This window comes from Schistosoma haematobium, chromosome 1 (assembly GCF_000699445.3).
Source record: "Schistosoma haematobium chromosome 1, whole genome shotgun sequence".
NCBI lineage: Eukaryota > Metazoa > Platyhelminthes > Trematoda > Strigeidida > Schistosomatidae > Schistosoma > Schistosoma haematobium.
In genome coordinates, this window is record NC_067196.1 from 7,559,254 (window position 1) to 7,847,611 (window position 288,358).

The 288,358-nt window shown below is 33.2% G+C and overlaps 6 protein-coding genes across 7 annotated transcripts; 2 read left to right on the forward strand and 4 right to left on the reverse strand.

Annotated features, from left to right (window-relative positions):
• Positions 1 to 11,369: 11,369 nt before the first annotated feature.
• BRE4_1 (Zinc finger protein containing five transmembrane domains) lies at positions 11,370 to 17,776 on the reverse strand. The gene is made up of 5 exons (XM_035731063.2): positions 17,601 to 17,776; positions 17,186 to 17,555; positions 16,898 to 17,151; positions 14,951 to 15,202; positions 11,370 to 12,080 (listed from the first exon to the last, which is right to left on the reverse strand). Exons 2-5 carry the CDS (start codon positions 17,376 to 17,378, stop codon positions 11,490 to 11,492), a joined length of 1,290 nt encoding a protein of 429 aa, XP_035588786.1. The 5' UTR covers positions 17,379 to 17,555; positions 17,601 to 17,776; the 3' UTR covers positions 11,370 to 11,489.
• A 9,589-nt stretch (positions 17,777 to 27,365) lies between these two features.
• On the reverse strand, positions 27,366 to 122,058 carry ARRB1_6 (Beta-arrestin-1). The gene is made up of 13 exons (XM_051218376.1): positions 121,982 to 122,058; positions 121,915 to 121,945; positions 121,822 to 121,882; positions 85,902 to 86,308; positions 83,534 to 83,596; positions 61,382 to 61,449; positions 56,611 to 56,761; positions 51,010 to 51,094; positions 48,049 to 48,121; positions 39,884 to 40,096; positions 36,536 to 36,625; positions 32,533 to 32,653; positions 27,366 to 27,774 (listed from the first exon to the last, which is right to left on the reverse strand). Exons 1-13 carry the CDS (start codon positions 122,050 to 122,052, stop codon positions 27,700 to 27,702), a joined length of 1,509 nt encoding a protein of 502 aa, XP_051073045.1. The 5' UTR covers positions 122,053 to 122,058; the 3' UTR covers positions 27,366 to 27,699.
• An 8,640-nt stretch (positions 122,059 to 130,698) lies between these two features.
• MS3_00001687 (uncharacterized protein) lies at positions 130,699 to 141,123 on the reverse strand. Its single transcript, XM_051209157.1, has 5 exons — positions 140,975 to 141,123; positions 140,786 to 140,909; positions 136,472 to 136,964; positions 133,764 to 134,060; positions 130,699 to 132,470 (listed from the first exon to the last, which is right to left on the reverse strand). Exons 1-5 carry the CDS (start codon positions 141,094 to 141,096, stop codon positions 131,287 to 131,289), a joined length of 2,220 nt encoding a protein of 739 aa, XP_051073046.1. The 5' UTR covers positions 141,097 to 141,123; the 3' UTR covers positions 130,699 to 131,286.
• Positions 141,124 to 155,076: 13,953 nt separating this feature from the next.
• On the reverse strand, positions 155,077 to 176,769 carry ABCA12 (ATP-binding cassette sub- A member 12; the record flags this gene model as incomplete). Its single annotated transcript, XM_051218377.1, has 3 exons — positions 155,077 to 156,964; positions 161,269 to 166,924; positions 176,372 to 176,769. 3 exons carry the CDS (start codon positions 176,767 to 176,769, stop codon positions 155,978 to 155,980), a joined length of 7,041 nt encoding a protein of 2,346 aa, XP_051073047.1. The 3' UTR covers positions 155,077 to 155,977.
• A 23,857-nt stretch (positions 176,770 to 200,626) lies between these two features.
• MS3_00001709 (uncharacterized protein) lies at positions 200,627 to 220,856 on the forward strand (the record flags this gene model as incomplete). The annotated part of the gene is made up of 8 exons (XM_035731058.2): positions 200,627 to 200,633; positions 204,963 to 205,151; positions 206,529 to 206,551; positions 207,428 to 207,492; positions 209,269 to 210,461; positions 210,771 to 213,596; positions 213,906 to 214,411; positions 218,901 to 220,856. The coding sequence occupies 8 exons, from the start codon at positions 200,627 to 200,629 to the stop codon at positions 219,981 to 219,983; spliced, it is 5,892 nt and encodes a 1,963-aa protein (XP_035588781.1). The 3' UTR covers positions 219,984 to 220,856.
• A 33,832-nt stretch (positions 220,857 to 254,688) lies between these two features.
• Positions 254,689 to 260,888, forward strand: MS3_00001720 (uncharacterized protein). Of its 2 annotated transcripts, XM_051209194.1 has the most exons (6): positions 254,689 to 254,987; positions 255,023 to 255,186; positions 255,218 to 255,288; positions 255,325 to 255,443; positions 258,182 to 258,308; positions 260,200 to 260,888. In XM_051209194.1, the coding sequence occupies exons 1-6, from the start codon at positions 254,836 to 254,838 to the stop codon at positions 260,392 to 260,394; spliced, it is 828 nt and encodes a 275-aa protein (XP_051073048.1). In that variant the 5' UTR covers positions 254,689 to 254,835; the 3' UTR covers positions 260,395 to 260,888. The 2 variants fall into 2 exon arrangements, with proteins under 2 accessions (XP_051073048.1, XP_051073049.1); XM_051209195.1 differs by having other exon boundaries at positions 254,802 to 254,987; positions 255,023 to 255,288.
• The last annotated feature ends 27,470 nt before the right edge of the window (positions 260,889 to 288,358 follow it).

Consider the following 288,358-nt stretch of genomic DNA (forward strand, 5'->3'; position numbering starts at 1 on the left):
ATTTCTCACAACAGACCTGGTTGAACTCCACTGGTAACGACTCCTCACTAGAACTCCAGGAGCATCTCCTGAAGTTGGTTACTAGTGAGCAGGTGATTATTATCAGAATGGGTTTTGTGGAGATCTTAGAATAAATATTACACTATTATTCATTATATCGATTATCACAGAATAACAATGTCAACACATTTTCTGTTTATATATTTACGAACAAAATGGTGAGACTATAATTTATGGATAACCTTTGAGCGATGTTAAAGTGACCCTGAGAGGGTTCACTTAAAAACTCGGACCAAATGTAGATTTATAAACTTGTATGAGGAATTAGAATTACGATTTACAGTTGATTGTCAGTGTTCGGAATTCGATTCGGGATTTTCATCACGAAATGACATCAGCTATAATGACAAAACGGTATTGTGCCAAATGGATGAATGAATCTCGTGCCAAAAATCTCTTACCTGATTGGTTCGTCCATAAATTATAGTCTCGCCAACAAAACTTAGAAAACTGCAGTAAAACTATAAAACACATGAAATTCCAGAGAACATCTAGAATTTGATCACCGTTAACTTTAAATATTGGGAGAGGTTCCATTATTTATATTAATTGATTTTGTCAAGAAATGATAAACAGTCAGAAGTATAGTAAATAAAAGAAAACAAATAAATAGTTAGTCATTTTATTGCGTAGAATTAGTTGCAGAAGACTCTGGTCAGCTGATACTTCATTCGTAAAGGAGTTCAATCTCAACACGACTAATTAAATATGAATTTTGGTTGTGTTCCTTATTGTTCACCTTAAATCACATATGTATCACTAATTTATCAGATATGAGTCATTTCAAAGAAATTAGTCTTTTTCCCAAGAGGCATATCTTGGCCATCTTTCAAACTGTGATATTTTGACCAATAACAACCATATGAATTACATGTGATGAACATAAATGACAGAGGGTGGCCAGTGTTTGATATTGATATAATTTGAATGTCTGTTAGTTTCAAATTCCTTTTATACTATTCTTCCCTTTCTCATTTAACTTCAGTTGTTTACTTTCTGATGAAAGGTTAAATTCAGTCGACGCCCTTTTTTTATTTTTATCTATCCTACTATATATTGAATAACGAACATTTTACATTTATTCCCCATCATAATAAAGATATCAGGTTTTGGATTTTGGTATGAAATTCCATCATTCATACGGCTAAATAGCCTTTTGGCATTATAGCTTACATTAGCATGTCATGAAAACCCTAACTGTAATTCCTAACCCCAATGTCTAATTCTGAACCCTAATACTAGTTCCTCAATAATTCATTACCTTATTTTAACCCTAGTAGGTAGGTGGGTTTCCTCAAGGTCACCCATCTAATCACTATCATATCAATGAGCGAGAATAATTGATTTTAAACACAACTTTTGTAATATGATTACACCTTTAAAGAGTTCAGTGGTCGGAAGTCTATAGAACTTAACAATACATGTCACTGAATAGACTATTATTGGTCTTATCGACAATTATTCAGGCAAGATCATTGTATAGGGAGGAGCTAGAAATAACTGAGATTATTCTAGGAGTTCTTATTCAATTAGAAAGCAGCTCCATAAAATGTACAATTTATAGAAAAGAAGACAATAATATCGCAAGGTATAAACAAATTTCACATAATGGATCTATTAACGTTTTTTATAAGTTACTCTGCCTATAAATCTAAAAAAACTACACCTAAATTTGCCTATATGAATATAAACTATTTATTTTCATAAACCCCTATGGTGACCCAAGACTTTTCAGAGATTTCACATTATTCTTGGTTAGAATAGTGAATTTAAAGTTAGGAATTAAGCATTAGGGTTGGGATTTTTATTACAAAATGATATCAGCTTTGATGCAAAAATGCTATGTAATCAAATGGACAGTTAGATTTTGCAAAAAATTCCAAGAGGAGGTATCTGTTTACATTGGTAACAAAATACAACGCAAACAAATTTGATTGTGTTTCAGGACATTGTTTTTAGTTAGTAGTTAGTGATAGTGTTCAGTTGCTTGTTGTATACAATCTACATAGAAAGAATTACGCATTTGATCACTTTAACACTGTTAGGGATATTAGATCCCCAGAACTCACTTGGTAAATACCTTATTTTTGTAATTTTATTTTAAACATTTAAATTTCTTGTTTTCGCACCGAAAGCGCTCATTTTCACTTTCATGATGTATTTCCCACTTGGGAGAATGTTAAACGCTATTAATTCTAGTCTGAGCCATGTTGGTAGGTGCAGACTACTTGGTTGGGGTTCGCGTGACTATCATAACCAATGGTTGGAGACTTTTGGTGACATGGCTCAGAATCGATCACAATGGTTTAGGTGTATACACTCTCTGTCTTCCCTTAAACTATGAGATTAAAATCGATTAATATCTTTCTTTCTACCAACTAATTCTTTCTTCCTGTACTATATCCTTATTGCAATCTTTCTTTTATATATTACCACCTCTGAATTAACTACTTTTATCTTGTTGTGTTAATGAGGTATGGCAACTTGGACCGATGTATATATGTGGCTGGTCCTACGTTGTAACTGACTGACTGACTGAAACGCTATTAGTTCGTTGTATCTTTTAGTATGCTATTTTGTAACGCTTCCCAAGAACAATTTTATGCTGTATATATATACGTTTTATTTGTGTCTGTTATTATTGCTCGTGTTTCTGGCTGCTGCTGAATATATTTCCCTGTTTCGAACTTGGACTTCTCTTTCTAGTTAGCGGGGCTGGGACGGATCAGAATAGCTAGCATACCGGTCTTTGGTAAGAGAGTCTTTGTTCCGTTCGCAGACTAGATGAACTCGTAATCGCTTCAAACGCAGCAAGCACTATCATTTCTACCCTATGGTGGTAAAAAGTACTTTCTTTATTGCTTTTTAAAACACTTAGTGTACCACACAAATAAATTTCAATTACTAACTGTACGTGATATGTAAATTTTAGCAGATATCTAAACATCGCGTTCTTAACTCATTAGTTTCTCTTTACACCATACTTTACCCGCTCTATATATTAGTGTTTTACATATCAAAGCTTGCCATTGTGAATACGCATAAATGTTTATCTATCTACTGAATGAATAATTAGATATCAACTAAAGATGTAAAGGGTGTTACTGTATGAATCAACTAAAGTTAGACATTAACACCGTTGGATGCCGTCTCAGTAATCTAAAGGTTGTGTTTATGAGCAAGGTCGACGGACCTAGCTTCGAGTCACGAATGCGGGATTGTGGGTCCGTACTACTGAATAGCCTCATATTAGGACGATGCGGCCTGTCCAATTTTTCAATGGTAATCTAGCTTAGATCAACTCATAAATTCAATTAATTTTTAAATATGAGTCATCACTTTCTATTTATTATATGATTGTCTGCCAACAACATTCAACAATTTAATTATAAACGTTATATTGGTTTATATGGTTTCCTACTCAAACTAACATTAACAGAGCATAAATGAAACAAATGAGCTATTCGATGTGACAGACACTTTATGGAATTGTAATTGTATTTAAGTAAGCATTTCAACTGTTTAGATGGTTGTTTACAAAAAGAGTGAATGGTGTTTACTGTATTGTTGTGTATTCACCCGCTACATAATGGATTGTTTTATTTTCGAGATTAGTGTCACATCACTATATTATGTTGAATTGATCATTAATTTGGCTGAAAACACACCCATATTAATGAAACATTGTAAAGATAATGCTATATACATCATCTCATGAACAAATCATTAATTGACAGAGTAGTGTACTATGTAGGTCAAAATATGACAAGTGACTAAGAACAATTTGACAAAAGGTGACTATTCACAAAAATATAATACAAAAGATTACAACTTATTGTTGATTGATTGTTTGGTTGATTAATCACTGTCTAAATTTTCAATACATTTGAACACTTATTTTGAATGGGGTTTTGTGGAGATTTTAGTAATTAAATAATTGGATTTATGGTTGAGGTTAGATAATAACATTATTTGATGTCAACTAAGTGGTCTACAGGTTAAGCGTTCACGTGAGCGAGATCGATAGGTTTTGGGTTTGAATCCCACTAGCGGGATCCTGGACGTGTACTGCTGAGGAGTCCCATACTAGGATGAGACGATCATCCAATGCTTCCAGGCTTTTCATGATGGTTTAGCTTTAATTGACTCATGAATTTAACTATTAAATTATTTATTTACTCGAAGAGATATTAGTAATGATAACGGATTGGGGAGTAGATGAGAAATGCATTAAGTGTTGACTGAAAATATAATTCCTAAATTAAATCGACTGTAGATTTATAAAAATATAGACCACTCATTACATGCTCAAACACTAAATGGTATAATATTGTACGTGACAACTACAAACCTTGGATCTTCATGGCTGGTAAATCCAGCTACATTTTAGTAGATATAGAGTTGATTTTGATTAATGATTAATACTGGTTGGCGTTCTTTTGACATGGTTTTTTTACGGGATGTGGTTACTAAATCCACATTCAACCTTCCTCTCTTATCTCGGCTAGGGAACAGTAATAACCCTCGAAGGGCTCCAGGTGCAGTTAGTTGTTATAATTACCTCAAAGTTTTCTTCATCACTTTTTACATATTCGTCAAACAGATAATTATATAATGGAAATCATGAGCTGATCTAAATCTGATAACCAACTAAACGTCGAAGCCTTGGACGGACGTTTCATCATCGACAGTGTCCATCCACAATCCAGCGCGCGAGAGACGAACCTAGGACGTTCAGTCTCGCGCTAACGCGAACGAAACGGTCATTCAGTACTTTCAGATTTTCAGTAGTTGTCTGATGTAGATTGGTTCATGATTTCAATGAAATTCATTAATATGTATAACCCCATACCCAAGATAATCATGTTTCATGCATTTTGTATATAAACAATTTTCGCCTTACTAGTCTACATAAATTATTACATAATTACATTAACTATTCTAAGTACTTGATATTTACAAGTATGTAATTAGTGACTCCATTTCATCAAATAACATAGATCGTATACTGTTTCATACTTCACTGTAATCTAGTTACGATGTTATCTGTATAAACTTTTAAAATATAAGTGTATAATTTCTGTAGAAACTTTCAGTGAAGGTGATTCAAAATCAAATACATAAACTTTAATGTTTATTAGGATCAACTACAAATAATTTAATAAGTACGTTCATCCACTTTGTTTTTCCTGATGTACAATAAGGTTATTCCATCAGCTTATCAAATACTTAGACTTTAATGATTATTAAGGTCATAATATTATGGGTCCCAGATGAAGTCAAAGATAAATACTACTTTCAAAGATTGTAAAATTGAAACGCTACAGTTGAAATCATGGTTTGAAAATCTGATAATAAAATTTCTCAGTACAGGGGTTGTGGAGATTAATAAGTTTTGATTGAGATCATGAACAGATTGATGTTAGACCACAATTGAAAACTTGGAAGCACTGGACGGCCGTCTCGCCCTGTCGTGGGACTCCTCAGCAGTGCGCATCCACGATCGCACTCGCGGGATTTGAACCCAGGTCCTTCAGTCTCGCTCGCTAACTCTTAACCTACTGGACCACTCAGCCGGCATCCGACGGTGTTAATATCTAACCTCAACCGATCCACGAAGTTGCGCAACCATCGTTCATTGTACTGGGGTAGACACCTGTTTCTACCCACTGGTCAAGGCTTCCCATCAGAACTGCGAGAATTTTCTCACGAAGTTAGTCACTAGTGAGCACATGGTAATTATCAGTAAAGGGGTTGTGGAGATTGTTAAGTTTTGATCGAGATCATGAACCGATTGATGTTAGACCACCATTGAAAACCTGGAAGCACTGGACGGCCGTCTCGTCTTATATTCATAACTTGTGATGAAATGAAACATTTACATTTTCCATAGTTAATTAGACAAACATACCCACTTACACACACACATACATATATACACTTAAACACGGACAATCGTATTCCTCTTCATCATTTTGTTGATGGAAGTAATTTTGAGTCATATAGTTCCAACAAGTGCACTGGATACATATATATTTACTCTGAAGAAGTGACTTACATTAAGTCACGAAACATCTGAAATACAATTTCTCTACTCATTGAGATATAACAAAACATATATTTATTATATACATATATGAGCATAGATATTTTATTTATTCAAGAATCACTATAATTTCACCTTTATTCTTTTGTTCTGCAGTAATTGATTGATTTATGAGGAAACTATAGTAGGATATACAATAATGATAATTAGTTTTCAATTATTACAGTTAATAATTGTTTAATTTTTTTGATGAAAATGAATAATTATTGTTATAGAACGCTTTGTAAGGTTAATAAGTTAGCAACAGATTATAATATGAATGAAATAAGATGACTAAAATGTTTTTGCTACACCAAACAAAGGTAATAGATGGGGTTAAATGAAACGAAATGATATTAGAAACGATTATGAATAAAATCATGAGAAGATGAAACATAATTTAAGGGAAAGGGATACACTTTCAAGTATGAATAATAATAATAACTGGAGACCATGGTAACGACAAGGATAAGACATACTTCTTTTGTACGTACATATCTGGCTTCAACTCATGGATGGCATGAGCTTCTACTGTTTTAAGGAGTTAAGTAGAAAGAAATCTAGGTAGGTTTGGATGAATTGTACAAATGACCTTAAAATTAACCTGTGAATTGGTAAAATGATTAGAGTCAATTAGATGTTAAAGTATGGAACTTTCAACTACCTTCCTTTCACCCATTTAGAACGATACTGGGATATGTTTGTGTATCTAAGTTGAAAGCATGAGCTGTCTACATCCCATATACCTTGCTCCTCATGATTTTATTCATAATTTTTTTCTAATATCACTTCATTTTTAACCACATCTATTACCAATGATTAGCGTAGCGAAAATATTTTAATCACCTTACTTCATTCATAGTACAATCCACTGCTAACTTATTAGTTTTACAAGGCACACACACAATATTTTATTATTATGATTCACATTACGTAATTATTATTGCAAACAACCTTTTATGTTATAATTCCATTAATTTATTCAGGAATCAATGGGAGAGACTGTCCTAGCAATTGAATACAACAAAATATAATCAGAAATCGCAACAGGTTAAGGACATTTACATATTTTTCAGAAATGATTTTATTCAAAACTAAATATATCTGATAATTATAGACAAAGATGGTTGGTGGCTAGCTGTGGAATCCAGGATACGCGTTTAGTCTTATTTGTGACTCATTATCTGGATGTACCTGCATCTCAGAGTTGATGTTCATTCCACGACTCGAACCCAGTAACGTTGGTTTCAAATACAATCACGTTATTCACTTAGCTAATGAGTTCTGATAGCCACTTGGTTGTGCAATGGAGTGAAGTTTCAATTCATTTTGTATTGCTTGTTCGAATCCTCCCATTGATGTTTAGGACTGCGATTGATCAGTCTCTTATTGGCATATGTGCATATTGCCTTACTATTCCCTTAAGTCACAAGCTTTATAAGTAAAGGTGGATGATGGCTAGCAGTAGAATCCAGGACGGTAAGTGGATAAATCGATGACATTTGAAGTGAACGGTACTGGGTTCGAGTCGTGGAGTAAACATCTTCCCTGAGATGTACGTACATTCAACTGACTATTCTCAAATAGGATGAAACGCTCATCCTGGATTCCGCTTTTAGCAACTATCCATCTTTGTTCATAATGCTTGTGAATTAAGGCAATATCGAGACAATCTACACAGTATACACATATGTCAATAAGAGAGAGACTGATCAATTGCAGTCCTAAACATCAATGGGAGGATACGAACAAGCAATACAAAATGCATTGAGACTTCACTCCATTGCACAACCAAGTGGCTATCAGAACTCAGTAGCTAAGTGAATAACGTGATGGCATTTGAAGCTAACGGTCCTAAACATCACTGGGAAGATTCAAACAAACAATACCAACTGAATTTATAATTATTAATTGGCCAACATTAATTTGTTCATAAGTACTTTGAAAATGATAAAAATAGTGAGTAGATTATAGATTTGACAATGTATCAGTCAGTCAGTTAATCATACGTGACGATGACAATCATTATAAAGCAATTTTTTGATCATTCAAACAACTCAGTATTTGGCATAGATCTCTCCTTATCTTTTTTATAATTCAATTTCCGAAAATAGATCTATTGTTGATATGTAATATATTCAGTAAAACAATAGACAAACATTAACTTAAGTAATCATTCAAGGTTGTTATGTAATCACTAATGATGTTATCTAGTACAATAATAAAACATTGATGAATTAGAATCAAGAAAAGAAAACTATTTGATGATAATTTATATTCCTGAACTAATATTACAATAATAGTGCACTGTGATAAACAATTATCTTAAAGAAAATGAATACACTGAATCATTTTTAAAGAAATATAATACTTTTAGTAATTGAGATAATGCGTCAGTTAAAGCTAGACCACTATGGAAAATCTGGAAGCAGTGGACGGCCGTTTCGTCTTATTGTCGGACTCCTGGGCAGTGCGCATACACGACCTTGCCTCGCGGAATTCGAACCCAGGACCTAAGACGAAACGGCTTTCCTTCGGTGGTCTAGCTTCAAGTGACTCATGATCTCAACTACTGAAATTACTACAATCTCCGCAAAACCCATTCTGATACAAATATAATACTCAATATGTAAACGAAACGAAAATTTATAAACCACAAAAATAACTGACATTCAAAGGTGATTGAACCATAAGTAAAAATAATCAAAAAATAAGCGGAATTCGAAAATCTAATTTTATTCTACGAAACCAATTCTATATTATGGGAATCTAAATTCAGTAAGATAAACTAAAGTAGATAAGTACCGATTATATGTCACCTCCCATTATGAATATCAATTGACATGCACATCTAAAAGCATGTACATTTGAAAGACAGAAAAGATAGGCTTCTATTTGATTTGTTGAGCATATTACCAGGAATATACGCCTTTCAGGACAAAACAGCATTTTTATCTCGATAAGAAGACATCTGTTGTACAAAAGGTGTAATATTGACTTTATAAATGCATCTAAAGTCATTAACAGACCGTTCAATTTGATTTTATGAATTTTGGCCGAAGCCATAAACATTAGCTGGCTTAAACTTGACTTTATATAAAAAAAGTCAGTAATCAACCTTTACTTGCCCTGGTCACAGAAGCAAAATTAGTATTTTGACCCTTTTTCTTCAATGGATTATATTCGTGACTTCCTAGGTCACTATTATAATGCTAAATAACATTGTAGATATTATTAGACTGTTATAAACAACCATAAAAACCTTGTTAAAATGGGATTACTAACCTCTTTTACATTCTAAACGAACTGTTTGTTTATGATTAGTGCTTTTTGACATTTTTCTCAATTTTAAAATTGTATTAATGGTCAGTATGTAATTGTCGAGATGGTTGAATTTTATTGAAATCATGAATCGATTTGAGTCAGACAACCACTGAAAGCATGGAAGAACTGCATGTTAGTTTCATTCTGTTATGTGAGATGATAAGGCAATATTGCGGGTCTATTGAGGTTAGGCTTGTATAACACTGAATACAGGCCCAGTTGTTTGTAGGTTAAACGTTCGAGCGGGAAACTGAAGAATCTGGGTTCAAGTCTCGCATGCGAGATCGTAGATGCGTACCATTGAGGTATTCTGTACTAGGACAAAGCGGCCGCCTAGTGCTTTCATGACTTTATTAATTGGAAATTACTAAACCTATTACATTGTATTAATCCGAAAAAAAGAAACAAGATACGCTGAATTAATAATATTTCATGAATATTTTTGTTTTCGTTTTGCTTACGTATTACGCGTAGGTTATCTGCTAAATTTCATGATAAAGGAAAAAGGGGAACTTATTAGTAAGTAAACAGAATTCACTTGAAGGCACAGAGGGTAATTATACAGTACTATGTTGATCAGTGTATTATCCGCTAGATATATTGTTCAGAAAAAACTACTGACTACCTGTATAGGTAAAATAGGATCAAACGCTCGAGAGTTAAGTTATTAGTATGGTAGTCCACTATGTCATATTTTCCAAACAGCTATAATAAACTTAGGGAGTAGTTTCGTTAGTATTCCTTTTCTTATTGCTTCTTTACAGGGATTTCGTACTCCTTATTGAACTAAATCTTTTAAGCTTGTTTGAATTTTAGGTAACTAATTACATGGCAAACTTTACTTTTTATTAAGACGACATGACTGGTGAAATTCAAATGTATTTAAAAGAAGGCGGGCTTTACTTATGATACTGGATGAAAATTGAACCAAACCACAATTTAAATGAAGTTGGAAATCTGAACCATTGCATTTTATTCCAGTGGTTTAGAGAAATGTGGTTTCCATGATACCTGAATGTCCTCGTTTTAATCCTTAACTAGCTCGTGGGTGTAGATTGAACTAAAAATGGGATAGTCAGTGCTTTCAAAGTTTCCAATTATTCATCTCATAATTGAACTAATCTCCACAACTAATATATCAAAACTTTCAATTTTTCAACCAACACTCAAATTACAATGGTTACTAAACATCATGACCTGGTACAGTGAACATACTAGATAGTGGAAAAATGATACACCCTTACAATCGACCAAACATTCTTCTCATTTAAGTAAGTGATTGAACTTGTGAATAGAAAGTTATTTTATCATTATCAGGATTGAACATTACATAAAACAATAAAACCAGTTCAACAAATCAAAAATGAAATAAGTAAGCAACAAACAAACAAACAAAAGAGACATACACTTTACAAACCATTTATCTTCTATTCTTTATATATAATTTACATCAAAATAATAAAGAAGAAAAAAAGAAGTCATCTAACGAATAAACATGAATATACACTTATACTTAACATACATTGTATATCACATTAGAACTTCTTCTTTGCTAATTATTCAATATAGACAAAACCACCGGTATACAGTTTGAAAATTATAATAATAATAATTATGAGTATATATATAGATATAAAGAATATGTACACATAAAGTTAATTATTTGTAAATAAAATAAGAACAATATAAAAGAATAATAAGAACTTTGTACAAGGTATACCCAACTACTATTTTCCATCTTATTGATTTTCGTACATACATACATACATATTTCTGTTTTGTTTTTTTTTTGGGGGGGGGGAATAATCAAAATAAGTATGGTACAAGCAAAATGTCTACATCTGTATATATATATATATATATATATATATATATATATATATATATATATAAATCGAGAGTTTGCTTCGGTTGTTAACTGCAAAATACAACTCCATTTTGAAGGTGATTTATCTATTACGTAATCAAAATATATATGGTACAAGCAAAAAGTATATATATATCCTATAGCAGATATATATTATATCCATCCATAGAAATGTAGAAACCACCATAAAGATTCATCAGTATGATTACCTTTAGGTTTTATTAAACTTTTATATTGTTTATATAAATCTATTGGATCAAATATAAAATGTATAAATAAATCATCCCGTGAAAAATAATTTAATAATTGAATATTATCTAATGAAATTTGTTTTAAATTATGAATAATTTCAATAGAAGAATCATTAGTAATATTTAATTGTTTAAAAATATTTTGGCGCGTACATTCCTTAAAAAATGAAGGAATTTTAAATGTTTCAATATTATTATTATTATTATGATTGAATACAATTTTATTGATTTTTTTATGAATGGATTCTAATTTCCATGTTTGATAAAAATTTTTTTGTATTAAAATAGATAAACCATCATGTAAATAATTACGAAATTTAATAAATTCACTTTGATGTTTTATAGATATAGAATGTTTTTTATGTCTTGGTGTTTTATAACGTCCAATAAATTCTGGTGGTCTAGTTAATTTTAAATTATAAATTAAACCACGTGCTGAAAATTCATCATCTTCACTACCCCAACCCCAATGACGTGTTGGAAATCCATTGATCTATTTATTTGAAAAATAAAAAAATAAAAATAAAAAAAAAACGGGGAGGGAAAGGAAACATCACTTCAAACATAACGATAATTACTGATAATTAAAAGTATATTAAATACTGACTAGTTAATTAGTAACAATCAATGATCTATTTATTTAATTCTTAATGTTTCAATATACAGAAAGGGAGAATTAGGATTCTTTAATACAACATAGCATGCAACAATCAAAACACATTTGATGGAAAAGATTTGGAAGATGTAAAAACTTTTACATATCTGGACAACATCATTGATGAACATGGTGGATCTGATACAGATGTGAAGGTGTGGATTGATAAAGAAAGAACAACATATTTACAACTGAAGAACATTTGAAACTCAAAGCAATTGTCAATCAATACCAAAGTCAGAATTTTCAATAGAAATATCAAGAGAGTTTTATGGAAACTTTGAGAAATATGAAAGTCATCATCCAGAAACTACAAATTTTTATTAATAGTTATCGACACAAAATACTTTGGATCCGTTGGCCGGAAACTATCAGCAACAATCTACTGTGGGAGAGAGAATAAACCAGATCCTGATGGAGGAAGAAATCAGGAAGAATCGATGGAAGTGAATAGGATACATATTGAGGAAAGCACCCGACTGCGTCACAAGACATGCCCTCACATGAAATCCTCAAGGCCAAAGGAGAAGTGGAAGACCAAAGAACACATTCCACCGAGAAACGGAGACAGATATGAGAAGAATGAACAAAAATTGGACAGAACTAGAAAGGAAGGTCCAGGATAGTGTGGGTTGGAGAATACTGGTCGGCGGCTTATGCTCCATTGGGAATAACAGGCGTAAGTAAATAAGCGAGCAAGTAATGTTGATTATATTCGATCAGTCAATTTTTGTTATGATCAAACTAACTTGACTTCTAAGTGAATTGAATTAGATCTTGGAACTTCTCTCAACTATTTACAAATAAACCAAAATGATTTTGTTTGAAGGTGATCAATTATTGTTTTTTATCGAAAAACAGAGGACAGCTGAATTTTTTTGAGCAGAGGTGTATAGCGGTTAGTAGTGGAATCCAGGTCGTGTATTTTGTTTTACTTTGGATTTGTTGGTTGGGCACACCTGCATCATAGAACTGATATTCACAATGAAACTCTAATTCAGCACCGTTCGCTTTAAATTGCTTACGTAATCCATATATCTACAGACACCAGATAGTTACTGGATCTCACTGCAACTCACTGTCGAGGTAATCTACACAAGACTCACATATTCCAAGAGAGACTGATCAGTTATAATCCTAAACAATAATAGGAAGATCCCAACAATCAGTATATATGGCTTATTTCACCTAACTAATGATATGTACGCACTAAAACTTCAATTACCACTAAATGATTAAAAGGTTGATTTCCAGTGAGTTAAAGAAAACATTCATAAAGGCCAATAAACAAATCATCACTTTCATTAATGTCATATTGGATAAAGTTGTTGTGTTTATTTCCAGCATCAAACATATAATGAGTATAATTTAACGGATACATTAAATTTGAATTTCCCCTGATAAAAGGTAAAACACGAATCGGTAATAGTCGAAGTTTTCATATTTCTCAATATCATTAAAAATAGTACTTATATAAAAAAGCATTGGGTAAAAGAAATCGAATATACATTACAGTAAACTTATATAATATAAGCTTAACGATTAATGTTCAGTGAAGAGAACGAGAACACAAGTGGGGACAATCGAATGTACTCAAACACAAAATTACGGAATCTCTCAGTAAAATCTGAGAACCATACAATGAATACTTCATTTACAAAATGTCAGTCATTTGTCTCAGACTTCACTGTTCTTTCGTTTGCACACCAATCATTCTTTGTTCTCTTTCTCTTTTCTTTGATCTTCTTAACCTTCTCCCTCCAGGTATTTCACTTTTGACTGATGGTGCATACTACTTATGACTGTCGACATCAGTAGCACGCATCACAGTTGTCAGAGTCAACATTTTTGAGAATACATGATTAACTTAATAAATAACAGTTTAAGAATTTATAAAAGAATTTAGTCAATTTACGCTATTAAACATTAAATTCTTACTTAAGGATATTATATTGTGATACAGCGGATTTGTATGCTTAAATATGAGCTCTGATGAAATTCGTTTACGGTAACTCCTGCTCTGTCAAATTAATTATCTTTTCAAAGATAATTGTCAGACTTTTTACTGGATACCAAATGTATATCAGCTAAGCTAAGTATTAACATTGAAGATGAAATAGAAAGATTACTGAGTGCTACGAATGTAAACAACTGTAAAATGGAATATATAGTTATTGTGTCTAAAAACAACAACGTGGTAAATTGATATTAGAGAAGAACTATACTGACAATTGTACTCCAATTAGCGATTTTTGTAATAGTACATTTTTGTAAAATTTCAAGTGGTGCACGACAAGATAGTTTCATTCAACATATCTAGAAGTTATTTAGAAGATATATAGAGAAACTAAACAATCACTAACTAAGAACTTATCTCTTGCATTTGAATTACCCTTTCACATTTATTAGGCATCATATATTATGCCTTAACTTTAAAAGACTTCATAAATAAACCAAACTATAATAGTCTTAAAACTGAACCAGTTTTCATTTCGTTGATTAATTAAAAGACAAGAAACTGTTACAAACATTGTAAATGAATTCCTAATTTAGTTCTTAAAAGGTACATCTACTTGAGGTGTTTTCCTAGAAAGTTAAAAACCATTTATTTGCATACTTTAGTAAAATATAATACTTGGGGATAGAAACAAAATATTTTAGAATGTTTCCGAATTTTTATTACATTACATAACGTCTTTTTTTCTCACCTTGAAAATATTCTCTTTAGACATAGCAGCAACACCTCCTGCAAAGTTTACAAATGGTGGATGATATCGGAAGTCATCAACAGCAGGTGATAAATGTCTTAATTCTGTATCACAAATATAAAAATTTTCACTTTTCTCAGGTAAATGATCAACATCATGAAAGATAAAACAATTAATATCTGGATCAATATCCAGTGCATGCAAAACTCCAACATTAAATAGTAGTCCACGATTGAAAGGAGTGGTTCCAGCCTTAGAAAAAAATAATCAGTCAGTCTAAAAAACTAAAATATGTATGTATATAGCAAAACTAGATAAATTTCCTAGACAATAAGACCAGTTTGAAAATAATTTAGAAATGAATACTATCCATCCAAAGATTTTATTAGTTAATAATGCACCTGGAATGATGAGGATACCAAGATATCAAAGTTTAGACACTAACACAGACCAGTCCCAGAGCAATATTTTTGATTTAAAGGGACTAAAGGTATCTTATTGTGGTGTTTGAATGAACTAATGATTCCTTTACACTTGTTGAATGCTTGATTTTGAATTCCAAATGCAGTACATTCGTTTGTATTTATCCAGTACTTCTTGATCCAGTTGCGTTATTTCTATGATTTTTAGTTCATGCTATAATTCAAATACTCCTAATTACCATACTTGTGCATGTTAGTATTAAAACCCAGTGTTTTTACTGAATAAAAACATGTCGTCTGAGTATGAAAAACTAACAGGTGAATCACCCGATTTGACTAACTTCTTAAAATTGAAAGGTGTCATTTCTTTGGATGCATCTGCGAAGAAATTGGATCAGAAGTGGGACGGTAGGCGACCCTGATAAAAGCCCTCCTAAATTGGCGTCAAATGCAGAACCATTTGAGAGCTTCTGTACTTCTTTAGAACACCTTCCTGTGAAAAACACTGCCACAAAACCTCTCGGTCAATGGAGTCCAATTCTGTCCCGAGGTTTGAGAACTTCGACAGTAGTTTAGCATCGGTAATTACATCCGTTATCTACAACCTGATGTTAAGCAAATATTTGTTGGGCTCATTTGTTTCTAGGTCTAAAATCATCCTGATTATTCATGTTTTGCTTTTTACAAGAGTTGTTTTAGAATCAGATGGTTAAAGAGTATTATTTCAGACACTAAGTCAGTCAAAAGGTTTATTTTGTAATTGTGCTTAAAGCCATTTGGATACCATTCCAAGCTTATCCAAGATAAACCGTTTTTCTAAGATAGACTAGGCGCATGGCTAATTCTTCTCAAAACGAATCCCTGACTTTCATATTTTTTAATTATTCAAGAAGGAGAGATAGTTTTTGATCAAGCTTGGTGACACGACCCAATTCATCCCGCAAAGTTGGACGTCTCTAGGTGGGACAACGAGCCTCCTTACACTTAAAATTTGTAATTGCGAGGAATAAGCAGTAGTCATAACTTTTCATATATTACTCCGATACATGAAATACGCTATATTTAGTCAGAAATTAGTGGTATGCATTTAAATGTAAGTGGCGTGCACGTAGTGACCAAATATTATATTTATCTGACTAATAGTGAGACTAATTAACATATGTTCTATTGCAAACCTTAGTATACATTCTGTACAGTGACTTATTAGTTATGAATGATCCACGAATTTCTGTCCTGTAAAGTTAGCCTGATATCTTTGAGAAAGAATCGATCAACACAATGTTGGGGATTCAAGTAATTAGTGTTAAACCGTTATACTGTTCCATTAAACAACTGTCATCATCGAACGACAAAGAAACAGGAATAGCTCGGGTCACTAGTAAATAAACTACTCAGCGACTACGTCAGTTCCATCAATTTTTTAAACTGAAGTGGTCTCAATTCCACAAGTATGTTAAACAGATGATGGAATGATAAGAATAAATCAAAACCTTTACAAATTATACTATCAACATAAACTCCTTACCTGCTCAATCACAAAAACATAATACGGCATATTTTGTCGTAGCAACAAAGCATGTAGTCTTGGCAATAATAACTTAAGGTGCTTTTCTCGTTCCCTATAGGGTATAATGACAGCTATTTTTTGTGAAGACACACATTGCGGTTTCCAACTCCCCTCACAAACATGCTGAGCTTCATATAACAAGTTCAGAAAATCTGTGGGAGTATCTGAGCTATATTGGGTTAGATCAAGCTCTTCACTTTTCGGGCAACAGACTAGTAAGTGATAAATTAACTGTTACAAAAATACCTTTGCTTCCTGGTTGGCTACAGAGCTCCTTATCAGTAAGTTCATCAGGATGAGTGTAAACGACCCGAGGCGGAAGATTCGGCAAACTGGCTATGATGAAGAAAACTGCTACCACCACGTATATTGTCATACATAACTTGCAGCGATAAAGTGAAAGACGTCTCACAAAACGATTCCCACGAATAAGAATCATAGTTTCCCTCACCAAGTTTCAGATAATGATAGGTATATCACTTTAACAAATGACATTGGTTTTGACCATTTTGAAGGTTCCTCAAATTGGTAGACGGATTGTGTGAACAGCGTTTTTAGGTTTTTAGGCAAATGGTTCGATAGCCACTTGATACTAATCAGCCTAATTGACTTAGAACTACAGTTGAGTTAAAATTAAAATGGGAGCACATTTTCGACTCACATGTAATGTTCGTTACATGTGAAACTGCTTGAAAATTGGGCGGCAGAGTAGAGAGAAGAAGTCAAGGTAAAATGAAGAATATTTAAGCGAACATTGAGGCAGTCTAAAAAAGGAAATGACCAAACACCGCGGTCATGACAATTTACTCCGTTGTCATGTCATATTCAATATTCAATTGATTGAGTAAACACTAAGAAGACAAGTGAAGTATACTTGTGATGAGCTGATAAGTGCAAGCCAGTTTTTTGACCTTTTTTGTGCTACATAACAATTATCGGTTTCCAGTGAAGTTGATCGGTTGTAGTCTAGCTTGTAGCGGTAAATCAATCCTTAAAGTAAAAAGCTGTGTAAGTCTTTGACATTGATTCTGACTTCATCAGTTTTACTGAGGACACCCCAAATAAGGGCGCTCGACAACGAATTCATACCAGATTACAATTATGTACGCCGTTCTACTAATCCCTCTCAACAACTAGCCAGGTTAGATAGAGTGGTTTTCAACAGTTCGATTACTCTCCAAATATATCTTCCAACTCAATCATCCCTAACTTATAATTCGGCCTAATTCGTATCTTGTGTTGTCGAACCCTGAATATTTGTGGGATCTTAATTGTGAAGTCGAAATGACAGGTTATATCAAACGATGAACTGCAAGTTTGTTCCTTGTTGTGACATTATACATCCCTTTTCAATTTCACATATCGCGATATTATTTTTTTACCCTTGGGGTTTTCGGTCTATTTATCCATTTTGCCTACATAACGTTGGAACAAGTACCTAAACTATCAAAAATGAGGAATCTTGCGCCTCCTATATTCATTCGTGCCATTCTGGCCTGATAATAAAGATTCGTGGTCCTGTTAAATATGACGTAAAGTACCCATGTGCACAATTTCTCATAGTAGCGAAGGCATGACCACAAAGTTTTTACAGATAGGTTTGTGGTGTTTGAATGAACTAATGATACATTTGTACTTGTTGAATACTTAATTTCGATTTCTAAATACAATACTTTCGTTTGTGCTCATCTAGTACTTCTTGATTCAGTTGCATAATTTCGGGGATTCTTAGTTCATACTAAAGTTCAAATAATTCGAAATACCATGGTGGCGTCGCGTTGGAGCCTGGGATGGAAAAGTCAGATATTCATTCAACTTCGGAAGCTTTTGAGGATTATTTGGAAAGGTTGGAATTCTGGGCTATGACCAAGGAAGATGATGATGTTAATATTGTGGCACACTTCCTCACATTTACTGGAAAAGAAGCATATAGCTTATTAAAAACTCTGGCTATGCCTGAAAAGCTCATTTCGCTTCCTTAAACAGCTCTCAAGGAACTACTGCTAGACTATGTTAATTATACAAATTTCGAATGCGGTAAAGGAGGAAGATCTCGTAAAATGATTCATGAGGATATAAAAAACACCACTACATTACTACGTAATCCCAACCCAGTGCATACGCAGAGCTATGCACATTATTCACTGAGGAGTTGCAATGCATTTCACGAAGATGGGGACAAGTTTGGTCAATGTTTGTCCTGCGGCAAACTCCACTCTTTTAATTCATGTAAATTTCGTAATTCTAAGTGCTTTGAATGTGGTGATATTGGACATACTCAGTCCGTCTGTAATACCGATGCTCATCTTACTGCAACTAATATCAAGTCTTGTAATTCTGATTGTACTGAGTCGAGTATTCATAATGATCATTTATCTTTATCGACGATTTTAAAAGACAGTGTAGAGTCATATAGTAGTTCGGAGTTAAATGAAACTCAGAATCCTTGTGAGACAACGATTTCTAATCAATCCATTTATCAGAATTCTCATCTTATTGTACCAGGTATGACTTTTCTGATGTTTCACATATTTCTGACGAAATTTCTAACAAATCTTAGGAAAATATGTTGAGTGAACATAATCATGATGGAAAACCTGATGTGGTTTGGATAGATGCTGATTTTTCTAATGATCCTTTACTCTGCGATGAAATTCTTATTAAATTTCATGAAAATATTTCAGACGAATCAAATCCTGATGTCATATCATATATTGCCTATCCTCATAATGCATTTGATCTTTGTGAAAAACTTGTTCAATGCGAAGCACGAGTACCAAATGACCTCGATTTCGATTACAATTCAGATGATTTCATATCAAATGCTGTTTATCCTTAACACAGAAACAGTTCTAATGCTTACTCTAAACAATGTGAGAAACATGTCTTAAATGAAGCAACATTATTCATAACTTGGGGATATAAAGATCCAACGTTATTTCGTGGTGGAGGATAGTGTTGGAAAATCTATGGTTCGAATTCCAGATAATAATGATTCCAGTACAAAACCAACATGCTGATTGTATACAATTCCCGATGAGTCTGTTCCGATTTCGTTTGTTAATTCCAATACTAATGAGCACATTCTAGATACTACAGAGTTCTTATCCAATACAATGTTGGACAGACACAGGATGAACTCGAGAAGATGTACAATCAATTACAGACACCTAGACACCAATTTAAGCTGAGGCGGATGTGGTGTTTGAATGAAATAATGATTCTATTGTACTTCTTGATTGCTTGATTTCGATTTTTAAATACAATACATTCGTTTGTGCTCATCTAGTACTTATTGATTTAATTGCATAATTTCGGGGATTCTTAGTTCATACTACAATTCAAATAATTCGAAATACCAAAAGGTTAGATCTAGTATAGTTATTAGTGATGCTTTCGAACCTTACAATACACTCATAAAGGCTGTCTTTAAATATGGAAACCCAACCAGTCGATAACGGTTGGACCAATTATTCCTCAATATCTAACTCCGAAAAAATCTCAGAAACAGAAATGTTGTTGCATATGAGGGAGTTCATCAGTCAACGAACTTTTAGCGAAGGCCTCTTTATACAGTATTTCCTCAAAAGACGCAAGTAGAACTCGTCTCATTACCAAATAACCCCGCAGAAAACTGGGTGCGTTTATCGATCGGATTTGGAGATCACCAGAACCCCCAGAAAAGAGGCTACCTTGTCAAATTCCTGCTCTAAACGACTTAAAAAAGTAACAGATCTCTGTGATTCTCTTACTCTGAGAACTTCATTTTCTGGTTGTAGGTAGTGCCCGATCACGGTTAAGCATGTAATTGATCCACATTTTCATCGGACACACAACAGGTACACTTACATGTATGTAACACGGCCAAAACTGCTGTAAAACCATCAATGTTAAACGTCAAATCACGACTACAGGGCCATCTGTAATTTCGAAAGTGCGCCGACTAGCTTCCGAAATGCTAAGATTGGCCAAAAGTGGATTCGGGCATGTGAGAGGCTCGGGAATTATCCGGCAACCAAACAAACAGTGTGGGTTACTTTTCCACACTTTACGTATAAGAGAAAACCACGCCCGTTCATTATCTTTTGGCACATATCCGCGGCCTGATTCAGGGAGTTTTGACATTATGTCATGATTATTGAGTCCCTAACTCCATGGAGCTCTTGCATTTGACCGTCATGTTTTCTCGTTTCACCAAATATGGTTGCTCATCAGCCTTTCATGCAATTTCTGGATGATCTAGGAGTATTTGAGTTTAGATAACCTCCACACAAAAACCCAACAATAGAGGACTCTCAGTTTATTATCCAAATGGTACTTACCTCTATAGTGAAGTATTTATGATATACTTTAGTGATCACTTATAATGTTTTGAATTATTTGAATTATAGCACGAACTAAGAGTCCCAGAAATAACACAATTGAATTAAGAAGTGAGACACAAGCACAAACGTATGTATTGTATTTGGAATTCGAAATCGAGCATTCAACAAGTACAAAGGTATTATTAGTTCATTTAATCACCACATCACTCCATCATGAAAATCAGTCATTTGTTTGAACTGTAAAAGAGGCTTGTGACTTCGTTTCGGCAAGGACACTAATTTTCATATGCTTTCTGTTATCGTGGGGATTCATTAGTAATTGATTGTTAGACGGATAAAACTATGTGTAATTTTAGCAGCTAATTTCAAAATGGCGGCAAAATACTGCAAAATAAGTAATATGATGTTATGACTTTACTCTGTTAATTGTTACGTGACAAAACCACCAATTAGGACATCAATTTATATGACATTTTTCTTGTGCTAAACCAATGATACATCAAAACAGTACTAGAAGCCATGCGTCAACTCTGAATCCTCATCGGCCCTACACACCTAGCCCTGCCTGTTTAATCCAAAAAGCAATCTCAGCCTCCACTGCATGAATAGTACATTTCAGACATGCATAGTTTACATACAGGCAAATCAAACTGCATCGTACCGTAAAATAAAAAAGTAAGAATCATACAAGATCGACTGTGAGCGTGGGAAACTGTAACTAATAAATTGGGAATAAGTTAAGAATGATAAATCGTATAACCATAGGCAATAGGTCAAATGGAAGATTATGATAGAGGGAATATGAATATACATATAATACAGTTACATAATAGTTATCCAATAAAAATATATGTAATGATAATTCGTAAATAATTCCTAGAAGTTAACATTCATTTATTATTCGTCCGGATATAAGATGTATTCACGCTGAAGTCTAGTTTTCATGGCATTGTTCTATATCTTCCATTCTTATCAGCTTAGAAATTCCTAGATTGTACAGTAGCAACGAAAAGAACACGATGTACCTAATGATTCTCGAGATCGATAGTTCGATGACCTGGTGGCAATTTATTCCGGATCTTAACGATACTTGCTTTCATCGGTGCAAGGTTTAGGCTCTCTCCAAACTAGTCACTCACACGAAAATATGTCCTGTCGTTTAGAACTATAATGAAACCATTTCCGTCCACTTCCTGACATTTTTTAGAACGATTTGAGGTGCGGATCGGATTAAACGTTCTGATATTCAGTGCATTGATTACTTAGCCATCTTCAAATATTGGGTAAGCGAGTGAAGTGCTTGTGTGAACTAATAGATTCTGAAACGCCATCTATAAAGTTGTAACTCGAGTGAATCAATTCTAGGGTGACAGCTGAAAATCCCTCGAAAATTACGACACAACAAACTCCTGATTTATAAAAAGATTTGTGATGCTATCCAACAATAAATTATCTTTATCAGAACCTTTATCTGACAACATAGGTTCCTACTCAATAGTCTGTACGCTTAAAAAAATATTGTGGTGACTCTAAAACGTCTCACATATTATGTAACGAAAGAAATACTCATAAAGTTCTTCCAAAGCGCTTTATCACATATTATTGACATTTCTTCACCCTCTACTTTGTCTTGTACACCAACTTCTATGGAGTGCTCTAACAACTATCTTTTGCATTTTACATTCCTACTTGTCTCGGACTTATTACCTGTTTTAAGTCAAAATTTACCCTTGTTAAATTTTGTCGGCATATAATACTCGGACTACTGACAGTGAGTTCATGTTTGACAAAACTCTAATGCTCTGTGGTTTGGTCACTGATATTTGACATCCGACCGTCAGATGGAAAAGACTTCTCCAACATTTGCAGTTAGATATTTGATTATTTTTTGTTTGGAATTCTCAGGCACGAAACACTTCTTTTCCATCCATTACACTATTTATTGCCAAAAACACCGTTGACTACATGACACAAGCTGTATTGTATGAGTCACTTTGCACCTTCGATATAATTTTTTTCGCTCACCAACTGAGAACGGGTCGAATTAAACATATAGTTCGTGCATCGATCAATTTAATACAAGTGACTCTAAAAAGCTTTGTGCAATATACGGAAGAATCATGCCAAATTATACTTACTTCGCGTAGTTGATTGTCCTCAATCAGATCAACTATTGGAATTTCGGTCATTGTAGTTCTCAATTGAGCTGTTATTATCTACAGGCCAATACTAGTGAAGTGGATTATGAATTGTGTCACAAATGCGGTGCTGAATCAAGAAGAAATGTAGCCAGTCATGCTGCAAGATATTTTCTCAGTACAGATAGAGGAAAAAATTATCAAACCTTTAGAAAGAGTTGACCACAGAAGACAAAAGAGAATATGAGTTCTGAAGCGCCCTCTGCTTCCGACTGTGATGACAAACTTTATGGGTATGTTCGCAGTTTTATTAGCCACTCTCATGATCCTAGAGACAAGCTGACTCCAGAAATACTAGAACGAAAGAAGATAGGGGTAGGTATGTCATCCTTAAATATGGGTCTTAATTTCCCAAAAGCAAAACAACGTAATATTGATGGCCGACCAACAAAGTATTGGAAGTTCGTCTGTCGAAATATGACAGCCATCGACTTCTATTCCTAGTACATTATTGTAGAAGAAAGTCTTCAGGTGCTGTAGAAAAACGAATCATACTCCCACCATCGTCTGGTCATCGTAGACGGTACACCAAATGGCCCGGAGATTGTTGAGAAACTTGACAAAATGTAATAGTGCAGAACACGATGACGCAAAAGTCTCCTCTAAGCTAACAGTTAAATAAAGAGTTGTTCTATAGAATCTATGCAAATGATTTATTCAGTAGACTTTAATCTGGACCTTATAAAGTTAAGTAGGATAGCAGCCACTGGAGTTAATGATCGAAGGGATGAGATAGACAGATGTTTGATAATAGGTGATCGGCTATCCATAATTTCTGAGTTAACTCACTAGTGCTGTAATAATACTCAGTAGATTTGAACGAATTGCTGCAAGTAGTAAACGAGCTTTCAGCAAAGTAGCCTGTTGCACGCAGCAGCTGCTGTCTACTATGGATGTAAACAAGTTAAATGTGTAAAATGAGGAAACAATCATGTGAGTGAGGATTATTCCTGATGCTATGATCTTGCGGTTAGCTATTAGTGGTCTAAAGTGATGTAAAAAAAGCTCTAGTTTCTCTGTGTTGGAACGGGCCATAGAGGATAAAATTGTAATTCTCATTTGCGTATAATATCGCGATTTATCAGAAATAGCACCATCCACTGCCGCATAAATTTGTAAGCAAGTTATTGCAACTATATAGAGTCGCCAAAAAAGAGCGTAGGTCTGAGTCTAATCCCTGTCTAGTCTAGTTACTTATCCATATCTCACTCTAGTCACATTAAACACTTAAAGACTTTTAGGATCGTCATTAAAAGTGGGACGATTTACATCAAGCTGAAATAAGTTAATCAGCTGACAAGCAAAGACTTTGAGGTCTGTTAATAAGACGGAAATTAATGTTTATACGTCGAGTAAACTGTTATAGTAAGAAACTCACAGCTTCATAAATCAAGAAGGCCTGAGAAGGAGAACGTTTAGGTTTGCTCTAATCTAATTTTTGTTGATCAGAGTTAGAAGGCAGCGACGTTACTCTACTAATCGAGTAGGACATCCTTGAAGCTCATTGGGTCTTAGAACAAAGGTTGGTTGAAAAAGTACTTACACCATCAGAAACTGGTGCTTTGGGTTAACTTATGATCAGCATATTGTAAAAAGTGTAACAGAAGGATCGTGAGACCTCTTAATCAATGATCCTATGGAAATGTTAAAGAATATATACATATATAAGTATGAGCCTGCTGATTCCCATTCTTCTGACAAATTGTTGTATATGAATGACTTGGAATCTATTAGGACATTAAAGTGGGGCGGAAATACGGTTTTCTGCTCATCAGGACATCGCAAGAATATATATTTATTATGAACTTTCCACCCAATCTTCAACCATGTCAGTGATACCTACAAAGGTTGCCAGTAAATACCACTTAACCAGACATTGATTAAGGAGTTTGGGAAAGATACAGACATGCAAATCTGCGGACGTCTAATCAAGGTTTGAGGTCGGACTTTCGGGGTTCAGGGCTTAGTTACTACACACGAATGTATTTGCCTCATCATGCTATGTTGAATAAGTGAGGATAGCAGAAATAAAACTGTTGAAATGGCTGGAAACTTTTTGATTAGTCTACTTCCTTAAGGCTCAGAGACGACGGCAGATCTGGTCGATAAAATTTAAATTCTCTACACAAAGCCAAATGTTGTACCACTAAACGCTTAATACGTAGCTATGTCAGCTAACTTGTACACATAAAAAGATTGAAAAGTTACTATTTATATTATAAAGGTCAAATTCTCCACATAAAGCAGACCTGAAAGGTACATGCTTGCGAATTCCACTGCATGAAATCTCTGATGAACTAATTACTACTTGGGCTATTCAGTTACAAATTCTTATGGTTTGAATTATGTATTTCGTCTGCAATACCCCAGGAGGTCATAAATTAGATTCTAACGGGTCTTGATGTTGTCGGAGCATATTAAAATGACACTGTAGTTCATGCTGGGAACACTGAGTTACATAGTGAACACCATTTAGATTTACTTAGACATCTTCGTGATGTTGTCATATATCCACTGAAGTGTCAATTCCATCAACTTCCTGGATTACAGTGTAGATTTCAAGAGGTTTAGACCTGGTTGGATAACCGAATCCCATCTGTTTAAGCAGTGTCACTCGCGACTGTCTCAACACTAAGACCATAGGTTTAAGCTCTTTAGTTTTGTTCCAGGTTTATTATTAACTTTTACCAACTACTGTTTTCACTTTTGGACATAATTTCTAGTAGTTTGTACTAAAAAAACAACACGAGGATAGAATAAGAAGTATTTTACAGTTCAAAAGATCATCAGTTGATAGAGACTGTCCGCTTGTTCAACTGTTGCATGACGACAGAATATAAAATGTAAAAGATACTCTTCGTTAGTTTAGAAGCGTCATGAGTGTAGTGAAAAAACGTCAGAATCGTCAATGCAAACGTAGGTTTCCTGAGTTTCACAAGGTAGAACGGGTATTTTAGTAAATCTTGAGATTTTTGTGCCTTAGTTACAGGATAATTATTTCCACAGCAATTAGGTACCCATATAGAAGCAGAAGAAAAATCAAATCACTGGCTTGTCGAGCATCTTGTTGGCTTGCGACTGATTATGACTAGGATAGAAAATAAAAAAACTATGCTGCTCGTTTAAATAAGCTAACTTGAAATAAATCTACATAAAATCTTTAGCTTGCGTTAGCCAGAACGAATGCCTCAACGGTATATTAATCAGAAGGTAAATATGAAGTGTTGATTACGTTTATTATTGTACCACGCACAGATCATCGAAATTACAGGTGCGTTAAGTAAACATGAAAGAGTAGTGCCGAAAAGTGAGTGAACGAACAAGACTAAAATGCATATATATATAGTGAAATGTATGAATCATCGAATCATTTAAGCTACTAATATTTATCTATTTATTATTAGTTGTCTACGCAAAGTACTTCGGATCCGTTGACCGGACATTATTAACAAAAATCTACCACATACCAACGGAGGAAGAAATCATGAAGAAGCGCTGGAAGTAGACAGGACATACATTGAGTAAAGCAACCAACTGCGTCACAAGACAAGCCATCACATGGAATCTTCAAATCCAAAGGAAACGAGGAATATCAAAGAACACATTACGCCGGCAAATGGAGATAGACATAAGAAAAATGAACAAGAATTGGATGGAACTAGAAAAGAAGTCCCAGGACAGAGTGGATTAGAGAATACTAGTTGGTGGCCTATGCTCCATCAGGAGTAACAGGCCTAAGTAAGTAAGTAAGCATTCGTTTTATAGTGACAGTTATCAGGACGAACAGTATACAAAATTTAAGGTTTATATTGCAAACCAACCACTACGCAAGATTTCATTATACAAATGAAAATAAACATTCAATCTGTTCTATAGATGTAATAAGTATAAAATACAATACAATTCATTTATTATACATTTATTGAATACGAATAATAGCTGAAAGTGATCACCGTATGTATATATAGAACATCAGTAGTTGTGATCCAGTTCATGAACTGACTAGAAACATTGTATTAACATGAAATATCATCAATATAATAATAATAATAATAATAATAATAATAATAAAACAGAAAACAAAAACACAACAGTATTATCCTTTTAAAAAGAATAGAATAACCAAAACAAAACAAAACACAAAGTTAACACAGACCAATCCAATTGACAAACTGTTTACAAATACATCAATGAATATTTATGAAGTCATATATATATTCAATTATTCAATTCTTCATTATACACTATACTCTTTATTGTTGTCATTTGATGCTTCCACTAATTCATTATTATTCACTTTTAATTCTGGAGGCTAAAATAAGTAATGAAACATTAAATAATTCATTGAATATAATAAATAAATCAATAAAATTATATACGATTGAACTGAAGATAATACACAACAAAACTTTATAGTTGATCATATAATGGAATGTAAAATCTACAGGAACAATATAGAAAGGTTCAGTCGACTTCTAAACTGTTTTATGTTATACTTTGTGCGATAATTTATACTAATCCTTGTGAATATATAAAGTTTAATTTATTAGAATGAGAATTTGTGGAGATGATAATAATTTTAACAAATGAATTCATGAGTTAATCTAAGCTAGATTATTGATTTTAATAATGGTTTAGAGATTAAATGTTTACATATGAGATTAAAGATTTTAGGTTCGAGTTTCAAGTGTAAGATTGTGGATGTGTACTACTGTACAGTCCAGTACTAGGATGAAAAGATTATTCAGTGTTTTCAGGTTTTCAATGATGGTCTAGTTTACATTGAAGAATGAATTCAACGGTTTAAAAAGTCTGACTTGTTAGAACTCTATGAGAATTAGAATCATTTAAATACTTAACTGAACAAACTTTTAAAACAATCTAAGTAGTTCACTTGGTATTGCTTTATTTGAATCTTCTCATTGATGCTTAGTACTGCAATTAATCAGTCTCTCTCTTATTAGCATATGTGCATACTATGAGTCCCGAATAGGATGAAACGCGCATCCTGGATTCCACTGTTAGCCGCTACCCATCTTTGCTTAATCTACATGACTTACTGAATGCTTGTATTGTGATGATGCATCATTGTTAGTCAACAGCTTTAAATATAAAAGACTAAAGTACATGTTTTTTTGTACGTTGTTTATTGCGTTTCGATCGAATGAACAATAGTATTTGATCCAAAGATAGGTAAATTAGATACCCTTTCTCTGGATAATTTATTGAGAAAGCTTATCATCAGTTTAATAAATTAATCCATTTGATACAGTGGTTAATTTAAACATAAGAATATCCATTATTCTTCTACTCGTTGACCGTAGTATTCAGTAGAATAACTAAATATGTGTATCACTTCTTATCATAAAAGTAAATGTGGAGGTCTGCAAGCTGTTCCATTATCTTTTCCATTTTAAAATTTTCTGAACTGAAGAACATCTACGAAACTACAACCATCAAATCTACGGATGTTTCAACTCTGAAATCTGTCATAAGCTAGTGTTCGATGAATGGTAATTAAAGGGTTAATTATTTTCGGTAACAATATAATCTATTAGATTATTTCACTTTAAACTGAAATCATCTACGTAGCGAGTAAAAAAAATAAGTGGTATTTATATTTATTTGAAGAGGTAATTGAATGATCCTGTACTCGATCTCGGATTTTTAGATAGATCTCAATAACTGTTAGGAATATATATATGAGTTGTATAATGAGAGGTCTAGAAGTTAAGCGTTTCGCGCGCGCAAAATCGAACGTCCTAAATTCAAGTGTCACATGTGGAACCATGAATGAGCATTGCTAAGGGGTCTCATACTAGGACGAAAAAGCTGTTCAGTGCTTCCAAGTTATCAATGGTGATCTAGCTTAAATGAACTCATGAATTCAAGCATTAATAATAAAAAGAGATTTACTATGTTCTCCTTGGTTCTCAGAGTGTAGTGTTGATTATTATGTTAAGCCCATATACCTTATTTTAACTTTCGGAAAGACTAATGTATTCATTCTACTTGAGTCACGTTTGAATCTTGTTCATTATTCACTTATCAACCTTAACTGTTTTGATGTAAGCGTATGTGTGTACACTTCTTATCTTATTCACCAGATGTCTGTAACATATTTTTATTTGGCTATAAATATTGATTAACGCTTGATTAAATGGAGTTGGCTCACATGCCTTCTCTATTGCGCGTCATTTTACTTCACTCTCTTCTCGTTTCGTTCCTCTGATTTTTACTGTCTAGATCAATGAGTGTACAAAATATACGCATTCAAAAATCCATTCTCGTATTTGACTTATTCATTAGCGCGAGTTAAGTCGATGATAGTATAGGGAGGATTGATGATATGTATACTTCAATAACAATCATTTGTATAATATTATTGGAGTTAGATTTTGAGTCACTAATTAACTTAATCACTATAGAATACTTGATTGAATATAAACATTTCAAGAGTATATATACTACTGAGAGAATAAATAACTAGGTAATTTGTTCATTTTATACAGAAAGCAAATGTATTCAAAATGTGAAATGGCTTTAATGTTTACGACCAATAAAACAAACAAACACAATAGATAAACAATTTCAAATGATGTTTGTTTCCATGGAAGAAATAAATAATCATTGGATAAAATGAAATTTTATTAGAATGGATTAGATAAATGAGATAAAATCACGCTATAAAGTCTTATATGAAGTAATTCTCTTTATAAAACTCATTTATAATAAGTTATAGATGAAATAAATGGTGATCTAGCTTCAGTTGATTCATTATCTTAACTATTTAAATTACTACAATCTTCACAAAACCCTCTTTTGATACTAATCAATATCTACTCACTAGTGACTGGCTTCAAGAGGTATATCCGGGAGTTTTAGTGAGAAGTAGTGACCAGTGGAGTTCAACAGGATCTGTTGTCAGATAATAACTCACTGAAGGCAATGGTTATATACGAACACCATTGGATGCTAGCTCAGTGGTCAAGTGGTTAAGCGCCCGCGCGCGCCGACCCATAGGTCCCGCGTCGGAATCCGAGGAGGGGACTGTGGATACACATTGCTGAGGAGTCCCACAATAGGACAGGTTTTCTATGGTGGTCTAATTTCAGTTGAATCATGACCTCAACTATTGAAATAAATAAAAAAGCAACTAAAAACTTACTTGGACAACAGGGAGGAAAAAATAGAGAAAATGTAAGTAAATCGATCACCATATCAATCCTAAGTGAACTAAAATGTCTTTTTTTAGATATATAAGTTGGATTTGAGATAAAAATAGATTGTTACTTAACTAGTTTTCTTTTTTGTTTATTTATCACTCAAAAGACTGTGTGTCATCATTCACTAAATGATCCGTATCCATACTATTTACACGTATAGGGTTCTTTTATAGTAGACCCAATTTATTCTACAAAAGTATTTACTACTTAAATAATCAGGGTATTTATCATGTTAAATATGGACGAAATGAATAAACTTTCTATCATATTTAGTGATTGAACTGACAGTATGAAAAGTTTGATCCCTAATGATTCTTGATTGAAGGTGTTAAATTCAGCTGAGTTCAACTGTTTTGTATACGTGATTTATAAATTGTAAATACAAATCTTATTATGATTTACATTATAATGGATGAAAATAGTGATTGTAATGTATTTTTGTTTGTCATTAACTGTTTTTAATGGTCTAACCAACTCACGCAAAACATGAAATATCATAAGTGTTATTTTATTAATAACTCAGATTTGTTGTTTTTGGAAATATAACCCTTAGCTAACTAATTGTTATTGAGGTCTTCTGGAGGTACCTGAAAAGGAAATTGGATTTAAGGCGGTCTTAGAGACCCGAGAGCGTGACTGTAGTGCCAAAGGGACAACTGCTTGTGGTCAGTCACACACGACCTTTTTGTGAGTAATTTTCGTGTTACCTCCGTACTTGCTGAGACCTTACCGCCGGAGACGGATATCTATGGGATAAGTCGAGGTGTGCATTTTTAGGGTCGACCTTTTCTAACCCCACACCTCTTTGTGGGAAGACAACATCACTGTTATGTTAGTTGTCTGAAAAAAACACCTTATTGCCGTCACACCTCTGTAAAGTCAGAAGTACGACTTCGCCATCGGACCTTGAGTTTGTTGCTTTTAGTCTTGCTACTCTTCAACCGACCTGTCTGGCATGGTAGGACCTTGAGGAACGATTGTTTCAGCCAGCATAGCTCAATTGGTTCATCACGATTGGCAAGCCTGACCACCACGTCAAGGTAGCAATAACGGTCTGGTGTTACTGAGGTGGTGGTAATCAGTGTTAATTAATTATCTTATAACAGTTAATGATTTAATGTCATTTGACAAATCGGCGAGACTATAATTTATGGACGGAACAATCACGTATAAGATAACAGGTATCGGATTTTGGCGCGAAATTTACTCATCGATTTGGATAAATAGTCCGTGATGAAAACCCTACATCCAAATTTCTAACAATCATCTTCAACTGTAAATTATAACTATAATTCCTCACACAGGTTTATAACTCTCATTTGGTTCTATTTATTAGGTAGACACTCTCACAGTCAGTCTAGTGTCGCTCAAAGGTTGTCCATAAATTATAGTCTCATCAACAAATCAGAGTCATTATTGGAGATTTTTAACTTAAATCCATTACTTTTACTTAATAGAAACAATAAACATAAGTCGACATTTTAATTAAACCGTAATATTTTGCTAAATTTACTCAACTTTTGGTAGGACCTAGTTTAAAGAGTGTCATAGTAAGATCAAGCGACTATCCACAGCTTTCAGATTTTCATTAGCTGTTCAACTTATATTGGTTCGCGATCTCCAAAAGCATTTGAGTTATTATTCGTGTAACTATGCCTGTCAAATCAAGTTACTTTCTCTTCCATATTCCACAATATTCTAGAATATTGCTAATCGTCTGTAAAGGAATTTTCTTCAACCTAACTTCATAACCAACCAATCATAATCGAAGTTTTTTGAATTTCAATGCTAATTCACAGGTTGCTGTTTATAAGAAAAAAAAATAATACACTTATTGGATTTACATGAATTTGAACGATATCCACATGTAGAGTATGATTATTTGTACAATTTACATGATTATCCTCTTCTTCAGACTCTTTCTCCGGTTGCATCAATAAGAATGGAATGTACAACGAACATCGGCTAGCGAAGTACACAAGAAAAGAGATGAGAATGTATAAGCTAATCAGAAAAATGCACATATACTTTAATTATGAATTAATCAAGGCAAAGAGAAAGAAACAATAACTTGAAACAAATCGTATGAATTTGTTTGATTAAGTTAAATTCTGATCATTCGTAATACTTTCAGATCATAATTACAAAGAATGAATCCATTAGTCAATTAAAGCTAGACTACGATTGAAAACCTGGGAGCACTGGATGACTGTTTCGTCCTAGTATGACACTCCTTAGAAATGTGTACTCCTGATCCCGTACATGAGACTCAATTCCAGGACCTTCAGACTCGCGCGCGAACATTTAACCTCTAGACCACTAGGACGGCACCGAATAGTGTCAATATCTAAATTTAATACTTCATAAATACTAAGATCTCCACAAATTCCCATACCGATAACAATTATGTGCTCACCAGTGGCTAGCTTCAAGATGAATTCCCTGGAGTTCAAGTGAGGAGCCGTAACCAACAGAGCCCAATTCGTGTAGGGTGAAGACATTTGTCTACCTCAGATAAGGAATGAAGAATTATACCCGACCAGTGATTGATTGAAGTTATACATTGACACAGTTGGATGCCGGCTCAGTGGTCTAGAGATCAAGAATTCGCAAGCGAGATCCAAGGTCCTGTGTTTGAGTCCCACATGCTGGATGGTGAATGCATACCATTAGGTAGGATGAAACGGCCGTTCAGTGCTTCCAGATTTTCAATGGTAGTCTAGATCAACTCAATTCATGAAATGAACTATGAAAATACAATTCATCATTGTTTATTGAAGATAAAATTGTTCATTAAATTTACATAAAAATGAAACGAACTGTTTTCTATTAGGTTTCAGTGAGAAGAAAATAAGGTGACACTTCTAAGTAAATTTGTTTTTAAGTATTCATTTTGTTATTTTTCAAAATAATTACTATAATTATATAAGGCCACATGATTGTGAGTTAATCATTATGAATTATTAAAGGTCAACAAGAACTAATCCACATCGAGTTCTACAGAGCAAGCTGTGAGCCATATGTGGAGAAATTCGAACATTTCACTTCTACCTAAAGTTTGTGCTGATAATGTTGTTCAGAAGAACGATGTAAGCTCCATGATCAAACTGTTATATCCTAGCGAAGATTAAATTACGAATAACTTCTGAGACCTATTAATGGACTAATATTATCTATATAATTTTATGGTATAACTATTCAGCAGTTAGATTATGTATATCTATATTTTCCTTATTATAAGCTTCATTTTGATCTATAATTTATTGTTATGCTATTTGCTGTTCTTAAGTTATACTGAGTTTATTGATTACGGTCTCCCACGTTCACAGCCAATTTTTGGCTTTATTGTGTGCAAATGTTATTTCCTATTTTATGGTGCGATGTGGTCTGTTTGGCTAGTAAATAAACCAAGTATGGTTGAAATAAAAGATTCGCACGGCGGAAGCTGTTGTAGATGTTCTGGAGTTAACTGGACGGGCTAGACGAGCAAAGGATCAATAAGGACGCTACGCTGATCAGACCGGTCGAACATCATTGGTTTAGTGCAGAACAAGAGTGAATAAGTCATATTTCGACTGGCGAATAAATTACTTGGTAAGTAGCCGGACCTTAAAGTCACAACACAAACCATCTAGCTCAAAGAACAAAACTCTATCAAAATATTTTAAATAAAGATAATTAAGAATAAAGAAGAACTAGAATTAACAATCTTTTATGAAAGTGAATTTGTGGAATAAGTAATTTGTGAAATGCCAAAATATTTCAAAATTTAATTACTATCAGAGGGAGTTTTGTGGAGATTTTAGTAATTTCAGTGGTTGAATTCATGAGTCAAGTGAAGCTAGACTACCATCGAAAACCTGAAGACATTGGACGGCCGTTTTGTCCTAGTGTGGGACTCCACAGCAGTGCGCATCCACGATCCCGCACCCCGCGAGGTTCGAACCCAGGACCTATCAGTCTCGCGCCATGCGCTTAACCAACTAGACCACTGAGCCGGCCGGTATCCAACGGTGTTAATGTCTAACTTCAACCAATCCACGAAATTGCGCCACCGTCACCATTGTCTTCAGTGAGCTGATATCTCACAACAGACCTGGTTGAACTTCACTGGTCACGGTTTTTCACTAGAACTCAAGGAGTGTCTCTTGAAGTCAGTCACTAGTGAGCAGATGATTATTATTAGAAGGGATTGGAAAAAACAATAATCAAACACACATGCGTTTGCATCAATCCAGTGTTTTTGTTCAGGTATTAAATGAATAAATTGTGTTAGTAAATTGTCTACAACAACAGTTCATTAGTGTGGAAAATATTAGTCGTAGACCTAATAAATATGTTGGATAACATATTTATTGTAAGTTAAATTGTCGATTTCAGATTTGTATATGTGGACTGCTGAGGAGTCTCCTTCTGTGATGAAATAGCTTTCTGATACCTCTAGGTTTTCACTGGTTGTCTAAATTCAATAAGTTCTTGACCATGATTGATAAGTTTTATCAAGAGCCTGCTTTAGCTAAACAACCAGCGAAAATCATGATGCGTTGAACAATTGTTTCTTCTATATACAGAACACCTCAACAGTGAACATCAGCAACCCTGCCAGATATTAAAACCATGAACTTAAGGTTCCATTAAGAAAATTTAACCTTCAAATAAATGGGTTAACTTTCATTCAATAGTTCAGAGTTTTGAACACTACTGAATAATGTTTACCTACCTACACTCAATCTGCAATGTCAAATACAAATTAAACAATCTCCACAAACTTCGGATACTAACAATATCACAATTGGTAATTTATTTTGATAGTTTATCTGCTGCAACGTTAAGTACAAATTACTAACTAGAAACTAAAAATAAAGGAAATTCTGGATTCAGTTTCAAAATTTAAGAGCACTGCCATAACATTTGATATGTCGTTGATTCTATTCGTATTAAATATTCTGGTATATATTTCAATTAAACATACACGTGATAAACAACTTATATTTGTCAGAATACGGTTGTGGAGATTATTAAGTTTTTAATTGAGATCATGAACTGATTGATGTTAGACCACCATTGAAAACGTGGAAGTACTGGACGGCAGTTTCGCCCAATTGTGCTACTCCTCAGCAGTGCGCATCCACGATTCCGATCACAGGATTCGAACTCAGGGCCTTCAGTCTCACTTAACTTCTAGACCACTGAGTTGGCATCCAGTGGTGTTAATTTATAACCTCATCTTCTAACCACTTTTATATATTTATTCTCCGTGTTTTTTAGTTAAACAATAATACCATTGTTCTTAATAATATACCTTCTTGTATTTTTGTTACTAACTGATCAGATTGTTTAATACATTTTCTCGCAAACGTTATGATGCATCAAGTTGTTGGGGATGATAGATCCCCAGAAATCACTGAGTAAACTTCTCATGTTTGTGATCTTACTATAGAAATTTGGGGTCCTCATATTCGCGTCGAAAGTACTCATTTTTTAACCTTTAAATTGTTCTTGCCACCTGGAAAGACCTTAAATATGATTAATTCTTTTGCTTTTTAATAGGTTGTTTTGTGACGTTTTTCAAGGATACTTTTGTATCATATATGTACGCTTGAGTTGTGTATTTGTCGTTCGTTCTTCCAGGCTGCCTGTAGAATATATATATTTCCCCGGCTGAATTCAGTCTTTCCCCTCTAGTTATCAGCGTTAGAGTGTAGTAGAATAGCTTAGCTTTCTTGTTGTTGTGTTGCTGACTCTTTTTCCGTTCATCAGTCCTAAGTGGTTCCGTAATCCCTCAAAATTAGCGCAAGCGATTAACATAAATAATGATAGAATTATTAACACCAATGTGTGATTTACCTGATTCCAATCCAGCATCTAACACGAACACAATAAGAAATTACAATTCCATGTAGTTCCTTATTAGCTTTTATTACCAGATCTGTAGAGCTAAAAAAATGAACAGAACATTAAAGCATGAGAAGAGTTATCAAGTGAGAAGTTATTATTTGTATGTGTGGAATTTGTCATCCTATAATTGTCACAGTGAATAAATAAATTTCTCTCAGTATACGTATATAGAAATGTTGACTGCTATTTTAACCTTCTAATTGATATATTGATCTCATTATAAAAAGCTTTTTCTGTATAAATGATTACTTAAAAAAAGATCGATTATTTCATGACACTTTCAACTTCATCCGAACTCCACTTGGAGCCCCTCTGGGGCTACTACCGATTCTAACCCCAGATGAAGGAAGAGGGTTGAGCATTGGGTTAGCGACCCCATCCCGTAGAAAACTAACTCGCTAAAAAACGCTAACCAGAAAAAAATTATTCAACTTCATCCGTTTATCAAGTATCATGGGTAATTATTCCATTAGTATGTTCATTTCTAACTATTTTCTATTGTAATTTGATAATACTGAGCTTAATTATAAATAAGGAAGTTTGTACTGATTAATTTAATTTATCAGAAGGTGTTTTGTGGAGATTTGAGTAATTTCAATAGTTGGAATCATGAGTCATTTGAAGCTAGACTACTATGAAAAACCTGGAAGCACTGGACGGCCGTTTCGTCCCACTATGGGACTCCTCAGCAATGGGCATGCACGATTCCAACTCGCAAGATTCGAACCCATCACCTATCAGTCTAGCTCGCGAGCGCTTAACCATTGGACCACTGGGCCAGCATCCAAAAAGACAATTTATACTGTAAAGGTTAAACAGTTGTCTATGAGACTATGGATTATTTTTGAGCGATGCTAGACTGACTTTGAGAGCATCCGCCTAATAACTAGCACCAAATGAGGGTTATAAACCTGTGTGAGGAATTATAATTACGATTTCAAGTTGATGGTTAAGGTTAGGAATTAGATTTAGTGTTTTCATCACGAACTGATATCAGCTCTAATTCCAAAACTCTATTTATCCAAATGGATGAGTGGATTTCGTACCAAAATTCGATATCTGTTATCTTATACGTGATTGATTTGTCCATATATTATAGTCTCGCCTCAAACGACGATATAAATCATATTACAGAATAAACTGAAGTAGACAAAAATTCAAATCTATATAGCACTTGGCAACTGTTATGTTCTAGTGTGTAGCTTTTTAAACATATCGACTCAGCTCATTATAAATCGTGCTCAGAATCTTCAGACTTTATAGCTATTGCTTCACATCTACTAGTCAGTATTTATTGCTTGCTTACTTAATTACTCCTGTTGTTTCTCGTGGAGCATAGGTCACCGACCACGATTCTTACGCCTCATTAATTAAAAGTAATTTTCATTATATTACAGTGTTATCGGCAACAACACATCACTTTTAAGCTTGATTTTGAATGGCTGTTATTAGATAACCTCGAAGATTAACGATATTTATCTTTAAACTAAGTAATCTCCGTAAGAAACACCTTTTGTATACCTTTAGGTTGTAAGTTCACATAGTTGGTAGCGAAGTTTTTATATTTTGGTGAGATTCTGACAAACCCAAAGCACCTTATAGAGGCTCTCTACTCAAACACAACTGGTCTAGTGAGAGCTTATGGCGAACCGTCATCAGAATTGATTACCTGCCCACTCTCCCCATTCTTATTCAACTTTGTCGTTGACGTGCTTTTAGAGATAACACCTTCCCCATCTAAATTTCCAGGGGTTGAACTTTTTCCAGGAGATTCACTTGTTGACTTGGAATATGCTGATGACATAGTTCTAGTTGGTGAAGACGCTGACAAAATGCTGTCTTCTGACCACTATAAGCAATAATGCAAGCATGTTCGGGATGCGATTCTTCCCCTCAAAATGCAAAATGTTGCTTCAGGATTAGGTTGCATTGACACTTGAACTAATGATAGGGAGTGAAGTAGTTGAGTGTGTCGACCACTTCACTTATGTTAGGAGTCTCATCAACCCCTGTGGCCTGATGTGTGACGAAATCTCAGCTCGACTAGCTTTTGCCAACGTGCGTCATTTATGGTATAGGAGAGATATCAGTCTACCAACCAAAGGACGGGTTTAGTGCGCAGCAGTTAGTTCCTTCCTACATTATGGCTGTGAAATATGGCCGGTAAGAGTAGAGAGTATTCGTAGGTTACTAGTATTTGATCATAGGTATCTTCGAAGCATTGCTCGTATATCCCTAGGACCACCGACTAATTAATGCGGTTGTTAAGAAACGGGTACTAGGTAAGGATGACAAATCAATTGATGAAGTAGTGAAACGTGATCAGTCAAGATGGCTAGGACATGTGTTATGTACGCGAATGCCGCGACGAGCGATGTTTTGTGGTGTAGGAGTAGATTGGAAGAAAGGTAGGGGCGGCCAGATTAAAACATGGCACAAATCCATGAAGCCACTGACAAGTTGACTGAGCCATGTTGGTAGGTGTAGACTACTTGGTTGAGATCCGTGAGATGATAACAACCGATGGATAGAGACCTTGAATGACATGGTTCAAAATCGTTAGCAATGGCACAGGTTCATCCACTCTTTGTGTTGTCCTAAATTCTAATCTTCTGAATTCTCCTTGTATCTTATTTCTCTTTCCAAATATGTTTCACTGGATTATACTCCTTGAATATCATCTTCAAACTCCAATCTTTTCGATTGGTGCTTATACTCTCACTACCTCTACCATTATGGGATTTCAATCGACAGTCGTATCTCCATGCTAATGTGGTATGGCAATTAGAACTGATATAAGAACGTACGAAGTTCTACGTTGTTACTGACTGACTCAAAAACAATATTTATTTAAAGATTAATTTTTGAAGAGCGCATTTAGTTAACTAATTATTATTAGACATCTGTACCTGCAAACAGTTTTATATTGCTTAACTTACTTTTAACACTAATTCAAATCTGATTTCTGTATGCAAATGAGGTTTGTTGAAGTCCGTTATTTTATCATTATCTTATTACCCCTTCTAATTTTACAGTTTGTTAATGGCAATTATAATCTTTAATATAGAGGTTTGTCTTAGCATAGGGATTCCTAATAATGTGGATCCATGACTCCACCATAGTCCTGGATTCAAATCCCGAGAGCAGGATTGTGGATGGACACTGTTGAGGAGCTCCACAATAGGACGAAATGGTCGTCCAGTGCTTCCAGGTCTAGTTTCAAATGGCTTATGAATTCAGTTGTTACATTACTAAAATCTCCATAAAACTCTCCTTCTGTTAATAATTCTTACTTACTTATTTACATTTTTATTAATATTTTGCATCATTTCTAAACATTCTTTAAAGTTTTCGGATAAATTCAATACTGTTGATGAAGCTAACCAATTTTTCTCTTGTCTTATATAACCATCTAATGCAACACCACGTTTTAATAGATTATCTGTTAAATTAGTATTTAACAGTGTTGTATATTTCCATTGTTGTTCTCCAGCTTGAGGTAGATTAACTCTGTATAGAAAAAAGTAAAAATATTTAAGAATAGAAGAAAAAAGAGACAAATATCGTAGATGTAAATGAATGAAAATTTGAGGATAAGATATTATGTAATAGGCATATGCATCAGAAGTGATTATACTCAAAAAGTCATATTGCCAGACTGTGTTTGTGTTATTGATACTTAGAATTTGCTTTTGTCTTTTCATATTTACGATTATGTCCTAAGCTTAACGATATTGCGGAATACGATTTCCAATTAAGATACCCTGATTTATACGAGCAACTCAGAGTTTTTATTGGTCTTTTTTCTGTCTAGCCACTGCTTGTTAAGTCCAGAACGCCAATCTCATCCTCCACAACACGAATCACATATTTCAGACATACTAGGTTTATAAATAAACAAATCAAACCAAATCGCACCATAAAATAGAAAATAACATTTGTACAAGATCAAGCCAAAAGTGGCTGTGATTATCAGAAACTGTTACTAACAAATTAGGAATAACTCAAGGATAGTCAATCGTATGATAATGGTCAATAAGTCAAATAAAAGCGTATAATGAAATGAATATGAATACATGTATGATATAGTCACTTAATAGTCATACAATAAGAACATACGTATAATATTACTTCATCAGTGATGCCTAAAGGTTACCACACATTAATTCTCGTCCGGATATAACATTGACAATTTAGTTAACTGTTTTTTTGTGTGACTAAAAATAGAAAGTTTTTTGAATTAATTGATAAATTCACTATTTCTAGGAGGTCCTATGATGGGAAATAATTTGAACAGCTTATAAGTATCACAATTTATTGATTTTTCTTTTACTTATTTTGAAGTACATTGTATGTATATACATAATTTTAGCTATTTTAAAAGTGTTATGGTCTTTGAGTTGAATAGTCTGCTTTCTCTTTGAGATACATACTGATGATGTTGTTCAGAAGAATGACGAAACCTTCACAATCAAATCATCCAATTCGGAGATCACAATATCTTCAATGTTTTCATTATAAGTTATAAATATTCTCTATCTTTCATAAACGTTTCTAATGATTCATACCTAGATTATAAGATACGTATTTGCATAAACTCATCGACAAAAAATGCTTAAAGTTTATTCTCTTTCCTTTTGGTAAATTCATGTTAACCAAATATTACCAGCTTTAACTTTGTCAGTATTAAAAAGTATACTTTCCAGGAATAATTAATCAGTTGTGAGGTATTACTTCACTGATGACAATGATGGATGTGTTGCTCAATTTCGTGGATTAGTTGAAGTTAGACATTAACACCGTTGGATGCCGGTCGGCTCAGTGGTGTAGTTGGTTAAGCGTCTGGCGCGAAACTGATAGGTCCTGGGTTCGAATCCCGCGAGGTGTGATCGTGGATGTGCACTGCTGAGGAGTCCCATAATAGGACGAAACGGCCGTTCAGTGCTTCCAGGTTTTCCATGTTGGTCTAGTTTCAATTGACTCATGATCTCAACTGTTGAAAGTAATCGTGATAAGTTAGAATGTCTCTGAAGTTATCCCAGACTAAAATAAAAATCTAACAAACAACTAAAGAAGATTTATCATTACTATCCTAATACAGATTGAACAATTTATTACTGAGCTATCATATTTATATATACGATTTTGGAAATATCTACACTCAATCCAATATTTTTGTTGTTGTAAACTTTCTGCATAAAATATGTTCGTATATGCTGGTGCCTTGATTAATGACTGACAAATCTATCTGGATTTTTTTTCTTTACCTTAAAAAATGCCATAATCTACATAGTGATATATGGATAACTTTATTTATTTATTATTAATGTTTAATTATCAGTTGAGATGGATGGTGACTAGCAGTGAGAATTGTCAGCTGGATACATCTGCATCTCAGAGTTAACGTTCACTCTACAACTCGAACCCAATACCGTCCGCCTAAAATGCTATCACATAATCCATTTAGCTTCGGAGTCCAGATAGCTACCAGTTTATGTAATAAAGTGAATTTTTAGTTCATTTTTGTATTCATTGTTTGAATCTTCCCATTGATGTTGTTTAGAAATGCAACAGATTAGTATCTTTTAATGCTTATGGTTTAAGCCAATATCCATACAGTCTGCATAAGATACACATAAGTGACTGATCACTTACAATCCTAAACATTAATGGAAATATTCAAACAAACAATACAAACAATGAATTATGTGACTAATTATTGTTTCTGATTTGTAACTACTTAAAAATAACATTGATGTTCTTTCAAGTATTTTGAATAAGAATATCAATGTAAAAAAATTATAGCTTTCAGTACTCATGATCAAATGAATAAAAACAAATTGAACAATATGAGGCAAGATAAAGTGCTGACCAAAATCAATTAAGATTATATTCCATAAAACAATATGAACACGAGAAAATACCATGTAGAAGTTATACTAGAAAACGGTAAATATTTGTACTAGATATCCTCACTATAAAGAATTCACTTAGTTCTTATTGTGTAAATGCTAGGTTTGAAGTTATCACGAGTTCACTTAATCTGCGAACGAGAACAAAGACTCGGTGACCGAAGACCAGCAGGCTAGCTATTGATGCTTCCCAGCCCCGCTAACTAGAGGGAGAAGTCCATGCTTGGAGTGAGGAAGTATATTCTGCAAACAGCCAGAAACCAGCAAGCCCACAGCGATCCCAAAAACACAATTCAAAACGTATATATATCAATTATATGTGTATAATCGATATTGCTATGGAAGTATTTTTAAACAGTTAATCGATGAGTTAGTCAATCGACTGCCATAGAAATATTTATCATTTAATCGATAAGAACAGTTAATTAACAATTATATAGTATTAGTCCACAAATGGATCCCAAAAATTACCACTCATTATTCTTATCGGGGCATAACAGTAAAGAATGTGATAATTACTATTCAGAAAGCAATGAAGTTACTTTGAAGACAGTAAACAAGAAATAGCTGGTGATAAAGAACCAAATATAGTGACACTTTTATTGTGATACATTGTATATAAGATGCATCGTTACCGTTAATACATATTCTATTCATCAGAGTATATATTGTTTCACTCATATCTAAACACTTCCAATTTATTGCATGAATTTAAAACAGAAACTAACACTTAGTTTCTTTCAGCTGATTAATATTCATTTCGATATTTTACCATATAAAACGCTCAAGTTTTCCGAAAGAAACGGTACCCTTTATGAATACACTCAAATAATCTTATCTATACGAAGGGTTAACTTATAGAACTGAATTAAAGATTAACATTTAATTCGATTAGAAAAGTAAGACATCAAACTACAAAACGTTAACAAAAAGCTATTTCTAAGAAAAGATAGATAGTGGTTAGCAGTGGAATCTACGACGCTCGTTTCGTCCTCTTTCAGACTCGTCAGCTGGATGTACATTCATCTCAGAGTTAATATTTACTGCGGAACTCGGACCCAATACCGTTTGCTTCAAACGCCATTGCGTTCGGGAAGATTCAAGTAAACAATACCAAGTGAATTTAAACTTCACCTCATTTCACATCCAGGCGGGTATCAAAACTCAGTAGCTAAATGGATAACACGATAGCGTTTAAAGCGAACGATATTGATTTCGAGTCCCAGAGTGAACACCAACTCTGAGATGTAGGTACATCCAGATGACTTTCCCAAACGAAACGCTCGTCGAGGATTCCACCGCTAGCCAACAACCATCTTTGCTTATAATATCTATGAATTACGGCAATATCGAGGGAATACGCACAGTATGCATATATGCCAATAAGAGACTGATCATTTGCAGTCCTAAACATCAATGGGAAGATTCAAGTAAACAATACCAAGTGAATTTCAAAAGCTATTTCATTTTAGATATGAATCTGAAAATATATGTTATTCGAAGAAAAATTGTTTTAAAACAATTAATGAAAATTTTTTATTGTTTATAACTCATCTTCAATGTTAGATTTTCAATAGGAAGACTACAGTAAGCAAAAGAATATACTATACTTCCACTGAGTATCAGTAATCGAACAATAAGTAATTTTCAAATGACTAAACTGTTATCGTTTGTTCTTTACTTCATTCTATTTTACTTGCCCTGAGCCTACAAATCCTATATTAACTGCGTTTGATAAGAGTGTTGTCAATGATAGATCGTTAATCTTTAACTAACAAACTGACCCCTATGTCTTACAATTCAAGTAATAATGAAGTTAGCTACTTTTAAATGTGATAGTTTGATAAATAACGATCTAGAGTTTTAAACAGACTTGAACCTCCATATGAGCCTTAATAATAAGATAAAGGTATATATGTCTGACAAACCTTAAACTAAACGAAACGTGCTTACTAGGTTCGATGAACAACCAATAACTAAATTATAATACACAGTATTTTTCGAGTATAATCTCATAAGTTTTAGTCTTATTACTTGTTATATCCCTATAAGAATAATGAATGGTAACTTTTAGGATCCATTTATGGACCAATACTATACAAATATTTTTATTGTATAATTTCTCATCAGGTTCTACAATTATTAATCTGGATTTATAATTGTAGAACCTGATGAGAAATTATTGAAAAGAATATTCTTCGTTCATACAATTGTGTATTGTATAATTATCAGAATGAGTTTTGTGGAGATTTTAAGAAATTTCACAGGTTGAAATCATGAGTCAGTTGAGGCTAGACCACCATGGAAAACCTGGAAGCACTGGACGGCCGTTTCGTCCTAGTATGGGACTCCTCAGCAGTGCGCATCCACGGCCGTCCAGTGCTTCCAGGTTTTCTATGGTGGTCTAGCTTCAACTGACTCATGATTTCAACCTGTGAAATTTCCTAAAATCTCCACAAAACTCATTCTGACAACAATCAACTGCTCACTAGTGACTGACTTCAGGAGGACCTCCTGGAGTTCTAGCGAGAAGCCGTCACCAGTGGAGTTCAAACAGGTCTGTTGTGAGATATCAGCTCACTGAAGACAATGGTGTTCAGTGGCGCAACTTCGTGTACTATATAATTGTTAAATAACTAAACTGTTCATATTCTTGTCCATCTTATTGTGAGCTTTATTTTGACCTATGAATTATTATTATACGGTTTCCCATTCTTGAATTATGCCCTGTCTATTAATTACTACCTCCTTCATTCACAGCCACATTTGGCTAATTCTTGTACAAATGTTGTTTTTTATTTTATGGTACGATGTGGTCTGTTTGATTAGTATATAAACCCAGTATGGTTGAAATAAATGATTCATATCGCAGATGCTGGGATTGGTGTTCTGGACTAAACAGGTGGGTTTAGTCAGGAAGCGGGACTGATAAGTACTCTAGACTACTCGCATGGGTTTATTCGTCACTGGTCCGATAAATAATTCACTGTTCTCTAATTGGCGGTATTGTTACCTTATACAATAAACAGGGCACACAGGTCACAAGTTATAACATTACTAATGTATGATTCCTCACTAAGTGTTCTGTATTTTAACATTATTGTCGTATATAACTCCTATCATATAAGGTGAATATTTTCAAACAATAAGTCATAGATACAAACATTTTTGACAGTCAGGTACGCTTTATTTTCCGAAAAAAATTTATATATATACACTCTCATAGATGTCGATTTTTTTTTGTTGTCATCCGGAAATTCGTTACAGTAGTCTTGTGATTTAATGAACCAAAATAGATAAATCTTAAAATTTCACACTAAAAAAAAGTAAAGGAAACATTCATTTTAGAATCAACCAATAAATCATTGTTGTCAAACAAGTTTTTTGAGAAAAATTGTGAAAAAAACTGTATTTATGACAAGAATTAGGAAGAAAAATTTAATCGTCTGAAATTTTATGGTAAGATGGACGTTACTTCTGTATTACGTAACTAGTAGCTTATTTTAATGAAAACTTTATTTCACAGATGGAAATCATGAGTCAATTGAAGCTAGACCAACATGGAAAACCTGGAAGCACTGAACGGCCGTTTCGTCCTATTATGGGACTCCTCAGCAGTACGCATCCACGATCCCACACCCAGCGGGATTCGAACCAAGGACCTATCAGTTTCGCGCCAGGAGCTTAACTAACTAGACCACTGAACCGACATCCAACGGTGTTAATGTCTAACTGATAGGTCCTAGGTTCGAATCTCGCGGGCAGCGGGATCTTGGATGCCCACATCTGAGGGGTCCCATACTAGGACGAAACGGCCGTTCAATGCTTCCAGGCTTTCCATGGTGGTCTAGCTTCAATTGACTCATGAATTCAATCTGTGAAGTTTCTAAAATTTCCACAAACCCCATCTGAAAACTTTATTGTCAATTTTGTTGAAAGATAGAATAGCCTTTTGTCATTTGATGATATTCAGTTACACTGGGTTAGTTTAGAATAAACATTTAGATAATTTAATTAATGCATTGTCTATTGTAGTGTAATTAATCTGAAAAAAATGTACGACCTTTTTGAATGATTTGTGTATACACAATGATTTTCATGTAGTTGAGTTCACGAGTCCTTCTAAAATAGATCATTATTTAAAATCTAAAAGTACTGGACGTCGGTTTCGTCCTAGTACAGGACTCCTCAGTAGTACGCAACCACGATTCCAAACTATTACTACAAATTCTCATACTTATATAATGATTTTGTAGTTAATTTTAAAATCAAAACATTTTCTTGGTATATTGGTACAATATTAGATCTGTTCGTAAATAGTTTCTGTCTACAATCTCAGCGTTATTTATGAACAATAATTTACACTGACAGGGACAACGTCGAATACCGTCGGTAAATTCGCAAATTACAATAGCGTTTCTTATCTAGTACATCTTTATAACATGATTTACCTGGGCAGTCACATTGAAGAAATGTCAAACTCATAACTTCTTTTTTCTATTTACCGTGGTAACTGAGTTTGAATGATATTTATACTCCCTAATAACAAAACAAACACTATCTGATCAAATTAAATTATTTCAAGTATTTTCAAAAAATCTTCTCTTTTGAAAAAAACAACAAAACAATTCAAGTATTTGTTTGCCAGTATGAATCCTACGAACTATCAAGTCTCAAACGTGACTATTCGAATACTGTAGTGTAGTTCAATCAATGATTATTTGAAATATAACAACCTTCCTTTTCAGTTGAACCAACAAAAAAACAGCTCATTATGAAAAGTGGAAATCGATAACAAAACATGTTTATTCACATGAAATCAATTTGATCAAATCTTTCAAAATGTTTTGCTTGACAATAAGCCGAAAATCATCACATTACTAGTATTTGACCACAGATGCCTTAGAAATATTGCTTGCATCTTTTGGGATCACCGGGTAAGTAATAGTGAGGTTAAACGCAGGTTATTGGGGAATGATGGCAGATCAGCTGATGAGGTTGTGAATCTTCATCGACTGAGATGGTTGGGCCACGTGTTACGTATGTCTAAACACCGATTACCACAATACTGACTAGTGTTGAAGACGATGGAAGAAAGTTTGGGGAGGCCAAACCAAAACGTGGCATCAGTGCTTGAAGTCACTAAATTCTGGTCTGAGCCATGTTGGTAGATGCAGACTACTTGTTAGGGGTCCGCATGACTATCGTAACCAATGGTTGGAGACTGTGTGATATGGCTCATAATTGATCATAATGGCGTAGGTGTATGCACTCTTTGTCTTCCCTTAAACTATGAGAACAAAATCGCTTCATATATTTCTTTCTACGAACTAATTCTCGCTTCCTGTACTATGTCCTTATGTGCAATCTTTCTTTTATATATTACCACCACTGAATTAACTATTTCTATGAATCCGGTGTTCATCTTGTTGAGTTAATGAGATATGCTAACTTGAATCGATGTATATATGTGCCTGGTCCAACGTTGTCGCTGACTGATTGACTGACTAACATCTATAACGATATTTATTTTAAAAAAAGATTACTTACTTGCAGAAATGCTTATCTATTGTCGATCGATACGTTCCTTTGGTCAAGACATAAATTTCAGCAACTTGTACAACTGAATGTAAGAAAAATATTTATTTAGAAAAGGTATAAGCTAAGCAAATAACCACCGTTCAACGAAACAATGAAGTAATCCTTGGGAGGTAATGACAATTAGTACATAAAAAATCAACTACGGCAAACTTCATTACAAAATATCTTTAGCTAAGAGATTTAGTTGTAGTCAATTCGGTTTCCTTTTCTTAGCTTATAAAATGGATGTACCCAAACTAAACATGTGTTGAATTAAAATACGGAACAGTGAACAGCTGTTTTTGTCCAAATATGATATTTGTTCGGAATTATGTACCTATGATCTAACAGCAAAACTTATCTGGAATGGTTAAGCTTGTTGTCAAGCTTTTAGCCTTCACACCTGTTATTCACTATGCATTGGTTCACGTCTTCGATTTCATCCATTTCATGTAACTGACTAACCAACATCCACTGATGGTAATATTTATTTTATATCAGATACGTTTAAACTTAAATTATCATAGCCTCTCAGTTACCATTAAGTGTTTGATTAACACGAATGATACAGGTAATTTATGAAAATTATTCAGTGTACAATTGACATCAGTGACTAACTTTACCTTGATGACTATTGTAAAGCCGGTATGTGTATGTTTTTGTCCTGATTTTAGCTTTTTATACCATGTATATCTACAAAGAGTTTCACACTAAGACTAAACAGTTCCTCAATGTTTCCTCTGATAATGTCTATAACTAATAATAATCACCAACATGTATAAACCATATTCATTTCATCAATTAACTAATCAAAAGTATATCAAGCTTTTCACTATCCAATAATCAATATTAATCGAACAATACACAAATTAATCTATATTTTTGTTATATATCAATGAACCATTCTAACTTTGAGGTTAAACTATCCATTATAAACAGATTCATTGATTATTTATTCTTTCTTTTTAATTTAATGAATTATCAGATTAGTGAAAGGTTTTAAATGTCAGTTTATACTAAGGTCAACAAAAAAACGGCTTATCATTTATGTAACTTCTTATCAATGACCCAATTTCAATGGTTAGGATCATGAGTTAGTTGAAGCTAGACTACCATGGAAAACCTGGAAGCACTGGACGACCATTTCATCCTATTTCAAGACTCCTCAGCAGTGTGCATCCACGACCCCGCCCCCTGCGGGTTTCGAACCCAGGACCTACTGGTTTCGCGCGCGAGCACTTGATTACTAGACCACTGAGCCGGCCGGTATCCAACGGTGTTAATGTCTAACTTCAAATAATCCACTAAATTGACGGCACATCCACCATTGTCTTCAGTGAGTTACTATCTCACAACAGACCCGGTCGAACTCCACTGGTCGCTACTTCTCACTAGAACTCCAGGATATAGCGCTTGAAGCCAGTCACTAGTGAGCATATGTTGATTATTATCAGATGGGTTTCGTGGGTATTATAATAATTTCAATGGTTAAGATCATGAGTCAGTTGAAGCTAGACCACCATGGGAAACCTGGAAGTAGTGGACGGCCGTCCAATTTGATAGATAATATAATACAACTAAACACAACTGAAGGAAAATATGGTATTCACTGATTGACACCCTGTATCCAAAAATATAGGTTATTCTAAAATTAATCAGTGTTCAAAAGAATTTCTTGAAGCGTAGAATAAGATTTAGGTTTTATAACATCCAATGTAATCTAATAGTTAAATCATCTGATCATCTGATTGGTACTGTATCTAGATCTTCATTCATTACAGACTGAAAACAATTTCCATAAAGAAACTGTGTTTAGTTCATTTTTTTCTTTAAAAATCTAACTGATCAACAAATGAAATCATAGATAATTTCAACAACAACAAAATATTTGTAAGATAAATGATCACTTTGAATTTATCTTGAAGTGTACATTACTTATATGTAACAGATTTAAGTAGTATGTAGCAGGAATTGAAAGTAGAATGTTTATCAGAAGAAGATTGAAATAAAGTGAAGTGGAAGAAAAATGACGATATATATAAAGGATCACTGATGAAAGTTATGCGAATAATGTATTTAATGTACGATATAATGGTACAATGGTTTACCGTACCTAAATCTTTGTTCACTACAGTCCTATCACTTACACGTTGATTAGCTTAACCACTTGATTCATTGATTGGAATTCAGTTTATTTTGTGATTATTATAATTACTTGTTAAACTAATTCCAGTAGAATAATTTACACATCAATCATTTTAAATACTTAAGTCCTGACAGTTTTCGGGTTTCCCATATCTCTTTGGATTGCTACATCTTTGTTATCAACAAAATGACTACTTCAGTACTTCTGTTGTCTCTTGATAACTTTCGTCAATCTTCTTTGTTTATTCTCATAACACCTTCCTTGTGACTACCCACATCATGATCTTTTTTACTTATTTTATTTATATGCATCAGTTCAATTTATATTGTAGTGAACGAAGATTTAGGTACAGTAAACCATTGTATCATTTTATGTAAAATCAAACAGTGAGCTTATGAAACATGAAAATCATACATTAAATAAATTATTCATATAACTTTCATTAGTTGTGCTCTAACAACTTCATCATTCTTCCAATCTCGTTGTTATTCTGATTGCTCTTCATTTTTCTTCCTCTTCATTTTATTTCAGTCTTCTTCTGATAACACATTCTACTTTCAATTTCTGCTACATACTACTTATATCTATTACGTATAAGTAGTGCATAACTGAGTAAGACAAATTACATTTTTTTCTGAAACTGATCGTATAAATAAGAATCTTACGACACACACAAAAGTTAAACGAATTAACATTTGTTGCATAATTTAGTTTTGCTTTAAAAAGTAAATCATCAAAAACAGTAAACTGTAAATGGTAATGTTTAAGAATAAATATGAATTTACTTGCTACTTGTAACTTTCTAACAGGTAATTGACATAAATTATCCAATACTATTGATACACATACAGATTCATCATGATAATACAACTGAAAAAGATAATAAAACAATAAATTTGAACACTGAATGGTATTTTGTCAATGTTTATGCAAGATACATGTTTATATGCGTATATATAACACTAGACTTTTAATTAAACATGTAATCCCTGTAAATCAGTGGATGAATTAAGCATCGGTTTTGCATATTTCCAACTAAATCTTTAATAATTATAGTAGCTAAATCCTTTTCATCTTTCAATAGTTGGAATCATGAGTCCATTGAAGTTAGACCATCATGGAAAAACTGGAAGCACTGGATGGCCATTTCGTCCTAGTATGGAACTCTTCAGTAATGCGCATACACGATCCCACCCCCCGCGAGATTCAAACCCAGGACCTATCAGTCTTTTTTCTAAATAAATGAATTATTAGCATTAAAAGCAATGGACCTAATTGTTCATGGCAAATTATATCAATATCTGTTTAATAATTAGTTACAAAAACTGGGCTGGACAGTGATTGCGGTGATTCATTTTTTTTATTATTTCTTTGAATCTTCCCATTAATGTTTAAGACTGTAATTGAACAGTCTGTTATTGGCATATGTGCATCTAGTGCGGATTGCACGATATTGCCTTAATTTACAAGTATTCTAACCATAGATGGATAGTGGCTATCTAGACTGAGTAGCTTAGTGGATAACGTGATAGCATTGTGGAATTGTGGAGTGAACATCAAGTCTGAGATACAGGTTCATCCGGCTGACAATTCTCAAATATGATGAAACGTGCGTCGCGGATTTCACTACTAGACACAATCCATCTTTAAATATTACGATGTTATCTCTTTGAAATTACTGTTGGACATACCTTACAATTCATATTATTTAAACAAATGTATTATATCATTTCATGCTTATTATACAACGGATGACGTATTTAAATAAATAAATTTCCATTATAAAAAACTTCTAAACCTCTTTATGATAGAATTAATTTATAAATGAGTAGTTTAGAAGAGGTCTTAATCTCTTTTACACAGTTGGTTAGTCATAAACTACATTGACATAAGGTAGATAAATATATTTGCACTTAACAGTTTAGGGGTTGTGGAGATTGTTAAGTTTTTGATTGAAATCATGAGTCGATTGAAGCTAGACCACCACGGAAAACCTGAAGGCACTGGACGGCCGTTTCGTCCTAGTATGGGACTCCTCAGCAATGCGCATCGACGATCCTGCACCCCGCGAGATTCGAACCCAGGACCTATCAGTCTCACGCCAGGCGCATTTGTTTAAGTTTTTGTACTACATCAAAACAGTCTGAGCATAGAGAGCCTAGAGAATCTTACTCTAGAAGATTAAAGAAATTGGCCGAAATAAAGGTATCACTAGATTTTGTAACACAGACATAAGCTTTCAAAAACACAGTACCACTCTTATTTGAAACTAAAAAGCAGTTCGCTACAATGAATTCACAAATAAAATTGAACAAACAAACTTTTAGTTCGTCACAAACTTTACAACTTGAGTAGAAATCTATTGATCAATATTTTTCAATTCTAGTTAGTTTGGATATTACATAATTTCCCTTCGATATAATAGGTGAGTTCTTGTCTTGATCCAGATAAGAGTTATATTCTACCAATCATGAATTTGACTTGGATATTTGGAAATCCATTATCAGACTTGTAAATGATGAGTAAAAAGTTATGATTTGATCATATGATTTTCTATATATTATTCTACATAGTTTTCAAGTTTTTTTTTCATGACAAAATAACATCATTAAGGATATCTGACTACTTTGTAAATGATTGAAAGCTGAGAAAAGTATACGTTAGTTACTGCCTAAGTGGTAAAAACGCATTGATTTGGTATCTAAACTACTTTGATATCTAATTCACAAACCGTTACATGTATGAAACATCCAGATATAATGTTCTTACATAAAAGCTTCTTGTAAAAGTTGACTATTTCAACTATGGTTAATACCATCAAACTAAAAATATAGTGAGTGGACACTTTACAATGTTATAGATGATGGTAAACTATTATGTTATAAGCAGAGATGGATAGTGGCTAGCAGTGGAATTCTGGACGCACGTTTCGTCCTATTCGGGTTTCGTCAGCTGGATGTATCTGTATCTCCGAGTTGATGTTCACTCTGGGACTCGAACCTAGTACCATTCGCTTCAAACGCCATCACGTTATCCACTCAGCTACTGAGTTCTGATAGCCACTTGCTTGTGCAATGGGGTGAATTTAAATTCACTTGGTATTGTTTTGCTTGTATCTTCCCATTGAGTTTTAAGATTACAATTGATCAGTCTGTTTTTGGTATATGTGCATACTGTGCGTATGCTTCGATATTGCCTTAATTCACAAGCTTCGTCCTATTTGGGACTCGTCAGCTCGATGTACCTGCATCTCAGAGGACGTCTCATAGGACGAAACGCACATCTTGGATTCCACTGCTAGCCACTATCCATCTTTACTTGTAAAAGCCTGTGAATTAAGACAATATCGAGGCGTACACACAGTATGCACATATGCCAATAACAGACTGATCAATTGTAGTCCTAAACCTAAATGGGAAGATACAAGCAAAACAATAACAAGTTTATTATGTTATAATGCTATATCTTACCAAGTAATCATTGGTGCAAAGAGAAAAAATATGTTTAAGTGATAGTGTATAAGCGTTACTTTATGTGAAAAAACAGGTATACACTAAGAATTCATTCGAAAATCACCAATATATAGACTTTTATTATCAAATGTTCATTCAGGATAATATACATGACTATGTTGAGTAATCGGAGTCATAGTGTGTAGTTATATATTTCTCACTATATGCTCCATTGAATATGTTCCTTAATTCGAAACTCATCAATCTACTATTTCTTAAAGATGTTTACATATTTAAAATAAGTGATAGTTATGCTTTAAATAAATGTATCTCATTTACAATTGAATAAGAATGTAGAAATTAGTGAATACTAACATGTAGTTATACAAAATATTCGTGTTCGATAAAAAAAACTACAGTTTACTAATCCAGTAACGCTATGTGTAAACTAACAAATGTTCTGATAAACCAGATGTTATATAACTAAAGATGGAAAAACAAAGGAAGAAAATTTTTTAAAAAATCAAATGATCAACTAATGATAAATTCATGACGAAAAACTCTTAGTGCCACCCAGTGAAATGTACTGAATATAGCAACTGTTTGTATAATCTCGTTATTCATTCTTTAGGCTAAAAAATAAATCTATATCTGACAATATATCTTGTCAAGAATCAACTTTTCATATTACCAAATATGACATACACAATTTGAAATGGATAATGTTTTGTACTCATAACAAATACACTTGGCTCAATTCACTGAATTCGTTGCTGGGCGTTTTTAAATTCATTCAGTTTGTGATACTGCCTCAAAATTAAATGATTTTATCGGTAACCTATACTGATAATTACCATGTGCTCACTAGTGACTAGCTTCGTGAGGGAATTCTTGGAGTTCTAGTGAGAAGTCGTGACTAGTGGAGCTAATCTGTCTAGGGTAAAGACAGGTATTTACGTTGGTACAATAGAAGATGGTTGCGCAATTTCGTGGATTGCTTGAGGTTAGATAATAACACCGTTAAATGCCGGGTCAGTGGTCTAGTAGGTTAAGCGTTCGCGCGAGATACTGAACACCTTGGGTTCGAATCCTGCGAGCGTGACCATGGATGCGCACTGCTGAGGAGTCTCAAATTAAGACGAAACGGCCGCCCAATGCTTTCAGATTTTCCGTGGTGGTCTAGCTTCGAATGACTCATGATCTCATCATCAATCGATTCATGATCTTATTCATAAAGTATCATTTTCGGCTGTATTCTAATATAAAAGTATAATTCCTAGTTGAGTTATATGGCAGTTTCAAACATTTTTCAGAATAAATTAGTAGTATGAAGTTTATCATCAGTTTTGACACTTAAAACTAATAGAGTTATTTGCCTGCTTTTTTTTGAGCGAATAAACACCAATCAGTAGTAGGGAATACATTATGAATGAGAATGATAATAAACGATATTGAATCAGTTAACTTTGTTTCAATTATTATCACTACTGCAAGATCAAATGAATATGAATAAGTTGACATAGTAATGTTAATCAAAGTTTAAAAAAATGAAGTACAGAAAATCTAGCTCACAAACTGAAAGTATAAAACTGATGAATGATAAAACAAACAAAATTATTGCCAGTTGATTGATCACTAGATGGTGATTAATGTCATGTGTGTCAAGTCCTTATTTAGTGCAGATTGAATGCTATCGGCCATGTTGCAATGTGACCAACAGTCTAGGTGACTCGACACTGCGTACACTATATATTGAGATTAGATGGTGGTTGAAGGTGGTCAACAGGAAACCCTGGACCCGGGTTTCGTGCTACTTGGCACTCGTCAGCAATGTGTACCTGTAATCTTGAGGGGACTGGTACTCCCTGACGGTTTCGATCCCGTATCACCCAGCTTCACAGTCAGAGACGTTACCACTGAGCTATTCGGGCGTTCGATCTGCACTAAGAAGGACTTGACACACATGACATTGATCACCACCCAGTGATCAATCGATTGTGATTACATTTCAGTCCTACAGGAGGTTGGTCGCGGCCCGGATGTAAAATTACAAAACACTACCTAGTTTTCAGATTGTTTCAAAGCATTTCAAGTTGGTGATAAGATCATATTAGTTTTGTAATAGATATCCGATAATCAGTAACCAGATTTGAGATGAACTTATCGACTTGTAGATTCGAATAAGTATCAATTGAATTTGTTGTTTGTAGTCAACATTGGATAAGGATTAGGCTAATTAACTGACTGAGGTTGAATAAACAGAATATAACTAGATAGTTTGATAGTATCACATGTATCGCAAGTCTTTGGCAAATTTGAATTTCAAGCTATATGTAGTATACTATTAGTGAAAATGTAATTCAGCCACTGAGCATTGATAACGTGCCAATAATTGTCTTATATAAATCATTAAAATGACTATCTTTATGAAGTCTTTAGTATGAATTGTGTATAAGCCCGATTACTTCATTACGCATAAATATTAAATAATCATTTGTTTACGCAACAGTAAACACAGTTTATTCAATTCATAAATATTATTATTTTATCGGTTGAACTCACGGGTCAATCTAAGTTAGACTACCAACGAAAATCTTGAAGCAATGGATAAGCGTTTCATCTTAGTATGGAACATTTACGATCCCGAAAGTGAAATACAATCAAGAGCTTTTAGTCTCCTATGCAAATGCCTGGCCTTTAAACCACTGAGTTCGAGTCCCGTCATTGGGATAGTGGTTGTTCACTGCTGTAGAATCTCATACTAGGACGAAACGGCTATCCAGCTCTTTAAACTATTCAATGGTAGTCTAACTTAAATTGGCGCATAAATTCAACTCATGAAAATACTACAATCACCACAAATGTCTATATTGCAAAATATTCATATTTTAATAAGATTATAGCAAGAAAAGAAATACTATTAATCAAAATTACCGGTTTTTCAATAGACGCTTGAATAAATAATTCACCATTATGACATGGTAAATTAATAGATTTTTTAATCGATTCAATAATAGGTTCTAAAGGACGATGTGTTATTTTTGGTCCAGCAGTCAATTTTCTTAAAACAATTGTTACTGTTGAACTAAAGTAAAGAGAAAACAAAATGACTATTCTTTATTCAATAAGTTAAATGTTTATCGAAATATTATTAATTATCAGAAGCGGTTTGTGGAGATTTTAGAAATTTCACAGATTGAAATCATGAATCAATTGAAGTTAGACCATCATGGAAAACCTGAAAGCACTGGACAGCCGTTTTGTCCTAGTATGGGACTCCTGAGTAGTGCGCATCCACGATCCCGCATCCCGTGAGGTTCGAACCCAGGATCCATACTAGAACGAAACGGCCGTCCAGTGCTTCCAGGTTTTCCATGGTGGTCTAGTTTCAATTGACTCATGATGTCAATCTGTGACATTATTAATTAATCATAGAAATAATGTTCAACTGTGTTTGATCTATCTGTAGTCTTAGTTTGATATATATTAGCCTAAATGTTTGAAATAATTGGTACTATGGTATTGTAAAATAGTTCGAAAGCAAAGTTTCAATGGATCATTGCGTCATAAAATAACCAGTGAAAAAATTTAAAATATATTATATTACAGTTATTGGATTCAACTCAATCATGCATCGATGTATTGTTCAAAAGAGCTTAGAAAATAAACAACTTGTTTCTTACATCCAATCTTAATAGATAATAAAACTAAATTAACCCTTTCTGATATTGATCAACATATGCTCACTGGTGAATGACTTCAAAAGATATTTCATAGAGTTCTAGTGAGAAGTAGTAACCAGTGGAGTTCAGTCGGGTCCATTGTGGGGTAGTAATTCACTGAGGACAGTGATGGACGGTGGCTCAATTCCGTGGATTAGTTGAAGTTAGACATAAACACCGTTGGATGCCGACTCAGTGGTCTAAAAGTTAAGCGTTCGCGCTCGAGACCCATAGGTCCTGGGTCCGAATCTCGCAAGGCGGGATCGTGAATATGCACTGCTGAGGAGTCTCACAATAAAACGAAACGGCCGTCCAGTGCTTCCTAGTTCCCCACGGTGGTCTAGTTTTCATTGACTCATGATCTCAACCACTGAAGTTATTGTTTTTTAAAGGGGTAAATCAAAAATTTTAAAAAATACAAACACACATATATATTGAATGTTGACAAATTTCATTGAATTAACAAACAGTGGCTTATTTCTGATAAGTTAAACAGTTGATCACAGTAGACGTAAAACTGTTGAATTATTAAACCCCTCGTCTTCAGACTGTTATAATTGATAGAATGATTCATGTGTTTTAGATGATATAACATAAGCTTGAATTCAGGCTTGACTATCGTAATTTGTAAAGTTATGAATATTTCACGGAATATATATGTTACAATTACTTTTAAATGTTTTAGCAGGTTCAAGGTATGTTTCAGATCATTTTAATCAAAATCATACATTCATTATTATTAGGCAGGCAAATATCATCAGAATAAGTTGCTTTGTGAAGCCTTTCAAATTTTTTAACAAAAGGATACTGAATACATAGGTAGTAAACGGATTCTCTGAATGGTGGTTTTTCAAGGTCATTTGCAAAACAAATAGTTCATTCATAGTGTTTTTTATTGTAGAAGAAAGAATAGTGTACGTATACAAGTCATTCATGAGATTTCCAAAAGTATTTTAAAAATAGGAATAATGGCGAGACTATAATTTATGGATGAACCAATCACGTATAAGATAACAGGTAACGGATTTTGGCACGAAATTCACTCGTCCATTTGGCTTAATAGAGTTTTGGCATTATCCCTGATGTTAGTTCGTGATTAAAACACTATATCTAATTCCTAATCATAATTCCCCACACTAATTTATAACCCTCATTTGATCCTGTTTATTAAGTGGACACTCTCAAAGTCAGTCTAGCATCGCTAAAAAGGTCATCCATAAATTACACTCTCATCGGAATAATTTGTCTGTGAATAAAGATTGATTTACTGATTAATAAAAACAATCATTGAAACGTATCTAACAGTAAAATTCTTGTTTTTGAATGTATCTAATATTACAAATTCGCAAACGGTCATAAAGGTATATTACTGAGGAAAACACAGATTGAAAGTATTTTAAAAACAAAAGATGGTAAATTATCAACGATAGATCAATTCGAGAAGAACTACAACAATTATCATTGAGAATGGTTGTAATAGATATTTAGTACTGAATAGAAATGGAATGATTATTATTGTATAATTCGGTAAGAGCATCTAAGTAGTTTACTTTAAAAACGACGAGTACATTCGACTGAATCCATCGAACCGCTTAAAGTACTCTTTTTCTTTAGTGCTCATTTAATTTGGTGACAAGGTCAACTTATATTATTTGATTCAAAAAAGTTTTAGTATTGCAAATGATTGACTAAATATAAGTCACTGAATACAATAGTGTGTTACAGTGTACATTGTAACCTAAATAGAATAATTTAGACAAGATTTTAATGAATAAATCATGAACCGGTCTATACTATTACAGAAGAAGTATATATTTGTAAAATCTCAGCGAATGAATCTGGATTAAATCTAAAGTTTCACCTAGCAATCTGATCCAAGCTTTTTCAAGGAAATTTAATCAAGCATCAAAATTATGCTTTATTAAATTTCTTTGAAAATAACTTGGACCAGATTATTAGGCGAAATGTTGGATTTATTTCAAATTCATTCTCTGAAGTTTTACAAATACATTCTTCTTGTTTAATGTCTCACATAAACTCGGCACCCAAATACTGTGAAATTATTCGATCAAATTTGGACTAAATTTCTTATATACGGTTCATACTATTTTCCAATAAATTATATGTAGTGAAAATATGTGGAAATCAATAAAAAGAACTGAAACAAACTAAACCGACACTAATTTTACAAACAACCCATCTATAAGATGGTAATTAGAATCCAGGCTAGCAGTGATATTTTCAATAAACTTTTTATCAAAAATTCTATGTAACTACATATCCTAACAGTAGTATTATCCATTAAGTATCGTTTTTAATGTAATCGTGTGAATTAAGAGATATATACTAAACAGAAAGGAAAATAACCACTTTCATTAATAAAACATATTTCAATAGTTGAGATCATGAGTCAAATGAAGGTAGACTACCATGGAAAACACGAAAGCACTGTACAGCCGTTCCGTTCCATTGTGAGACTCCTCGATAGTGAGCACCCATGACCCCATTTCGTGTGATCCGAACCCTATAGGTTTCGCTCAAGTGAACGCTTAACCTCTAGACCACTGTTCATTTAGTCGAATCTCCTTGTACATTAGGATGACATCATCTGAAAATACATTTTTTTCTATGAAGAACTACACAATATTCTTATATCTTTTCAGTTAATGATTCTTAAAGTTTTCCAAAGAATATTTCGTCCAGTGCTTCCAGGTTTTCAATGATGGTCTAGCTTCAACTGACTCATGATTTCAATCTGTGAAGATTTTTATTTTGTCAAACTTATTTTGAAGTTATTTGATTACATAATTTAATTTGCTTAACAGTAACACTGTTGTGTACTGTCAGTAAAATCTAAACTCCGACAATATAAATTACATTGTAAGTGATCGTATAAACATGTGTGACTATTAATAGTCGTGCAATTTTGTTTTAGACATATTATATTGAACGAGAACACAAAAGGTGGGACAACCAATATACAAAACCCCCTAGTAAGATCTGACCACTATATAATAAATACTTTCATTTGCATAATATCCATCAATTGTCTCAGACTTTGTTGTTCTTGTGTTACCATTACCAAATAACCTCTGTTCACGTTCTCTTCTCTTCCATCATTTTAACGTTGTGCCGCTAAGGATTCCACTTTCGATTGGTGATACATACTACTTATATCTATCGACATCAATAGCACACACCACAGTATACGCAAACTGACGTTATAGACATTTTATATATCTTTAATTTTAATTGATAAAATAAATGGTATATTTTAGTGAAGGCTAATTACTTTATAACTTTTTTCGTTTAGAAGTCTGGTTATCGTATATTCCATGATTAGCGATAGAAAAATATTAGACAATTCTTTTTTGTCATAAATTCACTCGTTACATATAGATAGACTTGAAGGAACATGACAAAATACTCTTAGTATCATTTGAATCGTGACTGGTTACATTTGTATTCAACCGTATTACACCTTAAGTAAAAGAAGTAATTAGGCGAATAATGAGTTTACAGTAATGAAAGTCTGTCAGTAATATATAGTAAAATGAAGATGGCTAAAATTATTTCGTATTGTCAGTAGACTAGTAAAAACAATAGCTACGTGGATAACGTGATGACGTTTGAAGTGGATGGTACTGGCTTCGAATCATGGAGTGAATATCAACTCTGAGATGTAGGTACATCTAGCTGATGAGTCCCAAATAGAACAAAACGCACATCCTGCATTCCACTGCTAGCTATCATCCATCTTTGCTTAGAAAGCTTGTGACTTAAAAAAATATAAAAACAATCAGAACAGGATGTACATATACCAATAAGAAACTGATCATTTTCAATCCTAAACATCACTGGAAAATTTCAAACGAACATTAATAGTTGAATTCAATCTACGTTTTGTTATAAAATATAATATTGAGAATTTATTTTCTAGGATGAAAATAATAATAGAATTTTAGATATCAAACATAACTTACCTTGCTGGTTGATTGTCATCAATTCGTTTACCAATAAATGCGGTCAGTTCATAATTAATACCATATGGCTAATAATAAATAAAATAAAATTGTGTATATTAAATATTTTTTTTTACTTAGTAATATGATATAATTTGGTGAGACTATAGTTTGAGCGACATTAGACTGACCTAAAGAGTATCCACCTGATAAATAGGACAAAATGAGGGTTATAAGTTAGTGTGAGGAATTCGAATTATGATTTACAGTTGATAGTTAATGTTAGGAATTAGATTTAATGTTTTCATCACGAACTAACATCAGGGATAATGCCAAAACTCTATTAAGCCAAATGGACGAGTGAATTTTGTGCCAAAATCCGTTACCTGTTATCTTATACGTGATTGGTTCGTCCATGAGTTATAGTCTCGCCTATAATTTGAATATTGTACAAGATAACGACAATTTTATCATAATACAGTCTGTTAAAATTGAACTGTTTCATGGCAAAACTTGATTCGATGATTAAAACTATACAAATGAGTTCTAAATGACATTCGATTGATAAGTTGTGTACAAGTTAGTGATTATTTTGTTAGAAATATAAAGTGTATGATTTATATTCAAATAGAATTTCTATCGGTGGACTCTAGCTGACTATATAAGTTTTCGATTTTATTAGGAGTTAGTTACTTACTTACTCACATCTGTTACTCCCAATGGAGCATAGGACGCCGACCAGTATTCTCCAACTCACTCTGTCCTGGGCCCTCCTTTCCATTTCTATCCAATTTTTGTTCATTCTTCTGATATCTGTCTCCATTTCTCAACGTATTGTGTTCTTTGGTCTTCCTCTTCTCCTTTGGCATTGACGATTCCATGTGAGGGCTTGTCTTGTGACGCAGTTGGGTGCTTTCCTCAATGTGTGTCCTATCCATTTCCAGCGCTCCTTCCTGACTTCTTCCTTCACTGGGATCTGGTTTGTTCTCTCCCACAGTAGGTTGTTGCTAATGGTGTCTGGCCAATGGATCCGAAGTATTTTACGTAGACAACTGTTAATAAGCACCTGTATTTTCTGGATTATGGCTTTCGTAGTTCTCCAGGTTTCTGCCCCATACAGTAGAACTGTCTTGACATTCGTATTGAAAATTCTGACCTTGGTGTTGGTTGAATTTTGGTTTGAGTTCCAGATGTTCTTCAATTGTAAGTATGCTACTCTTGCTTTACCGATTCGTGCCTTCACATCTGCATCAGATCCACCGTGTTCATCAGTAATGTTGCTCAGATATGTAAGGGTTTTTACATTTTCCAAATCTTCTTTGTCAAGTGTGATTCGATTGTTGCATGTTGTGTTTTATCGAAGAATCTTGCTTTTCTCTTAGTGTATGTTGAGACCTACTGCTGCTGAGGCTGCGGCTACACTGGTCGTCTTCTGGATTTGTTGTTGTGTGTGCGACAGAAAAGCCAAATCTTCTGAGAAGTCTAAATCCTCCAGCTGCATCCCATCTGTCCACTGTATCACATTCTTCCTGCCAGATGTTGACGTCTTCATAATCCAGTCGATCACCAGAAGAAAGAGAAAAGGTGAAAGCAAGCAACCTTGTCTAACACTGGTCTTTACCTCAAACAAGTCTGTCAATTGTCCTCTTTATTAGGAGTAATAAATCAAAAACCTAGAAAGAAAACTTTTGCATGATATTTAATAAGGAACCTGTAATGTCTATAAGATACGAAATATTTGTTTTCCCTCTTTTAACATCCTAAATGTTTGAGTGATATACATCAAGGAAAAAATCCTTACTGTTTAATTAATTAACTGTGACATGTGAAGATTTAAAAAAATATTGAAGTAAGCTAGCTGTTATACATTGAGTGTAATTCCTCAATCAAGGGCCTTTTTTTGGTAAATCCCCATATATATCTTAAATGATATATTTTTCATGATCAAATAATAAATGTATAGTACTTTTTGACATTGAATGGTACTTCAATTTTTTTTTTGTGATCAGCCCATAAAAATCATCTATAAGAAATCAAGGAAACTATCAAAGTAAATGTGAAGTACTTTAAAGATTAAATAAGGACTATTTGTCAAAAAATATATATATCATGATTTATAATTGACTATACCGATGAATGATATTATAATTAGCTTAAATTATAAAGCTGAAAACTGGATTGTATCATACACATCATATAAATAATAGAACAACATATATAAGCGAACACTTGTTTTCAATTAGATCGTCATCAGGCTTTATTCTAATAAACATGAATATTTATACGAAAATGTTAAACCAATCAAAGCAATATATGGGTCATTATTCACAATGAAATAGAATAGGTCACCACACATAATAAGTAAAAATACAAGTTGATAGTAAGAAGACAAGTGTACTGTTAGTAGTAAGAATAATAAAATACGATAACAAAAGTCTTATCAATAGTTAAACGTTGGAAATAGAAGGTCAAACATGGGTAAATAGACTTGGAATAGTCAACACAAAACATTAAAATCATTACGTAATAAGATGTGTGTAAATAATTAGATAGTGAAGAATACAAAAGGAAAGAGGCGAAAAATTACAAACAAATACTAGATGTGAAAATAAGGCTAATGATAACAAAAATAAAATAAAACGAATAATAATAATTTTTTAAAAATCGTTAGTTAAGTTATAACTGACCATGGGAGGAATAGGGGGGTTACGAATTTCTTCTGTATACATAAATTGGGGTTATATGTACAAATTCCTATGGCTTCAGCTATATGTAGAAGGCGGGAACGAACTCCGTTGGGAAATGATGAAGGTATACGATAGACCACTCGAAATGATTTCGACTTATCTACAGCATGACCGCTATCAATGTGATATGCCAAGATATACATAATAGTATTTATACAATATCATTTAATGCCTATATTGTTGTATAGTAATCAACAGGATTGACTAATACCTTTGTTATAAGAATATATACAGTAAATAATGAAACAAGTCAATAATTCAGCTTGGATATATATATAGTAAATTATATTCATATTAAGATGTTAAAAAAAACACAAGTTGAATGAAGAAATATTCTTCTTCAATTAGTTCCTTATCAAAACTCTAAATTCATTCAGAATTTCATTCATTTAATGTTTCCTTGTTAGGTCTATAGATATTACTTAATTGATTAGTGATATGAATTCGTTACAAACTTTCTCAATATTTTCAATATATTTATTCAGCTTTAATTTAGAATATCATCTTATGTAATTTGTCATTCTTCTTAATAATATAATAGTTTAGTTTTTATGACATTCATTTTATTAATTACATACTATTACTACTAGAAAAAATATGGATATTGGATTACTTATCATCAAACTTAGTCAATCCATTATATGTGAAAATTATATTTGAAATAATCTCAGCGATTGAGATTTAAATAATTCCAACGTTTTGTCCAGCTAACTTGTCTGGACTTCTTCAGGGTAATAGTCAAAATCAAAATCATCAAAGAAATATATAATTTCTATTTACTCGGCGCACGATTTCTGTCAAGCTATTCGTTCTAATCTTGACGAATATTTGTATAAATTAGTGAATTCATGTTGTTATGTAATGAATCTTTTATAATTAACCGATTATATAATATTGTTTTTAGACCGAATTTCACATTAGATGAACTTCTAAATGATTTTAGAGGAAAGATTGTAAATTTAATAGTTGAATTCATGAGTCAATTGAAGCTTAATCAACATGCAAAACCTGGAAGCACAGGATGGTCATTTCGTCCTATTGTAGGACTCCTCAGTATTGCACATCCAAGATCCTACACGAGGGGTTCGAATAGATCATGGAGGCTCACTCTTAAGAAGATTCATACCAGTATGAAACAACTGTTGAAATTACTACAATCTTCACAAAAACCCTACTGATACTAATCAACATATGCTCACTGGTGAATGGCTTGAAGATGTATATAGTGGAGTTCTAGTGAGAACTAGTGACCAGTGGAGTTCAACCGGGTCAGTTGTGAGATAGGGACTCACTGATAACAATGGTGGATGTGTCGCTCAATTTCGTGGATTAGTTGAAGTTAGACATTAACACCGTTGGATGCCGGTTGTCTCAATGGTTTAGTTGGTTAAGCGGCTGGCGTGAGACTGATAAGTCCTGAGTTCGGATCCCGCGAGGTGGGGTCCTGGATGGACACTGCTGAAGATTTCCACAATGAGACGAAATGGCCGTCCAGTGCTTCCAGGTTTTCCATAGTGGTCTAGCTTCAATTGACTCATGATCTTCATTGTTGATATTAAATTAATATAATATCCACAAAAACCCCTTTCTGATTAAAATATCATAAAGTTGACGAAGTATCATTTATTTAGTGTTAATTTTATTCTTAACTGCAAAACAGATTACTTTATAGATTTGATGAGGAATGTGTTAAACAGATAATATTTTTCGTCCAACTTATGGTTTTAATTGCATTCTTATAGAATTTATTCATCATACATAAGAGACATTGATTAAAACAGTAAAATTTGAATAACTTCTAATATTCCTATTAATTTTGCGGAAAGATAAAAACTGGTTCAAATCTTCCCAATATGGATGTTAATGACTGTGATTAATCAGTCCCCAACTGGAATATGTTTATTCTGTACTAATTACCTGGATATTGTCATTTAGGTAGAGGTATGTTTATTCAAATTCTAGATTCCATTGCTAAATACCACTACACTTTAATGAAAATATTTATTACGGATTGATAAAATCATGACAAATAGACTCAAAATAAACAAAAACACCAGTAGAGACTGATTCATACTAATCCTAATTCATCAACAACAGGAAGACTCAACCACACAGAGTTAATATATATATATATATATATATCCTATTTGAACACATGAATATCTATATGAACTCAGCAACCCAATAACTAACGCGCTGAGAGTTCAGATCAAGTCCCGAAGAGTACATCAATACAAAGATATAAATAGCACTTTAAATATTCATGTGTACACTTTATATATTGATTATATATCATAGTTGTATAATTCAATTTCCATTATAATTATTAAAATAACTAATTAAAGCATATGGATGAATCTAGTTTAGACAAAATATAATTAAATCTATGATAATGAGAGATTTATACAAACAAAGGGATTACATTATTACTTTTTATTTTTCTTAACTCTTAATTATCTTTACTTCACACACACACACACACAAAATAGTTAATAACGGAAAGAAAAACAACATAGTGATTCTTAATGAATTTTATTATGTTTAGATAAATAATAATGTAATTTCATACACAGTTCCCTTTATCATTTTGAAAAGAGCAAGATCAATGATTCTAGCAGAATAGCATAAATCCATTCTTATTTTGTAGGTTCTCGTCAGCTGCTTACAACCTGTGATATTTAAAAACATGATTACATAATGGGTTTAAATTACATACATGAGAGGGTTTCGTTGGAAGTTATGTGGAAGACATATTCGTATGGTATAGCAAGGGTGTAAATAAATCTAATAGACTGAATATTGTAAATATATATCCCTTGTGTGAAAGATCATTCTACAACATTGATTATGATAACAGTTCAGAGGGCCAGGAACAAGTGATTGCACAATGAGTAAACATTGATAGGAATGTAGTGAGTAGTGCTCAGTTGATAAAACACGATTATTAATTTGAAAGATAGTTGAAGTAAAACTCAGTGATGTAGTTGATGCAAGAAAGAGTTTAAAGGAAAAGAAAAAAAATTATCAGAACAAGAGGAAGAAAGACTAAACATTGCGATCATCAAATATCTCCTTGATACAGGACATCAGGTAGATACCCTGCAATCCTTTGAGGTGATTAGTAAACAACCAATCTCCAGTCTTCTGACGCCATTGCTATTAAACGCCAAAAACCTGACATGTGTTCAAAAGGAGATGGTTATTAATTTTTCCTCGTCTTGGTGACTAATATTCCTTCGCTGCATCTTAAAAATCCTCTCATGTAAGTAATTTAAACCCATTATGTAATTATGATTTTTAAATATCACATGCTGTAAGCAGCTGACAAGAACCTACGAAATAAGAATGAATTCATGCTATTCTACTACAATATTTGTTCTTACTTTATTCAAAATCATGTAATTATTTAATGAAGTGGATTACAGATATAAAACATAGGTATATGTATTAATCCTATACTGTTATTTTTTCTTAAAAAAAGAAAAAATCCCGAGGTCAATAATTTTCACGTACGAAAACGAAAACCACTAAAAGAAAATAGGAAAAAAATACCTAACCAGTTATGTAACAAGTAGGATTAGGGAAAAAATGACATAGCTTAGCAATCTGCTTATTATTTTTTTAGTTATGATTCTGTTAATCCAATTTCGTTATTCAAACTTCAATAATAATAATAATAATGTAAGGTTTTAACATATTTCAATGGTTAAGATCATCAGTCAGTTGAAGTGCGAAACCAGTAGGTCCAGGGTTCGAATCTCGCAAGGGGTGAGGACGTGGATGCGCACTGCCGAAGAGTCCCACATTAGGACGAAACGGCTGTCCAGTGCTTCCAGGTATTCCATGGTGGTCTAGCTTCAACTGACTCATGATCTTAACCATTGAAATTACTATAATATCCACAAAACCCATCTGATTTTAACAAATTGTTAATTTTAAAAAATACAATGTACTTAAATGATTTTCTGAGAAATTTTTATAAGTAAGGAGTCTTTTTGAATACTACATTACATGACTTGAAGTATTGATTAAATTCAGAAAGTACTCAGATAATCATTTGGCTTCTCATCAATATTTACCATAAACTTAATTAATTTAATGAAAACAAGAACAATGAACATGGTAGAATGATATAAATCTATGAGTATAGAGTTGTGGAAATTGTCGAGTTTTATTGAAATCATGAACGGATCAATGTTAGATCTGTAAGCACTGAATGACTACTTCATCCTAGTATGGGACTCCTCAGCAGTCCGCATCCACGACCTCGTATGTTGGAATCGAACTCAATTCAATAATACTCAGAACTCCATAATGATGATTATCGTGAGCTCTCTAGTAACTGAAGGCCCTCAATTCACTTCCAACGTGAAGAGTAGTAGATGTGCACCACTAAATAGTCTTATAATACGAATCTATTTAATTTGTGTCTTCTCTTTAGATACATTCAATCCACAAATAATGGTGCTAATTATTTAAAACCTATTAGACAAGTACTATTATTAATTGCTGAATATCCATTTCATTAATTCATATACTGACTAGCAAAACGTTGAGCAGATTCATATTAAGGTGACTGTCCATAGTTTAATAGATGAATTCTAACTACCTAAGTACTGTAAAATATGTAGATCAATGATAATCTCTTGGTTTTATTTAATTTTACGGCATGGGAGAAACAGAGCTAATTATATGTTAACACCATGATCATCTCCCATGAAATATTGAGTTCATATTTACTACCATTATGTACTAAATAAATACAGTTTCATCAATGCAAAAACATAACCAGTAATTCATGAGATAAAAAAACTGTATGTCAGTTGTCTTGACAACATATTTGTTATTTATGGTAATTACTGATATTCTGCTCAAACATTCAATCACGGTTGACATTAAGTAACCGGCCTATATGATTCCCTACCACCCCTTTTAAAAAAATTGTGGGGTGTGAATGAAAAATTTAGGTATCATTGATTGGTGGACTTGTTTTGCAAGTGTGTGCTCAAGTGATAATGAACAAACATTTTGTTACCTTTAATAATTTTGTGATTGGTCGTAAACTGTTCATCTTTGTAATCTGATTAGTTGAAATCGAAATCACATCTGGAGCTGTGATTGGATACCAGAATTTTCATTTTTTACATTTGAAATTTAATGATAATGAATAATTTTTTTTGTGTAATCTTAGTCTTGAAAAAAATTTAGACTTTTGAAGAAAAAGACACCAACTTAATTGCATTACCATGCAATCCTACTGTTAGTGAATGTGTATTGGGATCAATTTTTGTTTTCCGATCAAGTATACCTTGAATTGAAGTCGTTAGTTATCGGAACAGGAATAATCATATGTATCCCAGTAAAAGAAAGTTTTTGGGAAAAAGCATCTGTAAACCGGTTTGAATATTTGATAATAGTGATTACTGAATGAGGTCGGTAGTCAAATATTTAATACCAAATTAATAAACAAATTATCACCAAAGTGTGTGCATAGGCTTTTTTGTAACACACGGTGTGTTAATGGGAAAAAGAAATCAACATATCAATAAATCATCATGATAAATTACTGGTTGCAATATGTATAATTCAGGTGAACCAACCGTAGACGATCATTTAATGAACTGACTTTGACAGTATATGAAAGTAGTAATAAATTTTCCGAAAAAGACACTTAATATTTAGTAAAGGATTATTTTGTAAATGTTCATTCATAATGAGAATTAGACAACGTTAGATTTAAATGTGGTTAAATTGTAAAAGTCCATTGAAACGGCTTATTGTGTTCACTTGTAAATTATTTGTAGTTCTGTATTTTAAAATTAATTTTTTGGTCGTAATAAAAACTAGTTTGTTTAATCAGTCATTTAAAATATTCCTATTAAAATGTACTCAAAATGTACTTTTATTAGATAGTTTACAAATGTGTTACTAAAACATGAACGCTAATCACATTATTTTCAATATAAAATTACTAGATTAGTCTTCATTAGATGACAAAATCTTGTCTAAGTTTTCTTAACCTTTATATCTAATAAACGTTAGAAACAAGTTTACGAATACATGAACGATAATCGCTTTTCCACTATTAATCTCTAAGGGATATCTAAATTCATGAGACATTAATAAGTGCTTAATCACTTGACCTTTGCGGCGGAAAAGTAGTAGATAAAAAATAATGGAAATCAAATTGTGGGTGGCCCTGAAAAGGGCCTTTACTCGTTCTCGCGGTCGAACGTCATCACTATTAGTTTGTAATGGCGCCACAGATAGGACAGTGCACTGCTCGTACGTTCGGCGATGGGTCGTAGGCACAGAAGGTATGAAACATTGCTTCACATCTACAGAAAACCCAACCAACCGCATCACCGGTTTCACACGGAGGCTGCGCAAGATTACAGATGTCGCAGAGTCGATTCTCGTCATGCTCTTCTTCATTTTCGATGTCCCGTTCAGTTAACTCTTCCGAGTTAATAGAAATTACTTCCTCCTCATCGTTACTGAGCGTTTCATCCAAATCAACAGTTCCTCGTTGTATAAACGGCACTGCTACGTTAGTCGAGGTTCTTGAAAGGGTGTACGAATGCTGTTCTCCATGTAAGTTTACTGGCGTTGTTGGTAGTCTACCGTGAACTATGAAGTCATGAAGTGAACTGCATTGTTCCTCCGACATTCGCCTGATTAACGCTATCACCGCATTCTTCATGCTTGGCTGACTCAGTTGCATTGGGAAATAATTTTCAACTGCAATATGAGTCAGATAACCATCATAGTGTAACCACCTGTCACAAATTGACTGTACGTTCACATCGGTGTTACTGTGTGTGCAGTAAGCCAATACGTGACGGCATGGTAATCCGTTTTCAATGAAGAATGGACACGAGCACCGGCTAGTGTCGACGTGTACGTAGTACGTCCCCGTGGCGTCCCATAAGATTGGTAAGCAAAATTCCTGATGTGGAATGCAGCGGTACCGGAAATCAGCAGCGGTCTCACAGTTTCAAACTCCCCATCCGTTAACCTGCGCATCCATGAATTACCCTGGTACCTCAGGGAATTGCACTCGTGATTGTGATGTACATTCCCACGTACAACAGTCCAATAGCCGTCTATAATCTTACAAAACATAAATGCTGGACATTGGGTGTTCATAGAAGCCCTTCATTAAAAAAAATTATAAAACAATTTACCAAATTACCTCCTCCGTCTAATACGTTGTGACGAACCGCTAGATCTTATACGCCCATTTCGCCAACACACAAATTTAATGTAGGATTTTTGATCTCTGCCAATATGCGAATCTCTCACTACATAATGACTGTAAGTCGATCTTTCAAAATTTGTGATAGTGGTCTTTAACGCTTCAACCGATGGAAACGCAACCAGAAACAAGGTAGTCAAAAAGACTTCCTCCATTTCCGTTACGTGAGAAACACCAGCGCTCGTACTCGGCACGTTACTCTGCTCCATAATGACGATTGAGATTGTGCTTCGTCGACAAGTACTGATAATTTATAACAATTTTCAAGACATAACTAACCAATTAAATCTAATTTTTGGAACTAGCCATTTCATTGGACGAAACACGGGATGAAAAATATTGTAATTTGGGGTTGGAAAATTTTTTTTAAAAAAAAAATGGCCGGTCGGACAATATTATTCTTCAATCACCGCTGTGAAGCACCTCAATCATGGAACATAAACATGATAATAAGTTTCCGTTTGTTATTACTAATATTTAGTTAGTAACCAACAAAAAAATGGTGAAATTCTCATCTTACATTTGAAAAGAAACATAAAGTAAGGTTCATATTCATATTTCTAAGTATTTTCTACAATAGATAAGATTAACCGATTTATTTTACCTTTAATTTACTTAATACTGAATATAAAGTTGATCGTTTAAAAATAAACCAATGCTTACTCAACTTTGTATTTATTCTATTTAGCCAAGTCGGTTACTATTAATCTATTGAAATTGAACTTATCTATCTAAGAGGACATAGTTACAAATTATGAACTAGCATGGTAACTGCATAGTATCTATATAATTTCAATTGCTCAGTTGGAAAATTCTTTTATTTATTTATTTATTTATTTATTTATCATTCTTATATCATTTTCTTTTCTGAAGCTTAATCATTTTTGTAAGCAATGATGGATAGTGGCTAGCAATGGAATTCAGGAACGCGTCCTGGATTCCATTGCTAGCCACTATCCATCATTGCTTACAAAAAGCTTATGAATTAAGGCAATATCGAGGCATACGCACAGTATGCACATATGCCAATTACAGATTGATCAATTTCAGTCTTATAAATAAATAAATAAAAAAAGCTCAATGGGAAGATACAAGCCAAACAATACCAAGTGAATTTAATCATTTTTACTTTGTTCATCTATCTAATTTTAAAGTTGTTATAACATGAATTTGACATCTATTGATGAGTTCTAAACGTTGGTTGTCATGTGTTTCAAAGTTGCTGTTGTTATTGTTTTTTTCTAGAATTTTCAAACCAATGAACATGTGAATATTCAGCTACTAGGATATTTCTATAATTCTCCTATGCAGACTGTAGTTATTTTAATAGTTTTTAATAATATAAAACAAAGTATCGGTATTCTTTTTTGTTCTTTTCTAGATACTATTGTTTCTAGGTTTTAAGCAGCTAAAGAGGGTCCAGGTAATAAACAGCTTTGTATTATTCTGATACATTTGTTGTTCTGGTATTGATCAAATTCATCAATAGGCAAGATCGTATGTAAGTGAATTAGTCAAATCGGATTAATATAATCTGAGATGATATAAACGATGTTGTTAAGTTCTTACTTCCATGACTTTAATTTAAGTAAACTTATGAGAGATTCGAAATTAGGATTGGTAAAATACCCATGAATCGTTATTTTTCCATTGCTTCTATCGATGACCTTTATTCATGATGAGGGATATTTGCGCAAACGTTTTAGCATTTAGTAAGGTTTTTATTCAGAATTCACGTAAAACCCAGTTAAATTTTAGACAAAGCTTGTACACAATCCTGTCCAATTTATGATGTAACATCATATATGTTTAATCATGAGTTACTTAATATGTATCTAAGCGCCACAAACAATATACAGGAGTTTAATTGGTGTGGGAAAGTGTAATAGATTCGATCAAATCAATTTATAATTTAAAATCCATGGTATATTTAATTAATTGATCACTGAGTAGCAATCAATGTCATGTGTATATGGTACCTTTTTTATGTTGATCGAATTCGACTTATCAAATTACAACTTAGTCAACTGTCGAAGTGACTCAGAATCGTGTGTATTATATCGAGATGTTACATAATTGGATATAGTCGAGAGAGGACCGCAGACTATTTACAACTAGCTAACAAAAATTCGTTCTTTTCAAAATCTACTGATTTGAAATTAGCGTAACGAAAAAAAATAAGTAATTGACGGGTGACTAATACATTTATTTAATCGATCATCAAATCTCAGTTGAACAAATTTCAGACAACAGTATCTTTAAGGATTACTACGTTGATTTGCATTTTACGTATTGAACGTCTTTTGTTCACTGATTATCTTAAAAAATTGTCGGCAAGCACGTGTAAACTGATGGGCAAAATTGGAGGTCACATGAAATGAGAATATGTCCACATTTGATTATTCTAATAAGCAATTTGTTTGGTGCAGATAGATCAGGTTGACTGCTGGATACACTGTTTATTTTCTCATCTATGTGATCAATTCCAAACTCAAATATTGGGAAAGATGCCTTTTTGTCAAGCGTAGTGTACTTTATTTTCTTAGTTTTATCCCTCTTAAACTTTATGAATTCTTGAGAGAGCCATTATCACGTAAACAACCTTTAAATAAGATTAATTTCCCCTCAATCTTATGTTTTTACAATGCATTCTGTCCAAACCTCATTTGTGGTGTAGTGGACAGAACTTATCTAAAATCAAGTATAGTCAGATATGTGTGTCTTTTAGACAAATATGTCTTCCTAACTGACCATTTATTCAAGATTTTTCCTCATATATAGTATATGCATTTTGTGGGTTTCCAAATAACTAATTAGTTCTAGATCGTAGGCGACTAAAGCAAATCTACAAAATAAATTGATTTATAGTATTCCATTAGCTTAGGTTTTTCTTGCTTCAGTCATGATTAACATGTATGTTTCGTATGTTTTCTTCTCAAAGTACGATAAAATTATTGAAAAGCTATAGACAATTAGAGTTACCGATCACCTTCGATAAAACATCTGTCTCCAAAGCTAGATGGCAATGATTATTTCGTATGATGAGGTCTATGATCGCTATAATGAAACAGCTCGAGATTTTATTATTTTTTGTAATATATGTTTATGACTCAATATACAAGGTTCTAAATTAAGGTTGCGAGAGCTCTGAAAATGAAAGCACTATATTTACACTTTTATCTTAACTCTACGTTTCCTTAAGAATTTGTATTCAGAACCGCAAACTAAATTATGTTCGATAAATCTATGTTCAATAGCAAATACGACACCACTTTGACCAGAACCAACCCTTTATATTTTCGAATTTAATCAGCTGTTGATATTATATAACCATGGTAACTGTCGGCATAACGTTCAACATGGTGAAACATCACTGATCAAAATTCAACCTAGGTTATTACAGAAATTGAAACACTTTTTACATCATCTACTGAACTCAGTAATGAATTTCTCATCAGATGATGGTCAAATTTTCTAACAACAAAAATAGATACAATATAATTATGATTGGAAATTAAATGAATGTAAAAGTGTTCCTTAATTATATTATCCATTAAACTAATCACAAGAACGGCAAAAATAATCTCCTGAAAATAGTGTTTATTTATTTTTTTAAATACATAAACATTGGTCCAAAGAAGCATCAAATATATAAGAGCCACCTAAATCATTCGACTTCTGTGAGAGCTGGAATACTATCGGGGTGCCAAAACTGCAGTAGGTGATTTTCTTGGGGAGCACCTCCTCGAGCCTTTCACCTAGAGGTCTAATGCATATGGTAGTAGAGCAATGTTAGGAGATGCAGTCTCATGGAAGCCGCTATTTGTTTTCTCAGTATCCGGATATTTGCTTTTCGTCTTCTCAATTTCATAAAAAAACAGTAACACTGCGAGAAGAACATTAGTAGAATATCTCTGGGAGTGATTGTATACTCGTGGTAACGTGAGAGCGTTTCGAAAGGGGGGGCTGGTCCTTCCCATCCTCAGTCATATCAGGGCATTAAGAGGCCTTGAAAATACAGATATTAATATTTAAACAGACAAGCCGATAAAAGAAACTCTATATTATGAAAGGAAGGTGTCATATAAAAATTCCCTTTTCTATATGGAGCTTACCACAGTTATAAACTTTCAGTCTATCAATAAGTTGTTTAAAAGAAAAACAAGAAAAAAAACCCTAATTCTTTTTCTTATCACAAAATTGATAACTGACAGTTGGTTTGCATCTTTAATTTTCTGTAAATATTTTTGCAGAAATAGAGCGATAGTTTATCAACAATAAGTCAAAGTCCAAAATCAATTAAATGGAAAATTCCCATCATATTAAAACAAAATTAAATGAACAAAGAATATTCTTCTGAATAATTTTTTACCAGGTCCTACAATTATATAGCTGAATTAATAATCCATAAGATTGGTCAGGTACGTCATTTGAAATTATAACATGTAAATCAAGGGTTGTTTGCTAAAGAGTCTCATGCTAAGATGAAACGGCCGTTTAGTGCTTCTAGGTTTTCAATGATGGCCTAACATTGATCCATTCATGATATCAATCTAAACTCAATAATCTCCACAACCCTATACTGATATAGAATAAAATAAAATCGTTAATGCTTGGGTGACATATATGAAGCGTTCACTTGAATAAGCTTATACGTTAAATGAAGTTCTGATATAAATGATTCAGAACTGAACTATTAAAATGTTATAATATCCACAAAAACACTTTTCTGTTAATAATCATCATATACTCACTAGTGACTGGCTTCAAGATGTATAAAGTGGAGTTCTAGTGAGAAGCCCTGATCAGAATATTTCAATCGTGCTTGTTGTGAGGCAATTACTCACTGAAGACAATGGTGGATGGTGGCGCAATATCGTGGATTGATCGAAGTTAGACACTGTTGAATGCCGGCTCAGTGGTTTAAAGCCTAAGTGTTTGCGCACGAGACTGAAAGTCCTAGGTACAAGTTCCGCATGCAGGATTGTAGGTGTGCACTGATTAGTCGCACACTAGGACGAAACGGCCGTCCACTGCTTCTACATTTTCAATGGTAATCTAACATTATTTGATTCATGAACTCAACTATTAGAATACTATAATATCTACATAAACCCCTTTCTGAGAATAAATATGGTTCACATGAGGTGAGAGAGAGAGAGAGAGAATAATGTAATTACAAATCAGAAATTAGCTTATATGTAGAATAATATGAACTAGTCACGAATTAGTAGGTTGGAGTGAATTCTAAACAAATTTCTCAAAAAGGTTAGCAATCGTAACAATAATGTTTTATATGACCAACAATCCATGATTGATGTATTACAATTTTAAATGAAATTTCACTGGTTAAAATCATGAGTCAATTGAAGCTAGACCACCATGGAAAACCTGGAAGCACTGAAATGACTTAAACCTGACAAATTTTATGGATTATTAATTTGGATATTAAATTGTAGAATTTAATGAGAAATTGCCAAAAAGAATATTCGTCATTTATATAATTGTGTTTTAAATGGAAAATATTTAGATTAATAGTAAACAAAATCAAACTATAAAAAATCTCACCAATTTGACAAATGAAACTACATATACACTTAATAAGAAAAATTATTTGTCATCTATAATATGGAATTAACCTATTGGATTTATATCTGGTAAAATGACATTTTTCTTCTGGTAAGCAAAATAATTCGGATCCCTTAATCAGACACTATCAGTAACAACCTATCGTGGCAGAGAACAAACCACATTCCAGCGGAGAAACGAATCAGGAAGAAGAGCTGGAAGTGAATAGGACACACAATAAGTAAGTAAGTAAGTAAGTAAGTAAGTAAGTAAGTAAGTAAGTAAGTAAGTAAGTAAGTAAGTAAGTAAGTAAGTAGAGGTAAAGTAAAGTAAGTAAGTAGCAAGTAATGGTAAAGTAAGTAAGTAAAGTAAGTAAGTAAGTAAGTAGTAAGTAAGTAAGTAAGTGAAGTAAGTAAGTAAGTATGTATGTATGTATGTATGTAAATATGATACATACAACGACAGTGATAGAAACTGTGGAATAAATCTGTTTTTTGAACATAAAACAATTAAGTTACTGCTTAGATACAAAATAGTGTGATATTATCAATTAAATAATTGGCTTTTAAAAGCTTTTAATAAACTATGTATCAGCATTAGTAACTAAATCTAGATTTTTAATCATAATAATTATTTTTCTTTTTCTGATAAAATAAAATGATTAAATTATCTATTTATGTACTAGATCTTGATTATGTACAGATTATAAAATTTATAGTGAATGGAAAAGGTAGAGAATGATTGTTGAATCGTCTAATCAAAATCAGTCTAATTCAATAAGTGATTAAATTATTTCTGTTTAGATCACGAATACATGAGATCGCAATTTAATAGAACAATATTATTTAAAGTGTTTTGTATAGTGGTGATAACAGTGGGATGTAAATTATGTGTTTTATCTTAGTTGTGACTGATTAGAATTTTCTTTTGTTAATATTTAAGGCTGCAACTGATCAATCTTTGTTTGAATATCTAAATCTAGCGACAGCATTTCGAATATCGGGTGCGTAGTTATAGCCTTGAATACCAATGATGCGAAATAACAAATTCTCTGTAGAAACCCTTAAACTTTTCAATTTTGTTAGATTTCAATAGAGCAATACAAAGATTACATTAATCTGAAGAATGTGATGTATTTGCGATATACATTTTGAATAATCTGACCATTCATATACTTTCCATGGCATTTTTAGAAACTAATGAAAGTTATCAGTATGGGGTTGTGCGGGTTCAGTTTTTGATTGAGACTATGAATCGATCAATGTCAGACCACCTTTGAAAACCTAGAAGCACTGGATGGCCGTCTGGTCCCAGTGTGGGACTCCTCAGCATTGTGTATCTACAATCCTATACGCGGGATTCGAACTCAGGACGTTCGGTCGCGAGAACGCTTAACATATAGACCATTGCGCCGGCATCTAATGGTGTTAATTAGGTAACATATTGAATAATTGTAGTGATAACTGTTGATCAATTGAAATAAATCGAGTTGACTGCTCCTCTAGACAATAGTTGACGAACTTTGAAAGCATAGGGATTTAGAGACTCAGAATGTAAGGAGGAGACAGAGTAATTGTATCTGCAATAATGCGAACGAATTTGAGCCATACACCCTAATCACCAACCATCGGTTACGAAAATCTCGTAGACCCAAATCAAGTTGTCTACATCTGTTAACAATATGGAGCAATTCAATTGTCACTGACTTTCATAGACTCACGTCACGTCTTAGTATGGTGATGCATTACCCTCTTCCATACTACTATTATCACAGACAGGCGGTAGTTGAGCCTACGCAACAGATTTTCGAACTAATTCTGTTGGTTAGAATTCGCCACCCAAGCGTCTGAACAATAACATACGGAGGTCCTGGCTACATTCTAAGTGACACAAGATGGCGAAAGAAAACCTAAATTTCGAGTACGTTTAGAGACTTCGTCAGTTAGCAATTCACGAGGACTAATAAGACTTTCAAAACAAGTGCTCAACTCTCTAATTTCTCAGAATTAATTTATGTGTTGACAACCAGTCAGTTTTACTTGAATTTAAATAATTTTATGGATAATACCAGTCGGTGATGCAGATGAATTGCAGATTGGACTAATTACAATGAGTCGGTTTACCGTATCCAGGTATTCATTTACTACAATTCTTTTGTTCCATTCTTTTTAACCAACTTCTTGAACAAAAAAATGACAATCTATTTCATAATAATAACAGACCATTTTTATTAAATAAATTTACTCAGGCAGAAATTTGAAAATCAAACCTATGAGATATTAAATGAAAAATATTAAAAATAGTTCAACATGGATGTATCCAAATAATAGTTGATGTGTAGTTGAATCTAAAGACTTTCTTAACGTTGTTACATCCTGGTGAAGACTAAATTACGGGTAACTACTGTGAACTAATAATGGACTAATATTATATATATATATATATAAATATATATATATGTCCCTATTGTGTAATTGCTTAGTAACTAGATTATGTATATCTGTATTCCTCTTATTCTGAGCTTCATTTTGACCCATAGATTATTATACAATTTACTATTCTTAAGTTATGTTCAGTTTATTGATTACAGTCTTCCGCGTTCACAGCCAGTGTTTTGGCTTGATTTTGTATAACTGATATCTTCTATTTTATGGTGCGCTGAGGTCTGTTTGGCTGGTATATAAACCAAGTATGTTTGAAGTAAACGATTCGCATAGTGGGAACTGTTATTGGCTTCCTGCAATAAAGTAGACCAGCTAAGCAAACAGTGCATCAACAAAGACGCTAGGCTGCTCATACTGGTCGAACGTCATTGGTTTAGCACAGTACTAAGATTGTATAAGTCGTATTCCGATTCGAGAATAAATCATGTCTTAAAGTCACAAAAAACCTCATGTTTTAATAGTTGCGATTATGAGTCAATCGAAGCAAGACCACTATGGAAAACCTGGAAGCACTGGATGGCCGTCTCGTCATATTGTGGGACTCCTCAGCAGTGCGTATACACGATCCTGCCCTGTGGGATTTCAACCCAGGACCTATCAGTCTCGCGCGCGAGCAATTAACCACTAGACCACTGAGCCGGCATCTAATGGTATTAATGTCTAACTCCAACCAATCCACGAAACTGAGCCACCGTCCACCACTCTTCGCAATGAGTTAGTATCTCACAACAGACCTGGTTGAACTCCACTGCTTCTCACCAGAACTCCAGGATATACTTGTTGAAGTCAGTCATTAGTGAGCGTGTGTTGATTAGTATCAGAATGGGTTTTGTGGAGATTGTCTACGGTGATCTTGCTTCAATTGACTCATGATCTCATGATGTAAAAAGAAAACTTATGCTAAATAAATTATGGACCACTTTTACATATAACGTAACTGTTAACTTCAAGTGGATTTTAATGTTAAAAATTGTATAACAATGAACATAACTAACATTTATACCATCTACTTATCTTATCGAATAAGTGTGATTACCTAACTATACTGTGTATTTATTCCCGTTAGAATTAACATTTCAATCCATAATAGTCTTACATTTAAGCCATGGAAATGAAAGCTTCTGGTTTTTTCTTAAACTTTATATAGCCTACAGAAATCTATGAAATATGTAAAGATACTTAATAATCTTTCTTCTCATAACTATATATATATATATATATATATATATATATATATATATATATGTATATTCTAACATATCATTCATCCATTGAATGATTCTATTAACTTAATCTACCTAACAGATATTTTTTTTATTTCAGTGACTACACGTCAATTGTAGACACTGTTTGAGTCAATTATCTCTCATTGTAACTATCTACTTGTTTACTTGTTTTTTTCTTCTTTTTTTATAAATAAGGATTATTAAAATGAATGTTCATTATTTTTTTCTTGTTTCAAAAAAGGAAAATAAACAAAGTTAAATTTGAAAACGAAATAAAAACATAATACAAAATTGTATCTAAGAGAATTTTTGGTTTGTTGTTAATTTTTTTTTAAAAAGAACAATAATGTCAGTTAGATTTGTGAATAGAAATAAAAAAAACTTAGATCATGATGTGAATATTAGGTCTAAAACAATTAGTCCAATTTGATAAATTACGATAATGCAATAAAAAAGTGAAATTTATTAGAATTATGTAATGATATAACTCCTCCCGGAGTCCCTCCGGGAAGATGTAAAAACCTTTACATATTTGGGCAGCATATTTACAACTGAGGAATATCTGGAACTCAAAGCAACTATCAACCAACACCAAGGTCAGGATTTTCAATACGAATGTCAAGACAGTTCTACTATATGGGGCAGAAACCTGGAGAACTACGAAAGCCATCATCCAGAAGATACAGGTGTTTATTAACAGTTGTCTACGCAAAATACTTCAGATCCGTTGGCCGGATACTATTAGCAACAACGTACTGTGGGAGAGAACAAACCAGATCCCAGCGGAGGACGAAATCAGGAAGAAGCGCTGGAAGTGGATAAGACACACATTGAGGAAAGCACCCAACTGCGTCACAAGACATGCCCTCACATGGAATCATGAAGGCCAAAGGAGAAGAGGAAGACCAAAGAACACATTACGCTGAGGATGAAAATAGACATGAGAAAAATGAACAAGAATTGGATGGAACTAGAAAAGAAGGCCCAGGACAGAGTGCGTAGGAGAATGCTGGTCGGCGGCTCATGCTCTATTGGGAATAACAGGCGTAAGTAAGTAAGTATGTGATGATATATTAGTGCATTACATTTCCAACAATCTGATCACACACATAAACTTGTTAAGATATTTTTATATAAAAATTAAAAGGTCAACTAGACAGGTTAAAGTTAAGTCATAACAAGGAAAAATAATAATATTAAAGTATTTTCAATAGTTGAGATCATGATCCAATTAAAGCTAGACCAACATGGAAAACCTGGAAGCACTGAACGGCTGTTTCGTCCTATTGTGGGACTCCTCAGCAGTGTGCATCCATGACCCCACCTCGCAGGATTCGAACCCGCTACCTATCAATCTCGCGTCAGGCACTCAACCAACCAGACCATTGAGCCGGCCGGTATCCAACGGTGTTAATGTCTTACTTCAACTAATCCACGAAATTGAGCCACCGTACACCATTGTCTTCAGTGAGTTACTATCTCACAAATGACCCTGGCGCGAAACCAGTAGGTCCTGGGTTAAGATCTCGTGAGGCGAGGTCGTGGATGCGCACTGCTGAGGAGTCCCACAATAGGACGAAACGGGTGTCCAGCGCTTCCAGGTTTTCCATGGTGATCTAGTTTCAATTGACTCATGATCTCAACTGTTGAAATTACTACAATCTCCACAAAACTCCTTTTGATAATATTAAAGTACACAAAAACAAATGTGATTACCACTCTTGATAATAAATCAGTATTACCATGGTAGGTTAAGTGTAATGACAAATTGTTTTTTGAACACATAAAGGGGGTTTCAATTTCCGTATAACTAAGGCTTCAATAAACCTTAGTATACGTCCATGAAGGCTTTTGTATAACACTACAAATGCTGTGACTTGATGTCAACCTTATGACCAATCTCAATCAAATGTTTCTCAATCGAGGATGATGTCTCTCTATCCTGTGATCTTATTTGATCATTGGAATCCATTTGTTTCTGCAACCATTTTGTTATGTGTTCACCCACCCTTAATTGCAAATCATGATTGCTTCTCCCTATGTACGTGTTTCAACACATACGTTTAATCTATCTAGTTTAATTTTTATATAAAAATGTCTTAACAAATATACGTGTGATCAGATTGTTCGAAATGTATTGTGTAAATATATCACATAATTCTGATAAACTTCGTCTTCTCATTGCATATCAGAAGTGAATATTATTATTAGAATGTAAACATAAATCCAAAGTAAAGTATAAATCATATCCTTCAATAGATTAACTAGCTAGCAACTAAATTCATTTCATTTATAGCAAAATTAAGAAAATAAACATCTAGATATATATACATATTAACTGACTAAAATTGATTATAATTCACTTAAGTCTGTTAGTAACGGAATAATTCATATTCTTTCTAATAATGTTTTATTAGGATTAGTGTTTTAAATCTAAATTCAGTCTCCTTTTTTATAATTTGGATAGGAAAATTCATTCTTCTTTTTTTTCTAAGTATGGTGATTTTGTTCTTCAACAAGAAAGAAATATCATAAATAATAATGATAATAATAATAGTAATAATGATAATAGGAGTAAGTAAACTAATAAGATAAAGTCAAATTCTATTCTGTTTTAATATTACTACTACTACTACTGATATTGATACTACTAATAATACTATTACTGAATTGTTTCTAGGCCTATATCACAAAGATAAATTTATTACTTTAAAACGACTAAACCAATTCCCATTTATTATTTACTTTAACAATATTTAAGTTTCGCTTTTTTATAAAATGCATTTATTCAAGACAGGAAATCAGTCAGTTAATTCAGTCAGTTCATGTCCCAATTTCTCTGATATTGTAGATACTGAATATAAATGCTTTCTTTTTTTGTTTTTTTTAAAAAAATAAATGCTGTAATAAAATAGTTTGTTGGTACTTACTTTATTATTGCTTCCTTGGGTTGTTTGAATAGCAACTGATGAAGGAGATGTGGATGGAGGTAACTGAAAATTTAATTGAAAAAATCTGACAGTTGATATAAATCAATATAAGTAGTTCAGAATAAATAGCTAATATTGATTAACTAGGAAAATTTAGAAAGGGATATTACTGTAAACATTTACTTCTATCATTTTGTCGTAGAATCAGCAGTACTAAGTAGAACAGATGTTATTGAGTTAGTAATGCAAACTATTTGGGATTGCGACACACGGAATCGAATTCAGTTCCTTTTGTTTCAAATGCCTACCGTGTTATTCAATTAGCAAATGAATTCAGAAAATCTTCCGATTGTGTATGATTCTTTATTTCATTTGCGATAGAATAGATTATCTCATGCGAAATGGGAAGAAATGGCTTTCTTAGATTCTAATGTTAGTTATGGTACATTTACTCAATAAAGCCTGTAACATAATAGCTCAATGAAGCAGTTTGCAAGTGAAGTATAAATGTCATGGAACTAGCAACAATCGGATAATTCATATCATTGAAAACTAAATCAAGATATTTTTCATGTTTGTAATATTTGATCACTGAGTAATATGCACTGTCAAATTTTCTAGTCTTTAGTCCGGATCAAACTTCAATCATCAGGTTTTAATATCGCTTCCAACCTAAAAAAATCAACATAACGGTACACTTTGTTTAAGGTTAAATGGTTGAAGTAAATCCGTGAAAATCTCTAAGCATGATTTTTGTGATAGTGGACATGTTCAAACAAGACCTAGAAAAACTCCACAAAGAACTGAAGCTACCTAGCTCGTTCAAACTATGTTAGCGTTATAACCACAGAGGTTGACGACTATTCTTCTGTTGTGCAGAAATGAGTTTTGTACTAATTAGATACATTGTAACTAAATATATGTTTATCCACGAGAAAATGTTAGAAATGAAATGTAATTGAAAATAACCTTTTGGATATCAAGTTAATCAGTTGAAGAAACTATTATACTTATAACTATATTGATAAATGAAACGAAAAAAGAGGAACATCGCTCCGTGATGAATTCAAATCAATCTAACTTATTCATATAAGAGTATATCATAATTTTTCTTTGACCTTATTCTGGAATCCATGTCCTATTGGATTATGCAGGATTTGAAGAACAATATGAAATGTTTTAAGTCTTATTGAATGGCCTAATAAAACTCATTTAGATCATTTGAGTATAAATTCTAGGCTTTTATAAAGTGTTACCCTTATCCTCACTCTGAATGGTCTTACATAAGAATCAGCAGGTTTTCACTGACCAAATGCTTATCTATTTCATTTACTTATTAATTTTTAATAATGATTACTTCTAAACAAAAAATGAATAAACAAAGATGGATATTGACTATTAGTGAAATTCGCGACGCGCGTTTCGTTCTGTTTAGAACTCGTCAGCTGGATAAACCTGCATCTCAGAGTTGATGTTCAATCCAGGAATTGAACCCAGTACCATTCGCTTCAAACGTCATCACGTTATCCACTTAGTTACTGGGTCCTGATATTCACTTTCTTGTGAAACGTAGTGAAGTTTAAAATCACTTGGTTTTGTTTGATTGAATCTTACAATTGATTTTATGATTAAAGTTGATTACTCTCTAATAAGCATATAATAATTCTTGTCACATTGCTTCGATATTGTCTTAAGTCACAAGTATTGTAAGCAAAGATAGACAGTGGTTAGTAGTGGAATCCAGGATGTGTGCACATATGCTAATACAAGACTGATCAATTGTAGTACTAAACATCAAAGAGGAAGATTCAACTAAACCACACCAAGTGAAACAAAATGAATAACCCGAATATATTTTATTTGGAAAAAATTTGTTTTAATCAAACGAAATATGTTTCCTTCATTAAATAAGTCTAATTTTGAGATGATCAGAATAACATAGTTCTATTATAAACTAGCTATTAACAAACTTCAAGAAGTATTTCTTGGAGTTCTATTTAGAAGTTAAGACCAGTGGAGTTCAACCGGGTCTGTTATAAGACAATAACTCACTGAAGACAGTGATGAATATGTCGCTCGGTTTCATGGATTACTTGAAGTTAGACATTAAAACCGTCGGATACCGGCCGTCTCAGTGGCCTAGTGGTTAAGTGCTCACATGCGAGACTGATATGTCCTGAGTTCGAATCTCTTGAGGTGGGATCGTGGATGCCCACTGTTGAGAAATCCTACAGTAAGATGAAATGGCCGTCCACTGCTTCTACTGTTTTCCATAATGATCTAACTTCAATTGACTTATGATCTCAACTATTAAAAAAACAACAATAATATTCATTGAATAATTAAAACAATAAATAAATCCACTTACAAATATACGAAATGGTATAGTATGTTGATTACATTTATTAATTAATTTTAATTGAAATGGTGATAAATCATTGATCGTTAAAGTTTGACTAAATATTCCATAGGAATCATCACTTAATACAATCGATGAAATATCTTCAATCGATTCAATTTTCTTTTTTATTTTTCTTTTAAATTTATTTTTCCATGTTTTTTTAGTTTGATTTTTTATATTATTATAAATAGGTAATTGTTTATCAATAATTAATGAATGATTTGGCCATAAACATTTTGTATAAATTAATAATTCTTTTTGAAATGTCAATCCTAATACATCTAAATCATCACGACCAAAACGATATGAACATGTAAAGATTAAGAAAACATATTCGGTATTCTTTATATCTTGTGATATTAATAGAACTCCATCTGTATAATGAAATTTAAAACAAACAAAAAAGAAAAGAAAAAAGAAAAATGCATTTAGTAACAATTATAAGAGTTTGTAATAAGTTTTGTTTTAGTGATTTGGGATCTGATTCTAAGTAAGATCGTTTCTGATTGCTATTGAGATATACCTATTGTCAATCCTTGTATATAATTATCGATTTAAATAATGGCGTTAGTCAATAACAGAATTAAATAAGTCAAATAATATGAGGATGAACTTCGAATCTGTATATTTTATACAATCTTTGATCCAGACAAAATATTGGTAAAGTGAAAAGAAGAGAGTAAAGTGAAATAACGTGCGATGGAGAAGGTATGTGAGTCAACTTCATTTAGTACTAGCGTTAATCAATATTTATAGTCACACAAAAATAAGTTACAGACATGTGATAAATAATGGGATAAGAAGAGCATACATATATGCGCTCATATAAAAACAGTCAAGATTGATAAGTGAATAATTAACAAAGTCAAAATGTGACTCAATTAGAATGAATAAATTGGACTGTTCAAAAGCTAGAATAAGGTATATGGACTTAACATAATAACCGAAACTACAAGTTAATTCAATATCATTAATAAATTACTCTAACACAGTTAATTAATGTTATGATTTGTCGTTTGAATGCTTATTGTCTTGGCTCTTTTAATGCTACCTTTTGTATCTGGTCATCGCTGATTGTTATTTCGGAAACGCTTATCATTTATACTCGGAACAAGAGACCTCTGCAATTCCCACGATGCAAAAGTTAGAACACAAAGACTGGTATAAGTGATGATTTATTAACCCCAAAACACGACGACGACAACAACACTAGTAGAAAATACACTCATTTATATATTGATTGTACACTCATTTTGATTAATAACTAGGATGAAATCACATATAAGAAACATACTTAGAGTTATTACAAATCACATATTGAGCGTAGTTCACGTCAATGGAATACAAGAATATCGTATATTAAACAGAATAAAATATCATACGAGAAAAGAAAAGAGTAACCATTACATTGAATCAAACGGAAGTAATCCTGAACAATAACTCATGATGAGTAAACTCAATCGAAAATTGACTTTTCTTTCCATCATATCAATCAAAACAAATAACAAAAATCTTTTGTTAAAAATTAAATTATCAGTTTAGTATGTACACATACATGGATACTGGTTTCTTTGTTGAAGCATGCTGACTTGTATGAAACTTTATTCAAAGACTTTCTTAAACAGAGCAAGAACAACGATTGGAGTAGAATAATATGTTTTTTATTATATTTCGTTAGATTCTTATCAGCTCCTTACAACCTAAATGATTTGAAAATCATTGTTTATCTATTAATCAAACTATTTTGATCATTCTAGAGATTCTTTCAAATGAACAGTTGATAATTGAATTTGAACAAATAATCGAATGTATATTGCTAAGGAATCAAATAAACCTTCTGGTTTCTATGTATTATTGATTTTTGTTTAGAAAACCGATTTACAAAAAGAAAAAAGAAAAGTTCCTTGAAAGTGAATTTTAGAAAATGTTTCCGGAATCATATCTTATTATAATCAGAGAAAGTAGTTTTGTGGATAATATAGAAATTATTTAGTAGTTGAATTCATTAGTCAATTGAAGATAGACCATTGTAGAAAATTCGGAAGAACTGTATGGTTGCTTTGTCCTAGTATTAGACTTTTTATTAGTGTACATTTACGATCCTGTCTCGTGAGATACGAACCCAGGACCTAACAGTCTTACACGCGTACCTGTAGATTACTGAGTTGGTCGGTATCTAGTGGTGTTAATGTCTAACTTCAACCGATCCACGAAGTTGCACCACTAGAGATCCAAATGATAAATTTATTAAAGAATAAACTTTTCATTGAAATATCAAATTATACTAATATGAAAATAAAATGGAAAGTTTTTCTTCCCTTAGATATTACGTATAGTTAATTAATGTGTAATACATGTTATATAACAGATGTATTACAGTCTAGTACACTAAAATTTATTGCATAGATATAATCATGATTATTTAGCTAATGAACAGTACTCGTAAACATAGTTCCGTTTATTATCTTACAGAGAACAAGAAGAAATATTGATGCAGAATAATATGTTATTCATTTTATTTCGTTAGGTTCGCATCAGCCCCTTTACAACCTAAATTATTTGAAAATTAACATTAGTACAGATATTGACATATTTATACATACGACAGTGATTAAAGATGAATACATATATGATGATCTTGAGAAAATTCCGATAGAGTTCAATAAGGTCATAAAAATTGCTTGTTTCGGAGAAAATAAATGAAGTTTGAGAGGTAAAGTTTCAGAACATTTAACTAGTGATTAGAACGCATGGAGTTAACAAATATTAGGTGATTGTGTAATTAATATGGTGAAGATTTGTAGCTCAGGTGGATGATTTTGGTGGAGTTTTGTTCTCTGAGCTGGATGGTTTGGTCGTGGAGCTTTCATCGTTCTTCTGAACGACATCATCAGCACAAACTTCAGATAGAAGTGAAGTGTTCGAACAAGAACCAATCAACATCGAGGTGCACAGGACAAGCTGTGAAACACATATGGAGAAATTCGAACACTTCACTTCTATCTGACGTTTGTGCTGATGATGTCGTTCAGAAGAACGATGAAAGCTCCACGATCAAACCATCCAGCTCAGAGAACAAAACTCCACCAAAATTGTGTAATTAAGTATAATAATAAAGAAAGATATGAATTGAAATCAATCAGTTATAAATTAAATAAAAAAGACAATGATGTAATTTAAACTTCAGAAAGAGTTGAAATAATGAATGACGTAATTAATAAAAAGCGGGGTTTAATGTTACAAAGGCAAACAAAAATTTATTACTGTCTTTTTTGTATACATAGATCTGGTTTTAGACGTTTGATTGTGATCGTTTCGGCAAATTTCAAAGGGTTGGAATTAGATTGTTTGTTAATCACCTTGAAGGACTTCAGTGTATCGACTTTATATCCTGCATCAATGAGATGTTTTGCGATGACATTACTGAATGCCATAAATCCATTTCATCTTAGACTTTTCAAGGTATGTTCTTTGAATCGGACACAAACTCTCTGACAATTGTCATTAACAATACAATTGTGCCTCAAATTCGATTCATATACGCTAATGATTATTGAACATTCCAACTATTAGAATTTCATTAGCAATAAGGGTCATATAATCTGTCCAGTTTTGTTTAGACACAGATTAATTTTCATTTAGTCATAATGTATAAACCTTTTAAATGAAACTTAAATGTTGGATATTTTTGAGTTTGGTTATTTAAACTCAAATACATAGAAGTGTATATATTTTGAATTACAGTACATCAATCAAGGGCACAATTGTTACAGAACATTCTAAATCACTAAATTTTCTTAGAATTGCAATAGAATTTGACTTTCTTAATGAGGTGCTAACTGCTCAAGTCTCAAATTTCGAATAAAATCGTTGATCACCCCTAGTCAGTTCAAAAAGGTATAAACTATACACAAAGACAGTTATAATAGATATGAAAGATCATATTTAGTGATTAATATTACTGATTTATTATTGATTATTATTACTGATTATTACTGATGAAATCTAAATGAATGGTAGTAAAAGAAACAACTCATATGTTTATGCATCATGTAGTTAACTTCTTAAATTCTTCCGAAACTTAGATTGTAAGTTTAAACTCCACTTTATCAAACTAAAAAATCTAAACCCAACACAAAATTTGTTTATTCGAATGCCGAGCCCATTTTTCTTTAAATTATTACATGCTACCCATATTTTATTTCATTTTTTTGTTTGTTTCACAGAAACATTCATTCATTTCTAAAGGTTACCGGATCATTTTAAGAAAACATAGTGATTTAGAATGAACAAACTTAATAATTGAATTATGTTCTTCTAAAGGGAAATAAACGGTTAAACATTATATCATTTAAAGTTAATACATAAATTAGATCAGAGTGAAAAATCATATTGTATTTCACATCATGACAGTATATTACAGAATCTTTTTCAGTAATACCTTTGATCATTATTTCTCTGCAGGAATATTTTACATCAAAAATAGTAATGTCTGACTAAATGGGAAATCAATTTAATAATAATAATAATAATAATAATAATAATAATAATAATAATAGTAATAATAATAATAAAAGAAGCATTGCAGTACAAAGTTGTAATTAGTTTAACAAAACAATAATTTGGCTTTCGATGGCTTCAATTGATTCAATTTTTAAGACCTTACTATAACTTAATAAAAAAAATTACAATTACAACATACCGAAAGGATACTGCTCGGGTGCCCAAACCGAAGCATATGGTTTTCTAAGGCGGCCACGCCCGAAGCCTTCAACCTGAAGGCCTGATCAACAAGGCAGTGGAGCAACATAAGGAGATGCAGTCCCATGGTAGCCGGTGACCAACGATTGGTTCATACGCCATTTATTTCCTCAGGATACTTGAGCCCGTATGCACCATTGGTTTGGAATCAGGGTTTTCCAACTCCCCTAGGTGGACTCTTCAAGTCCACCAACCCGGTTAAAGCTTCGGATATTCACTTTTCGTCCTCGCAATTTCGTAAACAACACCCCCGCCACGAGAAGGCAGTGATTAGGACTTCCCTGGCAGAGGCTATATACGCGTCGCCATGTGAGAGCATTACGAGAGGGAGAGTGGACTCTCACAGCTCTCGGCCGTACCAGGACATATAGGGACAGATTGGAGTGTAGTTTTTGATCTATAATTTAAATTACTTATGAAATATAAAACTCAAGGTTTTATAAGTAAAGATAGATGGTGGCTAGCACTGAAGTCAAGAATACATATTTCATCCCATTTGACACTCGTCAGCTAGATGTTTCTGCATCCTAAATTTTTAATATTCACTTCGGGACTCAAATTCAGAGTCATTTGCTTCAATCTCCATTGAGTTATCCACTAAGTGGGTGAAATGTGAGTCCCAGATTCCATTGCTAGCCACTATCTATCTTTGCTTATAATGTTTGTGACTTAAGGCAACATCAAAACAATCCATACAGAATGCACATATACCATTAATCGATTGTTCAACTTCAGTCCTAAACACCAATAGAAAGATTCAGAAAACAAAACATCTATCTGCTCTGCATCAAAATAATAATAATAAATAGTTAATTGTTACTAGAACAAGTATTCTATTTAAGAACAATTATCTATTCTTTAATAAAATTCATGACGAGGTTAATATTGAAGAATATTGTTATAGTTAATTAATAAATCTTTAATATTACAATAAATGGTATGTATTTGACTTGTATTGAATTAAATCAATCAGAAGAAAAATAAGCAGAAGAAAAGAAAAAAACAAGAAAAGGAAAAAGAAAGCTTAAAATTGTATTTTCATTATTATCAATATTTTTCTTTCATTTTATTTTATTTTCTCAATAAAATAAATGAAACTAATAATTATCGGAAGGGGTTTTGTGGAGATTTTAGTAAGTTCAGTTGAAGTCAATTAAAGCTAGACTACCATGGAAAACCTGAAAGCACTGGATGGCCTTGCGGGATTTCAACGCAGGACCTATCAGTCTCGCGCCAAGCGCTTAACCAACTAGACCACTGAGCCGATCGGCACCTAACGGTGATAATGTCTAACTTCAACTAATCCACGAAACTGAGCCACCGTACACCGTTAAGTGAGCTTATATCTCACAACAGACCTGGTTGAACTCTACTTGTAACGGCTTCTCTGTGGGACTTCAGGAAATGCCTGTTGAAGTCAATCACTAGTGAGCAAATTATTATTATTATTATCAGAAGGGGTTTTGTGGAGATTTTAGTCTAGTGGTCTAGTGGTTAAGCGCTAGCGTGCGAGACTGATAGGTCGTGGGTTCAAATCTCGCGGGGAACTGGATCATGGATGCACACTGCTGAAGAATCCCACACTAGACCGAAACGGCCTTCCAGTGCTTCCAGGTTTTCGACGGTGGTCTAGCTTCAACTGACTCATGATTTCAACTATTGAAACTAATAATTATTGAATCTAATGGACATTTCCAAAAATGTGGTAACGAGAATTTGACTAATTGAATTAAATTTTTATAAACATTTGGTACCGCCTATTTAAAAAAAAAGAAAAAGGTAATGAGAATTTAACTATTGAAAAACACTTAATATCGGTCAAGTTCAAACTTATTATTATTATTATTATTATTGGTAAGATAATTTATGTCTAAGAAATTTGAAATGTTCCGTATCCATTAAAGTAGCATGAAGTATTTTAACTAGTCCAAACTATTAATTATTTGATAACCCACTAACACAATTAAAGATGAATGTAAACATTTCTCATACTAAAGAATAAATATATTTTTGGCTAATAATCGAATCATGAATATGCAATTCGTTCTACTTACGATTCATAATAATATTGGGTAGATAATGTTTCTAAATTGATTACAAGTTAAATTAGTAAATAGTAAAATTAATAGGATTCAATCTATATTAAGCAGGACACAAAATACATTAAATTAATCACTACCCACTGGTCAATCTCAGTCTAACAGGAGATCAGTCGCAGCCCGAATAGCTCAGTGTTACCGCCTCTGACTGTGCAGCTGGTTGATACGAAATCAAACCCATCAATGGATCATCAGTGCCCACAAGATTACAAGCACACCTTGCTGACAAGTGCCAAGTAATACGAAACCTACGTCCAGGGTTTCCTGTTGACTACCTTCAAACACTATCTTATCTCAACATAGTGCACGCAATTTTGAGTCACCTAGATCGGAGGCCACATTGCAACTTAGCCGATAGAATACGATCTGCATTAAGAAGGACCTGACATACATGACATTGATCAGCATCCTGTGATCAATCAATCATAAGTAAAATTTACATACAAGTACTGACTTTGCGAAATTATTCCATTCATGTAGATATTTCAGATAACGTCATGGTAAAGATTGCTTTTGATTAGTTGTAATATGGTTTTTTGTTTGCATCTTTTTTCATGTATCATAAATGATGTAAGTGCGAACTTATAACAAGCATATCCATAACAGATAATCGTTCTTAAGTGACTACTTTCGAGACATAATTGCAGGAGTTCTTGTGACAAGCTGTGGCCACTGTATTTCAACCACATCGGGTTTAAGGTAGTTATCTAAGAAAGGCATTGGAAGATGATTGTATAACATTAGTTGAATTAAACATGTAAATCATAGGACAATGGATCAGTAATTTACAGGTCGATTCCCGGGAAAAATCATGAATTCACACATCTGGAAATTTCCGCACTATAAAGGAACAGCCCTTTTTTATAAATTCTACGCAAATTATCAAAGAACTATCATCATTCCAAATGAGCTATTAGTGTAATGATGTTTTATCACAGATAAGAAATTGCAACAGTTAAGTTGAATACAATAATATCTGAGATTGCATTCTGGAAACAACTGTTTAGAATGGCAAAATGTCAGAACCCTTTTAACACCTTATCTTATATAGTTAGAATATTTTGTTTGAAACCGTGTACACAAATTATAATAGAAGAAATATAAAGATTTATCAAAAATAAACGTATTTAAATTAGTGGTTAATTATTGCTTCTAAACAAAGGCATAATGAATAATCAGATGAAATAAATGAAATGATTGACAATTAGGGAAATGATGTTAATGAAGATTACTCCTTATTTATTATTGTATATTTTATTCTGTCCATAGCAAACAAAATATCTTTTCTCATAAACATTATATGCAAAGATGGATAGTGGCTAGCAGTTCAATCCAGTTTGATGAGCGTTTCATCTTTTTTGGGACTCATCAGCTTGATATACCTGCATCTCAGAGTTGATGTTCACTCTGAGACTCGAACCCAGTACCGTTCGCTTCAAATGTCATCACGTTATCCACTTAGCTACTGAGTCTTGAATTAAGGCTATATCGAGGCAATACGTACAGTATGAACATTTGCCAATAACAGACTGATCAATTACAGTCCTAAACATTAATGAGAAGTTTCAAACAAACAATACCAAGTGAATTTAAAATAACTTTTTATTTAATGATATACTCTTAAGAAATATAATTCAATAATTTTTAACACCTAAATGTTAGAATTATTGTTATATTGTTGTCTAGTTGCTTATTAAACTAAAGATGTTCTGTTGAATAGACATGTTTAAAAGTGTTTTATGATAACAAAAATACAACCCCATGTATTAGTAACCTTTAAAATCAGATGAGGTTTTGTGGAGATTGTAGTAATATCAGTAGTTGAGATTATGAGTCGATTGAAGCTAGAAGTACTGGATGTGCACTGCTGAAGAGTCCCACAATAGGACAAAACGGCAGTCCAATACTTCCACGTTTTCCATGTTTATTAAGTTTCACTTGACTTATGATCTCAACCATTGAAAGTCATCAAAATGTTTATCAAAACAACACAATCTTTAAATTTTCAACTTTAGCTTAATTAGTTTTTGAAAAATAAAATGATTTTTTTTCTTTCTTTTTCACATAAATGTCACATTATTATACATGTCCGTATAATTGATTACATCTTATTGAAAAGAATGCAATGATGTAGTCCAATATAGAATAAGTGTTCTGAACAATCCACTGAATATTTATGTTTTAATCCTATTTACGAAATAATGTAAGTAGACAGATAGACAAAGAGTGAAAGAGAATAGTGCAATAATTTCCCCGAAATGTTTCTTCATGAAAATCAAGTTAATATATAACGTAATGATACAGCCAATTAAAGAACAGTGAGTTATCAACCGGACCAGTGACGCATAAAACACTTGCAAGCAATCTAGAGTACTTATCGGTCCTCCTTCCTGGCTAGCCCCACCTGTTAAGTCCAGAACACCAATCCCAGCATCTGCGATATGAATCATTTATTTCAACCATACTGGGTTTATATACCAATCAAACAGACCACATCGTACCATAAAATAAAAAACAACATTTGTACAAGAATTAGCCAAATGTGGCTGTGAATGAGGGTGGTAGTAATTAATAGACAGGGCATAACTCAAGAATGGGAAACCGTATAATAATAGTTCATGGGTCAAAATAAAGCTCACAATAAGATGGACAAGAATATGAACAGTTTAGCTATTTAATGATTATACAATAAAAATATACATATAACATTGGTCCATAAATGGATCCCAAAAGTTACCATTCATTATCCTCACCGGATATAACAAAAATAAACAAATTACCCATTGAAATTAAATAGTTAAAAACCTATTTTGAAATATTATCTATCAAAAGTTTTCCGTAGTTTACAAAAATAGTCTAGTACATTCTGTCAAAGATTATAGTTCGTTTCTACTAGATATTATTATCAGAATATATTACTGATTTCTGATTTGTAAATTAGTAGGTCACACTCAATTTTAGAACTATTTTCATTTCATCAAACGAATCCAACTAAAATAAACAAACATTCATTTTACATGTTAGTGGATACGGAGGATTCAACTAGAGGAGATGAAAAACTCTGATTCTAAACCAATGGTGAACATGAGCTACAGGATTCTGGGGGAACAAATGACGTATAAATCTTACGTTGCTCCACCGCCTTCTCGACTAGGACTCCAGATGAAAGCCTCAAGAAGTGGCTTCCCGAGAAGACCACTTGCTTCGGTTTGGGCTCACAGCGAGTACTCTAGAACATTGAGCAACATTGAGCAACCTGCTTGCGCCAGCCTCCAACGGTGTTAGTGGAAGATGGTCGCGCAATACCATAAATTAATTGAAGTTTCATAAAATATCAAATTATTTGTTACATATCTGAATGGAAAATATTTGACGGTTCGGTGGCCTAAAGTTAAAACATTCACGTACGAGAACGGAAATCGTGAGATTGAATCCCACTTACAGAATCGTGGATGCATGATAGAGAAATATCGTATTAGGACGAAACGGCCATCCAATGCTTCCAGATTTACAATGATGAACCAATATTAATCTGTTCATGATCTCAATTGAAAGAGTCAACTCACTTCAATAACACCATCGTATTACATAATTACTGATTCTCAATTCGCAACAACATCATCTCTTCTTGTTTTGTGACATTACTTTATTCAAATTTATCAAATATTCCGTATCACATTTAACTAATATGGTGATTTGTCAGATAAATATCTTTCTCATCGAACTCTCTCTCTTTCATGTCACTGTAATCGATTAACACAGTTTGCATTTACTTGATAAATGGAAATTATTTCATTTATATTATCTACTTTAATTCACTGAATTATTAATAAATTACTTTTTCTATATAAATCAATTGAATCACAGGAGGTATTCATGTGTATTTCCTCTACTTCACTTAGTTAAATGTACAATGTATAAATTTGTTTACAATCCATATCTGATGACTGAATATATTTTGTAATTCGAATACAAATTGATCATGCAATGGAAAATGTTTAGTTTATGTGAGATAGTAAAGACCTTAGTTAATGTATCATCAAATATTAAGTATGATTTATAACAATCTATAAATTGATGTCTTTTGATTCTATTTTTTTTCATTGTTTTAAGTGGTTTATGTCAGGTTATACACTATTGTTAATCGTTTTGTTTAGTTATTTATTTGTTTGTTTATTCTTTTATTTATTGATTAATGGATGGATAAACAATTTCCCGGATACTAGTTTTATTGATAGATTTTCTTTTTTTTTGAGGGGGGGGGAAACATAAATGAATATTTTAGAAGTTGTGTAACATAAACTATGCAATACCACTTAACATTTTTATAGATGATGGATAGTAAAAATTTTTAAAGAAAAAGACATTTATTTCCTAAATAAGTAGTTTGTTAATAAATTATAATCAAGATTAATTCTCTGATCATTTAATGAATATTTCTAGTTTGCATGTTTATCATGCATTATATTGTTTTTGTATGGTATATAGAAAATGATCCATACTACTTATTGAATATTTTTATATTTCTTTTATTGGAGTCAGTCAGTATTATATACATTAGATCAACATTGATGTTATGGGATTATTTTCAAGGCAAGAAATGTTTCAAGGAAAGCAGTGCTCATACTGAAAGACCTGTTTTATTATGTAAAGAGTTAACACGATTTGTATTTGAGACTAAAGGATCATATCTAGATTCATTGCTATAAATAAATGGAATATTTTTTTCAACTAAAATAGGTCTATAAACTATTTAATAAGACCATCAAACATTTAGTTCATAATGATGAATTTCAAAGATATGAGAGTTGATTTCTTATGAGTAGATAACGGACTTCAATTTCTGTTAAATATCATGATATAGGTCTATGAATATTAACGAATCAGGTAGCTTATAATTTAGTATTCATATTTCATGTTTCGTTTATGGTTTCAAATGAATTTCATGCAACTGCATGGATCATTTAGTGTGAAATGTACCTTTATGTATATGATATTGAAGGCTTTGTAATGCTTTAATACCTGAGAATAACTTGATATTTTCCGTATGAATTCAAGAATGCTTACTTATCAAGTCAATAAAATGTGTTGTTGAACTGTCGTTCGATAGAACTGAAACTTACATTCTGAATTCCATGCTCTCATGATAAATATAAACTAAAACCAATATAACAGAAGTTGGAAATGACTTTTTCCATTTATTATTCATTATATATTCATTATATAGCTGTTGAGTAACCAAATGACTATGTCTATGTATTCCGTTTATCAAGAGTTTTAACTCATAAACTAAAATCATATGATTTATTATTCAAAATTTTTATTCAGTCCATAAATACAATTGATGTTGGTTACTACTTTTGGACTCAAGGCTACCCATAAAATGGATCTAGCGGAAAGTAAACTGTGAGGAACTTAACTGTTGACTCAAAGTTAATAGTGATTATCAGACGTGTAAATGGCCAATACATAGACATTAATCTATAGAGTGAATAAGAGACCAAACTAAAATTTTAGGTTGTGATTGATGATTGGACACATGCTTTTGATCAGCAAAAGTTATAACGTTCTGATAAACTTGGGCAAAATTAATTCATACATTGATGAATAGGTATCGTCGGTCTACATAAAACAATGCTTTTTTCCTATAAAAATCCTTCACAGACGTGTAAAGGAGATTATGTACTGGTGAATATCTGATAAAATTAAGGATCAACAAGTTTCACAAAAAATTGTTATTTATAAGTCTCAGTATATGGTTGTGAAGATTATTAAGTTTTTGATTGAGATCACGAATCGAATGCCGTTAGACCACCATTGAAAACCTGAAAGCACTGGACGGCTGTTTCGTCCTATTCCAGAACTCTTCAGCAGTGGGCATCCACGACCTTGCGCGCAGGATTCAAACCCATGCTCTTTTGTCTCGCGTACGTTCTCTTAAACTCTAGGTCATTGAGTCGGCATTCAACGGTTTTAATGTTTAACCTCAACCAATCCACGTAATTGTGCAACCATCTTCGATTGTACTGAGATAGATACCTGTCTTTACCCGATATGGATTAGTGGATTGGTTGAGGTTAAGCGATCTCAATTTAAAGGTCTAGTGCTTAATCCATCGCGCGGGAAACTAAAGACCCTGTGTTCAAATCCCGCGGATGGGATCGTGGATGTGCAAAGTTGATGAGTACCACAATAGGACGAAACGGTCGTCCAGTGCTTCCATGTTTTCAATGGAGATCTAACATCAATCGGTTCATGATCTCAATCAAAAAATATTTTTAAGGCTGATCAACTATGCTTATCAGTACATTCTTATTTCACTTATTTTTAAGAAAAAAAATGACATCAATTAACTTAGTGAATACCTTATTAAGAACAGGTCTTTACACTCTTACCATTTATCATTATATCCTAAATGATTATATTTTCATTTTTCCAAACCATATTTCATATTTATTTAATACCGACCAAATATTCTTTGGAAAAGATAATTCAGAAATAATAATTAAAGAGAACCATATTTTACACTTTAAAAAGTATACTACAATTTACATTGATCTTGTAATTTCTGTATATTTCATTGCAGAAATATATCAAAGATAATCATTAATAAAATATTCATTACATAATATATATATATATATATATATATATATATTACATGCCAAGGCCTATTCTCCATTAGGAGTAACAGGCGTAAGTAAGTAAGTAAGTATTACATGCCAATAACATAGAGTTAATTAAGAATTGATGTTGATTTTCTTAAGTTTAATTTTATCAATAAAGATATCATGGGAATTATAATTGGATATATGTAAAAGTGAAATGAAGTATTTTATTTCCTTAGAGACAATTTATATCTATCCTATGGTTAATTTATTTAACAACATAAATTAAAATAACTCAATTTTACTATTTCTTATTATTATTTAATTGATAAATTGACATTAAATGCTTTATGTATAGTTTTATAATTATTGAATAATAACGAATATATACAAAAAGAGAATAACACTTGATTCCATGATTTATTTCTATACATAGAGACAAGAAAAATCATTGTATCTATGCATAATTATTATCTTTTGAAAGATTCTAGAATTAAAAACTAAATATAATAAGAGCATAAAGTAAATATCCATTTGAAAATTGTAACATGTGATTCGGCATTTTCCAGATATTATTATGATTGCGTAGTTTCTATTTAGCATTGATTAGAAAAACTGTTTTCTGGTATTTTTCAAAATTCTAAAGACTTTGACAAGGAGTAATTTTTTTTTGGAACTCATCTAATAGAAATGAGATAACTACAGTTACAAATCGATGACTATCAGTTTCTGTTGTTGTTGTTGTGTTTTTTTTTTCAATATTTACATTGGATTTATTTGATTTATTGGTTTATAGACTTAACGGATATATATGCAAATGTAATCTTCATATTTAATAGCTTCATATAATATAACAACCCTTTTTGTTTGGTTTAACGATTAGAATACAAACAATCTAAAATATTACTAAATGATATTTATAAATTACTTTTGTCTAATATTAATGTCACATTTATTGTTTTAAATACTACAGAACTGACATACAGAGAACTTTGTTGTGTACATGTAAACGTATATATATATATATATATATATATATATATATATATATATATATATATATATATATATTCTATCCGAGCTTAGACCAATGTAGATGAAAAGGGATCAAATGAAAAAATGTTCCTAAGTAGTCTTCTGTATCCATTGAATTAGTCCTTGTTTTGTTTTATTTTTTTTATCTCAAGTAAATCAGGCAGTAAAATGACCAAAAACATTCATTCATAATATTATCAGATCATAAACATACATATCAGGGGACATGATAAAATAAGTCTAAATAGTTATCTAGTTAGTTTCAATTCAATTAAACATTTTGGCAAATATGTATGTATACAATAGTGAATACATTTAATTGTGATTATTATAATTAGTCTACTTTCATTAAATAATAAATAAAATAATAATAATAATAATATCAATGTAATATGAACGAACAATTATACAAAGAAATAATACAAACGGGAAAGAGAACAAGATAAACTTCAATTACGAGTAAACAGTATAAACAAACAATTTCTCTGTATATATATATATATATATATATATATATATATATATATTTGAAATACATGACAAGTTACATAGTTTCATTGATAGTTAATTAGAAAAGTTGACAATTAATAAGTTACTGTTAGATAAAGGAATTCCGATTTTTTTTTAAAAGTCTTTGGATCATGCCTTTTGCATACGGAAAGAAAGTATAGTAAGCCTGTTATTGCCATGGTAACAAAAGTAGGCCATTGTAACTTTTGTATATTACATTTGTTAAAATAAATAATGCCAATGATGTTTATCCATGATATCAATCAGATGCCTTAATTATCCATTTATTTTTGTTAAGAAATATTATATTTATTCATTGTATCATTATTGTGATTCCCTCAATTTTTAAATGATTTCATTTTCAACAGATATATACTAGTCGACATAAACTATTGTAATTTCAATGGTTGAGATCATGAGCCAGTTAAAGCTAGACCACTAAGGAAAACCTGGATGCACTTGACGGCCGTTTCGTTCTATTGCAGTGAGTATCCACACCCTCGCCTTGCGAAATCCGAACCCAGGATCTACCGGTCTAGTGCGCGAGCGCTAAACCACTAGACCACTGATCTGATCGGCATCCAATGGTATTAATGTCTAACTTCAACCAATCCATGAAATTGAGCAACGCATCCACCACTGTCTTCAGTGAGTTACTTCAGTGAGTTGCCCGGTTAAGCTCCATTGGTCACTACTTCTCACTAGAACTCCGAGAAATACTTCTTGGAGACCGTCACTAGTGAGCATATGTTGATTCATATCAGAAGGCCGTCCAGTGCTTCCAGATTTTCCATGGTGTTCTAGGTTCAATTGACTCATGATCTCAACCATTGAAATCACTATAATATCCACAAAACCCTTCTAATAAACTATTGTATTAAATACTTTGTTTGAATCATCTTCTTATGTTGTCTTGAAACAAACTTCATTTTTTAATGGTCAAATTATTCAAATATTGTAATAGTGTTTTTAAACGGAAAGACAGGTGATACAAAGCTCACAAATAATTTAGTTGTATTACATATGATATGAATGCTGCCAACAATATACATATTTTTATATACATTGAACTATGAATACTTTCTATGAGCTTTTACTGAACAAAAATGTAACATTTTTCATACTATAAGTTAATAGTTATGAGCTCATGAAACTCATATACCATCTACAAATTATATCCGGTCAGCTCTAATATGAAATAAATTTTATTGATGTTTAGATTTGTAATTCATCAAAGTACTTATCTTTGATGAACAATTTATAGCATTATTTTTATGTAACAAAATTTAGTCACATAATTAGATAACAAGTAAACTCAATGTATTTTACAATCCCATGAATTTTGTTCATGTCAGCGTAAAAGATTGAATGAACTTGATTAGTCAGAAAATCAATTTCACAAGAATGATTATTTGACATATACTGTTGAAGGCAAGATATTCGTCTGTCAGTTAAGGGACGAGTGTACTGTGCGGCAGTTCGTTCTGTTCTACTTTATGGCTGAGAAATGTAGTCATTAAGAGTAAAAGATACTCGTAAGTTACTAGTATTTAACCACAGATGCCTTAGAAATATTGCTTGCATCTGCTGGGATCACCGGGTAAGTAATAGTGATGTTAGATGTAGGGTATTAGGGAACTATGATAAATCAGTTGATGAGGTTGTGAATCTTCATAGACTGAGATAGTTGGGCCGCGTGTTACGTATGCCTGAACACCGATTACCACGACGCGCAATGCTGACTAGTGTTGAAGACGATGGAAGAAAGTTTGGGGAGGCCAAACTAAAACGTGGCATCAGTGCTTGAAGTCACTAACTTCTAGTCCTAGCCATGTTGGTAGGTGCAGACTACTTGGATGTGATCTGCGTGACTGTCGTAACCAATAGTTGGAGACTCTGGATGACGTGGCTCATAATTGATCACATTGGCGTAGGTGTATGTACTCTTTGTCTTCCCTTAAACTATGAGATTAAAATCGCTTCATATCTTTCTTTCTACGAACTAATCCTTTTTTCTTGTACTATGTCCTTATGTGCAATCTTTCTTTCATATATTACCACCACTGAATTAACTATTTCTATGAATTCGGTGTTCATCTTGTTGTATGGCAACTTGGACCGATGCATATATGTGTATGGTCCTAAGTTGTAGTTAAGTATTTAGTTGACGTAGCTGACAATAATATTACATATCTCTGGCCAAACCAAACTCTATTTAAGAATTTGATCCTCTAGCCTATTGGATAAAAACAGAGTAATTTAATCAATAAACCACCTCTTCATTCAGTATTTAACTAAAAAGCCTTATCATTTATTCTTATTATTATCACGTCATCCAGTCATTTTATCAAACTTTATATCAAACCTTTCATTGTATATCTTTATCAAGAAGTATAAATCTATATGATGTATAACATTGAAATACTTATGACCTATATTTGTCATATTATTTCTCACATAAATAAATCATTGATAGGAAATTTTAATAAACATTTATTTCACTTTCTTAAAAGAATCTATTTAGTTCTATAGTTACATTTGATGAGAGATTTATTTTCTCTCTTTTTAGCATCAATAATCTCTTCAATACTCTCATGTAAACATTTTCATTTTTGCAATTCACTTATGACAACATTGATAAATAAGTCACTAGATTTTAAACTGTGACAAATTATAATACACATTAGTAGTTATATATATATATATATATATATATATATATATATATATATATGTAGACGGATTATATTTACATTCAGGTAAAATGTATGTTTGACAGATGAAGTGTTGACATAGGTCAAAAGTAAAAAAGAAAACAAAACATTACATTCAGCTGATTGATGTTAATCAAGTAAACTATCTATGGTATAATGAATGATTCAATTTTAAATGTTTATAAAAATTAAATGTTATCTATAGTCAAAAATAGATAGTGGCTAGTAGTGATATCGAAGACATGCGTTTCATTCTATTTAGAACTCTTCAGTTGGATGTACCTGGATCTTATCCTGGGAATTGAACCCAAGAGACTGATCACTTGTAGTCGTAAACATCAATGAGTAGATATAAGTAAATAACACCAAGTGAATGAATCTATAGTCAGTTTTAATAAATACAAAGAAATACAAACTAAATATCATTCTTATATCTCACAGTATAAAACTTTAATGGTATGTCTTACTTATTATGTAATGACGTCAAGTTATTAAATATTAATGTAAGATTAAAGTTATTATAATCAGTTGTTTGTGTATAAGAACACTGTTTAACTAACAACCATTTATGTTCAGATAGAGGTTTTGTGGAGATTGTAGTAATTTTTAGTAGTTGAATTCATAAGTCATTTGAAGCGGGACCATTATGGAAAATCTGGAAGCACTAGACAGCCGTTTTATCCCAGTATGAAACTTCTCAGTAATGCTCATTCATGATCCCGCTAGGTGAAATTTGAATCCAGGAACTATCAGTCCCATACTAAGATGAAACGTCTGTCCAGTACTTCCAGGTTTTCCATAGTGGTCTAGCTTCAATCCACTCATGAATTAAACTATTAAATCCATTTGTAATCAAGTTTTACTCTAATAGACAGTAATATTTATATCCTTTTATTGGAAAATATAAAATCAATTAAAGTATTTGTAAATCAACGATAATAATGAAGTAGAGTATATAGTTAAGCATAATAAGTGAAATGTTCAAGCTGATAATAAGATTATATGTGTAGTTATAGAATTAATAATAAAAAAACAACTTATAAAGGTTTAATTAAAATCACATAATAAGAAGCATTGAAATAATTACGTTATGAAGGACATATGAGAAAGAGGATAAGGTAAAATAAACAAACAAGGTATATGGGAAACATCAATAAACTGAATATTTTTCCCATTATTATTATCAGAATGGGTTTTGTGGAGAGTTTTAGAAATTTCACAGGTTGAAATCATTATTATTATCATGCTTGTCAACTCATTATCAGTTTGTACTTTCTACTTATTATGTTTATTTATGTAATCTATTTCTTAGTTATCATTGATCGATTTCATATGGTTCATATATGGATATAAATATTGACATCTACTAGGTTATAAACTGATGACCATTAGATACAAAGTAAACTAGTTTATGTATTAAGTTGACTGTAAATGTTAATTTTCTGCTTATGTTCAAAAAATCACAATAAACGTCAAACAACCCCCCCCCAAAAAAAATAAACATTTTGTGTTCGGATAGAATGAGAATAAAATCTAGTTTTCACCTTTAGTTTTTGCATATTACTCTTGTACAGATTGAACTCATAAGCGTATAAATGAGTTGATCTGATAATATTATGCGTTATGTTTTAACCATCTAACAAAGGGCTATCAGGTTTCATCATTATCTTAACATATTGACCTAATTTCTGCTTTCTTTCATGCTCAAACTGATAATAATGTAATAGTATCGTGTTTTTGATAAATTGCAAATCTTTTTTAAGAAGTAAAACATATTTGAAGGTGTTTTTTGTGGATATTATAGTAATTTTAATAGTTGAGATCATAAGTCAATTGAAGCCAGAAAACTATGGAAAACCTGGAAGCACTGGATGATCGTTTCGTCCTATCGTGGGACTCATTAGCAGTGCTCATTTACGATCCCACCTCGCAAGATTCCAACCCATGACCTATCAGTCATGCGCCCGCGAACGCTTAAACTCTAGATCACTGACCCGGCCGGCATCCAAAGATGTTAATGTCTAACTTCAATCAACCCACGAAATTGAGTGACACATCCACCAATTTCTTCAGTGAGTTACTATCTCCGAACAGATCCGGTTGAACTGCACGGATCAATGCTTCTCAGTAGAACTTCACGAAATACCTCTCGAAGGCAGTCACTAGTGAGCATATGATGACTAATATCAAGAGGGAATTTTGTGTATATCATAGTTTTTTTAATAGTTAAGATCTAGAAGTTAAGTGTTCGCGCGCGAAACCAATAGATCCTGGTTTCGAATCTGGCGAGGCAGGATCGTAGATGTGCACTGCCTAGGAGTCTCACAATATGCTTCCAGGTTTTTCATGGTAGTCTAACTTCAACTGAGTCGTGATCTCAACTATTAAAACATATTTATTTATACCTGCTAATAATGATTTCGTGATCACTGATAAATCATGAAACTGTTGTAATTAGAATCACTTTATTTTATGTAAACACATGATTTCAAATAAAACTAATTAATGATCAATATTATTGGTGTCGCAAGTTTCATGATAACTGATATATTAGACTAAACATAACTGTAAACAAAAATTAGCCAAGTTCGAGTTAACATTATTCATCCCTTTAATTATTGATCATCATCAGTCTTAAATCATTGTAATCGATATGTTACTAGGCAGTGTCTATATACATTGTATATCCAAGACGGGTATTCATAAATGATACATATTTTAATGAATGATCATTTCTTCCATTTTTTCCACGATTGTTCAACTTACAACTTTGTACACTATTAACTATTTACTGTATCAATCTGTTGAATACCTCAAAAAATAATAAAACAATTAGTCCTATTTGATAAATTTCGATTATGTAATAAGAAGACGAAGATTATTAGAACTATGTGATGATAGATTAGCACAATACATTTCGAACAATCTGATCACATACACATAATGTACATGTTAAGAACATTTATGTTATAAAAATAAAAGTTTAACTAAACTAGAAATGGCGGGTGGGTGACAAGGGCTGACAAGGATAATGATAAATCATTCAATTGAAAATACATTAATCTATTCCAGTATTTTATCCTACATTTTAAGTCATTACTTACTTACTTACGCCTGTTACTCCTCGTAAAGGAACATAGGCCGCTCACCAGCATTCGCCATCCAACACTGTCCTGAGCAATCCTTTCCAGCTCCTTCCAATTGTTATTCATCCTTTTCATATCTGCTTCTATTTCCCGACATAATGTGTTCTTTGGCCTTCCTCTTTTCCGCCTTCCTTCAGGATTCCAAGTTGGGGCTTGCATCGTGATGCAGTTTGATGATTTGCGTAGTGTATATCCTGTCCATTTCCATCGTCTTTTCCTAATTTCCTCTTCACCTGGAAGCTGCTTTGTACTCTCCCACAATAGACTGTTGCTGATGGTATCCGGCCAATGGATGTTGATTATCTTGCATAGACAACTATTTATAAGTACTTGCACCTTCTTGATGATGGTTGTTGTATTTCTCCAAGTTTCAGCTCCGTACAGTAGAACTGCCTTGACATTCGTATTGAAGATTCTCACTTTGATATTGGTTGAAAGTTGTTTTGAGTTCCATATGTTCTTCAACTGTAGGAATGCTGTTCTTTCTTTGCCAGTCCTTGCCTTTATGTCCGCATCTGAACCTCCTTGTTCATCGATTATGCTTCCCAGGTATGTGCAGGATTCCACATCTTCCAGAGTTTCTCCATCATGTGTGATTGGATCGGCATTCTCTATGTTGTATTTGAGGACCTTAATTTTCCCCTTGTATATGTTGAGGCCTACTGATGCAGTGACTGCTACTACACTTAATAAGACCCATTAGTGATTAAGATTACATAGCAACATTTATATAGTATAGACTTCATGGATTTCATTTAATAATTTGATCTAAATATAAGAAAATATCATAGTTTATCACGTTTCTAAAAGTACTTCATTTGCTTATTCAAAATAAACTAAAACTGTGTTAATGATCATAATAAATCATCATCTTAAAACTATTGTTATAAGAAAATTGATTTATTAAATGAAAATATAAGGAAGTAATGGTTGAATAATGTATTATACGGTAACATTATATATAATGTCAAATATAAATGTTCATCTCTTGTAGATCATTACATCCAATGTTGTAGTTTATTTAAGCATATGTTGATAAATAGGATCATGGTGTGTGTTTTTATTATCACATTTGTAAACTATACGCTTATTGAATTTCTTTTCTTTTTCTTTTTTTTCAGATGTACAGTATTGAAATGTCTTCTCTTTGAATTACATTTGTCGTGATAGATTAGTTTTATAAATGAGGATTTATGCTTTCTGCTATATTCATTAGTTCATACTATTAGTTGAAGAACAATGTAGTTAACTGTTCAAATGACTTGCTACAAATTAACTATAGAATTTCAATATTTATCTATGTAACTCCTCAGCAGTGCGCATCCATGATCCCGCACCACGCGGGGCTCGAACCAAGGACCTACTGGCTTCGCGCGCGGGCACTTAACCACTAAACCACTGAGCCGGCATCCAACGATGTTAATGTCTAACTTCAACCAATCCACGAAGTTGCGCCACCGTACACCATTGTCTTCAGTGAGTTACTATCTCACAACAGACCTGGTTGAACTCCACTGGTAACGGCTTCTCACTAGAACTCCAGGAGTTTTTCCTGAAGTCAGTCACTAGTGAGTAGTTGATTATTATCAGAATGGGTTTTGTGGAGAGTTTTAGAAATTTCATAGGTTGAAATCATGAGTCGATTGAAGCTAGACCACCATGGAAAACCTGGAAGCACTAGACGGCCGTTTCGTCCTAGTATGGGACTCCTCAGTGGTCTAGTGGTTAAGTGCTCGCGCGCGAAGCAAGTAGGTCCTGGGTTCGAGCCCCGCGTGGTGCGGGATCATGGATGCGCACTGCTGAGGAGTCCCATACTAGGACGAAACGGCCGTCTGGTGCTTCCAGGTTTTCCATGGTGGTCTAGTTTCAATCGACTCATGATTTCAACCTGTGAAATTTCTAAAACTCTCCACAAAACCCATTCTGATATTTATCTGTGTGTCGAATTGTTGATAATATGTAGATTTAAAGAAACATGGTTGGATTGTTTAATTCATACATTGATCAATAGTATTAGTAAGAATCTTCATTTGTGAAATTTTATCTCCGGTATCTTCCATATAGTTAAACAATAATCACGAATATATGATTTCCATTCAGTTACAATAGTTTTTAGTGATAATCTCAGTTTGATATAGACAATTCTATGGTCTACTGTAGGTTCTTATTATGGTTTCAATCTGAATACTTTACCTAAACAAAATCAACTATCAGGTGCTTGATTATATAAATAGATATACATTCCAAATAGTTATATCAATATTTTTGGTTAAAAATATAAAGTTGTTTAATTTAATGATTCTACATTTCCTCGCTATGATGTGCTTCATTAAGAAAGATAAACAAGACTAAGGAGATAAACAAATTAATTTGTTTAATCTATCTTGTCATTTTAATGGTTATTTCATTAACTCTTTAATGAAATCTTCAATCCATTTGGTTGATTTATTCAAATTATGAATAATCAGGATTTTGACTCATTTCAGTAAACAAATTAAATGAGTGTTTATCTTATGAACTAATTATTTGTGGTAACAATAACATTCTGATTTAGAATAAGAGATTTAGAGTGAAGGAAGGATGAGAGATTTACTAGTAACTTTGTAAACCTTGTAAGCTACATAAATCCATTGTATAAATCTACATACTTTAATAAGCTTCTTTGATTATTACTGTAGGTAAACTTACTGTTAGATAAGAAACTTAAAAATTGCAAACCTTACTCACAGTATCGCTTACATTTATCAGTGTATCAGTAGTTTAGAAAAAAAACATATCAGATTAAGTACGTTTAATATTGTTAAAAATGGTTACTATGCAATCACAAACATAGTTACAATTGACATTCTCCATAGTTTCCCTGGTTTTTAACTAGATACATTTGTTTCCTACAAATATTTAATGTTTTATAGTTAAATTTATGATTCAATTTAAGATAGACCACTATGGAAGACCTTGGAACACTGGACGGCCGTCTCATCCTACAGTAAGGGACTCCTCAGCAGTGTGTATTCACGATCCCACCTCTCAAGATTCCAAGCCAAGATCTATTGGTCTCAAGCGCGAACGCTTAACATCTAGATCACTGAACCGGCTGGTATCCAACGGCATTAATGTCTAACTTCAGACAATTCACGAAATTGAGTCACCGTCCACCATCGTCTTAAGTGAGTTACTATCTCACAACAGATCCGGTTGAATCAAGGGTTTCCATAAACATTTATATTAATCCTAATAATTATTTAACAATACCGAATAATATATTAACGTTTTATAAAACTTTATAAGTAAACATGGACGACGGCTAGCAATGGAATCTATGACGCGTTTTTTTATCCAATTTGGGACTCATCAGCTGGATGTACCTGCATCCCAGAGTTGATGTTCACTTCGGGACTCGAGCCCAGTACCGTTTGCTTTAAACGCCATTACGTTATCCAAAAAAACAATATAAAGATCAATTTTCTAATAAAATAGTTTATAATATTGATCACCCTTAAATATTTGACATGAACTATAAGCAGTATGTGACTTGTTATAACTCTAAGTTATTTTTATATATGTGATTTCATCCTAATTATTAATCAAAATGGGTGTACAATCAATATATAAGTGAAAGTATTTTCTACTAGAGTCGTCATCATCGTGTACTGTGGTTAATAAATATTCACTTATACCAGTCTTGTGTTCTTATATTCACGTCGTGGGAATTGCGAAGACCCCTTGTTCCGAGTATAAATGATAAACATTTCCAACACAACAATCAACGACGACCAGATATAACAAACAGCATTCAAACGACAAGATATAATAATGACGAAGAGGATTTTGGAAAAAAAGTCAACAAGACAATTCAGCATTCAATTGATAAGTTATAACAATATTTAATTCATATTAATCTAATTTTATAAAATTATTTGTGTTTACCATAGATATTCGTAATGAATTTATAATTCTACTGAATATAAACTTCATTATTAACACTGAAAAGTATGTGATTGAAATCATGAGTCATTCGAAGCTAGACCACCATTTAAAATCTGGGAGCACTGGATGGCCGTTTCGTCCTAGTATGGGACTCCTGCACCCCGCGAGATTCGAACCCAGGATGTATCAGTCTCGCGCCAGGCGCTTAACCAAATTCTCGGAGTTCTGGTAGGAAGCCGTGACCAGTGGAGCTAATCCGTGTCGGATAGAACACAGGTGTCGACCTCAGTACAATGGAAAATGGTCGCGCAATTTCGTGGATTGGTTGAGATTGGACATTAACAACATTGGATGCCGGCTCAGTGGTCTAGTTGGTGAAACTGATAGGTCCCGGGTTCGAATCTCATGGGGTGGGGGGTCTTGGATGTGCACTGCTGAGGAGTCCCACATTGGAACGAAACGGCCGTCCAGTGCTTCCAGGTTTTCCATGGTGGTCTAGCTTCAATTGACGCATGTTGTCAATCTAAAACTTAACAATCTCCACAACTCCAAAAGTGACTGAACTGTATGTTTTTTTTTCCTTCAAAATTCATTAAGTAATATAGTTTTATTGTGAATATTTGTCTTAGTAACTATTATCCTATCTCTATAAAGGTTTGTTGTTTTGTTTTTCTCTCTCTTCATTTCATTATTATCTTGTCTATTACTACATAATTAGTAGTTATGTTGACTTATTTTACAAGTTGAACATGAAAATTATTCATCACATGTAAACAACAATTTATTATAAATAAATATTTTTTTACTGCCTACATAATTATAACTAAATAACTAAATAAATTGAATGAATGAATGAATAAATGAATATTCATTATTGTAACCATCAATTATAGGAACTAGTCAATAAATATAAATACAGTCGTGATGTGAAAAAAAGAGAAAAAGAAAACAAAACAAACTACAGAACGATTCAGTTAAAACGAAAAAGAATATTTTAAAAAGGTTATATTAGTAAAGTGAAATGGTTGTTTTCCTTTACAGGATGTATGTAGATATATATATATATATAGATAAATAGATTTGAAATAAGAATAAATAAAATTATGACCCTAGAATTCGTTTGAGTAGTTATACATATGAATTCATATTTTTATATTCAGTTAATCGAAGCGAAAAAAATTGGTATTAACTAATGTTATTGCTTTTAACTAGATATTTCACAAAAGTTTTTTTTTTTCAACAAAAAAAGGTTAAGCAAAGATGGATAGTGGCTAGCAGTGGAATATAGGTAGCCCGTTTCGTCCTAATTGGGACACATCAGCCGGATGTACCTGCATCCCAGAGCTGATATTCACTCCTGGACTCGGACCCAGTACTGTTCGCTTCAAATCTAGGTACACTTAGTTGACGAGTCACAAATAGGACAAAACACGTGTCCTGCATTCCACTGATAGCAACTACCTATCACTGCTTAAACATCTTGTGACTTCAGGCTATATCAAGGCGATCCACACAGGACGCACATATGCCAACAAGAGACTAATCAATTACAGTCCTAAATAACAATGGGAAGATACATGTAATACAACACCAAGTGAGTTTTAAAAAAAGATTACGTGTTTTGGTTAGTATGACATTAATAACGAATCGGAACAGGAAAATGTTTGTTAATATCTATCATAATTGTTTACATTAACACTTAATACAAATCTTCAAGTGTATTCATTATTGCCAAATGTGAAAGTGAAACAGTCTTATTAATTTCTACCCAACATATTTAATACTGTAATAAGAAATTTTTATAAGATGTATTAGAAGTTTTCGATTCAAACAGTTTAATGATAATACATTTGATTATGAAACTTGTTTATACTGTTTCCAAAACACTAAATCGTTTCAACATCGCAAGTATGCACTATTGATAAATACTAACTAGTATAAAACTTGAATCCAGAGTTACACGTCAATTTTGTTTAATCATGTAACATGAAGTTTTATAGAGGTTAAAAATCAGTAAAACAATTTTTTGTTTGCAATGTTATAATTCTTATCAAAAATCTATATTATAAAATGACTTTTAATTACAAACATAACCTATTTGTACAATATTCTACCATAAGAACATAAGTGAAAGGGAACTATTTATTTAGATATCACTATTAAATAATAAACAAGTAACTTTATATATTTTTCTTATATGCTTCTTTCTATTCTAGTTAACTTTAATCTCAAGCATAAATCATACACTCTATTTGAATAGATTCAGAAAAAACTGATACATTAGAATCCAGACAAATTTACAAATGATACCTAAGAAATTGTTTTAATCAGTGAAATTTAGTAAACTTCAATGTATGACAGTTATCATTAGTGATCATCGAAAATATTCTTGCCAATTTAAAAACTCACTAAATGAAATAATATGAACTATTGTATTCTAATTCAATGGTTTAGATGGTGTCACGCTTTACTATTAAGTGTTTTGTTAAGATCTCATTAGATAAGGTGATACAATGTACGTGGGAAAATACCATAAATTAGGAAAGAAAAAAAAAGAATAGCCATTTAATACTTTATCACATCTACCGATTTTGAAAATCATTTCAATTAAGAATGGTTTAGTGCTCACGTGCGAGACTGTTAGGTCCTGGATTCGAATCTCATGAGGTGGGATAGTGGATGCACACTGATGAGGAGTCCTACACTGTAGCACAAAATGGACATCCAGTGGTCCCAGTTTGTCCATTATGGTCTAGCTTCAAATGAATCATGATCTCAATTATTTACAAAAAGAAAAAGAACTATCCTCAAATTAGTAAATAAACACATCTTCCCTAAACTGTTCAAATTCTCTACGAGCTTGTATTTTGCTGGGGCTTTTTGTTGTTTCCGAAAACTTACTGATAGTTCAATGAAATCAAACGTAAAATTTCACATTTTATTTTTTTTAGTCTAAATTAATCAAGAAAAAGCAATTAAAATACTTTTTTTTCGAAAATTTCTTTACTATTTACAAGTAAACAAAATAATTTTGTTTACTTTTAATGAATGAATAAATAAATAAATAATTACTCAAGAAAATAATGATTAAAACTGTTTGTCCGTTTATCAGCTTAGTTGTGAAACTAATAATGAAAATAGCTTTGGACATGGATCATAAACTGATATCAATTTTTTTTAGAAGAAACATAACTACTCGAAAGTGAAGATCATCAGAAAGCTATCTAATTCAATTGTGGAACAATTAGCCTCTAAATGCACTGGTACGACCGAGAGTGGGGAGAGTCAGTTCTCTCTCTCTCTCTCTAGAAATTCTCTCATATGGCCGTGTGAATACAACCACTCTCAGGGAATTCCTACTCACTACCTTCTTGCGGCATTATTGTTGTTTACGAAATTGAGAGGACGAAAAGCAAATGTCCGGTGCTTTAACCAGGCTGGTGGACACGGAGAGTCCATCTTAGGGGGTTGGAAAACCTTGACTCAAACTAATGGTGCACATGGGTTCCAGGATCCTGAGGGAACAAATGACGTATGAACTAATCGTTGATCACCGACAACCACGAAACGGCATCTCTTTACGTTGTTCCACTGTCTTGTGGACTAGACCATTAGGTCGGAAGCTCCAGGTGTGACTCCTTCAGAAAACCGCCTGCTCAGGTTTGGAAACCCAGAAAGTATTTCAGCCCTCACATAAATCAAATGATTTATATGGCGCATATCTACTTGGTGCTTCACTGTACCAATATTTATGTGCTTAAATAAATAAAATATAAAATAAACAAAGTGTAATAATTATGTAATGCTCACCAACGATCATCTAAACATTGTCAGTCAGTCAGCCAGTCAGTCAGTAACAACAACGTAGAACTTCGTATGTACGTACATCAGTTCGAGTTGCCATACCACATTACAACAGAGATGCAGTTGTCGATTCAAATCTCATAGTGGTAGAAGTAGTAAAACTATGAGCAGTAATCTGAAAGATGAGGGTTTCAAGATGTTATTCAAGGAGTATAATACAGTAAAATAAATTTGGAAAGAGAAACAAGAAAGGGATATGAAGAATTCAGATTAGAACTTGGGAGAACACAAGGAGTGGATGCACCTGGGTCATTGCAAACGATTTCGAGCCATGTCATTCAAGGTCTCTAACCATCGGTTGCTATCATCTCGCGGTCCCCAACCAGGTAGTCTACACCTACCAACATGGCTCAGTCCACTTGTCAGTGACTTCATAGATTTGAGCCATGTTTTGGTCTGGCCGCTCCTACCTTTCTTCCAACCTACTTCTATACCAATGAGCATCGCACGTCGAGGCAGTTCCTACAAGCCCAAAAGTGTTCTATAAACTAAAACAAAACAGATTTTTATCAATTTTTGATTGTCAATAATTGTTTATATTTTAACCAGTACATGATAAATTCTTACATAAAATTAATTCATCTTTACTTTGCTGAAAAGCAAAAAAATAAAAAATAACTCATTTTTAGAACGAAAAAATGTTCCATTATTTTACTCGTTTATCTTTAAACTTAATCAACCATTTACAATATTACTGACAGTTCTTTATTTAGATTTTCTAATTATCACATTCGTAGATAAGTTAAATATGACGAAAAAAATTGGAAATTTATTGCATATAATTGTTTCCTGTTGATACATCTATCAATGTATTACATTTCCTAACTAGTTCTTATTGTAATTTTAATGTATATTTGTTCTATGATTATTATCATAACTAATTGACCTTAGTTCAGGATGTTCTTTTTTCATAATAAAGAAGAGCTAAACAAGAAGAGACTAATAAATATACTACTTTACATAGAATCAAGCACAAAACTTATATCATCACCGATTTATATACATCAATTGAATGAAATGGATCACATTGAAATCCGAACAAAAAAAATTAAAATAAATTCGTGTATAATAAAGAATTATGGACATTTTGCTGGATTGGCAATTAATCAGTGTAAAGTTTATCAATACAAATAAGTTTTGTAATCAAAACATAGATGTTTGAAATGAGATAATAAATACTTGTTTCTTTGCAACGTGTATCTATCCTTTACAAGTTGAATATATAATGATTGATGGTTATGTAATCAATTCTCAGATTGGCTAATTATAAAATTGTTATTATTTACAAAATATAAACTGTTTAATTCAAATTAGAATATGAACATTGTTCTTTAACAAAGATTGTTAATAACTGCAATAAAATCTGTTATGTCCCGATAAGCATAATGAATAGTAACTTTCGGGATCCATTTATGAACCAATACTATACAAATATTTTTATCGTATAATTAAGTGTCTAAACTAATCCTATTCATATTCCTATTATCATAAGCTTTATTTTGACCTATAGACTATTATTATACGGTTTACCATTCTTGAGTTATACCCAGTCATTCAATTACTATCTTCCTCATTCACAGCCATATTTGGCTAGTTCTTGCACAAATGTTGTTTCCTATTGTATGGTACGGTGTGGTCTGTCTGGTACGTATATAAACCCAGTATGTTTGAAATAAATGATTCATATCTCAGAGGCTGTGATTGGTGTTCTGGAATTAACTGAATAGGCTAGGCAGAAAGCAGGACCGATAAGGACTCTAGACTGCTCGCAAGTGTTTTATGCGTCAGTGGTCCGGTTGATAACTCATTGTTCTCTAATTGGCGGTATCAAGATGTATACATTAACAGGGCACACATACCACAAGTTATGACAAAATCAATCTCTAAATAGAAATGTTTACTTAAAGTATTCTTAAATAACTTAACAGATAAATTTCATTTGTACATTTCATTGAATTTTACATACACTATCTGAACTATCTAAACTTGTGCTATAATAAACACAATAATCGAAATTACACAAACAACATAAAATGTTTTCTGTCTGGAAACTTTTACATTACAAATCTCTTGTACAAAACAACAGGTCAAAATGAGTGGTCACAAATAATTTTGATTTAACCAATAACTCACATAAATGTTCAAGTTTAAATCTAAGATCAAAATCTAAACCAATTTAAAAATTCTAGTTACTATGTAACAGGAACATTTCCGATAAGAGTTTAAACAACTTCATATGTAGTTTCCTTATGAAGAGAGGATAACTTTAGTCAAACTAGAAGATACTATCTAAAATATACAAGAATAGCGTAAGACGACATTTTAATAAATATTGCTTGATATTTACAGACTAAAAAAAATAAACACATCTTTGCTTATAATGCTTGTGACCTAAGGCAATATCGAGGCAATCTGCATAAGATGCACATATGCCAACAAGAGACTGATCAATTGCAGTCCTAAGTAACAATGGGAAGATAAAAGTAAATAACACCAAGTGAACTTATAAACAAATTATGTTTAGAAGTAATATTTTCTTCTCCTCATCTCTACTCAGTAACAGAGACTTCCGGGAAAAAAGTACAACTTAGTAAATCAAACCCATCCAAATACATAAAATTAGAAATATACTTACAGTAATGAAAATACATTAAATCTGTTTATTAAATTAAACTAACATAAAAGGTTTTGTGGAGTATGACACTTTTCAGTTCAATTTTATCAGTCTCCATTATTGAAGGATTTCAAGCTAATACAAATTACTTGTACATTTGGTCATAATGTTCTCCCCTAAACAATTATGGTTTTATAGTGTAAGTTATCTTAAAAACTAGAGGTATTTGACTTCATCTACATTTTATCTTTGTATACTGATTGTATTCAACCATCATTTAACAAAATGATTAGATAAGTGAAATTTGAATAAAAGTTTTAGCATAATCGTAGAACTTATCTGATTGAACTAAATATAAAAAAATATTGAAAGTAATCAGAATGTTCTTGTTTTTTTCATCTAAGGAATAACTTTTCGCAAAATGTTGACAACTATCCGGTATATATTCTACGATAGTGTAGAAAAAATCCATAATATTTTGATGAAATTCTTACAGGCTTTACAAGAATTTGATGCTCATTTTTCAAGAATATATCCAATAATAGGCGGTATGTATGATTTAAACGTACTAATGCTAATTTACTTCCATTTAGTTAATATTGGGTATCATATGGATTTTTTCAAGTATGAGACGCCAAAACATGACAGAGGCTTATGGTACCATATGATATTGTTTAAAAACAAATTGTGCAATGAGTTAGTGAACAATAACACCATTGGATGCCGGCTCAGTGGTCCAGTGGGTTAAGCGTTCGCATGCGAGACCGAAGGCCCTGGGTTCGAACCCCACGAGCAGGATCGTGGATGCGCACTGCTGGGGAGTCTCACAATGGAAGGAAACGGCCATTCGTTGCTCCCAGGTTTTTGATGGTGGTTCAACATCAATCGGTTCCTGATCTCAATCAAAAACTTTACAGCCTCCTCAACACCTAAACTGATAATTTACTTATTTAGTTATTAAATATTGTTGACTAATTTACTCTAAACTAAATCTCATTCTTCTAATTTAATTGTAATAACCTGAGGCTGTAATATTATAGTTTATGACATAGCAAACTGTAGATACCAGGATACAAGCTTATGAGTAGTAATGTCCCGTTATATTCCACTAATATGATGACTGAAAGCATGTTTGGTTAAAGTATTGGCATTTGTCTGAAATAATCTGATGGTTTTAAAATCGGACTTCTTTACATCATCTTATTTTATCTGGCACTGAATTTCGACAGTAACCGTCAAAACTGGGATGCAGATACATTTGGTCAACAAGCCGCTAATATGATGGAACTCAAATTCACGACCCCAATACTATCCATAACCTTTCATTTAATTACACAGAAGTAAATCTACCAAAGTTGAACAATTAAGTACCTTGACAAGAGACGACAAATTTTATTTAACATGTATTGGAAGTCAACACGATACATTTTAATTCATTAAATTCTCATATGTCTTGTTTGTTTACATGATTCTTGATAATTTGATGGAAAACCTATATATATATATATATATATATATATATATATATCTTAGCGATTTGCAGGTATTAATATTGTTTAGGCAATTTTTAAGGCGTGCTCAAACGAATAAATATTCAGATGGCTTAGTTTTATTGTTCTTAAGGATATCTCACAGTGTTCCAAAATAAGTTTTATATTACCCACTTTGTTATTATTATAGATTTAAATCCTCTGAACAAATCACATTAATTCGAGTGAACTGACTCACAGGCGTTGTGTCTTAAGTGTTTGAGTGACATTGCAAAAGACATTTAACGTGATACTATGACTATATTTTGATAAGTTTCCTGATTGTACTAAAGTAGGAGATTCTAAACAAACTATAATTGTGTATTTCAGTGACCTGAAATGTAGTTAATCTAATTTAAACTAAACTTCTATAAAACTTAACCACTCGATAGCTTGGGTTAAGTTTATTCTGTTATAAAAAGGAATCTGAATGACAAAGCATCAGAACTATTAAATTTAATTTGTCGACATTTTAACGAGACAAATTCTACTTACAATTCTTAAACTATCTTTCCTTACAAAATATTTAATTTAGCAAGTAACACCATCTTAGTGCCACCCCAATGCATAAAATACATCAAAATAGCAGGGCTTGGCAAGGGAAGTGCGATATCACAAAAACGCGGGAATGTTTGGACATTAACAGGCTTTTTCTATCAATTTTGAAAACCGAAAAACTTTTACAAACGTTTTATAACAGACCGACTCGGTACTAGTACATTACTTCTCAAGGCTCATTTTCTTTTCAGAAAACGTATTGTTTTCGTTATTTAATAGCAATCTGATAATGAAGATGAAATTTTGGATAGAGTGAAAATAGAATCTATATTGAAGCTGAACTGATTGTCTTGTTTAAAACGACATCATTAAAACAATCAAAGATCAATAGATATCCCTTTTCATGTTACCACAAATTGTATATACAAAGTCGCCAAAAAGCAGTTACATTCGTGAAACAGAAAGGATAGTCTTCGTCTAATTAGATTAACATATTGCGAAAATTCTAGGGTCCGACGGATTGGAAGCACCTAGCAGTGCCATCTCAAGACACACGACACCAAGTCTATACACTGAAGTCTTTCAAAATGGTTAATAAACAATCAAACTCCAACCTTCTGAATTTAGCTGAAGAGTCTATGAGTCGATAAAGAAGCAGTAACAAATCTCTCTTTGCCACGGCAACATTACATCCTTCTTATGTAGCGAGTCATTCATTATCTCAACTCCTTCTGAAAGTTCATTACACCATCGCCACTTTTCCCCAATTCATGACTCACTGATTTTAATTCATATCTTTCATCGTCACCATTAATCTGTTTTCAGTCACTTCATCACTCCATAGCTGCATGAGTTCTAATCACTATTTCAATGTTCTGGAACTTCACCCCCCAAACTTCATTATTTATCCGAAACAAGATTTCTGAGAACCTGGTTAACTCTATTATAATCTTTGCGAGATCATGATAGACATATTCATCTGTAATCGCCGTCATATTTATCAGTGTGTCAATATCTGTAATACCTTTGATTTTCAAATATTGTAGGTTTTATGCAGCTGATGAGAACCTAACGAAATAAAATGAATAACATATTATTCTGCACCAATGTTTGTTCTTGCTCCCTTTAATCCTATATTGTTAGGCTCACTTCAGACTTCGCAGCCTGGCCCGCCTTTTATTGTTGAATCATGTTAAGGGTTGGCTAGTCAGTTGATACCTTTCGAAAGTAAGTGTTTTGAAAGCAACAGTGGGTGCTTGAAAGATGTACACAAACCCATACGTTTCCGGAAGCACTACGTAGCTTAAGCCAAAGTGCATCTTAACTCAGAAGAGTTCTATACACTAAGAGACATCACTTGACTATCATAAAAACTTTCTTTGCTGAAAAAAAGAATCACACTGCTAATAAAAACTAAGTTCCTTTAAGTGTCAGTGACGTCTAAATGTACAGCATGGTTGTGTTCATACAAGTAAAGATGTACAGATGGAGGATAATTAGAAGTATTTGACAGTACAAATCCCACTGCAAACAATCCAACCTGAGTGAAGTTAACTGATATCCCGCAGCTGAACTTCAGTCTTAGTCAAGGTATATATATTGTATGTGAGATTCGACATCGCCTTACATGTAACTACTCAGGAGACCACTATAATTTCACATTCAGAACGTAGCCAGTTTTTCATATCAAGATGTAGAGTTCCGGAGTATAAACTGTCAGAATAGAATGGCCTTAACAGAAGGAGTTTGACAAATTTTTTTTATTTTATGAGGAGTGGAGTTACTTGTAGCTAAAGGCGTAAAGATACAAACTACGTTCGAGTAAGTTGTGAAGACTAATATACCACCAATAATGTGTTTTTCCATACCTCTCGAACGCATTTGATATATTTATGCGACTCGACGAAGTCTTAAATAATTTTCTGAAATCAATATGGATTTAGACGGCAGTGGACTCAAACAGAGTATAATAATACCGAGTATATCCAGAGGCTTCACTGCATTTTGCGCTCTTTTTCCTATACTTATTACCGACCAACAAACGAATTCCAAATTTTAGAGAGTAAGCTGTATAATCACCACTAAAATTAAAAACAGTTCTCTCAATGAAAACTTTAGAAAAATTGGAATATATAGCAAGAATACACGAATAAGCTTATCTCATAATATATATGGAGATACATATACATAAAAGTATTTTTAGTTCCTAATGAGCCCAATACAATCCTTACTAGATTTTTAACCAATAAATTCCAATTTTCAAAGATATTTTCAAGAGCAGTAATAAATTTAAATACCGTATAAACCCAAATATTCATTACGTTATATAAATGTGCAGTTCGATCATCTATGTCCGTGCAAAATTGCCGAGCTTTGAAGAAATGCGGTTCATCTCCATAATACCGAAAAAAAATATTGACTGTGAACAGTCAAGTATATGTCATCGTAAAACTGTTTTCGAATTTAAACTCTCAAGTAGAACTACACTCAGCATTTTGACAAAAACAACTCAATAATCAAATTCATTGGAGCAGTAAGGCACACAAAGTGTCACAAACTTTTAAAAAAAACCATAGGCTCACCTACAGGATCGACGTGGCTGAAATGATCTATGAACGTTCTGCGATCTAAGAACAGTGATAACTATTTAGGTTACAATCTGAATTATAGATTACCTTTCCATCTGGAGTGGATTTTTTCAAAAGGCTGAAAATAATAATTAACTAAGCGAATCAAAGTTACTCGAAGTAGCGTCTATGGGACCCTTCGGACACCATCTTAATCTTAAAACGATAACATCCACATACTTTCATAAATGTGAACACATCTTTAAAGTCCAATATCCAATATCTTCAACAAGAGCCTGTATCAAATAGTTGCATTTTCTTATTGCTGTCTTGGTATGGTTTTAAGTATCTAATAATCTTCAGCAATAATCTCTAGTCTATCATAGTTTATCTGCTCGACCTCACTAATTCTAGTCATATGTGGATTCATATATCATGTAGTTTGTGTAAGTGCGTTTGCCTCAAAGTGTTTGGGTTTCTGGATACCAGCAGCTATCGCATTGCCAGGTAGTTGCAATGTGAAATAATAAGGCTACAATTCGAGCTTTAAGAGGAGATAGTTGTTTCAAGAGTAAATACTTAATTTACATAATTGATAACATGTAGGAAGACGGAGTTGAAAGAATAAGAGGGAAACGGAGATGATTCAGAGAAAAACAGGACGCAGTTACTAATTATGCACTAATTATAATGGTGATCATTTTTGACACATGCATCAAACGCAGCCGGTCCAAGAGAGAGATAGTAGTTCGTGAGCGAGTACATGTTTGTCAGATCTCATGAATAGGTCACACAGCGGCCTGCTAAAGGTTTCCGTGCACTGCTTCAGGATTTTATTTCGGATTTTTTTCACATTTTTGTGACTTTCCTGGGTGAAGAAATTCATGTCTTTTCAATACGTATCCTGTAGTTGGTTGGATATCTCCCAAACCTCCAACTGGCACTAGAGTTCGATACAAGTTAGTGATCTACTAGCTGTATGAGCCCTGAAAGGCACCATTTAGGTTATATCGATATCTGGAGTTCACACCAATCAGATGTGGATTGTAATGGAAGAAGTTATCTGGACACACTTATTACAGTTGTGATGTGAAAACCTTCGCTTTTGATAAGGTTAACCATACATGTCTTGTCAATAAGCTCATACGATTGGGTATCAGACCACCACTTCATACCTGAAAAATCGACATTTTAAGGTCAGGGTTAATTTCACTTTATTTCAAGCTATGAAATGTCCCAGTGGGCTCCCTCAGGGCTCAGTACTAAGACCTCCTGATTTATATAAATGATCTTCCTCGACAGGTATCGTCAGACTTATTACTTTTTGCCGACGACGTAAAACTTTGGAGGGAGATACGCAACCGAGACGATATACAGGCACTTCAGGAGGATCTGACTCGACTTCAAAGTTGGGCAGACGATAACGGACTTACCTTTAGCACTTCAAAGTGTAAAGGTAGTCCATCTGCGATATGTCGTAGACTACAGTTATAACATAGGTAACTGTTCTCTAGTAGTATCCCAAGTAGAAAAAGATTTAGGAGTCTTGGTGCCTTACGATTTAAAGTCTTACGCTAACTGTGACAAAAATGCCTTCCGAGCACACCTTGCACTGGTAACATTGAAGCGCACTTTTGGCCAGTTTGACGGAAGAACTTTCCATTTAATCTTCAGTAGTTTTATCCGTCCCCACTTAGAGTACGGAAACATAGTATTTCCCCCCTCAGTCCAAAAGGATAAGGATACCCTGGAGCGTATCCAACGGCGAGCCACGAAATCAGTTCAAGGACTCAAAGTTAAACCTTACGAAGAGCGCCTCCATTCACTTGACCTTTACCCACTAGAGTATAGACGTCTTAGAGGTGACCTTCTGATGGCTTATAGTATCCTTAACACTTCTAGGCATCCTCTCAAACACTTACTTAAGCTTAGTTCCAACACTAACCTAAGAGGTAACACCCAAAAACTGTACACACAACATAGCGGAACGGACTGTAGACACAACTTCTACTCCTTAAGAGTTGTCAAATGCTGGAATTCGCTGCCGGCCGAGCTAGTCCAAGCGACTTCTCAGGAGTTCTTTAAGAGGCAACTTGATCTATTCTTAAGGACTAAGGATAGTATCGCACTATGATTTATTAATTTCTTTTCCTGTTTTATTGTTAACATACCTAGGTTCCTGTCTGGAGGATTTGGTGATCCCTTGCTACTAGACACGGAAGCCTGTTAAGCGAAAACTTCTTCTATTCTATCCACAACCATTTGAACCATTTAAATGACGCATGACACCCTTGTTGTATATTGTGACCTTCAGCTTCCTCCTGACCACCACCCATTAGCTCAAAGGCTCCGCAAACCACCATTCTAGTTGATTCTTGTGCGTCTGAATCTCTTATGACCCACGGTTCGTCGTGTCTAACTCAAATTTGGGAGGAACGCTTAATCGATGGTCTCTGGCATAGTCGTTAGAATTTCTTCTGTAAAATTCTGCCTCAAACTAAAATTACTTTCAATGCTGCTCTACATATCTCTACATTCATATCCCTATGCAAGTATTACACCTTAGCTGGGGTGCTACAATTTTTCGGGCATGATGCTGTATTTGTCCAGGTGTTCGTAATTAAGTGCCGCCCGACTTTTTAATAAGCTACTTCTCGACACTGCAACATTGAATAAAATCAGGGCTTTACCCGGCTTTTTCATCCCCCAGTTTTAGCGTTTTGGGAGCTGTGTTATTGCTTTCTCCCTCCTCAGAGCTCACCCGATGCTTCTTTCTGTTAACAAATACTAGGGTGCTGGCTCGGGTTGTGGCCCTTATTTTTGTGGTTTTGGTCGAGACTGTGTTTCACCACTTGGATACGCTTGCTGGGATGGATACCGATGCTTCCAATGAGGATCTTGTGCCCCTTCTCAGTAGTTCCGTCGATGTATTTTTCTACACTGTGGACAAATGTACCAGAACCACAAACAGAGGTGATTTAACACAGACTCGTGCACTGCCTGGACGCAGATGTACCACAGCGTCAGTCTGCCTAGCTCTGACAGAAACTACTTTAATATTCTTGGTATTTGTTCTAACGAGCTACAAACACGCAACAGACCTATCATTTTCTTGTTATTTCTCCCCACTGGTCAGCTTCACAGCCACCTTAGTATGTTTATTTCCCCCACTACTAATTTGCTTGCTAGTCATACGATGAGAAGAATACTAGGTAGGAGTGTGGCCCTGACTATTTAGCTGGCGACTTAGTAGCAGTATTTAATTTTAGTGATGCATACTGTGCACATTACCCTGTGGTTCTTTATTTCGCATCATCCGGAGCTTCCTGAATGCCGGTGACCAAATTCAAGAAATGAAGAGAAATATCGGATTCTAAATCAGCTACTAGTGTTCCTCATGTTATAATCAAGCCAACTCATGATCTACACCAAGATAATGTATGATGATCAAACTTGCCCAATCTGTTCACAATTTTATATTGTAGATTAAACTTGGTCTGTGTAAAGTTTAGTGAATAAACTGTTATTAGTGTAGAAGTACTTCAAAACGTCAACACCCTTCCAAAGTATTTCGCTCCACCCGGATGTCGACGAGCCAACCTAATGCCTTCTAGTACCTAATGCACGAGAGGTATATATAAATCTAGCCTATATACTGGTTTCCTGTTGTCTACAAATAGTGTTCACTTCCCGTTTACGAAGAAGTTCATCGTTTAGAGTAACTTGTCAGTAAGATTACGTGGCGCGCTAATTACTAAAAGGCAAGTATCTTGGGAGATCATAATCACCATTACTTGGTCATCTCCAATGTTCTTATAACATTACTCGTTAAACTGATCATTTTGTAGTTCAATTTATTGTGAAAGACAATATAACTTTAAGGTAAAAGCTTTCAAAGTTGCTCCTTTACGATTTCATTCATGATTATTAGGCTTTTGATTTTGTTATTTTCTTATGACTCTAGTTCTGAGCTTTCTTGAACTATGAATTATTGCTATAGCATTCTTTATCCACATACTACAATCGAGTATTTGTATACTCAACACTCAGCTTTTCTCACAATGAATGCTTTTGTTCCATGTTAACCGTTACTGTGACCCATTTGATCTGGTAAGTACTTATAGAAATAAGTGTTGGAAATATGATAATAGTGCCCCGCTGGTTAAAATTTTTCCCGTGTACCTCCTTCTCATTCGGAAATAGTTAGTATCAGGTCTGCCGTCAGGCACAGATTAAAAGTCTTCCTCATCATTACTGCGTATTGGCTGCTTAAAATTGTCAACGCGTATTGGTCGGTTATTAGGACAAAAAATTATGTTTGTTGTCTGGATCCTGAGATGCAAATCTGGGTAATTATCTGACTGAGTGATGTAGTGCACTGGAAAAGTGACATTCTTCTAGTAATTACTAGGGGATTATTAGTCTGCATTAAACGTTGTCTGAACAGACGGATAAGTAGTTCGCTGAGTTTTTCTATTTAACCTGTAGCATTAAATAAATTCACGAAGTAAAATATTCTTTTAGTCTTTGATGTTGGTGCTCACTTCATCAATTTTACTAGGCACATCCTAAGTGAAGACTCTCGGTCACGCCTTTAACCCAGATTACTGTTTGGTACGCCGTTCTACGCATCCTTCACAGTAACCAGCCAGCTCAGACCAGACTTTTCCTTGGCACACGATAAACCACCGAATATGTCGTTGAACTCCTTCATTCCTAACTTTTGATTTGACTGCGTCAGTACCCTGAGTGCAAAGCTGTGGACACTCATTTGACTGAAAAAATGTGGAATTCTTTGACAGAGGAAATTCCAAAAACACCAGAGAATTTTTAGAAGCTTGGCACTCAGGTCAATCAGCAATCAACAAGCACATTGAAATCGATCCAATTTATCAACCAACCAGGAAAATTATGCACGAACATATGAACACAAATCAAAACAATGAGAGATGCAACCAAAACAAAGAAGTAAACAATGACAGGTTTAAAGTCAACAAGAACCAATCAATATCGAGGTGTACAGGACAAGCTGTGAACCAAATGTGGAGAGATTCGAGCGCTTCACCTATATCTGATGATTGTGCTGATGATGTCGTTTAGAAGAACAAAGAAAGTCTCACGACCGAATCATCCAGCTCAGAGAACAAAACTCCATCAAAATAAACAGTGCTATCAGGATCAGTATAAGCAAAATAAAGAACTCTGTATTACATGATTTGACAACCATGCGCACTAAACAATGTCGGTCATACAATAACATAGTTTGAAATGCGAATACTTTGGTAACCGAAGACTTCAAACGTATCACATCAGCATCTGCCTTGTATTTGGAATCGTGCCTTTGAATGCTGTACTGAATCACTGCAAAAGACGTATAGAAGAAAGAGCAATACAAACCTCATAAAATTGTATATTGCTAAATGAGTGGCAAACCTAATGGTAATATTCCACTACTACGTGGTCAGTGCATGCCAAGCTAGCAGACTGATGTATTTAGACTTGGTCTTTTATTAGATGTACGTGGTAATGTACGTGTTACTAATAATTTGTACTGTTTTCATGAAGAAACTTAGACTTTCAAACCATTCTTACCTGTGTTGAGGACCCGTTCATAATAATCCCCTATCTCTCTACATGCATATAGTTTGTGTGAGTAGTCTTGAAAGAAGTAGAATTATGCTTAACTTAGGTGTTTAGTTTCTAAAGTGCCTTCTGAAAATCATTTCAAAGCAAGTTAAGCTTATTCAGAATCAGCGGTCTAAAGTTATCAGGGTCATGACGCTAGATATCTTCCTCCAAAAATAAATAGTAGGTCCCTAGAATCGCATGTAATTCAATTGACTGATATTAGGTCATTTCTGGAACCTAATGCAATCTTAAACGAAGCGGATATGACGGCAGCTTTCTGATGGACAATTACTGAAAACAAACCTAAAGTTTGTACTCAAAAAGAAAAGTGGGATACGTAGAATGATCTCGAACGACTTATTTTGGGTTTTAACACGTTAATAGACTACTACATAATTATGCGAAAACTATGGAATCATGAGACTATGGATCCACACCCTCAACCAACCTTAAGCATTTCAAATACGGAATGTCCGCCCTGATGAACGTAGCCACTCAAAGTCGTGCAGGCATATTACACTCGAACCTAACTTTCCGTCCATTCCGTTATGTCTAAATTTCGCTCTAGTCCGTTATTTCAGCATGTTCGATTGATCCGCACGTAACTTAACGCACAAATAACCTTGGGAACTGAATTCCATGCTACATACCACAGGCTATTCATCATAAATTAAAAGTAATCAACCCAAACATATTGCCCAGATAATTATCATAACAGTTGCGTAACAAGCCATAAGTTTTCACGTTCTCGTAGCAAAACTACGGTACGAAAATACCATGAAAAAAACGGAAAGAAACTGCTCATATGCGAGATCGAATACTTAAGCGAACATTTTCAAATTTTTTGAGTTAATCAAATGAAATTAATGATATTCAGTACAACTATTATTAATCAACCAAAAACGTCCAGTGCATCCTGTATACACTGTATACGTGACACCTAAGATATATATTGGCGACGAACGAAATGCCAATATTCCGTTTGAACACAGAACTAACGAAGTAAATTTCACTTGATTATACCGTACTACGTTATTGTGTATAGCACACAAAGCGTTTTCCACTGTCTCGTATGATATAACGACACAAACTCTGTGTTAAACGGTTCAATTTGAGAAAGAGAATAGGTCATAAGGTCATAAGTACAAAACACTTCAAACGACACAGCCTGTGCCATACAGTCAAGGGCTTCTCTAACACAAACTAGCGTGATAAGCAGCAGAAGGAACAGTTGATAAACAACAGTTCTATATCTGAGGAAGTAATAAAATGTAAGTAGTCCCTAGCGAAGACCACATAATAAAACCTCAGACAAGTAAGACTAAACAACGTAAGGTGAGGTTAATAGACACCTGAATAAAGATTAAAATACAAGACAGGGGGCAGAAACAAACAAGTACTCATCCCACTGCAAAGTAACGCTACAAACAAACTATCTGTATCTCCCGATCAAAGTTTAGAGATCACCAGAACCTTCACTATCGAGGTTTGTTCTGTCAAAGACAAGCAACTAACGACTTAGAAGAAATAACAGAACCTTTTAACCCTCTCACTGTAGAAACCTCAATTTCTGGTCGTATTTATTGCTCAGTTACGGTATAATCAATACTCGACAGGTGTCTCGAACTGTACATAAACGAGCGCAACTACCGCGTCTAACTGACAATGATACGCATCATATCACGACTACAGGACCATCTGTATTTCCAAAAGCGTGAAGACTAGCTCCCGAAAAGCTAAGACTGGCTTGAAACACATTAGATCATGTGATATATTGGGGAATTGTCCGGTGACCACGCATCCCGTGAACAACTCGTTTGGATATGGTGTCTAAAGAGTATATCCAACTGGAGGATAATGATGGTCCAATGCGAAAATCACATCTGACCGTTATCACATGCATCACACCCATGACCTGACTGCTACCTTCAAAGGCGAGACTGTGTTTCAAAAAAATTGTTCAACGAGAGCGCATAAGCAAACTCCCTCGTCTTCATGAACTGTGAGCCAGTATACAACAGTGTGAATGTCTAACTTCAATCAATCTATGATCTTGCCCAACCCTTCATCTATTGTCTGATGTGGATAACTGCCTCTCACACACGACACTAACTGGACTCCACTAGTCACCGCTTCTCACTACAACTCCAGTAGTTACATCACGAAGCTAGTTGACACCCGCGACCAAAGTTCCTGAGTTCGAGTTACACGTGCAGGATTGTGTATGCGCACCATTCAAGATTCCGTTACTGAGAATAAACTGCCACCTATTGCTTCTAGGTTTTCAACGGTGGTCTAGTTTAGATGGACCCGCGATTCCTACTGTGAAAATATCTCTTTAACATATCTCCCTCCATACTCATAATCAATATTATTTGAAAATTACTTTCTGAAACACGAATAATATACTCAAGTAAGTTAACTTCTGGTCATAAATAGAAATCATGTAGTACTTCGTTTGTCATCGTAACAATCAGTATAGATCATACATACATCGAATCAAATAAGATTGATCTTCACTTAAGTAAATTTATTCGGTTGAGTGAAAAACAGTTTTAACTAACTAACTAACAAAAGAGAAAAAACAGTAAAGGAATTATTCAAGAGAAGATAGTGAAAAATAGTTTTTTCAATGAAATGAGAAAGACAGTGTTGTTATATCCTAGTGAAGATTAAATTACGAATAACTTCCGAAAACTATTAATGGATTAATATTTTATATATTTTGCTATTGTATAACTATTCATCAACTAGACTGTGTATATCTCTATTCCTCTTATTATAAGCTTTATTTTGACCTATAGATTGTTATTATTATACGATTTACTGTTGTTAAGTTATACTCAGTTATCTGATTACCGTCTCCCACGTTCACAGCCACATTTTGACTTCATTTTGTATAAATGTTATTACCTATTTTACGGTGGGCTACGGTCTGTTTGACTGGTATATAAACCAAGTATGTTTGAAATAAATGATTCGCACAGCCGAAGCTGTTATTCGTATTCTGAACTCGACTGTACGGGCTAGGCAAGCAAAAGATCGATAAGTACACTGGGCTGCTCAGACTGGTCGAATGTCATTGGTTTATCACAGTACAAGACTGAATAAAGCGTGTTTCGATTGGCGAATAAATAACGTGTTAACTAGTCGGACTTAAAAGTCACAACAAGTGTTTTATTCACAACTGAATGAAGAATGAAATGGTTATCGAAATGGTTGCGGAAAGTCAACAAAAGTATTTAGATGGTATTCATTTTGTCGGTTTTTAATCAACATTAATACTCACTGACAAGAGTTAAACAATTATCTTTATATGATAGTTTACAACAACAACAACAGATCAACTATGAAGAAATTCAAAACAAGTTAAACATGATATTTTTTGTCGAGGACTTATATAATTCAACAATGCTCACTACAAATGGTGTCAACGCCAACCAAGAGAGGGGAAGCGTGCTTTTCTTCGGACGCCGCTGCGGGCATGGAGCCGGTTTGCCAGTTGGGGCGGTCTGGTGTGGAGAGGCGACGTCCAGTGGAGTGTTCTGGCCGGTCAGCATTGGCTGTAGAGGGTGCTGTCGACGGAATGGAATGGTGGGACGTATGACGAATGAAATTCAAACAAGTTAAACATTATTTGTTTTTCGAGGACTTATATAAATCAAAAACAATGTAAATGAAAGATAATTATGTATTTTATTCACAACAGCGATAACAAATCGCCAATTTGTATAAACTGGTTGGTTATAGCAAATTAACTATGGAACGAAAAACGAAACAAAACAATTCATATCCACAAACTGCACAACACACTATACAAATAGACAATTACAAATTTAATGGCTAAACATTTCATCGATCTAACAGATGATCTACATCTCCTCTTAGAATGCCAAGTGCATCAGACGCTTGATTACACCAGTGTTTTGTCCATTGTGAAATCAATTCTTCTATTTCTTCATCAGTGAAATTGAAATTGAAGTCTAGACTAGCAGAAAGACTGAGAGGATCGAAGTTATTTATTCCATAATTTGGTGTTCCATTGATTTTATGGTATGAACGATTCAGATTACGTCGAATATCAGGGTGATAACACCTATAAACAGAATTATGACCGGAAGCAAATGCCCAAGAGTTTCGGCCAAAACGCTGACTTCTGAATGGCTCTCTCAAATGCTTTGGATTCACTGTGGTACGTATATTAGACATTTCACCTCTACAAATAGGTACACATACTGACTCTTTTCTGTAGTACTCACTGGCACTACTATTATTAAAAAGTGACATTGTATAAGCACAATTTGTGTTATTTGAATTTATGATTTCAACGATTCTGTCCAGTTCCATTTTGCTATCCTGTGTGATCTTTGACTTTCTATCAGATGTTGTTGGTGAGACTTCTCCAAAAACTCCAGCTGTTGACATTTCTGTTTCAGTCTGCTTCTCCACAAGTGGTTTGCAAAGTGGGTGCTCTTCGTCTTCGATACAACAAAGCTGGTCCTCATTTAGTTTATTCCACTCATCTGATTCTTCTTTGATAGTTTCTTTGCTCAACACAACGCAATTATCAAGCTCAACAGACCCCGAACAGGTAGATTCCGAGGAGCAGCCACTATTGCAAGTTTCCGATGGCAAACTATTCTTCAAGCACAAACTGAAATCGTTTACAGTTACTGTTGATGTAGGAGTAGATGATAACGAATCAACAGTGTCACAATACGTCTCGTTTGTCTGACATGATGTAGTTGATAAAGATACACGAGCAGGTGGTAGTGCAGCTCTCTTACTGTAGCTGCTATATCCAGTTTTTAAACTCAGATTAACTCTACGAAGGATCTGCCTATTAAGTTGTTCGATTTTTCGCATCACTTCTCGTTGTTGTAAACGCCATGGGTTGATAAATGGGTTGAGCCATTTCATCATTGCTACTGTTGCAGCTGCTGTCTCTAGTTCTTCATCAATAGTATGTTGATCGGTTAATAAGTTTCGTAAATCGACTTTCAGTTTTGTTGCATTGAACAAACCAAGATCATAACCTAAAATATAGAGAATTGAAACAAACCACAGCGTTGAGTTCTGCATTCATCATTTTTTTGAAGCGCAACTGATTCAAATCGAAGTTTCCCGAGTTCAACAAGATTGTTAGGTGACTAATTTTGTGGACATAAGACTTTCTTTGACTCAATCAAGTCGATATTTCACCAGATAACTCTCTAATACAGAAGGTATCACAATCGAAACACGTTTACTTATAAACGGAGTTGTGTGTTGACACAAAGGGGATCTTATCCTTTATACGAACTAAATAATTTCGAAGGGTGTTAGTTATATTGCATTATGTTACAATAATAATATCAACAGACTCTTAGGAGTTCTTCTGTTGTATCCGAGATAATATGACTCATTCTATTCACATCTCACACTATTACCATACATACAAACACAGTTCTATCTATTCATATTACAAGTGTCACATTTTTCACCCCCTAACAAACACACAAATGCACAAACATGTTTCATATAAGTCACCTTGATCTCAGTGATATGACATTGACTTAGTCAGACCTCTTTTGATTAGTAGTATTAAATCACTTCGCTTTGTTCATTTACACCGTTTAGACTTGAGTTAGTTTTATTTCCTTACTATAATACATACAAATATATTGTAAGTAATTATATACACTGGAAACTAAACAATACAGATTGCAAATAGCGGTACTCTGGTACTTTCAGAATAATACAGACAAATGGGTTAGAAAACAGAATGAATTTACATAATTATTTAGTTTTGTCCAAATTCTCATACTCCGACGAATCTTTCATAATCTTTTGACATTTGAAGTAATAAATTCTGTATGAAATTGAGTGAGCTGAGATGAGATGATAGTGACTAGCAGTGGAATCCAGGAGGCACGTTTCGTCCCATTCGGGACTCGTCAACTGAATGTGCTTGCATCCCATTGATGATGTCCACCTTGGGATTCGAACCCACCCACCACCATCGCGTTATCCATTTAGCTACTGCATTCGAAATTGAGTCATGATAACACTATAACCTAAATGATGATGAAACTTTAATGAAATTGAGTATGAGTTCCGAATTTATATATCAAATCCCATCCCATCCAATTAAATAATAGAGAATCATGGTAACGAATGCATAAGAAATGCTCATATTTCTTCAACAGTAAAACTTCTTCAGTACAGTTTAGTCAATCAATCTATAATCATTGGATTAAATAAGTTTCTCAACATAAAACCTAAAACAAATCCGATCAAAGAATCAAATGAAGTTTAGGCTAATTTTACAGATAAATAATATTACTTACCTGCCATTAATCCAGCTACGTTATCCAACCAATCAAAATGTGATTCTTTTCTTTCTAATTGTTGAATTTTACTTCGTTTAGCTTTATCAGCCATATGTTGAAACAATGACCAAGGTTTTTCAAATATTAATATACATGATTTACACCAAAATATTTGTCCATGTTCTAATTCAGCTCTTATTTTCACATATTTAACATGATCTCCTTCTTTATCCAAAAAATATTCTAGGTAATGATTTTTTAGTAGTGTGCAATCACTTTCATTTGGACGCCTTACAACAACTCGACTACAGGAACCTAGAAAATAAATATTTTCGAAATTAGAAAACCTTAACTTTCTAGAGTACAATTTGCTTGAATGGTAAAATTCAATTGTTTATTGTTTCATATACAAGTGAATTTAGTAATTAAGTGAATAAGGAAGGCATTAGGAGTTATAAACAAAGGGCACTGAATTCTAATCTTCAAATAAACATTCACAGAAGGATTCAAGTGTATCCTGCCGACAAGTTTCAGATAAAATGATACGACAGTTCTAGATTATACTGCTAACCACTATCCGACTTTGTTTAAATAGATAAAAAATATTACTTCAAAGTAGTATATAATACTACTTTGAGGAAGAAATACAAAATATGAAATATACTGAGAATAACCAGCTTTAGCATAAGAAGTTGGACGGGCTAATAAGGACGAAAGGCTGTTCAGACCGGTCGAACTTCATTGGTTTATCACAGTACAAGAGTGAATAATGAGTATTTCGATTGGCGGATAAATTACGTGTTGACTAATCGAACTTAAAAGTCACAACATATTGGCTACAAGGATTTTGCAAAAAAATACAAAAATTGGTGACGTGGATTTTGAATAGAAATGAGCCATAAGAGTTGCCGGTGGTTTTTAAGGTTAGTATTAGTTGCGGAAAAAAAGGAACTGCAATTTCTTCAGAACAGTTGCAGTTATTATTAAAACAGCAACACCAGCAGCAGCAGTAGATGTTAGCCTTTCAACAGCAACTACTTGAAGCAGTTTTGGGAGGACTTTTCATCCAACCGGATATTATAGAAAATAAGTAATCTATTTATGATGCAGACAATGGTGCAGTAATGGCCATTTCAGAAACATGTCGTGTGGAGGGTTAAAATCCCTTTATAACTGAAGCAAAATGTAAAAATGGTTAATTGGTTGGCTCACAGAAAGACAATATCTTGCTAAATGAACATGAAGTTGTGACAATACCAGATGATCACGAAACAGAAAATCCTGTATCCAGATCCAGATCCTGAATCCAGAATTAAATGAAGTATAATTGGCCTCGTCTAACTCTGAAAATAAACTTCAGCCAGAATTAAATTATGGTTCACGTGATATTAGTCGAAAAAGATGTAAGGACCCGTATCCAGTAAATAACTGGAGCAGTACAATGAACTCAGTTGTACCAAATGACACTCAAAATCATTAGAAGACAGAAGCTTATAATGAACCAACGTCTCTTATCGGATTTCTCATGTCAATTTATCAGATATGGTTTCTCATAATGATCCATATAATTTTGATAAAATTTCTTATAAAAATGACAAAAGTATATGGAATGAATCAAATGATGATCAAAAATTGTAATGTAATTCTGTTAGATGATGATTTTTCTAATGACCCATTATTCACTAATGAGATTCTTAATGAAATGGAGGAAAGTTAATATGTAAATATAATGAGTATAATCAGCTTCAAAATTAGGAGACAAGTTAGTATGCCAAATAGTTACACTTCGATGCAACGATAAATTGTAGATTATTTTAATGTGAACGAAAATTGTCACTAACGAAGTGATTTCACTGTTCAGAACTTTCTTAATTTAACTTTAACACATTTACACTATTCAGATAGGATATTATAATTAAGTTTTTCTTTTTTTCCTTGTTTTCGTTGTTTGTTTATCTTTCAAACATGCAAATTCATATTTTGTTTTAATGTCCAAATAGTTTGTCTGTTGATGAGTATTACTGTCGTGAACAAAAACAGGAGTCGGGACAATCGAATGTGTTTTTGTCATGAAATTACAGAGCATCTCACGAAAATCTGAGAACCATATAGTAAATACACTTGGTATTATTTGGCTTGTATCTTCTCATTGAGGTTTAAGACTGCAATCGATCAGTCTGTTATCGGTATATGTGCATGCTGTGCGTATGCCTCGATATTGCCTGAATTCACAAGCTTTTTGTAAGCAATGATGGATAGTAGCTAGCAGTGGAATCCAGGATGCGCGTTTCGTCGTATTTGGGACTCGTCAGCTGGATGTACCTGCATCTCAGAGGGGTGATGTTCACTCTGGGACTCGAACCCGGCACCATTCGCTTCAAACGTCATCGCACTATCCAATGGACTAGATTCCACTGCCAGCCACTATCCATCATCGCTTACATATAGTAAATAGTTACTTTGCAAAATATAAATCCATCATCTCAAACTTGACTGAATCTTTTTGCAAATATCAGTCTGTTGCCTCATATTTCATTGTTCATTCAGTTTCATACCAATTGTGTTCCGTTTCCGTTCTTCCCTCATCGATCTCCTACTGAAATACATTCCATGCCTGACCACTGTTACATACTACTTATGTGCATATAAGCAACCCACACCACACTATTACATATAGCAAAAAAAAAAACGAATAAAGATGAAAGCATTAAAAAAATAAGTAATACCACATAGCAACTGATTCTTCTCATTGGATAAATCATTTAATTGTTCACAAACAATTGTAGATGTGACACTATTTCGAGAATTTCCTTTTACAGTTTGATTAATTGAATGTTTATTTGTGTATAGGTAATTTAGTGTACTATTAGCTTTGATTGAACAATCACCATCACAATCACCATCATCATCATGACATGCAGAACATGGTAATGATGATTCAGAATAATTTGTTTTGTTTGTAGTGGTAACCAAATTCCTTGTATTCGATGAATTGGAACTTTCAGCTTGTATGTTATGATCTTCTTGTAAATAGATTGAAACATTTTGATTGGATGGTTGATCATGGTTACTTATTAAATTTGTATTCTTTTTATCTTGAATGAAATCTAATGAATTTTCTATTGTCTTCTCTTGTTTCTTATTTAAAATTGATGATTGTATAACATTGTTATTATTTGTCCCAGTGAATTCGTTTAACTTCGGATTCGCTTTTAGAAGCTACAATCAAAAAATAACAATAGGACATTTTGAAAATAATGATACAACTAAACTAATATTCATAGTCCACATTACAATAGACATTTGTAATGTGATTTATTTATGAGAAAATTGAAAATATCATTGAAAATAGTTGAATGAGTAATGGGTTAAATAATCCCATCTATTCGATTGATTTAACGTGTAAACATCTTAGTCAGTCAGTCAGTCAATCAGTCAATCAGTCAGAAACAATGTAGAACTTCCTACGTACGAACATCAGTTCAAGTTGATATAACACATTAGCACAGAGATAAGATTATCAATTGAAATGCCATATTGGTAGAGGTAGTGAGAGTATAATCAGAAATCGGAAGGATAAGGGTTTGAAGATGACATTCAAGGAGTATAATCCAATGAAACAAATTTGGAAAGAGAAAAAAAGAGGGACACGAAGAATTCAGAAGACTACAATTCGGGAGAACACAAGGAGTGTATGCACTTGTGCTATTGCAAACGATTTCAAAGCATGTCATTCAAGGTCTCTAACCATCATTTGTTATCATCTCGCGAATCTAGACCAGGTAGTTTAAACTTACCAACATGGCTCATTCCACTTTTCAGTGACCTCATGGACTTGTTCCTTAATAATTGCATTACATACTCGGTGGTTTCAGGATATACGAGCAATGTTTCGAAGAAACCTATGATCGAATACTAGTAACCCACGAGTATCTTCCACTCTCACTGGCCATATTTCACAGCCATAATGTTGGATGGAACGAACTGCTGCGCAGTAAACCCGTCTTAAGCCGTAAATGAAGCAATTTGGCAAAACCCAGTCGAGCCTTCTGTATGGGTGCTGGGATTTCGTCAGACACCAGAACACAAGGGCTGATGAGAATCCTAAGATAAGTGAAGCGGTCGACACTCTCAACTACTTCACTCCCTATCATTAGTTTAGGTGTCGGTGCAACCCAATCCTGAAGCAACAATTCATTTCGAGGTGAAGAATCACATCCCAAACATGCTTGCATTGCTGCTTACGGTAGTCAGAAGATTGTGCATTTTGTCATCGGCATATTCTAAGTCAACAAGGATGAACATCTAAACAAAGTGTAATTCTTAACAATTTACAATGAAATAAATTATCTTTCTACATCAAATTATATTTAAAATGGAAATAAACTAGAATAACACTTGCTTTGTATGTTTTAAGTCATTCACTAGAGTAAAACAATTCGCGAAAGAGTAAATGTATGAGCTTGGTGGTTGTAGGTAGTGAACAGGAAAACCTGGACCCGGATTTCGTGCTATTTGGCACTCGTCAGCAAAGTGCACCTGTTATCTCGAAGGAACTGGTGCTCCCTGATGGATTCGATCCCATGTCACCCATCTTAACATTGGGAGATGTTACCACTGGATTACCCGGGCCTTGATTGACCTCCTTTAGGACTGAGATGTATTCACAACCACCACAATCTCAACATAGTGTACGCAATGTCAAGTGACCTAAACTAGTGATCACATTACCACTTGGTCGATGGCATTCGATCTGCACTAAGAACGACCTGACACACGTTGAAAACCTGGAAGAAATGGACAGTCGTTTCGTCTTGGTATGGGACTGTTCAATAATATGCATCCACAATTCCACATGTGGGATTCGAACCAAGGAAATTTGGTCTTACATGTGAACTCTTAAACTCTAGAATTCTGAGCCGGTATCCGATGGTGTTATTATCTAACTTCATTCAATACATGAGAGCTTTGTTGCTCGTAATATGACCCCAGTTTGGATAAACGTATGAGTATGCTATGAATATCAATTTTACACTGAACTCCGTATATGACCTAGGCTAACCCCATTGATGTGATGGCAGTTTTCAGAAGCCAAATACTGGTTGCGTTTGAGGAATCTATTTCAAGCATTCATTTATCCAAACAGACATTCAGAATAAGAAGTGCGAAAGCAAAGCGGAGAAGGTGAGTGAGACAACTTTATTTGATCAAGCGTGATTGGACATTTATAGTCAGACAAAAATAAGTCACAAACACGTATTGAGTAAGATAAGGAATGTACACACATACGTGTATATAAAAACAGTCAAGCTCAATAAGCAAATAATAATTAATAAGGTAAAAACTTGAATCGAATAGAATGAGTAAATCGATTTGTCCAGCTAGAAGCTGGAATGACTCTTATGGGTTTGACACAGTACCAGACACTACAAGCTTGTGCAATACTTTTGGAAAATTTGTAATTCCCAATTTATATCATAGTCGTAGTTTGACGAAGTATATCAAGAATGTAACTACAAACTAACGAGAATGAAATACCTGACTTAATGTTTATTCCAAATATATTTAATGAAAATTGGATAGCTAATAAAGACTATTAATTCCAAAACAAAAAGAAATACCCCGACTAATACTAATTTATATTCACTATGTGATGTAAGATATTCAGCAAAGCTTTGATGCTACAAACAAATAGCAATCAGACAGTTTCGACTTGAATGAAGTTCATTCAGTTTAAATGACTAAGAGTACTTGTTATGTATAATGACGCACCAATTCCATCGTCTTCTGAAAGGTGTCCCACTTGTCACAAATAAATCGATTTATATCAGTGCATAGGAACACCAGACAAGTAATCACTATCAAAATGACCATAAGTACCATTCTACAACAGCTTTAGTAAATAACATCGTGATAAAGATCATTTCATTAGTTTTGTTTACTGATTATTTATTAACGGGAATACTAAAAATGATATTAAACTCATTCTATTGATTGTTAGTTAAAACACCATTCATCGTTTGAAAACTAAAGCATTTAGCTTAAAAAGTTAGTAAGAATACTATTGGTCTAAATGTGCATTTAAAAACGAAACATAAGTGGTGTTGTATCGTAATAAAATTGATTTAGTATTGTTTATTTGAATCTTCTCATTGATGTTTAGCACTCCAAAGGAATATCAATTCATGGAGTGCAGGTTCATCCAATTGACGAGTCCCGAATATAACGAAACACGCATCCTGAATTCTACTGCTAACCACTATCCATCTTTGCTCAATAAAATTGTTTCCGATATAAGATTTGAAATAATAAATCAATATATGCGCCAAATTAGTAGTAGTAGTAGTAGTAGTAGTAGTAGTAGTAGTAGTAGTAGTAGTAGTAGTAGTAGTAGTACACTCAAAGTTTTAAATAATATAATCCCGGCCCAATGGTCTAGTGGTTAAGTGCTTGCGCGCGAAACCAGTAGGTCCTGAGCTCGAATCTCGCAGGGGGTGAGGTCTTGGATGCTCACTACTGAGGAGACCTGCAATAGGACCAGACGACCGCCCACTGCTTCCAGGTTTTCTATGGTGGTCCAGCTTCAACTGACTCATGATCTTAACCATTGAAATAAATTATTTAATGAATTAACCATATGAAGCATTCAATTAATGCAATCTGAAATACTACGAACTGTCACAAATTATTCAACCACTAGAACTCATCATCACAACTATCGAAATTTCTTCATACTTACTTAATATGACTAATTGACTGACTGTAGTTAATAAAAGTACCATGTCAACTAGCACATCATATTACTAAGTTAGTGTATTTAGAAAGTGAGAAAACGCTCTCAGGATGTAGAAAACATAAGTCAGTATATCTAACTTTGTAAAGCTTAAAAGTAATTAGATTAGTATTATTCTACCAGTTATACACCCCTTCACCATTAACTGACTGTGATTTTAAACAAGTGTCTTCACATTAATACTAACTATCTCATCATATTAGACAAAATCATAAGAAACCAGAAAACAAAACATTTGAATACTTACCCCTTTGATTAACTCCATAGAATCATAATGATTATTATGAATATGATAGTTGTCAATTGATTTAAATGATGTTCTATCATGGGAAAAATGACAATTTTCACCATAACAACATCCAGTTGTTAAGCTAAAATTTCCATAATAATAATAAGAAAAAAGAAAGAAAATAATCAAAGATTAAAGGTTTCTTACTCATCAAATTTACATGGTGGTTTTTTATTTGGAATATGTAGAAATCTACAATTATCACCATACCAACAACCTTCTTTAGTATTAAAATAACGACAAATTTGATTTCTTAAATAATCAGACATTTTCTTTCTAGATAACTAACAATGAATGAATAAACAAATGGGCAATGGATTATTGATTATTAGAATGATTTAAATAAAGTTTAAAAAAATAAATAAAATCGATCAATCGATCAAATTGATTGATACATGAAATTACTTTATGCAGTATTTTATTGAGTATTCACCATTATGATAATAAGCAATGATGACCAAACAACTTCTTATTTAAAGAATAAGTAATTCAGTTGAAGGTATTTCTTTCAACTCAACATGAAATTTGATTTACGATAGACTATTGTAGACTACTGGACCAATGAGCCGGCATCCAATTGTGGGTAGAGACAGGTATCTACCTCAGTAAAATAGAAAATGGTCGCGCAATCTCGAGGACTGGTTGATGTTAGACACCAACACCACTGGATGCCAACTCTGTGCTCCAGTCGTTCATTCGTCCGCGTGCATGAATGAAGGACCTGAATTCGAATCTCACGAGCGGGATCAACAATGCGCACTGCTGAGGAGTCCCAAAACAGGACAAAACAGCCATCCAGTGCTTCCAGATTTCTAACGGTGGTCTAACACCAATCGGTTCATGATCTCAATCAAAAACTTAATAATCTTCACAATCCTTGTACTGATATTGTAGACTATTTGACTACTTTATTGAAGACTATGCTGAATGAATGTTGTCAGATTATTGAAATTGTTTGGAATGATTAGTCATGTTACTTGTCTAGTATAAACTTGATGAATATAAAGATATTTGGGAGTTATTTGATTTTGAGAATTGCGTTAGACTGTTCAGTGACAATATAGAGTTGAAAGTAGAATAACAGCATGTCATTTAAGTAGTAACCAGTAAAATAAACTCAACTATTAAGACCCGTTTCTGATAACAATTATTATCATATGTTCACTGGTGAATGACTTCAAGAGGTATTTAGTGGAGTTGTAGTGAGAAGCTCTGACCAGTAGAGTTCAACCGGATCTGTTGTGAGATAGTAAATGGCTTAAGACAATCGTGAACGGTGGCTCAATTTTATGGATTGGTTGAAGTTAGACATTAACACCAATGGATGGCGGCCGGCTCATTGATCTAGAGGTTAAGCGTTCGCGCGCGAGACTGATAAATCATGGGTTGGAATCTCACGAGATGAGATCGTGGTGACCCACACTGTAGAACGAAACGTCCGTCCAATGCTCTCAGGTTTTCCATCGCGGTCTAGTTTCAATTCATTCATCAACTCAACTATCATATGTTTTGTTCGTTACATCCAATTGTCAATCACTTCCCAGTAGTTAATTTCAATGAATTATTCCATTTTCATAACTATCTTAAATTAATTTCACTGTTCAAAAATAGATGATATTCAATAGTGACTGAAAATATGTGACCATGAGAATAATAGGTTGTTATTTATTTAAAACAATGAATTAGATCTGGAGCATGTATTTTGGATTCATCCATGTTGTATTATTTTTCTTAACTTTCAAATGATGATTAGTCTATAGCGACTCACGTGCAAATGAGTTTAGTCTCATCTAACGCAGTTAAGCCCTTTTGCCAACTCATTTAGCGGACAAAGTCATCCGCACTATAACAACTTATTGTACCCTCATTATTTTGTGCTTGTATGAAATACGTATGCTTGAATATTGCTTACGGACTACGCAATTATTCACTCTGCTAGTCTTACTACTAACTGATTATTTGATTCGATTACTCATTCATTTCACATGGTATATATATGTCCATGTTATTCATATTCAACTCACTCACTCACTCACTCACTCACTCACTCACTCACTCACTCACTCACTCACTCACTCACTCACTCACTCACTCACTCACTCACTCACTCACTCACTCACTCACTCACTCACTCACTCACTCACTCACCACCACTCACTCACTCACTCACTCACTCACTCACTCACTCACTCACTCACTCACTCACTCACTCACTCACTCACTCACTCACTCACTCACTCACTCACTCACTCACTCACTCACTCACTCACTCACTCACTCACTCACTCACTCACTCACTCACTCACTCACTCACTCACTCACTCACTCACTCACTCACTCACTCACTCACTCACTCACACCACTCACTCACTCACTCACTCACTCTCGTCTCGCTCTTGCTATGGCTCTCGCTCGCTTGCTTGCCTTTCGGCACAACTCTTCTATGCTTGTTGAACGCATCTGTACATTTGGATATATGTGTGTGGTCTCGTAATAAACGTAATCAACACTTCGTATTTGCCTTCTGATTAATAAACCGTTGGGACGTTATATAGAACGGTTATCAAGACGAGCTGTATACGAAGTTTGAGGATTATATCGAATACCGACCACCACAAGTCTTATCATAATGACACTGTTATTATTAAGTTGACAGAAGTTGAGATATCTCACCTAAGTTGATGATTTGTTTGTAAAAGCTTAAAAAATTGCCAACTGATTGTACATTTCAATATAGATTACATCTAAACTCAATCTGATGTAATTTAAGTCATAAATGTTTATTGAGTCTTAAACAACTGTTTCTAAAACTATCCTGTTTTATGACCGACCATGATACATAGAAATAACATGCGGTTACTTGCGAATATATTTACCAAATAAATTGACCGAATTAATCACTGTTCAAAATATATATAATCAGTGAACTAACTATATTGAAAACCTAAATGCATTGAGTTAGTTAATAAACCCTCCTTGAAACAATTATTTTTCATAAAGTTCGTTAAATCAATCAAAAAGATCGTTTTAATGTTTCGTATGATGTTAGTGTTAAAAAAGCACAACACAATAATTATTCGTGTTTACTTTGACAGTTGAATTGATGAGTCGATCAATGTCAGTTAGACCACCATCGAAAACTTAGAAGCCATCGACGAGAGTTTCTTTCCAATACAACAGAACTCTTCAACAGTGCATATACACCATCCCATATATGAGACTCAAACTCAGCACCTATGGTCTCGCGTGTGAACACTTAATGTCTAGAACTGTGAGCCGGATTTCAACGGTGTTAATGTCTTACTTCAATGATGGTCTAGCTCAAATCGATCGATTCATGAATTTAACTGTTAAAATTACTACAATTTCCACAAATCCCCATTCTTATAATATTTGACTTTACACATAAACACGTCGCAGTGTAAGGATAGACTTTTGCGCACATCAATTAATCTATTCTACTACTGACGGCAGCTGTAACTGGCAATTTCGTATTGTAGATGCGGCGGGTATGAAAGCACCGTTCTAATGGACAATTACTGAAAACGAATCCAACATTTGCACTTAAAAAAAAAGAAAAGTGGAACACGTAAAATGACCTTGAACGACATTTTTTGGGTTTTAACACGTTAATAGACTACTACGTAATTATGTGAAAACTGTGGCAAGCCCATTTGGCCACTGTATCATCTGTCTATTCATTGTAACTCAGACTCTTAATTCACTATGTTAATTTCGGTGTGTATGATCGAATGCATGTCTGTACATTAACTCTTAAGCTATCTTCCTATTGGTTTCAATGTGCAGATAATCGATAATTTATCCACACCCGATTAACTCTCAAAAATATATACGGATTTTAAACAGACACTCACTCACTCCCTCTGTTTCATCGTGTGCTTGCTCACCGTACGCTTGTGGATTTTTATTAATCATTAACAATAAACTATATCTATAACTGGTGTTCAGGCTTCTCAATAATCTCGAGTAAATTCGCAATTCTACTAGGAGATTAAGCCTACCTAAAATACTCAGTTACGGGATATTATTTATTGGAGTCAGATATTGAGGACATTAGCCTCCACAAAACTACGGAATCATGCGACTATGGATTCACACCCTCAACCAACCTTAAACATTTCAAATACGGAATGTCCGCCCTGATGAACGTAACCACTCGGTCTTTAAAGTCATTTTCAGCAATTTTGAATATTTATAGTTGTGTTTGGTATTAATTTAGATGACACTTTGCATACCTTGTATTTTAAAAACTCTTGCTTATGGGTTTTTCTCTTTCGTTTCTGAAGGTACAACCAACTGTTGTGTTTTACTTAAGAAATGGTGAATGAAAATCACATTCAGCTTGTCATTATTTGTATCCAGAATAAGAATATCTGTGTGATCAATGTCTAAACAACTATTATCCTTCTGTAAATAGCTGCAGACCCACATTTACATGTCCTGAACTACTTAGTAGTTAGTGTCAAATAACTATTTGATCAAAGTATTTATCAAACTGTTTTCTTTGTCAGTATTCATTAACAGGTATGATTCATGTTTACAAAAAAAACCGTAATACTATATGAAAAAGTTTCTAAGTTTGCCAATTCACTTACAAAACATTATCACGACGAATAACAGTAAGCAGTCAAATGATTGAGTATTAAAGGTGTACTAATGTTGATCCTTTATTTTTCTTCTTACATTGAAGATGACAAATTACGGCTTGCCTTTTTATATGGTTTGAAGGTTTTCGTAAAACTTATTCTATTCATCCTAGACTATTTTTATAAATTCTTCTTCAGTTGATATCTTGTTTAAATAAGAAAGAAAGATTAGTTCAGTGAAGAGTTCTCTTTTCAGCGAATTCATTTTCAAAGCTGTACAATCACAAATATACATTATACTTATTTTTACTGGATGATAATAATACTGATAATAAATTTCTGTTATACATGGTGACAGTGAGGTTAAATAAACAAAGGTATTAAAAAATAAAACAAGGAAAGTTTAATAATCGTTTGCTTGTTATTGGCTTAAGTATTCATCAAAAGATACATAGGGAAATTATCATTGGGAAAGGATGGCTCAGCATGATAAAATAAAAAGTTGAAACAGAGATGAAATGTAATCGGAATGATCATGGAAATAAAAACAAACCAGTTGGGGGTAGAAGATTTAAAGGGAAGATGGAAGGTGAAGCAGATGACTGTAAAGGAACCAGAGTATGGAGAAAGAGAGAGAATTTTAATACATTAAGACCATGGTAAAAGAAGAGGTTGTACCAGTCTCTTTTGTACACACAGTTCTGGTTTTTCAAAATGTATGGCTATTGTCTCGGCAATGCAAAGAAGATGCAGTCTAATTGTCTTAGGAAGGCTTCTACTTACCTTGTAGATAACTTTGAACGCAGAGTCTGACTTGATTGAGTGACCTGTGTTCACAAGGTGTTCGATTATAGAACTTCTTATTGAGCCGTTGCCTCCTCTTCTTAGTCACGCCGGACAATGTTCTTGGATTCTTTTGGATAAAGTACGCATCGAACGACCTATATACCTAGCTGCACAAGAGCTATGAAAAGGGTAAACTTCGACATTACGGTGTGCCTTAAAAGATAGTCAATATCATACAGAACTCATATGATGGATTAAACTGCAAAATCGTGCATGGAGGACAGTTGACAAAGTCGTTTGAAGTAAAGACCGGTTTCCAGCAAGGTTGCTTACTCTACCCTCTCTCTTTCTCCTGGTGATCGACTGGATCATGGAGACGCCAACATCTGGAGGTAAACGCTGGATACAGTGGACATCTAGAATGCAGTTGGACGATCTAGACTTCGCAGATGATCTGGCCCTTCTATCCCAAACGCAACAACAAATGCAGGAGAAGACGACCAGTGTAGCAGCAACCTCAGCAGCAGTGGGTCTCAATATACACAAAGGAAAAAGCAAGATTCTCCGATACAACACAGCATGCACTAATCCAGTCACAATTGACGGAGAAAATATGGAAGATGTAAAAACCTTTACATATCTGGGCAGCATCATTGGTGAACACAGTGGATCTGATGCAGATGTGAAGGCGCGGATCGGCAAAGCAAGAGCAGCATACTTACAACTGAAGAACATCTGGAACTCAAAGCAACTGTCAACCAACACCAAGGTCAGGATTTTCAATACAAATGTCAAGACAGTTCTACTGTATGGGGCGGAAACCTGGAGAACTACGAAAGCCATCATCCAGAAAATACAGGTGTTTATTAACAATTGTCTACGCAAAATACTTCGGATCCGTTGGCCGGACACTATTAGCAACAACCTACAGAGGGAGAGAACAAACCTGATCTCAGCGGAGAAAGAAATTGGGAAGAAGCGCTGAAAGTGGATAGGACACACATTGAGAAATACACTCAACTGTTTCACAAGACAAGTCCCTTATTTGGAATCCTCAAGGCCAGAGGAAAAGAGGAAGACCAAAGAACACATTACGCCGAGATATAGAGACAGACATGAAAATAATCAACAAAAATTGGATAGAACTAGAAAGGAAGGCGCAGGACAGAGTGGGTTGGAGAATGCTGGTCGGCGGCCCATGCTTCATTAGAAGTAATAGGCGTAAGTAAGTAAGTCTGTTTGCGTAGTGTCCTGCTCAACCCAATATACTAAATTTGTTAAGACAGTTTAATGTTAACAATGGAACAATTTTAATTATTATAAAAAATAAATTAAATGTTGTGTCTGTTACGTAATTGAGTAGCTAAATGACTCGGTATCACAGTAGATAGTGTGAAATGAAGAAAACTGAGTTCCATCTGATCAGTTCCAAATGGAGTGAAACGTGTATTCTGCATTCAATAACTTGCCACTAACCAACTTCAATAAAAATCAGTGACCAACTTGGAATATTTAGGAGATTCGTTAAGAATCAATATATGATCTGGTAACTGATTAATTAACAACTAGGTGTTACAAATTCCTATTACTAATAAAGAAAAATTTTGTTCATTCGACTGCGTTATTTATTCTATAAGAACATAACCGACTCTAAGTTGTGAAAAGTCAACTATTCGGTCTTCTACTTGTTAGGATCTTACAAATCTATTATTACTTAACAATTAGGAACTGCTACCCACTCAACGATCAATTATTTGTAATTATTACATCAAACCTAGGTCTCGATACTTAGAAAATGTTACCTAGTAGTAGCGTTCGCCATTGATCAATCAACTGTATTACAACCAACAAATCTAACTGATTTATTAATTTAAGATGTTAACTGCTTTCGAAAAAAAATCAACATATAATCAGTATATAGACTTAAACATCTAATGCATATTCAATCTTCCTGGTTATATAATATTTAGGAACTCGACATATTTGTATCAGTATTTTATAACAGCTCACATACAACTGAGTCTGTTCACATTTAATTTAATAAGGGTGAAAGGAAAGCAGTTAGGAGTTCTATTCTTGAACACCTAATCGACTATAACCATTCAACAGATCCACAAATTGACTTTAAGGTTGTTTATATGATTCGTTCAAATCTACCCAGATTTCTTCGCATCCAACTTTTAAAAATAGCCGAAGCTCTTGCCATCCAGGAGCTTAAACCAGAACTATGCGTACAAAAGAAGTACGTCTTATCGTTATCGTTACCTTGGCCTTAAGCATTTTGCTTACCCAATTATTATTATTATTATTATTATTATTATTATTATTATTATTATTACTGCATTCCCCCCTTTACTTATGTCTTATATTCTCATTGTTTTATTCGTGAATACTCATCATATCACCATATTTATTTTTACAACTCTATGACCTTTAATTATTATAACAAAAACATTTTAATCATCTTATTATAATCACTAAATCTATTGTTATTGTTATTATTCATATTACGTAATCTAAGTATTATAACCCTTTTTTTATTAACTGTGTTCACATTTCCTCATGGAATTAGTACTTTTACAAAAAACAAAAAATTTCATATATATACGATTGTACAGCTTAATAATAAATTCGTTGAAAAGAGATCCCTTCGCTGAAATTCGTGTTTTAATTCTAATGTTTAAATGGGAATTATCTATCTCACTAAAATCTGAGAACCATACAGTAAATACTTTATTCACAAAATATCAATCAATTGTCTCAGACTTCATTGTCAACAGATTTTCACACTGATTATTCGTTGTTTTTGTTCTCTTTTCTTTGATTTCATTAACCTTCTGCCATCATGTATTTCACTTTCGTTTGACGATGCATACTACTTATCTCTATCGACATCAGTAACACATAACACAATACCATTAATAAAAACATGGGTTATTAATCCACATTTTTAAAATAAATGAGAAACGCATATCACTTATTATAAACTGTTATTAATATCAAATAGTTCGGTGAGAATATAATTTATGGACAACCTTTGAGCGACTCTAAATTGATCTTGAGAATGTTCACATACTAACTAGGACCAAATGAGAATTATAAACCATGGTGAGGAACTAGAAATAAGATTCACTGTTGATGATTAAGTATTAGAAATTAGATTTGTGGTTTTCATCACGAACTGACATCAACTAAAATGCCAAAAACACGGTTTACCCAAATGGATGAATGAATTTTGCACCAAAATCCAAGAGCTTTTATGTTATATCTGATTGGTTCATCTATAAATTACAGTGTCGTTCATCAAAATAAGACAAGCAAATGAGTAATAAACAAAAGAAAGCTACATAATTATTTGTTTTTACTTACAAATTTACTGTAAACAATTATATATATATATATATATATATATATATATATATATATATATATATATATATATATATATATATATATATATATATACCAGTCCTACAGGAGGTCGGATACCTCAGTAGTAACGTCTCTGACTGTGAAGCTGGGTGACACGGGATCGAATCCGACAAGGAGCACTAGTCCCCTCAAGATTACAGGTACACCTTACTGACGAGTGTCAAGTAGCACGAAACCCGTTTCCAGAGTTTCCTGTCGACCACCTCCAACCACCATCTAATCTCAATATATAGTGCACGCAGTGTCGAGTCACCTAGACTGGCGGCCACATTGCAACATGGTAGATAGCATTCGATCTTCAATAAATAGGGACTTGACACACATGACATTGATCACCACCCAGTGATCAATCAATTGTGATATATATATATATATATATATATATATATATATATATATATATATATATATATATATATACAATATGGATACTAAATTATTGTCATTGTAATAAATCACATTCACATATCACTCATAATATAAAGAAACAACAATTAGCATGGAATTATGAAATTTCCTTCTATTTTACAGATTGAATAAAGAACATCCAATGAGTCTATGACATAACTTACAGGTAACAAACATCATAAAATGAATTGAGTTGAAAAAAACAACATTTTCATATGTTTTCATATATTCTGATTATATAAACAAGCTTAGAAAAAGAAACATTAAAATCAAGTAGGGAATTTTATATTGTTTTAGTGAATGGTCTATTATTGAATTAAAAATTGATTGTTTACCGAGGTTGACATAACGAAGAGTCCCACAGTAAGGATGAAACAACCATCCAGTGTTTCCAGGTTTTTCATGATGGTCCAACTTTAACTGACTAATGAAATACTATAATATCCACAAAAACCCCTTCTGATAATAATGTTAAAGGTTAAAAATTATTCTAAAAGTGATGAATGATATATTTTTAAATGTACAATGACCATAGCTGACTGAACATTATTGAAATTGAAATACAATGTGATCAAGTACAAGCCCTAATTTGAAATCCTGAAGGAATAAAAGGAACCAATTCAAAGAGTATATTGCATCGAAAATTGGAACCAGACATCAAAAGAATGAATGGTACTTAGAAGCAACTGGAAAGAAGAACCCAGAATAGAGCTGATTGGAAAAATGTTGGTCGGTGGCTAATACTAAACGAGGGGTAACAGTCATGGGTAAGTAAGTTAGTAAGTAAATTTCTAACTATAAATATATATAATAACTTACAAATCAGTTTATATTGATTACAATCGTGTGCTCCCTAATGCCTAGCTTCGAAGTGTAAGTCTTAGAGTTCTAGTGAGAAGCTATGATCAGTAGAGTTCAATCTGTGTCGGATACGAAACAGATATCCACCTCATGCAATGGACAAATAGTTACACAAGATTATGCTTTGCTTGAAGTTAGACACTAACACCGTTAGATACTGGCTCAGAATTCTAGAAGTTAGCTGTTCACACACGAGATTGAAGCCGTTGAGTTTGAATCTCCTGTCCAGGATCGTGGATATAAACTGTTGATGAGTTTAATACTAGGAAGAAACGTCCATCTGTTTTTCAATAGTGATCCAATTTAAATCGACTAGTGATTTCAACTGTGAAAACATCACAAATATCATATAAAATCTCACTATTAAATAAAACTATAGAAGTGATATTTGATCTATGTTTACATAATTGTGTTATTCAATATTTCATCTGTAAATCCCATTATATATCCTTCTTTATTTGTTTTCTATATTGCATTTGCTTCCAACTTGGACTTCATTTTGTATACGCATCTATAATGCTATCTCATATAACCTAGATAACCTCAACAAAATTGTTTACATCATTACGTTCACATAATAATTTGTCTCCAAAAATGTACCGAATATTAAAAGTGTTTCCTTAGCAATATTCTCTTACATTATTTCATTATTATTATTATTATTATTATCCCAATCAACATATTTCCACAATCCGTAAACAACAACCAAAGATCAATGTTATGAAGCCGACCCTTTTTATGAAATTCTTTCTAGTTGTTTACAATTATGAAACAATCATAATTATACTGATTATTATGACATAATGTTTGAATAAATTTTATGTTGAATTTAATAGAAACATTTAGTTTAGTTACTAGATCATATAGATATATACATCAGTAATTAGGATGGGGGGGGGCTACAGAAACAATGGTAAATTTGTTTATTTCTTGGTTACTTTTTAGGGATATTATAAATACTTTTGTGAATGAGTTTGAAATTCCTAAGCGTTTTTCTTTTGACACCATTGTTTATAAGTTATCAGTTGTATTTTTAACTATTGAGATATAAACAATTTCTATTTAATTGATTATTAAATCTACTGGAAATAGGTATGAAAAAAAGGGTAACGAGTTTTGAATTTTCACTCGGATTCAACAAAATTGACGTATATGTATGATGTATATGTGGACGGTGGCTCAATTTCATAGATCGATTGAAGTTAGACATTAACACCGTATGATGAGAGCTCAGTGGTCTAGAGGTTGATCGCTCGCGTACGAGACTGATAGGTCCTGGGTTCGAATCCCGCAGGGCGGGATTGTGGATGCTTACTGCTAAGGAGTCCAACAATAGGACGGGACCGCTGTCTAGTGCTTTCAGGTTTTCTATGGTGGTCTAGCTTCAATTGACTCATGGATTCAACCATTAAAGTACTATAGTATGCACAAAAACCCCTTATAGTATATGTAATTATCGAAATGGGGATTTGTGGAGATTGTAGTAATATTTTAACTAGATTATCATTGAGAACCTGAAAGTAGTGGATGACCGTTTCGTTGTGGTATAGAACTCCTCAATATTGCACAAACACGATCCTGTACGTGGGACTGGAATCAAGAACCTTCAGTCTCGTGCACGAACGCTTAATCTCTAAATTACCGAGCCAACATCTAACGGTGTTAATGTTTAACTTCAATCGATCCACGATCTTCCTCAACCCTTCATCCATTGTTTAGGGTGGATAACTGGTTTAGAATAGATCTAAATTATTAAAATATAAAGTTTTTTCGATTGTGTTAAAGCTAATCAGTGACATTTTCAGAATATCTAGATCTAAACAGGAATATATTTTAATTTATTCTATTATCTTAAATTGACTAGTTCGATGTAGACTGTGTCAACAATTATCAAGTATTGCCCTATGATGATGTTGATAAATTTGAATAACAAAGAGTAAAAGTTAAGAGTTTTGATCAACTAAATTTGAGTAATATGGCGTTCGAATAATAATGAGTATTCTATAATTACTTATTAAGTCTTCATGCAATAAGGTCTCTCAAGTTAATCTAGTAAAGTTAATTGATTTTTATTATGAACTCATATTATTGTTTTCCTATTAGAGTCATAACTAACATGTCACATGAATAAATTTGGCAATCTATCTATTTATCTAATACTTAGTTCTGATAAAAAATCTATCGATAATTCTTCAAAACTTAAAGTAAACATACCAGAATTCTGATTTACTAATTGATCTGTTCTATTCTTCTAATATTAATAAAGTCTACTATAAAAATACTACATTTTGAAGAAATTATTTTTTTTAAGTACAAGCAGCTATGGAAACTTTAATATCATAAATATTATTCGTTCGATAATGAGATGAAATAACTCAGAACATGAAATTAATACTTTTATGATTTTATTGATTTAGTCAAGTTACATAATCTTACGTTAGTAATGGTTACGTTTCATTTGAAATGCACACTAGTTCGGTCGCCAATAATGTTGAAGATATAATTTCATTAACTTAGGATACCAACAACTGAATTGATAACACGCCCTATTTTCCTATCACATTATCTTCAGTGGGTCAATACTGACAGCTTTATTTTCTTCTGTTTTAGAGGTAGTTACTGACTGAAGACAATGGTGGACAGTCGTGCAATATCGTGAATTGTTTGAAGTTAGATATGAACACCGTTAGATATTGATTCAGTGGTTTGGAGAGTGAGTGTTTGCGCACGAGATCGATTAGTCCTGGATCTCAGTCCCACATGCAAGATCGTGGATGCACACTGATGAGGAGTCCCGTAACAGAGTGGAACGGCTGTCAAGTGCTTACAGGTTTTCAATGATGGTCTAACATTCATTCGTCCATGATATCAATTAAAACTCAGCAATCACCTTAACTCTATACAGATAATTTTTCATAATCACTTAATTATTATTATCAAATCTGTTCTAATGAACTATATAGGTTTACGAGACAGTACTTTTCGGAACTTACAATTAATTCATCACGATTAAAAGCAGAGGTATTAATCTCTCAACATTAGAACACTGGAGAATTTTAATTTTATTCTAAAGATTCAATCATGAGTCAAATTTTGATACATCACTTAGTTACTATTTTGTTCTGGTTTCCTTATATCCACATAGGTAGTAAATAACGGTGGTCAGGCATAAAATGTATTTCAATAGAAGGTCGATGAGGAAAGAACAGGAACAGAATGCAATTGGTATGAAAATGCATGAACAATGAAATCTGAGATAATGAATTGATGTTTGCAACAGGAACAGTCAAGTTTCACATGATGGATTGATAATTTACAAATTAAATATTGACTGTATTGTTCTCAGATTTTAGTGAGATATTCTGTAATTTTGTGCTCAAATACATTCGAATGTTCCCACTTATGTTCTTGTTCACTAAATTATCACTGAAATAAATTTTCTACAGAACTTGAAATTTCACCTGAACTTATCATCAGATTATGTTACACTAATTTAATACTGTGATTGAAACAGTTGAGATCATGAGTCAATTGAAGCTAGACCACCATGGAAAACCTGCAAGCACTAGACGGCCGTTTCGTCCAATTGTGGTACTCCTCAGCAGTGAGCATCCACGACCTCGCCTGGTGGGATTCGAACACACGACCTATCAGTCTCGTGCCAGCCCCTTAACCAACTAGACCACTGAGCCATCATCCAACGGTGTTAATGTCTAACTTCAACTAATCCACGAAATCGAGCGACATATCCACCTTTGTCATCAGTGAGTTACTACCTCACAACTGACCCGGTTGAACTCCACTGGTCACTGGTTCTCACTAGAACTCCAGTATATACCTCTTGAAGCCAGTCACTAGTGATCATATAGTGATTAGTACTAAAAGGGGTTTTGTGGAGATTGTAGTAAGTTAAACAGTAGAGATCGTGAGTCAATTGATATGTCCTGGGTTCGAATCCCGCCAGGCGAGGTCGTGGATGAGCACCGCTGAGGTGTCCCACAATAGGACGAAACGGCCGTCCAGTGCTTCCAGGTTTTCTATGGTGGTCTAGCTTCAATTGACTCATGATCTCAATTGTTTAAATTACTACAATCTCCACAAAACTCCTTCTAATACTGTTATTGACTTATTGATTTTGATAAAGAATAATAATAATAAAACTAAATGTTATATTTGTATTAAATGATAAATGTTTCATACACAACTATATAATTGATATTATCTATTTCAATAATACATTCTTATTCATTCTCGATTATTTCCTGTTTTTGGAAGACTCAATATATTAGAAGCTATTCGTATACAACGATCGAACAAATCTGAGATACGATGATTACTTATTTAATACTTGAAGTAAACAACAGTTGAAAATGGTTGAAAAATAATACATTTGATAATAAACAAATAAACAAACAAAAAAACTAATTTTTTTTCTAAAACTTACTTGATTGTTTCATATAATAAAAAATATTTATCAAAATTGTTTGTTTGTTTTTTTTAAGAAAGAGAAAAGCAATTGAATGTTCAAGAATATTAACATATATATATATATATATATATGTGTGTATATGTTATTGATTTGCCCTGACTTGGACTCCTCAAAGCCCCAAAAATGTAAAGAGGAAGACCAAAAATAGAGATAAACATGAATAGAATGAACGAAAAAAATTTAACCAGAACTAGAAAGGAAGACTTAGAACAAAGTAACTTAAAGAGTACTAGACTGCGGCCGATACTCCATTAAGAGTCATAAGCGTAAATGACTAAGTAAATATCATTAATTTCTACTTCATAATAATATTAAGAATCACTTATACAATTCATGATTGTTATATGATCATAATCAGTTAATCAATCAGTCAGCAACAACATAGAACTTCGTACATACATACATACATACATACATAAATCAATTCATGTTACTATGCCGCATCGTAATACAATTGAAATAAATGCATCTCAATAGAAAAATAATAAAGGGGGATATATTTTTTTTTTTAAAAAAAAAAACATTCAATATTCTATTTCATTAATTCAGTAGTATTTGTAGTTTTATTTATTTATTTGTATTACGTGAAAAATTAACAAATACTTGATCTAATGTTGTTTGTTTTACTGAATAATGTTCAATATAATGATTGAATTGCATTTTATTTAATAATTTAAATAATATTGATAATTGAATATGTTTATTCATTTGATATTCATAATAATGTGATTGTAATTCATTTAATATTGAATGAGGAAATGTTTTATTAAATTTATTTTTTAATTGATTAATTTGTTCAATTGTTACTAAATGATTTAAACGTATTTCAACATGATAACCATTACCATAACGATTTTTTAAATGTTGTATACTACCAAAACATTTTAATTGTCCATTAATCATAATACCAATTGATTGACATAATACTTCACATTCTTCCATACTATGAGTTGTTAATATAATAGATCGACCATCTTTAATAAGTGATATAATTTGATCCCACATAAAACGTTTACCAATTGGATCCATTCCACTAGTTGGTTCATCAAGTAATATAACTTGTGGTTTACCAATTATAGCAATTGCAGTTGATAATTTTCTAAGATTACCACCTGAATAAACTGATGTAATACGATCGGCATATGGTAATAAACCCATATTTTGTAATAATTCATTAACAGTTGTAGAAATTTGTTTTTCAGGAAAACCACGTAAACGAGCATATAAAGTAAGTGTTTCTCGACCAGTTAAAAGATCATGAACAGCATCAAATTGTGGACAATATCCTAGATTTTTCAGTGCATTCTTAGTTTGTGTAACTACATTGAATCCATTGACATATACAGTTCCCATGGATGGATGTAGTTTACCAGTAATCATATTAAATGTGGTAGTTTTACCTGCTCCATTTACTCCAAGTAATCCAAAACATTCTCCTGGACGAACTCCAAATGTTAAACGATTAACAGATGGTTTCTTCTTCCGAGGGAAAAATTTAGTTAAATTAATAACTGCAACTGAACATAGAGAATTGATATAACCTTCTTTGTCAGCCTAATTAAAAATAGAAGACAATATTCAAATGATATAGCATATATTCCATAAACAATTGATGGTTTCAATGAAAACATTTATGCTTAAATGTATTGAAAGCAGATATTGAAGTGTGCCAATCACTTTGCATCGAAAGCTCACTTATGAAATCTGTGTTAATATTGTCAATCACTGAAGATCCTTAACCGTGTTTAAAGCACACTTAGATCATTAAATATTCAGCAAAGTCTTTAAACATGAGATTTCAAAGTTGAAAATTCATTTTCTATGCGCAAAATTAATAAAGGTTTTCACTCAAAATATCAATCATAACAATTCGTCAGGAATGTTTTTCATTTGACCATATATGTATCCTATAAACTAATTATTCGTTGTGGAGATGAATGCTTCCAGGTTTTCAATGGTGGACTAACGTCAATCCGGTTTATGATCTCAATGAAAAACATAATGATCTTCACAATCCTTTATTGATAACTATCCATATAGTCGTGTAAACTAATTAAAGTATAATAAAATATGAATTACTCCCTATTAGCTTAATTGTTAGAACTGCTTGAACATGTTATCTTGATAAAACTACATGCTTATGAAGAATAGTGAAACAACTGTTAAGTATTGTAAGGGTTTCATTATTATTTATTCAAACGAATTCATTTCACATTGAGAATGAACCAACCACCATGATGTTTTAGAAAATCCCTAATTTATTTAAAAGTCAAAAAGACTATTTCTAGGATTTTATTTTCTTTATTAACTAGTTTGAATGGTTGTCATCATTACATTCAGTAAATTTGTAGTATTACATTAATAGATGTAATTAAATTTGATATCACAAACATATCTCTATTGGATAATCATTGAAAACTGAGGGCACTTGGCTGCCATTTCTTTCTCGTATTATACTTCACAGCAGTAATGACTGACATCAAGAATAGGATTTCGCACCGTCGTCTCCATATGTGAATAACAAACCTCCAGAGTAGCAATTACTAGCAACAAGGGTGAATGAATTTAGTTGATAAATATTCATAAATATCGATTATTTAACTATTTATAGTGAAGCCTTATAATCACAGGGACGCTACTGAAGAGGTAAAAAGAATAGTAAAATTAACATCAAAGTTGAAAAGTGTCTAGTAGCACAATCCAGTAAGCTTGTTTCTCTGTATTTGTGATCTGTCAGCTAGATGTATCTGGACTCCACTACTGATTTTTAAATCAAGATTTGAACGCAATAATTTTCGGTCTGAATACTAAGCATTCCGAAGTAGAATGAATCGTACAGTTTGGATTCCAATACTATCTACAATATAAATATGTTAACAGATATAAACTAAGATGCAATATTGAGACGATTTGCTTAGCATGAACGTAACAGAGATTCATCAACCCACAGTACAGAAAGTTAGTAAAGTACAAACCTTTACAAGTAAAGCTGATAATCATGGAATATATCTTGTATCAAATCCGTGTCAATGGAATTAAACAGAAAGCTTTATGTAAGGTGAAGAGATTTTCAAAGAATGTTAACGTAAACTAATAGTGAAACGTCATCGACTAGCGTTAAATAACAAATGTAGAGTCTGGTTCAAGACAAAATGAAATCAAGCAGAACAATGGAGAAGAATTTTATTTGACTATTCGTAAAAGCATGAAAATTAATGGACGAAATTATTGTTTATTTTTGACGAAATCATGTACGTAGTGTATACATTATCATGAACAATTACATTTAGTAATGTGTTAATGTAAAATCATGTACAAGATACTCAACTGTAAGACATTTGTTGGAAACGATGAGAAGGGGTCAACACAGATCAATCAATTGTCTTTACATCACTTTTAAAAAGAAAATGATTTTCTGGACGCTTCTGATGGTGGCGGTCTAAATAATGAGTGAAAATTCAGTGAATTGCACTCATACTTCAGAGTGAACAGTATGATTAGTGTCAACTCAACTGAAGAAAAATGAAGATGATCATAGTAGTGGCCTTCAGAGAATCAAATGTGACCATATTTTGTTACTGGAATAAATGAAAGTAAATAATCTGATATTATAAGAAGAACGTAAACGTTCCTTATTTAATTCTAGTTACTCATAAATAGTATATAATATGTGAATAAAGGAAACAAACGCCCTGGTGTAATAAGTAGTATAAAACAACAAAACTTGAAGTGTAAAATATAACTTACTATCGTTTCTACTTTCTTAATAAATGAATTTAAGTGGGATATTTATCTTTCATCCGATAAATCTTAGATACCTGGTTCTTTTATACGTACGATACGAACATTGATGGAGTTAATAAACTATCCAATTTATTTGATTTTTAGAATTTCAAGTTGAATGATAAGTCATTCGAACTAGTTGATAACATAGGAAATTGTGAAAACATAAATTTTTAATAAATTTCAAAAATGGGTTGATTTGTGATATTGTAGCTATACTGTACAGTTCACTTGGTATTGTTTTATTTGAATCTTACCATTCATGTTTAAGACTGCAATTGATCAGTCTCTTATTGGCAAAAGTGCATGCTGTGAGTATTGTCTCAATATTGTTTTAATTTACAAGCATTGTAAGCAAAGATGGATAGTGGCTAGCTGTGGAATGCAAGACGCGCGTTTCCTCCCATTTAGGACTCGTCAGATGGATGTACCTGCATCTCAGAATTGATGTTCACTCTGGAACTCAAACCCAGTACTGTTCTCTTCGAACGCCGTCACGTTATCCTCTTAGCTACTGAGTCCTGATACCCACATGCTTGTGCAGTGGGGTGAAGTTTAATTCACTTGGTTATGTTTTACTTGAATAATACGATGGCGTCTGAAGCGAACGGTACTGAGCTTGAGTTTCAGAGTGAGCATCAAATCTGAGATGCAGGTATATCCATCTGACGAGTCCCAAATAGGTGGGAACGTGCGTCACACTGCATTCCACTGCAAGGCACTATTCATCTTTAATATACTGCACAACGCTCTAGAAGTTTTTTTCTTTATCAAATAATTATGACAATATCTTTATTAATGGGTAAATTTTCCCAATTGTTATGACTTTATGTCCGGCTTTTTATCACGTGATTTGCCCACCAATCAAAATACGACTTATACAATCTTAGCACTGTGCCAAACCAATGACGTTCGACTGGTATGAGCAGCCTAGCGTCCTTATTGGTACTACGTCCGTCTAGCCCGTCCACTTGAATTCAGAACATCAATTCCAGCTCTCACTATGCGAATCGAATCGAATAATTTATTTCAGACATACTAGGTTTATATATCAACCAAACAGACCGCAACGAACCATAAAATAAGAAATAACACTTGTACACAATAAATTCAAAAGGTGACTGTGAACGTGGGAGACAGTAGTCAATAAACTGGATATAGGTTACGAACAGTAAATCGTACAATAATAAATTATAGGTCAAAATAAAGCTTATATTAAGAGGAATAGGGATGCACACAGTCTAGTTGCTGAATAGTTATACAATAACAATATATATAAAATATTAATCCATTAATAGTTCTCAGAAGTTGCTCGTGATTTAATCTTCGCTCGGATATAACACTAATCACAAAACATTAATTTTCGTGACAATAAATCTATTGTCTATATACTTAACTTTAATAATACAATATACCAATATAGAATTAATAATTACAAGCAATTTCACTGAACAATATCTGATGTATAATATTTACTTTAACAAACAAATACATCAACAATGAATATCAGTATATTTAAATAGACAGAACCACTAGCTTTATATCAATGCTTAGCATATTCAATATTGATCCATTCATATTTCTCAATAACATCATATTATAATTAAATATTATTATTATTATCATCAGCTTTATTCAATATTATATTTTTGGTACAATATAGAATTCTCAGCGCAAAGTATTTCAATAAGTTTCCGTTTTTTTCTTCTTGGTCGGTCCTGGCGATAAATATTGAGTGATCTCCAGTTAGATGTTAGCAGTTCAGTAAATGAACATCTGAATAATGTGCATTCTTTTCGTTGTATATTGCCAGCAACCATATTGTCTCTTATTAAGTTTTTTGTAACTTTAACAACGAAAGGTTGTACACTTTTCAGAAACGCAGCAGAATAGATTATACGATTAAAAGACATAATGATATATTAAAATAAACAAAAAAAATAGATAACTTGTTGAAATATCTAGATGGCAGAAACAGGTAGCCCAGATGCTCAAGTAGGCCACCCTTTTGAATAGATGATAAAAGTCTTATAAAAAAATTTCAACAACACTAATAATAAAACTAAAACATATACCTTTGAAATACGTAATCTTTCAGCATGTACATCTTCATCTTCCGAATTATTCTCTTTATCCTCCTCCTCCTCATTATTATTATTATTATTATTATCAATCATTGATTGATTAATATGATGACTTTGATCATTATCATTATCATTAACATTATGATTCGATTTCATTTGATTAAGTTTTTTCATTAATAACTTATGATGTTTAATGAATAATTTTGGATAATTAATATAAAAATAATATTTAATGGATTGTATAAAAAATTTATTTTCTTTTAATAAAACAAATAAAAAAAATAAACATGCTTCAATGAATAATGCAAATAATTTATGACCAAGTAAATTCCAATGTAATGGATTTGTATTATAATCTATCCATGATAATGATGATGATGATGATAATGATGATTTCTTGATATCTTTTGTATATTGTTTAATAGTATTCATAATATAATAACGTTTAGCTAAATCAAATAAACCACGACTTAAACAATATTGTGGAAATATAGTAAATATATATTTTAATATATTATTAATTATTTCTAATAAAAGATTATTTTTAGAAAAATCATCTAATATCAAAGTACACATACATGTAATAGAACCAATTAGCAAATTAAATATAGATAATATTACTAATGATGTACTTGATGATGTAATAAAATATGTTGTCATATATAACATTGGTATAATAGCTATACCATATAATAAAATTAATAAAATAAATGCATAAATAACATCGGAATGAATATAAGCAAATTTTTCAAATATAATAAATATTATAATACATAATAAACCACATATAATATAATTCATAATATCCCATAAATATGATGTTAACCAATAGATCATTGGTTTTAAACCTGATACAATTTGTAAATGTTTTGAACCAATATTATTTTCTTTAATTAAAAATGATATAAAACTAGCTGGTATTAAGGATAAACTAAGTAATGTAAATAATGATAATGTTAAATCAATTAATAATTCTTTAGATAAACCTAAACTATGATCATTATGATTTGATAATGATAATGGATAATTAATAAATATAATATTAGTTAAATTATTATAATTATTTAATAACATATTTAATTGTAAATTATGTAATGAATTTAAATAAGCTGGACCAGATACATAACCTTTATTATTAAACCATATACGTAAATATGATATAGATGGTAATGATAATTTTAGAAATGTTATTAAATCAATCCAAAAAGTATCTTTTTTAATTAAATTATTATTTATATCATAGATACTAGTAGTATTTGTTAATAAATGTATAAATAAATGATTTGAATTTAATAAATATTTAGAAATTTTACGAAATGATGGATAATTAAATGTATGATAACTTAAACCACCATATCTTTGTCTTATATATTGATATTGTGTATTCATTAAATAATTTGATACTTTAAATGATGTTAAATTATAGAAAATATCTTTAGTTGGTAAAATTCTAAAACTTGGTTGTTGGTCAATAGATGTATAACTATTTATGGAACATGATAAATTACATGAACAATCAATAGATTGAATAGAACGTATATATTTCATTTCATTATAAGTTAAATCTGTTTTCATTATTTTTATATTAGACAAATTACATTGATCATAGATTTTATAATATCCATTAATATTTTTTAATGTTTCTTTAGGCAAACAACCTATACCAGTCCATCCTAATGGTTTTTTTAATGCATTCTCATAATTCCATCCTATATTTAATATAGATTTAAAGAGTTGTGATTGATTCATTAAATTTTCAATTGGATCATTTAATTCATATAAATTATTTTCATAAAATGTATTTAATGGTAATTTATTTTTATTATTTATCATAAGCCATGGTGTTATAATCATTGGTTTATATAATGTTGTTTTAATAAAAAATTGTGATGATTTTAATGCTAAAATAAGTACACATATAGGTAATATAAATTCAATAAATATACTTAATTTAGATCGTTTAAAATAATGTAAACGTTTTATAAACATTGCTTTCATTTGTTGTTTTATATTAGATTGTAATAATGGTATATTTTCATTTAATATTGATTTATTATTGATTATATCATTAGATTGTTTTAATTTATTTATTTTATAATCATGTTTATGATTAAGATGACGTAATAATGTTGTTGTTGTCGATGATGATGATGAAATTTGGCCTATATCTGTTAAATTCGATTCATGTAACTTAGTATCAGTTAACGTTTCTTGTTGTTGTTGTTGTTCTTGTATTCGATTCATTGATGTATTGATTTGATTTTTATCAATTTCATATTGATTATCATTTTGATTATTAGTTATTGTAATATGATCACGTAATGAATTATTTGAATTCTTTGATAACATTGCAGGATCATCCGCTATACTAAGAAATATTTCCTCTAATGAAGTATCTGTTAATCCATAACTAATTATACCATGTGATATTAATTCAATCGGTAATTTCATTTGTTCATTATTAGATTGTTGATTTTCAAATTGTTTCAATAAATGACTTAATGAATTATCAATAACATTATGGATTGGTATACGAAATATGAATTCATTTTGATTATAATCAATTAAATGTATATCATTAATATATTGTTTTAAATAATTAATGATATAATTGATAGATTTATTGATTAATATATCATTATTATGATAACTTTCTATAGAATCATTATTAATCGATTGATTTTGACGTTCTAATATTAAATAATAACCTTGATTATATATTGATTTTAAATATAAACTAGAACCATAACATTTTAATTGACCTTGTGATATAATAGCTATACGATCACCTAAAATATCTGCTTCATCCATATGATGTGTTGTTATAATAATTGTTTTATTTAATTTCATTTTAATAATTAAATCCCATATTGATCTACGTGAATATGGATCAATACCAGTAGTTGGTTCATCTAATAATATAATTGATGAATGACCAATAAATGCTATAGCTATAGATAATTTACGTTTTTGTCCACCAGATAAGTATTTTACTTGATCATTTAATTTATTATTTAAATTTAATAATTTAATAAAATATTGTATTTCTATATTCATTTGTTCATTATTAAAACCTTTTAATTTAGCATAAAATTTTATATGTTCAATAACTGTGAAATAATCAAATAATATATTATGTTGTGGACAATAACCTAAATTAGTACGTATTATATTCATTTGATTATAGATATTATAACCACAAATATATGCTGTACCATTGGATGGTTTATGAATACCAGTTAAAATAGATATTAATGTTGATTTACCTGATCCATTATGTCCTAATAATGATGTAATTTGATTTGTATAAAAATCAACAGTTAATTGATTTAATGCTGGTTTATTATTTTTAGTATAAATTTTACTAATATTTTTTACAGATATACTAATTGGTAAACATTCTGTATTTGATTCAATACATATTGGCAATTTCCCACTTTCTTCATAAACATTATTATTATTATTATTCATTGAATCGATAGGATTCTTTTCATGATTCTTTTTGATTATCTTCCAGTTTTGATATTTAATTCTTGAATAAAATAATTGATATATATAATGATTGTTTGATATAATCCATTCTATTAATAATGTTATACATAAATATAATATAGAATCAATCCATAACATTAGTATACATTTACCAGGTGAATATAATGAATCACTTAATTTAATATGCCATATATTATTCCATTGTGTACCAAAACCTTGTGATTCTGATCTTAATAATGAATATAAACCTAAACAAAATGCTACTTGATTTGATAATGATATAAATATAATTAATTCTTCTGTAATCCATTTTTCATTCATTAATATAATTGGCAATGGTATATATAATATAAAATAAAATAAACCAGTTATAATAGCACTTAAATTAGCTTTATAAAAAAATATTGAACATAAAAAACAAAACATTATAATTGATATAATATAAGATATAAATAATAAAAATATAATAAATATATTACTTAATATAATAATATTACCATATTTTAATATAATTGTAATAATAATAGTAATAGGTAATACAACTATCAATGTACTACTAAACCAACTAAACCAATGTATAATATTAGTAAAACCCATAATTTTAGTAAATTCTTTAATATATAATTCTTTTTCTTCTACAATATATTTTGTTAATAACATTGCTGTTAATATCCATGTTAAAATTAATAATTGTGGTAATAATTTTGTTATTTTATATAAAAATTTATCATTTATATAACATGTAGTTGGAAAAAATTTCATTTGTTTCCCAATCAATAAATCCATTGATGAAGATGATGATGAGGATGTATTCCATATATTCCATGAATTATTTAAACGTTGAATACGTTCTGGTAAATTATTAGATATTTCTATAATTGCATTACTAATTAAATCTTGTATATCTAAAAAACCACTTGTAAAATATTTTGTATCACCATCATTTACATTATTACGTGGTCCTGGATGCCATGTATGATCTAATACTTTATAATTATTTGTATCATCTATAAGATAGGAACTTTGACGTATTGTTACTATAGTTGATGAATTTTTTAACATATCCAATGTATAATTATTATGATTAATTGATGAAAATATTGTATTATTAAATATAATACCTTGAACAATTGGATGTACTTGTGATTTAAATAAATCCATAAGTAAATTAAAATTTGTTTCATTATTTACACCGTATATATTTGTTGCTAAGGGAAAACAATCTAATAATTGTATCATTATATCAATGATATTATTAATTCGATTAAAAATAATTGGTTTATTTAATAAATCATTTGTTTCATTTGTATAATTGTTTATTTCAGGACTTAACCAATATAATCCCTGTTTACACATATTTCGAATAGTATTATATAATATTGTATGACTGTTATTATGATTATTAGAATGTAATATACAAAGATTTAATAAATGTCTAACTTGTATTAATAATGATGTATTGGATAAATAATAATTTAAAATTGGCTTAGTATGTAATTGATATTGTTTTAATGTATTTTTAAAGAATAATAATAAACGTTGCGGTTCCATTACTCTATACATAATTTCATTTGTCCATTGATTTACAGGATAATAAAATATATAACCATTTAATAAAAATCTTATACGTCCAGTATATTGTATAAATAATTTATTATGTAATAATTTTTGTAATGAAATACAATTAATTTTATAATTATTATTGATAGAATTCATAGAATTCATTGGTGTTATTAATGGTAATGAACGTTGAATTCGGATTAATTTTTTTTCTATATCAAATAAATTAGTAAAATCAATATCTTTTATAAATTCCATTAATTGGCCAATATCATTTAAATGTGATGTTTTTGTACCGCATATAAATCGGGATATAGTTGATAACCAATAAATTTGTTTAATTGTTATATTAAATATACCAAAATTGATTGTTTTATTATGTAATTCATTTAATTGATTATTATCATTATGATGATGATTATTATTATTACTTTCATTTGTATTATCATTTTCATAAATTAATTCATTGAAAATATCTTGATAAATTTGTTGAATATTGAATAGAATAAATTTTAATTGTTTTAATGATTGACTATTGGGATCATTCATAAATTTTAAAAAATTTGAAATATTATAATGTTGAAAATCTTTTGTTCTAATAAATAAAAAAGAAATGTTTTAGAAAACATAATCATTATTCATAATAATATTTTGTTTTATGATATGAGCTACTTATATTGATATAAGTAGAATGAAACAAAAGTCAAAAATAGAATGTATTTAAGTAGAAGATTGAGAACGAAAGAATGGAAGTAGAAAGTAATTGGTATGAAAATGCAGAAATAATGAATGAAAAACAAATAACTATGTGATCTTCTTTTGTTTATTACTCATTTACTTGTTTAATTTTGATGAACCATCGACGACACTATAATTTATAGATGAACCAATCAGATATAACATAAAAGCTCTTGGATTTTAGTGCAAAATTCATTCATACATTTGGTTAAACAGTGTTTTTGGCATTTTAGTTTATGTCCGTTCGTGATTAAAACCATAAATCTAAGTCCTAATACTTAATTATCAACAGTGAATCTTATTTCTAGTTCCTCACCATTGTTTATAACTCTCATTCGGTCCTAGTTAGTATGTGAACATTCTCAAGATCAATTTAGCGTCGCTCAAAGGTTGTCCATAAATTATAGTCTCACCGAACTATTTGATATTAATAACAGTTTATTATAAGTGATATGCGTTTCTCATTTATTTTAAAAAAATATGGATCAATAACCCATGTTTTTATTAATGGTATTGTGTTATGTGTTACTGATGTCGATAGAGATAAGTAGTTTATATCATCAAACGAAAGTGAAATACATGATGGTAGAAGGTTAATGAAATCAAAGAAAAGAGAACGAAAACAACGAATTATTAATGCGAAAACCTGTTGACAATGAAGTCTGAGACAATTGATTGATATTTTGTGAATAAAGTATTTACTGTATGGTTCTCAGATTTTAGTGAGATATTCTGTGATTTTGTGTTCAAATACATTCGGTTTTCCCCACTTGTGTTCACTGCATTATGTTTAGTAATACGTTATTAACATTGATAACTTGGAATTTATAATAATTAGTTGAGATCATGAATTGATCAATGTTAGGGTACCATTAAGAATCTGAAAGCAATAGATGACCTTTTCGCTCTAGTATGGGACTACTCAACAGTACGCATCTACAATCTTGCAAGTAGGATTCGAATCCAGGATCTTAAGTGGATACGCACTACTAAAAAGTCTTATATTGAGATAAAACGCCATTTAGTGCTTTCAAGTTTTTAGTGTTGTTCTACCATTGGTCAGTTAATGATCTCAATTAAAACTCAGAAATCTTCACAACTCTATAATGATATAATAATTAAATTTGTTTAAATAGCTTCTTTAACTCTGTTACGATTACACAATAGAAGGACCGTTCAACTATGTTAATTTATAAATAGTCTAGTAATCGAATAATACATTAATAATATTTTTAATTTCTAGATGCTTAACAACCAGAGCAACAATTTTTATGGGTACATGGAACGTCCGGTCAATATGGGAGACCGGGAAGACCAGTCGAATAGCAACAGAAATAAAGTGATACAACTTCATAATACTCAAAATAAGAGAAACGCACTTAACTCATATTGCACAGCAAAGATGCTGCTGTACTCCTATCACGAATAGGAAGATGCTTCACGTACTCAGGGAGTTGCTCTGATGCTATCCGAAGAAGCTTGTAATGCACTTATAGAATTGGAATATCATGGATCCAGAACCATCAAAGCATCATTCAAAACAAAGATGGAGGGAATCACGATGAATTTCATCCAATCTTATGCACCCAAAAATGGTAGTAACGACGATGATAAAGATCAGTTTTATGAGAGGTTGAAATCAATCATAGCCAAGTGCACAAGAAAGGATCTCACCATCCTGATGGGAGACCTAAACGCCAAAGTCGGAATGGATGACGCCGGATATGAAGATATCATGGGACGATATGGACTGGGGGAAAAAACGAGAGTGGAGAGAGATTTGCAAATTTACGTGCATTCAACAATATTCCCACATAAAACTACATGGGTCTCTCCGGATCGCACCATGGAGAACCAGATAGATCACATTTGTATCAGTAAAAAATTCACAAGGACAATGGAAGACGTGAGAACAAGAAGAGGAGCTGACATAGCTTCAGGTCACTACCTGATTCTGCCCAAGATGAAACTGAGTCTAAAAACATTGGACAGCTGGAAAGACAGCAGTACAAAGGTTCAATACAGACTTTCATCGACATACTGATAAAATGAACTAATTCAAGATAACTCTCAACAACAGGTTCCAAGCCTTACATGATGTGATCAAAGAATAACAAAATACTATAGGGGACAACTGGAAAAAGATCAAAAAAGCAATAACTTCAGCTTGTCAGGAGGTGCTGGGCCGCAACAAGCATCAACATAACGAACGGATCTCTATCGAAACCCTGGACAATATTCAAGAAAGGAAAAACGCAAAGACAGTAAGTAGCATTGTAGTGAAGAAGAACACGGGGGAGGACAGCCAGATTGTATTTAGGACAAATTACAGAATTACTTGGTAAAATAGGAAAACCATATAGTAAATCGTTAATTTGCAAAATATCATTCTATCATATCAAACCGGGCTGTTGCTGTTGCAAACATCAATCCATTGTCTCGCATTTCATTGCTCATGCGATTTCTTACAAATTCCATTGTTTTCTCGCTCTTCTTTTCTTGATCTTCTCCATCTTCTGCTCCCAGCCATTACGTTCTTTTGACTCACGTTATATACTACTTATATCAATATAAGTAGCACGCACCACACTCGTCCCCCCTTTTAAGAAGTTGCTGTCGTAGTCTTTCTGATCTCCGTACCGCTGTGTTCTTTGGTGCTTTTCGTGATTCACACCCATGATGATCTTGAAACCATCTCTGTAGTTGACTAGCATTTACGCGCTTCTGCTTGTCTTCTCTCCGGATCGTGTAGACCGAGCCGCGTCTCTCCGTGATTACATACGGTCCTTCCCATTTTGGAGCCAGCTTCCCCGACCCTGCTCCCCCTGCTATGGTACTTTTTCGTTCTCTACACTTTACTAGGTCCCCCACTGCAAAGGGTTTCCACGTTCTCCTCTGTTGTTCTGCTCTCTTTGTGTCTGATATTTGTTTCTTTTCCACGTTCCTTATTGCCTCTCTACTCTCTTTTCTTAACCTTGTTGTCGTCCACTTCTGTTGTTGTGGCCAGGTTTTATTATCCATTGGAAGTCGTGGTTGTCTGCCATACATGAGCAAGAAAGGTGACTTCTTGGTTGTTCCTTGTGTGGAGGAACGATGTGCCAGCAAAATCAATGGTAACTCTTTCTCCCAATTTCCTCCTTTTGATGCTAACCATTCCTTTAACGTTCGATTGTTTCTCTCTGTAAGCCCGTTTGTCTGAGGATGATACGGTGTAGTTCGTATTCTCTTGATGCCAAACTGCTTTAAACGGGCTTTAAACTCGTCACTTTCAAAACAGGGACCCTGGTCAGTTAATATCATCTTCGGTATTACCTCCTTGTCCATTGTTCGTTTATCTACGTCTGCTCCCTCTTTTATCACTCTGATTACCTCTCGAAGGTTAGGGTCAGCTTTCTGCTGCCGGACGAGTTCTAATGGGTCTCCCTCTAAACTATTCACCGCGTATGCTGTTAATGGCAGGTCGGCTTCCATATCTGGTCTTGACAAGTAATCTGCCATTACGTTTTCTTTTCCTGGAACATGGCCGATACTGAAATCGTATTCTTGCAGGCGTATCATCCATCGCGCCAACTTCCCTCGGGGGTCTCTTGCTGTTTTCAACCACTGCAGGGGTTTATGGTCCGTCTCAATGTGAAATCGTCTACCTATAAGGTATCAGTCGAATAAGAGCAGAGAAATTAATGGCACAAATTCAATACACAGAGGAAACAAACGAGTGAAGAGGAACATTAGAGCCGATAAGCAGAAATACATGGAAGAGGTAACAAGGACAGCGGTAAAAGCTGTATTAGAAAATATGAGAAAGTTGTGTGACACAATGAAGAGACTAGCAGGGAAATATAATAAACAAGAGAGATCGATCAAGAAAAAAGGCAAGACAATCACCGAGATTCATGAACATAGGAAGAGATAGGTAGAATAATTCGAGGAACTCTTGAATAGACCAGCTCCACTGAATATCGAAGCAGTACACACAGACCTTCCCATAGGTGTCACTCCACCAACAAATAGTGAGAAAGCAGCAAGACCTAACGATGAATCATCTGAAGTTTTGAAGTCAGGTATAATATAGTGAACGAGAACACTAGTGGGGGCAATCGAATGTATTTTAACACAAAATTCCAGAATCGCTTAGTAAAATTTGAGGACCATACAGTAAATACTCAAGTTGCAGAATTTCAGTCAATCGTCTCAGACTTTACGGATCTTTCATTTTCACAGCAATCATTCTCTGTTCTCGTTCTGTTCTGTTCGATCCTCTTAACCTTCTGCTTCTAGGCATTTTACTCTCGGTTGATGATATATACTACTTATATCTATCGTAATTAGTAGCACACACCTCAATAAAATTAATTGCAATTATGCTTCATGTTCTGTTCATAAAGACGTGAGAAGAAGAACAAATATTGATGGATTGGAAAGGAGGATACCTAATCAAGGTGCCAAAAAAGGAGATCCGAAAAAGTGTGAAGCTACGGAGGCATCACACTACCGTCAGTACCGGGAAATGTTTTCGACATTCCCACGATAGAAGAACACATGAAACTCAAAACAACTGTCAACCAAGCAAAGTCACAACATTCAATATGAACGTCAAGACAGCCCTACTGTGTGGAGCTGAGACGTGGAGCACTACCAAAACCATCATCAAAAGGTAAAAGTATTTATAAACACTTGTATATGAATTATACTCAATGTTCATTGGTCGGATGTCATCATCAACAACCTACTATGGGAGGACAAACCAGCTTTCAATTGTGGAGGAAATTAGCAAAAGACGTCAGAGGTAAATAAGACATACATTACGGAAATCACCAAAGTGCTTCACCAGGCAAGCCCTAACTTCGAATCCTGAAGGAAAACAGAAAAGAGGAAGAACAAAGAACACACTGCTCCGAGAACTAAAAGCAGATAAGAAATGGATGTATAGCAACTAGAAAGAACTGGAAAAGATTGTCCAGGACAAAGTTGGACGGAGAACGCTGGTGAATGGCCTATGCTCCTCGACGAGGGGTAACAGGCGTAAGTATGTAAGTAATGTAGAAATAAACGATTGTGTTAACTACGTCTTCATTTTTGTGTTCCTAAGTCCCTCTGAATTAATTAGCTGAGGACTAGTATATACAACAGCCAAGCTCATAAATTCTTCAAGAATCAACAATTTGTAACAGATCTCACACTGCCATCAACCCGTCTACCTAACATTCATTGAACGACCATGTTTCAAGCGTTCTTGCACTTTGAAAGTTATTGTGGTTACATATGAAATTAAAATGACATTACAGTTGAGTTTAAACTAAATGAATTGGTACATAACTCGATAGACATTCAATATATAATATAGAATTTGCCGGTGTTTATGGTACTTAACTAATTGAAGTCGTGTAGTCAAACACCACTTCATTTCATGGAACAACACGAGATGTATGCGAAAAGTATCATTTATTCACTCAACGGTCAGTTTATAGATTTAAATCTCGTTCACTTATGCATGTAATCATATATATTAGTTTTTTCAATCACTATCACTTTCTTATGAACCAATTGTTGATTTAATCAGTATCATTTAAAGACAGCAAGTCTAACATCAGCCTCATTAGTTTCTTCCATATCGTATCTTCATAAACACTGACTTATCATAAATACTTGATTTACCAAATAATCCCTAGTTAAAATAAAAAACTCAAATAATTGTGTTTCGGTACCTTCACCTCAATTTAAAGCTAAACTAACAGAAACGAACAGTTAAATGATTTTTTATTCAGAGATGGATTTGGCTAGCAGTGGTATCCAGGACGTGCGTTTCACTCGATATATAACTCTTTAATTATATGTACGACATATATTAAAAAGAGACTGATAAATTGAATTCGTAAGTGTCAATAGGAAGGTTCAAACAACAAACACATATCAACTATACGATTCATACAAAACTCTATTGGCTTAAAAGAATCAGTCAATCAGCTACAATGTGGTACTAGGCACATACATGCATCGATCCAAGTTGCCATACCTCATTAGTACAAAAAAGATGAACACCGGATTCATAGAAGTAGTTAATTCAATGGTGGTAATATATAAAAGAAAGACTGCACATAAGGACATAGTACAGGAAAAAAGAATTAGTTCGTAGAAAGAAAGATATGAAGCGATTTTAATTTAAGGGAAGATAGAGAGTGTATACACCTACGCCAATGTGATCGATTCTGAGCCATGTTACACAGTCTATAAATGTTGGTTACGATAGTCACACAGACCCCAACCGAGTAGTCTGCATCTACCAACGTGGCTCAGGCCAGAAGTTTATGACTGCAAGCACTGACCCACCTCTTAGTTTGGCCTCCGCAAACTTTCTTCCATCGTCTCCAACACTCGTCAGCATTGCGCGTCGTGGTAATCGGTGTTCAGGCATACGTACCACGTGACCCAGCCATCTCAGTCGATGAGGATTCACAACCTCATCAATTGATTTACCATCATTCCCTAATACCCTACGTCTAACCTCACTATTACTTACTCGGCGATCCCAGCAGATGCGGACAATATTTCTAAAGCATCTGTGGTCAAGTACTAGTAGCTTATGAGTATCTTCTACTGTTGATGGCCACGTTTCGCAGCCGTAAAGTAGAACAGAACGAACTGCCGCACAGTACATTCGTCCCTTAATTGATAGACAGATACTTCATCTTCGCCATAGGTGACGTAAGTTAACAAAAGCCAAACGAGGTTTTCGAATCCGTGTAGAGATTTCGTCAGACACCAACCTATTTGGGCTGATTAGATTTCCAAGATAAGTGAAGCATTTAGAGGGAGAGAAGCGCATCTTAAACACTCCGGTATTGTTGCTCAGTACTATCAAAATAATAAATAATCATTGAGAATTCCAAAACATCCATACTAATTCTACATACAGAAACTATCAAATACCCGTATATCAACACCTACTGAGTAATTATAATGATACAGTAATTTCGAAATAGTAACACTATTGATAAGATACTAGATAATATCATCTTTAAAAAATCTTAAACTAAATATTGAACAATAATAACTTAACATTTTTCAGTGTCAATGATTAACTCATCAACTAAATAACTTGATACATCCCTTCAGTTATTCACTGTGCATCTTTAAGATTTCAACTAATTAATATGATTATAATCATTGGTAATAATGCAAATGTATTTTATTGCTAAGTATCAAACATATCATTACAATGAAACTGTTATTACGATCTTAAAATTCATTGTCAATAAACAAACGTGACCGTTTACAATTACATTATTATGAAAGAAGGATTATTTTCAACCTAAAAGTAAGATTTATTTAATGTGACCTGCTTTCTTACAGTCATTATCAATCAAATACTCATTTCAATATATATATATATATTAAACTATACACGTCATACATTGTATTTAACCTATATCTACTGCTTAACTTGAAATGTAATAACATGCATATCACAATTGAAACGATTCAACAACGAAAGAAAAAAAGACGCTTTGATCTAGATAAGTTCAATACCGAGTAATATCAATCAAATTGTCAAAATTATTAGATTTTCAAGATACTTAAAATGATCAAAGCTTTATTTAAGATAATAATTGAAATATTGAATGACAGATTCTTATGAGGTCACCAATTTCATATCTTGAGTAAAGTATTTTATAATATTAAATACATATTGAATGTTTATATACTACTAATTAATCCAGTAATTCCATATAGGCAACAATTTCTTTGATAATCGTTTTATTAATTAACAAAGAATAAAATGATTAGTATTTGAACGAAGAATATTCTTTTCGATAAATTCTCTTCAGGTTCCTACAATTCAATATATCCAAATTAATAATCCGAAAAATGGCCAGGTTTAGGGCAAACTACATCGTTTAAAGCATGTGAATTTAGGATTGTGATAAACAAAATACAATAAAATTGTTAATGTTGATATGACTCAGATAGAATGTTAACTTGAATCTGCGTATATGTTAAATGAAATTTTAAGATCCATGATCAGAATAAATATGGGTTTTGACCCATATAATTGTAGAACCTGAAGCGAATTTATCGAAAAGAATGTTCTTCGTTCAAATACTAGTCTTTCAATATGACGGGGACCTTTAAACGAATAAAACGATTATTTATAAGAAACGTAAACTCAAAACTGAAACTGTTTCTTATAGTTTCATTATTCGTTGTTTGTATGATGAAAAAAGATAGTCCAATTTGTGTTGACAGATAAATTAACATCGCGAATTAAAAAAGTAGACATTATATAGTTGAGTTCATGAGTCAATCGAGGCTGAACCACTATGAAAAATCTGGAAGCATTAGACGGCCATTCCGTCCTATTATGGAACTCCTCAATAGTGCGCATCCACGATCCCGCCTCGTGAGATTCCAACCTACGACATTCGATCTCACGTACGAACAGTTATTCTGTAGACCACTGGGCCGGCATCCGACGGTATTAATGTCCGAATCCAACTAATCCACGAAATTGAGCGACACATCTACCATTGTCTTCAGTGAGTTACTATCTCACAACTGACCCGGTCGAACTTCACTGGTCACGGGTTTTCACTAGAACTCCAGAGAATACCTCTTGAAACCAGTCACTAGTGAGCATTCAATGATTATTATTACGAGAAGAGCTTTTGTGAAGACTTTAGTAATTTTATAGTTGAATCCACGAGGAGTCTCACAATAGGACGAAACAGACGTCCAATGCTTCCAGGTTTTCCATGATGGTCTAGCTTCAATTGACTCACGATCTCAACTATTAAATTACTAAAATCTTTACAAAACCCCTTTTGAAAGTAGACATTGGTCAGAATACTTTGGGTCATTTATTTGCAGTGACATTTCTTATTGTGTATAAACCGAACACTTTTATTTTTTATAATAGGCAATTGATTGTTTTAGAAGAAATCTAAGTTAACAGACTTCTTGAGTGTATTCCAAGGGTTCAAAAATAAGTTATCCTCATTCTGAACGTGAATCTAATAGTTCTTCATTTCGTCAGCATACGAAGGAATGAGCGAACTGATACTTCATTCGGTACTATACTCTATCCCTTTTTGATTTATTTTGCCTTCATCAATACATTAATTTTTGAACTAGATAAGTAAGTGGTTTATCAAATTTCCTTAAATAAACTGTATAAATGCGCTCGATTTTTAAATGACAGTAATCGTTTCATTACACTATCCGAAGGTTTTATAACTGTGAACACATCAATTTTTATATGGTAATATATGATGATAAATGACATATATATTAATTAAATAATACTTACATATTTTCAGTCAACAAATCTCCAACAATACTAGAAATATTCTCAAGTAAATTACCAAACACAGTATAATTATACTGTTGAGAAGTGCTATCAGGATCTATAGAATGACAACGATAAAGGAAATTACAAACAATGGACTGTAGATAACTGAATAAACCCATAGTTGGAAGATTTACTGAACGAACATGGCATGTGTTCTCATTGACTGGTGGTGATTCAGTTCGCATTCCAACTAAAATAATTGGGATCATCAAAGGGACTAAGATTTCAGCTAAGAGAAACCAAGGGCGTCGTTTACGAAGTAAGAAATTTTTCCACATCAACAACTGATAATGTATAAAGAATTCTTTGGATTTTGACAATGAAACTTTAGTATCTTTATAATTTGGATCTTTCATGATTAAAATGTTTTAATTTTATTGATAGAAATTCATGGGATAATCTGAAAAGTTAAGATAAAACAAATTCCTAAGAACAAATCATCAAGTTACAACAGAAAGAATCAATATTCATACAATTCAAAAATTCCTTATATCAGCCACTCTAATTTAGATATCAGCCTGAATGAGTCGAGACATCAGAATCCACCATATTTACAGTCAAATGATTGAGATACAAAGCAGATGATTGATTTTATCATCCGTTGATATTAACTGTAGAACTATTAGGAAGCAGAAAGTATTAGGTAGACTCTCTATTTTAACAGCCTGCATCACTGACCACACACGATATTGAAACAAAGACTTTTACAATACTTTGTGGGACATGCGTTAGTATTCAGTGGTACACATTCGTTAACTTCGGTCAGTAGATAAAATAACGTAACTCTTGTAATCGAGTGAAACCGCAGGATAAACATCATGCTTCTCGGTGAACTGACCCCGTAAGTCACAGCTTTCGATAAAGACTGCGAAATTTACTAAGAACTAAATGCCTTCAGTTGAAGTTCATTGGAAGTTGTGAACTTGTATCGTTGAAAAGTTTCCAAATCCCACCTGCTTCTCAACGATTCTTCAAATGATATGAACATGTGCTAAAAGATATGCTCAGTACCAAGAAATTTTCACAATTCAAATCAAAAACTGATCTAAGTTAGACCACCATCGAAAACGTGCAGGCACTGGACGACCATCTCGTCCCAGTGTGGAGCTCCCTAGCAGTGCGTGTCCAGAACCTCCCGTCTCGCAACCTAACGCTAAAATCAGCTAGTGAATTGAAATGTGAAAATGTTATAATCTCCATAAAACACCTATGCTATAATCAAGAAATTACCCTATTAAAGTTTTAGTATCTTTAGCAATAGAATTCTGCCAGCGCTTCCATGAAAGCACATGATAATAACAAATAAGAATCTTTTTAAAGATCACTAGACTGGTTTGATTCTAAACATACCGGAGTGCATAGAGGATAACATAAATCAGGATGAAGGATAGATTTTTACAAACGATTTACCTATATTTATATTTCTGGTAGAGAATACAAAAAAAAGCAAATTCCTTCATTATTTTATAACCATAAACAGTCTAAATTCACTTAGTATTGTTTGTTTGAATCTTCCGCATTGATGTTTAGAACTGCGATCCATCACTCTCTTATTGGGATATGTGCATACTGTGCGTATTGCCTCAATATTGCCTTAACTCACAAGCATTATACGCAAAGATGGATAGTGACTAGCAGTGAACTCAGTAGCTAAGTGGATAACGCGGTGGTGTTTAAGTTCGAGCCCCAGAGTGAACATCAACTCTGATTTCCAGGTACATCCAACTGACAAGTCCCAAGTAGGACGAAATACGCGTTCTGAATTCCACTGCTAGCCACTATCCATCTTCACATAAACAGCCGAGTTTAACTGATATTTCATTAATAAATTTAGTTTGTAATATTTCTTTTAAAAGTATTCTGAAATCGATTCAAAGCTGTAGCATTATCAATTGTGTTTATAAAATATTATATCATAACAACGAATATATATATATAACGCACTTGAAAAACGAAGTATTCTGTAAATATATTCATAGGTCACTACCAGCATTCTAACCACCATACCTTTCTTCAAGCAAATATAATTTTGTATTCATATAGAATATTTAGAAAGGTCAAATTGATAGACTTTTATTTGGTCTACGATATACTTTATCTGTTATCAACACATTTTAATATCAACATACGAAATTTAACTAAATTACACGCTAATGTAGAATACATAGAATTTCATTTGTGATGAATTCTGATCAATGAATAATAAGGTGAAAGAAGATTAGACCTTCAGTGACTTATTTTTGTTCAACTTTTTTTTAAAGTACATTTTAACTACAGTACTCTTTGAGTAATGGCTTAAGTAAGTACACTGTTTAATAGGACAAAATAAGTGCAACTTAAGCAGATAGAAGATCAATTGACGTTGATGTGAAGTCCGGTTATAATTCTTAAATTATCAAATGAATTGTATGATATTTCCATATATGTTTTTGATACTGTTGACCGTCAAAAAACATTATGAAAATTTCTTAACATCACAACTACTGTACATTAAAAGTATAAACGTACAGGAATGAATCATTTGAGTTATTTACTAAGCTCTTTGAGGCAGAAATCTAACAATAACTATTAAAATCAGAATGTGTTTTGTGGAGATTTTTAGAAATTTTCACAGATTGAACTCATGAGTCAGTTGAAGCTAGACCACCATTGAAAACCTGGAAGCACTGGACGGCCGTTTCGTCCTAGCATGGGACTCCTCAGCAGTGCGCATCCACGACCCCGCACCACCCGGGGCTCGAACCCAGGACCTACTGGCTTCGCGCGTGAGCACTTAACCATTAGACCACTGAGCCGGCCGGTATCCGGCGGTGTTAATGTCTAACTTCAACCAATCCACGAAGTTGCGCTACCGTACACCATTGTCTTCAGTGAGTTCCTATCTCACAACAGACCTGGTTGAACTCCACTGGTAACGACTTCTCACTAGAACTCCAGAAGTGTCTATTAAATGTAAATTTAACCAAATAGTTTATTATATTAATATTAAAATGAAAATCATTTAGCTCCTTATTTGACATTACAATAATGCCTTAAAAACAACACAAATTATCTGAGATCTCTATGATGATACTAAAAAAATCTCTATGAAATTCGAAATATTTTACAGGATAAAATTGGGAAAAGGATAGTAAAACTTAATCATATTATGAACAAAAACCAATTAAATACAAATGTAATAGATCAAATAGTTGATTCATCATAATAAAATAAAATGTGATACTTTTATACATCAATAATAATTTACCATAGAACATCGAAACACTGGGATGAAATTAGCAACAACTATATCAATGAAGTTGAAGTAATGATAATAAATTAAATATATGTAGAATATGAATTCACTTGGTATTGTTTTGCTTGTATCTTCCCATTGAGATTTAAGACTACAATTGGTCAGTCTGTTATTGGCATATGTGCATACTGTGTGTATGCCTCGATATTGCCTTAATTCACAAGCTTCGTTCTATTTAGGACTCGTCAGCTGGATGTACCTTCATCTCAGAGGGGTGATGTTAATAATGGGACTCGAACGCAGTACCATTCGCTTCAAACGCCATCGCGTTATCCACTCAGCTACCGAGTCCTGATAGCCATTTGTTTGTGCAATGGGGTGAATTTACCAATAACAGACTGAGCATTTGTAGTCTTAAACCTCAATGGGAAGATACAAGCAAAACAATACCAAGTGAATTCATATTCTACATATATTTAATTTATTATCATTACTTCAACTTCTCTGATATAATTGTTGCTAATTTCATCCCAGTGTTTCGATATCCTATGGTAAATTATTCCTGAGCCAGCATCTAATGATGTTAATGTCCAACTTCAACTCTATGGTAGTCTAGCTTCAATTGACTCATGACGTCAATTATTGAAACTACTAAAAAAACTCCACAAAGCTTCTTCTGACAAAAATCATCTGCTCACTAGTGACTGACTTCAAAAGGCATTTCCTGGAGTTCTAGGGTGAAGCTGTGACCAGTGAGGTTCAACCGGATCTATTGTGAGATATAAGCTCACTGAGGATAATGATGTACGGTGGCGCAATTACGTGAATTGGCTGAAGTTAGACATTACCACCACTAGGACCGAAAGGTCCTGGGTTCGAATCTTGCGGGGTGCGGGATCGTGGATGCGCACTGTTGAGGAGTCCCATGCTAGAACGAAACGGACGTCCAGTGCTTCCAGGTTTTCCATGGTGGTCTAGTTTCAATTGATTCATGATTTCAACTATTGAAATCAATAATCCTGAAACTCTATTATACAATAGGATAAAAATCAAAACTGATTATATGAAGAAGTCTTATAAAACTCTGCATTTTTATTTACGTCTAGTTAAATTATTATCATAAAAGTTCTTTTGAATTATTAATTAATCTATTCTTGTATTTAAGGTCAAATTTATTTTTATATTATTACTTTGCCTTATAGTGTACATTGATTACAATATAATAAGTATCAAGGTAAACATATGAATAAATTACTTAGAAATTCTACATTTTAAATATTCAACAAACGTTTGTTGATTTAATAATATTATAAATAAATAGAGATATTTGCTAGTTGAATTCATGAGTTAATTGAAGTTAGATCATCATGTAAAACCTAGAAGAATTGGATAGCCGTTTCATCCTAGTGTGCGACTACTCAGACGTGCGCATACAAGATCCTGCTCTGCGAGATTCGAACTCAAGTCTTATCAGTCTCGCTCGAGAACACTTAACCTCTAGACCACTGAGCTGGACGGCATCCAACGCCGTTAATGTCTAACTTCAACTAATCCACGAAAATGAGCCATTGAGATATTTTCATCAAACTAAATTACTTAAGACAGAAAACTTTTTGCTGAACTTATTAAATTAAGATTTGAGAAACACAGTATTTACTCATCATTACTACGATAGCTTGTATTGATGCTGGTTTAAATCTCCAGAGGAGTACCATTTATCTTAGGATTTCAGATACATCTTAATAATAAGTGTTAACTGGTGAGAAATCTGGTCTATTGAATTAATGTTTACTATCTCTGACTACACATTATTTCTTGAAATATATAAGAAGTAATAAATAAGGCTGTCAAACTACATTTTATCAAATTTTAACTTTAATGATCAAAATTCAATAAATCTCATCCTCCAGTACTTCAATGAAAAAAAAAATCATGTTATTTCATCCAGATTTTTCTTTTAAGAAATTCTAAAGACCATTTACTAAAGAGAATTTGTCAGTTTATATCATTTGAACTATACAGACGTATTTGAATTACTTATTGTATTCTTTTAATGATACTCTTACAAGATATTATCACTGAAACTATTGAGAAACTTATTAAACTTGTTCGACTTCTTATATGAGATATATTTTAGTGAACTACAATCAATTAAAACTAAGCATGAATGTGTAGTTGTTCAAATCATCAATGAATTGAAGGCCAACTTTAACAATATAATTCAAAACATATTTGGTCAAAAGAAATCATTGAACATAGAATAATAAGTAAACAGTAATGAAATTCTTAAAATTGTAAACAAGGTTAAAAATTTACAAATCAAGGTCATCATTGTTGTTGGCAATCCGTATTAACTTAATTTGAATAGGCTGATTTTCTAAAGCGAGTTTTTTTTTTTAAAAAAAGACTGATTTATATTACATTTCATATAGCCATACTTTGGTTATGATAATTTATTAATAATTGAGAGTAGAATTGAGAATACTAAATTACAGTCAGGTTTATAAGTAAAACTATGTTGTAGAGTCGTAACGTTTAGCTTTTGATATAAAGACAGTTATAATTGGTTGCCAACCCTATAACATGATTTGTAGATTGAACATTGTCAACATACAACTGGTTAGAACGATGAACTACAGAAAAAATAGATTATCAAGTTTAGTTTAGTTTTTGAGAGACTTTTATAACTGTTTAAAGATTCCCATCATATTATATTTCATTCAAAAAATGTTCATTAATGCAACATAGATCGTTACTTCTTTAATGTTACGAAAGAATACACAGAAGAATATACATTTGAATTAACATGAGTATGTTTAATATTCATTACATAACTAGATCACTAGGTTGTGATTAATGTCACATTACCGTAAAAACAAAATAATTAGCTAACTTTCAAATATGATGTGACTACTCCGATAAATCTCTTGATATAACATGGATTTGCTTTAAGGTTTGTCATCAAATCTGCACTATTGAGTAATTAACAAAATATCTATTGTGTTAAAAGTAATTGACTTGGTTGGTATGTCTATCTTACATAGTGGTTGACCATAGGAAATGGTTTTAGTATATTTCTAGTAACCCAATGAAATTTGATATGAAGATCGAAATGTCTGGAGATTTATTACAACCCTAGTTGAAAATTCCCTGAAATTATTCTGTAAATAGCTCATACGTTAGCATGAACAGTCCATTTTCGTAATGAAGATTAATACTAATCTAATCTCATCTATGGATAAACTCTGTTCTCTGCTAAATACAAAATTAATACTCCATCAGTAAATAGTATTCTCGTAAAAGTTTGACATCTTAGCATTCTGGTATAAAACTATGTAAGTGAAAAACTATCTTTCTAACATTCTGAATTTTGGTTGAATGAAGTTTTCTTGACCTAATTTAAATCACATTTAGTTCCATCGATAATATGTTTTTATTCGAGTGATTCTAAACAGGTATATGTCTTCTAAAAACATTTACTGTCTATCCAGACTGTTGAAACTCTAAAAGAAAACGGTGTTTGAATAAGAATAAGGATAATTCAAAGAAAAAAGTTTTTAGACGGTTTCATTTGCCTAGGATAAGTAGTCAGACCTTTAGTTAATTTCTTTGCTAAAGATAATTTGGTCGGTTGAATTTGATGTCAACTATTTTATTGATACAGATTCATGTAGCCCTAGTACATAGAGAAAGGATTATGTTTCTCTTTTGATTCAGTGGGACTGAGGTCGTATTGATCATATGAGACGAGACATTTCAGGTTGAGATTAGATGGTGATTGAAGATAGTCGACAGGAAACCCTAGACCCGGGTTTCGTGCTACTTGGCACTAGTCAGCAAGGTGTACCTGTAATCTTGAAGGAACTGGTGCTCCCTGACGGATTCGATCCCTTGTCGGTCACAGCCTGGATAGCTCAATGGTAACGTCTCTGACTGTGAAGCTGGGTGACAGGGTTCCATGTCGACTACCTCCAACCACCATTTAATCTCAACATAGTGCACGCACTGTCGAGTCACCTACATTAGTGGCCACATTGCAACTTGGTCGATAGCATTCAATCTGCACTAATAAGGACTTGACACACATGACACTGATCACCACCCGATGATCAATCAATTGTAATTACAATCCACGTTGATTTTTCACATATCAATTTTCATAGAGAATCATCAAGTTCTCTTTTTGATAAATTATCTTAAAAGTGAAATTGTAACTCTTATTCCATTGTGACAACATATCGTAGATACATATTAAGTACATTTTAATTATTACTTTGATGATGTAACATTATAGAAATTGAATTCAGTAACATTACATAAGACCATTTATGTTATATAATCGAATAAATAGAATACTATTTTTCAAACATCTATTCATGTAATTAGTAATATTATGACCTCATTTCATTATGTAATCATATGATAGTTTAGAATATTTATTAACATATTTATTTAATGTTTTAACCTAGAAACAAAAAAACAGTATTTCAAACATAAAATAATAAGAGATTTAGTCAAATAAATAAAAGATTTCGATTCTATTTAATTCATAAGGTAAGTTAGTCAATATATATTTATTTTAATGAATTCACTTAATTATGTAACTATGATACTGAATTTAATCATTGTAAATGCAAATACACTTTGTTTATAATGCTTGTGAATTAAGGCAATAATAATACACAAAGTATGCATAGTTGATAATAAGAGGCTGATCAATTTCAGTCTTAAACATCAGTGAGAAGATTCAATTAAACAATAGCCAGTGAACTGATACACTTTCTTTAAATAATATGAAAAAAAGACCTAAACCTATTTTCTTTCAAGAAGGAAAGGTGATATAATTGGTCAATCAGATATGATTCGAAAGAAAAGCGCAGATGAGTAACCAAGATTTGGCTCCATTTTCAAGAGATGAGATACATGCGATTGATGGTAAAATATTGTTTAAATATACGTATACGTATAGCTGTGTAGAGTTAGTTCTCGATTTGATAGGCCAATAGAAAGAATCTCTTCCATTATAATTCTTCACATTCAGGTAGTTGGTTGTTCTTGTGAATAAAAACCTTATGTATCATGCAACAGAATGGGACATTGCACAACACAATATATATGCATACATACTCACCAATAAAATGTATATCATTTGACCTTAAATTAAAAACAATTTCAACTTGATTAAAGATATTCACGTCAGTTCAGATGTATTATTATAAGTTAATGAGTGAATGAACTAAGGTTAAGAAAAAATTGAAGACAAGTTATGAGGTTAATTTTAATGACTGATGGATGGAAACAAAGGATTGGGTTGTTAGAATTGAGATTTACTTTATCTCTTCTGTAGTTTCGATAGCAAAACCCGGATATGAAAACTTTATTATCAAGCTCCAATGTGGGCTTAGTAGAGAAAACTTGCTCTGTAAAAATAAGTAGAAGCATATGTTACTATAGAAATCACTTTATTTGTGACCGATTTCTTGTATGCTCTTGATGTGCACGTAATAAATTTGCTGAAGGAAAGACAACGTTTTTCTCTTACTCTCTTTCTGTATTCACGAATCCAACATAAAGATTAGAACAATTTTTATTTTAGATCACTCTACTCGAAAAAGCCAATTATAGAATTCAGGAAATTTTCAAGTTGGTCTGACTATTTAGATCATTTTCATCACAAACTGAATTTATTTGGAGGTAAAAGAATTACTGTAGAGAGTCAAATAGTTGTTTCACCTTATTTTGCAACTCGTAAACAGTTGCACACATATTCTTAATGGAATCCAGTAAGTTCAGATCATCACGAGATGACTCTGAAATGGACGATAAATTGACCCTAAAGCTGTGACTCATGTATTTTTAACTTTATGATTGACCATAAAATCAGATTTAACTTCGGCAAAATGTATGACTGATCTGTACTACTAAGTAACTTGTTAATTTCTAGAATCAATGGTATTTTGGTCACTTAGCAACGATTTTAAAAACGTTAATGATTGAGCGAAATAAAATATTTGGGTGTGACCCCTTTGATTACTTTATTGTTGTAGAATATTTGTACATCAAAGATCAGTATAAATCAGGAAACTTTTGAAGAATTTTTGAAACACGGAAGAGTTACTTTTTTTAGCCTAGTTCTTCTAAGATTTGTATACTGTCAGATGGAAACTAAAATAATATTCGTTGCACCTCAGAATAATATTGAATACCATCAAAGCACGATCGTACCTTCAGATGTTTTAAAAAAGTTAACCATTATCTACAAAATAGAACTATGTAAAAGCCATCTTCAGTCATTTCTTAATAAGGTCGATAGTTCAATTATGAATAAGTAGACTAGTGAATCCTACGGAAAAAGTTCAGTTGCTTTTATTACGAACAAAGAGATACTAAGCATTTTAAACTTCCATAATTTTTGATTTCGTTTTTGGGTAAACTATTCATTGCAAATATGCCTATACAAACAATATTTATTTAAATTTCTGTAGGTTTTCTGGAAATGAACCCACAGATTTAGTAACGACGGTTGATTAAAAAGGAAGTGAATATTCTCTTACTAATATACTTAATTTGTGGAAGACTAACTGTTTCTAAGTCTGAATTATAAAACAATAACAAGTAACTATCATTATAAGGTTGTGGAGATTATTGAGTTTTGACTGAGATCATGAATCTATCAATGTCAGACCACTATTCAGAGCATGAAAGCACTGAATGGCCATTTCGTCCTATCATGGGACTTCTCAAAACTATGCAACCACGATCCTACACATAAGAATTTAACCAAGGACCTCCGATTTCGCATGCAAACGCATAATCATTAGACCAATGAGCCGGCATCAAAAGGTGTTAATATCTAACTTCAAACAATCCACGATATTGCACGACAATCCTCCATTGTCTTCAGCGGGTAAGCGCCTAACACCTGCGTTTGCATGCAAGATCGGAAGTCCTTGGTTCGATTCTTATGTGTAGGATTGTGGGCGCGTAGTTTTGAGAAGTCCCATGATAGGACGAGACGGCCGTTCAGTGCTTTCATGCTTTGAATAGTGGTCTGACATTGATCAATTCATGATCTCAATCAAAATAACGAGTAGAACAGGATTTTATATTGCATCACACAAGTCGGTAACAGTAAATTATTCAAATGGTAATGTTCATCTGGAAGTTAGGCAATATTCCTATAGAAAAGATCACTGAATGGACTTTCTGGAGATTGAAACAAGTCGATTAGAAATTACCTGGGACTTAAAATCTGACAAAATAGGTTATATGGTAACTGATAATAAAGTTTTAGAGAATACACACACATTAAATAGGTGAATGGAGGGATAAGGCCTGTGCAACGAGAGAAACGCCATTTTGAAATGGACCAGATAATTAGGGAATAGACAGGCAATGTACCATGGAGGAGTAGTTAACAAAGCTAACGCGATACAAATAAGTTGACAACTGTTCGCTTCTAGGCACTCAAGATGAGTTCTACTGCATTGATAGCAACCATCTCATCAAAGAAAAATACCATTCTTTAGCTCGTCAACTGTTTGAATAAGCCCTGAGACACCATCGTCTAATGACTTTGAAATTTCAAGCAAACTGAGTGGATTATTTTTGAATACTAAGGGTTTTCTCATCTGTAAAATCCAGTGCCTTACTTTTGAAATGGACTAAAACCGAGATTATAAAGGGCTTCCTTAGTCCCTATAGACTTATTATTACGAATAGTACGTTGATTATAAAGGGCAATAAACATTGTGGACCAATAAATCTTAAGATAAGTAATTAACGTAATGAGATGTTACTGCTATTCCTGACAAGGAAAAAAGTAGTTTCACTCTGAGGTAGACATCATCTCACAATCCAACCACAAATTGAAGTCTACCAGTAAAGTATGTTGTAATACAAAGGAGAACACTCAAAAATCAATCGGCAATTTGACCTTAAGAGTCGGTATTTTACTTAAAAGACCCTTCATCTGATTTTAGTAAATATTTAGGGATTATTTTTGAAAAAACTTCAAAACGTTGCAGAGGGCTAAATAGCCTTTGAAATTTTGTACTGCTGAAATAATAGTGCCATATTTAAACCCACCAAGTAAATAATATGAGCCATGTAGTGTTATAAAGTTTGTTTCTTATTCATTAGACTTTGGCCAAACTTTATCAATGTTGCCTTTTAAAGCAAAATGAATTATGAACTACACGTTTTTAACATCGTAGTCAACTTTTGAAAATTGATAAATGATTTTCTCTTGTAAATTGTCAAATACCTTTAGTTGATTAGAATTTATATTTAAAACAACTTTAGATAAGAAGAAGTGAGGACCTAACTCAAACAGTAGATGGATATCTAACAGCAATATAAAACTTTTGTCGTGTGATTCAAGAAAACACTTTCTGCTCTAATGTTTAACGAATTAACAAGAATAAAAAAAAACCAAATAATTTCTATCATTAACTCAATATCCATAACCTGAAGCTTGTTTAACCAAACAATATTTCTCATTTTGACTTACAGATAATCAAATACATGCTCACTTTTACAGTAAGATAAAGCTAGAGATTTGCTTTAATAGCGTTCAGCAATCTATTGCAAGACGTTCTGCACACTGTTCTCTATTATTACAGAATTTGACGTTGACTTCTACAGACTGACGCTTTTAAGGATATGCAGAAATCTAAAAAAAACATATTCGTGAATGCATATTAACGGGGATAGAAATAGCATTTCAATAAGTTATGTTGCATCAGTTATATTTGCTAGTAAATATTCTGGATTCGGTTCACATTTGTAGCTTGATGTTTATGATGAAGTAAGACCAAGTTCACAGTATTTTATGACACTATAGTCATGTAAGTAAACATTATTACACCACATTTGCCAAGGGTTTTTGTGAATGTGCAAATTAATACAGTACCTTTAATCTTCATCACATCAATCAGAAAGAAATGTAAGTTTTCTCTGTATCTATTCAATATATCCTGTGGCTAAATTCATAGGCTGACTAAAGTCAAATACAATCCATATGAACTGTTGAATTCAATAACATCCATTAAATATATTCACTTTATTTGCCGTTAAATTTATTGTCAGAAAAATACCTTAATTTGTCTGCTCGCATTGTACAGACACTTTTAGTGTGATCAAGCAGCAATCTGTCAAACCCCAATTTCTTCTCGTTAATAACTTGATGGCACCATGAATGAACAACAGCTTTCTCCTAGAAACTGGATGAAAGATTTTCTGAAGAAACTTTATGGTTAGTTTTGGTATTGTTTGTATACCAGTAAAGAAAGCTAGCGATTCTCTTGTTTCATATCTCAACTACACCGTAACCTGTAAAAGTTGTATGCCTTGCGAAGTGAGGTATTAAATATTTCTATTAGGAGCAAAGTTCACGTGATTTTAGCTTTGAGTGCCACACCTATGAAGGAGATCATTTAAAAGGCCCAGGCATGTTCATGCATATATGGAAATATCTTGAATTTTCCAAATTAGGAGACTAGTTGCGTTTCCAAACCCAGATTAATTCAGCATTCCTAAGCTAAGGATAAGCTTAAACTTGCAACAATAGAAGGTCTTGAACAGCAAAAATGTGTTGAGTTAAAATAAACCTCTCCACTTACCATCTCAAGGCAAATAACACAATGTGACTTTCAGTTTAACTGAGAAGCTTTGTTGTATATAGTAAAACGGTATCAATCATTTAAAACTGTCAAATGTAGTAGATTGAGCTATCTGCTTCTAGTTTCGATTCTAAGGTTGTCTTAACTCAAAACTTTTGTTAGTTCAGATCGTTATTTACTGCTTTCCTTAATAAATTTACGTGTATTTTATGCACTTTCTGTATAGCATACTCATTTTTTCCTTTGCTTTCATTTACAGCTTTCCTCAATCTACGCTGCACGCTCTCCTAGTACATAAAGTACCTTATGGCTAGATAAAAACTTCTACAGAAACCGAAACAAGTGCAAGCCAATGCTTATCCTTTTTTCCCAGAAAAGTCGCGGATTCTCCGAAAAGTTTGTTTACAGATTTAAAGATACAATAGTGAAATATGGTTCATCGGACGCATGATAATAAAATGACTTGAGACCCAGCAAACAAATGAACTTGTAAAGACTCTCCATATATCATTCATAAGACCATGAATACCCGCTTGCATAGCTGTCATGAGACAGACGTTGAGGTTTCAACAAATTTTTGTATCAAATTTGTACACTCATTTCCTTGTAGTATTATGTTTTAGATTCTGGATAGTTCATTTCAAATAAGCATTTTAGTCCCATATTATGATCGCATATTTTGACTTGCGAAGAAATAACCCAGTATTTGCAAACATAAAGTACGTTTGGTACATATAAATAAAATTGTTTCACAAAGAAATATTAGTTTAGTTAATATTATTACCTTGAAACAACCTAGTTGATTTATTGTGAACTAGAAACAAAAAACATAGTTTTTTATACGTTCTTTCTAAATTTGTTCTCGAACCTCTCTATTCAACACGACAATTCACTAATAAAAATATCCCAAGATTGAATCCTTTTCAAAACTAAAACAGCTGCAGTTATCGCGACCGTTTGTACAATAGCCAATAACATGGCTGGTTACCAGGATGTCTTTGATAATATGAACAATAAATTCACAAACCTATGTCTGACTCGTCTTGGAAAATTTTTAGACGTCTCAAAGCTGCACTGCTGATCTCTTCAAATCCTTGAACCATCCTATACACTAATAATCGCTAACTAATATGAAAAGATCAGAAATAAACTATAAAAGACTTTTAGATTATAACCAATAAATAAAATTGTCCCGCAACTATAGAAGACCAGTGATGTTTCTAAAACCAGACTGATTCCTTGGTAAAATACCCCGACCACATGTGATCGTGGCAACTAAACCTTATGACAGAAACGAACCGTTATATATCACGGATGTAGTAGCTAAATTTCGCATTCGCATCAATAATTAAAAAAAAGCAGGGTTATCCCAATATCCTCATTTCGGTTTCAATATGAGGGAGTGTTCTAACTATCCACATCCGGTGAAAAATCTATAACCGCATTACTGAAAATTGTACAATTCTCAATGTTAATCCAGGTTATCTCAAGTAACGTAGTCTTCATATTGCAGGTTTTGCAATGCTTATCACGGGGAAAGATTTGGTAAAACATTGAAAGGTGGATGTTGATATAAGATAACAGGGATTACAAGATAGGAAGACCTGTAGCAGCAAATAAATTGACAAAACAAATGTTTCTCTAAGTCTTCAACAGTGATGTTTACCCCGTTTGTGTTACTAGACACACCCTAGCTAAATGCGTTATCAAATCCAAAATCCCCGTGGCATCTTTAGTGTTTACCCTGCCGTCATCCGGTACACGAAACAATAAACTGTGAGTCTGTTACTCGTAACGTTATATATTGCTTTTTTAACATTTTTATCTCAACAAATAGTGATGTTATTTTTCTACATGCGGGTATTTTTCACCCATTTGTGTATTTTATCTTCCTTATGGTGGAACAGACACCAAAGCCGTTTGATGTTAAGGATATTTCACCCCACCTTGCAACTCATGCCATTTCGAACCCGATTCCAGTACTCACAAATCGACGTCCACGAGCACGGTTTGATAGGCCCACTTGCACGATTCCTCGCAGTAATGAAAGCTCTACCGCGCAATCCTACCATATACGTCACACCTAGCATCATTATCAGTAGTATTTCGGAACCTGATGTCACTTCAAAAATCTATCTGTAAATGTTGAGACCTAACCAAACAACAAAGGTTAAACCAGCTGTTCCGCTACATCGAATTGTAACACGGCTCAGCAACAGAAATGCTTCTACTATGCGAAAGATCAACCAATGGAACTTTGTCGAGATTCCTTTTAGACAGCTCTTCTCTGTGGATCCTTAACGGGTTCAGAAAATTCTCGTCCCATTACAAAATAACGCCGTATACGAGCTAGTGTTATATCCCAAGCGGATTCAGTAAATTACCATAACCTTACCACTGAGGTTTATCCTGTAAAAAAAACCCAGGCAGCGAAAATGACGTAACGGATCCTAATCACGTTCTGGCTCATTATCGTAATATTCATCGCAGTCACAGACGTTCCCTTACTCCTCGAAGAAGCTTGTCATGAGCAAGATCTGTATCTGTAAAACGGGAGGCAGATAAACCCGATTAGCACCTCAATACCTACAGTGTGTCTTCGAGAAGTCGGGGTAAAAACTGCAATTTCTCAATCCTTAAACCGTTCAACAAAAAAAACTTTTCGCAAAACTTATCACAGGCACGCGTTAACAGAAACCATAGACACGGACATAGCTGTTTGTTATACATCGTTGAAGTGATGATGAACGTTCACTTTCTCGTCTATACTGGCACAATAGGAGGCCTGACCATCTCAAAGAACAGGCCTTTAACTTGCGGATGGCAAATGAAGAAACAATCACCATATACGATAGGAAAATTTTTTTACCAAAGTGGGTCCAAGCAAACATAAATAACGAAATTTTCGCTATTGCAGATGTTTCTGTGTCAATCAGAACTGATATCATAAATTTTCTGTTTGTGAAACTTTATTTTCTGGTTATGGAATATCCTTAGTCACTGTTAAGTGTACAATCGACCCGAACAATCAAAGAACACTCGACAAGTACTCCGAAATTTGAAAAGCGCGACCAAAATTACCGCATGTAACCAGCGAAGTTATAAAACTTATCATGACTACTGGACCATTTGTATTTTCGAAACCGCGATGGAAAACAATGGTTGTCAGGAAAAGAATTTGACCACACGATGAATTTGGTAATTACCCAACCATCAATCAGCCCATAGGCATCTCCCTCATACATGGCGCTTAAAAATAACAGTAACGGTTGACGTCCAACTGATGACTATCAAAGACTGATTACCGAAACATCGAGAGTAAGAATGTCGCGGACATTCGGGGTTTGACAGTGCGTTTGCCAGTGAAATCTTTCTGTAGTCAAAATTCTAGCTAGACCGGAAATCACGAATGAAGTTGGTTCATATACTGGCAAGTGCATGGTCTAGATCGGTTGGTTTTGCGAAGGTTGAGTATTCATACTTCATCATTGCGTCACCCAGGTGCATCTGTCGACTACGGTGTAGGACAAACAGTTCCGAGTAGGTATAAGACAAAACAAATAATCCATCATTGAAATAAAATAATAGATAGTTTTGCTCATTCGTACTACTTCCTTGAGCTGATATAATAAAATCCTCAATGAGAATGGTCAAGCTGTAGTTTTCAGAAAAACTTACAAAAACTCAAACACTTCTAGATTTACACCAAAAAGACAAAAACACGGTCTATTTCGTTAGAAATGACTTTCATAATTTTCATGCATTGGCACATTACGTAAAAATGCGAACAGATAGAGACTGCGTTACACTACACTCGCTCAAGTGAGCTCAACAACTTCTAATACGAGGTGTTCGTAATGAGTAAATGCATTTCAGGTTGCTGAAACAGAATGTGGTGTCCTGTGGAAATTTCGGGATGGATGATGAAACGACGACGAAAAACAAAATATGTTAAAGCTATCGGAGCAAATAGCAGAGACCAATGCTCTACGAAAATCAGAAACTATGGAATTCACGTTTTAACAGTTATGTGTGATTCTGCATCAAAATTTATAAAAACGCTGTAAGCACGATCTGATACATTGTATTTGGGACTTGTGATAATCATAAAAGAAGTTTTAACAAGTAATAATTACATTTAAATGTCACAAATTCCACTAGATGTTACTGTATGTTCAAAAAAAAATTATTCTAAGTACGAATTTTCTAGCATCCTCAATACTGAATAGATACACTTACTTCCGACTCTTGAGAGGATGTGTATTTGCACAAAATACTGAGATTCATAGACAAATAAATCTGAACAAATAGATTCCGGCAACAACAGAATTAGCATAGGGATGTTTCGTAAAGATTTTTGTGATTCTATGGTTTAATTCATGAGTCTTTCGTGCCTTAGGGTAACCCTCGTGCTATTGATAGAAGAAACAAGACATGTAGTGAATAGGTCTTTGTTTCGATATTAGCGCAGTCACAGTGGAGCGTGGGATTATTTGTTCAGCCAAACAAAGCCTCTCAACATTCAATATAACATAATAGGAAATATAACGCCCATGCAATATGAGAAAGTGAATGAATACTTGACCTATACTATTTTGGCATATGCTTGGTTGTCTGAGGTCAACTCTTAACCAACCAACATATGCTGTTACAAGTTCATTATATCTAGACCGCCACGGCAAACCAGGAAGCGTCGGATGACCGTTTCGTTCTAGCATAGGACTACTCAGCGGTGAGCATCCACGATCCTGCACCGCGAGATTCTGACGTAGAACCTATCGTTCAAACATTTTAAACATGGAATACAGTTCAAGGCGACATACGGTGCATAATTCAGTAACGCGAAAAGTATGATATACAAATATATATGATAGCTTTGTAAGTGATCTGTCACTGTGAAGGCTGACTAAATAGAAATGAAATATCAGGCGAGGAATTGTGTATGATTTTTGAACAGTCAGTGTGTTATTCAAATAGAGAGTGTGTATCTGAAAGGATTGAAGTAAAAATAGAAAATCAATTTGGTAGACACATCGGATGTTAGAATTAAAAAATAAAAAATCAGAATATGACAAAATTTGTTTACAAAGTGAATCTTGTTAAGCTTTAGCATATGAACGTAGTTGTAGGGAATATCGAACGTACAAACTCTCAACGAGAAAATATTCTTATGGCTTACTATAACAATCCTTCCATGTACAATCCCGAATTTGAGATTTTTATGAGTCGATAAGAGGTTCAGTGTGACGAATCGAAGTAATTGAACAATAGTGCTATAAATTAATTATCGAAATTGTGCAATTTACAGCAAGTAGGACCAGATGAGCATAAACGAACGCATCTTCTTTGGAATTCGAAATCAGGCACACACCAAGCATGAAGGAATTCTGGGGCCAGTAATATGCCACTGAGCCCCAGCCAAGTCATCTGGCAGTTGGGTCACTGCATGTTGAATGGTTCATCGGTCCCCGTCAAGGTCGAGGTCAACCAACGCGCATCGGTTAACCGTATTGCATGCCGTGGACTGGCCTATTCGGTGTTAGTCACGCTTTCGCTTGTACATACTCTGACGAATATATTTCTGTAATAATATCCTTTATGTTATACGATCTTCAAAGCAGCAATATTATTTTGATATCACAAAAGGGTAAACCACTTTATATGCTGACCGCGAGGTGTGACTTCGAGGTTAGCTCTTAGTCACACCATTATCGCCTAGCTCGAGTTAAGCGCAAATCGTCTGACATAGGTCATCTACGTTAGTGATCCACAGAATCATTAGTTCACAGAGACACTATGACTCTAAGCCTACGCTGAGATATAAGTCTGTGTAATCAGTTGAAGGTCTTTTACGTATGTTCACTGAATGTCTGTCAGACTGTGTATTGAATACAGACTCTGTATGATCTAGAATATGCTCACTAGTATTAGAAATAACAACCCAAATCAGAATGGAATCATCTGAGCCCTGGGATTGTATACGATTACCATGTCGGTTGTGTACTGAAATTACCGTTATGTTGAAGTTGAGCCATAGATTTTCTCACACTATTCCCTCCCACCAAATAATGTTGAATCTTCATACTCCCAAGTTGTAAATGATGTGGCGTCATTGAAAACATAGTCCGCATATTGACCAGAGTGTTCATTAGACATGACTTCATGATGAGGATATACAAAATTCGCCATGAAGTCATCCGAACTGTAGTCAAAATCGAGCTAATCTAGGATTCGTGGTTCGTACTGAACACGTTCCCCACAAGAAAAAATTAGAACAGATAACAATTGATATGACATCAGGACTTGATTCTTCTGGAACATTTTCCTCGAGTTTCTTATGAGCTTCACTGGAAAATAATGGATTACTAAAACGATCAGCATCTATCAGAAGTGCATCAGATTTTCGATTGCGATTTGATTCACTCAACATATTTTAATAAGAAATATGTGAATCGTTAGGACAAGCCATATCTAGTACATTAGCGTGAGAAATCCGTTAGAAAGTTGATTAACTAGCAGCTTTTGACGCTCAGTGATTCTAAATTTCACTTGATGCATTTATATTCATCGTGTTACTACAATATTGATCGGAATACGGGTATCTCCGGATTTCTCGACAAATACGACGTGAAACATAAGCTTGTATTGACTGGAGTTCACTTTTAGTTTCATACGATGCTAAAAACGTACCTAATTACTTACTTACGCCTGTTACTTCTCATGGAGGATCATAGGCCACTCACCAGCATTCGCCATCCAACCCTCTCTTAGGCAATCCTTTCCAGCTCCTTCCAGTTGTTATTCATCCTTTTCGTATCTGATTCGATTTTCCGACGTAATGTGTTCTATGACCTTCCTCTTTTACGCTTACCTTCAGGATTCCATGTTATGTCTTGCTTTGTAATGCAATTTGATGATTTCCCTAATGTATGCCCTATCCATTTCCACCGTCTTTTCCTAATTTCTTCTTTAGCTGGAACCTGGTTTGTTCTCTCCCATAGTAGGCTGTTACTGATGGTATCCGACCAATGGATGAAGAGTATCCTGCGTAGACAACTATTTACAGATACTTGTTTATTTTTGATGATAATTGTAGTAGTTCTCGAAGTTTCAGCTCCGCACATCAGAACTGCCTTGACATTCGTATTATAATTAAAATACAAAATCAAGTAAACATTGATTGCTAAAGAATAATTATTTACTGAAAACACCATAGAAATACAATATGCTCTATAATCCAACCTGTTATGTCAGATTCACTTAACCGTAGCGGTGTAACAGGAATCCCCAAAGTAATTCTGAAAGAAAAATATAACAAAGAGTGATTATCCTAAGTTGGTCAAATCCCTAAGAGGTCGACATGCAGGCACTCATTACTGCAATAACCGCTTTCACCTACATTATTCTTTGAAAACTTGCACATTCACAGGTCATGTTAATATACTGAATAGACTTGACTTCATTCTGTTAATCAGCACCTCTTTGTCAATTTCCGGGCTTCATTTCTTCCTCTATGACTTATCGTTACTTTCGTTTACACACTCACGTTAACATATTTATCTGCATACTAATTTATTTCGTTACCGTACCACAATTGATTTATATGTTTAATGCAACAAATTAAAGAACTGAACAGTAATTTGACCATCAATAGTATTAAATTAATCCCTACTTAGAACGAGTGTGAGGACTTGCTCTTCAGAAAGATCTTGCATTTGACATGTTACGTTTGTTTTTCTCTACTACTAAAGACACTGCTGATGTTTCATCCGCGACACTCGGTTAGTATTTTTGTTCGCGTGAGTTGTTCGATTCATTACGTTTTTCAAACGGCCGTCTTTTACCATAAACAGTAAGATTCCTTTGAAACGTGTAAGAATTCTAAAAATCACCCATAACTTCACAATATCAACCATTGAGAGTTATATTTTTCCGTCGAAATCAGAAGTAGCAAATGAACTGAAATATATCTCATCAGGTATTAACTTATATCAATAGTAGAGTTCCCAATGTTTTCAAAATAAATGCCAATGGTCTTCCTCAATAATTAGCTGATTACTCAATTTTATAACGGTAAGAGTTATATTTTTCAAATAACTTCCAGAAAGCATAACTAAATTTTAACTAAATTCATAGGTAAAACCACTCATATCTGACAAGCATCAGCATAACATATTGACAGTTCACGAAAACAGTTTGCCTTTTTAATTTGAGTGTATCTGAGTGTATCCAACTCCCATATTAGGTTCCGATTTCCCTAAGTAATTCCTGCAGAAGTTGTAGCCTGACGTCGATCACTTCATGGTCTTCGTGAGCCAGTCATGAGGAACTGAATTCTCAAATCACAGGCACACGCCAAGCTTTTAATAATGGTTTCGCTCACTCGTGCGCACTTCTGTTACTTTAATTCTTAGAACTATATATTTGGTGGCCAAACTGATAAGTAATTGCATAATGCAAACAAACTGATGAAACTTTAAGCATGATCTTGTACAAGCATTTTTGATTTCACTACTGTAACATAAAAATAACTAAAAGTAATGAAATGTAGGAAATTCTTAGTCCTTTCTAGAGTCGGTTAATAGATTATAATTTCCTGAAATAATATTAGTTAGCTACATTTTATTACAGTAATAAACTGATCAGTGCAAATAAATGAAATGCTTGCGTGCTGTAAAAATATGCAAGATGATAACTAAAATCAACAAATCTGACAAATAACTTGGTAAATGGGCAAAATATCAGCCATTTGAATTGTCGTTCACCACAAACTTTACATGATCCAAAATTAATTACTATTTATGTATATATAACAGTAATATTTTCGTTTTCACATGGATTAGCTTTTTGTAGAGGTGTGTAAATGTCTCGCGATATTTACTGACCGAAAGCAATCGCTTCTTTCGTCTTAACCACTATCTTAGACAACGATTATTAACATTTCAGTTAGCCTAAATAATTTTTAAGAGTGAACAAAAGTTCTGGTTTTATAATTGGTAAAACTTACGCACTAGACTCTAGGTCATGTTCATCGATAATCTAAACCTCTCTTTAACAGTAGATTTAATCATTTTTAAGTGTTCTACCCAATAGCAAGGATCTGAGTGCTATTTTATAGGGTTGAATAAATGAAAACTGACAAATTTGGACATAAATATGTCTATAATTTTCTGAAGTTCAGTTAGTAGGCTGTATTGTATTCCTTTGATAGACGCCTGGTATACAGCTGAACTCATTGTTTCGTAGGGGTTAAGAACTCAATCCGATTGTCAGTCTTAAAATGGATAAAATTAGAGTCAAAAATTGGTGTGATCAGTGTCAAAAGTGGAGTATTAAAATGTCCATTTTGCACTCTTGTTTAAATAATGGTGAATCTGTTGCTTACATTTTATACTAATATAAAATAATTCGATATCACAACCGGTTTAGTGATAGAATTGGTTAGAAGAAAAGAGGTCTGGTACGAAATATAACCACGTGTCGCTGATTACATTATAAAAGCACTCAGCCTAGTATTGCAGCGTTCTGAGGTATTGTAAGCAAGCGCTAATTTGGAGTTTATTAAGTTCTACTGATACCTTCAGAATTTTAAAGCTCTGTTGCATATCATTCCTCGGTCTAATCTTTGTTTAATCCATAAAGTTCAGTTACTAATGGTTTATTGGGTTTTTGCTCCATAATACAAAGGTAAATGTGTTTTGCTAATAATTATAGAGGCTCATTAAACTAGTATCATCACAAAATTCATCCAAAAACCGCCTGTATTTTTAGATATATCAAAGAAATTGACAAAAAAAACTGAACAAACGTTAAAAATTTCAATGACATTCACTATTGAAACGTAAAGATATTTTTAAGAATCTACTGCTCCTTCTAAAACTTTAATTCAAGTCTCCAGGGTGCAGTTATTGTTCAACGTAACTGCTTGAAATTTAGTTGCCACAATCAAGTTTTGTTCACTTTTTATCGGTGAAAATACGGTTATAACACGGAATAGATTAACTTAAATCATTATCTTCATGTTCTTATATCAATTTATCATTTTTTACTCTAAAGCCTTAGCTAAAATTTCATTTTTATAAACTGCCATTAATGTTGCTGAGTTATATTACCCAAATTAAAACCTATGCAACTTTCATATTTAAGTACACGGATTTTTTTTACTGCTTTATTTTTAGACATGTTGTGCACTGTTATACTAATCTGTCGTAAATCAAACCATTTCAGTAAAAATTGGTATTCTAAACGAGTCACATACCGTAAACTGTGTACACAAAAATATATTGACTTGGTTCTAAAATCTAGTGAATATCTTCCATCTGTAGACGAGCATTTTGGAAAATACATTTTATACAGTTACTAGGGATTAGTCTTTATTGCTCTTGAATATGCATAATCTGCAAATTTCAACTCATGGAAACAAAAGTCGAATATGTCGGTTATGGAGACATTATCGTGTACTACTATGGAAAGACTACTTGCTACGTCGTCGGGGTTTTTGGCTCATAGTGGCTGAGTCACTCTTCGTCTTAATATTTGTTGTTGCTATCGCTGTTATTCGACGGCGTTATGCAGTTGACACCAAACCATCATGTTACTTTCAAAGCCAAAGCATGTCAAGTATGGGATTATTGAATTATATCCAGTCATTAGTCTGTAATTTCAATAACACATGTAATGAAAAAAATCCGCAGAGTTTTGTTACGTTAAATGGTGTCGCTCCCATGATTTATTTTCTTGATAACTTAACGCATGTGGTAGAAGATCCTCTTTTCAATAAATGGTGAGTATAATTTCTTATCTTTTTAAATTGAGACGCTATTTATCTTCTTTCGTCAGATTTTTCTGGTACTTAACATTATTTCTTGTTTTATGATAGGGAAGGGGTTTAAACAGGGTAGAAAGTTGCAGCTGATTTTAAATCATTAACATGATGCGTTGTTGATTTTGTCCTCTGTCAGACAAGCTAAAAACCTTGTTAGATAACATAGTAGGGACATCATTTAGCCGCCGTTAAATGCATTTTTACTTTACTTCTATTTCTTCGCTGAAACAGATCGTTCAATCAATTTATGAAACCATGTAAATACGGTTAAAACCAAGTAAGTTAGATTGACCAGACAATACTCTCTTTAAATGTTTAACTGACAACAGTTGTGTTTCATGATTTAATTAGTTCTGGTCAAAGGATGGCATTGATTTACTCACCTTTCTTGGACGATCTACTCATTTGTTTACTTAGTGATCTCAACAGATGTTCATATCTTAGTTATACAAAAGACATTATCCAGTCACCAAGAATAATTATCAACTATCGAATTTTATGTTGTGCGCCATCGGTGTACATCAGTTATTATGCGAAGTCATTCCTAATCAATATATGAACCCCATAATTATCCTGTTTGTTAAGCAATCTTTAGTAACGAATCTTAGTGGATGATGAAGCTGAACTTTATACGTTGTGTTTTTACTTCTACTGAGACTATCCCGAAAAGTCCAATTCGCCAAATAAATAATTTGTTGTATCATGATTAATTACCTTGCAGAATTATGGTCTACTTAGTTTTTAGCACTGCTCTAATAATAGATCTAATCCTAAAATTGTAGATTTCTCATGGTGTGACTATCTAATCTATAAGATCTTACGTGGATCATCGTATACACTGATTCGTCCTATCGTAATCATCACCAATATATGATGGAGAACACATTTACGCTGGAGATAAAACAATATATTTATTATGAATAAAAGAGACAAGTTACACAAGAATGACCACACCTGCATGGATGAGCCATGCGATCCGATGAATTGAATTAATGTTACCGCATTCTCCGTAGTTAACTTCCTCTTCGTGTCAATTGTGGAATATAAGTCGTTTCAGTAAATATATGCTCGGTTTCAAAGGTTGTTTGGTCTGGGTTCAATGCCACTACAACCTGCGAAGAACGTTAAATAATTTTTATTGGTTTACTTGTTTGTAAAAATTAACTCAGCGACAAACAATTACGGATGTTAACATACTTAGATCTTTTTCGACATGAACTATTCTCCTAACTTGTAATTCATTTTTGTCAGGGTGTTATCATAGGACTGTGGTTTATATCTATGTTAGAATTTATTTTTAAGACCGCATTTTATGTATATGACCACCTCGTTAAGAAGCCCGTCATCAAATTAATTCTTATGCTGTCGAATTTCATAACGTCATGGAACCAGAAGTAAAATTTAGCTCAATAAAATTCTTTAAAATTTCATTGTACTTCGAAGTAAGACGAAATGATATCCGTAAGAAATAAACACGTGGATTTATGTTAGTATATTTTTCTGTAAATAGAGATAAAAAGCAACTGAATTTATAATATAAATCCACTTTGAGAAATGTAACTTAAGTTTTCTAACCAACGGTTTCCACTACTTCATAAACTTTAGAATCCAGAGAGCATTCCCAAACGTTTAGTAAGTTACCCTTTGACTACATTATATTATCCATGTTGGTTGAATCAGTGTGCAGTTCATTAGATTAGACACTTATTACCCAATTATGCATTCAAGACGTTTGACGTTTCAGATCTTTCCACTGTCTAATAGACCAAATAATGGCATTATCACTTCTCTTTAGTCTAAACAGACGACCTCATTCGTTTACTGCCATCAATTTGTTCCTAACATACTTCGATAACTGGTCATGAGGACCTCATGAGTTTTATAATTACATTTTGAACAAATATTTCGTTCGTGTGAAACTCCTACATAATTTACAAAATACAGTTTTAGCACCCTTTTTAACTAATTAATTCATCCACTGTAGCCGAAAAGGTAAAAGTTTCTGATTAGATGTTCAGCAATAAATTTCGAAATACTACACTCACCGAACTTAAGTAGTTTTTCAGTACTAATGTAATAATGATATTGGAAACCTATCAGGATTTGACATTGATTTCTTCGCCACTTATAAATTTTTTATGTAAGGCTTTAGATACGGTTTTTTACATTTTAAAATAAAAAAAAACTGCCGGTATTTAAAAAGAAATCAAGATGTAGTCACCAAATATTTCTTGCCTAATTTTTGGGTTAGTTCAAAATTTTAGGCTATGGTTGCGTGCTTGATTTATTGGTTACAAAGTTATCAGTCTAAACCTGGTATAGTTTTTTCAGCTTATACACAACTTATATGGTTGGATAAAAGTGTTTATAGGAATCGAGATACACTTAGTTTTGTAACTAGTACAAGGATTAACTTTATCTTATGATAGTAACATTAGTTCAGTGTTGTTTTTTTAATAAATGAATGAAGTTTAACAAAATCCTACATATTTACATTTCAGTAAGCTGCATGAACGCGGAATATTTTAGGCTAACAAAACTTCCAAAGACTGATCATCATATGTAGTTAAACATTTAGCAAATAATTTACAAGCATATCATACTTTAGGTTAATGGCCTATAAAGAACACCTCACAATGCAAAATGCTTTATTGATAAGATGAATCTATGATTTGATATTTATGTAATATCAAAACCATTTAAACTAAATTTTATGTGATAGAAGCATACTGTTTTACATAAACGTATTTTTAATAAATTACAATATCTCATTCTTCAGAATGCAGTTTTATTTTGCAGTTAATAACCGAAGTGAGCATGATATATATATTCATAAATAGACCAGTGACAGACAATCCATAAACACTGTATTTTCAATTAACCATTGATAATTTTCTTACTTTGTATCCATCTTGCATCGAACTCATCATTTTTCACTTGTAGATCCATGTATTCCATTAATAGACAATACATTAGACAAGAGTTTCTTATCTTGATCTTTTACCAATAATTTTTAGATTAGGTCAATTTAACATCAACTGTAGTAACAGTAGCTGTTTCTTAATTATTCAGCTACACAATTTTTAGCAATTGGATTTAAGTTATCATGAGAAACTGATTAATATTATGAACTTCTACTCTTAAGGATTCACATACCTACAATAAATAAAATCAAGTTATGAACATTATTGGGCAAATGATCAGTACATGATCGATTTTGTTCATAGTTTTGATTACTTATTCAAAGTAGATCAAAACAAACTACAGTTTTATAGATAAATCACCAATCTAATATCTTAAACAAATATTGTGAAATTGCGAATTTTACCAAAGTCTAACACTTTTAATCTTCATAAATTAATATTATTTGACAACAGAAATCACTAAAAATAATTTCCTGCCGATTTTTTGTTTCATTCTCTTTTCCTATATTCATGATCTTGACTCAAAAGTTAACATATACGGCTAACACCAAGTTACAAAACACCGGAAATTAGATTTTACGGCCCATTGGATTAGCATAAATAAGTTGCTTCCGTCAATAATCTAATTTATAACGTTTTACGTTATACCGTTATTGGTATTTTTGACTGAATTTTGATCACTGTAAATTAGTATGTGTACATGTTACCTCAATATTACCATTATATCACAAGTTTTTACAAAGTAGATGAGATCTGTTGAAGACTAGAATCCAGAGCGCGCGTTTTATCCTATTTCGGACTCTTTATCAAAATGTACCTTCACTCCATGTTTGATGTTGACATCAGAACTCTAACCTAGCAGCTTTTGTTTTTGGCTACTGGACACAATACCTCAGTAGATAAGGAATTTCGCTTTTGAGGTGAAAGGCACTGGGTTTTGACCCCATGTGTGAACATGAAAGAAGGGGTACATGTTCATATAGCTGAAGAGAATTACACTGTGAGCCTTATTTAATACATACTGTATTTTTATCATGATGAACGAAGAATGAATCCCATTTCCTGTCTGTTTGAGGAACGTGTTTCATTCCAGACATTTGTTTCTAGCTTACTAAATCATGTATCCTACTAAAAACCTTGGTCGAAATTGTTCTGCCTAAGTAAATTCATCTGACAGTTATTTATTGGCCATCATGCATCATTTGATTGAAGTTTGGGTACATCTGAAAATGAGTTCTGCTACGAATTAGATTATTTTAAACAATTACAGATGAGAAGTATTGTAGTGTTAATTGTTTAATTGAAACATAATTGTTTTTGAAAAATGTGTGTTTGGTTGATAACTACTCGTTGATATCATTTTAATCTTATGAATTATCGTTTTGCATCTTTAATGAAACGATTTCGTTTACTTGGATGAATACATAGAAAGTTGTACAAGTATCAACTGACCAACAACCATTATTAAAACAGCTTATAAAAAGTTTGCAGTAATGTTTTTTTGCACTCATCTTTGATGGTTATTCGTTTGAAACTATCGAAATGTTCGTGTTTGTCAGTAATTATATGATTGAGGATGAGGCTACTGTTACCAGTTTTCATATATCTAACTGCAAAAATATGAATATTGATTTAGCTTTTTCCTTGACAAGGTCAATTATGCAATAGTTTGATTATATCAATTTCACTTTATGTTCATGAACTCTGGGTTATTCCAGCTTTAATTATATAACAGTTTTGTAGGTTTAATTCCCTCTTCCAACCTATAATGTTGCCTAATTTTAGCCTATGTTTTATACACTATAATTGATTTTCAGAAAAGACCAACAAAATATAAAGGCCAATTTAGTTTGTATTCATTAAACTATTTCCTCTGATACTATTACCATTGACTGGTTTACATAAATGACTTGTCCATAAAGAATCTATTATTACTGATAAGTTGTGTGGCCACCAAATGCCGTACTACGACCGACGATGGGTAAATTCCTCTCTCCCTCACTAAGTGTCCTCATATGGCCACACATATACAGCCACTGTCACGGAAGTCCTACCCACTGCTATTGTCGTGGCGAGGGTATTGTTTACGAAATTGAGAGGATGAAAGGCGGATGTCCGGTACTTCAACCGAGTTGGTGAATATGAAGAATCCACCTAGTGGAGTTAAAAAACTCTGATTCCAAACCGACGGTTCGAATTGGTTTCAGGATTCTGAGGGACCAAATAACATATGAACCTATTGTTAGTCACCAACTACCATGGGTCTTCATCTCCTAACGTTGCTCTACTGCCTTACAGATTAGATCCTCAGGTCAAATGCTTGGGTAGTGGCTCCCCTAAGAAAACCACCTGCCTCGATTTGGCCACCCGAGCAATATCACAGCCCTCGCACAAATCACTGATAACTACTAATGGCATCATTGTTACAGTGTGGCGCATATGCATTTTGTGCTTTCATGTACCAATGTCCATATGAACAAATAAATAAAATAAATAGATACTTTATGGGTCTTGAATTTCTTTCACTTGACAATTAAGGTCATTTTCAAGTCATTTCTGTGTTACATGTAGTAATCTGTGATTTTAAATGCTTTATGGGGTATTTCAAAGTTGATCACTTCAATGATAAGACATATTCATTATTAATCTTTTGATTGTTTATAACTAGAATATGATTACATACTTTTTTTTAAAAAATTTTTCAATCTCATTTGTTTTAGTTGACATATGCTTCATTTTATAGTTTCAAAAACATTATAAGTATTTGTTTTTCACACCTATCTGTGTTAATATAAGAAATAAGACAATTTACATTTAATATACACTTGTTTCAAATCATTTAATGTTTCATTTATGGTATATGTATTGAATTTCTGATGGATTGACTCACATGATGTACATAAGAACTGATCTTACTATTCAATGAACAATTTCAAGTTACTTAACTATTTCATTTGACCATTTATGAAAGAAACATTAAATAAGGATAATAACATTTTGTATGGCTAACTATGTTTATCAATGTGGCTCAATATTATAAACATAATGTAAATTAATATACGTGCAAACTACTTAATTGGTGTTTGAGTGATTATTATAATCAGTGATTTGAAATATTGAAGGAAATGACTCAGCATCGTTTACAAAGACATAGATGTATTTATACTTTGTTTTCCTTTAAATCTTTAGTTTCAAAACCAGATTATACTTTTTCTCTTTCGATACTTTTTTTCGGGTACTAATATTGTTACTTCTTCTACTACTCTGGGATCTGTCTCTATGTTAATGTTGTGTATTAACTTGAACTGATGAACACAGATTCTATGTTACACATGATTGATTGATTATATTTTAGTTATGGTGATAAATAATAAACTGTGTATATTTAGTATTTGATGGGGTAAATCTTGCTTTCGATAAACCTAATTTGCAAAAAGAAGTCATTTCATGCAACATTTAACCATAAACCAAATTTTGTATTAATTTAATGATTCTATTTTCTAATCAGATAGCGATTTTGTGGAGATTGTAGTAATTTGATAACTGAATTCATGAGTCAATTGAAGCTAGACCACTATGGTAAACATGAAAGCACTGGACGGTCATTTCATTCTAATATGGTGGTTTACCTTCAATTGACTTAAGAATTCAATTTTATTTTCTAATGTTAACCCTGTTATATATAAATGTTACGAAATCATTTATTTCATTAACTAGAGATATGTGTGTAAAAACATTATTCAGTGGAACAGAATATATATTGTAAAACTACACTTTTGTATCCACTTTTAAAAAAAGCTACCCATAGTATTCTTGTAGTATGTATAGTTTATGCGATTTCATAAAAAAAACTTAGGAATGTGAAAAAAGGTGATCCAACAATAAATAAACAAGATGATAATCATCGAACATACATTATGAACTATCAGTACCGATTTGTGGAGAATGTCGAGTTTTGATTGAGATCATGAAATGATCAGTGTTAAACACTATTGCTACATTAATTGTATTCCGTTAACTCTAATTAAATATATAAGTATTTCATTTAGTTTATTGGAGTAAATGATTAAAAACAAGACTTTGTTTAAATTTTCAGAATCATAGGACTGATAAATACTAGAATAATATTTTTTCGTTTCAATTCAAATCGTGCTAATTTACCTTGTGTTCAAAATTAGCTTAAACATTTATAGATTGCTTGTTAACTAGTTTAGATATTCAATTCAAAACAAATTTAGTTGATCATAACTTTGATCAATAAATTTAATCATTTTGAGACCTATGAAACAATTACCAACAAGAACTACGAAACAGATCTATAGTCAATGGATTTCAACTCAATTTATTTGTATGTTGATTAAATACTGTTGTAAAATATTAGATTGTTTTAATTTTTCATACTAAAAGATTGCTATCTCTTCAATTTATAATTGTATTGCTCAAACTCCATGTCCTGATCAAATCAATCAATCGTTGATCATTGTTAATCATCTATAACTTGTTGATCTCTTAATCTCCTATCCTTTCGTTTATACTCCTTTTTGTTATACACTTTTCTACTTTTATATTTTTTTTGTTATTACATTCGGAATAGTTTTATTAATCCTTTCTATTTCATTTCATAAGAAAATAACTTTATCACATTTACTATTTTCAGTGTGTTACTATTAATTTGTGTATATTTACATTAGACAGTAAAAATACATTTCTACCAGTAAATTTAGCAGCAATGAACACCTGAAACAATTTCCTCTTTGTCATTACTAAACGTAGCATCCAAACCGACGTATGTTTCCTAGGTGGTAAGTGCCGTCTGTTGGATCAACAGCATTGTAACATCTGCGGGAGTAGAAGCCTCTATCTGAAACGGTGTTTGAGGCACTCTACCGTAAACAACTTGACACACATTTTTATACACTACACCACATTATTCTTCGGACATGGGTATTACAAACGAATGTAACGACTTTTTGACGCTTGCCTGGCCCACTCTTTTAAATTCAGCCTCCGTTGACCTGCATATCCAATAGTTACTATCGTACCTCAGGAAATCGCAATCATGATTGTGATGCACATTCCAACAAACAACAGTCCAGTAACCCTCAATAAACCTACAAAAATGAAGGCCGGACATTGAGTGTTAATGGAAGTCCTTCATGAAAAATATAATAACACTAATCAAATTATCTCCTTCGTCTAATCGGCTGTGAGGAACTACTTGGTGTTCTACGGCCGTTTCTCCAACGTACAAATTTAATGTACGACTTCCGATCTCTCATCGCATAATGGCAGTACGTAGCTCTTTCATAAGTTCTGATGGCTCTCTTTAACGCTTCAAGTGATCGTAACGTAACAAGATACAATGTATTCAATAATGTGTCCTCCGTTTCTGTGACAACGTGAGAAATGACAGAGCTCGTAATTTGTACGTTCATATCGTCTATAATTCGAAGAAATTGTACTCTGTCGACAAGTACTGACATTTTATAAGAATTTTAAGAAATAACTGACAAACTATAACGAATATAAAACTAGTTGTTTAATCGGTCGTAACGGAATGATATCACTTGGAAAGTGGGATGAAAAATTTTTTCAAAAGGGATGAAAAAAATTACAAAAATGGCCTGTCGTTTAATGAGATTCCCCACCAAATGTCATATATGGAACAGCTTTATTTGGATAAGTATTTAGTTACTATATTGATAGTATTATTCAACTTATCTTTCGTTTATGATCGCTGAAACATTAATTGTAATGCAGAATTAGCATTTGTGGATATGATCTTGTAACATGTTGGAGAGAGTTAAGGATGACCTCACCCATATCATTATTAAAAATGCTATACTGTTTAAATTACCACCAATGTGTTATATTGTTTAAGTACTTCAACAAGTATAAATTTACTCCCATATCTTTATTCGGTTATCATGTATTCATGTTTACCGATTCGTAGCCAACCTTTGTAATAACCCAAACGATAACTAGCAATCAGTAACTCCTTATAATTTCAGTCATATTTAGCTTCTTTGTTACTAATAAAATTCAAATTAACTGGAATGAAATGGATGATGTTTTTTTATTCTATGATAATCAAACCGAATCATGGACTGACTTAGAAATATTGGTGTTATGTATGGTACTGATGATGTAATTCGAATTTTTATGCTACAATCAATCATTTTGTACAGAGATAACCAGTTTTACATTCTTAAGCAAATCATGGTTTCTTTATTTTATTTTATTTGTAGGTTAAGTGAGCCAGCTACATTTGGAACAGAACAATTCATTGATTGGATATCACTTGGCTTAAAGTTAACTCGTCTACAAACTTCTGCTAATAATCTACGATTATGGATAAATGATTATCTTTTAGTATTTAAAAATAGTTCTAGTATACAATCATTGGAATATATGTCACAATTAATTTGTGGTTCACCAGCGAATGAAAATGATTTAGGTCGACTTTTCATTGAACTAAACCAAATGAATATGGAACAGGGTGCTTCAAAATCATCTAACAATATACCTATAATTGATCATTTAATATCTCAATTTAATGATCTATTTGATATAACAACATTAGAAAAAATGCTACCTGAAAAATCATTACCAAATCTTAATCTATGTCCAATCATTAAACATTTATTAAATTCAAAACCATTTTTTATAACAATGGGTCGTTTACGTTATTTTTTATTTGGTAATATAGCATATTATCCATCAAATCAATTTACAGATGAAATTATTTATAATATGGGTATATATACACGTATATTACGTAATATTCGTCAATTAATTCATTTATATTTTAATGAATTACGTCCATGGTTATTAAGTATTGATTTTAATAATAATAATAAGAATAATAATAATAATCAAACCAATTTAATACAAATTAAAAATCAATTAAAATATTGTAAAGATAATAAATTTGGTATTATTCCAAATGAAATACAAAAATTATGTCATTATTTTTATGATTATTTTATCCAACATAATTATCATAATAATCAATATAATAATAATAATCAATTAAATTGGAAATTATTATTAAATATTATTGATTTTTTTATGAATTTATTTAATGATTTATTAACTAATTGTTTGCAGATCGATAAAAAATTTATTCCATTTAATAATTATAATCAATTTCATAATTATTTAATGAAACAACAAAATAATTTATTATCATCACCAATTGGAATTATATTTAATCAATTACCAGGTTATTTAAATCATACTATTTATAATCAATCAATAAATGATAATGATAATAATGATGATATTTATAAAAAATTAATAAATTATCCTAATATTTTATCAATAACATTACGTAATAATCCATTATATATATATGAAACAAAAAATTATAAATTTACATCAAAATATCATATAAAAATGCCAAAACGTGATCCACAAACTCAAATGAAATATTTTACAAGTGGTTTTATAGATATACAAGAACAATTAATTCAATCATTTATTTATATGACATCAATAAAATTTAATATAACTAATATATATAATCAATTTATGAATAATATTGGTATAGAAATGAAAATGTTTCCTACTACAACATATAATTTTGATCCATTATTAAAAAATATTATATTTTTATTACCACAATTAATGATATTAAATTGGATATTATCAATTATATTAACTGTTAAATATATGATAGATGAAAAAGAAAATCGATTAATTGATTATTTACTTATATTTAATATTAAAATCTATATGAATTGGTTAGCATGGATAACTATATCATTTATATTAATGTCTATATTATCATTATTCATTGTAATTATATTAAAATATGGTAATATATTACCATTAAGTAATATAATATTAATCTATTTTATAATAATGAATTATATTATATCATGTTTATTTTATTGTATTATATTTACATTATTAAATGTTAAATCAACAATTGCATCAATATTATCTGGTATAATATATTTTTTATTATTTATGCCAGCATCTGTATTATTAAGATATAATGAATTACCTAATGATATATCATTAATACCATTTTGTTTTATACCACAAGTTAGTTATTCATTATGTTGGATATTTATAAATCGTTTAGAATCAAAAGGTACAGGTGCACAATGGTCAAATATATGGGAAACAAATAATTCTAATAGTATATTATCATTAGGTAGTTCAATGATATTTTTATGGATTGGAATAATTCTATTAAGTTTATTAACATTTTGGGGTATACCATTTATAATTAAATGTTATGTAATAGTTAGACAAAAATTTCAATCAAATTGTATCATAAATCATTCAACATCAATGAATAATGTTAAAAAACGAAAAAAACGTAAAGTAAGCAGTGGTAATCAATTAGATCTATCTATGAATACTTCACAATTATTAATGAATTCATTTCAAACAGAAAGACAAAGTTTAATCAATTCTACTATTATGACATCAATGAATAATGATCATTCTCATTCAATTATGATATCACCATCTGTAATTATTGATAATTTATCTAAAATATATCAATCATCAAAACGTGCAGCATTATGTAATATCAATATGAATTTTTATGAAGATCAAATTACTGTGATATTAGGACGTAATGGAGCTGGTAAAACTACTCTACTTTCTATTCTAGTTGGAATACTTAAACCTACACAAGGTAAAATAATTATGCATGGAGAAGTGACCAATAAACGTTTAGATATTTTACGTAAAATGTTAGGATATTGTCCTCAATACGATATTTTATATAATTCATTAACAGTTGCTGAACATATTCATTTATTTGGTACATTAAAAGGAATGAGTCGTGTAAGTATCAATCAAAAATTGGATGATTATCTACAGAAACTTGGATTAACTGATAAACGCAACGAACAAACGTCTAAACTTTCTGGTGGTCAACGAAGAAAACTATCATTATTTTTAGCCTTTTTAGGCAATTCATCTGTAATAGTACTTGATGAACCAACAGCTTCATTAGATCCATTTTCACGACGTGCTGTTTGGGATTTATTAAAATCGTTACGTAAAGGACGTACAATCATTTTAAGTTCACATCATATGTATGAAACTGATTTATTAGCTGATCAAATTTCCATTATTTCTGAAGGTAAAGTACTTTGTTCTGGTTCTAGTTTATCATTAAAATCAGCTTTTGGTTCAGGATATCACTTATCATTAGAAATGGATCCATTAAATACAAATAATTCTTCTGGAAACAACAACAGTTTCACAGAATTATTAAAAGCTATACAAATACATGTTAATGATGCTCGTATATTGAGTCATAATGCAAATAAATTAATTATTCATTTACCAACTTGTGATGCATTAACTGGAAAATTTACAAATTTATTTCAACAATTAGATAATGATGAATTTCGTCAATTATATCGAATAAAACATTATGAAATTGCTAATTCTTCATTAGAAGAAGTATTTCTTTCAATTACTGGTGATATACAAACAACTATAAACAATTCAAATGATTATGAATATATAGAAAATTATGATGATGAATATAATGGTAATATTGAAATCAATCATAAATCAAATCTAGAACAGATTAGTTTAATGAATAATAATTATCAAAAACAATATCCACCTAGTCAATATCGTAATCATTTAAGAAGGAAACCATCTCTTTTAAATATGATAAAAGCAATGTTTTATAAACGTTATATTTATTTAAAACGTAATAAATTATCATGGATTATTGAATTTATCTTTCCATGTTTATTAGTATTAACTGGGATAGGATTTTTAGAATATTTTAAACCAAATAATAATATACAACCACCATTGGATATTAATCATTGGATTATGAAAAATGCACATATTTCTAATGAATTATTACATTTCTATACACATAATACATATCATGAATTAGATTCATTTCAATCTTATTTAAAATTATTAAATAATCCATTAAGTTTAACTGGTATTGGTTGTATTTCATCAAAATTACATACATTTCAACCAAATATTAATTCCAATTGTTTAATTCAAACAAATGATCAATTTATAATAAATAAAAACGATTTAATAAAAAATTGTGAAAAATATTCATTACAACATAAATTTCCTTGTTATCCATTAGCTACTGGTGATATACTACTTAATCTAAGTAGTATTGATATATCGGATTATTTAATGAATAATACAAATTTATTATATAATATTATGTTTGGTGGTATTGAATTTAAAACAAATAAATATTATGAATTAAATGAAATCATTTATAATTTATTTAATAAATTAAATAATTATTCAATGAAATTAAATCAATCTAATGATTGGAAACAATTTTTAATGGATTTAAAATTTATTTTACCACCAAAAAATATAATACGTTTATGGTATGATAATCGTGGTTATTTATCATCAGTAGCTTATTTAAATTTATTACAAAATTTACAATATCGTATGTTATTATCTAATGGATTAATGAAATTCAATAAACAATATAATGATAGAATTATTAATCATTATACTGATAATAATATAATATATCCAACAAATTCTGGAATTATTATCACTAGCCATCCATTACCATATCCAGATTTATTTGAAAATAGTAAAATAAATGATGATATTAAAGCTGATTATTTATTATCATTATTTCTTATATTAGCATTATCATTTATACCAGCTAGTTTTATTAGTTTACCTGTATATGAACGTAATAATAATTCAAAACATTTACAAATATTATCTGGTTTATTACCATCAATCTATTGGTCAATCAATTATATTAATGATTATATTACTTATTTATTTTCATCAACATTATGTATAATAATAATAATTATACATGGTAATTCAGCTTATATTCAATCAGATACAATTTATCCATTTATATTAACAATATATTTATATGGTTTAGCTATGGTTTCATTAATTTATTTGGCAAGTTTTTTATTTAAATCATCTAGTACAGCATTTGTATTAATATGTGGTTTAAATTTAGTCATTGGTGCAGTGACAACATTTGTACGTTTCTTTCTTGAAATACTTACACTTGATAATGTAAATTATCAAATAACAACAACAACAACATCATCAACAAGAACAACTCAATTTGTCAATATGTGGTTACGTATATCACCGCATTATTGTTTAAGTGGTAGTTTTTTTACAATAACATTAAGAGATTTTTTTAATAAACTTAATATACCATATAAAAATAATAATTCATTATGGAATTTATTAAAAATTGATATGGGATGTTTATTATTACATTCATTATCATTATTTATAATTGTATTATTATTGGAAAAACAATTTTATATCATACAAATAATACATTGGAAAAGAAATAAATTGACATGGAATCGTTTATTGAATTCATATGTCGGTATACATTATACAGATCTAGAATCAAATATACAAGTGAGTTGTGTGTGTGTATTACATGTTGTTATGCAAATAATTCCGTCTTTGATTTTCATGTACACATTAAATGAATTTAAATCATGGTAGTATGTTCTTTAGTAAACGTTCCTCGGTCCTAGGTTCGAATCCCGTCAGTGGGGTCGTCGATGCCCACTGCTGAGAAGTCTCATACCAGAACGAAGAGGCCGTCCAGTGCTTCCAGGTTTTTCATGATGGTCTAGCTTTAATTGACTAATTAATTCAACTGTTAAATTACTGAAATCCCCTTCTGATAATAATTATCATGTGTTCACTACTAACTGGCTTCAAGAGATATTTCCTGGAGTTCTAGTGATAAGCAGTAACCAATCGAGTTCAACCAGGTCTGTTGTGACATAGTAACTAACTGAAGACATTAGTGGACGGTGGAGCAATTTCGTGGATTTGTTGAAGTTAGATATTAACACCACTGGATGCCTGCTCAGTGGTCTAGAGTTTAAGCGTCCGCTCACGAAATAAAAAAATATTCTGAGTTTCAATTTCGCGAGCGAGATCGTAGATGTGTACAGCTGAGGAGTCCAGTAATTCCAGGTTTTCCATGGTGGTCTAGCTTTGACTGATTCATGAATTTCAACTATAAAAGTTTCTTTATTTACCTATTTAATTAAATCACTACAATATAAAGAAAATGTCAAAAACATACATTGTAAACATATTAGCTAGAGTATAGCATATCATCAGTCTATATAGTTAATAAGGAAAAAATTTTAAGATTCCTTTATGCTAAACTTACGTGGACTTTATTTTTACTTTCGTTTATTTCCAATTTTCTATTGTGTAAGATTCCTGTTAGAATTTGAATAACTTTATTTCAGGTTATTAGCTTCAATAATTTTGTTACTTAGATTAAATACACTTTTATACCGGGTTCATGGCTTTCAGCTTGTACTGGTAAGAGATTTACAGTTAGGTTTCATGAAAAAAAGAACAAACAAACAAGTTGATAGAAAAATTCGCTTTACAATCTATCACAGTTAATGTAAACGCGACTATAATTTATGGACAAACTAATCAGATATAAGATAATGTGTCATGTAATTTGGCGCGAAATCCATTCATATATTTGGCTAAATAGAGTTTTGGCACTATAAGTGATGTCAGTTCGTGATGAAAACCCTAAATCTAATTTTTAACCCTAACTATCAACTGTAAGTCATAATTCTAACTGGTTTATAACTCTCATCAGTAGGCGTCCATTCTCAAGGTGATTTCAGCGTCACTGAAAGGTCGTTCATAAATTAGTATCGCCCTATTGTAATTAGCTAGGTTTGTTGGAATAGTTGTAACATACAAATTTACTCAATTAAATTGTGGAGTGAATTTCAGAAATGTTAAAATCGAAATATTTACCAGTTATTTGTTATCTAACTATCTGGTGGTTAGATATGATAAGCTACCGGTTTTCGGTCTTATTTTTGATAATGGTAAAATTTCTCATTTTAACAGCTTCATTGATATATGATCTTAAGCTCTCGATATTTTCTTAAGCTGTGTGTTGTGAATTGAATCTGTTATAAACGAGAATACAGGTGAGGTCAACCAATCTACTTAAATACGTGATTACAGAGTATCTGGGTAACATATGAGAGCCATATATTGAATACACCATTCACAAATTTTCATCATTTGTACTTCCCATTCTGCGTGATTCTTTCTATTCACAATTCCTTTCTATTTCCTTTTCTATTCTTTTCAACTTGATCTTCTTAACCTTCTGATGCTAGGGTTTTAGCTTCCTATTAGTGTTGCATACTACTTATGTGTGTTGACATAAGTATTATACACCACATACCAATTCAGAAAACTTCATCAATAACCTAGTCAATTTATTTGACATTTGTAATTAGTTACTTTTGTACTGTGTAGCTGATTGACAGATATCTGCTCCTACTAATGCAACAACAGGCCATCGGAGAAGTGGACAACTAAACTCTACTCAAAATCACCAGATTTATTTCGTTGAGCTCACATTTATATTGAAATGACTAGTAATATCAAACATTTGATGATTTTTATATGCTATGACCAATGAATTCATCAGTGTTCAGCAATTCGGTTCTTGAAATTAAATAATTACAGCTAGAATTCTTACCGAAGGCTATCTACCATAAGTCTGATAAAAATTGATGACAGACTATTATCTGAATAGACTGCATTCCACGGCATTCATCAAAGCTGTCTACTTTCCCTACTCCTATTTAATTTCTAAGATTGACATGTTTCTTTAGATAATACCTTTCATCGCCTTGATTTGTAAGTATTCTCTCAAACTAAACCTTTAACTGGATAATTACAATTAGAAGGAAATGATTTGTTGAAAGCAACATACGTAATATGAATTCGATCTGTTACAATAACTTTAAATATGTCAACATATTTGGTTGTTAGTTAAGCTTACTGTATTTGCTGGCTACAGCAAGCGTTGAAACTTATAAATCACAATTTTCATATTAATAGATCTAAACTACATATTAATAATTCATTATTATCGTAGAGTACAGAAACCCCATCTCTTTTATACTGTAAAATTATTACCGTTTATATTATTTCATCGAATTCAATAATCTATACAAACACCCTATACTAAGTTATATTGTGATGAACGAGAACAGCAGTGGGAGATTACCACAGTCATTTGAATATAAAATCACAGTATGTCTTAGTAAAATCAAAAACCATACAATAAATACTTCATTTTCAAAATGTCCATCAGTTGTCTCCGAATTCATTGTTCCCTCATTTCCTTATCAATCATTCTCTGTTATTGTTCTCATTCTTTTCGATCTTTTCAACCTTCTGCCTTCAGACATTTCACCTTTGATTAGTGCTACAGACTACTTATATCTATCGACATCAATAGCATACACCACAATCAGTATCATGAAAATAATTATACTAAAGTAAAATTCTAGTTTACATTTATTGTAATGATAAGTTTTAATTTATTATACTTCCAAAAAAATCACTTCATCAGAATCCCAACTTAACAATCTTACTAGAATACATGATCATAATTTCTTTATCGAATTTAAGATACTTCTTCTTACATCCACACCTGAATATACAGTTGGCTAACTTTCAAACAATTACATAAATGTAATATACATTAATCATCGAATAAATACATATGATCCATTATAATAATCTCTATTAGAATAAATCACATAATTAACTGTCTATTAATTTAAAAATGTATATCTCAAGTATTCTTCAGTAGAGAAGTGAAACAAAAAACAAAAAAATGTGTGTGGGGGGCAACCTTCAATGCAGTTGAATCTTCTGAAAATTCTTACTGCATGTATAATGAATTCATCATGATGAATATTTTGATCATGATATGATTATACACTGGAGTTTCGTTTGATTTCAATAAACCTATTTCTCAGAATGTTAATGTAATAGGCTTTTATTATGGTTGTGAATTCAGTATACATAATAGGAAGTTATGACCTGTGGTGAACTCGTTATTTATTAGATCATTCCGTGACAGTTATTCACCATCTTATTACCTCATCTATCTGAAAAAATATTTTTAAATGCTGAAATTAGAAACATGCTGATATATATATATATATATATATATATATATATATATATATATGAAAAAGTGCTATTTGTAAACTGAAGTTTGAACAGTGCAACAAATAAGAAAATTAAAAGTTTTACATAAAATGTAACTCCCATTACTCAAAAATCTTCTAGGTTTTGTGGTCAATATATATTCAGAAATTGCTTGTGATGTACATCAACTGTGTACAGTCACATTTATTAAAGTATATGGTTGTGGAGATTGTTCTGTTGTTTTTCACTTAGTCCATAAATCTGTTGGTGTTAGATCACCATTGAACACCTGGAAGTACTGAACGACCGTTTCGCCCTGTTATGGGACTCCTCAGCAATGCGAGATTGTTAACTTAATAATCTCTACAATTCCATACTAAAAATAATCATAATGTGCTCACTAGTGGCTAGCTCCAAGATAGTTTCCTGGATTTTTAGTGAAAAGCCGAGACCAGTGGAGCCTAATTCGTGTAGAGCGGTGACGGTTTTCCACCTCAGACAATGCAAGAATTGTTGCGCTGTTATTCATGGATCGATGGAAGTTAGACATTAACACTGTTGGATACCAGTTCAACTGTCTAGACGTTAAGCGTTTACGCACGAGACTAATAGGTCCTGAGTTCGAGTCCGGTATGCGGGATCGTGGACGATGAACGATGGATGAAACAGCCGTCCAGTGCTTCCAGGTTTTCCATAGTGGTTTAGCCTTAATCGACTCATGAATTCAACTATTAAATGTGAACTGTTTCATCCATTGTTGACATATTATCATTGGCTTGAATAATGTAATATTTCATATTTCTAAATTAATTCTGTCCATTTCATTTGTTCATTTTATTCATGTGTGCATTTTATTTTTGTTCCATTTACCCCCTTTTTATTAAAGACGAAAACAGAAGATTCATCTCTAAAACCAAAATATGCAATCAATGTAAAATCAGTATGTAAACATTATTGGTCTCAAAAGAAACCAACAGTAGAACAATTGAATTTCACTGTTCAACCAGGTCAATGTTATGGTTTACTTGGTGTAAATGGTGCTGGAAAATCAACTACATATTCTATGTTAACTGGTCATTCTACAATAACACATGGAAATATTTATTTAAATGGTTATGATATAACATTAAATAAAGAGAAAGCATGTGAAAATATTGGTTATTGTCCACAACAAGATGCTTTATGTGAATTTATGACACCACGTGAACTATTGACATTTTATAGTTATTTAAGACATCCCAATCATCACCATCATCATCATCATCATCATCGTCATCATCGTCATGATCATCAAACATTTAATCATACAAATCAAGTCAATAAAATGATTGAATTAATTGGTTTACAACAATATGCTGATTGTTTAATACATACATTATCTGGTGGTAATAAACGTAAATTATCTAGTGGTATAGCATTTATTGGTAATCCAAAAATAATATTTTTAGATGAACCATCAACTGGTATGGATCCACAAGGAAAATATTTATTATGGAATAATATAAAAAATGCTATAAAATTAAATTGTACTATATTATTAAGTTCACATTGTATGGAAGAATGTGAATTATTATGTAATCATATTGGTTTATTAATTAAAGGTAAAATTTGTTGTCATGGTAGTCCATTAAAATTAAAACAACAATATGGTTTAGGTTATTATATTGATTTAGAATTTAAATCAAATATATTAAATTATATCAATAATAATAATAATATCAATGATTTACAAATATTATTACATAATTATTTACCTAATTTTCAATTACGTTATCCATTATTAACAAGACAAGAATATCATTATAATAATAATGATAATAATAAACCATTATGGAAATTATTTAATGCATTAGATCAATTAAATAAACATAATATCATTGAAAATATATCAATAAGACAGTCTACATTAGAAGATGTATTTGTTAATTTTATAAATTTATATAAAAATAATGAATTATCTAATGAGTAATATGATAATGATTTGGAGTAGTTTCTTTCTTTCCTGCTTTCTTTCCTTTTTTCTTTGTTTGTTTGTGTTTTTTTTTCGGATCTTTTTTTGTTGCTTTTTTTCGCTTGGAAACTGTTGAAATGACGAATGATTACGTAATAAGGAGAATGATAGTTTTCTCAGTAATGATGAAAGCAAATCCGTTTTATACATATATTGAAATGACAATGGATTATATAATAGACAGAATGAAAGTCTTTCCAGTAATAATAAAAGTGCATCTATTATATGTGTATGCACATTTGATTGTAATTAAACATTAAACATAGATATTCTCTATTCTCTAAATTTATATTTTGTTTATTTATTTATTTGTTTCATTGTTTCATTGTCAATGAATTGACTGTATGGTTTCTGTACACAGATTGTATAATTAGATTCAATCTTCTTGCTTTTTTTTCTTTGAAGATAAAATGGTTTCACTTTTTTTAAAAATAATTATCCTTTTAAATCTGTTTCGGTTTGGGCACCCGGGCAGTATCACAGCCCTCACACATATCAATTGAGATTTGTGTGGCATATATATATTTGGTGCCTCCTTGTACCAATATCTATGTGTTAAAATAAAATAAAATTATAGCCTTTTAAACACAAAACTGATATCCTATTGTTACCTATATGGTTATTTGTTTATGGCGAGTTATTACTGATTTTTTCTCTCTCCACCCCCTCTCTCTCTCTCTCCATTCTATTGATGTTTATTACTATTATGATAGAAATATGTATGATATGATCTTGGATCTTAAATTGTTGAATAAATTTATGAGATCAATTATTTTATTATACAGTTTATTATTTGATTGTATTTGTTGTTAAATAAATGGAGAATTCAATATTTTACCTTTTATATATATGATACATTTTGTTTCTTTTTTGTTTGTTGTTGGAATCAAGCTCAGTAAAATTATGTAATTAATAAACGAATTGATTCGGTTGAATGACAAATGAAATAAACAAAACTTATTGTAAATATGGGAAAAGTTATCAAATTGTAAGAATCATTTGGAGTTGAACATGTAAATCATTGAATGCTAGATGAAAGGTTCAGAGGTTGAGCGTTAACGCATAAAATTGAAAATACTGGGCTTGACTCCCGGGTGTGATGTGAAGTATTTGCACTGCTTTGAAATTCCACACTAGAATGTAACGACCGTCCAGTGCTTTTGGCTTTTCATTGGGTGATTATAAAAATTACTATATAGAAACCAGAGAACAATTACACTGTCTAAGAGTAAATAGCGATTGCTTTCATTTTTACTACTTTAACCGATCTCTGCTATACCTTTAACACCCAGTCTCTTCATAGGTTCAATTATGAATAATATTTCAGTGCAACATTAAAAATTGAATAACAACTGTTTATTTATTTATTTGAACACATAAATAACGGTGCATTGAGGCACTGAATACATAATTGCCACATAAATCATTCGATTTACGTGTGGACTGTGATACTGCCCGGGTACCCAAGCCGAAGCAGGTGATTTTCATAAGAGGCCACACCCCGAGACTTTGACCTAAAGGTCTGATCTACAAGGCAGTGAAGCATCGTAAGGTGATGCAGTCCCATGGTAGTCGGTGACCAACGGTTGATTCGTACGCCATTTGTTTCTTCAGTATACTGAAGCCCACGTGCGTTATTGATTTTGAATCAGGGTTTTCCAACTCCCCTAGGTGAACTCTCCATGTTCACCAACCCGGTTAAAGCGCCGGACGTTCGCTTTTCGTCCTCCCAATTTCGTAATCAACAGTGATGCCACGAGAAGGGAGTGAGTAGGACTTCCCTGGCAGAGGCTATATACGCGTGGTCATGTGAGAGCATTTATAGAGGGAGAGCGGACTCTCCCAAATCTCGGCTGTACTAGAGCATTCGGTGGCGAATAATAACTGTACGATTTATCTATTCTTATGACGATGAAATCGATTATTATATAAGTGTATATGTTTTTTCAGGCATGTGTGATCGATATTACAATGAAAATGAGTATAAGTAATGCCTACTGCCCTACTGTTTCGGTTATCTAGCTAAATTTATTACTACGTAAATCTCAACGATAACGTTTAAGATTATGAAACCGGCTAATGTGGAATAAAATCCCCCAGGAAGCACGTTTTTCTTGTCTCCTCCCTAAGGTGCCAGATATGCTTTGCTGACGAAGATTAGCTAGCTCAAAATCTAGATACACACGTTTCTCGTAAAAACTTGCAAACATTTTACATTTTTGCAATAACCCTAATACTATTCAAAATTAATTAGCTAAATATTATATCAAATTAAAATCCAACTTACAATATGTTTAACTAAGAACATGAACCGATAAATCTTAGAACATCATTGATTACCTGAAGCACTGGATGGCCGATTTGCTCTAATATGGAATGCCTCAACAGTGCGTATCCACGTTCAGTGCTTCCAAGTTTCTAATGTGAGTTTAACAATTATTGGTCCACCATCTCAATTAAACTCAACAGTCTCCATAGACACATACTGATTATAATGCGGTATTCTCCACGGTTTCATAAATGGCAAATTTGAATGAAAGCTGAAAAATTTATGTACGTTTGATATGCCGATTTCATCAATAATTATTCACTTTGAAGTTGGTCTGACAGTGGACTGTTATCAACTACGAAACTATTAAAGGCTGAAAATTACCGGATAGCTATCTTTTTTAACATAAAAATTCTAAATAATAAGGAGGTGGTTGGAAGTAGTCACAATAGACGCTAAACTTAGGGTTCATGGTATATGGCACTCGTCAGCAACGTGTACCCGGCAGATCCGACCACATATAACCCAGCTTCACGGTCAAATACATTATCACTGAGATTTCAAATCGCGATTGACCTCCTGCAGATATGAAATGTATTTAAAATTGATTAGTCACTGGGAAATGACCAATGTCATGTATGTCAAGTCTTCTTAATACTGATCAAATTCCATAGGTCAAAATCATGAAATTTCACAGTCAATCAACATCTTCAATATTTATTCTGTAATAACTAATTGAACAGACTCTACGATTGGCCTACTTTATACAACAGTTATTTTCATCAAGTTAGATTATCTCGACAAATTATCAGTCTTGTTTTATCATTATGTTGGTTAATATTTTAATGAAACACTAGAAATATGAATAAATTTGTGTTTACTCCTAGTTTAAGATATCTGATGCGTTTTGAATCATTTTGATTTACATATAAAACATTGATGTAATTTAATAGTTCAGTTCGTAAGCCAATTGATGTTAGACCAACATGGAAAACCTGGAAGCACTGAACAACCGTTTCGTCCTATTGTGAGACTCCTTGGCAATACGCATCCACGGTCCCGCCTAGCGAGATCCGAACCCAGAACCTGTCAGTCTCGCGCGAGAACGCTTAACCACTAGACCATTGAGTCAGAATCCACCATTATCATCAGTTACTATCTCACTTATCACTAGAACTCTAGCAAATACCTCTTGGAGACCATCTTACTAAGCATATGATGATTATAATCAGAGAGTGGCTTTTGTGAATATTGTAGTAATTTAATAATTGAATTCATGAGTTAATTAAAAAGTTAAATATTCCTTAAAAATCAATAAGAGATATCGTCTAACATAAAGATGGCATATACATATGAAATACACTGAATGTTTACCTTATATCAACTTTGAATAGTCAGATTATATTTTACATCAGATAAATATGATTCATGCATATAGAATCGTTTTACTTTTAGTTGTTATGGAGATTATAATAATTTAATATTAATACCTTTAATATTAATCATAATTTGTTACAAATAGATTGTAAGATGCGCAAATCATTATGTAATTAGATTATAACATTATAACATTTCATTTCTTGCATATTAAATACTTAATGAAGTCTTCTTTTTGTCAATTATGAAGTTACTATCTTTATTACTTCAGTATTGAAAACAATTGAGTTTCATTGCTTAATAATAATAATAGTAATAATAATTTTAATGAAATACTATGGATTGGTAAGCAATGATGAATAGTGGCTAGCAGTGGAATCCAGTTTGACGCGCGTTTCGTCCTATTTGGGACTCGTCAGTTGGATGTACCTGCATCTGAGTTGATGTTCACTCTGGGACTCGAACCCAGCACCATTCGCTTGAAACGCCATCGCGTTATCCACTTAGCTACTGAGTCCTGATAGCAACTTTCTTGTGCAATGGGGTGAATTTAAATTCACTTGGTATTGTTTGGCTTGTATCTTCCCATTGAGGTTTAAGACTGCAATTGATCAGTCTGTTTTTGGCATATGTGCATACTGTGCGTATGCCTCGATATTGCCTTAATTGGATTGGCACTGTAGTTTTACTATACTGTCATGGTAAAACAGAAGAATTTTAAGATAACACTGAATTAAAGTATTTTATTTATTTATTTGAAAACATAAATATTGGTACAAGAGAGCGCCAATAAATATGCGCCACACATAACAATGAGAATTCGAAGAGAAGAAAAAGGTAAGGAGCGCAAATAAAAAGAGAACAATAACGGAGAGATTGGTGTAAGGTTGTGTGGTAGTAGTGAGGGAACGGAAAGGTTCAATCACAAGAAATCTTTCAGGTAAGGGAGACACAACCACGCTTTATGAAGAAAGTAAAACAAGGTTACAGCAGGATCGCCACTGGCTTCTATTCTCAGCCATATCTGATAACGTCTCTAGCCACTGTGTTGCATCATCTCTCGGACCCCAACCAGGGAGTCGTGAAGGACCAAGAGAAGCCAGTCTGGTACAGCTTGCTTTCATATAACGACACCATGTCATGCACTGACCACCTCTCCGCTTCTTCCGACCAGTCCCAGAGTCGGCAAATAATGCACGACGTGGAATTCTCTGGGACGACATTCGGAGAACATGTCCAAGCCACCGAAGTCAGTGTTTCAAGATGATGACACCAATTGCATTATCATCTCTCTGCCCGAACACACGATGCCGAACCTCTGCATTACTGACATGGTGTTGCCATTGGATGTCAGCAATCCTTCAGAGATAGCGATGATCGAACACAGAGAGTCGTCTAACATCCTCAACTCGGAGAGGCCAGGTTTCACAAGCATAGAGCAAAACTGCTCTCACCGACGCGTTGTAGATCCGACCTTTTTCAGTCAGACTAACATCACGAAGGCGCCAAAGGTGGCCCAGATTGGCATAAGCCGCTCTGGCTTTCACTATACGTGCATTGATCTCATCACTCACACCCCCACAAGCACTTATGCGGCTACCCAGATACACGAACTTCTCGACTACGTCTATCTGCTCACCATCCAGGGTAAGTACAGGATTAATTAGGATCCTGCCAGTCTTGTAGAAATACTTTGCACTTCGAAGGTGCAAAGCACATACCGTGCCTACGAACATTGATCGCCAACTGATTAAGTGCGGATTGCATGGCTTGGGCATTATCGCATAGTAAGACGATATCATCCGCATACTCAAGGTCGAGAAGTCTTTCTCCAGGCAACAGATCCACACCGCCATTACTTACATCCATCAGAGCTGTTTCCAGAATGTCATCGATGGCAAAGTTGAAGAGGAATGGTGAGATTGGGCAACCCTGTCTAACCCCACTGCTCGAATGGAACGATGGAGAAAGGTTGTTGTATGCCCTCACTCTACTTGAGTATGTGGTACAGAAAGAAAGATGAAATAATTTAAATCCCATAGTTTAAGGGAGGACAGAAAGTGTATACACCTACGCCATCGTGATCGTCCTAATATGGGACTTTTCAGTAGTATAAATCCACGACTCTGCAAGTGGGAATAAAAACCCCACTGCTCGAATGGAACAATGGAGAGAGGTGGTTGTATGTCCTCACTCTGCCTGAGGTGTTTGTATATAGGGCCTCTAAGATGTTAATAAACTTCTCAGACACACCCTTCTTCAATAGACAACCCCAGAGAACAGTCCTATCCAACGAATTGAAGGCAGCCCTGATGTCAAGAAACACTACGATTGTTGGCCTTTGATAAGTATGACGGTGTTCTAACATTTGGCGGAGGGTGAAGATATGATCAATACATCCTCGACCAGAACGAAACCCAGCCTGCTCTTCGCGAGTCAATCTTTCTCGGGTTTTGAACAACCTACGAAGTATGAAGGAAGCCAATAGATTGGACGCAATCGGAAGTAGACTTATCCCGCGATAGTTGTCACAGGAACGACGTGAACCCTTTTTAAAGATAGGGACAACTATCGACTCATTCCACGACGTTGGTACACTCTCTAGTTCCCAGACCTTTGTAAACAACGTCGTCAGTTCCTTAGCCAGAAAGTCACCACCATCTTTAAAAAGAGCCGGAGGTAAGTCATCTGGGCCAGGTGATTTGTAACGCTTCAAGAGTTGGATTTCCTTGCGGACTTCCGCCTCATTTGGTGGATCAGTCGTCACCGGACATGGAGGGCAGGACAGTCTGGCCGATGTTGCCGGAGCAACAGGCCGGTTGAACTGCTTTTCGAAGAATTCTGCCCATCGTCCAAGACGTCGATGGATGTTAGTGATTGGCATCCCAAAACAACAAACACCCTTTGAAATACTTTAGTTTGCTTAAAAAATAAACTCCTATTTACGTCAATACAGAACTGTGTCTACAAATCAGGTTCTGTTGACTATGATGCTCTCTATATAGAAAAGTCACCTTGCTAAATCTTGACTCGAGCCAAAGAACATATTAGATACACAAAGAAATCACCAGTAGTCCCATCGAATTGGATAGACGTCAAATTAAATTGACAATAACAGTTCATGCCATTTTCAACGACCACCAAATAGATTTCAAAAATATCAAAATATTACAAAAAGGTTTTTCCAACTACAAAGAAAAGATAGTAGTTGAAGATTTCCATGTAATGCTTAATCCTACTGCTCTCAATAGAGAAGAAAAACCTCACTATATACCGGACTGGAACTATCTATCCAAACTACCATGTCTGATATTATTCACATTTCACAATATTATTTTACATACAAATTAATCTCTATCCTTTCTCACCACAAAGGTCACATATTTTTATCCCCGACCTTGCACACGTACACATACACACATTTACATACAATTTGCAAGTAAACCCGAAAAACAGATCTTACTTTTTGAAAGAATGGGAGGTGATATGATGAAAAGAAAAGTCACAATCAGATTGTTTTACTCATTATGATTTTTGTTCAACATTAATTCCATTCTAATTCAATGTGATGGTTACTCAATGTAGTATTTGTTTCTGTTGTCCCGCATGATATTGTATTCTGTATTGACCTGAACTATGCTCAACATGACATGCAACATGTGGTCTTGTTATGATCTTGAGTATTCTTTCATATATGTGACTTTAACTTAATTGTTAATCAAAATGGGTGTACAATCATTATATAAATGAGTGTAGTTTCGACTAGGTTCGTTGTCGTCGTGAAGGCGTTTGGAGCTAATAAGTCTTCATTTGTACCAGTTTTGTTATTCTTTCTTTCGCATCGTGGGAATTGCATTGGTTCTTCGTTCTCGAGTATAAGTGATGATTGATTCCGATAACCAGAGACAACCATATATAACAAAGTGGCGTTCAGCCTAGAAGACATACCAAGATATATTTCGTCACTCTGCTAAATTTTATTCAACATATAAATTCTCAGTTGTTATCCACCTGAGTCCTCCTCTGTTTTTTGAAGGCTTAGTTATTAATATCAGATCGGTTTTGTGGATTTTAACCATAATTTTAACTATAATATCCACAAAACCCGTCTGATATTAATCAAAATATGCTCACTAGTGACTGGCTTCTAAAGATACTCCTGGAGTTCTAGTGAGAAGTAGTGACCAGTGGAGTTCAACCAGGTCTGTTGTGAGATAGTAACCCACTGAAGACAATGGTGGATGTGTTGTTCAATTTAGTGGATTAGTTGAAGTTAGACATTAACACCGTTGGATGCCGGTTCAGTGGTCTAGTGGTTAAGTGCTCGCGCGAAACCAGTAGGTCATGGGTTCGAATCTCGCAGGGGAGAGGTCGTGGATGTGCACTACTGAGGAGTCCAGCAATAGAACGAAACGGTAGTATAGTAATTCCAGGTTTTCCATGGTGGACTAGCTTCAACTGACTCATGATCTTAACCATTGAAAATACTTAATGGTTTATATTTCACTATTGAGCGAAATAGTAAAACGAATATCTGTTCTTAATTTTTACTTGGAATCACAAAACGATAAGATGGTGTTGAAGTTTATCATCAGAAATAGTTACTGAAGATTTTAAGAAGGTCAATTAAAATTCTTCTTATTTATATTCAGAAGTATTGATATCCTCACATCCTCCTACAACACTGAGGTTATATCGTTGCTGACACGTATTAATGGTTGAACCAAATACCTATTTCCAACCTACTCCATAGTAAAAACCGAACTCTATCCATGAAAATGGTTTCTAAAACAATACGATTTAACAAATTCAAATGTTTTGTTAAAATATTCAACCCTATATTAACGAAAAGCCACATCGACTGAGAAATCGACGTTTTCTTCAACGAACTAAATCTACACATTATAGGTATTTTCTAAGAATTGTAAAATTCTTCCTCAAGAAATTGTCCGGTCAAGCAAACACAAACTGAAATTCAGCTTCGGTTACGTAACATTCAATAGACAACATAGTAACTCTGAATGTTCAACATATACATCAAAGTTATTTCACTAATGCAAAATGAATCTACCTAACACACATAACATTAAACGTGCTGAATACACTGAACTCTAAAGACTGATTCACTTTGTTTCTGACAAACTTGAAAATCACTGAAAATATTGTTGTAGTTTTCAAGAAATCGGTAGACATTCTCCATAATTCGATCAATTTACACGCGTGTGTAATCGTTAAACAATAAACGAGCAGGAATACATGACTTCTTGATTTTCAATGGCTCATCAACTGATAACAACTTCTAATCAGAACAGTCTATCTTGTAACTTGAATGGATTGGAAATAATAGCCGATTAATCAAATTACTTATCATCATTATGATGTTATTTTCAGACATGTTGGGACATGTCAATGATGAATTATTCAATGAAGTATTGTAATTTAAATCTCCAACAGACACCTACACACAAACACATCATGTAGATGAATATGACTAAACTAACAAAATATTATGTTTTTCATAGAGATTGAACACACCCATCTTTATTTCTTCAACTATGAAATAGTTATTCATTTATTCGTAATATCATAACATCTTGAACAAATGACAACAGAGTTATTCTGTCATTATGTCAATAATTATGTCAACATGTTAGATGATATTGATGATTTATTAATCAAAATGTTGTTTTCAGTGGTAAGAAAGATGTTTGTTGAAGATAACAAAGTCGGTTGATCAAACAACAAATTGAACATTGATCATGATGAATATTGCTGTTGCACATTTCCATAGGGGATTAAACTCAGCGCGTTCGGTTTCACAACGACAGCTTAATATTTATATCACCGAATCGGTATCTGATGGTGGATATATATATATTCAATCAATTTGAGACACTTGAAGTGGTATCTACTGTGAATATCGATTCTGTAGTACATGTGTAGTGACCAACTTTTATCAAGAGAACGCGACTGGTTTAATGGAAACAATCATTATTATAACCAATTGTACCAGTGATTGTTTTACTGTGCTCGTTTGTCTAACTGTGCTAAAGACAGCACTATTACTGTTCCATTGTCCTTCGACTGTGACCTTGCACGGGTTCGGTTACGCTCGGTAAGCACGCTTGTACTCCTCTAGCACGATCTCGGTATTCTTTCGATACCACGAGATCGCCAACAAATACATTTCGACTACAGCCATCAACTGCCTCCTGATATTTGGCTTACGGGGGATTTTATCGGTTAACTAGCACGTAGTCCTCTTGTAGTGGTGTTCATAGTCAAACACGACTTGACACACTAATGAAAATAGCTATTCTGTCGTAGTTTATGATTAATTCATATTACACACACACAGATGCACACACGTGATCCAAAACCACATCGAATGCAACACCATGGATATCATGACGAGTCCACTTTAAGCAAACCACTGAGTATGAATCTTATTGTGTACATTTTCACTTTTATTCCTCTTATACTATGATTGTCATTCACAATAGCATCTGTCCTATCTTTCTCAATCATAACTGAGAAATTAAAACCTCTTCACACATTCCTCAATCTTTAAATCAATTATTACCGAGTGTTTTATTACCGGGAGATATTCTTTACATTCGGTATAACATTCTATACATAGTATCTTACTAAATAAGAAAACAATTTACTCTTCCGGTTGAAAAAATACATAAGTGGTCTGTGTGTTTTTTGCTTCATCTACGTTTTAACTTAATATTTTACTCAACTAAACTCATTTTCACAATGTCACAACCTGTGGAATTCATCGAAACTAGTGGTATGGCAGTTGCTCTTAATGTCCATGGATGATTGTTCCAGATATATATTATCAATTGAAGAGTAATGAAAACAAGGATTGGTGGACTTTTCACTCATTCAAATGCAACATTTTCTTCTTGAGTAAAAGCAGTCCATAGTTCAATGTTATTTGAAGTCCTCCCGATTGAAATTTTGGTGTGTTTCAGACCGAAGATTAAACGGTTATTAGTACTTAATTTAAACTCTCTGTAAATTCAACAAATCTTCACAGTTGAATAACAAAAATCTTAAGAGCAATGTATATTTCAGTTGAAAGTAACCAAAAGATAAGCAGAGAAACACATTTTTCAACTGTAATTGTCGATCATTCGTCTTCAGTCACAAAATCACTTCACCGTATCCGTCTTCAGTAACCGTATCATCAACCCATAGTACTGTGGATTGGTTAAAGTTGGATTATTTATCTCTGTAGGGAGAATATCTTACAGATGTTTACTCATAAAACCTTTATGATCTAACATTACACTTGTGTAGTTATGTGAATTGTGAATGAGAATTGTAGAACTTATCAGGAACCACATTCATGATCTTCCATATGTTCAGCCGGAAGTTTCATTCAGTGTAAATCATATGAACGTAGATAAGATTGACTCATACAGAGTACTGATTCGTTTTAAAATTACAAATATATATTTGCCATGTTCTACAGTCGTTCGATTCTCTTATCGATTTACAAGCTGAGCTACCTTGAAAAACGTGGAAGCACTGGACGTCTTGCGAGATTCGATGAATTGAGATCATGAATGCGCACTGTTGAGGAGTCCTACATTATGATGAAACGGTCATCAAGTGCTTCCACGTTATCCATGGTGGTCCAACTCCAATTGACTCATGATCTCAACTAATGGAATTACTATCATATGCACAAAAGCCCCTTCTGATTTAAACATTTATTGATTAGTTCCTCAAACACCATATTTCTTCGAAAACTTACTATCCGTTCTAATCCAATTAACAACAAAAAATCTATCAAAAGATTTATCGATGCTAAAATTGATTAAAATGTGTTCTCTGTGTTCTTCTAAACAATCATCACCATAATTAATTGTCAATATGTGTAGGCAAATTATGACAATATTGTCCAATGTATGTAGGATTAATGTAACCATTTATGAAATTGAAGACTGAATATTCTTCCATCATATCACGTTTTTGAAATACGACTAATATTATTTGATGAGTGAATGTAGTGGACATTGCCAAACACGTTTCCTTCCTCATTTTCGTGTTAACTGACAATTATTAGGTTCCTAGGTTTCCGGACAGCAGATATGATAATGATGTAACATTTGATTGCCGTGTAAACAATTGCCTGACGCTTAGGTTACTAGGCACCTCTCGAAATAAACTCTTCCTTGCGTTTTTTAAACTATTGTTAAATACATTAGGTAAGTTTGTGGATCAAGATGAAGGGATATTCTGTGTAAATTCGATATCCCATGCTTCTGCTGTAAAATAAATGACTCGTTTCCATGACACTATGATTATTTTTACTTAAGTTTTGTAAATAAAGCCTCAACATACAGATGGGAAAGAGGAAGATGTTTAAATACAACACAGGGAGCACCGACCAAATCCAACTGAATGGAGAAACTTTGGAAGAAGTGGAAAGTTTCAAGTACCTGAGTACTTGAGTAGCATCATCGATTAACTTGGAGGATCAAATGCAGAAGTAAAGAAAAAGATTGGACAAGCAAGGGCAGCATTTCTACAATTGAAGAACATATGGAACTCAAAACAACTGTCCACCAATATCAAAGTCAGAATCTTCAAAACGAACGGCAAGACAGTTCTACTGTATGGAGCTGAAACTTCCAGAACGACCACAAACATCATCAAAAGTATACAAGTATTTATAAATATTTGTCTACCCAAGATACTCAACATCCATTGGTCGGATACCATCAATAACAGCCTGCTGTGGGATAGAACAAACCAGGTTCCAACTGAGGAGGAAATTAGGAAAAGATGACAGAAATGGATGACATACATTACGGAAGTCACCAAACTGCATCATGGAGCAAGACATAACTTGGAATCCTGAAGGGAAGCGGAAAAGAAGAAGGTCAACGAACACATTACGTCGGGAAATAGAATCAGATATGAAAAGGATGAATAACAAGTGGAGAGAGCTTGAAAGGATTGCTCAGGATAAGGTTGGACGGAGAATGCTGATGAACGGCCTATGCTACTCAACGACGGGTAACAACAGGAGTAAGTAAGTAACTCTCTAAATAAAACACGAGGAATTAAGCGGGAGAATACACCTTCAAATTCTCTTGTCCAGGAAGAGGGGAAATGTTTATTTGTTTATGGGAGATTCTCTAAAACTCTTATCAATCAGTTGTCTTTATAAGCTTCCGTTCTTTGTCTCTACAGTGAACACGTCATTCATGTTACTAACGCATGGAAATATTATTTTTGGGATTCAAGCCTTAACGAGCGGAATAAACTAATTTGATTTGATTTGTAAAATTAATCTAAACTAATTAAACGAAACTGACATCTTTTAATTTAACTATTAATCTAAATGGTTAACGTTGATAGCTGACAACTTAAGTGTGTGTGTGTGTGCTAGCAGCTGTGCATTCGAATACCTTACACTTGATATGAAGCAAGCATAAATACTGTTCACATGAACCTAATTACAAGCATATATCTCCAGAAATAAACATGCATTTTCAAAGATAGAACAAGTGATCACTGTAATTGAAATCTCAAGACAACCCTTAACATCATACTTGTTATTGCCTTCATAATATAATCTCTTTGATTATGTTACACATGATTTATCAACAACAACAAAAAGAAACAGGACATATTACCTACGATTATTTTTATTTTCTTTAATGATTTATTCAATCATTCACTTAACAACATAAATCTATCATAAAACAATCTGTTAATCAATAAACACTGAAAAAGCAATCCTCATTATTTCTACAATGTCATATACATATATGCGTAGTTGTGCTAAATGGAAAGTATAACAATTCAAATGTTATCAGAGGGGGTTTTGTCGAGATTTTAGAAATGTCACTGATTGAAATCATGAGTCAATTTATGCTAGACCACCATGGAAAACTTGAAAGCACTGGACGGCCGTTTTGCCTTAGTATGGGACTCTTCAGTGATGAGCATACATAATACCGCCCTCGCGAGATTCGAACCCAAGATCTATCGATCTCGCGCGTGAGCGCTTAATCATTAGACCACTGAGTCATCACTCAATAGTGTTAATGTCTAACTTCAACCAATCCACGAAGTTGCGCCACCGTACACCAGTATCCTTAGTGAGTTGATTTCTCACAACAGACATGGTTGAACTCCACTGGCCCCTTCTTCTAACTAGACCTCCAGCAGTATCTCTTGAAGTCAGTAACTAGTGAGCATATGATTATTATCAGAAGCGGTCTTGTGGGGATTTTAGAAATTTCACGGTGTTAACACCGTTGGATGCCGGTTCAGTGGTCTAGTTGGTCAAGCGCCTGTCGCGAGACTGATAGGTCCTGGGTTCTAATCTCGCGGGTTGCGGGCTCGTAGATGCGCACTGGTGAGAAGTCCCATACTAGGACGAAACTGCCGTCCAGTGCTTCTAGGTTTTCCATGATGGTCTAGCTTCAATTGACTTATGATTTCAATCAGTAAAAATTCAAATGTTGTTGTTTTTGTTTGTTTGTTTGTTTATTTTCGTGTTTCCCACATTATAAAATGAATTGCACAATATGTTCCTTGTGTTATAAATTACAAAAACTTTCTTTATTATTGGCATTATTCATTCAATACTAATGATGTAATAATGTAAACTATATTGAAGAAATAAAAGGTTTATTTGTATAGTATATTGTTACATAATAATTGAGTGTTTCATTTTAAAGTTTTCTAGAGGGTTACATAATGTGTATTTATGTAAACGTGAATACAAATGAGAATAATGTACACTAACTCATTGTGTAACAATTACATATTATACTTCATATACTGCCTACATATATAAATTAAGTAATCATAAAAATAAAATACGATTCAAGTGATCAATACTTTCAATCATAGTTGAATGATGAAAATCATTACTGGAACTTGTTAATATACGGAGGAAGTTGTTGAAAATAGAGAATTACTAGCAGAAAATGAAAGGGGGTATGAAGAATTTAGTAATTTGTTTTTACAGGTTGAAATCATGAGTCGATTGAAACTAGACCACCATGGAAAACCTAGAAGCATTGGACGGCAGTTTCGTCCTAGTATGGGAATTCTCACCAGTGCGCATCTACGAGCCCGCAACCCGCGAGATTAGAACCCAGGAACTATCAGTCTCGCAACAGGCGCTTGACCAACTAGACCACTGAACCGGCATCCAACGGTGTTAACACCATGAAATTTCTAAAATCTCCAAAACACCGTTTCAGATAATAATCATATGCTCACTAGTTACTGACTTCAAGAGATACTCCTGAAGGTTTAGTTAGAAGCAGTGGCCAGTGGAGTTCAACCATGTCTGTTGTGAGAAATCAACTCATTGAGGATAATGGTGTATGGTGGCGCTTCCAGGTTTTCCATCGTGGTCTAGCCTCAATCGACTCATGTTTTCAACCTGTGAAATTTGTTTTTAATCGAATTTATGAATTAATTGAAGCTAGATCATTATGGAAAACGGGGAAGTATTGGATGGTGGGATCATGAATGCACAGTGCTGAAGATTTCCATAATAGAACGAAACGGCCATTCAGTGATTCCAGGTTTTCCATGGTAGTCTAGCTTCAATTGACTGTTGAATTCTACTATGAACAAAGATGGAACTAGTCTTTTAATTCTGAATAAAAAGATGTCGGTATGTGTATATGTATACTCTTCACTGTTGGAATATTAATAAAAGAGTTGCTTCATGAAACTGGTGATAAACACTTATGACTGTGTCTATAAAAATACATTAAAATTATAAAAATCAAACGTGTAGCGTCACTCACAAATTAGTTTTTTAAAAAGATAAAAATTTCGAAGAATTTCATGTGCTGATCACAGCCTATTTTCTAAACATTCACGTACCGTTGTGAGAGAAGTCAATGTAGAGTATAGGTTAATGAAATAAGTTTTGTGTGTATCCAAATCTTTCTAACAACAACTGATAATATGTGTGGAATTTATTGAATGAGTAATTGTAAGAATCACTTGGTATTGTTTTATTTGAATGTTCCCATTGATGTTTAGGACTGCAATTGATTGGAATCTTATTGGCATATGTAGGTTCGAGTCCCAAAGAGAACATCAACTCTGAGATGCAGATGTTATCCACCTGACGAGTCCCAGTTGGATGAAATGCGCATCCTGGATCCCACTGCTAGTCAATATCCATCTTCGCTTATTGTAAGAATCAGTTTGGAATATATATAAATTCATCGAAAAATATTCAGTTTTAAATCACAAACTGATCTTAACTACACCAACATTGAAAATCTGTCATTACTAGATAACCATCTAATCTTAGTATGAGACACATGAGTAGTGCTCATCAATGACTCCTTATATGGGATTCAAGCACAATACTAACAATCTCACACACGGATTTTTAACTTCTAGACTAGTGGCCTGGCATCCGATGGATATAATGTCTAACTTATCTGTCGTGTAGTCATCATCTGTTCCTTGTGGTGGACAACGGCATCACATCCAATATAGTGGAACTACACTGGTCACTAATTCTCACTACGACTCTGGATGTACATCGTAAAGCTAATCACTAATGTTCACTATTATTAATATATACGTCTTTGAAGGTTGAAGAATCTTTATAGTTCTTCTGATGAGTCCCACACTAGGACGAAACGGCCATCCATTGCTTCAACTTTCCAAGCGGTCATCTAGTTAACATCATATTGTGATTCAAAACTGTTAAGAATTTATAATCTCTCCCTTTATACTATAAATATTCGTTTATTTTTGGATTGTATTCACATAGTTACACATTCAGTTCGATATAATAGGACGTTGAGATAGACCAGTTTATGGACGCTCCTTTGATTTCTCTTAAAATTTCAATAAAGTTTAATATATGTTTCTAAACATAATTTTCTCAATAAACCACAATTTCAGTTGACATTGATTTCTTGTTGATTTTAATGAAAAAGACAATAAATCATTGAATCAATTAAGTAAATATAATGAATAGAATAGTACGAATTTTACATCTTTCATTGAACACAATCCTCAAAACATATATCAAGATCAGAACAAATGTTTGGTATTTGCTACTATCAGGAACATATCGGATATAGGACGTGGAAATAATGAAGAAAAATGTTTACAATATGTAACGAATAGGGAGTGACAGTTTCATTTACCCCTTCTCCTTAGCGTTTCCCACCTGTACACAGAAAGAAAGAGTGGCTAATTGGTTTTTTTATTGAGATCATGAATCGATTGATGTTAGACCACCATTGGAAATCTGTAAGCACTGGACGGCCGTTCCGTCCTATTGTGGGACTCCTCAACAGTGCGCATCCACGATCCCGCTCGCGGGATTCGAGCCGAGGGCCTTCGGTCTCGCGCGCGGTTCATGATCTCAATCAAAAACTTAATAACCTCCACAACCCCTATACTGTTTCTTTTTTGTCGTAGTTTCAAGCATTTCTATCCTTTATTTATACCGTTTTCTATCTGTCTATTAAAGTCCAGAACTTTGAATAAAATTTTGAATACAAAGCTAAACAAGTTTCGTCTATTTACTCTAAGTATTAATAATTATGACCTCACCTGTACTTTGTTCGACTTCATCTTTAATAATTAAATAGGTATAAACTTCAACCATTGTGTTTTCGTTTAGTTATGTTTGCTTCCACGTGACTGATTGGTTCTGTAAAGGAATTCTACGAGAACTTTCACGTTAAGAGGTTACATTTTTGTGCAAAAACCGATTGATTACAAAACTAAATAATCACTTGGAAGTAAACATATAGAAATGACGGGAATCGATTATCTGTATTTATGTAGATGTTTGTCATAAATTATGAATCAGTTACAAATGAGGGTTTCATGTAGCTGGATAACATTCACAATCAGCTACTAGACAGCCTCATTTAATTTACGGCTCCTGATCTAGAGTAACATTAATCAAGACATCATAGTTACGAATCAAGAAGTTTTGAATATGTCTCGTCCTAGTACAATAATAACAGACATCCACAATACTCCTTCTAGGATCGAACCTAGAATGTTTATATTTTTCGGAAAATTCTTAGTATAGAGGCAGAAAGTGGTAGATACTAAATAACTTCATCAATAATTCCGCATTCATTCTTCGTAATGTCAATACAAATATATCCAACTGAACAGTTTTCTTATATTGAATACATATAATACTGAGAGAGAAGTGTTTTTTCGTGAAATACACAAATTTGCTTCAATATCCTATTTGATAGGATTAAAGTTTAAAACCCTAATCATTCTATTCCTAAAGTTTAAAAGACAATAGCTCACTGACACTTGAAATAAAATCAAAATGAAATTTGCATAGTGAATTATTATGAGAATGTGGTGAGACTATAATTTATGAACGACCCAATCAGGTATAAAATAACAGGTCTCGGATTTTGACGCGAAATTCACTCATCCATTTGGCTAAATAGAGTTTCGACATTTTGACTGATGCCAGTTAGTGACGAAAACCCTAATCATAATTCTAATTCCTCACACAGTTTTCTAATTTTCATTTGGTCCTAGTTATTAGGTGGGCATTCTTCAATTCAGTTTAGAGTCGTTCAAAGCTCGTCCACAATTTATAGTCTCACCCAATAACATTAGTCTTTATTATACACTAAGTAAGAATGAAAGGCTTTTTCCCAAATAATTGAACCTGGAACTTAAACTCAATAATTAAAAATCAAACCAATGACTTGTAAAAATTCTAACAGAATAGCATGAATTCATTCTTATTTCGTAGGTTCTTGTCAACTGCTTACAACCTGTGATATTTAAAATTATAATTACATAATAGGTTTAAATTACTTACATGAAAGAGGTTCGTTGGAAGTTATATGGAAGACATATTCGTATGGTATCGCAAGGGTGTAAGTAAATCTAATAGACTGAATATTGTAAATATATATAGGTCATGTGAAAGAACATTCTACAACAGTGATTGTGACAACAGTTCGAAGGGCCAGGAACAAGTGATTGCACAATGAGTAAACATTGATAGAAATATAGTGAGTAGTGCTCAGTTGACAAACCCAGATCATTAATTTGAAAGATAGTTGAAATATAACTCAATGATGTAATAGATGCAAGAAAGAGTTTGAAGAAAAAGAAAAAAACAACTTTTTAAGATGCAGCGAAGGGATATTTGTCACCAAGGCAAGGAAACATTAATAACCATCTTCTTTTGAACATATAGGTTAGGTTTTTGATGCCTTGTTAGCAATGGCTTCAGCCAACTTCAAAAGATTGGAGTTTAGCTGCTTACTAATCATCTTGAAGCTCATTCAAGAAAGAGATACTCTGTAAAAACTCTACAAGTTATTCTTCATAGTAAAAAAAACTATCTTTCAATTATACAATGATATAAGTTTTCAATTCCATACAAACAATTTACATAAGTTTCCATTTAATCATATAAACAATCTATTCAATAAAAAAAACACAATGTGTAATGGAATAGTTAATTGTTTCATTTGTAAAACATGTAGGTGTATAAAATAGATTAAACAAAGTAAACAAAGTCTATGAAAGATAGATACATCATATGACTATTCAACGAATATAGATATGATAGTTTAATTTAACTAATAATATTATGGTGTAATATACTATTGATGTTGTTAGTTATAAGTAGTATGTAGTACTAATCAAAAGTAGAATGTATGATAGTAGATAGTTAAGAAGATTGAGAAGAAAAGAATGAGAACAAAAAGTGATTCATGTGAAAAGGAAAAATTCATGAAGTTTGAGACAATTGATGGATATTTTGTAAATGAAGTATTTACTGTATTGTATTGACCGCATCCCTACAATTAAAGAACATATGGAACTCAAAACAACTGTTAGCCGACATCACAGTCAGAATCTTCAAAACGAACGGCAAGACAGTTCTACTGTATGGAGCTGAAACTTTGAGAACTACCACAATCATCATCAAAAGTATACAAGTATTTATAAATATTTGTCTACCCAAGATACTCAACATCCATTGGTCGGATACCATCAGTAACAGCCTACTACGGGAGAGAACGAACCAGATCTCAGCTGAGGAGGAAATTAAGAAAAGACGTTGGGGGTGGATAAGACATACATTACGGAAATCACCAAACTGCATCACGGAGCAAGCCCCAACTTGGAATCCTAAAAGGAAGCGGAAAAGAGGAAGGCCAAAGAACACATTATGTCGGGAAATAGAATCGGATATGAAAAAGATGAATAACAAGTGTAAAGAGCTGGAAAGGATGGAGAGTGCTGGTGAGCGGCCTATGCCCCTTCACGATGAATAACAGGCGTAGGTCAGTCTTGGATTTTACTAAGAGATTCCGTAATTTTGTATCCAGATGCAATCGATTGTTCACCACTGGTGTTCTTGTTCACTACAATATGAATGTCTAGTCAACTATCTGACTATTAAGTAATTTTAGTAAAATATCTTGTTTTCCTATAAGGAATTCTAATTCGCTGTAGTTAACAATATTAAATTACACCACTGACTTACTTCAGATCAGCTTCTTTTTTCTTTAAGGGCATTTGAACGAAGTAATCAATATCAGTTTTATTAGTCGAAATCATGAGTCAATTGAAGCCAGAGGTTAAGCGCTCGAGCGCGAAACTGATAAGTCCTGGGCTGTTATCCTGCGAGGCGGGATCGTGGATGCGCACTGCTGAGGAGCCCCACAGTAGGGCGAAACGACCGTCCAGTGCTTCCAGGTTTTCCATAGTGGTTTAACTTCAATTGACTCATGATCTCAACTATTGAAATTATTATAATATCCACAAAACCCCTCCTGTTATCAGTCGATATTATTTCCAATTAGAGTAAAGTGAAGAAACGTAGCTCAAATGAATGATTATGGTGTTGAGTTTTTTTAAGGTATAACGATTATTTGTACACCATCCATTGTCATGTCTGATAATAATAATAATAGCAGTGCTTAGTTCAAGTTTGAAGCTGATATTTTGTACTGCTGAAGTATTCTTAGCTGACGTACGTTCTTGATATAAATTACATTTAATACATATCCATTTGTTAGCATTAAGAAACTTCATAAAATTCGAAATACAATGTAACTTTTCTTTCTGTTATATCCTGATGAGAATAATGAATGATAAGTGTTGAAATCCATTTCTGGATAAATACTATACATATACTCTTATCGTATAATTGTTAAGCAACTCAGCTATTCATATTTGTGTTTCTCTTATCATAAGCTTTATTTTGACCTATAGACTATTATTATACGGTTTACCATTCTTGAGTTATACTCAGTATATCAATTACTATCTCCCACATTCACAGACACATTTGGCTAATTCTTGCACAAATGTTGTTTCCTATTTTATGGTACGATGTGGTCTATTTGGTTGATATATAAAACCAGTATGTTTGAAATAAATGATTCATATCGCAGATGCTGGGATTGGTATTCTGGACTTACCTGGCTGGGCTAGTCAGGAAGCAGGACCGATAAGTACTCTGGACTGCCCGCACGGGTTTTATTCGTCACTGGTCCGGTCGTTAATTCACTGTTTTCTAATTGGCGGTATCATTACGTCATACAATGGTAGGGGCACATACCTACAAGTTACAACACATTCATGTTGACAATAACTTGTGACGATTATTTTTATATATTAATAATACTACTGTAGTGAATGGAGACTTGGTAGAGACCACCAATTTAGTGTTTTATGCAAAATTATACAACGCCTTTGTAAAATATGAAAATCAAACATGAAATACATCTTCCTTAAGTTGTCCTTTACAAATCCCATTATCCTTATAATTCTGTTGTTATTTTAATCGCTCTCTGTTTTCCTCTCTGTTCCATTTATTCCAATTTTTTGCTAGTAAGCATTCCACACCCTATTCCTGCTACATATTACTTCTATCTGTTCACAAAAGAAGCATACACCACACTAGTACAGAACTAGATAAATGTATTATTACTGTCATAGGCCTCTCGCAAACATTCTTCATCCAAATCTGTCCTGGGCAATCCTTTCCAGTTGCTATTCATCTTTCGGATTTCTGCCCACACTTCTCAAAGCAGTGTGTTTCTTGGTTTACCTCTTTACTGTTCCTCAAAGTGCTTCCGTTCCATGAGTCGAACTTGGGTCGTCTAAGTGAAAGCCAAGAAACCTAACCACTTAATCACGAGGTAATACCATTATGAACATCAATGAAGTCTAATTGGAAACATCATAGGAAGTTAGATGAAACAACATATTCATCATAATACTTAAAATTGATTAGTATTGATATGGATGAAGATGAAATCATAAAAAACGGGAGAAGGGATGAAGTTTTAAGTGATAACAAACAGACAATGTATAAAAACAAATTGTGAATAAATGGGTGATAATCAAGGCACATAAAGTTAACGCTAACGTTGTGAACGAATGTTAGTGAAATTTTTCATCTTATCATGACAATGAGAGGTTTATCAAACTTCCTCCCTGTATCCAACTATAAAATAGAGAGCACCTGATGACAGTTGCCTCTACAAAGCTGAGTATAAGTAGTGTACGCTGCTCGTCAACTATTTTAAACGCTTTCGAGACAACGACGCTGGGTTCACTAATCATTAAATGTTTAGTAATCGCGCTTGTGAATACTTCTTTTTAGACATAACTTACGGCGAATATATTCGGAAAAATTTATAGATGACTTTTTTCAGTACGTCCTATGTACTTACCTCCACAAGTACCAGGGAATTCCCGAGTACATTTGGAGGTGACCTCATAACAACACTGATCCACTTTTCATTAATGGAAGAAATATCTGGCATTATACACTTAGACCAAGTGGTGGGTTGAAAACAAGATTCCATTTAACGTTGCTTTAATAGATCATGTCAGACATTTCCTTACCTCAAAATTCAAGACGAATGAAGACAGGTTTTCTATTAACAGCTATGAATAATTAATGAATAGTTAAAACTTTCATCCGACATTCATTTCATCTCATCTAATATATGATAAAACGGTTGAATAAATTTGTTAGATTACTAACGGAAAATTAAGAACATGTATTCGTTTTATCAACTGTGTAGCCTAAAAATGGCCCCCAAATACCCTGCTACGGTCGAGAGTGAGGAGAGTTTACTCTCCTTCTCAAAATGCTCTCACATGGCCACGCCTATACAGCCAATGCCAGCGAAGTCCTACTCACTACCTTCTCGCAACATTACCGTTGTTTACGAAATTGAGAGGACAAAATGCCAATGTCCAGTGCTTTAATTAGATCAATGAATACAGAATATTCACCTAGGGGAGTCGGAAAACCCTGGTTCCAAACCAACGGTGCACTTAGGCTCCAGGATCTTGAGGGAACAAATGGCGTATGAACCAATTTTTGGTCACTGACCACCATGGGACTGCATCTCCTTAAGCTGCCCCACTGTCTTGTGGAATAGACCTTTAGGTCGAAGGCTCTGGGTGTGGCCCCTAAAAAAACTCTACCTGCATCGGTCTGAGAGCCCCGGCAGTATCACAGCCCACACACATATCAATGATTCTGCTATTGGCCTCATTATTATTGTGCAGTCCATGTGTATTTGGTGCCCCCTTGTACTAATGTTTATATAATCAAACAAATAAATAAAAGCTTATAAATAAAGTTTTAAAAGTTAATTGAACATTGAATTTGTTGATAATCGAGTCTGTTTGTTCTTCGCATTGAATTAATAAATCTGATTGTTTATCTCTTATTCCTACTTTTAAGGAATAATTTACCTTATTTTTATGAATTTCGAATTTCCTTCAATTTATATATTTTATTTCTAAAATCTGTTAAATATTAATACTGAAGATTTGTTAATGGGAAATTAGTGCTATTCTACAGCACTAAGCCAGCATCCAATAATGTTATTGTCTAACTTCAATCGATCCACGATCTTGAGCAACTCTTCATTTATTGTCTAAGGTGGATATCTGTCTCCATCCGACATGGATTGAACTTGAATGGTCACGTCTTAGCTTAATTAGTCATAGTTTTGTAACTTTTATGATGAAGAGATTATGGATACATATTCTCAATTAAAATATCCCTAGAGATATTGAATTGGCCATTCATACTATTATATATATACTCCAAACTGTATGATAAAAGAAATGAAATAGTAAGCCTAAGAGTTCTAACATATATTCAGCTATGAATGTTCTTGATCTGACGATTTCAAACCTTTTCTTTATGAACAAATATTTTCACCGACACTAAAGACCTGTCTTTCTCATCCATATTAATTTACTGTTTGTATAACACTAGAGATTTGTTCAGTAGAAAATCATTACTGTTATCTGTTAACTTCCAACTTTTATCAGAAGGGGTTTTGTAGAGATTGTAGCAATTTCAACAGTTGAGATCACGAGTTAGTTGAAGCTAGACCACCATGGAAAACCTAGAAGCATTGAACGGCCTTTTCGTCCTAGTGTGGGACTCCTCAGAAGTGAGCATCCACAACCCTGCCTCGAGGAATTCGATACAAAACTTATCAGTGTCGCACCAGACGCCTAACTAATTAAACCACTGAGCCGGCAACCAACGGTGTTAATGTCTAGCTTCAAACAATCCACGAAATTCAGTGACACATTCACCATTGTCATCAGTGGATTACCATCTCACAACTGAACCGGTTGAACTCCACTGGTCATTGCTTCTCACTAGAACTCCAGGAAATACCTCTTGATGCAAGTCACTAATGAGCAAATGTTGATTAGTATCAGAAGGGGTTTAATGGAGATTGTAGTAATTTCAATAGTTGAGATCATGAGTCAACTGAAGCTAGGACGAAACGGCCGACCAGTGCTTCCAGGTTTTCCATGGTGTTCTAGCTTCAATTGACTCATGATCGCAACTGTTAGAATTTCTAACTTTTAACAATTAATTCATTCATTATAAACTCTCTTTAAACTTAATCCAATTTTCAATAATCTTTATTTACAAAGAATGAATGAACGTTTTAGTTTTTGTCAACTTGGTTACGTAATAATAACAACCATATATAGATACTTCGTAAATAAATAAAGTTTCAATTTTCATCAACTATATTTCACCATTCATCATTGAATAGATTTTGGAAGTGAATGAAAGAGAGAATAAAACAATAAGAATAGTTGAAGTGAAATGTACATAAAGATTAATTCATATCTATTTCATTCCATTTACTTTCAAAATAGATATTTACAACTAATGTACATCTAAATTCATTTGATGTTGTTTGCTTGTATCTTTTAATTGTTGTTTAGAACTGTAATTGATCAGTCTCTTATTGACATATGTGTATACTGTGAATATTGCCTCGATATTGCCTTAATTTACAAGTATTATAAGTAAAGATGGATAGTGACTAGTAGTGGGATTCAGTAGGCGCGTTTAGTACTATTTAGGACTCCTTACCTGAACGTCTTTGCATCTCAGGGTTGATGTTCACTCTAGGACTCGAACCTAGTACCATTCGCTTCAAATATCATCGCAATACGCACAGTATGCCCACGTGCTAATTAGAGACTGATTAGTCGCAGTCCTAAACATCAATGGGAAGATACAAGTAAAACAATACCAAGTGAATTTAAATTTTACTCCATTTCACAAGTGGCTATCAGAGCTCATTATCTAAGTGGATAAAGCGATGAAGTTTGAAGCGAACGGTACTGGGTTTGAGTTCTAGAGTGAACATCACCCCTCTGAGATGCAAGTACATCCAGCTGACAAGTCATAAATTGGACGAAACGCGCGTCCTGGATTCCACTGCTAATTACTATCCGTCTTTGCTTATGATGTTCATTTAACTAGAGTAAGTGATAAATGGTATTTATGAAAATGTATGTCATTTAGTACACTTATTCTATTTATCATATGTAATTAGCTGTTACAAGAAGTATGTGTTTCTTATTTGTCTGAAGTTGTTTTTTTTGTGATGGAAAGGTTGGAAACATTTAGTTATCAGCCTGTGAGTATATCATATTTTAATTAATTTAAAGTAAACAAGAAGAAAACCTTTTTTAAACAAGGTTTCGTGCTAGTTTTCATTCATCGAAAAGATGTATCAGCAGTTTTGAGGAAAATGTTACTCCTTTTAGTATCTGAATCCAAGTCATTCAACTTCATAAACTGAGATGTTACCACTGAACTATTCAGATTAAAACTGACCTTATATAGGACTAAATTGTTTACAATTGACTAATAACTAAATAATTAACATTGTCATATTTATCTAGTTTTTAATTCTGATGATATCCAGTTTGACATTATTGTTCATAGTCTTTAGAAATTTATTAGAGTCCTATGCTCAAATTTCTGACCCAAATTATATGCCTAATATTGCAAATATCGTAACGAATTTTCATACATGAAACTTAGCTAAGTTCCCCTTCAAATATAAGTTAAAGCAATGCTATCAAATGAAATTTAGGTAGACATTACCAAACTTGTTTATATTATTGATGATTGTCTATCATTTAGAATCAAAAGTATAACATGAAAATCCAAGAATCAGTTATATTGTGCATTTTAACTGAAATCATAAACTAATCAGTGTTAGAACACTCTTATTATTTCAATCTTTTTCTTTACTTCTGCATTTGATCCTCCAAGTTCATCGATGATACTACTCAGATAATTGGAACTTTCCACTTCTTCCAAAGTTTCTCCATTCAGTTGGATTCGGTCGGTACTCTCTGTGTTGTATTTAAAGATCTTCCTCTTTCCCATGTGTATGTTGAGGCTTTATTTACAAAACTAAAGTAAAAATATTCATGGTATCAGGGAAACGAGTCATTTATTTTACAGCAGAAGCATGGGCTATCGAATTTACACAGAATATCTATTCATCTTGATCCACAAACTTACCTGATGCATTTAGAAATAATTAAAAAAGAACGCGAGAAAGAGCATATTTCTGGAGCTGCCTAGTAAGCTAAGCGTCAGACAATCGTTTATACAGCGATCAAATGTTACATCATTATCATATCTGTTGTCCGGAAACCTAGGAATCTAATAATTGTCAGTTAACACAAAACTGAGGAAGAAAATGTGTTTGGCAATGTCCACTACATTCATTCATCAAATAATATTAGTCGTATTTCAAAAACTTGATATGATGGAAGAATATTCAGTCTTCAATTTCATAAATGGTTACATTAATCCTACATACATTGGACAATATTGTCATAATTTGCCTACACATATTGACAATTAATTATGGTGATGATTGTTTAGAAGAACACAGAGAACACATTTTAATCAATTTTAGCATCGATAAATCTTTTGATAGATTTTTTGTTGTTGATTGGATTAGAACGGATAGTAAGTTTTCGAAGAAATATGGTGCTTGAGGGACTAATCAATAAATGTTTTAATCAGAAGGGGTTTTTGTGCATATGATAGTAATTCGGTTAGTTGAGATCATGAGTCAATTGGAGTTGGACCATCATGGAAAACCTGGAAGCACTGGATGGCCGTTTCATCATAATGTAGTACTCCTTATCAATGCGCATTCATGATCTCAATTCATCGAATCTCGCAAGACGTCCAGTGCTTCCAATTTTTTCAAGGTAGCCTAGCTTGTAAATCGATAAGAGAATCGAACGACTGCAGAATATGGTAAATATATATTTGTAATTTAAAACGAATCAGTACTCTGTATGAGTCAATCTTATCTACGTTCATATGATTTACACTGAACGAAACTTCCGGCTGAACATATGGAAGATCATGAATATAGTTCCTGATAAGTTCTGCCATTCTCATTCACAATTCACATAACTACGCAAGGGTAATGTTAGATCATAAAGGTTTTATGAGTAAACATCTGTAAGATATTCTTCCTACAGAGATAAATAATCCAACTTCAACCAATCCACAGTACTATGGGTTGATGATACGGTTACTGAAGAAGGATACGGTGAAGTAATTTTGTGACTGAAGACGTATTATCGATAATTACAGTTGGAAAATGTGTTTCTCTGCTTATCGTTTGGTTACTTTCAACTGAAATATACATTGCTCTTAAGATTTTTGTTATTGAACTGTGAAGATTTGTTGAATTTACAGAGAGTTTAAATTATGAAACTAATAACCGTTTAATCTTCGGTCTGAAACACACCAAAATTTCAATCGGGAGGACTTCAAATAACATTGAACTATGGACTGCTTTTACTCAAGAAGAAAATATTGCATTTGAATGAGTGAAAAATCCACCAATCTTTATATTTAATTACTCTTCAATTGGTAACATATATCTGTAAGAATCATCCACGGACATTAAGTGCAACTGCCATACTTCTAGTTTCGATGAATTCCAGAGGTTGTGACATTGTGAAAATGAGTTTAGTTGAGTAAAATATTAAGTTAAAACGTAGATGGAGCTAAACACACACAGACCACTTATGTATTTTTTCAACCGGAAGACTAAATTGTTGTCTTATTTAGTAAGATACTATGTATAGAATGTTATACCGAATGTAAAGAATATCTCCCGGTAATAAAACACTCGGTAATAATTGATTTAAAGATTGAGGAATGTGTGAAGAGGTTTGAATTTCTCATTTATGATTGAGAAAGATAGGACAGATGCTATTGTGAATGACAATCATTGTATAAGTGGAATGAAAGTGAAAATGCATACAATAAGATTCATACTCAGTGGTTTGATTAAAGTGAACTCGTCATGATATCCATGGTGTTGTATTCGATGTGCTTTTGGATCACGTGTGTGCATCTGTGTGTGTGTGTGTAATATGAATTATTCATAAACTACGACAGAATAGCTATTTTCATTAGTGTGTCAAGTCGTGTTTGACTATGAAACACCACTACAAGAAGACTACGTGCCAGTTAACCGATAAAATCCCCCGTAAGCCAAATATCAGGCGGCAGTTGATGGCTGTAGTCGAGATGTATTTGTTGGCGATCTCGTGGTATCGAAAGAATACCGAGATCGTGCCAGAGGAGTACAAGCGTGCTTACCGAGCGTAACCGAACCCGTGCAAGGTCACAGTCGAAGGATAATGGAACAGTAATATGGCTGTCTTTAGCACAGTTAGACAAACGAGCACAGTAAAACAATCACTGGTACAATTGGTTATAATAATGATTGTTTCCATTAAACCAGTCGCGTTCTCTTGATAAAAGTTGGTCACTACACATGTACCACAGAGTTGATATTCACAGTGAGACTCAAACTTAGTAGATACCACTTCAAGTATCTCAAATTGATTGAATATATATATCCACCATCAGATACCGATTCGGTGATATAAATATTAAGCTGTTGTTATGAAACCGAAGGCGTCGAGTTTAATCCCCTATGGAGATGTGCGACAGCAATATTCATCATGATCAATGTTCAACTTGTCAGTTGATCAACCAACTTTGTTATCTTCAACAAACATCTTTCTTACTACTGAAAACAACATTTTGATTAATAAATCATCAATATCATCTAACATGTTGACATAATTATTAACATAATGACAGAATAACTCTGTTGTTATTTATTCAAGATGTTATGGTATTGCGAATAAATGAATAACTATTTCATAGTTGAAGAAATAAAGATGGGTGTGTTCAATCTCTATGACAAACATAATATTTTGTTAGTTTAGTCATATTCATCTACATGATGTGTTTGTGTGTGGGTGTCTGTTGGTGATTTAAATTACGATACTTCATTGAATAATTCATCATTGACATGTCCCAACATGTTTGAAAATAACATCATAATGATAACAAGTAATTTGTTTAATCGGCTATTATTTCCAATCCTTTCAAGTTACAAGATAGACTGTTCTGTTTAGAAGTTGATATCAGTTGATGAGCCATTACAAATCAAGAAGTCATGTATTCCTGCTCATTTATCGTTTAACGATTACACACGCGTGTAACTTGATCGAATGATGGAGAATGTCTACCGATTTCTTGAAAACTACAACAATATTTTCAGTGATTTTCAAGTTTATCAGAAACAAAGTGAATCAGTCTTTAGAGTTCAGTGTATTCAGCAAGTTTAATGTTATGTGTGTTAGGTAGATTCATTCTGCAACAGTGAAATAACTTTGATGTATATGTTGAACATTCAGGGTTACTATCTTGTCTATTGAGTGTTACGTAACAGAAGCTGAATTTCAGTTTGTGTTTGCTTGACCGGACGATTTCTTGTAGGAGGAATTTCACAATTCTTAGAAGATACCTATAATGTGTAGATTTAGTTCGTTGAAGAAAACGTCGATTCCTCAGTATATGTGACTTTTCGTTAATATAGGGTTGAATATTTTAACAAAACATTTTCAATTGTTAAATCGTATTGTTTTAGAAACCTCAGTGTTGTAGGAGAATGTGAGGATGTCAATACTTCTGAATATAAATAAGAAGAATGTTAATTAACCTTCTTGAAATTTTTAGATTTCAAAGTAACTATTTGTGTTGATAAATTTCAGCACTATCTGATCTTTTTCTTATTCCTTCGATTATTTTTATGGAGTCCCGATGCTTTAAGATTTCTTAAATGTTTGGATGTTAACACGGAATTATCGCAGTCAAATGTCGTATGCACTGAATTTCGATAAGAAAATTAACAGATCTTTCTTTCAGAATATTAAATCATCGACAGTACCCAAGTTAGAATATTTGATATTACAATCAACAATGTGTATATTAACACTTAATTACTTGCTTACGCTTGTCAACCCTCATGGAAGGCACAGGTTTCCCACTAGCATTCTTCATCCGACTCTGTCCTGGGAAATCCTTTCAAGTTGCTATTCATCTTTTTCATGTCTGCTTCCGATTCGCAACACAGCGTTCTTTGGCCTTCCTCTTTTCCGTTTCTCCCAGATAGCACTTGTTCCGTGATGCAGTTTGAGCATTTCCGTAATGTATATCCTATGCATTTCCATTTTTTTTCCCTAATTTTCTCCTCAGCTGGAAGGTGTTTGTCCTCTCCTTTAGTAAATCGTTGCTGATAATATCCGACCAACGGACATTGATTTTCTTTCGTAGGCTATTGTTTATAAATAACTGTATATTTCCGATGATGGTTGTAGTAGTTATCGAAGTTTCAGCCCCGTACAGTACAGCTGCATTGACGTTCGTATTGAAGATTATTACTTTAATATTGTTTGACAGTTATTTTGAGTTCCATATGTTTTTCAATTGCAAGAATGCAGCCCTTGTTTTCTCAATCATTGTCTTTACATCTCCATCGGATCCTCCTTGTTAGTCGGTGATAATTTCCATATACTTGAAAGATTCTACGTGTTCCAGAGCTTTTATATCAAGTGTGATTGTATTGATGCTCTCTGTGTTGTAATTAAGGATCTTGATTTTTCCCTTATTTTCCATCACTTCAGATGCATTAATTTCTCCATATACCTGAGTAAATCCACGACGTCCATACTGCTTTGGACATCAGATGACCCTGTTCTTGTTTAGTATGTTCACAGTACAAACCAGGAACAAATGCTGACTAATATCTCAATGAAACAGAATCATATTCATGGGGTGAAAGTGGATAAAAGTCTCTGTGTCAAAAACAAATACAGGATTATTGAGTTGTAATGTACTATGCTCATCACATCACTTGTGTTAGTTCCTACCACATCTCTGTACAACCTAATTATGTTGGAATAGGCACAGCTATTAATTCTGTCTTTCTAATCTTTTCAGGTATTTTCAAACTTTTACTTCACTTTATCATACCATAACTAGACTTTATATATATATGCTCTTTATCTACACACATATATCTGTACACTTATGTGTCTTATCCACTCCCTATGTCCTTGAGTATATTTCTCATCCTCTATCTTGACGAGCAAACTCTCGAATAAGCAGCTAATTTCTTATAGGGCTGATGTAGGTCACACCCGTGAATACTAGCATAATTCTCAGGCGTTTGTATATTTACGTAGTCTGTAGAAGCCTGAAATCCACCAAAGTCGTTGCTATCAACGTAAACTATGTTCTTTTTTCCACTGTTGTTTGCTGCTGTACAACATTTTCTGAAGAAAATCGACTTGATACTATTTTTGAAGAGTCTATTATAGCCAGGTATGTAAATAATATGATCGGAGATAATCACAAGTTATTCTACAGATTGACAATCTGTCAAACGACGTTCGATTCAAAGTTCATACTTTCCACTTGCGCGAAATCAGCAGGAATTGCTTTTCTACTGTAGTCTTTCCGCTTAAATGAATATTTGAAAGAAGCGCTTCCGAAACAATTTCCTATTCGACTTGTTTTTACTCCATTGACAATACATATGAAGGTCATAAGGGTCCATTTTTCGTCGTTTGTAACTCATAGGCTAAACTTATGTCCAATACTCTGTGTATTCTATATAGTATGAACTCATGATTCATCTGTAATCAATGTGTGCCTGATTTGGAATTCCAAATACATTACGTTCATCTGTGCTCAACTAGTTCTATTTGCTATAAACTGCCCAATTTCGATAATTCCTAGTTAGTACAATTATTCGGTTACTGCTAATTATCACATTGGCGTCGGGATGGAGCCCGTGATGGGACAGTCGGACATATATTCAAATTCTGAAGCCTTCGAAGCCTACATGGAAATGTTAAAAATCCAGACTATGAACAAAGGAGATATTAGACATGTTAATATTGTGGCTCATTTAATCACATTTATCTGGCTTTACCAGGAAAGTGAACTTCAGTCAATGCAAGCCTACTTTCACGCAGTATTTGTCTAGAAAGCTAGAGAGACTAGTGTTCGGGAAATAACTGGGTCAATACAATGAGTACAAGTGCATCAAATGAAAGTCAAAATCATTGTGCGACAAAACCTTCTAGTCAATCAACTTCTTATCGGATTTCTAATGTTATTTTACCAGATATGGCTTGTCCTAATGATTCACATATCTTTGGTGAAACTTCTTGTAAATCCGAGGAAAATATGTTGAATGAATCAAATCACGATCGGAAATCTGATGCAGTTTTGATCGATGCTGATTTTTTTAATGATCCACTATCCTCCAATGACATTTCTAATAAATTTGAAGAAAATATTTCAAAAGAATCAAATCCTAATGCCAAGCCAAGGATGTTTGTTCTTATGATGCATGTGTTTCTTGTGCGAAACTTGTTCAATGCGAAGCACGAGTTCTAAGTGAGCCCGATTTTGATTACAGTCCGGATAACTTCATACCAAACTCTTTTTATCCTCATCATGAAGTCTCTTCTAATGAATACTCTAGTCAACGTGCAAACTATGTTATAAATCAAGCCACATCATTTATAAGTCGAGGAAACGAAGATCCAACATTATTTTGTGCGGAAGAATAGTGAGATAATCTATGGTTCGTCATTTATATAACTGTGGTTTCAGTACATGGTGGTCATATAAAACCCCAGGACTTGGATGAGTTCATTCCAACTTTGGTTGTCAATTCTAACAGTAGTGAGCAAAGTCTAGATCACACAGAGTCTGTATTCAGTACACAGTCTGACAAAAGCAAGCAAGAGGAAGTTTTTATGTATGAATGATTGTTTAACCTTTATTTACGTCGTAAATTTTAATTTTTAGGTTAGTTGATTTCTCGTTTTCAGCGGCGCGTTATCATCGGCTATCATCTGCAAGTTTAGGAGGGTACATATGAAAAATCACTGATATGTGAATAATTACCGGTAGTCGCTTGTTCCATGGTACAGGGAAGAAATAGTTGATGATTTTTCAACCAAGACTTACAAGCGTTTCGAGTCAGGTAGTATCAAGATAATAGGCAAACGTGCGTCACCAAATTTATCCAAGGGTATAGGGTTGCAGAAGCACCTTGAAGTACAAATAAGATAGGGTTTTTGAAATTAAATGCCCTATGGTTCTTTGTTGTGATAGAAAAAATAGTGACTCTGACAGTGGCTTTGATAAATAGATCAATTACAGTAATAAGCTCATTGTAAACGAATTGCTATATCCTACTTGCCATGCTGTGTGAGAAATGATTATCGAATAGCCCTGAGATTTATCGGAAATATGACATCTCGGCTCTATCCTCTGATGTATAATCTTGAATTATAATTTGAAAATGTTAATCGAATAACCCCTGGCTCAATCCTATCGACTGTGTCAAATGCTGGTTGTTAGAAGCTATGGAAGTTATTTGTAAACAAATGCTTGTGCTATGCTTGCATGTTTTGTTTTATCGAGCATAAAGAAGTAGCAAGAAAACATCTTGATCACCCATCAGTATGAATAGTGTCACAATTGTTGACGAATCAACTACCGATCTGTGTTTGGTCGTATTGATATTACACTGCTTAGTCGATCATATTCATGTGATGGTTAATCGTGACGTTCATAACGTGGAGAGTCGAATAATACGGCAAGAAGTAGTGTACAACATATATTCTATCACAACTAACAGACTTACAGATAATCCAACAACTATTACCTTATATTAAAAGTAGATTAGGTGACAGAATCTACTAGCTGCAGTGGTATGAAAGTTCAGACACACTGGCTGATATATATATACATGCGGTATTTCTTTCCTTCAAACATCATTGGCATATTTGTGTTTACTTTGCTTCCGAGTAATTAACAGACATTTATGTACCCGTACTTTCTGCTTCTCATATATCCTGTGTATATTCAACAACTGGTGTTTTGTCTAAAAGACAAGTTCCTTGTTTGGGTTAGGGTATTATCACTTCAGCTTGTTCTCGATGTCAGGAAAATTTATTCCAGCATATTTTTTAGTAACCAGCTTATTCAACATGTTACTGTTTGAACATAAGAGCAGATTTAGTAGGGTTACCAAGGCAGCTCCAGTTACCTGACTTACCAACTTCTACTGCGAAACTATTCTAGATATTATACCATAGTCCAAAAAGATTTTGTCGGATGAAGCTGGTGCGTACAACAGGACTAGTTGTACAAAAAAGTACTATGGATAGTAATTAATTGTCACATTTGTTGATGAGCATAGTGTCTTTCAGGTAATTACTCAATCAGTAATAGTCCTGAAACTGACAAGCGCAGTTACCGTGTCCTATGTTTCATAACTGTCCACCTGTTTTATCTAAATGACAATGTGTCCAGTTAAAGTTGTAAGCGGCTAGTTGAATGCTGCGTTACTTCGGAATGCCGATAATTTGATTCTGTTTACTATGTTGGGGAAGTATCTACAGTTTATGTACTTTGTCTTCTTGTGTTCCACACACCTTTGCAATGGTGATAAAAATACATCAGTAGTTTATGCTGTCAAAAACTGTGTCTTGTCAGAAAACGCTTCATTTCTTCATGGAATTGTTGGGCATTTGTAAGATATTTCTTTTGTTTTGAAAATTGCTTCAGATTCTCCGATGAGTCTGACGAAAAAGCGGACTATTATTTTAGCGTTTGTGGTTTCAAAACAGAGGAAAACTCATCAGTGTCATTAAATCAATCGATCATCGCAGTTAGTGAAGCCAGTGTTGTAGAATTAGGATCGTTCACTAATTTTACCATTTCTAACAAAGGTACTGTTAAAACATTAAAACTCATTGACAGGTGATCGGCATCTGGTAAGGTTCAATGATTCAGAGATTATAACAGACTTAATTCTTGGTTGTGGTAGTATGGTAAGTTCAAGCACCAATAACTCTAACTGTTAGTAGGCCGCCTTTCATCTCATCAGTCATGAAAACGATAAGTCCTACAGTTTCGATTTGTTCCATCCTGGTCTTTGTTCTGTTCAACAACCCACGAAATATACTTTCACTGTCATTCTTGTATGGTACGTTTGTGGCTTTTGTTCGTATAAAAAGTCCAAAACTAATTTTTCTCGAACACCCTTAGCGACCTCTCGGTTCCTAGTTTTCAATGTCATGAGATTTAACTAAGCATAACTTTCTTGGTTTAATGCCATGGATCTTTGAGAAAATAGACACTAAAGCTCACATTACATATTTTGGATAAAAAATCTGTTGTAAACTCTAAAACATATCATGTTCTGTTACTATTTGCAATCACCATTAATTATTATGCACTATATTATATTGGAAAAGGCTTGTCGTACAAAATCAATGTGTCGATCCCTGCAATAGTATCAAATATGTCCATGTATGTGACCGTATCTGATTATGTGAACAAATAAACTTGGTCGTACTACTGTAGTAATATTTCTGCCTAGTTGGGAAGAAGGCTGCTATCCTGTTTTTTTAATCGCTGAAGTGTTCAGTGAAAATCCTAATATGGATTTCATAATGCCATTATTTTGAATCTGCAAAGTCTAATATTCCAGTTTACTTTGCGATGTCTAATAACACTGGTCTGACAGTCAGTCAGCTACAACGTAGGACCAGGCACATATATGCATCGGTCCAGGTTGCCACACCTCATTAGCACAGCAAGATGAACACCGGATTCATAAGAGTGGTTAGGTCAAAGGTGGTAATATATAGGAGAAAGATTGCATATAAGGATACAGTACAGGAAGAAAGAATTAGTTAGTAGAAAGAAATACATGAAGTGATTTTAATCTCTTAGTTTAAGGGAAGACAAAGAGTGTATACACCTACGCCATTGTGATCGATTCTGAGCCATGTCACCAAGAGTCTTCAACCATCGGTTACGAAAGTCACGCGGCCCCCAACCAAGTAGTCTGCATCTACCAACATGGTTCAGACTAGAGGTTAGTGTCTTCAAGCACTGATGCCACGTTTTGGTTTGGCCGCCCCTAATTCTCTTCCAACCATCTCTAACACCCGTTAGCATTGCACGTGGTAATCGGTGTTCAGGCATACGTAACACGTGGCCCAACCATCTCAGTCGATGAAGATTAACAACTGATTTACCATCATTACCTAATACCCTGCGTCTAACCTCACTATTACTTACCCGGTGATCCCAACAGACGCCAGCAATATTTCTAAGACATCTGTGGTCAAATACTAGTAGCTTACGGGTGTCTTCTACTCTTAAAGGCCATGTTTCGCTGCCATAAAGTAAGACAGAACGGACTGCCGCGCAGTATACTCGTCCTTTTATTGATAGACGGATATCTCGCCTTCGCCATAGGTGACGTAAGTTGGCAAAAGCCAAACGAGATTTTCGAATCCGTGCTGAGATTTCGTCCAATACCAGCCCATTAGGGCTAATCAGACTTCCAAGATAAGTGAAGTTGTCGACGCGTTCGACTACTTCACTCCCTATCCTTAGTTCAGGTGTTGACGCAGGCCAGTCCTGAAGCAAAAACTTGCATTTAGAGGGAGAGAAACGCATTCCAAACATTCTGGCATTGTTGCTTAGTGCTACCATAAGCTCTGACTCGACTAGTAGTGTTCGAGTAAAGAGCCTTTAGTAGGTTTATGTACTTCTGGGGTACGCCTTTCAATGACAGACAGTGCCACAGAATCTCGCGGTCTATCGAGTCAAATGTTGCTTTTAAGTCAAGAAAGACCACCATTGTCAGACGTCGATAAGTATGCCTGTGTTCTAAAACCTGACGAATGGTGAATATGTGGTCGATGCAGCCACGACCAGGTCTGAAGCCAGCTTGGTTCTCTCGTGTTTGCAGTTCACGAGTCTTAGTTAGGCGTCTGATAATTATCGAGGCTAGTATTTTAGATATTATATTAGTTAAACTAATCCCTCTGTGGTTGTCACAGGATGATTTTGACCCTTTCTTACATATTGGGACGATAAGTGATTGCGACCAGTCAGATGGAATAACGTCTAACTCCCAGATCTTAGCTAAAATATTAGTCAACCTAATCGCTAAAATTGGACCACCATCCTTAAAGACTTCTGGAGCCAATCCATCTGGACCAGCTGCCCTTCCTCGTTTCAGATTAACTATAGCCTTTTGAACTTCTGCTAGAGTTGGGGGACCTACTTCAATGTTCCATTCACACTGTCTGGGAATGGAGGGTAGTTGTAGAGTCGCTGAAGGCCAGCTGAACTGTTCCCTAAAATGTTCCGCCCATCGTTCTAAACGTCTGGACTGGGAGTAGATGAGAGTATCGGTGTAGAGCCGAGAGTTGAACGCGGATATTTATGACAGTGTACTTTTTATTACCAGTAATTCTAAAAACGACACCAATATAATCTAACCAAAACATGTTTCAGACCAAAAAGAGACTGTAAATCACCAATCCCAGGGGAATGAACGTAGACTTTTTAGGGATTACGTTAAAAGTTCAGATGTACGTCAAACATGGCTTCTGTATATAGTGATACCAGTAATAATACTAATAGTGATAATAATAGTTATTTTCATTTACCGAGTTTCAACAAGAATTATTTTGCTTGTCGATTACACAAACGTCAGATACCAACATAGCCTGATCCCAAAAATATTCACGGTACTGTGTGATTACTTGTATATAGGCATAACATTGTTACATTGTATATATTCTCTACGTATCGTAATAAGCAATATTTTTTGGTCGGAATAACTTCAGAATATATTTTGTTTATAAACACTGCACCATTCTTTTTTGTTCATATCATTGTGTATCTTTCTCAATTTAGCTGTTTAGCTTTCATTGTTGGATATTGTGTGTTAAGTTCTTTAATAAAGAGATACTTATATGGACGACCGTGGCATCAATCTGTTCCATTCACCAATACCTTTGAACATTTGAAAAATCGATTTCAGGTAAATTCAAATTGCCTTTTAGATCCCTGATATTGATCCACTCTTCCAATTTTCATTTGAAATTAGTTTCATTTAGTGGCATACTATCTACTTAGTACTTTATGTTTAAAGACACCAACTGGAAATCTTCATTTAACTTGTGCTTACAGTTTTTTTATACCAATTGGGAGCATTGTACCGTTTCAAAGAAAACTATCCTACAAATATTTGAACCTGAGTTACTCAGTGTTGAAACTGGAGACTTGACTATTAATCTTATGTCACATCGCTTAGCGCTGATCATACTGTATTCTTAAATCAATCAAATCCAGTCAATATAGAACTAGTTCATCCTATAGATGGCCATTACATGGTTATAAAATATAATTTATCCATATTTACTAATAGTTTTGAATGGAAATAATTCCTTAGATATTGCACAAAGCAGATAAAATTAAAATCAACAGATACGGTCTTGTGCCTATTCGTTCATTATAACGCTGTTATCAAAGTATGTTTAAACATGATTCAATGGTTCTCGCGCCTAAGTCAGTTGCAATCTACTTAATTCGTTCTGTGCCGTTAAGTAACGTAATTTTTCTCAGCATACGCTCATTCTAAATTATAGTTCAGTATACGACCTTGTACCATATGCATTCGAAACCATGATGATCGCCAAGAAAATTCAACTGAATAACTACTTCTAGTCCTATGTAAACAGATTTTACAAACGTTACTTATACTAATCAGTTGGTCTTATCATTATTTCATAACTGACAGATGTTTTTAGGGATAATAATCTAATGATAGTTGCAACAAATGTAGCAAAACATTTATGTCATTAAAAAAATCGAAAAGTCCCGTTTTTGAAATTGATAAGTATACCATATATAGATAGTTTATAATAAAACTTAGCAGCTGACTAAAGGTTCTAGTCATCACTTTCAAGGCAAATTTTCGTGAAAAGGCTAATATTACTACCTAGTTATCTAAATCAAAATTGGTCTAGTTAAAAAGAATACTATGTATGGTGACTGTTTACCGAAAAATTAATTTTCAACAAGTGATTGTATAAATTTTCATGTTCGGCTAAATGCTGCTTCATTAATGGTCTTAGCCTTTAAATATCAACTTCCCATACATAGGTCTATATCTTTCTGCAATGTCGCTAGATAGATGAATGCTTCGTAATCAAATCAATACCGTTGAAAATTCAATTGTTAATCCACACTGATGTATTTTCAACGGTTACACTGATAAAGCCCCCAAATGCCCTGGTACGGCCGAGAGCGGGAAGGGCCTGCTCTCCCTCTCTAAATGCTCTCACATGGCCACGCGTATACAGCCTCTGCCAAAGAAGTCCTACTCACTACCTTCTCGTGGTAGGGGTGTTCGTTACGAAATTGAGAGGACAAAAAGCGAACGCCCGGCGCTTTAACCGGGTTGGTGGACATGGAGAGTTCACCTAGGAAAGTTGACAAACCCTGGTTCCAAACCAATGGTGCACATGGGCTTCAGTGTCCTGAAGGAACAAATGGCGTATGAACCGGTCGTTGGTCACCGGCTACCATGGGACTGCATCTCCTTACGATGCTCCACTGCCTTGTGGATCAGACCTTCAGGTCGAAGGCTCCGGATGTGGCCCCCTAAGAAGACAACCTTCTTCGGTTTGGGCAGTATCACAGCCCACACACAAATAGAATAAATAAAACACTGGTAAAACTAAAGGATTTCAGCTTAAATATAGGTTATAGTACGATCGATACAAACTTTGACAGATTTAGAATAAACAGTCCAGCATTCTATCAGGTTCACACTTACCTTTACGTATGAGGAGTTTTTTACCCAGAAATATCATAGAATATCTAGTTTTTGCAACTGTTATAATCATTCTTATGTCTTTCGTATCCAGGACTATATTGTTCTTCATTGTCATCGTACACAAATTCGCCTTGTTGAACCAGTATATATGCCTCTACCGAATGATTCACCAGAACAATTTAAAACTAAAAATAACGAATCAATATGCGAAAATTCGCTAGAACAAAAACAGTTGCTACTGTCGAATTCAGATGAACAACAAGATGATATATTATTGGCGCTTTAACACAGTAAACCAATTATACAAATTGACTTCATATATTAATGGATTTTATGGAATATTTTTAATCATTATATTTTATTTAACACAATCTTCAGATGAACATTATGTCAATTAACTTAAATAACCTACATTTCTTTTATGTTTTGTTCATTTTTATTCCGTTTTCCCGTGATAATATAACACACTTGTCATTATGGTATTCCGGTGCCTTGAAGTATCTTAGTAATATCATTGTTAACTGAATATAGATTGTGTATTATTAATATTTAGTAAAATGTTCGAAAGTCAAGTAATATATGTATTAAGACATTCCGTTTGATTTTTCTCTTTTCGAAATGTACCGATAACTGTGCTATATTACCTTTTAGATCTTATTTACTCCATATTTCCCGATTTCCCATTTTATTTCAGTTTTCCCTCCGTTTTTTTTCTTGTGGATAAGATGTATAAGATAATTGGATTGCAAAATATACAAAACATTGTTTTATTGCTTGGAGCTTAGAAAATCTACTAACATAGCTTAGTGATTAAAGCAATTAGCTTTCAGTCAGTAGCTTATGGGTCCGAACCCTGAACTAAACACTCCTGTTTTGGGTAAGCGAGTAGTATCATCACTCACTCACTCAATGTGGCTTAGAGATAAGCTCATGAACTTGTATTTGGTAAATCAGTCACATCAACTTTAGCTCTTGGTTCCGTCAAGGTATTTAATCCCACCAATCTAACCTTCAAACGATCATATACTGGACATCTATATTTGATCCTACTGTTATTCGAAATTATTTTAATGCCAATTTACTTGAAATTAATTTCATCTGTTCAGTAAGCTGGTGACAGCTCTAATTTAAATGACCGAAGCACACCAGAGACAGCCTACTCGCTATATTTTGTCTTCTCATCTATATTTCTTTCAGCAATTCATTCCAACTCAGCTTAAATCGAGCCGCATGGATTTTTAAACTGACATGTACAGTGCTTTTTAGATAACACTAGTTATAAAGAAACTTATTCATTAGGCAAGTGTCCTTATCCTACTCTTGTTTTGATAACGAAAATCTTGTTTAATCAGTTATTGATAAGTAGTAATGATAATAATTTAGGTTATAATTATCTCCTCCAACGTTAGCTTTGTGGCTAAAGAACTTAATTTTTAGCCACTGGATTTCACATTCGAATATTCCCCTCATTCACTACAGTTTGTAGATGACTGACTGTACACTTAGGTAGCATCCTAGCCTTCAGACACTAAATCATATACCTTTAAAGTTTGGTTGTCACATCAATATTTAGTTATCAAGTAGAATCGAGTCATATGGGTAGTAAGTCAATGAACTGAAAATAAAATCAAATTAACTTTATTGTGTTACACTTGGTTTTTGAGTGTTAATAACATTAAGCTGCCGTAAACTTTTAAAAGAAATCTTTTAAACTCAATATTAATCGTAGTCGAAGAAGTACAAAGTCAAGTGACCAATCCACAAACAGGCTAATTACAAACAAAATGAGTAGGCTGTTGTTTATTTGCCATAGTTTGACCCAGCATTTATCTTATCCCACCTAAACAAATGAGACATTACATACAAAAGTCCTTTTTATTGCTAATACTATGAGAATGTAATTATTCGTCATATTTCTAAATGATGAGTGCTTCGTAGACACTTTTTATAGAGTGCTTTCCAATGAACCTCTACAATAAGTGGAACTTCGTATTGCCTACATAATCGGAAATCTTGGTTACAGTGTTTTAAAAAAAACACTCAAAACTTTGTACTTTTTAACGTAAGTCATTAAATATCTTCATAACACACCATTAATTGATAGGATTTAACTGAGTATCACACAGTGTTAGACATTTCTTTAGGAAGATTCTTTTCCACGAGATGTGGTTGCTAACCTCTATCCTCTATTCTTCTCCTTTATCCGAACTTGGGACAGCTAGTAATCCTAACAGGGCTTCAGGTACAATATAGTTGTAACTTTCATAGACATTTAATATAATGTGAAGTGATCCTTTGTTAATATCCTTTTTTCATTGATTAGCATACAATATATAGTATATTACCAGACAATTTACATCTTATTGCTTAAGTAATCAAACCTGTTGATTATTTCCCTTAAACAATTAATTCAATTCTGCTTTAATTAAATCAATTATCTATTATATTTGACATAGCTTTTATCCAACTTAAATACATAAAAATTCATTCTTTTCCATAGTTACTAAAGTGTGAATTCTTCGATTATCGGATGTTATTATAAATAAAAAAAACTTGATTTGACACTAGAAATCGTCCAAATGGTAGTAATCACTTTCAGATTATTCATTATGGACATTTTAACATAAAACAGAATTTAATATATTCATTAATTTCGATTGTTTGAGTTTAATTTTATTTATTTTAACACAGATATTGGTACAAGGAGGCACCAAATACATATGCGCCACACAGATCTCATTTGATTTGTGTGTGGGCTGTGATACTGCCCAAACCGAAGAAGGTTGTCTTCTTAGGGGGCCACATCCGGAGCCTTCGACCTGAAGGTCTGATCCACAAGGCAGTGGAGCATCGTAAGGAGATGCAGTCCCATGGTAGCCGGTGACCAACGACTGGTTCATACGCCATTTGTTCCTTCAGGACACTGAAGCCCATGTGCACCATTGGTTTGGAACCAGGGTTTGTCAACTTTCCTAGGTGAACTCTCCATGTCCACCAACCCAGTTAAAGCGCCGGGCGTTCGCTTTTTGTCCTCTCAATTTCGTAACGAACACCCCTACCACGAGAAGGTAGTGAGCAGGACTTCTTTGGCAGAGGCTGTATACGCGTGGCCATGTGAGAGCATTTAGAGAGGGAGAGCGGACTCTCCTCACATCCGGCCGTACCAGGACATATGGGGGTCAAATGAAAGATTAGAACTATAAGGATATCAGAATACAATAATCTGAGTATTTAATAATTATGCAATGAGAAAAATATCTGTACTTAATGATTCTCAATAAGGATACTTGAAATGAACATTTGTCAGAACTCGGGCGAATAATTTGGCAGAAATTGGTTATTGAGTATATAGAAGTCAATTAATGTAATAAATTGTATCTGGATAATCTCAGCAACTGAAACTTAACTAATTTCAACGTTTCACCCACCAATCTCATCCGAACTTCAAGGAGGGACATAATCGAAACCAACATTATCGAAGAAGATATCAAGCATAAATAATAAAATTACACTAAAATCTTGTTCAACCGTGCTTATTTTGTTTACAATAAGATCGCAAGATAATACAATACTTTTATATCCGGGTCGCTTATTACTTATACCTGAAACGAGTGGCCACTACAACTCCCACGACACGAATTAAGAACACAAAAGACTGGCACAAGCGAAGGATCATTCCCTCTAAAACAACGCGACGATGAACGTGGTTGGAGATACGACTAGAAATAAACTCAACTCCGGTTCACACTTTCGGCAGTCTATTTAGAGACCAATCAGAATGAAGAGGAAATTATCATTTTCGGCTTGCCTCATTCTTTGTTTTTCCTTTGGCCCTTTCGTGTCTCTGCAAAATTTAATCCTTTAGTATGCTGAAATCCCGCAACTTATGTGACACTAAGTGTTAGCGCCAATTTTTTTTAAATCAACAACAAGAACCAAACTTGACCTCAAACGTATCCTCACTAACATGATTCACTGACGGTCTATTTCAAAACAACCACAACATTTATTAAGATTTCTAAGACTGGGGATATCAATCCAGTATATAATGCGTGTCCGACATAACACAGTCTGACATAATAAATAAAAATGTACAGCCACAGCGAGACTCATGGCATAATCTAGTTTTTTAATAAAAATTACATCAATCTGACAATCTCATTGACTACATGAACGTAAACATAACCATTATTTCAGCCTAAGATACACTACTTTGTCGTGACAACGTTGAGTATATTCCCACTCAAAAATACACCCATGTATAGATTGATCTGTTCGTCCATTAATTAGAAAAGAGTTACATATGTAAAAATAAAATGCTCAGAATTATAACAAATCACATGCCGCACGTCATGCTAAACATAGTTCATGTTAATTTGATACAACAAAAATTGTATCACACTGAAATAAATCAATGTTATTTCATCTTTATATTGGTTGTTTGAATCTTCTCATTGATGTTTAGGACTATAATTGATCAGTCCTCTTATTGACATATGTGCTTCCTGTGAGAATTACCTCTATATCGCCTGAAGTCATAAACATTATAAGCAGAGATAGATGGTGGCTAGCAGTGAAATCCAGTTCATGTGTTTCGTTCTATTTTGAAGTAAATGGTACTGGGTTTAAGTCGCGCAGTGGATATCAACTCTGGGATGCAGGCACATCCGGCTGACGAGCACCATGATGGGACGAAACGCACGTCCTAGATTTCACTTCCAGTTCTCATCCATCCCTACTTATAAACCAATGTTATTCTCAATCAAATGTCATACTGTAAATGAAATAAAAATTACACTGAATAATTATGTAACTGAATTAAAAACAGTGTGGTGAACAGAACAATAAAATCTGAGAACTATATATTAAATCGTTAATTTGTAAAATGTCCACCAATTGTCCTAAAATGCCTCAGACTTCATTGTTCTTACATTTTAATACAAATTGTATCCTATTCCCGCTCTTGCTTTCTTGATCTTCCCTCATCTTCTACTGTCAGACATTACATTCCTGACTCGTATAATATACTACTTATATCAATATAAGTAGCACGCACCACAACAGTAGTACTCTTTCCTTTTTATCTGCCCCCTCCGTCATACCAAATATGAAAAAACTGTTTATTTATTTGTATGTCATTGTTATTGGGAAAAAAAGTAGTAAATGATGTCTTTATTCACATTCAAGGACAGTTAATCGTTTATGTTTGTCGAAAGTATCAGTCATAGGATGCGTAGAATTAGATCGTTCACATAATTAATTCTGGTGTTAAAAGTGAATTATTCTAATGATAATCACAGATTAGATAAAATATAAAGTTTAAGTAGGCATCCATGAATATCAGTGTCAATCTTTAGGCAATGAAAGTTTAAATTCTTATTATTTATCCGTTAGTTAAGAGTTTCCAAGGTGTAGTTAACTGTATTCCGTCTCTTCGGTCTATGTCGCTCTAGTTCACTCATAAAACCTTTTTTGAAGTAGTTCCATTTCCTGAAAAACGATCTTATACCCAGTCTCTGATGCATGTAATGCTTTTACAAAACTATTTTCAAGCTCATTAAGGATTTTTGAACATGATTTAAAGATTATTTGTGTCCCTCAACCCTGACATTCAACTACTTGAATGTTTTTCTTACATATAATGCATTATACTCAGAACAATTAATTTTCTAAACACATTCTTATTGTTTCCTTATCGGTATCCAATGGTTCCCGTTCACTAACTTAGATTTAATGGAAACACTAGCTTGAAAATCAACATTTATATTTATATTCATCAAGAATAGTTTTTATTCCCTCTGATGTTTCTCCAGGATATGGAATGAATCCTATGTTGTCCCATTCCCTCAGTGAGCATTCTGACTTATTTTTCTTTTGATTTTCAAAACATTTTTCAGCTATTGTTAATGGTAGTTATTTACCCTGAATGTTGATAAACATAAATTAGTTTCAGTTTGTTTATTCTCTGCTTCCATAGCAAGCTTATTGCTTTTGTTTAACAGATTTCTAACAATTTTATATTCCTCATTGACTCATGACCTCAACGATTGAAATTACTACAATCCCCACAAAACCCCTTCTGATACTAATCAATATATGCTCACTAGTGACGGTCTCCAAGAGGTATTTCCTGGAGTTCTAGTGAGAAGCAATCAGAAGTAGAGTTCAACCGGATCTGTTGTGAGATAGTAACTCACTGAAGATAATGGTGGATGTGTCTCTGAAGTTCGTGGATTAGTTGAGGCTAGACATTAACACCGTTGGATGCCGGCCGGCTCAGTGATCTAGAGATTTAACATTTACGCGTGAGATCGATGGGTTATGGGTCGGAATCTCGCGAGACGGGATCGTGGATGCTCACTGCTGAGAAGTTCCACAATAGGACGAGACGGCCATCCAGTGCTTCCACACTTTCAATTATAGTCTAGCTAAGATTGACTCATGATTTCAACTGTGAAAATTATACAGTCTTCACAAATCCCCATTCTAATAATACAGTATAAATCAACCGTTGTCTGATTTTAATCATGAATTGTTTTTTGCAAGTAGCCAACCAGTTTTCATCAATGCATTAAATACTGTTCATGTAAAACGTTTCTTTACATGGAAATCATAACTTGCCTTCATACATTGTGCACTGAAACATTATAGACTATCTTTTTGTAAGCAATGGTGGCTAGTGGCTAGCAGTGGAATCTAGAATGCGCGTTTCGTCCTATTTGGAACTCGTCAGCTGGATGTACCTGCATCTCAGAGTTGATATTCACTCTGGGACAAGACAAACAATATCAAGTGAATTATAGACTATCTGTTAGCGATTTGTATCATAGATTAGAGACTTTAAATGTTAGCTAATATTAACAATAATGATTATATGAAATTATCAAACCAATCAAGGCAGTTTATAAGTCAATGGTAACAACTGAATAAACCGAATAAAGTAAAAAGTACAAATAAATAGTGTGATAACACGTTTACTAATTGTGATAAGAATAACAAAGACTTAAATCAATGTTTCATAACAGGAAATAGCTTAGTGACTAGAACAAAAAACAAAAAAAACAAGACACTGAAATAACATACATTAGAAACTATGAAACTACGTAATAAGAAATGTTCAGGTAATCGGCCAGAGAAACGTATGTTTGAAAAAAAGGGAATGACGAAAAATGAATGAACAAAGAGTACGGAAAATAATGATAAATAAACCTGTTTATTAAGGCTAATTCGATCAAGGGAGAGATAAATGTGAGTATAAACACAGATTGTTAGCTTGAATCACTATAGCCTCGGCTACGTATAATGGATGAGATCGAACTCAATAAACAAAATGAGTAGGAATCCGATAAAACACTTTAAATGACCTATTTCTATATACTACATGACCACTATCAATCAATTGTGATAGAACAGAGCTGCGTATTGTCTTGACGATATCCTTTTCTAACCATAAAGGGTAGTGTTCACTAATTCTTTGGCTCAGTTTTCTGGTTGTTTGCCCAATATAGCATTCTCCATAGAAGCAGCTGAGTTCATAGATATACATGAATGTGGCAAAACTAGGTCACTTGTTCTTTAGTTAAAGAATTACCATAGGTCAGCTGGAAAACAATAGACAGAGGTCAGCTTCACTATGCGTCTAGTCAGTCTACCTCGTAGAACATCACTAGCTACATCTTCATTAAATTGTAGCTTAAGTGAGAGATTTTTCTTACTAACCGTTGATGTCGCTGTGTTTCCGTCCATTATAAGTCAGTGTTTCTTCCGAAAACCTTGTACATAACCCATTTCAATCAACACGTTATGAATAAGCTCTAGTTTCTTGTTTACATATCGTTTGATCATAGCTTACTAGCTCTATTTCAGATTACGTGACGTAATCCTTTTTGTATAAAATTTTGTCAAGATTTAAATCTATAATCTACCAAATATTGTTGGTCAAATACACTTAGAATAATTAGTTTATAAGCCTTGCTATCCTATTGAGAACTATTAAAGAATAAAAAGCTATTCCATTTTTCTATGGAAGTTCTCCAATATAAACAGTTTCCTTATTTATGCTAGAAACTATATTCAATTTGAATAAATTTCTACCAATCGTTTACGAAAATATCTATGGTTCAATAATCAATGAATCGACCACATTTATTTGATTTATTATTATCAGGATGGGGTTTGTGGAGATTGTATTCATTTTAACAGTTGAATTCATGAATTGATCTAAGCTAGACCATCAATGAAAACCTGGAAGTAGTGTAAGGCCGTCTCGTCCTAGTATAGGACCACTCAGTTGTGTGCATCTAGTAACCCGCATGCAAGACTTGAACCTAAGATCTTCGGTCTTACTTACGAACGCTTAACCTCTAGTTGGTATCTAACGATGTTAATATCTAACCTCGATTGATTTATGAATTTAAAAAATATCTAAACTCACTCAAACAATTAACCAGTATAGTATTCGAATTTCAATTAATCAATTTTCTCCATTCACATCAATGAGAAATAAACTTAAGGTCAGTTTAAAAAGTAACTGATTGTTTGTTTGTCTATTTGTTTATTTGAGAAACAAAATCAAATCTTCTGATCATATTGTTTCAATCACCTTCATTCTATACACTCAATCTAATTACCTTATCATATATATATATATATATATATATATATATATATATATATATATATATATATATATATAGAGGGAGAAGGAGAAAGAGAGGGAGATGAATCCATAGATTCGTCGGTCAATGTAATAAAGAACTACACTTTTGTTGATAGTTATATTCGAAAACAATTGTGGAAATTCTTTACTTCAAAGTCGAAATTCAATGAATTCAATTCATGTCAAAGATGACATAATATTCAGTATAGAAACAGGAATAATCAAAAGTGATGAAACAAATTGTATGCCAATTTCCTTCTATACAATTTCATGGAGAAATCTATAATGAATTGGTTAAAAATTCCAATACAGTGATGGTAAATTTATTACATATATTTATTCTATCTTGATGTAAATTAAAATGATCAATATAAGATTGTGTAGATTTGATTGAGATCATGAACCGATTGATGTTAGATTACCATTGAAAACCTGAAAGCACTGGACGGTCGTTTCGTCCTATTGTGAGAATCCTCAGCAGTGCGCATCCACAATCCCACTCACGGGATTCGAACCCAGATACTTCAGTTTCGCTCGTGAACGCTTAACATTAACACCATTGGATGCCGGCTCAGTGGGCCAGTAGGTTAAGCGTTCGCACGCGAGACCAAAGGACCTGGGTTCGAATCCCGCGAGTGGGATTGTGGACGCGCACTGCTGAGGAGTCTCACAATAGGACGAAACGACCGTCCAGTGCTTTCAGGTTTTCAATGGTAATCTAACTTCAGTCGGTTCATGATCTGAATCAAAACTTAACAATCTCCGCAACCAATATACTGATAATTATGGAGACTGTTGAGTTTAGATTGAGATCATGAATCAATCAATTTTAGAGTATCATTGAAAATTTGGAAGTACTAGATGGCTGTTTTGTCCTAGTATGCACACTCCTCTCGGCGGTGCATATCCACGATTCCGCATATAGGATTTGTAATAAATCAATAGTGCAATATCTTGACTACCATTATGTGAGTGAATGAGTAAGTGAATCCATTCATATCTATAATTGAAAATAGTTTCCATACAAATATTTCAAAGCTTTCAATGTTGCTACTAACTGAAGGATTAACTAAACCTGTGAAAAATCTTTTTAAAATATGCCCTTAATGAAGTATAATCAATTCAACCACAATTCATAATAAACTTTAGAAATGATTGTGAGTATTCGTAGCACAAGTGTGTGTAATGTAACTTCTATTGAGTTCTTTAAGGTAGGTAATTTAGTTGAAAGTTTCAGCAGTAGTATCAACCCCTACTTTTAATTAAAAGAGAGACTAATACTGTTGCTCAAACCGACAGTGGACCATTTACATAATAAAAATAGCACAACAAATATACTGAATAATATCAAATGAAATTTGTAATTAGTTTTCCACATCTGTTTGTTAAGCAGCCTCTAAAAGACGAAGAACGACTATTTTCTGTTGGTTTATTTACCTGTTTCACGTTTACTGATTAAGCATTCAATTGTGTCGGGTTTGAGGTAGTTACACAGCGAAAACAATGAAAGATGGTCTAGCTATGTCAAAGATTAATTGAAACTAGACATAACACCGCTGAGCAGTCGCTCACTGATCTAATAATTAAATGTTTGCTCTAGACCAAAAATCCCTGGTTCGAGTTCTGCGTGCGGGATCATGGATGAGCACTGTTAACGAGTCTCATACTAGAACGAAACAGCTGTCCATTGCTTTCAGGTGTTTCAATGGTTTTCTAACTTTGATCGGTTCAAGGTCTTAATGAAACATCCTTTTTATAAAATCTACAAAATTTATCTTTAAATTTGCATTACATAGAAGTTCTGAAGTCTGTTTTTTTGTAATACCATCTCAATAAATTTCTTTTGAATATAACTATGCCCTTTTGTCTCTAGATTAAGAATAGCAATGAAACTTTATCGATTTTTATGTAAACTCAATTCAGTGTCTTTTTTTTCTAATTGTTAAACATTAGTACTATTCTGTAAATCTAATCGGCACTATCTGGTTTATAATCATTTTATTCACTGAAACATATAAATAGGTAAAAAAAAAAGTAAACGATAATTTCTTTTTACCCGAAGGTATACCCACTTTGTGTGATCATTATGATAGTTAGGAAGCACGTACTAGGTAAGGATGGCAAATCAATTGATGAAGTAGTGAAGCTTCATCAGTTGAGATGCCTGAGATACGTGTTACGTATGCCGAATCACCGACTGCCTCGACGTGCGATGTTCAGTGGTATAGGAGTGGGTTGGAAGGGAACTAGTGGCGGCCAGACCAAAACATGGCACAAATCCATGAAGTCACTGACAAGTGGACTGAGCCATGTTGGTAGGTGTAGACTACCTGGTTGGGATCAGCGAGATGATAGCAATCGATGGTTAAAGACCTTGAATGACATGGCTGAAAATTGTTTGCAATGGCACAAGTGCATCCACTCTTTGTGTTCTCCCAAATTCTAATCTTCTGAATTCTTTATGTACCTTTTTTTCTCTTTTTAAATTTAATTCTCTGGATTATACTCCTTGAATAACATCTTCAAACCCTAATCTTTCCGATTACTGCTTATACTCTTACCACCTCTACCACTACGGGATTTGAATCGACAACTGCATCTCGGTGCTAATGTGGTATGGCAACTCGAACTGATGTACGCACGTACGAAGTTCTACGTTGTTACTGACTGACTGACTGAGTTATGATACAAAGGATTGATCTACAGTCTATGCATTACAGTCAATTGAACTCAGTTAGAAAACTCGATTAAAATTTTTTTGGTCTATTTTTATAGCAAAGGAAAGTTTTCTTTGAAAATCTCATTTTACTCTTGGGATGAAGTTGAACAAAACTCCTAAATAAATACAATGATCTTTAATTAATTACATAATTCTATAGTTTATATCCTTGGCTTGATTGAATACTTCAATATTGTATCCTCTGTCTTCTATCAATTGAAAGTTGAATAATTTGATCTCATTAAATCTCTTGACTAAAGTTAACGATAATGTAGTGAACGAGAACAACAGTGGAGACAACCAAATGCATCCGAGTACAAAATTACAGAATCTCCTAGTAAAATCCGAGGATCATACAGTAAATACTTCATTTATAAAATGTCAATCAATCGTCTCAGACTTCATTGTTTCTTCGTTTCCATACCAATCATTCTCTGTTCTCGTTCTTTGCTTTTCTCAACCTTCTACCGCCAGGTATTTCACTTTCGAATAGTGATATATACTACTTATATCTGTCAATATCAGTAGCCTACATCCCAATAATACATTGGCGAAATTTCACTGCAACTTAATTAACTATAAAAGATTGATATTCACATTGTAAATTTTTAATCTTTGTAAATGCTTTAAAAATACGTAAATCACCTAGATTACCAATAAAAAAATTTTTTTATTAACAGCAATCCAAGCAACCAGAAGCCTCACATACTGTAGTCATCCAAGTACCGACAATCAATGATTTGAATATTAAGTCATGGTAAGTTTTCTTCATAATTATAATAAACTGTTTATGAGTTTCAGAGATATTTAAAGAACATACTCTACATCCAAGCCAACCGGTTAAATGAACTTGATATATTAACTATGTAGAGTATATGTATGGTAAAAGTAGTCAGATCAGAACATGGTACCAGTCCACCGAAATCATCCTGTAGCCCATAATACAGTACAAAAACATTGAATAGACAGCGTAAGATTTACGATAAAAGCATTAAGTTGTTGTTCGTTTAATCTTCAACAGTTATTGATAATTCTTATTTCCAATTTTGGGTGATACGGGGTCGAATCCGTCAGGGAGCACCAGTTCCTTCAAGATTACAGGTACACCTTGCTGACATGTGCCAAATAGCACGAAACCCGAGTCCGGGGTTTCCTGTTGACCTCCAACCACCATCTAATCTCAACATAGTTCACACAATGTCGAGTCACCCAGACTTGTGCCCACATTGCAACTTGGTCGATAGCATTCAATCTGCACTAATAAGGACTTGACACACATGACATTGATCACCACCCAGTGATCAATCAGTTGTGACTGTAGTATTTTCAAAGTTGAATTCATGGGTCAATCTAAGTTAGATCACCACTGGGAACCTGGAATCAGTGGACGGTCGTTACGTCCTAGTATGGGACTCCTCAGAAGTGAGCACCCACGAGCCCGCACGTGGGACTCCAACCCAGGACTTTCAGGTTCGCACGAGAATGCTCGATCTCTAGAAAACTGAACTGGGATTTGACAGTGTTAATTTTAACTTCAATCGATCAATGATCTTGCACAAACCTCCATATTTATTGATAACTCTTGGTAATTTGAACGCTTTATTCGGTTCCTAAGCTATTCTGGTAACCCGCAAACTAGAACTACGCAGCGACCTGAACTCAAGAGAAAAGGCGCAAAATAAGCGAGAAGCACTTTACTCCAAAAGTTCATTTTTGTAGAGAAAAACACGAGTATTTATAGATGTTAACATTTGTTAAATCAACATCATATTTTGGCCAATCCGCTAAGAGACATATTATGCTACTGACCAATAGTAGCATGCCACGTTGATATTCTAGAAAGCTCCATCATGCTCTGATTGGCTAAGACTCTTCGGCTCCTTTAGGGCCTCCGGAGGCTCCGTCACAGTTCTCGGAGAGCCGACTCAACATTTATTTCAAATAACTTTTGATATTTCGGATCAATCTAATATTTTATGAAGTAGTGGTATAATGCCTTTAGACCATTTTAAGAAGTACAATAGTAGCGACATGTTTCATTGTTGTGATTAAGTTTATAAGTATACATTTTTATTTTAAATTTCCTGTATTATCTAAAGCTTGAATAATTTAAAAAAATGATTTTTTGTTTGAAATTACTTCTATTGGTCAAGATCGAAAGATGTATAAGACCTAACACAGTTAATATCAAAGACTGGTCTTCATCAGAAAGGCATTGAAAACCAAAAATCACTGAGAATAGCTATCACATTCTAGTATAGAACTCTTAATATGGAACCACGTATTCACTGCCCCACCTCAAACTGAACCTAGTACCTACAGGTTCCAGGGTGAGAGCTTGAAATTTTAGGCCACTGATCAGCCTAAATTCAATCATTTCTCGATATCGTGCCATCGTCACCTATTACCTAACATGAATAATTGTTGCACACTAGACACAGTTGAATTTCATTTGTCAGGTGTTGGGGACGATAGATCCCCAAACTTTATATATATATATATGTTTCAAATTGTGTTTGAGTGCTTGCTGCTTGCTTGCTCGCTCGCTTCTGGCTGTTGCAGAATATATTTTCCATATCAAGACTGGACTTCTTCTTCTAGATAGCGGGGCTGGGACGCGTCAATAGTTAGATCACTGGATTTTGGTCACTGAGTATTGTTCTCGTTCGCAGTTTGAGTGAACTCGTGGGTTTTCAAACATAACAGAAGGGTTCGTGGGGATTTTAGAAATTTCACAGATTGAAATCATGAGTCAACTGAAGCTAGACCACCATGGGAACAGTGAGCATCCACGATCCCGCACCCCACGAGATCTGAACCCAGGACCTATCAGTCTCGAGTCAGGCGCTTAACCAACTAGACCACTGAGCCGGTATCAAATGGTGTTAATGTCTAACTTCAACCAATCCACGAAGTTGCGCCACCGTACTCCATTGTCTTTAATGAGCCGATATCTCACAACAAACTGGTAACGGCTTCTCACTAGAACTCCAGGAGTATCTCTTGAAGTCAGTCACTAGTGAGCAGATGATTATTATCAGAAGGGGTTTGTGGAGATTTTAGAAATTTCACAGATTGAAATCATAAGTCAAGTGCTTCCAGGTTTTCCATGGTGGTCTAGCTTCAATTGACTCATGATTTCAATCTGTGGAATTTCATTTGTCACAAATGCCGATTCAGTTGTCTAAAGTCTAGTCACAAGACTGATTGTCCTGGGTTCAATCTATGGTGAGGTCGTAGATCCCCACTTTTGATAAGTCTCATACTAGGAAGAGATAACTGTCAAGTGCTTCGTATTTTGTAGTGACTGTCTAACTATGATCATCCTATGAAGTAAACTATAAAAACTGAACAATCTCCAGATACTCTATACTAGTTAGTATAAATGCATAAATATTTGACTAGTTTATGAACATATGACATGATATCAAAACAAATAATTTTGTTTATACCACAAATTTGGTAACAACTAACTATGCTCGAATTCATTATGTTAGATATAAGTGAACTAGACTGAATTTTTTATTCTCTTACATACATACAATTATACACATAGAGAAATCAATTGAAATTCAAGAATAAACTGTGGGTTTTTTTTCCTGTAAATTTACTAGTCTAAATGTTTCGTTTTTATCTAGTTATGAAATCACACATTTATGATTGATTAGTTTAACAGTATTCTAATAGTTGAATTCATGAGTCGATCTAAACTAGACCACTATCGAAAACATGGAAGCACTGGACAGTGCGCATCCATGATTCGAATCCAGGATCTTTGGTCACGCGTGTGAACGCTTAACGTCTAGACCACTAAGCCAGAATTTGGCGGTGTTAATGTCTAACTTTAATCGATCCATGAATGGGTGTGCAACCATTCCGCATGCGGGATCGTGGTTGCACACTGCTGAGGAGTCCCATACTAGGACGAAACGGTTGTTCATTGCTTACAGGTTTTCAATGGTGGTCTAGCTTAGATCGACTCATGAATTCAACTATTAAGATTACTAAAACCTCAACAAACCCCATTCTGATTATTAACAGTATTCATTTACTTTTATGTAATTCAAATAATGTATACTAATGTATTTTTCGTTCATCAAGATTCAATGGATTTGCATTTTTAAACTGTCTAATTTAAATGTAGTTAATTATTCAATTAAAATTAATTTAATGATAATTTGTGGGTATAGAAATTAGAAATTAACATTTATTATCCGGGTAAAAGCTTTCCACAATTGAAATGCTTACAGTGATAATACAATTAATAATGATGATCTAATGAGCTTTCAAAAACTATTCATCATATCTACTAGGAAGTATAAAGTTGAACCAATATATTGATCCGAGCTGTTTATTTATCGATTAGGTTACTAGATTTTTGAATGAATTTATTTTACATTGTGGTACTCTTGAAAATTCGGAGCAGAATCCAACTCGAAACTCCTTAAAGTACTACAGGAATAGTGGAACTTAGTTTTATGAATTAGCGTGAGCGGCTATGTGGAAATTAGGCCCAGACTCATTATGTTAAGACTGATGAAGATCGGATTAGTCTCCCATTATGCCGTAAATATGTACTACCTGAAGCGTGTGTGGTAAAGATTAATATGATATGCAGATCTGGGGAAAGAAACCGTTCCTTTCTATACCTGACTGCATTATCACTTGGAAGACCTATCGAGTCTCGTGCAAACTATGGCGATGGCCATAAACTGTGCCGTAACCAATGCACAAGGATCGACACCAAATCCGTTTGCGGTATGAACATGAAGTCGAGGACAGTCCATAGATGCTTTTCTGTTCAATTATTTGAAAGTAAGCCCTTCATTAATTTCAAACTTTCACTAGGCTCCTACCCGGTGCAACAAAAACAAAAAGCATACCCACCTATATGTGTACTATGGAGTGTATGTGTCTCTGACCTGTAAACTTTATATATACATATAATGCATAATGCATCCACATCCCAAACTAGTGTGTAGATTCTTGCTGTTCGCATCTTGTTGTTATAAAGTTTCTGGATAGGAAAAACCTTAGTGCAGCATAACGGAAGTAAATCAGGAACATGTTCGTTTGCTTCATAAAGTATAATTATCTTGAAGTCCCTAATAAGAATCGTACAATAGTAAAGTACTAACTTGTCCGTTAGCTATACTTTCTCCGGTGTTCCAGTCTCAAATATCTTCAAAAAACCTCTTCTCTTCAACTTGAAAAGCTAAACGACGTTCCAACTTAGTTTGACAGGATCAATCAACGAATACCCCTTAAGAAAGAAGATTTTCAAAGGATTTTAAAATCGTTTTTTTATAATTTATTTCATCATACGTGATAAGTTTATTTTTCAAATAGGAACATTTGCATCTACTTGACAGAATTTGATTTTTCAAAAGTTATAATAATGAGGATTTGTGGAGATTGTAGTAGTTTTAATAGTTGAGTTCTTAAGTCGATGTAAACTAGACCGCCATTAAAAACATGGAGGCATTGTATAACCGTTTGGTAGTCATATGGGATTCCTCAGTAGTGCGCATACACGAGTCCGGCATGCGGGACTCGAACCCAGAACAGAACTGAACGACCGTCCAGTGTTTCCAGGTTTTTAATGGTGGTCTAGCATCGATCCATTCATGATATCAATTTAGAATATCAAATAAACGAGTTATCCTCAAACTTTTATTGGGCCGTATATCGAAGTATTTAAATAACTCGGAATATTGGCCTATTTTTAAGTCACACTCTGAATATATGCGCTGAATTATCATTGAGTAGTAGCCGATTCCGTGTCTATCTACTCCTTACTGCTAATTGAGTTCCATCGACGATATCCAAATATACTCACTGATTTCCTATTCTATGGTTGGTCGAAGCTGTGAGGATACCTCGGATCTAGATTTCATGATAGTTATCACTTGTCAAAACCGCTTAACTGTCTTGCCAACTGTTTCAGTGGTAATACCTTAGATTGTGAAACTGGGTAGAGCGAGTTTACATTTCATATGGACCATCATTTCCCTTGAAATTTTAGCCAATTCTTGATAAAAAGATCAAACTAGTATAAAACCTAGGTTCAACATATTTTAACTATTAATTCCAGCTAATTGATAGCAAACTGAAAGTTTGAGCCAAATCCACTCATGTGTTCACTCACTTTTAATTTCTTTATCCTATTTATCAGTGATATATCTCCCAGATCAAACAATTTGATTAATACCCCAAGAAGTTTTGAATTCTACTGCCAGCGATTCAATACACCATGTTCCGAAAATATTTTTGTGAAACATCCAACTATGTCCGTAGAAAAATTGATAAAAACCGAACAAAAACAACAGCAACAAAGAAATTTATTTTCTCATCAATCAATAGCAGAGGTATCCTATAAAGCTTCCTATATATTTTCTAAGTAGAATACTTTCTCAACAAAAATTTAGTTAGTTAATTAACGTGTTTTTTATATGGATAACGTTAAGTACTATAGTAATACCACTGAGTTTGACTGTTTGATAGACTTAAACAATAGTCAAGTTGTTACCATTAAAGCTTTATCTCAATTTGGCTTATCTCTCAATATGCTCACATCGTTGATCTCTGATAAAATCAATCATTATGTCTATTGGTTTTATAATTGACACATGAATACTCTCTAATAACTATTAATATCATTTTCAAAATGCACGAAATTCATTTTCATCACAAAATTTCCAGGAAATTTCTCTTACTGACTGATAGTAATCAGTTGTATATTAGAATTGGAACTTCATCCCATTGCAAAAGCTAGTGGCTATTTGGACTCATTAGCTAAGTAGATAAATTGATTGTGTTTGAAGCGAACTGTACTGAGTTCGAGTCCCGGAGCGAACATCAAATTTGAGATGCAGATACGTGCAACTGACGAGCCCCAAAATGGCACGAAACGCATGTCCAGCATTCTGTTGCTAACCATCATCTGTCGCTGCTTATAATGCTTGTAACTTAAGGCAATATCAAGGCAATCCTCACAGAATGCACATATGCCAATAAAAGATTGATCAATTACAATCCTAAACATCAATTGAAAGAATCAAACAAACAATACAAAAATAGATTAGTCATATATTCACTTCCAAATGTGAATTAAACCAAAGTTACTAAAAGAAAGTCTTTGGAAAGACGATGATATCATCAACGAATTTCATTCATAATCAATAATTTGTTAAAATTTCCCGTTGTTTACAAGTTACGTAACTTGTATTTCACTAGCTGTTAGTATAAATATTCGTTTAACGATGTGAACTAATAGAAATAAATGTCAAATTCTTCAAATACTTCTTATGAAGATCCAGTTTTTACTGAATAATTTATGTAATAAACATTTGATTCAAATGATAATAAACATTCTTTGATAACAAAAAGAAAACATAACTTACAAACTAGAATATAACCATCAGATCGTGTATTTCTCTAGCTCTAACAGATAATAAATGTCGTGATACCAGTGTATGTTATATCAATAAATACCATTTTCAACTGCTACAATAAAGAATGAATGTAAGAATAGATAGATAGATAGATAGATAGATAGATAGATAGATAGATAGATAGATAGATAGATAGATAGATAGATAGATAGATAGATAGATAGATAGATAGATAGATAGATAGATAGATAGATAGATAGATAGATAGATAGATAGATAGATAGATAGATAGATAGATAGATAGATAGATAGATAGATAGATAGATAGATAGATAGATAGATAGATAGATAGATAGATAGATAGATAGATAGATAGATAGATAGATAGATAGATAGATAGATAGATAGATAGATAGATAGATAGATAGATAGATAGATAGATAGATAGATAGATAGATAGATAGATAGATAGATAGATAGATAGATAGATAGATAGATAGATAGATAGATAGATAGATAGATAGATAGATAGATAGATAGATAGATAGATAGATAGATAGATAGATAGATAGATAGATAGATAGATAGATAGATAGATAGATAGATAGATAGATAGATAGATAGATAGATAGATAGATAAGATAGATAGATAGATAGATAGATAGATAGATAGATAGATAGATAGATAGATAGATAGATAGATAGATAGATAGATAGATAGATAGATAGATAGATAAAACCCATAATAACATAAAAACCACTAAGACAGCAAACAATTCGTTAACATTACTCTTACTGTTGTTATATCGACTACTGAAGTTTTTTTCTTTGGAAATGCGAAGATTCTACGTCGACTTGCCAAACACAGAATTATTTTTTTGATGGAGTTTTGTTCTCTGAGCTGGATGGTTTGTTCGTGGAGCTTTCATCGTCCTTCTGAACGAAAACATCAGCACAATCATCAGATAGAGGTGAAGTGTCCAAATTTCTCCACATGTGGTTCACAGCTTGTCCTGTACACCTCGATGTTGATTGGTTCTTATTGACCTTAAACCTGTCATTGTTTACTTCATTGTTTTGGTTGTATATCCAATTGGTTTGATTTTTGTTCCTATGTTTGTGCATAATTTTCCTGACTGGTTGATAAATTGGATCGATATTTATCAGAAACCACAACAAGACTGCTGAAAACCTTCGGAATAAGTGTTGCACACAAACCTACAAAATCATTACAATCAATCGTATGCAAACCAAATGATGAAATGAAAAAGAAGACAAACCAAACATCATCTACATAATAAATTGTGCCAACTGCGAAAGACACCACATCGGACAAAGAGGACGCCCTTTTCATCTTCGCCTGCATGAACAACAATTAACAGTCAAACACCATGACATTTCCTCACTTATATCAATGCACGTGGACAACTGCGGACACTCATTTGACTGGAAAAATGTGGAAATCTTGGATAGAGGAAATTCCAAAAACTACAGAGAATTTTTAGAAGCTTGGCACTCAGGTCAATCAGCAATCGACAAGCACATTGAAATCGATCCAATTTATCAACCAGTCAGGAAAATTATGCACAAACATAGGAACAAAAATCAAACCAATTGGATATACAACCAAAACAATGAAGTAAACAATGACAGGTTTAAGGTCGATAAGAACCAATCAACATCGAGGTGTACAGGACAAGCTGTGAACCACATGTGGAGAAATTTGGACACTTCACCTCTATCTGATGATTGTGCTGATGTTTTCGTTCAGAAGGACGATGAAAGCTCCACGAACAAACCATCCAGCTCAGAGAACAAAACATCATCAAAATCATCCACCTGAGCTACAAATCTTTTTCACCATCACAGAATTATTTGATTTCCCTGAACTAAAAATGTTCATAAGCCGGTTCAGTTTCATGTATTCTTTTCTTTTTCTTATAGATTGGTATTGCAATTGGATTATGGAGAAAAATTGATAAAATGCATCAACAAATTGACGATGTTAAGAAATCTCATGAAAAGCGCAATCATGTACGCCAATTACGTTTAGTGCATGCACAAAAATACTGGGAGAATATTGTTAAACGTGGTAAACGTATAGCTCTGTTACAAAAACAAAGAAGTTACGAAAAAATGCAGTTCAATAAACGGAAATCAGATCAAATTAAAGTACAGAATGAAGTAAGAATTTATTTTGTTCGACAGAATGCATGATGTATTGAATAGTTCTACCAATGATTCTGTATGGTAGACTTTATCAGTTAGTTTTCACTTACATAGTTCTTAATTAATATTATATCCTATACTTACTTACATCTGTCATCCCTCCCCATGGAGGAGCACAGGCCGCTCACCAACATTCTCCATTCAACTCTGTCCTGGGCAATTCTTTCCAGTTGCTATTAATCCTTTTCATATCTGCTTCCAATTCTCGATGCAGTGTGTTCCTTGGTCTTCCTCTTTTCCGTTTCCCTTCGAGAATCCAAGTTAGCGCTTGCCTCGCGATGCAGTTTGTTGATTTCCGTAATGTATGTCCTATCCACTTTCAATGTCTTTTCCTAATTTCCTCTCCAGCCGGCAGCTGGTTTTTTCTTTCTCACAGTAGGTCGTTGCTGGTAGTATATGGCCAACGGACAATGGGTATCATGCGTAGACGGGCAGTAACCCTAGAAGAGCTGTAGGCGGAGTTATTATATCCTATGCTAAATAATAATACATTCAACAATAAAATCAAATACTTTGTTTACAAACTGAGTATTCATTATTATCAACGACAGTATTTTGAAGTTGTTCAAAAGCTGTTTCGTTTGTAAAGAGACAAATGAATCTAGGAGTAAATTTGCATTTGTCTATAAACAAAATAAGAAATAAATATCTGCCAAAGCCTATCAAACTCCAAGTCCTTCAAACGACTGAAGTAGTAACCATTCGGATTAAGAAATATATTCAACCGCTTCTCATCCCCTATCCAATCTCAAGGCCAATTAATCAATAGTAATCTTAGATATTAAAGAGGAAGAATGTATTTATAAAATATCAGTGAATGAATTTGAAGTAAATCAAACATTTCATCTGGCAATCTGGTCCAAGCTTTTTTAAGGAAATATAATCAACCGTCACAAGTGTCGAATATAAATAGGTACAGGGTTCTCCGGTTTACTGTATACTGAATAGGTCATCCAATCAACGTGAACACTGTTTAAGTTAGGTAGTTGCATTAGTGTGTAAGAGACATGTGGTATGAAACGAGAAGTGTTAAGATAACAGGTTATGTGTATACATAAGTGGTGTGAGAATAAATTCCATTCACTATAAATTGTCTCTGGTCGGTGAATATCATGAAAACATATGATGTTTATAAATGATAAAAATCAAAAATGTCACAGCATGCATAAAATGAAGATAAATAAATAAGATGACGAAATGAATTCAAAGAGAAAGAATATATTTTCAGAAGGGGTTTGTGGAGATTTTAGAAAATTCCACAGATTGAAATCATGAGTCAATTGAAGCTAGACCACCATGGAAAACCTGGAAGCACTGGACGGCCGTTTCGTCCTAGTATGGGACTCCTCAACAGTGCGCATCCACGATCCCGCGCCCTGCGAAACTCGAACCCAGGACCTTTCAGTCTCGCGCCAGGCGCTTAACCAACTAGGCCAGTGAGCCGGCCGGCATCCAACGGTGTTAATGTCAAACTTCAACTAATCTTCGAAGTTGCGCCACCGTCCACCATTGTCATCAGTGAGTTACTATCTCACAACAGACCCGGTTGAACTCCATTGGTCATGGCTTCTCATGAATATATATATTATTGATTGTTTATAGTTGTATTTGTATTCATAAGTAACCGGAAAATCATCCCGCCTCGCGAGGCGAGATTGTAGGTGTGCACTATCGAGGAGTCTCACAATAGGACGAAAAGGCCATCCAGTGCTTCCATGTTTCCATGGTGGTCTAACTTCAATTGATTCATGATCTCGACTATTAAAATTACTATAATATCCACACACACACCCCACCTCTGATTAAAAATATTATTCATCGATAGTTTTCTTTTCTTTTTGTATTCTTATTTAAGTTAAATGAAAAACTAAAAATGAATCGGGAAAAATTTAAATTTCTTGAAAATGATCAAAAACAATTAAAAATCAATAATCAATTAACTGAAAATTATCTGAATTATAAACAAAGATTATTAGATCATGAATTATTGATTGAAGAGAAATATCAACATTTAATAAATTTACAAAATCGAACAAATGAAATCAGGTAAATTCAATCAATCAATAAATCAATAAAATAAACTTTGACAAAATGATAAGTAGATGCTAGATCCTTAGCATTCAATTGGAAATTTGATTTTTTTTTGGTTTTTACGTCAAATGTGCCCATTTTCACCTTTAGATTATATTTCCCAGTTGGAATGATCTGAACTATCATTGATTCGTTGTTTCTTTTTGTTATATCTTGAATGTTTATTTCTTGCTATACCGCGTATAACTTGAGCACTAGAACACCAAAACCCTTCCAAGTCACAATAAGAAGACAGAAGACTAATGAAAGGAATATTATTCCCAGACAGTGTCAATTATAGTACAAAATTGTCAGGTATTTGTAGTTTTTAGTAAGAATGAAATCATCATTACAGTCCTCCAATCCGTATACACGGGGCTATTAGCACTGTCCAACCGGGAAGCTACATGTGGAAATTCTAGAATATTCTTCCGAAAGGTGATTGGATGGAACATCTTCGGCTCCTTCTGAGCCTCTTACAGCTTCCTCGAGTTCACTCGTGGTCCGTCGTCACACTTTTAATATGCGATTTTGTGATATTTCCCGAGGATATTTTTATGCTGTATATATTTATATATATATACGCTTGAATTGTACTTGTTGTTATTTGTGTTTCTGGCTGTTTGTGGGATACGCTTTCATTTCTTTTGAACCTAGATTTCTTCCTCTAGTTAGTGTGACTGGGACACATCGGAATAGTTAACTTATCATTTAAATCTCTGAGTCTTCGTTCCATTCGTTGATTTAGGTGATCTCTTCAAACATAACAAGAAATAGATGAGTTTTTATGTTCACGATGTTATGAAAGCATGTTTTTCATTTTAAAAAAGTTATTTTTAAATCACTAATTCAGACTAGTCTTTTGGGTGAGACTAAAAATTTATGGACGAACCAATCAGATTTACGATAACACGTCTTAGATTTTGGCGCGAAATTCATTCACCCATTTGGTTAAACAGTGTCTTGACATTATGACTGATGTCAGTTCGTGATGAAAACCCTAAATCTAATTCCCAATTCTAACCATCAACTGTAAATCATAATTATACTTCTTCAAACTGCTTTATAACCATCATTTAGCCCTAGCAAGTAAGTAAACACTCTCAAGGTCACTTTAGCGTCGCTCAAAGGTCGTTCATAAATTATAGTTGTTGAAGTGTTCAATAATCGGATATCAAAACACACTGAACTTAAAATATACACATATTACCTTTATTCTAAGCTAGAAAAATATATTTCTAACTGTTTTCCTATATTATCGTACGATATACAAGTCAATCTAAGCTAGACTACCATTGAAAACTTGGAAGCACTGAACGGCTGATGGTCATCTAGCTTAGATTGACTCGTGAATTCAACTTTGAAAATACTACAATCTCCAAAAATCCCCAAAACTGATTATACCTTTATAATTCATGTAAATAGTTGAATACAATGACGATTATTTCCATTTCCATTCTCAGATTTGAATTATTGTTCTACTGATGAACACATGTGGAACTATATGAAATGAATGTATGACTTTGGAAATATATTTCATTTTGTTTGATCACCAGTTTGTTGAGAGTAATTTGCCATAGTAACCAGTTGATTGAGTACGACAAAATTAGTTCTAGGTTTGTATTAGATTTGTCGTCTGTGAATGTCGACATTGTGTATTTATCTTGTTACGTTCGAAGCTTGATATTAGTGACGTTGATCATTACTAAATAAAATCTCTAAATATCGGTTACATAATCCCCAGATTTTTAGTCATTACCGAATCCTGTCCACTCTTAATTGCTATACTTGCTCAGAGCAAAACATTGTTGTGATTGTATTGTCATTAAGTTCAGAGGTTTAAATCATACTAATGATTCCATCCGAAAGTTTTAGACGTTAAATGTTGGCAGATAGCCTCCTTGACATAATATTCCCATTAATCACTATAGTTTCAGTCACTTAGTGCTGTGAGTAAGACAGTCAGTAGTTGATGAATTGTATATATATATATATATATATATATATATATATATATATATATATATATATATATATATATATATATATATATATATATATATATATATATATATATATATATATATATATATATATATCAGTTAGTCAGTCAACAACATAAAACTTCGTACGTACGTACATCAGTTCGAGTTGCCATACCAAATTAGTACAGAGATGCGATCATCGATTCAAATCCTATAGTGGTAGGGGTAATAAGAGTATAAGCAGTAATCAGAAAGATTAGGGTTTGAAGATGTTACTCAAGGAGTATAATCTAGTGAAATAAATTTGGAAATAGAAAAAAGAGGGATATGAAGAACTCAAATTAGAATTTGGGAGAACACAAAGAGTGGATGCACTTGTGCCATTGCAAACGGTTGTGAGCCATAGCATACACAACATACCCATCAATATATGGTATTGTTTATAGTTCTCTTATTCTCACAGTGTATTACTATTATTATTGCATGAATCTCCTCTTAGTTGATTGTATGGTTTTCAGATTTTACTAAGATGTTCTGTAATGTAAAAATTCACTTGGTGTTGTTTTACTTGTATTTTCCCATTGTTATTTAGGACTACAATTGATCAGTCTCATGTTGACATATGTGCATCTTGTGCGGATTGCCTCGTTATAGCCTTAAGTCACAAGCTTTTTAAGCAAAGATGGGTTCAAGTGCTGGAGTGAACATCAACTCTAGGATTCAGGTATATATAGCTGACGAGTTCCAAATAGGACGAAACGCGCGTTCTTGATTCCACTGTTAGCCACTATCCATCTTTGCTTATTCTGTAATGTGTTAAAATACATTTGTTTATCCCCTATTTGTATATTCTTACTTTTATAGATCCCGAATAAATAAAGCTATTAAAACTAAAAAGCAACATCAAAATGAATTATCTTCGGAAATTCATTGGAATCGATTATGTGAAAAGTTTACTATTGAGTCAAATATACAAGAGCGTAAATTAAAAGAATCCAAATTAACTAGTGAACATGTGAAACAATTACGTAATCAAAAACTTGTAAAAATCCCTATCTCCATGAAATTAACTAATTTAACATTAGATAATTAATCGTTTATGTAATGCAATACAATGTGTACTGGTACATAATTGAATATTATGTGTTTATAATCATGGGAAAATGTCTTGGGATTATTATCTTTAAAAAAAAGCTATTGATTGAACTAATATGTTTTTCAATGGTTGAGATCGTGAGTCAATTGAAGCTAAACTTCGATGGAAAACCTGGGAGCACTGGAAGGCCGTTTCGTCTCATTGTGCGACGCCTCAACAGTGCGCATCCACGATCCCGCCTCATGAGATTCGAACTCAGGACCTATCAGTCTCGCACGCGAGCGCTTAACCTCTAGATCACTGAGCCGGCCGGCATCCAACGATGTTAATATCTAACTTTAACCAAACCACGAAATTGAGCGACACATCCACGATTGTCTTCAGTGAGATCCAAGATTCGAATCCTGAGCATAGGATCACGGGTGCACATTACTGAGGAGTCCCATACTATGACAAAACTGTTGTCCAGTACTTTTCATTTGATAAAAACGATCTGCTATGGCAAAAGTATCATTGAGAAAGTTTTGGTTCGAGTTAAATATATGTTACATTACTAAAAATAAAGTCGAACTATATGTACCTACGAGCAAAGCATTTTCAGGAATAAAGACCATAGTAAATAATGACAGGATAGTACTATATACGTAGTGTATACCACTTATGTTGACAGATATACGTTGTATGTAGCACCAGTCGAAAGTGGAATACATACCTTCAAAAAATTGGGAGGATTCAATGGAAGGAAATAGAAAGTAATCGTAATAACAACAGAATTGAAGGAATCATGTGGAGGAATACTGATGGAAGATGTGCAAAACATGAATTTGACGTATAGTTTTCATATTTTATGAAGGTACTGTGTAATTTTGCATCAAACGATAAATTGGTCTTCCCCACCTGCTTGTTCGTTCACTACAGATATTAAGTTATACATATATATATATGCATGTATGTGTCCTGTTTAAATATGATGCTCTGAATACATGATGCATTACTCACGACAAATTTGCAAACTGTTCCCTGTAGTCATATTGGATACAATGCTTACATCACCGTTATGTGTTGGCTCAGTGGTCTAGAGGCTAAGCGTTCGCGCTTGTGACTGGAGGTCTGGGACTCGAATCCCGTGTGCGATATCGTAAGTTTGCATTGCTGAAGAGTACCACACTAGAACGAAGTGGCCGTCCGGTGCTTCCAGGTTTTCAGTGATGGTATAACATCAATCAATTCAAGATATCAATCAAAAACTCAACAATCTCCCCAACCCCATACTGAAAATCTAATAAGTTGAACTCATACATCTTCCTTTCAAAAAATAACAAGGATTTATATTTTATCACCGAATGAAATTGCTTTAATATTCTGGAACTATCACCTTGAGTAGTTATAATTAAACCCCTTTTAAAACTTCAGTTCTTAACTTCATTCACAACTAACACAACTTAATCATTACTGATTAACAGCTCATCTTTCAAGATCATGTTAGTCAGTCAGTCAGTCAGTCAGTCAGTCAGCTACAACATAGGACCAGGCACATATATGCTTCAGTCCAAGTTACCATTATGTTAACAACGTAAAATAATTCGGTTTATTAGTTTATATGAAGGTGAAGAGAAAGCAGCTAACTACAATGAATCAGTTTTATTGTACTCTGCAAATATTGTCGCTTTTGTTTTGTTTAAATGTTGGTGATGGGAACTAATTGCACAGAATCCGTACTAACTGTAAACTACATACCATCTGATATGTACATTTGTCGTAATAGTGTGAATAACCACATTTATACACTTCTTTCTATATCTCAATTAATGTTCAGTGAATATATATGTGTACTGTTGACTTTCTTGTTCAGAGAAGATATAATGATAGCATATCAAGATGAAAGAATTTATAAACCAAGGGTTATGATCCATGTAAAACTCTGATATCATAAGTCACAGAGACAAATTTATATGGCAAGTTATTTGACAAGATTTCTTCCATAAGTGAATACCCTCATAAAAAAGAAACGAATGGATAGAGCATGTATTTACAGATCCCCTATATTACTGATTAAATTACTTACGTGACAGATCCATTTCTTGTGAGAATGTTTAAA

What these genes read in the sequence shown, in the direction of transcription:
- MS3_00001687 (XM_051209157.1), bottom strand. Translation starts at nt 141,096, where the DNA reads ATGTCTGATTATTTAAGAAATCAAATTTGTCGTTATTTTAATACTAAA. An exon ending in CCACCATGTAAATTTGATGA is followed by an intron (nt 140,910 to 140,974) that starts GTAAGAAACCTT and finishes TGGAAATTTTAG; the next exon opens with CTTAACAACTGGATGTTGTT. An exon ending in GAAGAATCAGTTGCTATGTG is followed by an intron (nt 134,061 to 136,471) that starts GTATTACTTATT and finishes TTTATTTTCTAG; the next exon opens with GTTCCTGTAGTCGAGTTGTT.
- MS3_00001720 (XM_051209194.1), top strand. Translation starts at nt 254,836, where the DNA reads ATGTTGGGGAAGTATCTACAGTTTATGTACTTTGTCTTCTTGTGTTCC. An exon ending in TTTTACCATTTCTAACAAAG is followed by an intron (nt 255,187 to 255,217) that starts GTACTGTTAAAA and finishes ACTCATTGACAG; the next exon opens with GTGATCGGCATCTGGTAAGG. An exon ending in TTCTTGGTTGTGGTAGTATG is followed by an intron (nt 255,289 to 255,324) that starts GTAAGTTCAAGC and finishes AACTGTTAGTAG; the next exon opens with GCCGCCTTTCATCTCATCAG.
- ARRB1_6 (XM_051218376.1), bottom strand. Translation starts at nt 122,052, where the DNA reads ATGAAAGTATGTGGATGTTATCGTTTTAAGATTAAGATGGTGTCCGAA. An exon ending in CCCAAGGAAGCAATAATAAA is followed by an intron (nt 61,450 to 83,533) that starts GTAAGTACCAAC and finishes ATTTATTATTAG; the next exon opens with CCATATGGTATTAATTATGA. An exon ending in TGGATATCGTTCAAATTCAT is followed by an intron (nt 27,775 to 32,532) that starts GTAAATCCAATA and finishes TACTTATTTTAG; the next exon opens with CCTCCAGAATTAAAAGTGAA.
- BRE4_1 (XM_035731063.2), bottom strand. Translation starts at nt 17,378, where the DNA reads ATGATTCTTATTCGTGGGAATCGTTTTGTGAGACGTCTTTCACTTTAT. An exon ending in TAGCCAACCAGGAAGCAAAG is followed by an intron (nt 17,152 to 17,185) that starts GTATTTTTGTAA and finishes ATCACTTACTAG; the next exon opens with TCTGTTGCCCGAAAAGTGAA. An exon ending in ATGTTTTTGTGATTGAGCAG is followed by an intron (nt 15,203 to 16,897) that starts GTAAGGAGTTTA and finishes TTTTTTTCTAAG; the next exon opens with GCTGGAACCACTCCTTTCAA.